The sequence below is a fragment of the Atractosteus spatula genome, chromosome 13 (assembly GCF_055471065.1).
Source record: "Atractosteus spatula isolate fAtrSpa1 chromosome 13, fAtrSpa1.hap1, whole genome shotgun sequence".
In the NCBI taxonomy this organism is placed as follows: Eukaryota; Metazoa; Chordata; class Actinopteri; order Semionotiformes; family Lepisosteidae; genus Atractosteus; species Atractosteus spatula.
The window spans coordinates 39711146-39920369 of NC_142718.1; the positions used below are offsets into that span (position 1 = coordinate 39711146).

Below are 209224 nucleotides of genomic sequence, written 5' to 3' on the forward strand. Positions count from 1 at the left end.
CTAGCTTCCAGACATATAGCTGGCCCACAGGGATCAGTGAGCATTTGAGCCCAGCACTATAGCGCTATACCCTTAGGGCACACAAAGGTAATGGGCACAATGTCTTGTGTATTTTAATATCCAAAAAGAATCATTATTGGATAAGTAATAAGTGTGCCATAAGCACTATTCTCTTAGACTTTATTACTGCAGTATATTAATATGATGAAAAAAAGGTACATGTTTTTTTTCTCCAGAATTCCAGCTTCCTGTCCTATATAAAACTTTGAACGCATTCTCAAACAAAACAAGAAATTGGATCACTTGAAGGCTATAATGTGCTTTGAAAATCTCAACAATTTCTCCCAAAAAGCCATTAAAGCACTGTCATGTGAGTTTTTGTTTTAGTTTTTAAAAGCTGTACACTACATTTTATTAAGGAAAGTGGGACGTTTTTTTTCTGATACTGCAGATGTTGCATAAAACATGACGCAAATGCTTGGGCTGATAGACTGGTAATTGTATTGATCAAACTCTCCAAGTAAACATTGAACCTTGATAAGTGGACATGTGCTCTCTCAGTAAATATACAGTACTTGTGTACCAGATATGACATACACTACGATGTATGTGACACAAGATTTGGTGAAGTCTAAAGAACATTGTCCAAGGATGAAATAAGTGTATAATATTTATTAAATTTAACTGGATCAGAATGACACTTTGTTTAAAAAAGCTCAATGTGACAGAGAAAGTAATCTGGGCAATTTCTTTTTTATTCAAATCTCAGCACGGTGGAATCCATCAGGTTTCAGATGATGTGCATTCAGGCTGGAGATTATTTTTTCACAACCTGCATTCAATAACAACCTTTAAATCCAGATTTGCAATTTCCAGTGAGCACAATGTCAAGTGGAGAATGGTAATGCATATGTAAAATTTTGCGAACGGTATTGTCCTACTTTGGAAATGAGAATGCATGAAGCAGAGACGTGCATGAGAAGACATCCTGCACGGAAGCCAATGAAGGCGTGAATGAGGAGGATTGTGTGTTATTCTAAATTTAGTTTTTTTTTTTCAATGCAGTTAAAATTGATCTGCTTCCATGGGTTAATTAAGCTCTTTCCTTCACCCGCAGCACCTAAGTGCCGATCACCAGATTGATGGGTTTCCCGTCTGCCCCTTAGTAAGAACTTGCATTGTGTTGCACAAAAGCAACATCTTGTGAGCTTCCCGGTATAACACACACCAGTTTCAGACGTCCAGTGATCAGACCCGGTGCGTGTCAAGTGTCAGAGCTGTTCCGCTCTGCTTCGGGTGAATGTCATGGTGTCACAGTCGCCATATGGCACAGTGTGTGCTGGAGGCTGGGAGGGGGGCTGGGATTGCCAGGGTCAGCCTTCACACAGATTCAGTGCACAGTGCAGGAAGAGTTCCATCAGTAGGCTCTCATTGGAAAATTGTGATTTGCGCCCATGAGGGGAACTAGTAAAAACCCAAAAGCAACAACAAGTAGAAAAGAAAAAAAACAACAAAATGCGGTGTTTTAGTATGAGGGAGTGTGTAAACTGCTCAACCCCACTGTGAAATATCGAGCATTAACAGTTCGAGCATGGAGGAGCATCAGCTTGTGGGCTGCTTAGGAACTAGTGAGGTTAATTCCACACCGAGAAGGAGATAAAGAGAAGCAAAACAACATTTCAACAGCAGAGCCTTCTTCGGATGTACATTTCTAAAATGAATGTTGGAGAAAACAAGGAGTTAATGGGGATGGAGATTTTTTGTGGATGCGTGTTTCCAGTGATATAACTCTATTGTTTATTACTTATGTGATAATTATGGAAAATATTGGATGCTAATAAAAAAACAAATACAAAATGGAGAAAACAACTCTGATTCATTTTAAAGAGGGGATTTTTTTCTCTACTTACATTTGGAATTTTAGAAATATTATCAGTTTATGAAATACAGATGACAACATATCCAGTTGGCATGTACACTTACTATTGGAACTACACTGTATGTTACTTGTCACCAGCCAGTCTGCATTATTGCAACTGATTTTTATTCAAGGGACAAAGCTTAATTGTTTCCTAAATGATGCAGTAATTTCTTAAATAAGGAATAGTGTCTCTTAAGAGTTTAATCAAAGGATAAGTACTTTCCAAGCAGACCAGTATGCTTGATATTGGGTAAAAGGGCTACATGTTCTGTTTTTCATAATAAATATGACAGGGGAAATGCTGGTCCTTCAGATTCTAATGAGACATTCCTTTAAATCTTAGAATTGTTCCCACTCCAAGCTAACGTCTTTTGACGAGGTATCATTTCAAATGCCAAATTTAGTCGTCTTTGCAAAATATACACTCGCAGGTTTCTGCTAAGAGAACATTCTGCAGTAACAGGCAGCCAGTGCTTCACTGAGCAGCATGCATGGTGATTAATAATTTAAGACCTGGTAGGATCCTCATAAATGTTAATAGTGGTGTCCTCCAGTATACCAGCACCGCGGTTTGAATGGTCCTGTGTGTCAGACCCACCTGCGTTTCAAGCGTCTATCACACTCTGCCCAAGATGGCTCAGAAGGTCGTAGTCCGTGATATGGCTTTGATAAAATAATCTTGCTCGCTAGATGCAGAAGACTGTATAAATCAAATGGTGTGAAATCCTCCTTAAAACAAATTAAAAGAATTGCTTGTTTCCACTGCTCTTGTCTGGCAAAATCCCAAATTACATGGCTTTTCTGCTGAATTGCTGCAAAGACGGAGACAATAGTGTGAACTGGGGATTGTCACCTGCAATGCTGCTGTCTGCTGAGGTCAGCTAGAAACAGATATCCCCACTGTGGTGGGAGCAGCACTATCCTGGAGGACCGCGGTAGCTGCTGGGATCCAAAATGTGTTGGGCTGTTACAAAAACAGTTTTCTGCACTAAAAATACCTTTGATAATTTGAACATGCCAGGTAAAGTGTACATTAAAACAGTCGTGTTTGAAAAGGCTCAGCTGATCATAAGAGAAAATACTTACCTCATAGTGTCAGATGCATTTTCATAATGTAATCTTTTGTTAGTAGGCCATGTGCCAGTGGGTAAAAAGCAAGAAACATTAACAACTTAAAATCATATAAATTCGTGTTAGTATACTGCAGTGGTTATCTGTAATATTCAGCAGAATACAGAGCAGGTTATTTCTCTAAAGGTCTGGCCCTGCCTCGGACATGACCACACATGGAGAACGTGTTTGGAATGTGGCAGCAATCTGGAGCCCTTGGCACATACCCCAGCAAACACAGGAACAGCGTGCCCGGTCCACACGCAAGGCAGCCCAGGCTGGAATCGGACCCAAGTCTTCGGGGCTTGTGTTAACGAGCTGTCATGGCTCCCTGCCTCTCCCTTTTGATTGTCAGGCTTGTAAAACACGATAAAAACAGATGAGGCCCTGCAGGAGAAACAAAAGGCATTTCTGGCGCCGTAAACCATGGCCCTGCTCAGCTAAGTTTAGCTGTAAAGCCAACAATACTCTGTCATTTTGAATGCCTTCAGGGATGTTTTTATTGAATGCCTCTCGATAGGGGGGGGGGGGGAAACGGGAAGGTTTTTTTTTCTGTTTTATACAGGCTGTAAATAAAAATTACTCAGCTGAAACACAAAGGGGAGGATAATGTGCGTTTATATTTTGTTATTAAAGAGCTTTTAATAAATTCTTTTCCAGTTTGTTTGGCTCCAGATGGAAAGGTGGTGTCCTCCCTCCCACTCTGTGCTTCCATCAGACCTTCAGTCTTCCCAGTGTACATGTGGATATAGAGCCTTTAGAGCCTTTGCTGGGTTGAAGATTAACCCAGTTCTTGTGAATTCCAATCATTTTTTAATGACAGAACAGTGGCTTACAATTGGTTGAAAGAAAAAATGTCTGCACCCTCAATAATGGACCTTGCTCTGTAAGGATGGTGTAATTATTTTTCTGTTTCTACCTGTTAATATGCAGAAAATTGTGGTTTTGACTTATTCTGGAACATTTATGTGTTCCTTTATGTATTGTGAATGATCCACCATCCCAACGACACTAATGTAACAAATTCCAAAATCTATTTAATAGGATAAAGTACTGTTAATAATTAAAACATCTTTAGCTTTCAGTTAAACTACAGAATTGCACATAAGAAACATTTTCTATTCATTTTCTTAATTTAAGGAGAGGCTTTGAGCTTCAGAGAGGAAAACTAGCTCCCAATTATGTCAGATGCTTAATTTGCATTGAATGTGATCTCATTGGGGAAAAAAAAAGTTACAATGGCTGGGTTACTCAGTATGGTAATGGAGAATTAAAAGAAGTGAATTAAGAAACAACTGTCAGTGTGTGAAATGAAGTGGTTTTGCGGGTCTCCTGGCCTGCCGTGACGCGAGAGGTATCTCCCACAGAGGGAGAGGAATAAGGTGTACGCACCTTCCCCTCCACATCGCTACAGTACCGTTTCATCCTGTCTCCATGCCAACCGAGGGGCGTTCTGAAGAGCATGCCCAGTGAGAGCCGCTCTCCTGTAACAATAGCTGAGGAGAGCTCTCCTCCCTCACATGCTAACGGGCTCTAGGCAGCAGACCGAAAAGGATGCCATATCTGCAGAGTTGTTACCTGTAATACCTGAGTAATCATGATAGCCAAGCTCTTCAAGAGGACAGTTTGCCAAGTTTTAAAATAAAGGTGAGAGGGGTATCTTTTTGTGTTTTTATAATTCACTCTTGTAAAACTAGTTAGCATTTAATTTCAGTCCTACCCAACAAAAATGTCACATAAGACAGTAATTGTATATGTACTGTCAAGAGGTTACTGGGTTATGTAGTAGTTGTTGTTGTTTGTAATCATTCTGCTGCCTTTTGTTTAAATACTTCTTTTGATAGATTAAATCATTTTTATGAAAAATGTTAGTACCTAAAAAAAATACTTTTGACTGGAAATATTTGACTGTATAAGGGCTATAATGGTTTCAGAATATCTGTAACCCATGTGATGTTGTAGATAGATACAAGATGCATACTTGATACATATTCAAGACTGATGTGGAACTCCTTAGTAAAAACATCGACAGTATATAGTACAACAATAATGATAAAAGCATAACAGTATATGAAATGGTATAGCTTAATACAGATCTGGGTAACCCTGGATAGCTTAAATTAATTTAATAAAATTGGAAAAACTTCAAAGTTTATAATACAGACTTACTATGTTTTATGTGCGAGGGTTGTACTTCAAAACTGACTGAAAAAAGTGGAAAATTGCCACAGAAGATTAACATGAGTTTCCAGGAACTCTGTCAGACAGGTTAATACATGCAAACATAAGAACATAAGAATGTTTGCAAGTAAGAGGAGGCTATTTGGCCCATCGTGCTCTTTTACTATTAAAGTGAGTAAGGTCTCATCCAGCATTTCCGTGAAAGAAATGATAGTATCAGCTTTGGCAATGTAGCTGTGCAGCTTGTTCCACGACCCTTTGTGTAAAACGTCGCCTTCGGTTTTCCAAAATACAAGTTCGGATTGTGTCACAACCAAAACAAGAAAAGTTTCTCTCAATCCTGTCTTTATCGGAGTTATTAATATGAAAACTTCACTGATCGTACAGTTTCTGACACTCAGGCTTTGTAGTGACAAGCCTAGGGTCATATCACATTAGTGCAAAAATGTGGTTTAACTTTGTCAAAGTTAAAGGCTGCTACTTGCCTTTCTCAAGTTTTTTTTTTTGTCAGCAGTGTGCTACATATTGTTAATTGATTAATTGATTTGTCACGCAATCTCATTGTCTAGCCATTGAGTTGATTGTACCATAAAGAACACAATCATTACGATCCCTGTTGGTTGACCTTGCCTCTGGCTTCTGCCTTCATTGAAAGTAAAGTGATGTTCTTGTCTAATGTAGGTTAGGACTACATACTGTAACAGCCAGTAGCTTTCAATATTTCATTGTGCAAGAGGCCACAGATTTTTGAATAGCTTTATTTTAGCCTGTCTTAAATTGAAAAATAAATTGAGCTGACACATCTAGGTTAGTATTGGTCTGGGTACTGACTGCCTGTTCACCAGAGAACCATGCAAAGAGTAGTTCTTAAAATCTGAAGTTTATACTGCTTACATGGCTTGCTCGGTAATCTGTGTCAGGCAATAAGTGTCCCTTTTACTACATTTATGCTACATTTGCTAAAAAAATAGCTTTTATTTAACTTGAAAGTATACATTTATTTCAATTGTGAGTGTTGCCTGGTCATTGACAGTGCCGCAGTATTTTCTAGCCCTGCGTTCACCAGAATAATCCTAGTGAAAGGATATTATCATGTCATTAAAATCGGAAGCGAGCCTTCCAAGCTTGGTTTGAGCTTTGGATGTGAATTTGTTGTCTCGTTTACTTACAATTGAAACAGTTATGTTTCTTTTTAGTTTGAGATAATCCGGGCATGCTTACTGACACATGTTGACAAGACAAGTCCAGCCAAAACCAAGGGAAAAAATGACCTAATTAGTGCAATTGTAGAAATCTTTTGAACATCTATCTTGCAAAACATAGAACATAGAAATGAGGAGGCCATTCTACTTTAGTGGCTTCCATTCTTGATGGGCACGGCTCTGTAACTCGTTTTCTTGATTTAGCATTCTTGCAATTCATCTCTACTAGTGCATGCTAATTTGGTTGACTCTAGGGTGTGTCCAGAGCACAGGTCTGTCTTGACTTCGTGACTTCACGATATCTCTTAAATCTCCCGGCAATCCGTGTTGTTTCTGTTTGCAAAGATCCAGATCCTTTAGTCCTTTAGTTGTATATTAAATTTTTAAAAATTCATAGCATTTTGGTTGACCTCTATAAGCTCTCCAGTGCTGCAGAATGTGATAGGTCTTCTAGCAATGCTGGTTTAGGGTATTCCTTATTCAGGACATGCTTTATATACAAAAAGATGTTGATGAGAGGGTTGTTTGCTGACGCGCTGTTTTTAACCCCTTTTGTGAGCTCACATGCGTGTGTTTTCGTATGTGTTGTGTTGTCTTCCCATGTTTATTAAAGTGTCCACTCTGAACTGAAATGCAGAGGACAGTCAAAGTGTTGGAACAGGAGCACAACAGTGATTTCTAACTATAGTCAGTTTAGATTTACTAGGTTTTGCCTGTAATACAGCGGTAATTAATTGTACAGTAATCAGGGGTTCAGAACCTTGGACAGCTCTACTAAAAAATGAAGCAATTGTGACGCAGTGCAACCCTCTCTCTCAAAACACATAATGAAATGCTCGATGCTACTGTGCAGTATGGTGGTGTCACACAGTTGAGGTAGGCCGGATCAATAAATAAAATCTCCCTAACAGTCTACGGTACTTAACAGCGCACCACATCTGAATTGGAAGTGTTTCGTTATGCTTTTATGTTTTGATTGTAATTTATAATTCATTTTAAGTACTCAACTTTCGGTGCATTCCAAATGAAGTGAGGTATCTCACTAAAACTACAATACCACTATGCAAACTAGAGTTCAAGACATCATCCACATCAAACACACCTTTACCACACCTTTAATTTAACGTAAAGGCTTAGGGGTTCATCAGTGTCTGAAAGGCACATTTCACACCTCTGAAATAAAATCATAATAACAACACCACCTTACCGCACTCCACAGAGACTGCCCATCACATACCTTCTTGAAGGTCTGGAATGTGCTGTGTTATGTAAACCACATCATTTCTGATAGTAATTTCACTACAGTAAATGTCATTTCAGGCAAATCCCGTATGCATATACTGTCTTTGAGGTATTGACCACAAAGAAGATTGAGGCTTAAATTTTGTTTTACAATTTACAGTCATTAATGGTTTTGTGCTCTCAAGTTTGATTTATCATTCAAGCCCTATCTTTTCTTGCTTTGAAGGATTTTTGTGCTCATGAAATATGCAGTCAAAATATCCTGTCAAAATGTGCTCTAGGTTCTGGAATATAACTGCACTGTTGGCCTGGCACATGATACCGGTTCTGTCCTTGTGTAGGTGCTTTTTGTACCTTGACTCGTTCTAAATTGAGTCTGAATACTCTGATTATTGAGCTTTTATTTTCTTAAAATAGAAAATCGTATTATCTTGGATTATCTCAAAAATTGTGGGATGGAGTTAGTAGCTGTGCATTTTTCTGATATTCAGTGATCTTTTAGTATGTTCTCATTGTGTTCCCATAAAATGAGTGTGAATTTTATCACTGAAACTATTTCTAAGCTTGTTTATTTTTTTAAAGAAGTGTATTTCCGGATTTATAACGCCTCCAAATTTTACAATAGAATTTCGTAGTTCTTCAGTGACTGTTCGTAATTTGTCTGCATGTCTTATTTAAATATGAGACGGATGTGAACTGCTGTTAATGAGGCTCTGATACTCATTACTAGAGCTATTAGAGGAGTGACATGTAGAATAAACAATAGGACTGGTGTGTTCTGATGAATCTGTAGTCAGACAAAAGCCGTTCTGTGTCCTTTGAGACTTCTAGCACATTGGATTTTGCAAGATCAGGTGGTGGGTTGGGATTTAAAGATGATATTCCCAGTTGTGCTAGTGCATTTGCCACTCATTCCTGGTACAGTAACTTCTACAAGCATACCCAGAAAATTAACCACATTCGTTAATGTTACATTTCAGGTTAATTCAGTAACTGAAACAAAATTATTTGACAATACCCGGTGTTAGCCTCTGTGACATGCACTGCATCTAGTGAGTCATTTAAATGCAGTATTTCAGCCTCTACCTTGAAGCCGAGAAACAATAGCCATGCACAGCATACCGCCCAGCCAAGGATAAAAGATGAGGTTTTTTCATTCGAACCCCTTTTTATGAAAATCATTTTTTTTCCCCAGTCTTTCAAATCTGATAAGGTTGTCTTTATTGCTCCCCTCCCCCCTGCAGTCGGTTATACACATGGTCTGTCTTGAAGACCTGACAGGGATACAGCTCTTGTCACTGATTGTCTTCTTAGCGGTTGCTCCATGGTCTGAAGCCGAGGTGACTTCCCTAGAATGAGTGACGGTGCCAGGCTAAAGAATGCCCTTCTGAGGAAGTGACAAACGTGTGGCAGAGGAATGCGCCATGGCTGGTTTGATGCATGATGTGCTTGATTTTAGCATAAATTGTTTTTGTGGTCCTCAGCCTGTTACACAGGGTGGCGTCAGCCCCTAAGAGCCCAGATAGCACTCAGACCTGCCGTGGCGGAAGGCCTAGTCTTTTGCCATCACAGAGTTCCCCGCCGTCTGGGCTGTGGTGCTGAGCGGTTCTGTGTAGAAGCCAGACTTGCCCAGGAGCAGCTGCAGTCGAATCTCATCGTGGGGCATCATGTCGCTCATTGTGGGGAGATCTGCTCCATTCGTGGTATACTAACTGCTTTATCCCTTGTATCGCATTGAGTTTTGTTGTGTGCCTGCTCTGCAGTTTTATTTGATGGACGGATAGAGATAATCTGATGAATAAAAGGTTAAATGTTGTTCATGTTGTAAGTAATTCATAGGCATAGTGCTGCTGGAATTAGACCTGAAAGAATAATTGGAGGCAGGGGATGATACTGGCACAGATATGAAAAAGCGTAGAGTTGAAATGGCCTTGGACACGATACATAACTGCATAGAACTCTGTTATTTTACAATAATTTTGTTTCTTATTATGCTTTTAAACAAAGGTGTGTCTTCTCAAACAAGTAGAAGCAGTCCTGTGTGATTAATGAGTGTACTTCTTCAAGCCAAAGTCTTGCAGTCAGGGCTCTGTCTCCTGAGGCCCTGTATGATTCTGAGGAAAGGCTGCAAGTCGATCTCTCTGCACCAGTCTTACAAATACATGGGCACTATAGGAGCTGAGCTGCCCATTTTAAGAAGCTTCAGAGCACAGGGGCTCCTTTGATGAAAACGTTCTTCAGTGTAGTACACCCCGACACCTTAACATTCTTGATCCTTTTTGCTGATTGATTTTTTTCTGGTTGGCATTGTAGTTTACAAACATACCTGTAGTAGGATTACTGTATTCTGGTATTTCCTAGATTATAATTTATAGAGATAAGAGAGACACCAGCTCAGATTCCAGAACCCAAGTCCTGGATTATGTCTTCTCTTACTGTTTTGTTTGGTGAGAGTGTTGTGGGGCAGTGCTTCAGTTTGTTTCTGTCTCATTATTTTTCTGCTTTTTGCAGTCAAGTCAGGTCTTTCAATAGCCTCCAGCAGTTTTTGTCATATTCAGCACATTGTCACTTAGAGGGGAAAACAATTTCTTCTTTAACTGTAGATGTTATAGCTTTCCATGGGTCAATGACACCATATGTGGTGGATGTTTGCAGTTGTTAATAAAAGGTTGTGAAGGTGGACCAAAGGGTCCGGCGTCTTTTTCTGCAGCACTGCTGAAGCACAGCTAAGGTCAGGTAGACCTGGAGCACTCACAGTGAAAACTGCAAGTGCAAGACAAGGCAACGTAATTCACCGAGTGAGTGTGTCAGCTAGATAAGATAGCATTCGTTTTGCAGTAAAACAGTATTTTCATATACAGCGTAGGCAAAAAACATCCAAATAAACCACTACCACCAGCATGACAATAATACTTACGGTATTCCATACACATATTCAAATATTGAAACATTTTTTTTAATTAAATTTAAAAAATTTAACGTTAAAATGTAATATGATCTTTCCTGGTAAAAAATGTGCTGTTTGCTTGCATTTATTGGTGTAATCAACTGTTAATTATTTCAAACAATTCTGCTGTTAACTGCTGCAGAGTTGAGAGATGCAACAATTCAATTTTTGCTTTTGGGGAATCTTGCGGATTTTGATTTTTTTCATCCTTACCTTTTCAGTGCCTGAAATAACCTGGAGTGTCTGAAGACCCAGATACCAGAGCACAACTTCGGGAAGCCGCAGTGTCCCTGAGCCGGTGAGAAATAAGACAAGGGACCCCAAGGAAAGGCCCAGCGGCTCAGTTAAAATGGGGTAAGTGGAGAGGCGTGTGGTGAGACAGAGCCAACAGAAATAAATGCTAGCAGAGGGATACTGTATATCGGTGCTCTGCTAGGATCACTTATTAGAATCGGTTATTCTGTTGAAGGTTTTGTTTTTTGTTTTTAATGTTGCTTTTTGGTCAGTTTTTTTGCAGCCTCCGTTATTAGCTCTAAATAAGGGAAAAAAAAGGATTTAGAATAATCTGACTAGTTAAACGCAAAAGGAAAACAAAAGCCTCAGGTATTGATTCCCTTACTGAGCAGCTGATTAAGTGATTACACAGTTATTTATTAGTACTTAAAGTATTTATTAGTGTTAGTACCATCATAAATTCCAGGGCATACATCAGTCAGATTTAGATTTAGCTGAATTAAAAGATCCCCTGCCAGTGTTTAAAAGACGTAGGTGTATCGACTCCTAAATGCCTAATGAAAACCATTACAGCACACGAGATCTGCTTTGCTGTGTGTCCCCTGGCTGCTGGTAATTCAATCATAAAAACATTTTCCCATATTTCCACAAACAGAGACTGAAAATCAATATGAATGAAATGTCGTCCCATGGTGAATTTGCTATATGCAAGTAGGTCATGATAATGAAAATATTTCTTTGTATGTCAGCGGTTTTGAAAAGTGTGCAGACAGAAAAGATGACTGTGATATCATGAGGACCAACATGCATTACAGTGTGTGTATCTCAGATACAGGGCAAGGATGTTGCTATCAGTGAATAGTGACAATAAAGGATCTGGAGCCAACATACTGGATTCCTGCATGGGTTTCTACACAAAGTGAAAACATTTCGAAATTGAAAAATTAATAAATATGTTTAAAATGGTTGCACGCCGAGCTGTTTCGAATGCATTTGTCATCCGGGCACCAGTGTGGAGCAGTGATGAGGGTTCTGCATTTGTAACTGGAAGGTACTGGGTTCAAATCCCAGGTGAGACCCTGCTGTTGAACCCTTGAGCAGGATCCTTCACCCGAATTGTTCCACTTAAATACCCAGCTGTATAAATAGGTGCATGTGCAAGTCAGTTTGGATAAAGCCATCAACCCAATAAATTAGTTGTATATGTATATTACATGGATGGCTTAAACTAGAATGACAGCTGACATAAACATGTGTACATGTTTCCAGCAGTTATCTTGAAGTTGAAAGTGCAGAGATTTTATGATTCACGAAATTCAATCATCCATTCTAATGTATGTGGACAGTATACAGTACTCTTATGATTTATATAACTTCATGATTCATACCTTGACTATTTTTCTGTATAAATATATAATCCATTGTGTAAAGATTCTATTCATACCACAGATTTGCATTTGTGTTGCTGCATTGTAACATGTGCCTTTTCACCCCAATATCTTTATGAAGATTAGGTATAATCTTGGATCCAGACATTTTACACTAATTACAATAGGGGAAATCAGTCAGATATACACCTCTTTTCAGACCTAGCCAACTTCCAACCATGTTCAGTAGTCGCACAGTCCAGTGAGGGTTGCAGTGAGCCGGAGACCAACTAGCATAAACCATACTTGCCTTGTTTGTTGTCATGAAGGATTAAAATTCTTTTATGGTATGTGAATTGAAAGAAGATGGGATTTCTTAAAGAGGTGGTAAAATCTAAGCAGAAACAGTAGCCGAAAGGGCAGGGAAATCTTGAAAAGCGATGTGCGGATTACACATTTTGAACCCCAGAAATACAGTACAATGACCTTTTCTGCCTTTAAGCAATGTGTGTAAAGCTTTCTACTGTGCATCGATTCATTAGGATACTCTGTCATTCTTGTTCTTTTTCTGCTTTGTTCCTTTTGTTGTGAAAATGGTTTGGTTTTTGCGCTTGGTTTTAAATAATTGATGTATCTCGAGTGTGAAAACGAGTGGTGACGAAACTCCTGCTGTGCGCCTTAATTTCCACAGGGCATTCCTCCTCTCGCTCCTCTTAGAAGAATGGAGTCCGGGACTTCAGAAGCCTCGATGCCAGATGTGAAAACCACACCATGTGACTACTCAGCAGCAGGGTCTCCTGCTGGCTGCAGTATTGCTTTGGAAAGATGCTTGAGTGACCTGCCAGCATCCCTCTCCTTCCTAGGAAATCCTTTGTCTGACTTTCCACGTCAAAATACCATGACCTATGCTAGCCTCCAGGATGGGCAAGGGCAATGCCAGGTCATGCCTGGGTGCCATAACAATGCTTTTCTGACCAACCTTGGTCTGAGGTATTGCTCCACCAACAGCATGCACCCACTAAAGCACCCAGACTCCCAGCTGGTGCATCAGGACGGATGTGCTATGCAGTCAGAACCATATCCAGATGGCCCTGGTGTTTGTGTCAACAGCACCAGCAGCAGGCTCTACAAGAGCATGGAGAACTTGCATTGGACAGCGGTTTCGGATACCAGCTTGTATTCTTTTAGCCCCCCTTACAAAAGTGTGGACAGTGAGTTCATTTTCCGTTGCACAGCCACCAGTCATTGGTACAACAATGCCGCTGAAGGATCTCCAATGTATGATCTGCTGCCTGCTTCAGAAAACATCCCTTTCCATCCCCGGAGAGTGCCGGTTAGGAAGGACCTTCCCCTTTTCACCAAAGTTCCCCAGTGGCTTTTCCCCGTTATGGACGAAAGGATCATGAATGGAGATGCCAAAAGAGGTTTGAAAGAAAAGCTCCGGCTTCAGAGCGCAAGGGCCGCGGAAGCTAATAAACCAGTGCGTCCCCAAGTTGCTTTGTGTGACATAGTGGCAAAGGACTGTCGAGAAAACGGGTTGACTCCCAGAGACTGTAAGAGTGTTGGTTCTCTAAACTGCTGTGAGGCATTTGGTCAGTGCACTGCTTTAAATCACAATGTCACGCTAAACAGACAGAGATCGTCATTCTCCCATCGAATAACCAGCCCAGAGGAGATCAAGCAGGAAGTCATGAGAAGGCTGCAGCTCAGGAGACAGAACAGCACGCCCAATCTCAATGTTCATCCTCCAGATGATCGCAGTGAGGTGGTGAAATCCCACACTGCAGAATCCATAACACAGAACAGTGGCAGAAGTGAAAATAGTTCCCCATCGGAGTTAGTAGTGGACCGAAAGAGATACCCCAAGGGGAGGCTGCACATCCCTACCTTTGAGGAATTCAAGATGATGAGGAAAAAGGAGAGCAGCGAACTTGCCAACAAGATGGTTCAAAGGCAAGCCGAGTGCTCTTCAGCAGGGGAGTCGGCCGACTACAAACTGAGCAGGGATCACACCACTGAGAAGCACTGTCAGACGCCTCCCCAGACCTCTTCAGAGCAGGGTTGCACCTCAGAAAAGAAAGAATGTCAAAGCACACCATGTGAAATGACTTCCAAACCCAATGACAGGGTCTTAGGCCTTGATGCAAGCTCAGAGGCGAATAGTTGTCAAACCGAAACTGGACATGGCAGGACCGCTCCAATATGCACAAGTCCGATACCTAGGTCACCTCCCCAAGCTCTGCCCGTGTCCCAAGGGGGAGGGGTTAATCACAGTCGAACCCAGACGCAGAATGTCAAGGACGGCACCATTCCAGAGCGCCCGGAGAGCTCCGAGGCCCAGTCCACCTGCTGCACATCGCTGCTGCTCGACGGCACGGATCTCTCCAGCTACGGGGCGAAAATCTCGAAAATGAAAGATGGCTTTATTGGCTCAGCTCTTGACCTGATAAAGAAGAGGTAAGTCAATGAGCAATAGGTTTTGCCTCCTTTGGGCTGACAAGGTGGACAAAGTGGTTATCCCGTTAAATTTATGAAGATCGATAACCTGAAACCAAAAAAGGCCAAGATTTATTTTGATCCTACACCAAAAAATAATGAAGAACACACCAAACACATCAACACTACAGTTAGCTATCCTGTCCTATAATCACACTATAAAGAATAACTAACAGTACAGCACTTACCTAAGTGCCGAAGGCATCCAATTAACAACATGGAAAAGAGTTTCCAAAGTGGCTCTAACGATCAATCTTCCAGAGCAGCTCTCCTGCTCCTCCCAGGCTCTGCCTGCTCCCATGGCTCAGAACAGCAGGGGAGGGCTCTGGCAGCTCAGAGTTTGCTCTGGTTAGACAAGTGAAGCTCTGGCTCATTTTGAACAGTACCTCCGAGGGCAGGGCGAAAGGCCGGCGGTGCACTTGTGATCTGCATGAGTAGCAATGTGGAGACGTGGGCAGGGCTGACGGCTGTGTGTTCAGACCCTAGGTGGGAAGCAGCTGGTGCTGAGCGAGGTGCTGCACCTGGATTGGTCTGGTGGAAGACCCAGCTGTTAAAGTGGGTGCAGATATAAATCATTTTGGATAAAAGGGTCAGTCAAATAATTAAGTAATAATAGTAATAAATAAATCTCCTTAGTATAACAGATGTGTGTTTGCTACATCTCCTGCCTGGAATATTTTCTCCAGCCCTTTATCCTGCAATGATGAAAAATGTGTACTTTGTACTGGCTTTTATGGTATTTTACACAACCTAAGATGATGATTTTAAGTTCTAAAGATATTTTCCACAACATGAAGTCCACTGTCATCCACAGAAATGTGTGTTTGTCATACCACAGTTCTCATTTAACTGATTTCACTGCTACACTGTGAATATACCAACTACTGTACCTCTGTTAGCACTGTATATTGCAAGGAGTGAAATGGCGTAACTATCAAATAATTTTCCAATACAAAATATAACAGTTGTGTATTCCTATAATCTATGTTGTATTAGATGTATACTTGTGCAGAAATCCTTTCCTGCAAAGCCAGGTTTGAAAAGTTCAGAGGTCTCTGAGGGATTTTGTATGTACATCCCTACATTAGAATGTGTTGTTTCCACTCTGGTGTTCTGTGTTGTATAGTCAATTTTTGAGTATTGTTAGCTTGAGGAAAAAGAAAATCAACAGAAATTTAATTTGTTCTACAGGTAAGAATTTTGATCTTATAGATCAGTAGTTTACTTTGACCCCTGACATTACAGTTTCAGCATTTCATAATATATCTTTTTTAAATTAGCCACAAAAACAAAAGGACTGGTGCATGGTTTTGACATTCTGATCTTTCAAAGAAGCTGTGTCCAACATTATCTGGTTGTGAATTCTGTACCTGGTCAGCTTAAAGTAGCTCATTCTCTGTCAGTTCCAGAACTGTTGTTTTGTGCTCTGACAGTGAGGACGACAGTGCAACTGTTACCTTTTATTGTGATTTAATTGCTTTGTAACAACAGTGAAGATTCAGGATAAATCGATAAGTATACCAGACTGAGTCATTGCTAAAGCCAGGTAAAAATTAAAATGCTGTGGAACCTAAGCTTTGTGAAAGCTTATTGATGATTTGACTTTTTGATTTGATTTGTTTTTAATTTTCTGAAATAATAAACATCAGCTAAAATCCCCCATGTATTCCAGTGAGCCTGGAATATCACTAAATTCATACTTTCACACTTTGCTAATCAGAGATTTCTCTCACATCAATGACATCCAATGAATGACTTCATTCCAGTATGAACGTATCTTTTTATAGAAAACCATGTTGGTAATTTTACTGTATGATGTAGAGGCTCTTCATTCATTACACACTAGATGCTGAAGCCAGGAATCTGTTTAAAGAAAGAACTGCTTAATGGGTCTGAAAACTAGAAAGACAAATTGAGTACAGAGGTACACATGTGGTGAAATAAACCACAACAGTCACACCTAACTGGAGCTTCACAAAAAGGACCTGAACTTGCACTTACCTTTCTTCATCTTCAGATGCAAGCTGAATTTAAATGTAGTAGTTTTGCCTTTTTTCCTGAAATGTTTCCTTCCCTTTTTATTGTTGTTTTAGAAGAGAAATTTCATGAACACAAGTTTGCAAATTGTATATTCTGCTTTAAAATACTCTAGAAAATAAGATGCATGATTTGTTACTTATGACGCTGAAGTTTCCTTTATTCTCTCACATAATGGGTTTTAATTGTTAAGAAGGATCTTGTTTTGTAGCTTCAAAGCATTTTAAAATCCTTAGTCAGAAGTAATCCAATTTATAGGGTCAAATTAATATAAAATAGGATGGACTTTATAGTTTGTAAAACACCTGAAGAAGGCTTCACGGCCGAAACGCGTTTTCTTTCTCCCTTTTTTTCAGCATGGAATAAACCTATTCCAAACTCCAATAAAGTTCAGGTGAAGCCTTTCAGGAGCTGCAAGCCTTTCAGAGCACACTTAAATATTCTTCACGCCTGAACAGGTTTATTTCAAAGCGGCACTGAGGCTTATTTTCATGCAAATAGTACTCGCAACCGCTGGAACATTAATGGGTTTCGGCTAAAAGACTGCTAATAATCAGAGTTGCTTTAAACGCGATTAATTGCACTTTTTTGCACGAATTCACCAGGTAATGTCGTTTCTGATACGTAGCAGTACTAATCTAACAGACAGCCAAAAAAAGTCTTGTTGCCTAGTATTTCTTACGTGCATAAATGTTTCTTAAATAAATGCTAAAAATCACCACTTAAATGGAAAAGGGGGTAATGTTTAGCTGGTATTCTAACACCTACTTTATGTGCAAGTAAATAACAATTCATTTATTTGATTTTTCCTGAAATGCTCTTGTGTGCTCACTGTATTTCCAGTAAATCCTTTGCTGCTTTTGTACTGTTTGATGGGGTCATCAAGAGGACATGTTGAGGTTACATATACTGTAGCTGTCTTGTGCTTCAAGACTGCCATACATGCACACAAAGGATGGGGAAAACATTGGTGGATACACTCAGGTATCTTTCCAGAAATCCGAGCCCTCAAGTCATCGAGTTCAAATGTTAATATGAATGGATGAGTCTAATTAGTTCATACAGAGACCCTCTGTCTTGCTTGGAAACAGGTCTTGGGGGGATGTAACAGAATGGTACTGTTAGTCGTGTAAGTGCCAAGAATAATAATTCAAGGCATGCTGCCGTATTTTCCCCAGCTGCAGTGCAGAAATCGCTGCCGAGTCGCCAGTCATGATCTCACGTGACGTTGATAAAGCTGACATCACTGTTCTGGAGGAAGGCAATCAATCCATTGTGGTTTCCATGACGATGCCGGCCTGCAGCACGGAGACTAATAACCAGCCTGCTGGAGCACAACCTGCAGAATGTGTAAGGCTGCTTTATGATTATCAATTTTTACGTCAGGAAGGCATTTGGTTAATATGTATAAAAATGAATGCACAGCAAAATAAACTGTACAACATGAATGACATGTGGGGCCGGGGCAGGATTTATATTATGAAGCATACATTAGTGTGCAGTGCAAGATTTCAGGATGCATTGCAAAGGAGTACAGCCCAGGTTCGTTTTTTGTGCCGTTTGTGATGTTGCCTGCTTGTACGGAATTTATTTTTTAAGTGTTCTTATTTAGAGGCAGATTACCAATGAGAACATTTTAATACTTATGATTAATAATGTAATAATTCTGAATGTAAAATTAAATATCTACTTACTAGTAAGTACTAGTATACTATCAGGATGCTAAGAATTGATACTCTTTAACCTCGTTGACGTGGCGTCACTAAATGCATTGTATTTTGAGGAATGTTGTACCTGCTGCACCTGTATGCATCTGCTAAAAGGTGTAATAAAAACAATGCGAAGACCACATGCGGACCATGCCTCTGGGAGACTGACGTTCTGAGCCTTGGGCAGATGCTGATATGTGTGGTTTTATGTGTGTAGTTGCTCACTGCTCTAACCATTTAAATGGGTTATAAGAGTGGAGTGATGTGAATTGGTGTCCCTTAAACACAGTAGTAATAGTTTCCTGTTTACTTTCATTTACACTGTCCCTCCATTTTGCTTTACTATAAGTTAGAAATTCCATAACTGATTGATACATATTGTGTTTAAAATTAAGCTACAGGATTTTATATTTCCCAACCTGTTCCTTTTGGATGAAGTTTCAGATCATCAGTGATTGGACCGAGGAGTCTTCGTGGCCCTTCCCTGTTTTGCCTATTAAATCATGACATCTCACAGCTCTTGGTTTTTGCTTGTGTAGTGGACAGATTTCTCTCCCTCTCCAGAGGGGGTTCTCCTCTGTTCCAGGTCTCTTAAGCCTTGCCGAGACTCGGAATGGGCTCTGATGGGTCTCGCTCTTATTCCAGCAGTCCAGTCCTGGCTGCCGAAGGTCCAGCTCGGACGCCGCCTACAACACCGCCGAGCCTGTGAGGGCTCAGCGGGAGTGCCGGCTCCGGCCTCACTTCAGCGACCCCATGCCTGCCGACGCCACCAAGAGGAAGCAGCTGGAAATGAAGATTGCAGCCGTGGTGCGACTTCACAGTCAGCGCCGGAGCCAAGACAAGGACCCCAGTGAGTGGTTTGGGTTTTCCCTTCTTCAGTGGCCTTGGTGATCTTATAGATTGGGCAAATTAAATAACCCTGCTGTTACTATTCTGATGTACCTTTACAAAGCATTTATAGAAGTGGCCTGCGCTCATACTTTCACTTCACGTCTCATGACTACAAGCACTAAAGCTCCTGTAGCAGTGGTTCCCAGCCCTGGTCCTGGAGGAACGCAGTGTGGCTGTGTCTGCTGGTTTTCATTCCAGCTGAGCTCTGCCTTACCTGTGCTAACTGATGATGTAATTGATCTGCCTGCTTGTTTAGACTTTTGGTTTACTTGCTCCGGCACTCAGTCCTAAGTTCCAAAAATACCTAACTTTAAGCACAGTGTTTCAGTATACAGACCTTTAATCCTTATATCCACAACTTGCTTCCTCTTATTTGTGATTAAACAGCTATTTATGATGAGCAGACACAAGAGGGAATGACAGTGTATTATACCTTTCTAGATTGACTTCATCTTCTATCTACAGAAGTCCAGTTGGTTACAGTTCAACTAGACATTTAACTGAGGATGGTTCTGAAACTCAGAAGCTGCTACAGCACTGATACTCTGTTGTTACAAATCCCATTTAAAAATTTGCCACCACACATAAAACGGACATCAGTTTGCCTCTGAACTTGGCTGCAGCAAAAAGAAGACAAGGAGGTCTGTCAGAACCAGGACTGGGTGCCACTATTTTATAGTTTAGCACTTATTTAGCTTGTACACCCTTTTTTTGGTGGGTGTTTTCTGTGGTGACGACCTTTACAGCTGTAAGATCACAAAATTATTGTCATTGCAGGTTAAGTGTATTATTTTTTTAATCATATAATTTAGCCATCTGTTCCTTAAAGAGAAGCCAGACTTTACCCTTAAAAATGACTGTCCTTTCACCACTCACACTGGGCCTCTCTTGTTAGCAACACATCCAAAGTTTCGTTTGATACTTCACCCACACATACTAAATGTAATAACACCTAAGCCTGACTGTTTACAAAGTGTAAACAGTAAACAAGGAACATTTATCTAGGTGAAAATGTTAGGCCGTCCTCACAAAAGAATGGTCTATAATTTATAGCTCACATTTTTCTTTTTTTAATTTTCATTGGCACTAGAGATCGAAGGAAATATCCCATATATCACCCTGGTACCTCGGAAAAGCTGATGCATTTGTCTTTTGATATATTGCATCTGGCACAGTAGCACAGTGCATGTCCCCCGAGAAGAGGGAAAGCTTTAAGTGATTGATTGGACCTGCTCACCTTAAGATCCTACTTCCCCTGCAGTCCCAGGAAAGGGCTTCCTGACTTGACTCTGCCTAGTCTTCCGTATGGAAGGCAGCTGCATCACTGTAGCTTTAGTTTAGGATTATTGCTAAAAAGTCCAACATGATTTGTGCCGTAGGTTTTCCATAATTGTGCTCACCAAGATCCCATCTCAGGAGAGTGGAAAGCGAGTTTTCGTGAAATTCGTTTTTAGCAAGCCAGTAATTTTGTTGATTTGGCCCTGGTTCACCAAAGGTAACCGTGTTGCCGAAAGCAGGGCTTCGGCTAACGCAGGACAGCAGGTCCTGTTCTTCGTTCCTAGACGAGCGCTCCAGTTTTAACTAAGCGAAAAGAACGAGTGAAGACGTAAAGATTAAAATGTTTGGGTTTGTCGGTGCCTCAGGCCCCACAGAGTCCGGCGCGGGCGGCGGCTCCGAGTGGCGGGCTGGGGCCGGCCGGGGGGCCCAGCAGCGCTGGAGCGGCACCAGCAACGCCAGCTCTGACAGCGGCGTGGTGGGTCTGAGCGCCGACCGGGACGAGGACGAGGAGGACCCCCGGGGGGGCGCGCGGGTGGAGAGGGCGGACAGCGGCTATGGACCCGCCTTGGCAAAGAGCTGGAAACCTGCCCCGGCCTCCAGCAGGGCCTGGGACTCGCACAGGCCCTGCCCCGACTGCGGACACAGGAGCGCCACCTGGGAGCCCCAGGCAGGCAGGAAGGACAGCCTGTGCGACAGGTGCTTGAAGCTCAGGACAGAACGCAAAGAGGCCATCCTGGAATTCCTCAACACCGAGTGCAGCTACAGGGAGGACCTCCGGATCATCAAGGAGGAATTCTACTGCCCCATGCAGACAGCGGGGCTCCTCACAGCTGAGCAGCTGGCTGTGGTTTTCAGCAACGTCCAGGAGCTGATTGATCTCAATGAGAAGTTCACAGAGCACCTGCAGGACAGCATAGACCAGGCCTTCGATCAGGTAGGCCGGGAGCCAGGGAACATGTGAGAGAGCTGAATTCCACAGGCAAACACATGAGTTTCCCACAAGTGTTTGTTTGTTTTGGGTTATGTTTTTGTTACCTTGTTTTTTTTTTTACAGTGCAGAAGAATTAGGTTTCTATCTTGAAATATTTCAGAACAGAATGGATTTCTTGATCAGTAATTGGAAATCAATATCTCAGTGTTTTGTTCTTCCTAAAAAGAGGATAAAAACTGACTTTCTAGATGAGTTTCTAAGCTTTTGAATGATCGTACTTAATGCAAAAATCCCTGACGGAGTGACAGAATAACAAACTTGTGATAACATCTCGGCATTCAACCCCAGTCATCTGGCAGGGTCTCACCCTTTTAGGTGACAGTAGTTGTGGCTAAATTACATCATGCGAACAAGATAGGTCATATTGGAAAGCTGCTGCTCCATGTTGAAAATCTCTGAACTATGCAGCTGTCTTTAACAGTGCCCGGACAATGAAAAGTTACAATAAGAACATAAAAAGATTACAAACAAGAGGAGGCCAATCGGCTCATTTGCTAGTTAGTAGCTTATTGGTCCAGATATCTCAGCCAGCTGTTTCCTGTAGAAGCTGAAGTATCAGACTCAACCACATGCTTGGTTAGCTTGTTCCATAATCCCCACTCAGTGTGCCAGAACAAAACACTTAGTTGAGTTAAAATAATTAAGTTGTTCTGTGTGGCATATGTCTGTTATGGTAGTCCAAAGGGAAAAAAAAAAGGCAAGGGGCATTTGGTTAAAGTAGGAGTGTGATTATGAATGAGCGTACAGGAGTGTGGTAGGTCCTAGCGGAAGGGTGCAGGAAGGATTGATGTTCATGTTTGCACTGTCTTGATTCTTGGCGTTTGTTTACAGGGTGACGAAGACCTCCTGACTGTGTGCATTGGGGAGATCTTTCTCGACTTTGTCAATATGCTTCCAGCTTTTCAGACTTACTGTCTCCAGCAGTCTACATCTGTTAACATGCTCAATTCCCTGGAGAAGGAAAAAGAGCTACTCAGGTGCTGAAAACCAGACTCCACAGAGTAAAAAGGCAGTAATGACTCTCTGTGGAATAGGATACCCAGGTCCTGTTAGCTTGCACTTGTATCAGCTACATCTTTCTGTGGAGATATCAATGAGTCATTGAAGTTGATGCTCATACATACTGTACTTAAGATATTTCAGGTGTATGCAAAGAATCATTTGAGGGATTTAAGGAAAATGCTATAATACATATTTTGAGACATGTTTGAGTCAGTGGTGACTTCCAGTGCGTTGGATTTCATTGAATTAGGAAGTACTGTACTGTATATTATTAACTAATATTTATTAAAATGAATATTTTGCAGTATGAATTGTTGTCTTTCACGGTTCTGTCTAGGCTGTGAGGTGAGAGGCCGGTTAAAGCAACGCAGTCTGGCTTGTCTTTGGCAGGATCTTTCTCGACGTCTCCCAGAACGACAACACCGCCCTGCGTCGCATGAACCTGCGGTCCTTCCTGATGGCGCCCCTGCAGAGGGTGACAAAGTACCCCCTGCTGCTGAGCCGCATCAGCAAGGCCACGCACGCCCACCACCCTGACCACAGCAGCCTGAGGGAGGCCAAGAGCCGCGTGGAGTCCCACCTGGAGCACATCAACATGAAGACCAAGCAGGAGGGCGCCCCCTGGTCCCTGCGCTCCTTCCGCCGGGACAGCCGCCGGAACCGGGAGCTCATCGACATCGAGATGAGGGAGATCTCCATGAAGACGGTGGGCTGGCCCCGCGAGGACACCCGCTTCGTCATGGAGGGGCAGCTGCAGCTGTCGCAGCCCTCCGACGGCCAGTGGGCGAAGAAAGGGAGCAGGGCGCTCAAGTTCCAGAGCGTGCACGGCCTGCTGATGGTCAGCCTGAAGCGGGCGGCGGAGGGCGGCCCAGACGGGGCGGCGGCGGCGGCGGCGGCGGGCGGCGCGGACGAGGCGCAGGGCCCCGTGCGGGACGGCGTGCTGGTGCTCATCAAGGACCGGAGCAGCGGCAGGCTCTCCGTGCTCCGGGAGCCCATCCGCCTCGGCAACTGCGTGGTGTCCTCTGACCCGGACCGCGGCGACACCTTCGAGCTGCTGGACATCCGCCGGGAGGCCTTCGTGTTCCGCGCGGCCGAGAAATCTCGGACGCACCAGTGGTTCCGCGCGATCAAGAGGTACTCCCGGGAGCTGGGGCTGTGGAGGAAGCGGCGCAATGCGTTGCCAAACATCATGATCAGCACGGTTCAGAACCGCACCTGACGCCGCGCACAGGAGTCGAGCACAAGCCCTGGCTGGGCGATGGCGGAACTAGAATACCTTTATCCTAAGATTAACACACTTACCACTTTGCACCTTTAAGGGAGACCTGCAATCTCAAACTAAACGGACCTGACTGGAAAGATTATTTTTGTTCAGTCCTTTGGAGCAAGCAGATCAGTTGAGCACTTTGAAGAGCGCTGTTTGGTATCGGATACAAACACAAGAAACGATGCAATACAGGTCACAGGATGCGATCGGCAGTCCTTGCTGGCTGGAAACAATGTTTCAGTACCAATGGCAAAAACCTCTCCATAATAATTAAAAGAAACTGACATGACGCGTGTCCGTGTTAATAAAGCAAGCATGATTGAAAACTACTGCAAAAAATAAATTGTGAGAGTTCAAATTGTTTGTTAAAATGCACAAGTGAGTGTAAATACTTTAGTAGAGTACCAGTTGGAACTGTAACACAATATTCTTTATTACTCTTGAGTTTTTTTTCAGGAGCAGTCACTGCAAAGGTTCCCGTCTTGTTACTTGTATGTCTTTACCCAGATGCACTAGGGATCTGGGGAAGATAGGCTGGCTATTCTCTTATCTAGCTAAGCCTGTACTGATGCCCACTTTTTCCTCAGTGAAGGATTCCCCTCCTAAAAGCACCAGCATTCCCTGGTAATGTCTTCTGAAAGTGAAAATCATTCCTGTTACCAAGCTTGACCCTGTAGTGCAAAGAAGGAAAAGACAATGTTTTAAAAGAAATGTTTTTTTTTTAATATTTCAAGCTTTGTAATTAAGAGTCACAAGACAATATTTACGAATTTTGTCAGCAGTTATCTCCATTATATGAAAAGTAGAATTACATTGAAAATTACATCAGTGACCTTACACACTTCATATAATGAGACATGCTCAGAAAGAGACATCTTAAAGTCAACACTGTCTTTTTGGAGTTAGGACTTCTACCTGGGGATTACTAGTGAAGCTGGAGGAGTCCCTTATATTGAGTTACAACTTACAATACAATACATTAAGTTGCAACTTGAACAGCAGAGTGAAATAAAATTGGCGACTATACAGTGCAGAGTATGGTAATGCAGGGCAAAGGGCCGAGGTGATCAAGGACAAGGGCATGGCGCGAGCCACAAGTACTCATGGTGTGTTTGGTGTGTGTTTTTACAGGGACGTCCAAACGAAGCTTGGTTTCTGAATCTTGGAAAACGAGTTTGCTACTTATTGTGACAGTGGCTGGCCGGAGTATTTCCCTTGTCGTCTTTAATTTGGTTTAAATGCGAGCTCTGCATTATCGCCGTCCCATTTCTCCCCAAAACAGCAGTACTGTGGGGAAAGAAAAGACGACATCTAATTATCACTTATCACAAGGCTGTTGACTTACGATTATTTGTAAAGCCAGGCTGGCTAAGTGCATGGGTGTCTCCTCATTGTCCCTCTGCACCTGTGTGCCCAGCAGCTGACTAGCGCCCTCTCCAGGGCACAGCCCAGCCTTCCATCCTCTGCTTCCAGAATAGGCTCCAGTTTACTGCACCTCCCCCAGGAAGAAGTGGCTCTCCAACACTGGGTGGATAACTTCGCTGTAGAGATGCAATAAGCAGTAAAAACTGCACTGTCCTTACCGTTAGAGCTAGCCAGTGAAGTCCTGCTCCCCTCTAACAGCTTCCAGTTGACCAACATCATAATTCTCTTGGCTTCTACTTTTCTGGACTTGTGAGAATGTACTGTACATATTGTAACATTAAAGGAACCTCCATCAGTCTCACACGTCTGAGCTACTGGGGTGGCTTTGAGACTGTATTCAAACGTTTTCTATATTTAAAATAAAGACCTCCATATTTCTTTTCTGAAAAAGACTGAATTGTATAAAAAAAAACATTGACCTCTTTGCAGCTTTGTTTTGTTTTCCTCCTCCTTGTGATTGATATGTACATTTTTTTTTTTAGTAATTCCACTGCAGATTAGGCTGTCTCTGCTTGGTGTCATAGCAGGTTACGGGAATTTTCACTAGAGCAGTTTCTCCAATTACTTCAGCAGAGTAGTGATTATTTCCTGTGTGGTCTCGGAAGTCTATATTCAATGCTGAATACACAATATCAACATCATGAAATATAAACAGGAATTCAAAAGAACACAAATGCTTCCTTTAAAAGTATTGAGATGTAGTAATGGTTTCCAAGACACCATAAGAGATCATCCAAATGCTTAGGGCAATATAAATGCTGATACAATCCCTGCTCATACAATAACTCACGGATTCAGCAAAACAGCTCTTTATTAAATGTTTGTTACACTGTGCAGGTGCTAAAAATCAGTCACAAAAAAGTAAACTTATCTTATTGCTCAGATGAACTGATAAATGCATTCCTAGCAGTTGTGAACATTGTTTATTCGAAAGAAAATTATCTTGAGCAAACCAATCAAAGCAACCATTTATCTGCAATAGTGGACAGAGAAATGGTTGTACTTGTTTGAAAATGCTTTCTTTCCCTTCCAATACTGAAAATCTAAAATGGCACCCTGAGCCAAACCCCCATATGCATGAAAAGATTGATCTTTTCTGAAAAACAAAGATAGTCTAAAGTTTTCTTTAAATGTAGTTCTCGGAAACAAAACGCTTATTTGTTGTACTTAAGCATTTTGATCACAGCCAACATGCATTTAATTAACAAAACTTGAACACAACTTATGATGAAATGCCAAGGTGATTTTCACAAAAATGACTGGACTCAAAAAAATTAACTCACGCCTGGAACACGTTTTTACTTTCTGAACGCCCTTCACAACACTAAGTAAAACCAGCAATGGTCACACATCCAAGATGAATGGTGAAATTTTTCTTTTTTGGTAAAGAAATTTTCACCCTCGATGATTACATCAATGCATCCCTGTAAATCTAAATTTTGAAACAGCAGCAGAATCTAATTACAGTACACTTTTTAATGGACTTTAAACCCTTCTGGTGGGGTGAATGTATTAAGAACATGAAATTTTTTTTTCACTTCAAAAGGGGACAAAACAGCTCAATGGAAAAGATACAGCAAACCCACTGTGACAACCACTACCTTCTCTGCACACTGTTGCTTACAAAAAGGTAAATTCTCTTTCCTGTGAAACACCAAACAATCCTGATAACTATTGGCACATTTTTTTTCTGAGGTAAAGGTATCAGTAACACATGTGAAGCTTCAAACTGGACGTTTTGAAGGATGAGATGCACGAACATTTATGCACAGAGTGGCTTCCCTATTGCGATATCGTACAGACTTCATTCAAGGGGAGATAAGACATGGTTTTAGAAGTGCTTTCATGGCCCTCATTTTCAGCACTGGAATAAACAACCAAAAGCTAAAATTGAACATTTGCTTCACATGATCTCATTTAACATTTATCAGGCACTGGCATATATACAGTATATAATTCCAAATGAACACAAATAAATCCCTTACCTTATAGAGAGCATCTGGGTTACAATATTTTATGGAAATAAAACAGAGGAAACTGGGGATGGAGACTTAATTAAAATTATATTTTAAAATTAAATTAGTGAAAGGAAATTGTATACCTATCTTGCACAGCAGTTTTAAAAACTTTTTACATAAGTGCCAAGGAATATTTGCATATTCATTCACAGGATGTGAAAGGCTGTTTAACAACACTGTTGCAGAGTTTCATGCAAGCTTACTACTTAATTGACACAAACCTTTTCGGTCCTGCTTCAAGAACCTTTTAGGACAATTCCTTTCTGAATAGTTCAGAACCGTTGCTCCTCTGCAGTTAATTCGACAGCAGTTGCATGTGGCTGCACAAGGGGCCTGACAGGGTCAATATAAATCATTCACAAATCCCATTAGAATAAAGAGTTCAGATATCTTGGCTCAAAAGACAATTAAGCCGTGACTTCACCGTAAAGACAAGCAAAGACTGGAGCCACAGAGCAGTAACGAAACTTCATCATACGACATAAAAATAGGCTTACTGGTATGTTAAATGACTACGACCTGTACAAAAATGAATGGAGCAAAACAAAATATATTGAACTTTGAAGCTACAAACAACTTAACAGCTGCACAGTCCTGCCACAGCATCAAAGAAGAGCTCAGGTTCGACCTCCGGCCCCTGCTCTTCTGTTCATCTACAAGCTACAGGAGACACGCTCAGGCTGCTGGCCCCTTCTCTGCCAGCGCCAGTGCCGCCCCTTGCCCGGACCTCACTGGGCGCCGGTGCTCGCGCTCTCCTGCTCCTTGGCGAGACCCCGGATGGAGAGGTCGTACACGACCTCCTCGATCTTCTTCACGTCGTACTTCAGGCCGTCGTAGCGCTTCCTGAGGGGGTCGTTCTTCAGGTTGAGGAGCCGGAAGCCCGAGTCGAGCTCGTTGATGAAGTGGGAGATGCGCAGGGGTCGGCTGTAGTCCCCCGCCGTAACGCTGTTCACCGCCAGCCTAGACTGCAGGACAGGACAGAGCAGCGGGGACAAAAATAAGGGACTTTTGAAAAAGTACCCCAGTCTGAAGGACTTAAGCAGCTAAACGTGTTGATGCTGCAAATAGAAGAAAAGAAACATGAAGGCTGAAGAAGGCAAGAAGGCCCCACAGCTGAAACATTGTGTTTCTTTTCAGCGTGGAATAAATCTTTATCTGTTCCTTTGCAGCCTGCGCATGCTGACGCAGCTCCCTACCTGAACTATTTTTAAACTTGTAGATACCGTAGCAACAACATTTAAACCCTTTAAGAGTAAAATTATTTTTCTGGATATAGAAATATTCAAATCAAAGATGATATAATGAGGTTTCATTTTCAAAGAGAATCGTATTCTTTACAGGCTCATTTTTCAGAATTGCAGTTCAGACTACACTAATAATTATATTTCCTTGTTTTCTTATAGCACCTTTTTATCTCAGAGGATCCCAAACAGCTTTACACTAAGGAGGGAAGCCACTTTGCAGCCCCGATATACAGCAGATCATGTAGAGAAGTGAAAAACTGCAGCACCCATTAAATGAAGGGGAAAATGTAGTCTGGCTAAACTAAAGAGGCCAGGACCTTTTGATTCATGACCAAACAGGCAGCACCTCAGTTTTTAACATCTCATTCAAGGGACAACACTGCCATACAGAGGCACTGGGTGTGAAATTCTGCCTCTGAGGGAGTAGTGCCACCTTCTGGTGCACCAACACAAGGAAAATGATGCATTTAACCCAAGCTAAAGCACCAAAGCTTTAGAACATACAACTTAGATATTAATGACAATTCTCTGTCCTTTCATCAAAACACTTCATTGTCACAGCTAACATTCAGAGGGATTTACAGAGCACAGCTGTGCTCCTGTACGCTCCTGGTGCACACATCATAAACAATCTCCTTTAATTAAACAACAAGCCTTTTCTCACTCTGTTTGCTGTGCATGTCTAAAAGCACTTTGCCAAAAGTAAATGCTTCAGGAAAGATGGAGCTTCACTTCATATTAACCCCTCTCAAACAGTCCATGCATTGAATGTGAAAACATGTGAGAAGAGCAGTATGCAAGAGTTATATATATAGCGAAAGTCAGTGATGATTGTTTTGAAACAGCAGTTTTGAGACTGGCTTGTGTATTACCCTCCCAAACTTCATTCCCATTTGTTATTTAGCTATTGTTTTTATAACCTGCATGCAGAAATCCAAGTTTGTCTACATGAAAGGTAATCTGCCAGGTGTTTTCCCTATCATCAATATGATCTAAACCTTTTTGAAATTCATTTGCTGATCCACCTAACACAGTACCATCTGAAAATGTAAGTATTTTACCAACAGTATTGGAATAGATTTATTGATATAAATTAAGGAGCAGTGCCCCTTGTACAGATCCCTTTAGGATTCCACTTATTATATCACCCCAATTTTCCCCATTTATCTGTACCCTACATTTTCTGTTTGACAATTACTTTTCAAACCAAACACACAAATTACTTTTCAAACCAATCACATTTCCCCAAATGCCTACTGCCTGCGGTTTCAGAATTAAACGTTTATGATTAACATTTATTCAAGCCTTTAGAAAATCTAAACACATCATATCATATGCTCTGCCTGTATCCACTACTGATGTTGCTTGTTCAAAGAACTCTCAAAAACTTAAACTAAAAAACGTTAAGCAATACCTATGTTTTCTAAATCCATGCTGACTATTTTATAGAATGTTATTTTGATATAGATGATCCTCTAGTTCTTATAATCTTGTCCATTACATTACATGTAATAAAGGCCAGACTTATTGGTCTATAATTCTTTGATTGGGTTTTATGTCTTTTTATGGGTATGTACATTTGCAATTCTCCAGTCCCTGGGTACTATCCTGTCCTAAGCGAATGTTAAAAGAAGAATAATTATCTGCACCTTTTTTGTTTGAAATCCTCCACACAAAGCATCCTTAGAACGACAGATTTGACAGAGAAAATGTTAAGTAAACATTTTTGTGTTGTGCTGAAACAGAACAAAGTTCTAACAGTTTCTCACCAGCTCACTGGCCAGGGTTAATATACCTGACAGATAATCTTCAATGTCAAGATGAAAGCCCTTCTCTCTGTCCACTTCAACTGCAGGAAAAAAAAAGAAGAAATTTTACACGAGGCAGAAGGAAATCCGTTTAAGAATATAGACTTCTTGACATTTCTGCTCCTCATTTATTTTAAAACGTTGTGACTAAAATATAATAACATTTTTTAGTGAACATAATAAAAGTTCTATTCAGCTCATCTAGCTTGTTTGTGTTTGAGAAGCTAATTGCAGTATATACCCAGACACAACAGTGATCTCTTTTTACAAACTGTTCTAGCTGTTTGACAACAAGCAAAACCATATGACAAACAATTTCATCAAAGGCAATCGCACAAAACAAATTTCGCACAACAATACCACAGCTGTACTTACTGCCTAATATTCCAGCAACTTCTTCTCTTGTCACTAGAGTTTCACCTTCCAAATACACAACAAAAGCAGCAAGAAAAGTTACACGTTGCAACACAAACCTCCAGTGTTCATGGAACCTGAGAAAAAAGAATGAGCACAAATTATACAAAGGACATGGACGTCACTAAACTGGGCAACATAAAACTACACAAGGTTTAATACCAATAGTCAATGTGCTCTAATGAAATTCTGCACAGTGATGATGAACTGATCCCTCCCTTTCCTAGTTTCCTCATCTTCACACTGTTCATTAACACTGGCTCTATAACATATATCCTCAGCGACAACAAAACAGCAAAGTAAGTGATATTACTCAACCTGCAGAAAAGAGACTTAGAGATGGCCACAGAAACAAAGAGGGTGAGGAAGAATGATCGTATCCATTTATTACAGACATTTATATTTGTTCTTGGTGAAAAAAGACTGTCCATGTTGGACAGTGAGGATGAACAAATGATCAGACTGCCTGCGTGCTGCAAACTGCAAGACGCTCTTGTGCTTTCAGTCACCTGTAATACTGCTCAGCTGGAAACTTGGTCTTCAGATCACCCAGGTGATTTCTTACAGTGCAGAAAAGTTCCCGAGCCTTTAAGCATTTATTTGGAACTAAAAAATATAAATCACATAAAGGCAATTATTCATCTCAGTAAACACACAGAACAACAAATGTATGCATATTTCAAAGTTAAACAGGCCTTCAAAAGATTCCACCATTGGACAGATTCCTGAAACTGCTCCCGTACTTACTGTCCTTGAAGCCTGAGGGTTGATGGACACTTTGAAGTACAGTCAGAATTTCTCTAGCAGTTTGCTCTAGTACCTGCACAACTTTTCTTATGTCCTGAAAAGCAGACAAGCAAGATAGTTTTCACGCCTTTCCGTAAAACACATTAATTTGCGTGAACGCGGCTGAAAGTTCCCCGAGAGTTAAAAGGATTAACATAATTTTTCATTTGATTGAAATGCCACCCAAAAAAACACTGCAAAATTAGTATAGAAACATCTTGTCTGTCATAAAAGATGTTAACACACAGGTATAGTATTTCTATATTTTAGATAAAATATATTAAGGCATTCGTATTGGTCGGCGTGAGAACTGCAAATGAACAAGTAGAAGTTATTTCTACGTTTTTTCACACACCTGAAGATGGCACCACAACCGAAATGTTGTATTTTTTGTTTACTTTTTACTTTCCAGTGCGGAATTAACCTATTTTTGTTCATTAGCATAATCATAAATTATTACACACTTTAGCCAAGAGTATTACACATTGAATAATTTAAGTACCTCTCTCACGTCTTGATCCGCGCTCAGATATTCCTGAATGTTGCTGAACATTTCTGTCACTGACATTTCTCACGACTTATCGTAATACTAGTACAACAAGCGATTAAAAATACTGAGGTAAACTGAAATCTAAACGCACAACCATCAAACAAAAAAGGACTGACAACGTGCTTCCACTGGGTCCTTTCTCGCCGTGTCGCCCTCAAATGATGTCACGGATGCTGTAGGAAAATTACAACGACGGCGTTTATTTGCATTTAAAATATTTTTTTTGCAATAGGAAAACGATGCACTTTATATGTAATTAAATACAAACGTGATAACACTCAGAAGAATCATAACTGATAGGAATTGGAGTCAACGTTTTTTTTATTTCGCACATAAGATCAGGCACAAGAAAGCCCCCCAAGTCTTTGTTTCGGGTTGTTTACAAACATGACGGTGAGAACGGGCTGGCGAGTAATGTTTGTAGTAAAACGAAAAAACAACAACAGTAGTGCCTCAGTAGTGTGTATGAGACAAAATAATGAAATGAAGAGTCGCTTCGGGGTGAGGCCGACAGTGTGAAATACAGACGGGGCCGAGGTTGTAGGGATTATATTGTGCTTTAATTTCCAAGAAAACGAGGGAGCATGTTGAAGGGACCCAGCCTATTGCAGGATATTGTAGCACCTCTTCCAGTGGTTTTATTATACTTTTAGATGCATGTTTGTACATACACCACCAGGCAGGTTTTGCATTTCCACGTTGTGTTACTAGGCAGTACCTTACAAGTTTTGATCAAGACTTCAGTGCACCTCAGTACACTTTTCCCTTGACGAGGTATCTTAAGATTTTTGCTGAAAATTAAGATGACTCGAGGCGTCTCCGACATACAAGTTAGCTGCTGCATTTGATGTAATGCTAATCGTGTTGACATGCTTTGGGTGAGTTTCTCCCCTAGATGAGAACCGATTCCTACTTACTGAAGAATATCTTCCATCTTTCGATTAACTTGCCTCGACTTCGGGGAAACGAAAATTAAGTTATCAAACATCACATAAACAAGGGCTGTAAATGGAGCCCCACATGGAACCCACAGACACACGGTGAATTTGCTATTGTTGTGTGGGTGATAAGAGACTGTAGAAGGGGTTATTGTATTGAATGAAAGTTGAGAAACGTCCAGGGAGGGATAACAACCACAAATCAATCTCGCACATCTGTGCTTAATCGCCATCATTACGAAATTGGCTACATACACAACTCAAACGCCTCCCTTCCTTTTGTTGCTGCACCTTGGTTTACTGAGCCTGGATGGGGATGGGGTCGCCTCGTCCTGTGACCCGGAGGCTCCCAATTATCCAAGGATGTTCCCTTCAGCAAACTATTCTTCCAGTTGAGAAGGAAAAAAACTCTTCGCTCAGTCTGAATGAACAATTTATAAGATTCAACCCTCACATTATTATGATCTGCATTCAAACAATTTTTTTGGTACAATTTGTTATTTGGGTTCTGTCCTTGATGTTCTAACCTTTTTTGTCTTTAAAGGCAGCTGTTTCTTTTTGGTTTCAAATATCAGGAACAGGTATTCCACAAGAGCTTGATGGATAAATTCTTAACCCTGAAAGAAATGACTTGTTTTTAAAATGCCAACAAAAAGTATTTATTTCTTGGAGTACTTAATGTACCCATTTCTGTATGTAAAAGTAAAAAAAAAACATTTACTGTTGTTCTTAAATGTAACATGTAAACGACTACCTTAAAAACAATACAATACACAAAACAAATGGTAAAAAATACATTTACAGAATTTGATGTTTAAAAATCACAAATATATAGAAATTCTTAACATTTTTAGTGTTCATTTAGACATTATTATGCTTTTTTACTGCAGAAACAGGGTGGTTTGGAGTGACACCTGGAGATGAAGAATCTGAAACTGATTTGATTTTAACAGAAGTTAAAATTCAGATAATTAAAATAGTACCTAATTTTCTTATTCTAAACACTGATAACCTCTCTTTAACAGAAAATATTAGATGTACACTTTGTCTGTACCAAGAAGAGATTCATTCTGGTCTTTTCTTGCAAGCTAATGCCATGTTACTGATACCACTTTATTTTTCATTTAAGATTCAGTACCCAGTGGTCTCAGATTTTTTTAGATTATGCATCTAGAAAACATTTCAAACATTTTGCAACCAGGGGGATATTTTCATCATTTTGGCCTGTTGTTTCATCTTACCCTCTAACTGTAGTTAAGCTTTTTATTTACAGTAATAGCAAAGTGTAAAGGAAGGGCAAGAGGATAGTGGAAAGCCTATGAGTGGAACAGAGAAATTCTGCAATTTGAAACACACTGCACAAAATGGAGCCCCCTGGCACTTACATAATGAAATTGCTGTTTCTACACTTTTCAAATCTAGGTAAACTGGTGCATCGGACAGATGTTTAACTGTGCAGTGGGCTGGACAGCCTTCCTGGTACAAATCAATAGCATTGGATTGTAGCGCAGTGGCATGGACACCATTGACAGGATTTGTATTGGCAGGAACCAAGTGAAGTGAAGGCTTTGTTTGGGTGACTTCCCAGGCTCATGACAGCCTGCACTATCCACATACAAGCCACTTGCTGAGAGACCTCACTGAGGGTCTGCCTGGCTTTTACCACTTTTGACCATCATTGTTTACTTCTCACTTTTTTACTACCGAGTCCCCTGTCAGTCAGCTGACACTTCTCATCGCCCTTTATTTCAGTACTGAATGTCCCACCTTAGGGCAGCCAGGTGGTGCAGTGGTTGGCGTTGCTGCCTCACAGGGCTGGGGCCCTGGGCTGAAGTCCTGAGGTGCTCTCTGTGTCGAGTTTGTATGTTCTCATGTTTGCCTGGAGTTTCCTCCAGGTGCTCTGGGTCCCTCCCACAGTCCAAAGACACACTGTAGGTTAGCTGTCTTCTGGGTGAAACTGGCTCCCTGGTGGGAGTGTGTGTGTTGGTGTCTGTGTGTGTCCTGTGATGGACTAGCATCAGTGGTGTTCCCTGCATTGCGCCCATTGCTTGCCGATATAGGCTCTGTCTCCCCCCATGATGCTGTATTGGATAAAAGCGGATAGAAAATGGAGGAATGTCCATATGAGTTCACACACTATGGTTATGGTTCCTGGGATGGTCCTTCACTTCTTGACGTAGGGAACCATGGAGGCTGTGGGTTTCAGAGGGCCTGCAGGCCTGGAGAGGTTTCCATTGGCTGGAGTTTTTGGGTCAGATGGGGCAGCTGGCTCCCTGAGTCTGTCTGTGTTCGCTGCCTGGACCTTTGCAGGCTGGTCGCCCTGGGCTCGGTTCTGCTTCTCCTTCTCCAGCGCCTTCTCCATCTCGGTGTAGTAATCCAGCGCCTTCCGCACAGGGTCAATGATGTGTTGCTAAGGACAAGGGGCAAGGAAGCAGCAGTGGAACAGAGAGTAGAACCGATTACTGAGGAGGGCAGTTTATTTTGAGTGCCACAGTAAGACACTGTCACAACGATTAAGTTAAAAAACGCTCCATCAAAACATCTGCACACATTGTAATATTCTGATTTGCTATTTGCATTTGCAGGCAAAATGTTTATCAGAGAGCATCATTAGGAAGCTCTTGTATTTTTTTTTTGCCTTTAAGTTTTTAATTCATTTTAAAGCTACATCATTTCAATGTGTCATATAGCATGATTGTATATACTTTTCTTAATGCTTTGATCCAGGTGGGCTACAGAAAATGTTACCATTGTGTGCAATCATTTCAGCATTTGCACAGGGGTAGTAGATGTTTGGTGTTACTCTTGTCTTGCAGCATCCACAGGAAAGGTAACAAACAAGAGGCTGTCAGTCACAGTATTTGGCAATGTGTAACACTAAACATAGGGCCTTGTGCTGGAGAAGTAAATGCAAGAGATGGTTCTCCTTACCTCCAGGCTGGGAAAGAGGTTTGCAAGCTCTATAAATAGAGGTAGCAAGACAAAGCGGATGAAGCCGGTCTGCGAGGAAGGCTTGGTCACCTTGTCTCTATCCATGAATGGGGTTACAGGGAGACCTTCCAGCTTTTCCATGTCACTCTGAAACAGTAATACTGTATGTCTGGAGTCACGTTTTGTTGTGCAACATGTTCTGTAAGCCAGAAAGTGCTTACCAGCCTTGTTTTGAGAAAATATTGCATGAAAAAGGTTAGCTAACCATCTAATGTGTTGTCTGTTTCAGACACAGTCAGATCATTAAAAAATTCTTTGATCTTAGGAGTTTTTCCTGTTCTTAGTAGTAGTGATCTTGATCTCATTATAGTAGTCAAAATGAAACCACAAAGCAACCTTTTTTCTAACCAAAATACAAATGTATGTTGTTCTTTTGCTGAAACATGCACCACAGACAGAAGTTATACTGTTAGAAAGAGAACTCTTCAATGCTATATCAAGCACAGTGAAGCAAGGGTGATTGTCCTGTTTTCCTGCCAGACGTGTGTCTACTGCATGAGCATTTATGTTAAACTGTGCGATTAAGCACAAGACCAAGCTATTAAACACTATTATTTGTCTCTTTTCCATTTTCTGGTGGGTGTTGTGAAAATCTCTTTTGTTGAAATCACACACTTTCATTATCCAAGTGATGGACTGGACACTGGACACTGAACAAAGAAACAGCTGACACTCCGAAGCATGTTTGCTTGACAGGGGGGCACTGTACTGAATGTGACAGTAAAAACAATCTGTCCTTTTATTTGGTATTGCGCAGCACTTTGCCACTGAGTGCTTTACAGATCTAGCAGAAAACAGAACTGCCAGAAAAAAATAAGTGGTTATAGGATTTCAATAGGTGCAAAAATATAGTCTAAATAATGCTATTTTGGACCATTAGTACTCGCAGAAAAAGTAGTACATTTTCTGTAAACTGTGGCAAGTAAAGAAAGATGTCTGTTTCACTCTTTAATTATGGTGCTGTGTTCCTACCAATTCCACTGTAACTTCTAACAACAGGTTCCTCTATTGAGAATATGGCTGAACATACAGTAGTTTGCAGGGTTCCAGCAGGAACATATCACTTGATTCTCACGCAACAGGGCTCTGACCAGTGCAGGTCACTTATTCGGGCTTACCTGGTTAAAGAACTCCTGCAGTAGGCAGTCCAGCCACGGTTCTGCGACGTCCATGGGCCGGGCTTCGTTTGAGATATCGCTGACTTTGATCATGATCATCATCAGCTGCAAGTCAACACTTAATACTTGAGCAGGGCTAACCCAATAATGCACATACTGCATCACTGTGCCTGTGATTTCAACAAGGTCTGAGCTCTTGGCTCAGATTACATCAGACTTGTACAAACCTTTGATTGTGCTTGACTGTAGACCTTTGTCCCATCAACTAGTGCTAGATCTGACATTGACAATTGCTGATGGGTTAAAGTTTTCATTTAATCTAGGCTATAGTTAGACCAATGACACATTTGTATTAAATATCTGCAGGCACACCACATATTTCACTTTAATTTCTGCATTCTTTCAGGCTAGGACATTTCTCACCAAAGCCTTACCTGGTCAAAGTTGTGGATTTCTGTCTCCATGTGTCCTCTTAAAACTAATTTTGTCTGTTTTGTCCTACACCACAGCAAAAATAAATAAGATGAAATCTGCATTTGCAGGAAACTCGGTCACATTACTCACAACGTCTTTGTGGTCCTTGTTAGTGAAGTCAAATGCTGGCAGGATGGACTTGAACTTGTTCAGGATCTCGTTGTGTCTTGCCATGTCTGTAGCAAGTATGCACCTGGAATGGAAATCAGGAACTCCTGGAGCACTCTCTCATAATAACGCATGGGTCTTACAATGAAACACACCCCCTAGCTGTTTCGGCACTGATATTGCATGGATGCATACTAAGATCCATGATAAATACAGTCGAAAAGTGTTTTTTAACAAGGAGTTTACAACCAAAGTTCAGGAGAGATGACAGCAGCCAAATTCAACCTCATCTTGGCTGCCATAACTTGTAATCATTCCTGATATCATTTCATATTAAAAAATATTAATAGGTAAGCCCCCATCTCTCCTGCACATTTGTCTTCTGTCTCTCCTCCACCCCTGCTCCTCCTGTGCAGCTGCCCCTTGGTCACTCCTCTCTCTGCAGGGGGTCCAAGCCTCTTTGTCCTACAGCCAGTGTCCGGCCCTGAGCCAAGCTGGTCAAGCCAAGTCTCAATGTGACTAGGCTCTCAATACACTAAGTACTTGGGTGCTATTATCCCTCATGCATTAGAGGGGCTGCTGTGATCTCAACACCTGTCATTCTCTGTGCCCATCCCAGTACAGCACTGGGTCCAATGCTGTGAGTGGAATGGCTGAAACACAGGCTGGGGTGGCACGAACACGTCGAAGAAGCTTGAACCAGAGAGAATTAAGCAGTTAGCAAGAGGTCATTCATTAGGAAGCCTTACTTGATCATTCCTTCTCTTATCCTTTTGTATTGTTCTGTAGAAAGATTTCTAAAAATATTGTTTTCCGTCTGTGAAGACAAAAATTAAATATACAAGGACAAAAAAAGTAAATGCAGTTATTTTACATTTCTTAAGTCTTCATATGAACATTTATTCTATGGTTTTCCTCTGTCAGACAAGGATCGTACTGCTTCTAATATTAAGCTTTCATTATATGTCATACAGTATATGGAAATGACAATTTCCATCCATTACAAACCTTTTCAAGGATTTCAAAAGCCACTGCACAATGATGATTCTCTAATGGTGAAATGTCATTATACCTCAGTGCCAGTTCTGTACGTGCATTGATCTAAAAGAAAGAAAGGCACAAGTTTATGTCAGCACTGTAAGATTAATAAGAAAGAGTGGCGCTTTAAAACTGGAGATACAGTACTGTTTGATCAGGCTCCTCAAATATAATCCTGCAGGAGGGAATGGTATATTTTTCATATGTAATTCCTACATCAGTGATTTATAAAAAGGTGCAACATACTGTATGTATTTACTCTGAAAAAAGAATTAACTTGGTTTTCCGTAGCAGTGAAAATGAAGACATTTGATGTGTGAGGTACAGTACTATAGAAGGCAAAAGCTTTGAAAGTAGCATCATGCCCTTCACTAAACAAATGTTCTCAGATATACATGCCAGTGATTTTTTTTAACTTTATCTGAAAGTCTGTGCATGGTAGACTGAGAATGAGAAGTTAAGGTATGTGCTCTTTAGCATTGCTCAGTCTTGCAGAGAAGTGAGAATTGTCTCCTGTGTGTTTTTGTTCTTCAAAAACCTGCCTGATAAGCATTGTTGTAGCCAGTATGGTCTAAATCATGACAGACAGCAGATGTCATCATAGTTAAGAGGTCGATGTCATCAAATTTGCTTCTAAGATCAGTCAGCCATATTAAACCATACATCTGAAAGTGAGCAGAGAGAACAACGTCAGATTTGTATTCCAAAGGACTGTTCAACGGGACACTGTGTTTGATTAGTTCCCTACAGTTCTTCAGGTCTTAGTGCAAAGACAGATTTGTATCTAAGTGTGCATGCTTTGTTGAAGGTAAGAGGGATTCAACCTGAATTTCAATTATAAATCAGGTACTACCTTAACATGGCTCAGACACATACAGTACAACTGTCATTAACAGGTAGAAGACCACTTAAAACTGCTATCTTGTTCTTGACACCTCAACATGTATACATGGGTCTGTGACAATGTAAGAGCATGAGAAAAGGTATAAACAAGAGGAGACCATTCAGCCCATAGAGCTCATTTGGTTTCTCAGTAGCTAATTGATCCAAGGATCTCATCCGGCTGCTCCTGACAGAAACCAACTGACAATCATGGCAGGGCAGCTCGTCCCAGCCTGCCACAACCCACGTACTGTCTGGATGGAACATCCATTTTAACAAGTGCCAAGGCTTTCAGACTAGGAAAAAAAAGATTTTAGAATGGCTTAGTCTTAGTTAGAGTTAGACCTAACAAACCGAACATTTATTATAATACAATAATATCTCTGTAGGTTTTTCAATTTCCCATTTCGGCCTGCTGATAAGAACTTTAAAATGTCGAAACGCCTTACCATCTGAGTTACACAAAAGCAGTGCTTGAAGTTGTGGAAGGGGATATTGTTGTAGTGCCGGTAGACCTCGTACAGAAACTCTTGCAGCACTTCCAGTTCAATATTGAACTTGGTAATAAAGTCCAGGTCGGTGTACATCACTCGCAGCAGCACCATGATTTCTGCATCTTCCCATTGCCTGTAACCACATTAACCACAGACACAGTGTGAGAGAGGGCAGCCTTGTCTGGACCACATTCCCCAGAAACCTCCGGGGGAATGAGCTGCTGCTCACAGTCAGCTGAGCAGACGCTGGAAGACAATTGGTTGGGTGAAATTTCCAAAACCAGGAAGCAGAGGTTCTCTGTGCTAGTCAATCTGCTGTATGGAAGCACAGGGTGGGACTGGAACTGAGTTTTGTGAGAGGCTAAATGTTTTGAAGCAGGTGAGCAGTTTAGCTGCTCAGTATGACAGTTACAGACTTTGTGAAGACATTTAGTCAGTAGTTCAAATGGAGCCTAGGTTTTATTTTGGTGTTTGTTGGTGGTGGCTGTTGATAATTCCCTCACTGTAAAATAAAGAGCCCTGGCTTTTTTTAACCTTGATTGATTGATGATTGATTGATGATTGATGATTGTGCTTGGCGTGTCTGTTGTCCTGGACGCACCCGTGTTAAAAGATCTCATTGCTACAGTATGTGCTTTCACAATGGCAGGTGTCTGGCCATGTGCATCGTAGGCAAAATGCTATCTTATTGGATTAAATTAAGATGAGCTGCTCAAACCAAAAAAAAACAGTTGTTTTTTGTCCCATGTGGGATTTTTGGAAGACAGAATACTTAGGTTCAGTACATTTTCTTGCTTTGATCTGACTTGCTTAAAATTGAAACTCAACTCAAGCTCTTATGGCACCGTGGAGAAACAGCAGCTCTTCCTGAGAGTGCTCTTATTGAGCCAGCACCTTTCAGACCTATACTGTCAGAAAATAATAAGAGCAAAAGAAAGATCACAGACAAAAGAAGGCCATTTGGCCCAAAAGCCCCAAAACCAGGCAAGAGTCCGATTGGCAGAGGCCTTGTGCAAGGAGCTTTCATAAAATGGCAAACAGGAGAAGGGAGGGAGGGAAACTGTGATGAGCGCCTGTTGCCTGAGAGCACTAACTCTGTGGAGATTGCTCATTAATTTATCACTTCGATCAGGCCCTAAACTCACATGTCGTAACACTCACCAGAAAAAGGTCCCATTCCACGCAACTGAAGGATGTTTCAGCATCTCACAAAAGGATTATGCAACAAGTCTGATATAAAAGATATAAAGGGACCCTCGTTGTGTGTCACCAGCTGCAAGCTCTTTTAAAATGTTAATATACTCTAGGTTTTCTTGAGCCCTGCTCACTTTACTTGCTCAGTAGATATTAATTCTTTGAAGTATACACAAAGATGGAAAAAGAATAACCAATCACAAAACCACTATCTTGTTCTAAAATAGTAATTTAGCCCGTCACTTTAAACCTATTTATTTTCGGTGATATTTAACTGTTGAGCTTGGAAACAGTTGCGATGAATCAACATCAATCCTTCCATTTACACAACAGCAGAAATCAGATCAAAAGCATAAATTAGCCCTGGACTTGTAATGTATTTCTGAGGCCAGGCGTTTGGAGTTAACAAGCTCTGCCTGAGTTTCACATGAATGCAACAGGTGCAGCCTCCAGCTCCACTCCATACAGCCATCCTGGAAACCCACAGCACCTTCTAACAATGGCTCAAGAGCTCCATCTGCTCTCTCACCGCAGTGCTTTTAACTTCTCATCTCTGGGAGCCGCGCTTTCAAGAAAAATGGAGAAGCAGCAATTAATTAGACTGCTTTATGTGTCGGAGCTGTATTACACCTGAAAGCAACTGTTTAACTGAAGTATTTTCCCCAGCAGAGTATACAGGGATATCAATCAGCGTATACTCAGTGATCCTCAGGCTTAATAATATCATAAGAAGGTTCAATAACACACATTTCAGAGCCAGCCCAGCAGCGGTGTGAAAGAAAACATGACTGAACACGTGATGTGCAGGCAGGCGTGACACTCAGCAGACACCTGCTTTTTCTAACTCAGCTTAATGAGGTCCCTGCAGATGATGCCAATTTCTTTTTTTTAAAGAAATTGTATTGTAAGAAGTTCTGAAAAGTATAACAAGACTGTGATGCCCTGATGAGCTCCAGTGCACCTGCACCACATTCCATACGTGTAAGGAGCTCGTCAGGGCCATCTGAAATGAGGTATTTCCTCTATTAATCCATTTATTGCTCAATAAACTTATTCAAACTTTGCCTCTGAACCGACTCTGGTAATTACCAACTTGCCGCACCCTATTTTTCATCTGCAGGCATGGCATAACAAAAAACTAAATACTAAAAACTGAGGAACATAAAAAAACAACACAGAATACAAAGAAACATCTAATAAAATGAACACAAAGAAAAACCAACAGATAAGTCCAACCAAAAACAGTTCAAACTTGCTTATACCTTTCTGCAGTTTTTTTTTGTAGAAACAAGAAACGAGCTCAAATCCATGGTAAAATCAATCACAGGCACTTTGGGTGTGTAGAACAATCAGGGATGTGTACAAAACTCAGTCTTTTTCAAAATATTCAAGGAAGGGACGCCAGTTCCTAAGGAATCCTTCCACAGCAACTGTCCTGTAGAAAGGAATCCTCTCGATTGTAATGGAGGAGATCATCCCACTGAGTCAGCTCTTGAAAAAGGGCACAGTGACTGATTTCAAATTTTTTTTATTATTTTTTGGCCACCTCCATTCTGTGCTGGTTCTTTCCTTGTTAGTCTGAGAGATTCCTCTGAAGAACCAGAGTGCTAGCTCAGGATCTGGGGCTATATTCTTCAGAAAACCATTGAGTACCGCAAAAATATTCCTACCCCAAAACTTCCTCTCATAGTGTCCCGTAACTTGGGACAGAGCCAGAGGAGGTGTGTAGGAGTGCCTTCAGAAGACCAGCTGTCGATGATGCTGATTTCTAACTGGAAGTATGAAAAGAAATTAACATGCCCACTACAAGATGGGCTTATCCATGTCTCTTGTCAGATTTTCTGGGACATCAGAGCACACGTGAAGGGTCTGCATATGCACTGTCTCCAGTTTCTTATGTTGTTTTGCTCATCAAGTTCCCAGAAAGATTTGTAAAAGAAACAAAGTCCTCTTGACAATGCATTGATTGGTGCAAACAGGAAGTACCATCGTCCGAGAGGAAACAACAATGTCAACACTGGCAAAGCTCCTTCTGCCACAGACTGAGCACCTGGAGCAAGCAGTAGCTCAACTCAGAGCCCAGCTTATCTTTTAAAACGTCAGAAAGCAGGATCACTGACACTGGCCTGAAACACAACAAGTGACTCTGGTGGAAGAGCAGACAATAGATAAAGCAAGTTAAGGACAAGGAGACTCAGTAAGCCTTCTAATTGTACAAAGCAGACAGTATAAAAGATGTAAAAGGGCTTACCAGTTATCAAAGGTAGGAGTCTTGAGGTATTGTTTTACCTCCTCTGTGACCTCCAGAGAGCTGTAGAAAAACTCCAGTTACAATTCTGTCTATACAGGATAAAGTACAAACTGAACTCCGTAACTGAAAACAGCACCCAAAGAATAATTCAGATAAGGAACAAAATACATCCACTCCCGCAGTACCTATTCGATATGTCCGATTAGGATGTTTTTATAATTGATTGCACTGTCGTCTTATTCCAGATTATACGAGTGTGGTTTTTATAGGATGCGATCTGCTTATTTCTGACTGCCGGAGGTGCGGCTCCACAGATACAGTAGTGGTGCACTTGCCTCATCTGCAGGAACGTTTCTCTGACGCGCTCACACTCCTCTCTGGTCTTGCGCAGCGCTCTCTTGTGGTAAAACGGCGAGGGCTTGTGCGTGCCCTCCGACAGCTCCTTGAAAAGCCCCAGCCAGCTCAGGTGCTCCACACTCTGGGGGGAGATTCGCAGCTTTGTTACTGGGCTGACAGGGACAGACCGTGCAGGACAGACACGCCGCCTCGCTTCCCCTCCGTCTCCCCACCTCAAGCTTCTCCCGGAAAGATTCTACTTGGCTCTTCATTTCATGCACAATGGAGGGAGTCTCGCCAGCCTCCACCAGGATCTTCTTTTCCAGGCTCTGTAACCTGGGATCAGTAATTAAATAATTAATTTGTGTGGTCTTATATTTTACAGCTGAAGACGCAGCGATTCTCTTTGTCTAGTTGAAATTACTTTGACACAACGGGCAGAATGCAAGGCTTTGTGAGGGGAGGGGGAAGGTCTCAGAAAACATCATCTTACTCACTTTTATGAGGTGCTGTTTAGGCCATTATTCAAACTTCAGCTCTCATACACACATAAAATGCTCTCACATTCATTAGTTTTACCTCTCACATTCACATTGTGAAGGAGTGTGTTATGTATATGTGCGAGGTAAAACTAGTGAATGTAAGAGCATTTTGTGTGTATGCGAGAGGTAAAATGGAGAGTGTAAGAGCATTTTGTGTGTGAGAGCGACTTGTGTGTGTATAAGAGGTAGAGTTTGAATAATGGCCTAAATGGCACCTCATTAGCTTTTCTAATGTTGAATGTAAATGTGAATGAAAAATATTTTTCAGAATGAAGACTGAGCATGAACATTCACATAGAAGGGATGACATTGAAAGAGAAATAAAACATTGTAAAAGACGGTGAATTTATCTTCTGTTACATGACCACACTGCACTGGGATGTGTTCGTGTCTTGCTCAGCCTCTGATAAAAGGTTAGGTAATTCTGCTATACATCTGCAGTCTACCTGACATCAATGAGAAACACAGGCCATTAAGGGTCCAAAGGCACAAACAAGTTTCTAAAGGGATATTTCTCAATAATTAGCCACTGAAGGATAATGATGCCTTTATTGCCTTGGTTCAAGTGCCTCGCTCTTCAGAGTAGCAGTCATTAGGAGCTTGTGACAAAAGCTCTGCTGTCGTCATCTGGAACAGACTGTAAAACCCGTGGCATACAGCTTCCTCAGAGGCTCCACTCACAGCTGCTGGTTACCTGATGAAAAGGCTTCCTGCATGAAAATCAGGCTTGTTTTCAATTTCACTTTGATTGTGCTTCCTTTCCTAGAGCATTTCAGCTTCCACTACACCTTCAGGAAGCGATAAAGTGGCTGATTCGATAAAGGATCGCCCCAGGCACTGCTCGTACCTTGAGTGAGATACGTTTTCACTGAAACGGTGAACGTACCTTTTTTCCATAGAAGAAAGATCAAATCCCAAAACCGTAGCAAGGTCTGCACCTGTAACATTAACACCTGTGAATTTTATAGAAGGCAAAGGCTGTAGAACTTGATTGTTGTAAGAGCATTTAAGCTCTTTATTGGTGTTAAAGCACAGAGATATGTAGGACTGCTTAAATTAAGAAATCATCGAACAATCAACATCATGTGCCAAATAATCACAGCCTTTATTGTTGCACACAATCAGATAGTATAAGGTATAATCTGCATTAAACATAACTGACATTACATGAAATACTTCCATAACCTCCTGATTATATATACTACATACTATGACACTGACATGATTTCTTTACATAATGTGTGCCACAAGTCTTGTGATAATTTCCTGATGTTAACATTTCATGACAGCTGCCCAGGCTTCATTGTGCTCTGTTTTTCAGTCTACACAATTTCCTCTTGTTTCTGCCATGGAAGAAATCACAGGCTCACTGTTACAATCGGCGGCCACTACTTCCAGCTTGTAGCAGCTCTGGGGGGTGTTGGGCTCCAGGCCGGGGGAGATGTTGATGATGTTCCCTTTAGTGTTGTACAGCTTCAGGATGTCATAAGGTCCTGCTTCAGCTGCTGCTCGGAATAAGTCTGGAAGCGAATAAGAAATGAAAAGCAGGAAGATCACACATTGGGAACCGGTGTCATACATAAAAACCATCAAATAATCAAAAGTAATAATCATAATGTGAATAAAGATACCATGTGGGTTGCATGTGTTAGGCACTGCTGCCTCAGCTCTTGAGACCTACTGTAGGTTTGAGTGATTGAGCCGGGGGCACCTTCTGTGTGGAGTTCTGTATCCATGGATATTTTCTCTGGGTATTCTGGTCTGCGCTGACCTCCCACAGACATGGTGACAAGATTAACTGTCTCAAAACTGGCCAGGGTGTAGTCCAACCAACAGCTCTGTGCAGAAGAGATAGCACCCATGTTGCCATCTTTCCATTTTATGCTACATCTGAGACATTCCTGTTCATTCTGCCCCTACAGAGAGGCATAGTCCACATCGTCTGCTCTCTATAAAACCTGCACTGTGCACTGTTAATTTACCAGTTTCTTCAATTCTCACTCACATAATGCTCTGAAAAGATAATGATATTAGACCACAAGCAGCGCTGCACACAAGAGGATGTCATTTGGCCCATCAGGCCTGTTTGGTAGTTAGTTGTTATTTGATTCCAGGCTCTCACCCAGTTGTTTCTTGACAGAAGCCAGAGTATCGACTTCAACATCATGGCTGGGTAGCTTGTCTGATACTCTCACAACCCTTTGGGTATCTGCTTCAACAACACGCTTTTGCTGAAAGCTTTTGGATGATGTCAGCCAAGGGGAGACGGGGCTCTAAGAAAATGCACATCACTACAAGATGGAAAAATACTGCAGCTACTGGGTCACTCTCTTGAAATATCTGCAGATCTGGTCTTAATTAATTAGGAAACGATGGTCCCTTATTCATGTGATTTTATTTATAAAATTCTAATCTGACCTTTCTGGTCTTGGTGCTGTTGAAAGGTTTAAATCTTCTGGCATAGCCATCATAATTCTGCCATCTCTGTCTCAGTGGATTTTGATGCCTTCAGCTCTGCACTCTGAAGGCTGCTGGTGATCTCACTGATAATTGGCTTAGGGTTTTCCTTGACAGCTGCGTTAATCCTTCTGTCATCAGCTGCAGACGTTTTCCTTGACTGACCTAGTCTACAACTGTCTTTTGCTTTATTCTTCAGTATATTTCAGTTTGTTGATTTTGGTGTGCCTAATTTCTGTGCTGTGGTTCTGAACGAGATTTTGGTTAAAAAAACCAAGCATGAAAATTGCCTTCTTTTCATCAACAAAAAGTTCTTTGGTTTTGATTCAACTTCAGACTCCAGTCACTGAAGTCAAAGCCAGGGTGATAGGATGTTCTCAGCTCAAGGACACCTGTCAGCCCTTGGACTCTTTCTCCTTCAAAATAAAGAGAGTCAACACTATCAATTTGTTTGATTGGCTCGAGGGAGTAGAACTGAATTTACTTTATTAAAAACTAAATACTGAGGAATTGCACTTATTAGTCACCTTGTTTTTAGTAAATTTTAGTGAAAATTCCATTTTAGACTGCTATGATTCATTAAGAGGACACTGCATATACTGTATTAGTCCTGGTGTATAAAGTATTACTACATTTGAATGTAGTATTTAACATTTAAAGTGAATTGAGATATATGCTTTTAAAACCTAGTTTTATCTTCATGTCAGAGAATGATTCATGATGAAATATTTGTAAAGGTAAAGTGGTTAATGATATGAACTTATATGAACTCATTAGATTTTTAAAGCAGGAAACTGATAAACAGCCTATTGGCAATAACAGAGGATAAATGCAGTTGGTAGCTACCTTTCCTGATATACAGTCCTGCCCTGACATTTCCTTCTATTCACAACAGAGCCCTCCTGGGGATCGCTCGGTTTCCAGGCTAGCTCATAATGAGCTTAACCACACCGAATAAGTTCATTACAGCCACTAGTATTTCACCTGCCAAATTACTAAGAGCGTCACAAATTAAGAAATATGAGTATGGAGAACAAAAGAAAATGCCTTAAACACTAGAGCTGGCAAAGGCCTCAAGAAGAATATTTTAGGGCAGCATCATGTCCCTAATGGAGTTTGGGGGGTTTCTTCCTACTTAAAGCAGGGTGTCAAATGCTGGAAACAGGCCGAGGACACTGGGGACATTATACTGTTTGTCCCTCCAGGTGAAGATAGAAGAAGGGCTGGGGTATATGAGTCCCATCTTATAATCCTGCATTTCCTGTGTTTCCAGCTTTAATGTCTACATCTAGATATGCTGTATATCTATTTCTACGGTGCTTTGCAAAGAAATTCAGATCCTTTCACAGCTCCACATTGCTTTAAAGAATGCAGTCATGACACTTTGAAATGAGATCTGTTTTGTTCACAACCTGCTCCAAACATTCAAAGCAAAACGAACAGAAAAAAAGTAAATAATGTAGACGAAATAAAAAAAAACTGCCTCTGAATGCTGGAAACTGGCAAAATGAAAGAAAGTAAAAAAATCTGTTGCCAGTTGACTGACCTTCCCACTTCATCTGCATCACTTCTTTGTGAGTATACTAGGACATGAAAAAAATAAGTCTCTTTTATAAAAAAATGTATGACTGATTGTTCAGGAGGACCAAGAAAAAATAATGTGCTTTTATTGAATTTTCCATCAATTAGTGCCATGTAAAAACACAGCAGGGACAATTCGGAAAGATGGAAATAGAATAATGTTCAGAAAGGAAGATAAGAACCTTAGAATAAACACAGTCATTTTTACACTACTCCCTTCCATCCTAACAGCTGTGCTATGGTAAATAAAAGGATTCTTTCTACAACCTGCATTCAAACCTTCTTGAGCAAACTCCAGACAATGCTGTTCACATGCATCACATTGAGAAGCTATACATAGCACGTCCAATAATTGCTATCAAAAGGCAGGTACTGCTGTGTTTGACAGGAACACTCAACAGCAAATAGGTTACATTTATACTTTCATATATGTATGGGTTGAATGTATTCATCCAGACCTGTGTACACAAATATGTTTTTCAGCACAAGCTACATGTCCTAAGAATTTCAGCACGTGATGTGCCATTTTAGCAGAGCTATTCTTAGATTTTACAACAAGAGAGTACCGTCACAAACTAAAGTCTTTTTACAAATTAAATTAAAACTGAGACTAACCACAAAAAAGTGGTTTCTCTAAATTTCAGTGTGGCAACTGAAAGATACAAAAGATATAATGACACAACAAAACACTACAAAATGTGCAGAAAACAAATAAAATGGAGAGGAGATGCTAGGACAGAAGTATTTGGGAAGCTGTGCACACTCTTTGCTTCCTGCACCACTGGTGGTCTTCCTTGTGTTTAATACCAGTTCTTCACATCTTTCTGAGGATGTTTTAGGCATCTTTGTAACAGCAGCCCTGGGGATGTACAGTTAAGTGGCCAATCCATAACTCGAATCTTTTTTCAGAAATGTCTTTGAAGACCTTGCAGAAGACTTGGGTTAATTATCCTGCTGGAGTAGGAACTGCAGCCCAATTATTAAGCTTTTGTGGCTCTAGATAACACACCACAGTGCAAAACACCTCGTTATTTTGTTGCATTAATTGATGTCTCTATTATACAAAGGTCAGCCTTGCCTGTGGAAAAAAAGCAGATGTGTACTCCACTATGTTTTTAACAATAGGCGTGACAACCTTTCTCTTTCTTTCACCTCCCTGAACACAGTTTCTGTCTTAGTCAAAAACAAAATCTGTTCAGACCCTGAAATCGTGCTTCTTCAAAGTCAAATGCTTTGGGGTTTTATTTTGCCTCCTTGCTTTCTCATATGGTCTTTCATCTTGTTAAAGATTTGTCCTCTCACAGGTTTCTCATGGTAAAATGCCGGCCCATCTACCTAGGGAATTCAGCTCTGTTATTCTAACCACTGTTTACATCCAACCACAAGCAGACGCTGAGGCGGCGCTTGGTGAACTGTACAGCGTGATAAACACAAATACAAAAGTTTGAATCCCGATGCCACGTTGATCATTATGGGGGACTGCAATCTCGGGGAAAGTTTTGCCAAAATTTCACCAGCACGTCGCCACGGCGACCAGAGGCTGTAACACCCTTGACCACTGTTACACAACCATTAAAGGGGTATATCACGCCACGCTCTGACCACTTACCGTTACAGTTTAGGATAAATAACCTTGCAGATCAGCTGGTTCACAGTCTTTGTCAAGCAGTCTTAGCTGGGCTCTGGACCACACTGAACCATCCTGACTGCAAGTCCTCCTGTGTTCATCTCCCCCATCTTAACATATTGTTAAGCATAGAAATTCTTTTTAGACTTCTGCGTCTCACTGAATGCTCTTTAGCAGAGCAGGTTTATTTCTATTAATGTAAGGCAGATGTTGCACTTGACTAAACTCTGTGAGAAACCTGAGGGCAGTGGGTCATCATAACTGAATGTTCTTTCTGTGGTTGTTAAAATTAGTAATCTTATCAACAACAGATCACAGAAAGAGAAGTGTTAACTACAGTACTAGTAACACCCGAAGAAGATGAAACATTGTGTCTCTTTACTTTTTAGGATGAAATAGACCTTTACTTGCTCCTTTATAGTATTAACTATGCCCATCACAGAAGATCACATATATCAGACTTTGAAAGGGTACCTGGGGAGGACAAAGAGTGAGTAACAGAGCTTTGACAATATTGGTTTCTGTCATGAGAGTTATTTTTAAATAAGGTGCAAATATTGTCAGCACATTTGAGATCACACTCTCTGTTGCATCTGTCAAACATTTTTCAGTACTGGGTTTGTGCCAGGATATGCCCCAAAATGTTGTTTCTTCCCACCATATTTCTCTTTATGTGGAAGAAAAAAGGTCGAGTCCAAAAGCTCAGGATACCATATGTTGCTTCTCTCCTTATGCTCTTCAATTAAATACCTCTCTGTCAAAAACACCTGTGTCTCTGTTTAAAAGGGAAAAGCAATCTGAGAAGGGATTTCATTTTAAAAATTCAGATATTGATGTTTTTTCTTAGCATCCATATTGACAGAAATATTATTTTTCACAAGTCAATATTTTTACAGTGCTTTTTATTTGATTGAACCTGACAATAGGCAAAATTTACCTAAAGCGTCTTCAAAGGAAAAAAGCAAAAAGGCCTAAAGTAATTTCCATACTTTAAAATCTTTAAAAAAAAACATAAAGGCCATTCTGTTCTGTAGTCCCCCACTGTAAAATCCTGTGCTGCTTCACTGGATATTTTGATCGATACATTGTTTAGTTTGGCTTCAAGTCAGCCCGTACCATGCAGAAAACATCGTTTGATTCAGAATTCAGGTTAATTGCCTGTTGCTGGGTTTTGTTTGTGGGGTTGACACTGTCATTTGGAACAATTTTTATAACCGAGAATTGTTTATTTTTATAAACCAACAGTAACGTTAACTTGTGTTCCAGAGCTCAAGAACATTTCGTAAACTCTGGCTTCCCAATTTTGTGTCCAGGTAAGATATTTAACATACAAATGATACTCAAGCAGGTACCCAGTGTCTGGCCACTGTGCTGTACCCTCCCACTGGTTGAGTAGTCTATATTGTGTAGATTCTACCTCTAAATTCTGCTTCAGGTGTTTCCAATCGCTTCCTTCCAGTTTTCTTCTGACTTATATTTCGCTTTTAGCTACTCTATCAGACTTCCACCCTCTGTAATGGATGATCGCAAAAAATGAATAATGCGTACTGCTGTAGCAGAGAATGATAAATTTGCAAAACTATTCGCAATTCGCACCACTGGTGAAATTGTGTTTATATCCGGTAATACTCAATTAAACGGGAAAAATCCGAGAAGACAGAACTGTTTTAGAGAATATGTCAGTACATCCACGTATTAGCCCCATTTTCTCAACTTTTTAAGATCTATATTTTCATTAAATATTACTTTTATTAAATATCTTTAAAATACCTAAACCCATTACAATTAAAAGCTCGTGATTACGTTAACGTGATGAAAGTTAAGAAATCAGGAGAGAGCCAAAATATTTATTAAAAGTTAACACTTTTTAAAAAAAAATATCGTGTTAAAATAAACAAGCAAAGAATTAGGCAACGCATTTTTCAGTTGCTGTACCCGTTGGCTTGTCAAGTAAATAAAACATATTTTTAACAAATCGCTTTAAAATGCTGTGTGGGAACAGTTCATTTCGCCTTAGACGAGTCTCACGCACTTACTGTACCTTTCACATCTTGTGCAGGACAGTCTTCTCGGAACTCAGCCTGCTCTGCTCTCCCGTTCACCGTGAAATAAATGATTTTTGCTGCCATTTTAAGAAAACAGCTTTGCGGGTGGAAAGCATTCGCTCTCCGGTTCCACTGCGAACTGCTGTTGAAGACTTCGAGCATCACGTTTAAACGAGGGACACCCCTGTCCTCTCTCTCTGTTTCCAAAACCCAGTCTGCATCTTCTGCAGTTTTCTTTTCAATGAAAAGATTTCTCCTCCCACCAGAAGCTGCTGCTGGACCTGAGCAGCATCTGCAAACGTATTATTATAGTATTCCTTAAACACAACACAGTGAGCAAGCACAGTGCCATGCACGGCTGCTGCAATGTAGGTGACGATGTTAGGTGATACCCCTAACCCCTAATCTCTACCACTTAACTCCTAACCCCTAACCCTAAACCCGAGAAAATTAAATTCTACATTCTTAGCGATAAAAGAGTTCAGCACTGGAACTCAAAATCCCAAGTAAAAGCAATTAAACTTAACACCAACCCTCCAAAGTAACCTTAACATCCCCTCCAAACCTCATCCCTTTTCCCAGGTCAGTGGATACTGGAATGAGAGGGCAGGGGACTCAGAGCTTGGGGGGATACAATTGCTGTGCGGTGCAGTGCGACATCCAGGCCCCTGGGAGTTTCTGAAAAAAAAAATTTCAGATAGGAGGGTAAAACCACTTGTTCTAAACCTGACTTGGGACCCAAAACCCAGCCCTGAGCTTAAAAAATGTCTAAGTAGTGTGTGAATGCTATCCCTAACCCTACCTGGGGTGTCAACTGAGCATTTCCGCTGTATATATCTGAACTTCTCTCAGCATAGGATTTTGACATGTTCCCTGGACCAAAAAGAATGAATGGGAAACAAAGACCACTGACAGAAGCACTTGCATTTGAATGACATTCAGTCATGCTTGCTAACAACTTTTGATCCAGCCGACTCAGTTTTGGGATACAATTACCGAGCGTGCACCTTGTGATCCAGGCACAGAAAAGTTTCCAACAAAAAAATGTTCAGACAGGACTAAAAAAATCACTCATCCTAAATTTGTCTTGGCCCACAAAATCTGGCAGTGAGCGTTTAAAACTTCTAAGTCCCGTGGGAATGCTAACCCTAACCCTAGCTTGGGTTTCAGCTGAATAGTTCTGCATCCTGTCTCTAAAGAGTTCAACATGTTCCTCAAGGCACAAAATATCAGTCTAAAACAATCAAAACCATTGATAATAACTGGGAAATAAATATTTTTCAATAATCTATCATCTTTAGGAAAATTTACAGCTAGGTAAAAAACCATGTTAAAATGGTATTTGAATGAGTATACATTTTAGGCCACAGGAGGGTTAGGGTTACAAGAACCATAAATTGTTTACTGCAGTTATACTTCTCATTGCTTGTTAATGACAAAATTTAAAAAGCCTACCTAGCAGAACATTTTTTTCCACGTTTTGTTCTGATGCACCTCTGGTATACAGTTACTGGTCAGTTAAATATACAACACAGGCCTCCAAAAGTCTCCGACAAAAAAATGAAGATAGGATAAAAATATGCCATGTCCTAAACTTCTCTTGGGACACAAAATCCAGCACTGAGGATTAAAACTTTTAAGTCGTGTGGGAATGCTAACCCTAACCCTAGCTGGGGTTTCAACGAAGCAGTTCTGCAACCTGTCTCTAAAGTCCTACAGTCCTCAGAGATGAAAATTTTTGTGGAATAAAAAAGGTCAAGTCCAAAAGCTCAGGATACCATATGTTGCTTCTCTCCTTATGCTCTTCAATTAAATACCCCTCTGTCAAAAACACCTGTGTCTCTGTTTAAAAAGGAAAAGCAATCTGAGAAGGGATTTAATTTTAAAACGTCAGATGCTAATGTTTTTCTTTGCATCCACATTGACCAAAATATATGGTTTTTCACAATTCAATATTGTTTGTAGTGCTTTTATTTGATTGAACCTGACAATAGGCAACATTTACCTTAGTATTATAGAGGTAAAGCATCTTAAAAGGACAAAATTCCCATACTTTAAAATCTTTAAAAAAAACATAAAGGGAAGAGTATCCATTCTGTTCTGCTAAGAGTAAAATCCTGTGCTGCTTCACTGGGAGTTTGTGCTCACCAGGACAAGGAGAGGACAGGGGCACTCAGTGAAGGAGATGCAGGACATACAGTATCCTGGATATTTTAATAATTACATTGTTTAGTTTGACTTGAGGTAAGCCCGGTACATGCAGAAAACAAACATCGTTTGATTTAGAATTCGGGTTCATTGCCTATTACTGGGTTTTGTTTGTGGGGTTGACACGGTCATTTGGAACAATTTTTATAACCGAGAATAGTTTATTTTTGTGAACCAACAGTAACAATAACTTGTGTTCCAGAGCTCAAGAACATTTCGTAAACTCTGGCTTCCCAATTTTGTGTCCAGGTAAGATATTGTAACGCATACAGCCACCATCGCAGGTTGTTCGAGCCACACTTCCCTGCGAATAGCTTTAACTCTAGAGGCTGGGTCCCCGTTGAGTGACGCCGGAGGCCCGGGTTCGAGTCCCCGACGGGGGGGCCGACCTGAGGCGGCAGCGGCGAGGGCGCATACCCACGTGAACCCCGGAGCGCTACAGTATTTAACATACAAATGATACTCAAGCAGGTACCCAGTGTCTGGCCACTGTGCTGTACCCTCCCACTGGTTGAGTAGTCTATATTGTGTAGATTCAGGGGCTTCTAAATTCTGCTTCAAGTGTTTCCAATCGCTTCCTTCCAGTTTTCTTCTGACTTATATTTCGCTTTTAGCTACTCTATTAGACTTCCACCATCTATGATGGTTAATCACAAAAAACAATATGTACCGTTGCAGTCAAGAATAATAAAAGCAAACATACCTCGCAACACTGGTGAAATTGTGTTTCCATCCGACAATAATCAATTAAACGGGAAAAACCCGAGAAGACAGAAATGCTTTACCAAACATTTAAGTGCATCCGAATGTTAGCCGCATTTTCTCCTATTTTAAGATCCACGTTTTCATTAAATATTGCTTTTATTAAATAGCTTTAAAATACTTAAACTCAATTGCAATTATAAGCGTGTGGTCACGCTAATGCGCTGACGGTGAACAAATCAGGGGACAGCCAAAATGTTTATTAAAAGTGAACAAACTTTCTTTAAACATTTGTTCAAATAAACGAGCAAAAAAACTATGCAACACATTTTTCAGTTGCTGTACCCGCTGGTTTGTCAAGTAAATAAAATATTTATTTAAAAAAAAATCGGTTTAAAATGCTGTGTGAGAACAGTTCATTTCGCCGCAGACGAGTCTCATGCACTTACAGTACCTTGCACATCTCCCCGCTGAAGACCTTAATCCTCCCTGAAGACAGGTGGCGCTAAAGAAGACGAAACTGACATTTCCACCTCCCCCCCCCCAGGTCGCTCTATTCAGTTCTTGCTTTCTCCGGTACGAAGTGCAAAGAAACAACGTGGTTGGGGTTCTGCACTGAGCGGAAGAAAAGGAGGAAAATAGTCCGTTTTAAAGAAAAGGTTGATCATTTTCGTCGACAATGACAGAAGGCAGCTCGGCTCCTGCTCCAGTCGCCCGGAACCTGCTCGCTCTGAACCCGAGCGAAGAGGCTGAATTTAAGAAGAAAGTGCGAGATGTGAAAAAGCGGTCCAAGAAAGTAAGCGAACTTCCACATCAAAGAAACAGAGCGTGTACATTAGAAGGCAGAGATCAGATAAGTCTGTATGTAATCGAGCGTCTTAAACTTTACGGTGTAGCCACGGCAGTCATCGAGGTCGAAATGCGCTTTAATATTTCGAAATAAAATTGTGCGAGTGCTGTTCGGGGAGTCCTGTTCGCGGCATGTGTGTCTTGAAGGCGAGGAGGAACACAGTAGCAGCCTACGTGTAGTGTTATGTTACAGAAGCGAGAGCACTCCCTCTAAAATATAAAGTTATCCGCCTCTAATGTGGACTTTTTTGTTAAGAGTTATGTTTGTCGTTTCCTTCACTTTCTTCCTGATTAATTTCGGCAGAATGAGAAGCTGACTCCAGGTGTGATTTACCTTGGCCACATCCCCAATGGGTTCTTCGAGCCTCAGATTCGACAGTACTTCTCCCAGTTTGGCAAAGTTCAAAGGTTACGACTGTCCAGGAGTAAAAAGGTGGGACGTTTTAGCTGGCAGATGTGGGTTCCTTTATGTAGGCATTTCCAGAGTTCTTGCATTGCAGTGCTGTTATTAAGTATACTTAACAGATGCCCATATACAGGAGAACTTACAAAATATACGCTAATACGTAAAATAAATACGAAAAAATCTTAAACTGTAGCAAAGTAAAACCGTTTCATAGTTCCATAACGAATTGTCATCTGTAATCTCTAATAATAGTAATAATAATTGCTTACACTTATATAGTGCTTTTCTGGACACTCCACTCAAAGCGCTTTACAGGTAATGGGGATCCCCTCCACCACCACCAGTGTGCAGCTGCACCTGGATGTAATATATTATTTGTTAAGGTTTTCTTTTGTTTTATGCAGTTACTGCATCAGTAAATGTCCCTGTATGTTTGTGGTCTTGCTTGAGAATATCTACGCATTTACTTTTACAATTTGGTAATGAACAAAATTAAATTTATGTAAATATTTAGTGTCATTGGAGCCATGGTATGCGCGTGTGATTGAAAGATGTCCTTTAATTGGGCCAAAGAGCGCAACAAGGTTCTGATGTCGGAAAACAAACGTGTGCTTTCTGACTTCATGTCCCTCCCTTGGTTCAGAATACCTTTCTGCAAAGCACATGGACAAAAGCTAAGCTGATTTTAAAATCCTTGCGTCTGCTTGCTTTTTTCATTCACCTTGTTCTTGGTTTTCAGACAGGTGGCAGCAAGGGCTACGCGTTTGTGGAATTTGAGTGCGACGAAGTGGCTAAGATAGTGGCAGATACGATGAACAATTATCTCCTGCGTGAAAGGCTCATCAAATGTAAGTAAGGGAGGGATCAGATGTGTTTCTGGAACACTTGCGGTGATTGTGTGATGAGTATGTCCGAATGTCTCTCTTTTAAAAACAGAATTTTCTGAAAAGTCTTGACTTCTGTCCTTTTAGCCTGGGAAGTGCTAGATTATAGAAGGGAAACGAGGCCAATTTCCCTAGTAAAGGGGATGGTGTCCTTTTGGTACCAGTTCCATTTTTCTAACATCAGTTCGGTCTCACCAGTGTGACTGGTTATTGTGGGAACTGTGGTTGAGTTTGGGGGGGGGGGGGGGTCACAAAGAGATGTTTTTTTTATCCACATAGAAATCACTCAGGACCGTTCCACACACGGAGTCGGGGTGAACTTCTCTGTGCCTTGCTCCGCAGGTCACGTTATCCCACCCGAAAAGGTAAATCCGGAGCTTTTCAAAGGAAGTCAGACTCCGTTTAAGAAGCCCTCGCGCCCGGCCGTCGGACGCTACAACAGGAAGCGCACACCTCAGCAGAAGGCGCAGATGACCAGCAGACTTTTGCGAAAAGAAGCAGGTTTAAGGAAGAGGCTGGCAGAGAAAGGAATAGATTATGATTTTCCGGGATTTGTAAGTCCGCTTAAAACTGCCTGAATAGCTCTATAATAAGGGTACTATTTGTCTGTTTGTTTCTGTGCAGTAGTATAGTCCTAAAAACGTTCCTTGCAAAGTCTTCTCAACGGATTATTTTCCTTTTTTCTTGCTGTCTGTCTGTAGAATAAAAACGCCATTTCTGAATATAATGATCTACGCTACTCGTGCAACTTTTTGGGGCCCTTTAGCATAACTCATCTGTTAAACAGTGATATTTAATTGCTGCTTTTCTAGTTTTTTTTTCTCATAGTACATCTAACTGAACAGGGCCTTCGTCACTGAGCTAATGCGGGGGTGTGTGGCTATCGCTTAACTCGGCTTCATCATAAAAGGGTTCTAAGAAGTTGAAATAACGGTACTGTGATCTTAATATTTCTGAATGGTATTTTGTAAATGCCTTCCTAATGTATGTTTTTTTTCTTTTTTTAGTCTGCCCAAGTACCCAAAAAGAAGAAGACCTCTGCAGAGAATTCAGCCTCCACAACTGACAGTCCAGTATGTTGTATTAATGTGACTTTTAAAACGTGTAAGAAACATGCAAAGCTGCACGATTTAACTCTGAGACTTGCATGTATGATTCAGTCAACCAACTCAAGGCACCATAATATGAGGCCTTAGGACAGCAAAAAGTTTCTTCTCCCCACATAGTGACAGGGAAAATTATAAGATCTAACCTGTTATCAATTTTGGTATATTCTCTGTGACTTTTCCCCGCAACAAACTATTAATGTTCAAATGGCATCCTGTTAGGAAGTTTTGTACTCAGTGTGTGTCTTTTTCTTTGTGTCTGTAGGATGTCACGCCAGTCTGCACACCAACCGTGTTGGAGAAAAGAAAGTCAATGAAAGTGGAGGACAGCGATGGTGATGATGAAATTATAATCAAGGCCACACCTGCACCAAAGAAGTCAAAAGGCAAAAAGAAGACGCGCTAATGAGGAACTAAAAATGGACTAATTTGGGCAATATTCCATCTTTAACCTGCTGTGGAAGTAAAAGATCTGCCCTTAAACTCTGTTTTTTAAATTGTTCCTGCAGGAGTGACTGATATTCCGCAAACAGGAAAGGAAGAAACGTTTAGAATTCATTAACTTCTCGTGCTGTATTATAATAGAACAGTACAAATCACTTCGCCTTCATATTGTACAATTTGTATTCTTGTGAATGCTAGCCGTTTTATTATAAATATATGAGTTGTAATCAGGAGTGTACCAGTTACCCTTTTCTTATCCCTTCCCCTTTAAGAATAATTTAAATGATGGTTTGAGCTTCGAGCATTCCAGCATAGTGGAAGTAACTACAGGTAATGGTTAAAAGATGGAAACACAAATGTGGAGTAAGTTGACAGGGGGTTTGGTCACCACGTGAGGCCAGTATAACCTGTCTGGGTTGTGGCATTAGAGTCTTCCAGCACCTTGAGTTCTGCACCGTTCTGCTACAAGAAAGTCAGTCAGCTCATACGTGCTTGATGCAGGAGGAAGGCTCTGTTTCAGGTGTTGTTTGAGAATATCTAATAAATGCTTGAGGAGGTCCAGATCTGGTAAATGCGAATTCCATGACTTACGGATTATCTTGATCTCCTGTCCACTGGGAGACAACGCATGCTCCGACGCCCCTTCCAGCAGGCAAGACGTGCTGCAACATGGGATGAAGATCACCCGGTACCATTAAGTAGAAACTAGCATCGACCTTGCCTTCTAAGGGAATGAGTGTACCTAGGAATTATGCTAGGAAAAACAAACCCACCAGGATCCTTTAGGTTGGCACCACACGTGCACTTGTCTGTCAGGAATACAGTGAAGGGTGTTTCATCTGACCAAATCACATTTTTTTTACTATCGAATATATCCAGTCATCCAATATCTGCGCTCTCTGCACCACTGGACACGCAGACATGCATTTTCAGCTGTGATGTGAAGTTGGTACACTGCAAGCCGTCTACGGTATCTCACTTTGTGGGGATTTAATGTATTTAATGTTGTCGAGTATGTGGTAAGTAGACTTTCAGAATCTGTGCACAGAACCAGCACGTTCAAATACGTTGTGTTTCCTGCGGAAGTTGAGACCTGTATTAATGTGGTAGAAAAATTCTGTTATGTTTGCTAAGTCCACAAGAGGGCGATACATTCATACGTTAGGAAACGAGACGGTAGCAACGACGAGCAACAGCGTGAGAAATTTAAATGATGTAGTTTGCTCGCCAGTTGAGATGTTGCGACTTGCAATTTAAGTTGCGGCTCCTTTGGAAACCGATTAAATAAAAAAAAGAATGAAATCCTAAGAGGATCAGCTTTCATATGACCCGAGGAAAACGTACCTCATCACGTTCAAATGTAAAACTTTCAACCCTTTAATTTACAATTCAAATGACAAATCGGTGAAGGTGCTCTGAAAGGTTTTGTTTGTGCAATAAAACTGCCCTTCTTTTGTCTTGCTGACGTGCTGAGAGTGAAGTTAGCAGGTAACCCCTCTAGCCGCGCCGGGTTCAAGGGGCAATCGGACTATACTGTACCTCTCGCTTTCCCACTCGAGTTTTACCCTGTTAGCCTATGAAACACTACACTACTGTAGCCGAGTACTTCCTCTCGTGTTATTTTGACGTACAGGCTACCTGTGTGGCCGCTTCAGTCTGCGGTCGCCAGGTCAGTCACATCAATCACCATTGAGATGGTGCGTTTAAATGTTCATTTTTGAGATCGGATCGCTGCTGCGTTTATTAACCTACAGTTCAGCAGTAAAACATATAGGCGCATTTTACTAAAAGCACACTACATTCATGCAGCAGGTGTTTCCAGGTGGGAATGCGCATAATAAGCAATTTAATCTTTTAAAACCCCTTTAACAGATTTCTAGGTTTTGTTATAATAAAATTGAGAAAGTACTACGGTTTCTGGTTCTAGTTCAGCTGATAGGTGTTTTTTTCTTCTTGGTAAAGGGTAAACCCCGGTGTTTATAGTATATCTGAAAGGCAGAGTGCGAATAATGACAGGCTTTCCTCACACACGTCAATAAAGTACTCGGAAACATCCTGTGGGGTCATAATTAGTGCTGGATTCGTTTCGGAATAACCGCGTCTGTGCGGGAACAAGTGATCAACTCGTTTGTCCTATGAATATATGAATATGCAAGTAAAGAAAAACGAAACACAATGTAAAATATTTCTGATAGGGCTCTAGCACGAGAATGACCAGCCCTGGTCCCGGAGAACCACAATCTTGCATTTTAAGCTTCTCTATAAACCCACTAATTTCTAAAACCTGCAACCAATTTCGTTTTAACTGACGTGTCAGACATCTTTGAACAAATCAACAACTTTAACGGACAAACAGAACGTATGATATGATTTATTAAGAGTTTAAGAAGGCTTTTGATAAAGGTCTTCATCAAAGATTGTTTCCAAATGCAGGCAGTGAATAGGCTTTCTAGGATAGAGTTAAAGAATAGAAAACAGCACAGATAAGGAGTGAATGCTCAAGTTTACGTGAGCAATGTATTGCTAGAGTACCACAAGAACTTGTAATGGAACATCTACACTTTCCAATATCAATGATCTTAGAATCTGGCATAGTAAGTAACCTAGCGAAGTTAAATTAGAAATAAAAGATACAGAACTCAAGACCAGGCAAACTGGCAGATGACATTTCATGCAGACGAGTACAGAGTATTACACAAAAGTACCAAAAATATACGTGAAGGATGAAACCTGTGCTTGAAGATTCTTGCGTATGAAAAAGAATTTGTTGATATCATTCCATCTTTGAGACAATGTGGGAAGCAATAAAAAAAAGTTGGAATTGGTATTATGACAAAAGAAAATGTACAATGTAGTAATAAGACTTAGTTTAGAATGTTGTGGAAAATTATGTTACAAAAAAAGGGCCCAAATACAACAGCCAGGGCTTAAAATAATAGCCTGCACTGACAGACTACAATAACCCAATTACCAAAGTTTTTTATTCTTGGACAGAAACCCTCAACAGCATTGATAACTCAACCCAACGCATGTCCTCAGAACCAGAGGCCCGCAGGCCAGGGGCCACAGGTCACATCTACATGGGCATGCCTGTAACAGGAGGTACAGAAGGAACTCCTTTACGCAAAGGGTGGTGGGAGTGTGTAAAACGCTACGCGGCCACATTGTTGAAGCTGGAACACTGGCTCCTTTCAAGGAAAGCCGGGATGAAATGGATAAACTAAGAGCATTGTGGCCCTCCTAGACTTCCTGATTTGTAGTCTCTCTTATGATCCGGCCTCAGAGCAGGTGTCGGGTACAATGAAGTAGTTTAGAGATCTGAAATTGAAAATACCAACAGCCTGCGATCCTTGACTTAATCAAACCAGTTCAGGTACTAAATTGATCAAATCTCACATCGCCCTTGAATTTAGATATTGATGGGGTACGTAAAAGACGGAGAGTATTTTAGCTCTCCAAACCCCAGGCTGGCCACCCCACCCCTCGCATAAAGCCATTTTGCCATTATCAGAAATGTTACCTTTTTCCTCCACAGATGTTAAGAAACAAAACCCAATACATGAATATTAGTTCTCTTCCTAGTGCAATTGAGTGGGTGGTAACTTCAGTTCCAGTCTGTGGTTGTAGAGAACCCTGTTACAGTCACATCTAGGTCTGGACTAATGTTGCATGTTGCATTTTATTAGATCAGCAATAGGTTGTAGAGCAGAGGAGGATGTTTCAGAAGAGTTTATATACAGTAGGTCTGGACCTGTGCTGGGTATTCATGGCAGAAAAGTCACTGACTGCACACTCACGAACAACAGTGGTGATGTTTCGTGTCCTAAGAAGAAATGAGACTGCAGCTAAATTGACACTACATATTAAAAAGATTTATCTGTTATTTCCGCATTGCAAATGTTTCAGCTAAAACAATGATCCTCCTCATGCAGTACCACTTATCTAACTTGTGCTTCAGTGTGATATACCCAAAGGAACTGGTTACTAGCCAGCCTGTCTCAAAGCATCAAATGTTTGTGATCCCTCTGGCTGGACAAGGGATGAAAAAATATATTACAGAGTATTGTTTCAAAACAAAGGTTTTCTTTTAAATGACTCTTGGTCACGGGTAATTAAACCTGCATGCTTATCAAGGATGCTTAGCGTGGTAGTTTTGGCTGGTATCGCTCAAGATTTAAATAGTTGGAACATTGCGTATCCTCTCCCAAGCTTATAAAAGCATGCTGGTACAAGAAGTGATGTTATCTGGTGCTTTATTTAATTAAAACAGCTCTCTTTAGTCCCCCGGGCTTAACAGTAGAACAACTTGCCCGTCTGTAACATTACATTATGGAAGAAATAAAAAAACCGTAGGCAGTTAGCCGAATGAGCCTCTTCCCGTTACCTGACCCTTCACGTTTACGCTTAAAGAAAGAGATATCAACTCATTATTAAACACCTCCCCATGTACAACCCCCGCAAACAAGGTGTCAGACGCGGAGTGGGCAATTAGCGTTTCAATGCGCTATTCCTTTAATTGTTCCGCGGCCGGCAGGAAGCGTGCGTCAATTTCCAGGGGCCAGGCCTGTCGCGCAGGCGCACAGCCGACTCCATTCTTGTCCAGCAACAGCAGTTGGGGTGGAGAGGAGCCTGAACCGCCGAGCACGGCTGGGGGCAAATGCCGAAATTACCTGGGTGTTAACCGGCCCGTCTGCGATCAGCTGCAAGGAGGTGAGCACGGTAAATGCGTCTGAAAAACAGCCCGCGGCTCTCGGTCCGGGGGAGCGGGGCAGGATCGTGGGAATCGTTTTTTTTTTTTGGGGGGGGGGGGGGGGGGTATTGTTTGGTGAAGTGCTGGCTAATCAATGAAGCACGGTAGCTTGGCTGGATGATCGCCATTTATTAAAAAAATAAAAAAAGAGAGAGAGAGATATCAGGGAGGTGCGCGGCGCTCAAGTCCGTTGCCGTCCTCCGAGGAGGCAGCCTCCTTGCCCGTCGGTTGCCCCGCCGAGGCTCGGCTCGGCTCGGCTCGGCTCACTCGGACCGGCGGCTCGGCGTGTCGGTATCGCAGCCGGGCCGGGCCGGGCCGAGCCGAGCCGGGCCGAGCGCCCGACCTCGGCGCCCCGGAAAGCGCTGCGGGACCCGAGTGGCGTCAGTGAGAAACCGACCGGTCGGTCTGAACGGTGTGGGGCGAAGGGAGGAGGGGGGAGGTGGCTGTTCCTGCAGAGCTACCCTTCAGCAGAAGCTACTGTAGCAAGGTAGTGGTGGAGACGGGGGGACGGGGGGGTGAAATCTTTATTTGTAAATAGCGGGGGCCCTGCAGGAGCAGGTCGGACGGGTGCGAGTGCGGTTACCTTAAACGACACTGCGCGACGGCTCCTGCACCCGGACCTTTTACCGTCACCGTCGCCCTGTTACTTCTCGCCTTTGGCTAGTTCCTTCGGCTCAGGGGGAACAAGCGGTTAAAAGACGGCGATCAAAGTAATTAACGTGGCAGGCGAATAGAAACATCTATAAAATAGCATGCATGACTTTTTGCACCCCTCCGCATTCGTACATTTTGTATATCTCGTTTTTCTTAGTTTATTTTTTAGGCTTAAAATATTTTTTTATAGCACTGCATTATTCGTTTTAATGAAACCGCTACGTAAATGCAGATTTTTGTTTCGACAATGGGGAGCAAGCATTCAACATACCAGCAGAGCACGTAAGGACACGAATAAAATAACTCTGTTACCTTTGTTAGAGGTTTAAGAACTCGTTCGTGTAACTCGGAGGTCCTTCTGCAAGTCAATCTGCCATTTAATCCCCTAAATACCAGGTGCTGGTCTAGTACTGAGTAAGGCTGCGCTAATCCGTTACAAGATGAAGACCATGCCAAGTCCACAGATGATTCTCCTGCGCATACAGCACTGAGGGCTTTCCCTTCTAAATTCAGGCAACTGGAAACCCCACAAAAACCCCTGCATTTATTTTTTTTAATCAGGGGCTCAGCTCTTAAGGACCCAGTGCTGGAATGGCCAACCTTAACTCTTTTATTCCCTTCCATTATATAACTTTGAACTTTCCAATAAATCAATTACCGAATTCGCCCTTTACTCCCTGATTAACCCAGGTGTGGAGCCCCTGATGTTCAAGGGCGGCTGGAACAGAGACTTGCAGTGCTGATGAATGAAAGTGCTAAGATGGGACTTCCCCTGACCCAGTGCCTTCTGGGTTTTTCCACCCAATCCCCACCACTTAATTGTCTAATTATCTAATGAACCTCATGACTGTAATGCTTCTAATAAAGCTCAGGTGTGTTTTATAGGGACCTTTAGTGAAGTGAATGAGTAATCAACTGTAAAAAAACAACAACTGGTGTTTGCTTAAGTATACTTACTGCTCAGGCTAAAACAAATCAGAACGATCTGAATTTGTGTTCGCGTGTCTGTTTTAAGGAGTGATTAAAAGCCCTTTTGTTTCCTTTTGAAGATCAAGACTACACTGTAAAGTAGGCCACTGTTTGAATGTACAGGTCTTGAGTCAACGTGTTGATCATGGTCAATAGCTGACTCAGTCTCTACTGTGACTTCATCCGAAAATTAACATGACAGACAGGTATCATTTATACTTTGCCGTTTAATAAAGTATGCAATAGACTACACCAGGTCTGTTTCATGAATAACTGGCTGAATGATTACATGTATAATGATGACATACTGCATCTAAAACTAAAGATGCAAATTCATGACTGTATTTGGATTTTAGTCATCTTGTTTGAAACTATGGCGTAGGTTTAGCCTTTTTAATTTCATTTCTAGAATTTGAGTTTGTCTGCACTATGGGGGGCAGATGGGAGTATTTTTATTTTCAGTAAGAATTCCAGCATCAGACCATTATTTTACAGACCAATATTGAGTTGCGAATTGAACTGTAAGATTCAGAACAGAATAAAATAAGGGGGATGGAAGGTCTTGCTTCATTGTATCCTGTGACACCTTCCTTTCGTGATGCTGAGTGAAGAGAGACTGGCGGCTTTAAGATCATGTCAGATGCATGAAAACAGAGTAGTGGGTCCCAGGGTGGATAGTATACGGTAGCCAAGCCAGTACTAGTTAGAACTTCGGAAACAACAATATTGCTGGAGATGAAGATGGCCAGTGTGTTTCCAGATGACCTGGACACCTCAGTTTGCCATCTACTTCAAAGAAAAGAGGGACCTCTTTGTGTCAGAGCTGAGAGGGGAGTGGTCTACAGAGTTAGAACATGTTCAGATCTCTCCAATGAATGATATCATTGGCCTTTCACTCACTGCTTTTCCATCATTGGATAGGAAGGTCCTCTGTTCTCACACCAATGTTTTTTTTTTTTTATTTTGACGACTGAAGCAGTATGTTTTTGCTCATCATTCATGAGTAGGTTTGTCTTGTGCCGAAAGTCATTTGATACAGGCAGTTTAGTTCCTAAGCATTCCGTTTTAAATTACGCCTCTCGAATCCCTCGCTTGTGTTAACATTCAAGTGGGAAAGCTCTTAGGTTAGCTAGCCTTCAGGTGTAGCCTAGCGAAAGTCAAAAGCTGACCCAGGTCGCTATTAATACCCTCTCCTCGTTCTCCTCGCAGGGCTGCCCAGGAGCTGCGGAGTGGTGAATTATGAAGCACAGTCGTTCCAGCCTCTCCCTCTTCTCTCACTGCTGCTGCCATTCCCAGTATTGCTGCTGCTAGCCGCTTGGTTTGGACTCTTCAGAAAAAAAACCCCCGCCAGCTGCTGCCTGCACACACATGGTGCATTGCTTTCATTCCCAAGCTTGCATCTCCGTACTGCAGCCCCTCAGTAACCTTCAGCACATATAGGGTCAACCTTCCGGGATAAAAATAAGTCCGTCTGTATCTTTTCCAAAGCGGCCACCCTCGGGTCTTTTTACTGTTGCCGCCTCGGGTGATCCTCTGGTCTGCGGAGAGACATGGAGCCCAACATGGAGTATTGCATGGCCCAGGTGATGCAGAAGGATGTGGGAAGGAGGCTGCAGGTCGGCCAGGAGCTAATAGACTACATCTCGGACCGACAGAAATCGTCGGACCTGGAGCACGATCAGACCATGCTGGACAGAATGGTGGATGGAATTGCTACCTCTTGGGTCAACTCTAGCAATTTTAAGGTGAGGTCTTGGGGAGAGCGGCGCGACTTTTGACTGCACTGCCTGAACCTGTGGCTGAGTTTTTTGTGGTCCGTTCCTTGTTAATGGCTAGTTGCGCACCTAATATTAGCAGCTGGGGGAAAAAAGCAACAGCTGTTAGAATTCAATGGGACATTAGACATATCCCAACATCTTAAACTAAAAATTTGATCAAATTTGAACCTGACTGTGCAGGTTCTGTGGAGCGTCCTGAAACATGGTCAGTTTTAGAATTCCTTTCTTCCATTTATATGAGAAATTTGTGTAATAATCTTGGCTATTGTTGGGTTTTTCTCAAAAATCACGTCTGTTTTGGCTAAAATTTAGTAAAAAAGTTTAAAGTTGAATTTCGCTTAAAGTGTAAAGCACTCTATTTTATGACTTGGAATGCACATCCTGTATCAAAACATAAATATTTACTACCATGCTAGGCTGTACAAAAATGGGTAAGGTAACGATTTCTTGTCAGGCTTTGCTAATCTAAGAAATGAGGCTTTACATACACAGGTTTATTGGTGGTGAAAACCGGAAACAGTTTTTGACAGAACAGAAGCAGAGATGTATGAGGTACATCTTGTGTAGTGAATGATGCAGAAACAGTTTTGCATTTTGTACTTTAGACCGGAAAGCGTGGCGAGAGATGGCCTATAGAATCGCCGAGAGTCGGATCCGACTGACCGGATAACATCATCATCACTTTAGAATACCGGTTAAAAGCCTCTGTTGTGTATTTTACTTTCGAAAACGTTGTACTCAAAAGGTAAACCGTTACAGTCGCAGGTTACTTGTGTAATAACTTTTCAAAACTCGTTTCTTGAAGAAGTTTTAGGGAAACGGCTTTTTAAAAACTCATAAATGTCAGTGATCTGTGGTGTGTGGCGTAGCTGCAACGTGATGTAATCCATTACATTCCTAGATTTCTAAGTTAGTGGAAACTGCAATTCACCCTTGGTCCCCTCATGAGAAGAAGGTTCAGTTAGTGGATAGTAGTTCAGGTGGGGAGCTGCGTCAGCATGCGCAGGCTGCAAAGGAACAAGTAATAGGTTTATTCCTGCTGAAAAGAGAAGAAAGAAAACACGTTTCAGCCGTGGAGCCTGCTCATTCTGGATGTATCATCTCTAAAAGGCATTTCACTTGGTATTCCTTCAAAAACTGCCACCAAACATACAGCCTCTAATCATCTCAAAAACAGCGTTTGAAGTTTTGTCTTCATACAGCGGGTTCACACATCTTTGCTTGGGAGGAGAGGAAAGGATAGGTGGTTTTGAATTGCTTCTTGGGTTGTAGCCTAGTTCTTCGAAGTGCAGATAACCAGGATTATTCCATGATATTATGTCTGTTGAACACAACCTTTATGCTTGGCATGGTATACTGGTTTTTAAATGTAAACATGTATTTACTTGCTGCTTTATTTACAGTGTCTGAGAGTTTGAGTAATTGAGGTTGTGTAAGTATCCATCCCAAACTTGTCTGTAAAGTAATATACAGTAGGGTCTGCGTAGCATTTCAGCATGGTCAAAGATAGCCAGGTTTTTTTTTTTAAATAAGCTTGAAGCTGCTGCAGGAATTTGCACTCAATGAAGCATTTTAGTTCATCACAGGCCACAAAAGTGAGCAGTGTTGTTGTGTGGTATCTGGCTGGAACAGAGCTCATGGTGGAGAAGATAAGTAATTAACAATGTTGTCCTTATTGCTGCAAGATGAACAGGAAGCAGGTCTGATGCCATGCAGAAAGACATGCTCTAATTAAGAATAGTTGCCTTTGCTTGTTTTCCTGTTTGTGAAGAGAGGAACTGTTCCCTGTTATATTCAGTGATCTATACACAACTTGGATCTAGTCAAAGAACTTTTACAGGAAAAGGAATTCCATGTTTTGATATAGGAAAAAAAACTGCTACATCATTAATGAAGACATTGGCATCTAAACCATTAGTATGCCCATAGTTTTCCTAGCTCATGTTAGGCAATTAGACCGGAAAAACAGTCTTTCATTGTAACTGTTTTCAGGCATAATGACTTTTGTTTGCACTTATCGGAGGTAATCTTATAATGAGTCTAAGACTTTACCGTTCTAGTTAAACCCTTCAGATGTGGGCAAATGTGGACATTGGCATGGAAGCTGAATTGAAGTGGTGCAGTGTCTGCCTGGTTTTGATTGGTGTTTGGCATCTCAACCTTGTAGCCAAATGAGTCAACAATTTTGCCATTCTAGCTGCTCAGTTCTTACAGGAAACATCTTCCATCACAGTGTGATGTACAATAATCAGTGTCGATAGTGTCACACTTTTCCAAAACAAGAGCGAATGTTCTGGTTGAAAGCTATAGATCTAGGATGATTTAAAAGCTGGCTTTAAAAAGTTTTTTTGATTGAGTTTTGATAGCTATTCTAAGAATGAGAGCTATCATTCTTAAGAGCGATTTAAGAGTTCGTTTATTCTAAGGCTGCATCTTTAAAGTCCAGTGGGATGCTGTGCTAAAGGCAGGCCTTAGATCACGGATATTTTTTCTTTGTTATTGTTATTCCTGTTTACCTCATTGTCAGACGTTGCCTTAGCTCATCATTGTTGCTTAAGAGGAAAACGGTGGTTTCACGACAGTTCAAAGGGTTGAAGGAGTCTGGAGCAAACTACCAGTCATGTTGTTAAAGCCAATACCTTGGCTTCTTTCAAGATGCTTTCTGGATTAAGTCCTCGGATGTATTAGCTACTCTCTGCCAAACAGGTTATGTGGGCTGAACTGCCTCCTCTTGTTTTTAGTGTTTGTTTCTTATGTTCATATCCTCAAAGGTGGTTTAATTGTTCATTCCCAGACACATCTTCGTTAAAAAGATCACAGCACTTTCATTAAAATATTCAGAAGCATTTTTAAATGGTTTCAAATTAGGGGTAAACTTGCAAGAAACCCAGTACAATGAAAAAATACATATAACAACATGGGAGGCCTTCTGCTGACTTAGAATCTGAGTAGTATGTAGCTCACAATCTTCACAGAAGTTTTTGCTTGCATCCAAGGTTTTACAGGCTCCTCCTCATTAAAATCATGACCTGAATCTGACTGCAGTAGTACAGGATCAAACCCTGTAACTGTCTGTTACAGTACTGAGTTTTAACACTGTAGTATTGAAGATGGGCTAATGCCCAGGCTGCTGTATTTATGACACGTCCAGTATGGTAGAGCTTTCCTGTAGTCTCATTTCGGCATGACAACATTCAAGCTGGACAGCGTCCTCACATTCATAAACTAGGTATTATATAGAACCATTTTTCGGGGAAAAAAAAGTATTTCACAGCAGAAAAATAACAAGGTGGTTTTTATACACGTATACGGTGGAACATTGATGCTGTAAAAAAAAAAGTATTTCAGTTTTGTCCGAGTTTGTCATGACTTTATTAAAAAGTAGGTGGGAAAACAAGATTCAGTCCGATGAAACTTAAAATACTGCTGCATCTCATAGCTTGTCATTGCTTTAATTTGGTTTTGCTTGTAAACCCTAAAGGTGGTATTCATAAGCCATAATGTCACAGTAATTTTAAATCCTGCATTAAAACTTTTTTTATGATTTTAGATTTGAAGTGCTGTCCCTACACCTCGTCAGTATTTAAGAAACAAGTGTATTAATTACTGCTGGAGTGCTCACGGCCTTGTGCGCTGCAGCCTTCCTGCTAATGCCCTGGTAAATATTTAGAGAACAGTCCCAGCCAGGGAAGGAGCTTGGCCCGTTATTTCTCTCCAGCCTTCAGGCAGAAGGGCAGTCCTCCCTGATCGGCTGCAGCTGGTTTAGGTGATGGCCTGGTGCTGCAGGAGGTGAGGAGTGGTCATGTGCTGCTTCTGCCTGCTGTGTCCACTGTGAACACTTGCCCGCTGCGGGGCAGTCGCCTGCCTGGCATTGTGCTGTGCTGCTGCTCCGTGTCCAGTGTGGGTGTCCCGTTGCCTTGCCCTGTCTCCAGGGATTTCAGGGGTTGAAGAATCTGGCGAAACCTAGTTTTATTGGAGACTGTACTGTAAAGTTTACATAGACCAAAAGGAAGTGCATAGCATTCCAAACGGAACTTAAGTTCAACATTTTAGAACTGTCTGTCCATGGACAAGGCTCTTGGTGTGTCATATCGAATCGACATTAGCAGTGAGTGTAGGGCAGAAAGACATTGGAGCCAGTCCTGACCGGTCAGAGCGAATGAGGTTTCTTTTCCGGTGGGATGAACAGTTCACAGTGGCTGATTGGCAGCAGTAGCACACCTTTTGTAGGTGTACAAAGCAACAGCTGCTGGCGACAGCCCCACTCAAACCTGGGGGGAGCTTTCAGACTCTGTCCATCGGAAATCGAACCCGGGACCCGAGGCTGTGAAGCCATGAGGCAGCCGAGCGGATCAAGGCACCACCGTGCCGCTCCACTCCTGGTGTCCAGCAGTGAAAACGGGGAAGCTTGGTCTGCAGTTACCCACAGGGCTTGCACAACAACGCCTCTTGTGTTTTCTAACAGAAGTGTGTTCAGGTGTTGTATAGGACCTGGTCCCGTGGGGTGGCGGTTTCTAAGGAAATTGACTGTTTTGTGCAGAAGACACTTTTCATTCCCTTCAGTAACCATAATCAACCTCTATAGATCCATCATTCTCAATTGACAGGATTAGAACAAAAATTAGAAAACTGAAACCGAGCAGTTTGTGGTGAACTTTTGCTAATGTTCTTTTCCATTTACAAGGGCCTACTGCACTGTATTGTGCCTTGCTGATAACATCATCACAAAGCAGGTGTATGAAATACCGAAGGTATGACTGAATCCGGAATGTAGTCATCCTTCTAGTGTAACTGGTGTGTTTGCAAATGCACATGAGTTAGGACATTTTTATTTGCTATTGAGAATGCATGCAGTCTGTTGTACATTTTATTGTATCAGCCTGGTTTTGAATTCCAGAAGCCGTTTTGGTGGAAAGGTCTTTTGAAAAGTCATCTGAACTTCACCACAATAACCGATGAAAATTAAATCTTGTTTTGAATTAAAATATAAATACATACTGGGTAACAAGTATCTCCATGCATGTGTGTCCTATGTATTTGTCCTTGACAGGTGACTTTTGTGATTATGAGGAATGTGGAAACATCGTAGTTTATCCCTCCTCCAGACATATTAAACAAATATGCTCAGTGAAGCCTTTCCATCTGTGAAATTCTTTTGGTAAGAAATTCTTTCCCAGCTCACTGCAATATGATCTTTCTTGAGTGAAGGGCATTTTATACTGTGTGAGGTTCTTCTGTTTGCCTCTGTACAGTATTATGTGTCATCTAAAAACAAGTTGCTGGGTCTTTGGAATTTTGTTGGGTTTTCTGTACTGATTCAGAGAAAAACTAGAACATGTTTTATATCCGTAACCTCTGGGATGCGTGCATACTGTTATGTAGCCTGCAGTTTAAATAGTGAGTGGATGTGCTTGTTGGTTAAATAGTTATGTTGCTTGGGATAGGTATTTTTTGAGGTCTGTTAATAATAGTTTGATTGAGAATCAGAATAAATGGCTGTTCAGAAATGTTTGGAGCCAACATAAGAAAAGTATAAAATGATAAAAAATTGCTGGGTTGTTGTCGTAATTAGTGGTGATATGTAATCATTTGTCTCCATGTCGTTGCCTGGAGAATGAGATATTCTGCATCAGCATTCAGCAGACTCGTCCAGAGAAACCAGCTCTTTTGGGGGGTGGGGGGAAAGCTCATGGTGGAAGATGGAAAGTTACCACGTCAGTCCAGAACCGCGACCTCCACCTGATCCATCTGTGGCGACTGGTCAGGCGGTTCGCTGTGCATCATTGAAAACGGACTGCTTGCTGGGAGATCATTCAGTGTTAATGATGTCGACTGATGAAAGGGAACATGGCCCTCTTTTGTGGTCCAGGAAACTTCTGAGGTGGGGGCAGAGAGAGTAGTGGAGTTTGTTGTTCATCGAATGTCGTTTTACCAGTGCTGGTCTGGATGAAAGACCGTGTCTGGAGAGATCATGTTGAGCATTACACTGACCGGTGCGTAGTATAAGCCAACTAATGGGGTAGAGGGGTGGAATCGTCTTTTGTCGCAGATTTCCAGTGAAGACACGGGTTCCACCTTTCTGCCAGCCGAACAGGAAGTGTCGGTTTTCCAGCGGGACAGTGCGAGACCAGTCAATGCAGGATTACAGTGGCACGACTTCAAAATAATCTGTGTTCTAGCCAGCAGCCATATCACCCTGCAGCTCACAATTGACAGCCCACTGAGGCTCAGCAGCTGTGAGCCTGGTCAGTGTCTGGAGGGGAGACCTCCTGGGAGAGCTAAGGCTGCTGCTGGAAGAGGTGTTAGTGGGGCCAATAGGGGGTGCTCATGCTGTAGTTTGTGTGGGTCCTAATGCCCCAGTATAGTGACAGGGACACTATATTGTAAAAGGTGCTGTCCTTTGGTACAGTAAAACCGAGGTTCTGACTCTGTGGTCATTAAAAATCCCAGGGCGTTTTATGAAAAGAGTAGGGTGTAACCCCGGTGTCCTGGTGAAATTTCCATTGGCCTTTACCAATCATGGCCTCCTAGTAATCCCCATCTCTGAACTGGCTTCATCACCCTGTTCTCCTCCCCACTGAGAGCTGGTGTGTGTTCAGCGTACTAGTACACTATAGTTGCTGTTGCATCATCCAGGTGGGGCTGCACATTGGTGGTGGTGGAGGGGATTCCCATTACCTGTAAAGCTCCTTAAGTAGAGTGTCCAGAAAAGTGCTATATAAATGTAAGCCATTAGTATTATGTTCATGTCTCCCTTTGGCCGGCTGTTCTCGTGACCTGAGTCCAGTAGAGTGTAAATGGAACTCACTGTGGGTAGCTTTTTATCCCGAGTCCAATAGAACCAGCTCATCATTGTCATTAGCACTAGGAGTGGTGCAAAATCCTACAGTAGTCCTTTTAGAGTTGTGGCTGAATTGGTCTATATGTCTGCACTGCAAGGATTATATTAATGCCTAGGGAAATCATACACAATAATAACTCTGCAATGTTATGTTTCATACTGGATACTGGATTGTATGTACCATACTGGAATGATCATTCTTCAATCTGTAGGTTTGCTTACATTTGTATGATTTTGTTTGATATCTGCGCTTAATATATGTGATCCTTTAAATCCCTGTGACATCACTGTCTATATTCAGATGAGCTTCTCTCTGTTTTTGAGCTTTGCTCCACAAATAGTGGTCCTTGTGTTTTTGTTTTTGTGCAAATATTTTTTTTTTCTGTTTGAAAGCAAGCTAACAGTATTTGAAAAGGTAGGCCTTTATAAAAAGCACTTCTACTTTTCCAGTCTGGGTTATATCAGGGCCTGTCTTGCCAAATAGGATTATTACAAAGACGAGGGCTGAGGTCCAGACTGCAGAGTTTTCCCTGGTGTCGTTCAGCGTGCAGCAGTGCCCCCAGCCTCATTCCCATGCATTTAATATTTGATTAAAATGACCCCGAGAGAAGCTTGGTGTTATGGAGAATGAGAAAGACTTGAATTGATTAGTATCAGCCAAGGACCAAGTTTAAAAGGTGGGGGGGGGACTCCTGGTTTAACTTCTTGAGGGGCTGATCTTTTCAAGCACTGTGAGCTGTTATCTAAGAGGGAGAAACATGAATCCAGCAGTTGAGCTCCAATGCAGCATCCATCATGACTCAATATTTTATTTTTTATTGAATTGTCTCTTGGCTAATTTAAATTAAGCATGCAGAGGACAACTGATCAGAAGTCCCCACAGCCAGTGGCTAATCTGAACCTTTAGAAGAACAGATCCCATTATAAGACAAAATAGATATGGAAGACGATTGGTCAGCGAGTTTGTTTTCATTAACAGCAGTCCCTTTTGTATTTCAAGTGTTAATAATATTTCTGTCTGGAGACAAATTCAGCTATGGACTAATGAATGTTGTGTGTTCTTGCTTTATGGTGGAAGGATTTTAAAGAAGCAAGTTTTTTTTTAACCTTAATTTGAAGATTTCCAGTGGCGTGGATATCACCGAAGTGGCTGTATGTCCAGTGTACCACAGTACCAATGAGAAGAGACCGTTCAGCCCACGAAGGTTGTACATTCACTGGCAGCTAGGAGGTGCAAGGCTTCCCATTCAGCTGGATCCTGAGAGAATCTATTGAGTCAAGTTTGACAATATGGCTGGTTCCAGTCTCCCTTCGTGTAATGAAATGCCTCCTGTTCCAAGCTTGTTTAAAACTTCCCTTTAGTTTCCACTTGCGCCATTAAGGCATAAGAATGGTTACAAATGAGAGGAGGCCATTAAGAGGAGTTCATCTTATTGGCACGCATTCGTGGCACGTTTCCTGTGCAGATGATGTAATCCCTCTCAGTGCGGCGTACCTGCATTAAGAAGCGACTGTCTGGGAATGGAGCTGTGGTTGAGTGACATCTCGGAGCTACTGCAGGCTGTGCCTGTCCAGATTAATGAAACTGCAGGTGTCTGCGTAGTGCTTCTTTGCTTCTGTGAGCAGGGACACCCCTTTCGGAACACTGATTCTCGGATTCTGAAAGCATACGTAAAAATAAAAACTGGCATCTTTTGTAAATAGACCTACTCGTAAGGTGACCTTTTCATTTCTGCTTTTATTCATGGTTTTATGCCGTTCTGTCTTCAAGTTTACATGAGAAAAGATCTGTAGTTAATGTTTTGCTTGTTAAACATACTGTTGCCCTGCAATCCTTCCATTTTTGGTTAGTCATGGTGCCAATTTAGGTGGCAGATTGCCATGATGGTTAGTGCTGCAGCCTTGCAGCTCTTTGGTCCCGGGTTCGACTAAGGACATGGGCACCTTCTGTATGATGTTTGTTTTTTCCAGAGGTCTAGTTGTCACCTGCCTTCCAGAAACGTGCTGGCTAGGTTAACTAGGATCTCCAAATTGTCCCCATGTACTTGTACGGTATGTGTTTGTGTGCCCTGCAGTGGATTGGCATCATATCCAGGGTGTGTCCCAGCTTGGACCCTATACTTCTGGGATCATCTACGAATGGCTGTGATGCAGCCCAGGAACAAGTGACTTTTTGATAATGGGTGGATTTGATTCTATTAGTCTTTTCAAATAAGTAATCAGGTAATTCCCACAATTGCAATTGCAATGTGCCCCTACATATCTAAAATAGCTCTTCACTACTGGTCGTGAAGCTGGTTGCTGTGAATAATTCTGTGATGTTATAGTGTAGCATTTCTCCACTCTGCAGTTTTGAGGCACTTTATTTGGTTTCCCGAATCGCCTTGTGTCTTGTTTTCTTGAGGTACTATCAGAAATGCGGTTTGTGTTGAAATGTGATCAAGTTCCAAAACCACGTTGTAAGTATATAAGAAAAGCAACAATGACAGGGGTCCATTTGATCTAATTTGAGCCTGTTTGGTTGATAACCTAAGTTTTTTTTGTAAGTGGGTTATTCAAGTTCATTGTTTCTTATTTTGTTTATAAATCTCTCTTTGTCTATTTCTGCTGTAGCTTGTTTAAAGAGCACTGTAACAGTTCAGTTAAGCAAAGCCCACTTTTTCTAAATCAGTGTTGACTTTCACTCGTGTTTTCGAACGTCTTGTTGGTATATTAGAAACTACGGTTTCATATATCCTGGCAGTGTAGAGCTGTGTCCATAGCAAATGAATCAGCCTCTGTTCTCCACGCAAAGTACCCTGTGAACTTGTTATATGTTGTCATAGGTGTTCATTGGCTTGTAATAAGAAATGTTACAAATGAGAGAAGGCCATTTGGCCAGTCTAGCCTGTTTGGTTACTAGTACTGTATCTAATTAGTCTGGCGATCACATCGTCGTTGAATGCTATCCTGAATGGAAAAGTGACTATGTGTGCTGGCTTGTGACTTATTTCTTTTCTGGGTTTTGGTTTATATTAGTAATTTATTGGAATATTGTCTTCCTCTTCAGAAAAGCAGTATCAGTCCATTTCTAAGTTACACTGCTTATCTGTAGCGTGATCCGGTTTATTTCCAGTCAGATTCAGGGCTCTGCGCTTGCATGCTGCCTGACCAGAAGACCACCTGTTATGACCACAGTATGGTGAGGTAGTTTCTCTGGCTGCTTCAGGGGAGTTGAGGAGCATTTTGTCAATGGCCAGAGGCGGTGAACAGCTTCCATCAGAGGCAAACACGGTGAAGGAGAGAAACAGTAAGCTGTCAGGTCACGTTTGCCCTTTTGTATGGGTTCAGTGACAGTCATGTGGACTGCATGACCTCGCCTTCAAAAGTGCACCAACAGTATGTAGATTCTGACTTATCAATATTATATAGTCTGTAAGTCAAGACATTTGTTATTTGGTTTCATTGTGTACTTCCGATGGCCGTGTTTCAGGCCTTTGTGTTTGTGTAATTCACTAATGTTATGTTTTTGCAATGCTCTGATGATACTTTCTGAGTTAGTGAAGTAAAACGTGATGCTATATTTTGTATTTAACTAGCTTTCTCCACAAGTGAATACGTAGGATTCTATTATGGTACATCATGTTTACCAACATTATATTACTTTTGAGTGTGAATTCATTTTTTTTTATTGAGACATGCAATGAGAATACTGAATAAATTGTTTGGAAAGTAGTCTTGCCATTTCTTTTTTCCAAGAATTTGTAAGAGTTAAGTAGATCATGAATGGTTAAGCTTAGAATACACCGAGAATATATTTTAGTAGCTGTAGCTGGCACTTGAATAAAGCATATCAACTGTTTTGGAATCAAAACTTTTATATCACATGTCGGTGAACGAACACAGTACCTGTTTATTTTTCATAAGGGTTAGGCGTTTCTGAGTTTATTCATTGGCAGCTTGTCTAATTCAAGACCTGTTTCCAAACAGGTTCAAATATCGCTTGGAAAAATGTATCCTAGAATTAAAATCAAGTTTTGAATGGTCTTTTTCAAACTGTATAGTGTACAATGCTGTTGATTTTTTAGCTGTGGTGTTTTGTTAAAAAGAGATCAAGCTGAGAACGTGAATTCCTGTTGGTTAGTAGGTAGAAGCATTTCAGAGTAATAAAAATGCTGGTTTGGAATACTGTAATAAAATCACAAGCATTAGTTTTTAGGCCAGACAGATTACTGACCTTGAACAGGATATTGATTGACGGTACCAGTTTTTTGTTCAGTCATTGACAAATTGACAGTTCACTTCCCAGCAGACTGTTGGTCGAGAAGGTTCCAGAGAAATCGGTGCCTGTTTGAGCACAAAAAACATGTAGAGGAAGGTACTCGAGGAAGATGTGGATCTCCCCCAAGCACAGAAAGCTGCCACAGCCTGCCGTGTTCCTGTACTTCTTGTTCTTTCTCAAATATTGCTTTTCTTTGTACCTGGAATGTGTCTTGGCCTTTAGTTAGTGACCCCTGAATCGGGCTGTACGAGTGCTTTAATTGCTGGAAGTTCCATCTCGGCAGAAGTTAAAAGCCACTCTTTAGTCAAACACGACAGATCAACATTTTTATCCATTTAGATCACAATTGTAACCTATGAATGAGCCAATTGTACATAGCAGCATAATGAAGTCCTTGGTTTAAAATAGTCCTACAAACCAGCCTGTGTTTGACAGTGTTCCAGAACCCGGGCTTTACAACAGCTGTGCATGTAAAGCCGTTCAGACAGAACTGATGATATATGTATACAGGTTTGACAGGACACAGTCCTAGAGGTTTTATACAGCATTAAGCCATTTTAAAAAATCATTTTCTACTTTACAGATTTCAGCGTGGTTTCTAATAGGTCACTGACAAAGAATGACGTGTAGCTTTGCTTGGAGAGTAATGAGGTCGCTTTGGGCAAAAAAAAAAGCATGCAACTGCGGTTTTGTTGAGATAGCACGCAGGCCATTCCTGTTGGCCTGGGCCCACTCCCGTCGAGTGCTCTCCAGAACACCAGGCTCACGGCTGCAGAGGGCAGAGCTTTCATTCACTCACGCTGCCATCTGCACTGGCTAGGGTGAACCATAGTCCTGCGCGAGCTTATTTGGGAGTTCAGTTTCAAATGTGCAGTGAAATTTTCACTCGGTGTTTAAATAAGAGAGAAAGAAAGGCTGCATTTAATTTACCTTATTTTCTCAAGTTCGTCAGAAAAACAATCCCCAGCGCTCTGCCCGTACTGTTTGCAAGATGCTGCGGCTTCCATGAAGATTTTCTGCCAGCTCAGTGCTGTGGAGGCTGTTCCTTGGTAAAAACAGGAAGTGTTTTTAGAAGGCGCTAATGGTCCAGGAATACACTTATCTCCAGCTCAAGCTTTTGGCAGGGTGACTTCTCAGTGTTTCAGATTTTTTTTTTATAACTGCTGACTAGAAGTGTAAAAAATTGAAGTCATGTTTATACTAATGATTCAGCAAAAATAAAAAGGCGAGAGGAAAGAAAACATTTGTTAATCTCTGCTGGTCTTTCAGATTTAACTACAGCAATCTATAATTTTGGATTAGCAGCTAATCTGCAGTGTGTATCTAATTATATGTCAAGTGAATGGATTGTAAACGTCTGTGTGGGTGTCTGAATCCAGCGAACCAGCCATGCTGCTGAGCCAATACTTCTTTCTTCTTTCGAGAAATGGCTTGAAAGACTAAATCCTCAGATAAATTAGCTGCTTGCACCCAAATCGGATCAGCGGGCACGTTTGTAACTGGTCTTATATGGCATATTGGTTAGTGGGATTTGACCAGGTTAAGTACAGGCTGGTTCTTTAGTGTCCTGTTCAGTAGATATGTAGATATTTGACAATTGCTGGTTCATTTAGGATAGTTTTTTTTTCTTGAAGTAAATTACAGGATCCTTTGTATTGATATCCCTAAAGTTATGGAATAAGTACCACAAATTTAGAAATGAATGAAGGTCTTGCCTAACCAACTTGTCAATCTTTTAACCAAGCAACAACGTACTTTGCAATCAGATGTGCACCACAAACCAGAGGACACGAGTGGAAACCATATGCAAAGACATTTCAACTTGAGAACAGGAAGCACTTCTTAACCTAAAGGGTTGTGGGAGTGTGGAACCAGCTCTCCGGCCGTATTGCTGAAGCCAACACCCTGGTTTATTTCTGCTTTGGGGGTACATTTCCCAGGTTCTGCTAACCCCAAGCAAGTGTTTAAATGTAAAAAAAAAAACATTTCAAAAGAACTGTCAGCTGCCATCATAGGATTGTTTGAAATTTCGGTAGGAACTTCAGAATACTGAGATGTTTACTGTGTGAATTTTAGATCCTATTAAGTAGTGAATGTTCCCTTGCTGAAAGAGATCTGATTTTCCCACTGGCTCTGTCGCACCTGCACTGGAGCTCCTCGCGGTATTGGACTGGGAAAGAGACTCCGTCACTCGTGGGGGGTTTACCTGTCGCGCTGTGGTTCACAGCGCAGCTCCTGTCTTCTCCTCACGGCTCAGGCCCATCTGCCGAGTGGCTGAATGGTCATAAAAGGGGAGGTATGTACTGTACAGAGCAAGAGCTCTGGCCTGATTATAGTAACACAGACAGGTGCAACAGACAGCCTCTCAACGAAGCCTGAGCCCTTCTGCCCCTGATGGGACCTTGAAAGGCAGCGTACCCGGGGCCAGGACCCTCTAGTCTTTCAGACATAGTGAAAGAAAGCTCATCGCTCGTTAAGTTAACCCCTTAACTAATGACAAATACCATCAAACAGCCTTAGTAGTTAACACCACTACAGTGGTAACATTCTTGTAGAAACAAATCTCCAAGGGTTGCCAAGAATATGTGCGTTTGGATGTTTTTAATCTGGCCATTTCTTATGGCATTCCATTGTAGTAGTAGTAATAATAATAATAATAATAATAATAATAATAATATTTTATTCCATTTTATTATAGAAATTACAATCTTTTTTTTCTCATGGACTTTTTTTAAAATAAAATTCTCCAGCACATTTCTTGTATCGTACCAAACTGTTACCAGAGCCAGTTTAAGTAATCAAGGGCTAAGATTCTGGTTGTATCCTGTGGCTGTTCTTGTAGCGGATGGTGCACTCCTGTATTTAAGGTGGGAAGAGTTTTCAGAACTCACTGTCCCGCAGAAAGCTGGGTGTCTCTTTCTCAGCTCGGGGAAATGTGGTCACCCCAACAATGGCCATTTCCTTTCTGTTTGTTTAGTGGCAGTAACATATCCTCCTGCTATCCTGTTAGCAAGACAGTATTGGTTGTAAAATGCCAACTGTCGAACCAGTTATCATCACATCATTTCTTCGGTGCTTGGATGGGACACCAGTCCAATGCAGGGCACGCAAAGACACTCGCACTCACACCTGGGCCAGTTTTCCCAGAAGACAGTTAATCTACCAGTGTGTTTTTGGACTGTGAGAGGAAACCGGAGCACCAGGAGGAAATACATGCAAACACGAGGAGAACATACTCACTCCAGGCAGAAAGCACGCCAGGGACTGAACCCAGGGCCCCAGTGCTGCAAGGTAACAATGCTAACCTCTGTACCACTATGCCACCCAGCAACCAATTGTACATTTTAAAATTGATCATGAAAGTCTGGAAAGGGAAGTTGCAGTTGGCATAATCGTCTGTGGTTTTGGAGGCGCTTTTGATGTTGGAACTCTTATTTTTATTAGTGTATTATACCAAGTCTCAGGAGCTGGAGTGTGCACTATTTTTTGGATTAAATATATGCTTGTCTCAACGATGGTAAACAAGTTTAGACAGATTTAGCAGAAATAGACTGGATTGACTGCTATCTCTATTTTTATAGACAGACGACCGCCTTAATTCCTGTGAGCTTTTTGCATCTTTTGCAACACTTTGCATAATGATTATCTGAGTATAAGGAACATGATCAGATTCTGTGGTTTTCTTGCAGTCGGCCATCTAAAAGAGAATGAAGCATTGTTTCTGTTTCTTCATTTTTTCCAGTATTGTACATATTTGTAGGCTGATGTGGGGTTGATGTTATACTTGCACAGTGGGAGTAAACCACATGTAGTGCTTTGGACTGAGTCATGGTATAAATCTTTTTGAGTGGAAAGATTTGGATCCTTACCGTGCAGCTCTCTGAAACACTCCACGTTTGCTCTGCTTTGCTTTTTTTTATTAAAAAAAACCTCTGCATGTTGGTGCAGAATCCATTATAAACTGGCCTGACATTTTTGAGAAGCCTAAGGGAATCCCACTGTACTTTGCAGCGGGAGGAAAGATTGTGCTTAGCGACGTGCTCCATGTTTGGGTTTTATGTAGTGCAGGGAAATGTGGATGGTCAGCAGTGCGATTAAATCGTGCCCTTGCTTCTAGCAATCTTTGTGTGTCGTATTCATAGGGGAGCAGTTTGAGGAGATCATGTCTGAGGCTCATGTCAAGCAGGTATATCCTGCTGCCTGCTGAATCTGTTTGAAAACATACACTTAAATAATCTATCCGTTTGCCTTTAGTATTTAATTTTGTGTTTGTTTTAATAGCCACAAAAAAGAGTTGCTGTGATGTCCTGAACAGGGACAGATGATTTGGTCTCAGGCTTGGCCAGACTCCTGCTTTGTCTGCTTGGCAATGAGAGACTCCTGCTGAAAGTGCGGAGGCTGGAGCCACAGTGCTAAGCAGAGTGAAGAGAGCACACACCCGTCGGCAGAGCAGACAAGGGCATCCAGCTTGGGGCAGCCCAGCAGATCATGAAACGAGGAAAGCAGTTCACCGAGGGTGAACCTGTCAAAGTAGAAATGTCTTTCTCAAAACATTTACGCACCCTTTCAGAGAGTTTAAAAACAGAATGTTTCAAGAAGTTAGATGCCATGTGAGGGGGCTGTAGGAGGCCACAGATGTAACCAGCTGTCAGATGGATAATTAATTCAGCACCCAGGTGTTTAGCTTGTGATGAATCAAGAAAAATGGACAACATCACTATCGGGGAGACCTGTCTGCATAGACGCGTTATCTCATAAGATTAGAGTTGTATCAAATGAATGTCTCTCGAAGGACTGCTTCTGTGTGTGTGTGTATGGGGGGGGATAATTTTGCCTGCTGTCACTCAGTGCTTAAAACATGAAGGAACTCCACTAATCCAATTTTTGTCATTATGAAGGGGGCACATAGGGGTTATATTTTGAAGTACTAAGATTGCATCATTGACCATGTAGGTTTCTGTGCACTTTTGTTTCACTTTTGAAAACATTAGTAATAGATTTCCTGATTGTCAATAAATAAGTGGCAAGAGTTCTTAATCTTAATAAAGGTCATCTTAATCTTAATAACGTTTTTTCTTTAATTGGAAATGACTGTATTTTAAAGTGCTCCGAGATTGCTTTTGCAGCTGGCCTATAAAATGAAACTATAAATGTATCATTACAACAACGGTTTTGTGAGCATCTTCAGGATCACTTCCCTGAGTGATCCTGTGCTTTTTATGTCACCTCTGCTGAGAAAGCAGTGTGGACAGCTTCTGGCATCAGCAGTTTATAAAAAAAAAAACAGAATCAAATGCCCTGATTTTCTCCAGTGATGCATGGCCAGTATTTCCAGGGCTGCTGGTGAAAAGGGAGTATGTGTGTGTAGTCTCACAGGCAGTGTGATAATGCCAGTGGTTCAGAGGGGGCACATCATTTGGCATTGAGCTCTGCAGTCCTCACACATCTGTGGCCTGTTAAAATGCCCTTGTACTGTACATCTGACATTTTCCATGGTCTGTGTCTTTGTTGAGCTGTTTATAAACCTGAGAGTGGGTGTCTTTTTCAGGTTAAATTCTATAGAGTTTAACAGGATTTCCAGATCAGATTGCAGGTTTTTGGATGGAGTTTTTTTTCCAGTTTAAGTACTAATGCTCTATTAAATTGTAAGAGTCTGCTGGTTTTCATTCCAGCTGAGCTCTCCAGAACATCTCCAGTACTAATTGATGATTTATTAATCTGCCTGCTTGTTTAGATTTTTAACTTGCTTCAGTCAGTTCTAAGTGTCAGAAATTCCCTATTATAGTGGTTTCCACCAACTTTAGCACACAAAAATCTTCTGCGGCCTCTTCTCAGCCGAAAAGGCACGTGTAAACATGCAGTAGTTGTACTGAAGCAGACAAACACTGCAAAAATCAATAAAGCTGTGAGGCAGGCTGGGCCTAACATGTGACTGCTGCAGCAGATGGTGCTACAAGGCTGAGAGAGATGCCTTGGTCGCAGATATTAGTGAAGTTCTCAGCAGTGGGTATGATGAGACACTGCTGAGAGAATGCATATCTTCTGTGCATGTTAAGGGATTGCAGAGTGTGGAACTCAGTTTACTCAGTTCACTATGGCTTTAGATGAAGCATGGAAGTTCAGGAGGTGTCCGTTTGTGCAAGAGATGCATATTGTCTGTTTGCACTTTTGCTGTTTCAGTAACTGGGTGTGTGACTTTCTAAATGAAACCGGAAAGATGTGTTAAGAAGTAATTAAAAGGCTCAATAATGAGATGCAGAAATTGTATCGTCTGCTTTTTTTAGGGTGCTGTCAGGTGGGTGTCTCATGGAAGTTCAAGATCTGTTGGTGTGATTTCCAGAAGACTATAATTGTTTGAACCAAAACAAACCTACCCCCTTTTTTGGAGTCCTGCTTATACTTTAGGTTGTTTTTTCCTTTCTGCTATAGGGCTATATCTGTTCCTCTAAAACTCACATAACGCAGAGGTTCACTGTGTGTTGTCTACCTTTTTTTAAAATCAAAACCCCTCTGTCTTTGCATTTCTTTCCTCAAAAGACAGCCCTGCTCTGATTTTACTAGATTTCTCAGCCGGGCTCTCGAGTATCTTTGCCAACTGCAGTGTTCAATTATAGAGCTATCAGCATCCATTTTGGCTCAGCGACAACTCTTGCTGAGCAGAGCCAAAATGGCTGCGTCCTGTAGAAGCTTCCTGGTGACACTCGGCTGCATTGTCCACTTAGATGTAGACTCCTTCATAGATGCAGTATTTTCCCAGGCTTGTGAAGTACTGAAAACACCGGTCTTAGCAGCTGGAGAGAAATAGAGTGAGAGTTAAATCCTCTAGTGTCTGATCCTCTAGAGATAGTCAGTTTGTAGCCTCACACTTAGCCGAATGACCCTTAAGTCCCTGATTGTAAAGCAAGGTCTGCATTGTAAAGTTACTGAGAGATCCAAGGCTTGTACACCCATTCTTGAAATATGGAACTTCTACTGTTATCACTTATTGAACACTACGTTAAGAACATGTTATTAATTAAAGACTGCTTTATAAGATTTGGTTCCTGTTTTACTGAAGCATTCCGATTCTTCTTTTTCCGAATGTTTTGAAAGTTGGAAAAGCCAGCATGCGTTTTGCTTGCTGTCCTGTTGGTGTCCTTCTGAGAGTCGTGCATTACTGAGACAGGGCACCTGAACTGAGGGTCCTGGATGTGAGACTTCTGTATGTATACCAATGGAATCCCCTTACAGGGACTGGCAGGCAGGTGAAATATTGACAGAAGGAGTGTTTTTTTTTTAATTAAGGTTAAGTTTGCGAAAGCTTTTTTGTCATTAAACCTGGGTGGCTAAAGTGACTTAAGTGTCCATGGCTTATAATTATGTAAAGTGATTTGCAAGAATTAAAGGGCCCTGCTGAGAAAGGGTTTAAATGCTTTGAAAGGTTTAAAAGGACTTTCCAAATCTTTGACATTTCACTAATGTTGCAAAACGGAGTTCTGCAGCTTCAAGAACAAAATCATATTTCCAGTATAACAGTGCTGTCTTATACTTGCATTTGTTCAATACAATTAAGGGGCACTTGCTTTCTCTTCCCAGTTATACTACAAGATGGAAACCCTCAATTACTAAATAGCTTCAAGATATCTGGAGATGTAGCAAATCATGAAAATGTTTTAGTATCTACAGTACTGAAGTGTAGTAGAAAAACTCTTCTTTATTGGTGAACTGCTTCCATTCAGAATGACAAATGACAAATTCCTTGAGGGAAAATTCAGACAGCTGCTTGTGGGTGTTTTTATTCACTAAAGTGAGGGGATAAGTTTCCGTGCTTTTACATGAGTGAAATAGAGTTTCTGTACACAGCAAATAAAAAGTATAGCGTGATCCCTCCGAATCGGATGGAACTGAACAGCACGACTATCGAGTCCTATGCATCTCTGAGCACTTATTTCGGCAAGACTGTTGACCCTGGAACTGTGGGAAATCACTTTTTAAATATTAATATAATAGCTAGTGTAATATCAGAAGTTGTTGTTCTTTTTCAGATTTTTTTTCTTCGACTTTAGGTACAAGGGTAGCAAGGCAATGTTTATATTTAATATTCAGTGAGAAATATAATATACTACTACATACAGCAATGTTAAGATTAAGAGCTTTTTTATATTAGGAGAAGCCCACATTTTCTCTGCATTCAGAGTAGAATGAAGTATTGATTCATTTTACTTGTACCAGAGATGCATCAGTGGTTTAAAAAATGTCCATTGCCCCTGCTCTAGTGGTCATGAAGAGTTCTGGCCTGTAGTGAGCACCCTGCTCTGCGTGTTTCTTTTCCATTGTTAAAAGGCCAATGTGTGGCTCTTCGAGCTTTATCAAAATCATTTCACCTGTCACATCGGCTGGAATTCATCAGGCCCGTTATTACTGGACTTAGAAGTGTTTTTCAAGTAAGGGTGGAGCTTTGTGGCGATATTGGCTCAACTATTTATCACCTTAGTGTTCCAGATATAGTTTCAAATCCTGACCTACACTTTGGGATCCAGCTGCTTGGTATTACCCTGATATTACCCTGGTTCCCAGTCTGTCCCTACATGGCAGATGAGTTGCGACCAGCCTTTGGAATTGAGTCAGAATTGATTTGCAGTGTCCCGATGCAGAATGAGGTAATTGCTGATAGCAGATTTCCCCAGCTCCATTTAGAAATAGCGCACAAGATGAAGGTGAAAAAGAAGCTTAGATTCAAGAAGAAGACCAAATTAAACCGGAAGAGGAATGACGAGTGCATCGCCACCACCGGTCCTGACGGATTCGCTGCTGGGGTAGAATCCTGCAGTGAAACTCTAGGTAAAGCACGTAAAGTAAGAGTTATAACAGCTATAACACTGGAAAGACATCAGCTGGGTGGGCAGGGCAGGGCAGCACAGTGCTGGCTTCCTGGGGGAGGGAGTGTGGCGCAGGCTGAAGGAAGCATGGCAGAGAGGCAGGCAGAGGGGGGGGGGGTGGCACAGAAGCGAACAGGGAGCCCTGGAGTGCTCCTGGCCCACAACCAGCTCTGGGAGAGGAGGGTGTCTCGGTAATGCTGTCACAGGGATGTGCCAAAAGGCCAGCTGTGGAGGGAGGTGAGGAGGAGCTGCAGAGTCCGACTCCTTAAGGGGTTTCAGACGCACAGCCGTGTTGGTAAAAGAGCACGGGCCTCTTTAAAAAGGAGAGAAGAGAGCAATTATTGGAACCCCTTAATTACAGTAGGAATTAGTGGAGTGTGATGTGAAAATTCAGATCTGTTCTTTGTTTCTGGATCGTCAGGCCTGTAATTACTAGATTTTCCCGTGCTTGGAGCTCCGGCGAATCAGACTTGTAGATTGGTGTAGGTTTTAAATAGCTGTGAGTAATGCAAATTCCTTTGAAATTAATCAACAGCGAGAGTACAGACACCCTTATTTTTTTTGCCAGTTTTTTGACACGGCTTGTCATTCCCAATTAATAGTTTTAAATAGACAAATCACTTTAAAGACTCCATGAACTGGTATTTCTTATTTCTAAGTTTGTATATAGGTGTAATGTTTACAGTGACTTCTGTTAGAATGAAGATCGGAGGATGTATATTGGGATTAGCCTGTTTTATATAAAATGGGAGTATCTGTTACCATATTACTATCATGGTATAACTATTACTATAGTAGTATGTTAACATGGCATGAGTTGGTCAAATAAAGTCAGTGTGAGAGTGGAGAGCCTATATCCAATAGCTATTAAACCCTTTTCTGTATAACAACATATCTTTGCACCTATCATCTCCTCCGTAATGTTAAACGTTTAAAAAGCAGCTCGTTAGATAATAAGGCTCAGAATCGTTGTTTTGAAGACCGTTGATGGTCACGTCCGCTTCATCCTGACTTGAAAATGAAAAAGATGTTAAGAGATCATGAAGTACCGATTTAAGCCATTAGAGGGCGGTGCTATGTAACTTATTTTCTGCCTTTTTTTCCACTGATTAGTAAAAGGTTCCAAAAATTGCACCATTGCCTGGGCAAGATTGTCCAGGTGATGCGAATGTGTTGGTATGGTGTTAGCAGGGCTACTCTCGCTAGACGCTCATTGAGTAGCCACGCCACCCCAAGACAAGGATAGTTACCGATTATTAACCAGTAGCAGCAGAGTACAGGTCAGCCCATGTCTACCGGTCTATGGTTTGAAATGTAATATCTAGTTATACCTCGTAGCTGTAGCTCTTTCTGACCTTAAACGTGTTTAAAGTGTTTCCGTGTTGCTTTCGGTGGCAGCTGTTTATTACGTGCCGATGTTCTGGCCCTTTTTGTACCAAAAAACACCACTACCCATAATCCTTTGCGACAGTATTTTGCATATTAAACGGGAACGATTGACGAGGTTCTGATAGAGGTGTAAATCTAATAAATATATTTGTTAATGAATAATAATATGATTTTTTAATAAAGTTTTTTTTATTTTGTGTCGGCTTTTTGTTGAATAGTAATTCACTGTTACCTGAATACAGTGTATAGCTCTAAAATATTGTATCCTTTCGTTTTGCCACAGTCATGTAATAGTCATGCTTTAAGTAAGTCATGCATCCTTTGTAGGCAGAAAACATTTTATTGTGTTTTATATTTTATTGTAGCTTAAAAAAAAGCGTGTCATTCATCTCCCGTCATTAACGACCTTGAAAGCGGCAATCCTTTTTTATCCTGAATATGCCGTCATCACTCAGTTCTGCTGACGCCTGCCCCTTTCCTGCCCTCAGGTGGCTTTGCTGGGAATGGACATTCTGTCTGCCTTGGTGACGAGGCTGCAGGAGCGCTTCAGGACACAGATCGGCACAGGTACGACCGCCCCTCCCCCAGGGGGAGCCGGGATGTCTCTTCTACAGTATTTCATTTCCGGCCATCTCGGATCTCGGCTGTTTAGAGGCGCAGAGAGAACGAGGGCCCAGCTGGTCGCCCTGGCGCGGTCCCCCCGACCTTTCTAGGAGCTGACGTCTGTGTCGTGTGCTCCTTCCCCGCAGTCCTGCCCAGTCTGATAGACCGGTTAGGGGACGCGAAGGACCAGGTGCGAGAGCAAGACCAGGCCCTGCTGTTGAAGATCATGGAACAAGCTGCTAACCCACAGGCGAGTGGCGTCCCCTTCTGAGGGCCTTTTACTCGCAGCGCGGCCCCTGGCCTGTTCACTCTCGAAGCTGCTGGGCGAGAGCGACGCGAGCCAGCGAGCCCAGAGTTTCTTTTATCGTGAGGGGCTTTTGGGGGGGATAATCAACAGTAGTCGCAGTAGTGGATCATAATTCACAATATTCATGAAAGTGTAGAATAATCAGATTTTTTTCAGACATAAAAAGGCAAGAAACATCTAGATCTGTGGTCCCTTATTAAAAAAAAAAACGTCCGGCACAGGGATCTTGTGTAGGAACGTCCTGGGTTGGTTTGAAACTTTAGTCAGCCTGTGTGTGGAGAGGGACAGCAGTGAGAATTTCTCAAGGGGCTGCTGTGTTTCTCTCCTGATGCCTCTCGATGAACGTGCCCTGGGTCTTTCTGCAGTATGTGTGGGATCGGATGCTGGGAGGCTTCAAACACAAGAACAATCGAACCCGAGAAGGAGTCTGCCTTTGCCTTATTGCAACACTAAACATGTGAGTTATTGGCAAGCGATGAACATGAAATAAAATGGGAAATGGAATAGGGCTCAATTGTAAACCTGTTTCTTCCAAATGTCTTTTTTTAAACTCTTTCATTTAGATGTTATTTTTTGCCATTTTTATTTCGTGCTGTTGGCATTCTGAGTGCTGAACAGTTTCTTCCTCCTGTCGTATGTTGTGTTTACAATACAAACACTGCCACCCGCCCTCGAGTTCGAAATGTCATCTGGGGGCCAGTTGTACATCATACAGAAGAGTCATAGAAATGCTGTCTTTTCATCACTTGATTTGAGTTGATTTTTGGAATATACTTTCCTAAATCTAACAACAGTGAGGAAGACCACATACAGAGAATGGGAGTTCACACACACAGGAACAAGGTCTGACAGTGGGGTTGCTGATGAGTAAAACACCTGCTGTACTGGTATTTAATCAAACCTTTCCATTTTTCTTTATAGGTATGGAGCTCAAGGTTTGACACTAAGTAAAATTGTGCCCCATATATGTAACCTCTTAGGAGATCCAACGTCTCAGGTAAAGTATGCTTCTGGTTTTTAATACGCATTTGAATGCGATTAATTTAGTTTTAAGCATGTGCTACAGTTTTTTAACGCTTGACAGGCTAACAATTTTAAGGTATGCGGCAAACACTACTTTGGCGGTGTCCTAAAAAGGCGTATAGAGCCCTCTGTTGGTGACCAAGAGAGTTGCACTCTTGCTGGAGTGCCATCTGCTGGTTGAAAAAGCACTAAAAATGAAGGGAATGAAGGGATTAAAATCTGGCAACACAACAGTGGTGGAAATGAGTCACGTTTAGACCAAGAAATGGTCATGTTGTTTTATAACCATACTGTGCTTTGAAAACTAGCAAGTCTATAAAATGTATTGTGTGCTTTACTACTTAAAATGATTGATGCCTTCTTTATTTTCATTTACATCTTAACATCCTGCCTTCTACTACAGTGTCTTGCAAAAGTATTCCTAGTGTATTCCAGTACATGAAATTACCTATTACATATTTGCACAGTTTTATATATCTAATATTTGCCTCCAAACCTGAATGCTCGAATCAAAGATTTCTAAGGGTGAGATGTAAGATGTAAGTCACAGTAAAATGTTGGCAAGAACTGAAAAGAAAACACTGAAATATGTTGATTGTGTAAGTTTTCAGACCCCTGAGCTCTGTATTTGGTGGAAGCACAATTGCAGCTGGAAGTCTTTCTTACAGGCTAGCTTTGTGAAGAGTGCTTGGTATTGCTGACTGATGCACATTTTCTACCATCTCAGCCATTGAACTCTGTAACTCTTTCAAATTTGTCACCGGTCTCACAGTGGCCTCCCTCTCTGGTTTCCCAAGTTTGCAGTTTTCCCCAAAGTCCACCATTTTGTGCTTTAATTCGGATTTTGTCGAATCTCTGCGATACCATCAATCAATTTATTGTGTTACTGAGATTTAATTTCAATTAATTTCAATTCAATTGAGATTTAATTGATCGGAGAATTTGTTTGCCACAGCAAAGGGTTAGAAAACTTTTTAAATCATACCATTTTTCTTTCATATTAAACGGCTGTTTACTTCTTCTTGTTTTTTGCTTTGAGTGTGTGGAGTAAGCTTTGTGTATAACGAGTTCAAAGTGTCATGTCAGCAAAGTTGAAAGCAGCAAAATGTGAAACTGTGCAAGGGTCTGAATAGTTTCTCAAGGCACTGGATGTTTCGATTATGAAATGTATGTTCTTCAAGTAGAAACGCAGCTTCACTAGTCTAAGAAACGTCCACTTGGGGGAGGATGTGATGCTTGTAGCAGGCCAGATTTAATTGAGAAGTGTTAATTTGGAGAATGAAAAATAATTTGTGGTTTTTCAAACCCTTTTGAGTTTGTTTTGTAAAAGAAAGAAACTACATTTTCAATGAGTTCTGTATGAAGCCTTAAACTTATTACACTAAAGTGGCCTGGGTTGGGGCAGCGTTTGCTGAATATCTGACATTTTCTGAGCCTTTTTTCCCCCAGGATGTATTATCCGCTGAGAGGGGTGTTTGTGTGTTTGTCCGCAGGTGCGGGATGGAGCGATGACCAGCCTTGTGGAGATCTACAGACATGTAGGGGAGAGAGTGCGGGTGGATCTCAGTAAGAAGGGATTGCCACAGTCACGGTACGTCCTCACTGCATTGCACGCCGCAGGGGCTGCAGTGGGCACCTCCTCTCTGCACGCGCCTTGGGGACGTGCTGCCGGCGCGTTCACAGAATACGAGATTCCCTCGGGACTGTGCTTCTAGGTCCTAGCTCTTGTGTGGCTGTCCTGCACTTTTGAAGCAGCTTTTAATCATTTAATAGTCACCATTACTCATAAAAACCCGAGGACATATTTGCGCTCATCAGACTTGAAACTGGATTTCCTTAAAAATAGATTAACTTTGGTGTTTAGAGCAAATCAGGCAGTGCATGTTAAGTTTGCTGCAGTCTGTGCGACATTTACCTTTCATTTACTTTCTAGAGCTGTGGGTTCATGCAGGCTTTGGGAGTGTCGTTCTTGTTCCATGAGCCGTCTGTTGTTTAGGTCACCATTTAATTTAGAAAGAATTTAGTCCCTCATTTTAAGCAAGCATGACTCAGCTGTTATGTTACCATCCTGGACTTTCTTGTCAGTCAAAGACCAGTTTTCTACCAGCTGACAGAAACTGAATAATTATTGAACTTTGGTGTTATAAAAGAAAGAATTAAATGCAGTGTTGTCTGGTCAACATGTATGCAATTATTTTACTACAGGTTACACTCCTGCCAGTGCAGTAAATAATTATTTTTATCACGTTTAAGCATGACATATTTCATTTAATATTGGCATATGTTTATCTAAATAAGTTTTATTTAATTAACTAGAGCCTTTACTATATAGAGAATGACAATTATCCTAAAATTATGGGATAAAATCAAATCATAAACCAGGTTTTTGGTCGCTTTAATCCTGGTTTTCACTGAAAAAAGCCTTTTGGTAGAGAATTTTGAACATACTGTATATGAAAAGCCATTCTTGGCTTACCTGTAATAAAGTTAGTTTTTCTTCATTGCTGGTTTCAGCCAAGAACATGGGGCCATTTGGATCTCTGGAGTGTCCTTTTAGTTCCTTTTATCTTGTTGGGCTGTGTGGGAATGGAGTCTTCTGACAGTCTGGCACAACAGCGTTTCAGATGGACTGAGCCCTGTACAGTGTTGAGAGAACAGATCTGTAATCTGACCCTTTGAGACTAAGAGCTGCGATGGATAAATTATGACGCTGGGTAGGAAGTTAGAAGATGCATCGACAGCGTGGAGAGTAACGGCAGGAAAGGCTTGTGCTATATAGTGTTGGTACAGAATCCATGCTCTAACAGCTCCTTGTTAGCTTGTTGAATGACTGGCTTGCTCCGACAGCGGTGTAGAAATAGCTGGGTGAGTGTTGGCAAGGAAGTGGTTGGCATGGATTATTAGTGCAGTGCTGTGAGGCGAATTTGGGGATCCATGGACTGGCAGGATAATAGTGGGTGACAGTGTGTCTAATTTAATCAAATTTCCACAACATAAGACCCTGCGATGTGACATAGAAAGTGGGGGAACTGCGACCCTGGTCCATCCTGGTGTATCAGTGGGTCGTCTCCTGACTGCATCTGGGAACGGTTAACCCTCTAGATGCCCACAAGTCATTTGTGCTTTTCAGACTCTGGATTTTTTCACTCACTAAAACCAGGGAACAGGTTGCGAATGCTGGGAGACTGTGCTGTCTGTCCTGCAACCTCAAGGCTGCAGAATGATCTCCCAGTCCACATTGCGTCTTGCAAGTCCTGCCTGAACACTCACTTGCATACTATGTCTTTCATTCCCCTTGAACTTCCTGTATCTGTTACTGCTCGTTTTGTTGGAAAGCACCTCGAGATGATGTTGTGAAAGGTTCCATATAAAATAAAAATGTGTATTTCACCCTTCCCTTTTCTGTTCTCTTCTGACCTTCGAGGGTCACACTGAGCCAGAGCCTAACCCAGCAGGCACAGGGCATAGGGCATGAGGCAAGACCGTGGCCACATGGGACACCAGCCCGTAGCAGAAGAAGCTGCTTTTGTCATCTTCATCATCTTGCATAAGAAGCTGGAACAGGGTGTCGAGCTCCCTGGGCAAAGTGTGCAATCTTATCTGCAGTGGTTGCTGTGGATCCATTTTGTGCTTTGAACCCTGAGTGAATTAATCCGTAGTTGATAAAGTTTTTGATTGAATTAGCTGTTGTGCCAAAGTCTCACATTCCTACAGACCAGCCTGGTGTTTTTCAGCTATGATTAGTTTGCTATGTTACACATGGTTGCTGCCAGCCTTTCATCAGCACTTAAATTGGGAACATGAGTTATCTCTTTGAATTTTCTTGTTGCTGTTTTTTTTCCTCTATTGCATTTAGTCTCTTGTAAACCTGGAAGTACTGCTTGTAATCTGCATAAAGTGCGTTGTCACCTGGATGTTTCATGCCCAGCTCGTGTCTAGTTTGGCCTACTTGGGACATGGTAGCTTCGTTCTCGTTGCAGGACCTGAAACACAACTTTCAGATTCATAAACAAAAAGCCAGAGGCTTTCCAAATGTGGTCTTTTCGACTTCCCTCGAACTTGATCGCTAACTAAACGTACAGCCCCCAAAGCTAGGATACAATCACTGAGCACAGCGAAGAGGGAGGTTTAGGAACTGTACTAATTTGAAACAAATGTTTTGTAATTTGGGGGGGAATGATTAAACAGAAACTTTTATTAATCACACACAAAGTAACTTCATGTGGGTATTTTTTACTTTATTTTTTTAATTGCTTTGAACCCACTGTGAACTTTTGTTATTGAAGATTCCTTCGTTTTTATTGTGCTTTTTTATTTTTGTGTTTTGTTTTATTCATTTAGTGTTGGAAAACAACCATGTATTTAAAATATGAAATTGAATCCGGTCACTTATGTTTAAAATAATCTCCTACACTTTTGACTTCAGGAGGTCTTGAGGAAAGCCACAATCTTAGTTTATTCTTCAACTCACAAGGAATGGATATTCAGTAACTGATATTTTTTGTTCATTTCTACTGATCTGTGCTTTTTAATGACTTTATCTTTCAGGTACTTAGAACTGCTACAGTTGACACTTTGCTTTGCTGATTCTTTGCTTGAATTTCACTACCTGACCAGGAATCCTCACAGAGATGGGTGATTTCATTCTGAAATCGTGAGAAGCCCTCTCATTGAACCCAGACAGTGCCCACTCCACTTGTGTGGGTCAGTAAGGTGATTTTGTGCACCTAATATCATTTTAGTTTTCCACTGCAAAGGGATTTGGAGATACTGTATATGGAGTCATGACTTTTTTCATTTTTTTCCACATTTTCTACTTCTTTTTTATTTTTGCTTTTTATGAGAGAGTAGATTGTGTATACGTCAAAAATTGCTACTTATAGATGTCATGACTGCAAACTTTCAAGCAACAATATAATGGAAACTGAATGTGACCATGTTAAAAGATGATAGATTTTATTTTAAATAGCGCCTGTACAGACCACAGTCTACACTTTTGACAAGGGTGTGCAAGTGTCTGAATATTTTTGTAAGACGCACAGTGTGTGTTGCTCACTTTGGTAGGTTTATCTGTTGTTTTTTATCTTATCTTTGCATTATCTCTTTAATGCAAAGAATTTGTATGCAATTAAGAAAATGGTAATGGAATCGTAAATTGTGAGCCCTTTCACTTTTACATGAAACGCTCTGTGTTCCACATGGTAAAAATGAAGTAGACATTCTTGCTTTTGCAGTACTTTGAATCAACTGTGCTGAAGAAAGGTCCGTGTCTTCATAAAGCTTTAAGTATTCAGTATGTACAGCTATGCAATATGAAAGCATGTCATTCACTATCTCTTTAGATCTTCATATTCAGAAAATATTCATATAGTTTTGTTTTTTTGTTTTTGTAAATGTTACAAAATTAAATTAAATTTGAAGTCCTATGTCTATTGAAAAGCCTAAGTATATAGCAATATGTTAAGTATATGTAAGGATTTGGAATCTAGAGTAGCATTCAGTGACTTTATGTACATAATATATGTAGATCTTTTCTCATTTACAATGATAATTTTATAGTTTAATATTCTGGGATGACATAGTAGTGGATTAAGCAGAGAACGCTGTCATTTTGGATTCAGGCACTGTAGTTTCCTAAGCTCCCTTCCAGATTGTCTCCCAAATTTTGTTGTCTCTATCTCTGGCTCTTGAAGACGAGCAACAAAGACTCAAAATCATTTCCTCTGCCATTTCCCTGTCAGTGCAAACCCATACTGTCAGCTTAAGGACATTTTTATCTAGGTCTTTGGTGATAAAAATACTCTTGCATTGGGGTATTGACTGATTAAAATGCAAAGCATTGCTTCTATGTTTCCTTGAGATCTGGAAAACCTATTTTAGCAGTAAGCATGGGGGGAATGCTTTATTTTTAATGTAGTGGTAAAGTTTAGCAAGAACTTTTGAAAACAAATGACACATTTTGCAAAGTTTTAAAAGCTGACTGTGGGTTGCCAAGTCAGAATGGCTTATGAAAATAGTTTTTCTTTTATTCAGCCACTGTAAAGGAAAGTGTTTTTTCAAATCCCCATGAGTATTTGCAGCTATTACCTTCAGGATTCCTAAATATTTTGAAGATACTATGGCGGTTTACACATACCTCATTTTGGGCTGCCATTTTGCATGTTATGGCTGTACTTTAAAATGCCTACGCTTTCCAAATGCTGGACAAGTGTAGTTGAAAATTGAGTTATGGTACTCATTGTACTTTCCATTTCAGTAATTTTGTTTTCCTCGTCCATGATCGCTCCTGGGCACCAATCAAACTCCAACATCAATCATTACTTTGGATTTCATTTAACTTCACACATTGGGAAGGCCCTATGCAGATCTGTCCCTCAGCAAAAATGGTATTATTGGGTCACATGGTTATGTCTACCATATTGGATTTTGCAGGACTTTTGTAAAATGTTCCAAACTGGTAAAAGCATGAATGATAGTACAGCTGTGAAACACTGTGTAAGTCTTCTTATGTCTACGTTTGATTGTATGAAAGCAAAGCTGGTGAGTTCACATGACATGGTGACCATGCTGGGGTTTTCTTGATGCACTGAAATGATGGCTCCTCAGCTTGGTCAGTTGAGGTAAATCATGGTCTGCTGTCCTCTGTCAGTATTACTCAGGAAGAGTTACTGTTTAGAAAAAAACAATGCTAGATTTAAACTTTTCTATATACTGTACATGCAGTTGCTTTTCTGTTTTTTTGGCAGTGTGTTATATTACATTTCAGGGATGTTAGAGGTTTTTGGAATGTGAAAGGGCCTATCAAGGGATGTTGTTACATTATTCTGCGGTCATAGAGGGTTGTGCAAAATGTGCCAGTGTCTCATTTTATATATGAATTGGTCACCCCTTGTGTCCCGGTTATCACGACTAATTTTAAGTCATCATTTATAAAATAGTGAACATCCATCTGTACATCTTCTGTCACCTCCTTAGAGGGTCACAATGAAGGAGGAAGCAGGAGTATCTGAAGTCTGAAACCTTACCTTATTGTGTTATTGTCAAGCTGCCGGCTGCTCCTAGTTTTCCGTTTGCAACGGCTTTTAAAGTTTAAGGTCATCTCTGAAAAAGGGAAAGTGAAAACAGAGGAAGCACACATGAGAAATAGGTGCGTTCGTTTAATTTTTTTATACCAAGTGAAGATGAATTCAATGAATGTATTTCTTTACCAAGTGCTGCAACAAAGAAGGTATGAGTGACTCGATCCTTATCTGCTCCTGTAGTAAAGCCCAGTGCAGGGTCTGTGCCAGAGTTTCTGAGAATCTGATACAACTCGTCCCCAATAGCTTCTAAAGTGGGTCGTCGGAGGTTTCTGCAGCATGTCAGCTGTGGTCCCGAAGTAGTGGGATTGTGTGTTACTACAAATCCTTCATTCCCTCTGTGTGAAGAAGGTTTGTCGACCTGAGTTGTTAGCTCCCTCTGGTATATTTTTACGATTTACTCTGTGATCCGTGGAGACGCAATGCAGATATTTTCATTTTTCTTTCTGAGAATGAAATACTTTTTAATAGGTTGACGGGGAATTTGGGTTTAATTCCTTCAGACCTTGTACCCTGTTGAAGCCGATACCCTGGCTTCTTTCAAGAAATGGCTGGATGAGGTTCTGGAGCAGTTAGCTTCTAATTACCCCCCTTGCTTGTGGCATTTCTTATGTTTTTAGTGTCTTTTAATCAAGTGATCAAGAAGATCAGTTGGTATTCAGTTTATTTCCGTGCACATCAGCTAGTTTCATAGCAGCATAAAGTAATAGATGTTTTTTTTCAAAGTAACAGCTGACAATATCTGTTCTTGTCAGATGTAAGTCTAAACCTATTAGACTAATATTAGTCATAAACCTGTTATACAGCATTTGTAGCATATTTTCATTTGACTTTTCATAAATTAAATAGGTTATGTGCATTTTAAAGAGGTTTGTGACAACAATCTATAGAAATAAGAAGGGAAAAAATAAATTATTAGCACCTAAGGTTCTTGCAGTAATTCTTTCTCATCCTTTTCAGGATTCCTTTTTTCATTCCAGTAAGATTCAAGATGGCGCCGTGTTAGTGGCAGCCTGCTACAGCAGCTCTGTGTCTATTTGTTGTCTTTTTGTTTCTTTCAGTTAGTTAATGCTAGTGTGTTAGTGTTTTTTCCTCATACCTTTGCCGGCAACTAGATTTGCGATTTTTTCTCTGCAATTTCCCTCACGGGATCAATAAAGTATCTATCTAAGAATGCTATAAATGAGAGGAGAGGCCATAAGGCCGATCTAGCCTGTTTTATATGATCCTAGGATCTCATCTAGTTGTTTTTCAGAAGAAGCTAAGGTTGGATTCAACCAAATGTCTGGCAGCTTGTGCCACACTTCCACAACCCCTTGTGCAAAGTGGGTCAACCAACCCCTCTTGTTCATCTACTTGTAATTGTACTTTATTGTTTTTAGTCCAAAGTATGGAAGTCTAAAAGTAAACAACCTGTCACAAAAGTCTCTAACAGTTTGAACTTTATCTTAAAATGTGTTTTAATATTAATTAGCCCCTTGTCCAGTCACAGCACGTAAGCAGTGTACAATATTTTTTGCACATATTTGCCTATTATCTAATTATAATTAGTCTATGATCTATAGTGTATATGTACTATAGGCAAAGGGACTATTTGCTTGTCTTACCTTGTCAGGTGTCTTGTCCTGCTGTGCAAATGTTTGCTGAGCTCAATCAAACTCCCTGTTTGACAGATTCTAGGACACTTAAGCCTTGGGAGAAATGTAGATGTTTAAAATAAACATTTCCGTCTGTGTAATCTTCCTTTTAAATGTTTGTATTTCTTTTTTTTTTCCAGATTGAATGTAATTTTTTCCAAATTTGATGAAGTCCAAAAATCGGGCAACATGATACTGTCCACAGCCTCGGGTGAGTAAACTCCTGCACTCACACAGGAGTCTGTCTCTTCCACCGTCTCGCTGGAGTGATCTGGAGGTTTCCTTGGGGATGAAACAGCTTTAAAATAGTGTTACAAACCGTTTCTTTGTTTAGGCAATTTTTGTGCTTTTATTAATGCTGCTGTCCTTAAATTATTTATTTCAACATGTATTACTGTAAACCACTTACACTGAGACAGGGTTTCACCAACAGCTTTTCAGCCCTGTGCTGTGATTGTCAGAGTGGTTTAAACATGGGGGCTGGCTCGTTACATCTGCTGAGGTGGGGGAATGTTGGCAGAATGGGGGTAATTAAATACCTCATGATGGCAGACTACCCTGGTGTGATCTGATAAGAACAGGCACTTCTGTGCAAGACTGCCACAGTGTCCAGTGATTAAATTCAGTTTTCCTGTTCAACAAGGTCGAGGGTTTCCTCCAGAATGCGCCATTGCCTCTCTTTCCAGTCATCTCCGCGGCACGGGAATGGTTTTCTGCCAGCACAACGCATTCAGTCCTTTAGCATATGGTGAAAATATAGGAACAACCTACGAACAGGAGAAACACCACAACAAGATAGTTTTGTGATTTTGCCAAAAAAAAAAGATTCTCCTTTGTCTTTTTATTTTCCTCCTCCACATTCAGAGTGCTGCTAAATTTAACGGGGCTGTCGGACGTGCAGTGGTGTGACAAGATGGGGAATTTAGTCGGTTTCCAGTGAATTCAGAAATCCTGAAAAGTTTTTTTGTCTTTGGGGGGGAAGTGCTGTGTGGAAACGTGGCTTCTCTCCAGTGTGTGCTCTTTAAAGGCCAGCTTCAGCAGGGGAAAGGAAAGGAAAGGCCCTGAATTCTTTGCTTGTCGTCTGAACGGTGCACAATGCCACAGAGACATGGTGCCTGTCCAGCAGGCGGACAGGAGACTGGCAGTTCTCGTGTTGGGAAGGTGCACTACAGGAAGCCTGTGTGCCCTCCTCTAAGGGTATCGCCGTGTCAGCAGTGGCACGGGGGCAGAGAAGAATCGGCTGAAGTGCTTGCTGGAAGTTCATTGTGGCGGTGGAACGATTTTGGATTTTTACACGTGTTTTGTAGTACCTGGTGTCTGTGTACCCGGCGATAGGGGAGCAAATATGTAGTGGAACGTGGAGCTCTGCTGGTTGTTTCTTGTTCTTAAAATCTGCAAAAAGTTGAAAAATGGGGGGGCTTTATGAAAACCATTATTACTCAACTTTTAAGAGGTCAAAAATGTTTGAACTGACTCTTGAATCTGTATTGAGTAAAAAGTCATTCACTTCTAAAGTAGTCATAATATGTTGTCATAAGATGGTTCGATTTTATTCTTTAGTTTGAAATGTTTTCTTTTTGCAATTGTATTAACCTCAACTTAATTGCATCATTTCCAGTACAATTCTTATCTGAATTTTTTTTGTAACCATTTACAATAATTAATCCCCTCCCCCCCCATTAGAGATACTGTACATAATCTTGGTGTTACTGATTAATTGTATTGTTCTTACGATCAGTGATCTTATAATATACTTGTATTGGACTTACATGTGATTTTTGCTTCCAATTGAAAATATTTATAAAGTTGCTTTGTACTGTGTATTTTTTATAAACACTTATTCACTTTTATTACTAAGGAGATGGTGAGTTGCCGTTTGGTATATGAAGTTAATACTTAGATCGCAAAACATGGTGTAACTTGCAATCAAGAAGTAAAGACAATTAAAATAATTATTAATTGCTGCTGTTTTTACTGCATGTGCTGCCTTTTCTATTACAGATAACCTATTACTAATACCCAATAATAGCTAATAGCAGCGTTATGAGCCTGACCCCGTCAGATCTGAGAAGCTAAGCTAGGCTGTGTCTGGTCAATACTGGGATACATCTAAATAAAATAAGACTGTTGGTGTTGAAGTTGTAGGTGGCACTATTTCCTGGACCAAAATTTGGAATAGTGCCCTAGTGTGTTGATAGTCTTATATGAGCTATAGGAGCTCCCCTCCTTTGGGTGAGATGTTAAACTGAGGTCCTGAGTATGTGGTGCTTTTTGAGAACCCTGGGCTAATATCCCCACTTTGATTCAGGTGTGCACCCCACATGGTCTGCTGTTTAGTGGGGTTGCTGGCACAGAAAAGCTGAATATCTGTCACCCTGCGTGGACGTTGTAGTGTTTCAGTGGTGGATGAAATGGGTCCCCAGCAATCAAGCACTTTATCCTTAGGTATGGGACATGTAATAGAAATGCAATTATTTCTAAAAAAGTAAGTGCAATTAATGAAACGGTTCCATAGAAACCATAAATTGAGACGCAGCTTATTCCATCATAAAGGAATGGGCGTTAAACAAGACTCTCTGCACATTCGGAGTGAAACTTGGAAAAACTCAAAATCAGATTCTTATGTTTTCCAGGTCACCGGTTTTGATGTCCTGCTAAATTTCAAAATGAGGAAAAAGATCATTTTATCCTGAGTTTGTGCTTGTCTTGCTTTCCTTTCCTTCTGTTAATAAATGGAGCCTCAGGCCTGACGTGTGGATCTGCACTTTGGTTGTTGCGGAGGAAGTTATTTAATTAGTAATTATTACTTGATGTTTGTTTTTCACATTGCGCTCACTCATCCGAGAGGAGAGGCCTCCGATATAAAAGTACCATAGCAAGGGGGCATTATTTCATAACAGGCATCTTGTTAAAGATGGGGAATGAGATCTGATTTTAATTAAGAAAGCAAATCGCAGTCATTCAAGGGTGAAAATCATCTACTGTCAGACTGAAAAGTGTAAATCCTGTCATTTCATGTTTCGGATGAAAAGGATGAAGAATCAGTCATCCCCATTCTTCTTTTTACAGCATCAGCATTGTAGCCAAATCAATAGTTTTATTATAATAATTGACAAATACAGGGAAGCCTTGGAAAAAAAACAATTGAACTATTTCTCTCTTCACATGCTGCAGATTTCCGTAGGCAATCTCTCCAGTAAAAATGGTTGGGGCTTCAGTTTGATTTGTTTTTTGTTATTTGGATGTAGCTGTCTGCTTCTGTGCCAGCGCCCCTGCCCCCAGTGTTTGTCAGAGGAAGGTGTGTGTTAGCTGCACGCTAGATTGAGGCAAGGAATGACATGGCTCTGGAAGAGAAAAAGACGCAGTAATTGCTAACTGGGGCAGCTGTGATTTTGCCTCGGGGTAGTATAAGTATTAAACTGACTGCACATTAACTGGCGTCATAAACAGAGAATGACTGTATATATATATATGTCCGGATATGTTTTTTTTTTTTTGTTCAGTTTCAGCCCATATTTTTTAAATGCATGTATGTCCCAGAAAATGTATTGCATGCTTCATTGTCTGTTGGTCCTTCTGTTATAGGGGTATATGGCATGTAAATGTCTCCGTTTTTCGAGTGGAGTATTGTATCTGTACATTAAAGCTATAGTGTGCCTCTTTATTAAGAAAACCTTGCTGGTACAAACATTCTCACAGCTTATGTCCCTATGTGTGTGAGAAATCGGAAAGCAGCTGCGGGTTCTCCGGTGTTCAGACTGGATATTATGGATGAAATATATTGGATGAAATGTTTGAAAGTGAGATATGCTGCCCAGTTTTTCCAGATGTGTTCTACAGTGGCTGCTATGTCAAAACAAATCATAATCCTGCTCTATATGTTTTCCTGTGTTTATGGAAAACAAGATTTAAGCGTTCAGTTTGTGAATGTTGTTTGCTGAAATGTTTCATTCAGATGAGCATACAAATACAGGAACAAGAAAAGGTACAAAATATAGTAAATTATATTGGTACCAATTATTAGCGGTTATGTTTTTAATGTCTCTCTGTATATATGATGCTTTCAGTGTATACGTGTGTGTGTGTATAGATATATTCAAGCCTGTAGTTTCCACAGCACTGAGGGAGAAGCTTTTTGTGTGTTTATATGTTCCAGCGGCTGGGCGAGATGTAGAGAAAATATTCCAGTGTCAGCTGAGGTCTTCCTTCCTGTGCAGCTCGCAGGTTAACACTTCACTAACGCACCGCCAGCACGGGCTCGGGAGCTGGGGCCAGACGCGGCTCTGCCCACCTGGTTCCGGAGGAAGGAACAGCCGCTGTCGCACGGGGCTCTGACACGGGGGCTTTTATTCTGGAGAAGGGTGGCAGTTGTCGTGCGCGAGGTCACAAGACTAGTTTGGGGAGGGGGGGGGGCGGTGTTGGCTGGGAGATACTGAGGGAGCAGGATCTGCGTCTCGGCACACTCGCAGCTCTGTGCAGAAGGAATACTCTCACCATGACGGCTGGGGAAGGTAGGATTCTGCACAGGAGGCCGTTTTCTTGTCAGATTCAGGGCAGATTTGCGAGGGTGCGCCTGGCAAGGGTAATATTAGATTTCCTTATCTTGCGGCGCACTGCAAGGATTTTAGCAGGGAACAAAACTACGTCAGTCCTTTTATTTCTACTGCCTTTTATTCTCCGCTCATTGCTCACAATTCTTATTTCACACAGCTGGACAGCGCCGGAGAATGCGTTTTGGGATGTTCGGATATGAGTTTATGAAGGGTTGGTCAAAGGTTCTTCTGCAGATTAGAATATTGTAATCCTGATAGCATGTCTTAAAATTATTTCAGTGCAGATCTTCATAAAAAAATGCGTATTTTTACTTAATGTATTTCGAGGCTGTGCTGTCTAATTGATTTCTTTGTGTGTTATTTATTTTTGAAGGGAGTCTGACTGATGTCAGTTTCTATCGATACCTTGTGTGACTGAATAGCCTGTCACCCGGGGGCTCTGTCCTGTTGTTGAAAAGTCGGTGGTCTCGTTGACAGATGACGTTTGTGATGTCTTTCAAGGTCCTGCTGTACCGGAGGGGGGCTCGTATCCACTTGCTGGACACAATATTTGACATGCTTTCGTGTCCAAGACAAACGTTTGGAGGAGCAAAGGCATGAATGGCGAATGAGAGGCTGTTGTCGTCAGGCTGCTTTGTTCACATTTGCTGAAGAGAGAAGCAAGTGACAGCTGTGTAGGGGCTTTATTGGCGCTTTTTAAACCACAATGCATTTTTATTCCTTTGCAAAAATTTTAATCACGCGCTTAAACTGACTTGCACCTTCCAGGCTGAAGAGCTCCAGTCTTGTATATCTGAATAGCGGAGCCCCGGCGACACTCGCTCTGTTCTGTGCGGGCGTGTGGGGCGCGCGTGCGGGGAGGGATCGGACGGGGCCGCTCTCGGCCTGCAGCCTGTGCAGGGAGGGCGCTTGGTGCTGCGGGCCGCCCCTCTCGAGGTGCAGCTGTCGGAGCGAGTTTCGCTCTCCACGCTGTCCTCCGGCAGGAGAGCGCAGCGTGGCGTTTCCCTTTGAGAAAACCCTTCAGGAAAACGCCTGGGTGCCGAGGTGTTGGAATCTTAATTCGACAGTGAAAAGGCTGGCAAAACATTTCAATGTCCACATCTGGCTTTCTTACCACAGAGAAGAGAATGATATGACTCTTCTAACACACATTTGCCTGTGTGTTTGTACCTGATTTTGGCTACACTTAAACGAATGTTTTACAGTGTCACAGGTTTCCCTTGTTCCAGCGGTGTAGCTCTGCTAGAAAGTGTAAAGCTCTTATGGCTGATTTCTTTATAGATCAACAGGACTGACTTCCCAGTACTCGCCCCAGAGCTGGGTCAGGGATGGTAGGCTTTTTCCACCACAAGTGACAGTTCAGTTATCTCTTAATTTACATTACCATGCCTAAGAGTGCAATTGGCATTGAAAGCATTAATATCTCAAATTAATATTAATGTTACCACAAGACATTGCATCTAGCTAGAAATGACTGGATATGGGGAAACATACAGCAGTTAAACAAATAGCTAGGAGCACAGTGTTGGCGAGCCCCTGCAATCTACAATAGCAAAGTGAAGCATGGATTTGGTTTGATATTAACAGATGAGGCCTGCTGGTCAGGAGGGGCACGTTTAAAATGAAAACAAAGCCATTGTCTCCTGTGCACTGTGAAGTATCCTAACTTACAGAGGTTTGTGCTTGTCTTGATGATAGCTGTGCCTTAAGATGAATACATTCATTAACATAAATTAAAACCGGACACCACCATTTTATAAGGCACTGAAGAAGACCACACAAAATTAAATAAAGATGTATTGCTTCCAAAGAAGCTGAAAGAGTTCAGTTCAGGATATTGCTGTCAGTCTGGAAACTTTTGAGGTGTTGGTGTTTGTTTTAGCTGCAGCCTTGAAAACGGGTCAGGTAGGTTTCAGATTATTTATACATATATGAATCATGGATCAGCTTCTATCACAGCACATGAGTACTAATGTCCTTATACGAATGGAGTGTTTAACAACTGACTTTACAGTGAAATAGCTGGCACACGCTGACTGGGGGATTGGTGTAGGCTATGTGGACACTGTGGAGGCTGCCTGTTGTTGTAGTTCAAAACTGGCGGGCAGTACATTAATAAGCTTTATCTAGATTCTGCATTGTCCAGGGGCGGCTATAGAGGAGTAATCGTAACTGAGGCTTGCCAGCAGCACCCTTCAGATCTGGCACAGGCTGAGCAAGCCCAGACTGCAGTGGGATATGCGTCTTGGAATCAATACGGCAGCAAATGTAAATCCGAAAGTACAAGTTGAGTTTGATGATAGCTCTGTGACAGGAAAAACAAATCCAAATAGCAGGTCTGCTTTTTATAATGGTAGGCTTCAGCAGACACTCTAGCCTGGGGTTCCCTTGTTTGAGAGTAAGTAAGTGAAAGGCCGCTGCAGCTTCGTCCTTGGCGTGTGTGCACTACAGCCTGCACTGGAGCTGTTTGACAGAGTAATGTGTAACGACTAAAATGTCTTCTCACTGCTTTGCATGAGCATAGTTGTAAATTCCTCAAAGCTCGTGAAGTGGATTTGATTGAAATTGAGTGTGCCACAGGCAGGGCTGACATATATTTGACTGGGCATGTTTTTCTGAGTCATTGTGAGGTGAAACATACTTTGCCTTCGTCGCAGGGGTGTGAAAACACAGTTGTACTAGAGCTGCATGAAATGTTACCTTGGATCATTTCGGTTGCATTTCTGGAGAGGTCACTGGTTTCTAGGGACATGCACGGTCTTTCAGGATTTCAGGTGTGTCGTGTTGCACGAGATGCAGGCCAATGTTTCCGATGGAGAACTAGAAGACATTGACCCAGACATGTCTTTGATCTGAACAGACATAAAGGCTGAGCTCTGTAGACTATGGATTGCTCCTTGCATGTGACCTGTCTGTGGGGATGCGCTCTGCTGAAGTTCATTTCAAGGCTTCCTTTTTACTGAGACGCTTGTTCTTCTGCTAATTATTTTAATTTTATGTTAATTGTAAAACTAAGGTACTGTATAAGCATATAACCAGGTGGGGTAATTTCCATTTTTCTAGATTGGTTTAATTGTTTCTTGTCAAATGCAATATGCCATTTAATTTAATTCATAATGTTCCCACAATGACTTACTTGGAAGAAACTGACAGCTGATTCCCTGAGAGAGGGAAAGCCATAGAACAAGAAACACCTATTTTGCAAGGGAAATGACAAATATTCCCAGTCACTGGCCATGTGTGGTTACTTTTATGTGAAGAACAAGAGTGTTATAAAAGTGAATGATTGTACATATACAAGTGCATCATGGTACTGTGAGGAACAGAGATCAGTTTCCCATGAAACGGTTCAACTTATCTGATGTGCCTGGAACTCCAGTATTCCCACCTTTCAGTCTGTACAGAGAAAATTGATGTTCAAAGTTTGTTTTCCTTTCAGATGAAAGTTTTTATAAGTATTCTGGTGGAAGCGCAAGAAAAAGAACCTAAATCTGAATGGAGCTTTTGTGTGCTTCCCAACAACTCAGTTTAGGTATACTGTGTGTGCCCTGAATAGCAGCCATGTGACCTCAAAATTATGAATAGATCCCTTTTAGGGGGCTCTGAATAGTTGGGCAGAGTGCCCTCAGCTGGGGCACAGCCTAGTTTCATTCCCTGGTGTCAGTGTTTCTCTCGTTTCTGGGCTGTTTGGAATCGCATGAATGGCCCTCAGCAAGCAGAAAATACAGGCAGAGGCTCAGTTGTTTCCTTTGCTCTGCGAAGCCCGCTGTAGAAACCTCACGAACCCCTTGGCCTTGCGATTTGGGGGGGAAAAAATGTGTGCCGGATTTAAAATCAAACGAGACAAAAGGAGGCCCAAACGCAGAATAAAACGTTACATTCATTTACTGTTCAGCTCCCGGCTTCTGCAGGGTCTGTTAAGGCTGGGGCGCTCTGCTCGCGTCTGTCTGCTTCATCGCCGGTGCAGCGGCTCCCAGTGTGCAGGCAGAGCTGTGCTTTTCCGCTGCGCACCGAGTCGAACCCTCATCAGGTTTAGTGGGCTTGAGGGAGAGAGCGGTCAGGTGTTGGTCTCTTTCTGACTGAAGGTGCTTCCGGACGCGCTGTTTTTCCCTGTGAAGAGTTACTGGTACTGCACTCCGTTACATTTCTGTGTTGGGTGGCCTTTTTGTTTCCGGTGGTGTTCTGCTATCTTAATAGAGGAGCACTTCCTGTTTTTGAGTGAAAAGGGCCTGCTGGAGGGGTGGAAACCTTGGAGTGATTTCCCGTTCCGGGAGCCGCCAATGACATTGTTTTTCCTCCGGCTGCGTTCCTGATTGAACCCAGTCACCACCGAGATCTGTCTCCCACCTTTGTGCGTGGCACTGAGTAATATAAAATAAGCCGCCATTAATTACATTTGAAAAGTAGTACAGTACAGATGACATTTTGTCAGTGCCTTTGAGTTTTATTTGCTCTGTGATTTTCCTTGTGGTATTTACCATAGACCTCCCCTTTTCTCTTTCTGTTCGCTGTAGTGTTGTTCTAATTAATGGTGTATTGGTGAGCTCCTGGAGAAGGGAACCTAGTGTGGTTCAGTCATTCTGATTAAAACTGGAAAGAAATGAAGCAGTAAATGGAATAATAGGAAATCATTATGCATTTCAAGTTCAAAGCATTTCAAGCTCCCATTTTTTTTTTAAGAGACGGCCATGCAGATTGCCGTATCTGCTTTCCTCTCTTTAATTTTTCTGCTTTGTTGGGAAGAAATCCGAGTGGGCCTGTCCGTGCATACACCTGTCCATCGCTCAGTTTCACTTCCCAAGCCCCGATCGGGGGGACAGCTGAGGAACCAGACCTGGGCGATTGAATTCCGCCTGTCAGCCTGTGCCGGCCTGTTGCTGGCCTGACATTCATCCAGCTGTTGGTGGTGTCTTATTATCGGGTGCATTTATGTGGCTGCAACTTTCTCTAGACGCCTCATGTGCACATCAGTGTTTATTTATACTGGGGAGAGAGCTGGCTCCTGTGTTAGGGTGATGGAATCACTGGCTTCATAAGAGCGTTTAAGCTGAAAGTCAGTGAGTGGGGAGATATTTTTGAGGCTTAAAATACCATAAAAAGGAGTATTATTTAATTTGTAGAGTACTTACTAATTGCTTAATACAGACATAGACATCCCAAGTCTCCAGGAAGTTCTGGGTGAAAGTAAGATTATTCAGCTGGACTGGTGAGTTATAGTATTCAAAGTGTATTGCAAATATATTATAGTATCTATCAGCAAATTATTTAATTATATAGCTGTGACCCCCCCCCAATCAATTTTCAAAGTTGGGGTGTCTGTTAATCTGTGTATATTTAACACACTAGTCCAGATGGGGGCGTTGTAGGTTGTTTTATATTAAAACATACAGAGTACTGATTAAGGAAGTCTGCTGCTGCGATTTCTCAAGACTGCTGCTCTTTATTATCCAGGCTCCAGCCAGCTCCCCTGGGTATGCAGCCTCGGTTTAAATAGATCCCTCAGTTCTTTCAGGAGTTACCCTGTGAGGAAGAGGGCTGGTCTCCCCGCCTCGTGGCCCTTTGATGCCTCTCTCCCCTACGTGGGTTTAGACCGGAGTCAGATTTTTAGAAACAAACGTCCTGCTTATTCAGCAAGCTTTATGATGAATCTTTTCTCCTGTTCTAGTCCTTGATGATGTGTGATATTATCTAATGCTTCATCATTTCTGGCTCATCAATACAGTATATGTGATGTAAGCCTCCCAGTAGCTGCCCAGAGAGCTGTGAAATTGCGTTTATGACATCCCACAGGTAGATGCTGAGAGGCAGAGACGTGCAGCTTTTCACAACTTGCAGTGTTATTAAATGTAAGTCAGGAAACGGAGCCCCGTTACATGTTGTGAGGAGACGGTACAGCCAAGCAGTCCCCTTAACGTTTGGAGCAGTCCGAGCTGTGGAATTTTAATGGGCGAGATGAAAAGGCTAGCATTGCGTAACATGTATGTCTTCCGACAAGGTCATGCTCAGTACTCACTGTGTCACTTTGCAGGCTTTTGTGTTTCTTTGTTCTTTGTAATAAATGGTTCGGAAGTGCTACATGCAGTGATAATAGCAGTGCAGTTTGTCTTCGTGAGGAGAAATGGGAGCAGCACAGGAATTCCTCTGGGTGGAGATATTCTGATATTAGTTTTTTATCATTTCTAGCTATAGGAAGGTTGAAAAAGAGCCGCTAATTTGTTCATCAGAATATTCATTTGGGCACACATGGGAGAAGACATTCATTATTCATTATGTCTTCAGCCCAGAGAAACATGTATGTCTCTATATTTGCTTGCTGCTGTGTTAACAGTTCATTAAGGAAGTTTTAATGGGTCTATCTACTGTATTTTATGGATTTCTGATGAGATATACATCTGTTTTAATTTTGTTCCTGAAATGAGTCCTACAGTATTTAAAACAACTATTAAAGTGGTATTTCTATCAACACTGAATTATATATTTGAGGTGATATGTAGATTCAGATCATTTTTACAGTTCATGGATCTAAGCATTCTAATCGGAAGCATCAGATAAGATAAGATCACTTTATTGGCCATATAGAATTTCTTGCACTAAGAATTTATTTTCGCATACCCCAGCTTGCTCTCCATGAGGCACACAGACAGGGAGAGAAGCTTGGGGTCAGAGCGCAGGGTCAGCCATTTTTACAGTGCCCCTGGAGCAGCTGGGGTTAAGGGCCTTGCTCAGGGGCCCAACGGAGTAGGATTCCTTTGCTGGATTTGAACCGGCAACCTTCCAGCCACAGGTGCAGATCCTTAGCCACAGAGCCACCGCCCCGCCATCAATGCGGGTGATGAGAGTTATATTGGAATTCTCTTCTTGTGTTGTAGTGTGTGTGTTAATGGTAGATCAATCATAGTAATACTGTGAATCATAACGGAGGGATTACTGACTGAATGTCACTACTTTGGTGTACCCAGCTCCAACTCACACATGCACATGCAAGAAAAGGATGTTTTTTGTTATTCTTTTACAAATTTCTTCTAATGAACAGTTAACATATTTTCCGCCACTTTCAAATGCAAATGCATTAGGCTAATAGCACAGGGAGGTCCTTCGTGGTTTAAAAGCCCAGATGTGGTTTTGTTAATCAAACGATGCCCCATCATAGACAGGAGATAAATGCTCTTGTTGTAAGTGAACTGCAGGCAGGCTTTTACTAATTTTCTTAGCAGTGCTATACAAACGTTTAGCCTGCTGTTCAGTGTGTGTTTTGCTGTATCTTGAGTGTCCTTGCCTCACAATATTTACAGGATACATGGGTTTATAATAACTTCTGCTTCCCATAGCAACCTTAGCTGTGCTTCAGTACTGATTGAGTAATCTGGTTAAACCTAAAGCTTTTACAAAACAACCCACAGTTCCTTGTGGTTTTGTATTTAATATTTACTTATCTGTGCTTTGTTAACTATACTGTAGCTTTAAGTATGTGGTCAAGTTTGTACAGTATGTATAATTAACAGGGTCATAAGCTTTGAGAGTGTGGACACCATTGTTTTTGTGAACCTCATTATGTATTAACAATGTGTAACTTAAACGGGAACGTCAACGCTATTTTTATATCTCGGGATTAGAAAGAATTGGCATTGACGAACGAATGCATTTCAAACCCCAAAAAAATAAAATGTATACAGCAACTTGTAAAACCTCCAATTCACTTTACAAACATGACAAAATTTCCAGGTATGCGCAGCGCCGTATTCATTTCTGAATGAGGCAGCAAAACTTCTGGAGACGTGTTGCGGCTTTATTACATTGTAAACATGCAGGCCGAATACATCTCTTTTAATCCAATAGAGACGATTTTGCCAACAAATACTCCTTGTTAACTGTGCATGCAGATCACATTGGAACATTTCTGAAGTGAGCTGTCTGCTGCACACCCTGTACTTATTCGCTCGAATGCGAGTTTGGCGCAACATGGCGATTTACACAGTACTTTCACAAAGCTCACGATTTTGTGCTTGATTTAAAATCGGTCATTTTTTTTCTATAATGTCAATGAATTAATCTTGTTACCAAGATTTAATAACTGGTCTGAGAAATTGGGACTGCAGTTCCCCTTTTAAGAACAGTGTGCTGTGTGTGAGTTGCACGAGTATGTGTGCTGGGGACATGTTATTTAGGTCACTTTCGGTGATCGAACAGGCACATTTTCTGAGCCCCATATAGCGAGATGACAAACATTTCACAAGTATTTTCCAGTTCTGTCATTGCCAGTAATCTACTCTGGAAACAAAGGCATCACCAAGGTTATCCAGTCGAATTAGAGCAAACTGGTTCATACCCATGACCCATTTTTTTGCCGTCACTTGACATCAGTGAGGAACTCGGCATCCTATCAGCATGTGGAAATGTGTTTTGGGACCGTGGGGCAGGGTGTGACATCATCTTCCCCGCAGACGGCACGGTGCAAGAGTGGTCAAGCCCAGAGGACAAGTTCTGCACAAGGGCACAGATGACCGATTCAGAACTAGGTTGCATTGTGAAACAAAAATTATTTTGTTGCTGAAGGGATACTTTTGTCAATTTTCCATTTCACTTGGAAGAGAAGCCCCTTCTTTACCTTTGTGTGCGTTCCTTTATACAGAAGGACGTGGCTTCCTTCATAGTCTGCCACGCTTCAAGCAGTCTTGTCTTAAAGGAACACACCAACAAAGATTGTCATCCTTTTCAGAAACTAAGGAAATAAGACTAACTGGGTGGGGATATTTACTCAGTGGTCTATGAGCCAGCACTATGTTTCTGATTAAAATGATGTTGCCTACAACAGTGATGTGCATTATTGAAAATTACCAGAGAAGTGAGATACAGAGAGCACAAAAACAAGACGGCAATTGAAATGTTTTTAAATCCATCACACTCTGAGAACAATTTTTTTAGATTTAGCTAAATCTTTTAGATTTAGAGAATACAACAGGCTGTTAAATTGGAGAGACATTTGAACTGAATCATTTAATGACCAGTGAAAGATCAGCGTCTTGGCATTTTTTAAGAACGTCAAAGTAGCAGAGGATCTGGTTAATATGATGCAAAAATATCAGCTGTGTTTCTGAAAGCAGGGTTTCGTCAGACACTTTCTTCTGCTGAGACTCCCCTGTGTGCAAAGTTTAACTAGAATATTTGATAATGTTATGTGAAACAATTAAGCAACCCCAGAAAAGAGCAAGTGTCCTATGCACTGAAAAACGAATAAAAAAACTATCAGTAGGAGAGGCCAGCACTGTTATTTTTTTCATTGCAACTTATTAATGTTAAATATTTATCTTTCCAATTTTAATGTTTTGCACTGCTTGTTTTATTTCCGAATGAGCAGTCTGCAACAAGCACGATGGAGTGCCCTCTAGTGCCTAGTGGTGTTACTGCATTCAAATACTACGGTTGCATTTGCAGTCTATTCTTATTGAGAACGGTTTTCTCATTGAGTGGTCCAGAAGTAATGAGTTCAAAGTCAGAGAAATACAGATACATCATTTGAGAGCAGTTAGCAGTAGCAGGCTGTGATATTTCAATACTTCTTCTGTTTGCTTCTTCTGGTTTTATACAAAGTAGAGGACACCTTTGAATTGAACTAAAAATAGACTGTTTCCTTAGGGTGGCATGCAAAGACAACCTCCTGCGTCACACATTTTGAAGAGGAGAAAAGTGTTTTTGGTGTCACGTAATCAGATAGGGTACACATTTAGGAGGCATATTTGAAACTGTGTCAAAGTTACTGGGGGAAAAAAACATCTACAGCTCCACCCTCAACAGTCTTCTTGTGCAGGTGATGAAACGGGGCTCTTTGGTTTTGTATCAGTGACACATGAAATAAACCACAATCTGAACACATTCTCAGTCCAGGACTTCAGATGACCAGGAGCATATTTCAGCATGCATGAGCATTCCCCTGCTCATCTGACTGAGCACATGTGCTGGTAAACATAATGGAGCGTCACCGTCTTCTATATCTTACATTCAGTTTTAATTAGCAGTGGTTGAGCAGATGGTTACCATGGCATGTTACTTCTGTGATCTTTAAGCTTTATCTTGAAGTTGTAAAATCAGATCCTCATTGAAGAGCAATTCTAACTATTTGGTGAGATTAACCAATGAAGGGGCTTGGGATTTTCACCTTTGCTCCTGAATGCAATTACTAGTGACTTTTAGTATTATTAAAAGCGATGTGCATGTTGTACCTTTTACCACAAGAGGGTGCAAGAGTGGTGGTTGTGAAGTAGTTCAGAAAACTGAGAAGAATGTAAATAAACCTGTACTGAATATTTCAAGCTAGTTTCTTGTACTGGTTTCCACAGGTGGGGCAACATAAGGCTTTTGTACCATGCTGTTCTCTTTTATTGGTAAAACAATGAACGACATTAAAAGAATGATGGGGGGGGGAGAAACGATGGCACTAGACCGTAAACTCCAAAGTAATATCTTATCAAGCTAAACGCAACAGCAACAGTTTCCAAGAATTGCATTTGTTAAGCACATTTTATCCCAGAAGAGCGCATGGCTCTTTACAGGAATCTCTTTGTGTACAGCTCTGCCCGGGTGACACACAGCAGATCAGGGGGGTGTGAACCTGCTGTACTGATTTAATCAAAGGATGACGGCGTGGGAGTATAACCACAGTATATGCGGAATTCTTTTCTGCTCTCACTCCTTATTGGGTGCTGTGTTTGTAGATGCAAGGGTAATGAGCTGGGCTGTAGAGGCACCCAGATATCCGGCTAGGATCAAACCCCTGGATAAGCAGTTTGATTTCCACTTCTGTGAAACAAATCCCCAGATTTGATTTATGCTCTCTCCGTGCGCAGCATCCGAATCGGGCTTGCAGCTGCATCACTGAGCGGGTAACAACTGCATTGCAGCTGTTTCTCTCCACCAGCTCGGCCCTTGCTCTGGTGCTGTTGATGTGTTTACGATGTTTATTTTCAAATTAAACACAGCCCCCCTGAACATCCGGGGTTCAGACAGGTGTTAATTATACTTTTACTCGCGACTGTTGGGTTGTGCGTCCGCGTTTTAAAAGAAAGGTGGCATGCGATGACAAATCCTAACAATCTTCTGTGCCAAGAGATCTGTCACTTATTGTTCTGTATCTCTTCGTAAGAAGTTCTCCCAGTCCTCCCAGCTCTTTGAGTGGGGATCAGTCTTGCTGGGGGGGTCATGCCTATGATGGCCCAGTGTCCCCTGCAGAGGGGGATTCACAAGCTCTCTCTTGCGCTTAACACTACAGTGACCAGGCTGGGCTCTGTCCTGATGAGCTGCTGTTCGGGGATTGAAATATTCCCACATCGTAGGTCATCCTTTTTTGTCGCTCATCTTTCTCTCTGGGACAAAGTTTAGCGTCCCATTCTCCTCCGATTCTGGTTGGAATGATATTTGTTCTCATTTTGTAATGCTTTTGCCTTTTGTGTTGTTTAAATGAGGGTGATGGCAGCCGCTATGACCCGGCCGAAGTTGCCATTCAGGCTCTGTTCAGACCACGTATACAGTACGTCACGCTGTCCTGTTTTTCTCTTCAGCTGTGGGAAGTGGAACGGTTAGGGATTCTGTTACAGCAGCTGATTGTAAGGGAACACCGGGGTCACGGCTCAGTGTGCTCGACAGGTCAGTGCTGTGCAGTAAGAACTCCACAGTTCAGCTCTAACTTGACTTTCTCCCTTTGGTCGGGGTCTGGGTGAAGCTACAGTAGAACCCGTCATCGTCGTAGCCTTCATATCGTGTCCCTTGTCACACAGATGGCCAGCCCCGCACGGACCTGTACATTTTGAAAGGCACGCCCCCCGTTTTCTTTCCATTTTTTTTAATGAAAGGGAGCGATTTTTAAAGGACTGGTCATCCTAAACCTTCGCTGTAGTCGGGTCTGGTCTGGTGTGCCTCATGTGCATTGACGTCAGGTTAGCAGGTAGTGTGGATTAGCTCCGAAACATGATCCAGCGCCTGGAGATGGTCACCCAGAGGAATAAAGAACAAGGCCATCATTGAGGTGTATCCCCCTTTACTGTTCATGTAAACCTTTCAGCCCGGAGATTACACGTGGCTTTGGCTCAATACTAATTATAAAATGTACCCTTATTAATTACCTTAACATTTAGAGGCATGTCCTAATTGTTAATTTCACAATGCTTGGCTAATTGCAATTAATCAGCTAAATGCTTGTGCATCATTTAACTCTTTCAGAATCTTGTACTATGTCTCAGTGAGCATTTGGTCAATCAGAACCTGCCTTCCTTTTGTTTTTTGTGGTTTCAATGTTTGCATTCTCAGAGACCAGCGTATGAGCCATCCCAATCATTTTAAAATGCATACAGTTGTTCGGAGATTTAGCACTTTGTCCAGCAGGAAAGAATTCAGAAACAGCCTCTGATGTAATGGAGTTGAATGTTAATGTTGCCTGAACACAATAACTGTTTCCATTGCACTCTGACAGTCCCTTTGGCTATTCAGCGCATCATAAATTAAAGATGCTCTATTAATCAGTGATCGCTCCAGCCTTATGTGCTAGTGATGACTTAATAAGGGTTTCTTAGTACACAAGTAATAGTCATGAATATGAAATATGTAAGCAAGTCAGCACTTTGCCAGTGTGTGCTGTAAATTCTCTATTCATTTAAGTCTCCTGGTAGAATTCTCCTAATTGGCATTACATTCACGAAAACCTTCACCCTAGAAGCTCTGCGAGTGAGTCCAGATGTAATTGTAGTTCCTCCTTTTGCTTTTATTGTGGTCACCCAAGAAGCTCAGTAGAAGCAGATCTCTCCAGCATAACCCTGCCCTGTCTCATGTTACCTTTCTTGTAGTGGCTGTCGCTGCAGAGAACTGGAACATAAACATTCTGAGGCCCATACTGTGAACTTCAGTGTAATTGCAGAAAAGAAATTTAAGAATACATGGATTTGTCTCATCCTGTGTGCTCTGAGAAAATGGTTGTTGCTTAATGTGGATTCAGATCTTCAGCTTTGCTGCATGCTGACATTATTTTTTTTTAAACTGAAAGATGTTAGAAGCAAAGGCAGGCCACGTCATCTTTTTATTTTCTGTTTGTGTGTGCTCTGAGGGACTGGTGCCGTTAAAAGTCTTTACCTGAACCGCAAGGCCACGGGGATTCTGCAGGGTTAGTCATGCTGACTGGAAGGGTGAGGCCTCGTCAGTGGTTGGAGTGGCTCCATGTGCTCGTCGCGGATCGTGACAGCTGTTCCGTCCTTTCTGTGCCAGAGTCCCGCGGGACAGGTGCTCACAGCGGTGACGACTTCCCCGGCCCCGGTGCCCTGTGCACTCGGCAAAGGGAAAGGCAGAAGCAGCGGAGGTGCCCCCTCTGGAATTGGACGACTGTGTGTTTAAGCCCAGAGTGGGCAGGGAGCATGCCCAGACCTCGCTGCTCGCGAGCGAGAGAGCATGATTGATCGCAGCCTGGATTGATTGCAAATACGACCCCTCTCAAACCGTGTCAGATATGAGGGTGATGCTGAGAGCATGAAGGAATGTTGAGAAAGCTGGTCTGCAAGAGGATCTGTACTTGTAAGCATCCCTTACCTTATCTTATCTTATTGGCATGGTGAAGTTAATGAACGCATAGCCACATATTTGCTTAATATTGAATAGATGGCGTGGAGGGCAGGAGGGTTGCCTCTGTTCTGGCAGGCGTGAGAGACAGCATGTGGGAATGAGTGATGGAGGTTCAGGCCCTCATGGTGAGAATAATCTTGAGCTCTGTAGGATACAGAGCCGGCTGGTGTATCTGGTGAGGCGATAGGAAGACTAAAATCAATTGTCTCTGTTGATGCCCTGTACAAATATCTTGCAGAAGAATAAATGTTTAATTTCATGTTTATTGTTCTGTGTGTAGAAGAACCTATCCTGGGAGGCAAACAGCATGTACAGCTTTAGTCTTATTTTGACGTGTACGCATTGAATACATTTGAGAACTCAAAATGTGTTTTTGTAAGCTCAGGCCTGTGTGTTTAAAAGCCGGGGTGTACAGTAATGTGTGTACGATAGCTCTGAGCTGTACTGGGCTGTAGTTACAGTTTGGAAGCGGATCTGTTCATTAGTGTGCACGTTCTGTGGCAAACCTTGAGCTGCTTGTGAATTCGGTGTGCATCGTCAGTCTCATCGGGCAGTGTGGACTCACTGAATTATTCAAGACAATTGATTATTTGTCTGGCTGATTTCTGCTTCCCCCAGTCCATGTGCTCTGTAGAATAAAACATGTTTTCAAATTATTGTGGTTTTGGAAAGGAACTGAAACTCTTTGCTGTCAGTAAATACATCTATGAAGCACCTTGACTGTTGAAACCTTACAGTCCCCAGCAGTAATGCATAACAGAAACAGTGTTCTTCAGCTGTGGCTCCTGGGAGCTACAGGGTGTTGGTGTTGTCATTTCAGCTGTAACATAAAGGGTAAAAAAGATCGTTCAAAGCATTTTGAAATTGTTGAGTATAATAAGATCTGGTGGACTGTGGGTGGCTCTCCAGGACCTGCTGTGGCCTCTCCTGTACTATTATCTGTTCTGCATGGCTTCTGTTATTCTGTTTCCTTTCTTTAGTATATTTCTCACCTTTTCCAGCAAAAGAGCTTTTCTGCTACCCTAGGGAATTACTTTAATATCATACCAGGCCCCTCAGTCCTTCAGGAAAAGTATTATGGAAAATATCCTCATATCCTTTCCTCTAAGTCATTTAAAAGAAATCAGCATGTGCCAGGACTGACTGTTTTCGTGGTAAACGCCATGTGTGTCATCATCATCTTAGAGTGTCTGTGAACCCCGGTACGAGAAGATGCCAAGGAACAACCAGAAGTACTGCTCATGTTTTCATCCATTTCCTAAACTTGTGTCTTTACTTGGAATATAGATGTTTATTTCTTAGTACTTTAAACACAGATGTATGAGCAGAAAATCTGTTTTCTTTTACAGACAAGAATTTTGACGATGAAGACTCTGTGGATGGGAACAGACCCTCCTCCTCCAGTTCCTCCTCTTCTAAAGCTGCCTCCAGTGGCCGAAAGGGGATCAGCATGGGCTCAGGGCGAAGGCCAGGCCCCCCCACCGGCGTAAAGGCAGCAGGTGAGCAGCTGCCTGCTTGTCAGGGGCCTTGATGTTACCATGTTTTGGGGCTTTATCTCTTGTCATGTCCTGTAGTTTAAAAAAAAATCTACACCCTGGGGGGGAAAATACTTTGTAATATTTGCAATGTTTGGTGGTTTGAAAAATGTGTGCAACAGAATTTGCAAACCAGCCTTGCAGCCTTTCAAGAGCAAAGTGGTCCCCGTCTGCCTTCTGACGAAGTGCGGGTGAGGCTGATGGAGAGCCTGTTGGTGCTGGTGTGTAGATGTTTGATGAAAGGGGCTTTCAGCAAGCAGTGTGAGCTGATGGTGTGTTACATGTGGAAGAGAAACCCCTGGAGGACCAGCTTTATTTATTTATACAGAGGAGTGTACTGGTGGAATTTCATACTGGTAGAGCATAGTCAACCAGTGCTCTTGTTGGAATGGACTGGATGTGAATGAGGACAGTGGAACAAGTGAAACAAGAGCTGTGAGCAGGAGAGAGTGTAAATGCCCTGCCAGGTTTTGTGTTGGTAGTGTGCAGGCTGTTAGCGTTGCGTCTCCACACTCTCGTTCCAGGAAAAGAAGGTGCCAGCGCAGGGGCCGTGGACGAGGAGGACTTCATCCGCGCCTTCGATGATGTTCCGACCGTACAGGTAAGCCACTGGCTGGCGCTGTCGTGAAAGCCTGACGTTGACAGTTATGCAAAAACTGTGATCTTAGCGTTGTCGCTTCAGTGGGGGGGACAGAAAAGACGGTTATACCTGAAAACTGTAGGTTTAACCTACATCTGTAAAATGCACTTCTTAAGAAGTAGTTCTGAGTCCTCAGTCTGCACGGTTTTCAAATGGATTGTAATCTAAACCAAATCAGTGGGTTTTTAATCTCTTTCTCTGATCTCATCTGTGAAACACCTGCACCTCCCTGCTTTCCTGTGTCTCTTTGCAGATCTATTCCAACAGAGAACTTGAAGAGTCAATGAACAAAATCAGAGAGGTTTTATCGGATGACAAGCACGACTGGGAGCAGAGAGTTGTTGCCGTAAGCTTCACTGTTGCCCCGTAATCGTGAGCATTGTCCACACTGTGTTGTGAAGGATCTCAGTAGAGCAGATTTCTGCGCTGCACTGCATTTTAATAGACACCTGAAAAGGAGCACATCAGTCTTTCACTCCTTCTTTCGCTCCAGTTTGCCTTACGTTGCAGACAGCCTTTTTAACATTTCCAAAGTAACCTGAATAAATATTCTAACATTGCAGTTTTTCTTCTTACACTAGTTTCTCTCTATGCACAGTGTTTTACTGCCTTCTTTGTTGGACAGAAATTTTCATTAAAGCTGTGAGTAGAAGAGTTAGAATATGCCTACCCTTATGAACCAATTGCTTCAACAGCCTCTTAACCTTTCCCTTTAAAGAACCCTTTTTTTAGATCCTTATATATTTCAGACATGAGGATCAAGCCTTTGGGTTAAGCCCAAATGAGGGATGATGAATCATTTAAGGGCCACTTGTGACCCTAGCATGACGAGGCCTCTATACAGAGCATGGGCTGTGATTGCATGTAGGGCCATGTGAGAACAAGCGATTGCTGGAGCTCTCTGACAGAAGGTTTTTCCTAGATCTGTCTTTCGGGTTGAGTTGATGTCTTATAACTCTCCCATGGAAGATGCACCCATTCTCATGGTGCAGGACATTGAGTTATTCCCACATGAATCAGGGAGACGGATCAATTGATTAGACTTTGTCTCCCACAGCTGAAGAAGGTGAGGTCTCTCCTACTGGCAGGGGCAGCGGACTACGATGGCTACCATCAGCACCTGCGTCTCCTGGATAACGCGTTCAAGCTGTCAGTGAAAGACCTCCGCTCGCAAGTCGTGAGGGAGGCGTGCATTACACTAGGGTGAGCGGACGTTTTGCAAGCTTTTATTTCTTTGAGGTGGGATGAATTTAAAGGTTTGCCTGTGGATTTAATGGCGTTTGAATCAAAAGCAGATCAGAGACCTGAAAATTGTTGTTTCACTCCTGGCTGGGGGCCCTTTTCTCCTGTGCCACACTCAAGGGCTAGTGTCTGATAAAAAAAAAAAGCCATCACAATTATTCATGGGGGAAAAAGCGTTAAATCTGTATTTGGAAACTTCTTGATTTCCTTGCAAATATTAATCAAAACGTCAATTTTGCCCCCGCCACGATTAACGATTAAAGGCAGTCTTGAAGAACTCCCAGATTAATTTGTTTTAGCTCGTTTAACACTGGTGTCATCCTAATGAAGTGTAACTTGCTGAGCACTGGGGAAAAAATGCCATCATAAATAACGCCTTTGCTTGTGGACATGTAATCACTCAATTGTAAATGTTCCCAATTACAAACAGCATAACTGTGTGTGAAACTCAACAGACAGACCTTATTGTTGGCATGGAGCTATGAGCCAGGGAGCGTTAATATGAGTTATCCAATAACAGAGTATTTCTCTGTCCAGGCATCTGTCTTCGGTTTTGGGAAACAGATTTGACCATGGTGCAGAGACAATCATGCCAACTCTTCTTAATCTAGTTCCAAATAGTGCCAAAATCATGGCCACATCTGGAGTTGCTGCGATCCGACTTATCATGCGTGTGAGTATCCCAGTGTGCGAAAGGTTTTTCGATCATGTCTATGTCTGTGGTTATGAGAGAGCTTTGTTTGACATTGGCTCTTCCCCAGCAGAAAAGAATCCATATATTCCTCCCTCTGTAACATGTTCTCTTTTGGATGTACTGTCAGTGACTACTGCCTATCTCGGAGTGCAATGGAGGTATAAGAAATTGAATCCAATGCCTTTTTTAATAGCACAAAGAGGATAATTTTCCTTATCTCCACTGGGGGCGGAGCAGTGGCTCTGTGGCTCAGGATCTGTGCCTGTGACTGGAAGGTTGCCGGTTCAAATCCCGCAGCCGGCAGAGGAATCCTAAGAGCCAAGGCCCTTAACTCCAACTGCTCCAGGGGTGCCGTACAATGGCTGACCCTGCGCTCCGACCCCCAGCTTCTCTCCCTGTCTGTGTGTCTGTGTCTCCATGGAGAAAAGCTGGGGTCTGTGAAAAGACGAATTCCTAATGCAAGAAATTGTATAGGGCTGATAAAGCAACATTATAACATTTATTATTATTATTGAAAAAAGCAGTGTGATGTTTAGAGTTTACACGCATCGGCACAGTTTAAAAAAAGATTGGGATTTTATTTGTGACCTGTGGTTTCTCTTATTTTCTGAATTGTCCCTTGTTGTTTTTTTAGCACACACACTATCCCCGACTGATTCCCATAATGACCAGCAACTGTACCTCCAAATCGGTGGCTGTCAGAAGGTAAGGGGATTTGAAAACAAATCGGAGATGACAGCAATGAGGAAATGCGACTTTCTGCTAGGAACTTACACCTCCTTTTCTTTTGTCCTCAGGCGCTGCTACGAGTTTCTAGATTTGCTATTACAGGAGTGGCACACGCATTCACTAGAGAGGTAAGACTGCAGTAACACAGCCCCTTCAGGCAAACATTCTTCTGCAGTTTTTTAAAAGCTTTTAAAATTCCCTCTATATGGTTCTCAATTTTATAGTAAAAAAAAGTGATAAAAACAAGGAATTGCATGCAGGCCGCTGTGCTCTCAGGGGTAGTGGAAGACTGTAGCCTGTCTCTGCTGGTCTGTTGTGTAGCATTTAGCTTGTCAAGGCATGCTAGTAGCTGAACAGCACTGAATGAGGGGATTGATGAGCCTTCATGGGTTAAATTAATGAGAGCAGAAAATGTAGAAGCAGCGCATCTCAGCAGTTTCTATAGCAACCAAGGGAGGACCTTTAAAAGTGCCTCCCGTGCCCACTTTCCCCTTCAATATCCCAAACGGCTTTGTGATGTACAGCTAACTTGCAAAATGCCGGGCGGTGAAGCTTCAGTGCCAGAGGAGATGTCCTCTTATTGATTTCTTTTCACTTGACCTGCCTCCCCCGTACGCAAGCCTTTGGTTAGTGGGGAGGTGTGACGGGCTCTGCTCTCTCCGGCGGTAACGATGCCTCGTTCTCGCAGGCACATGGCAGTCCTGACGGAGACGATCAAGAAGGGGATCCACGATGCCGACTCGGAAGCCAGATCGGTCGCCAGGAAGTAAGTCTCGAGCCCGTGGCCGAAGGGATCATGGAACCCCGTCTGGGTTACTCGTATCGGACCGTAGGATAGAACGGTCATTCGGAGAAGCGAGGTGTGGTGGGATGTACGATGGGATGGGATGTACGATGTGGACAATGCACATCTGCAAAAGAAGTGCTAAATTTCCAAAGTATTATTTTTAAATGTTGGATTTTTCTTGGCCATGTAAGCTGCTTTGATTTGTTTCCTCACCGCAAATAAGTTGTACAGTAAATGTGCTTTTATTTTTTGTTGTTGTCGCACTACAGCTGTATTTGTTCTTTATTACTGAGTGGCTGTACTTGACCTTTCCCTAGGTGTTACTGGGGATTCCACAGTCACTTCAGTCGGGAAGCAGAACAGCTTTTCCAGTCGCTGGAGTCCTCTTACCAGAAGGCCCTGCAGTCCCACCTGAAGAACTCGGACAGCATTGTGTCTCTGCCTCAGTCGGACCGCTCCTCCTCCAGCTCCCAGGAGAGCCTCAAGTGAGCCTCACTTGACTCTGTGCTTGTATTTCTCAGAGTGACAGCCTGCCAGACCCGCACTCCAGCAGTTCCCTTTAACTCCCCAGTTCCTAACAGTCTTGGGAAGAAATAAAGCCAGTTGACCAAATTAAATGTGAGGACCTGGCTGATCAACATGAATAGAGGTGTAAGTGATTCCTGGTCAGCTGTTCCCAGGACCTGCAGGGGCTTTTCCTCTGAAGCACACCCAGATTCTGAATGGAGCTAATGACTTGATCGGTTGCCTGTTTTTGCTGCGTCTTCAATGTTTAAAAAAATAAACCTAAGCTTTAAGCGTATATATCTACACTTGGGTCTGACATTTCAGTCCATGCAGTGTGAAATCTTGAGTTTGTAGTTTTTTACTGAAGTGTTGTCTACTGGGATCTTCTCAGCACTGGTCACAGGTAGTGATAAGCCACAATCGGGTAATATGGTCAATATTAACACTTCTGGCTTCAGCACACGGTGCACTGTGACTATGTGTTGTTTCTGTAAGTCAGCTGTACATGTTACATAAATGCTCAATTTTCAATAAGCTCTTCCTAAGGTATGACTTCTATCAAACCTCTTTGCAGATTCTAATATTGTAGTGGTGTTCTCGTGAGGGCACCGGCTGCAACTGTTTATCATATATGGACATGAAGTCACTTTTGATCCATTGCAGAGAGTCCTGGGATAGTCATGGGTCTTTAATTGTGTGTTATGTAAGCATGCCCCTCTGTTTCCTCAGCCGTCCGCTGTCCGCCAAGAGAAGCCCAACAGGAAGCAGTGTGTCCAGAAGTAAGGAGACTATTATTTGTTTCTGTATCACAGGTCCTTTCTCTGTCTTGACTAGATATAACCCTTTTAAACCTTCCTATTATTTGACTGTTTCCCGAGTCTGATAGGCTAAGTGAGGTTATCAGAAGAGTTGACGTAAACTGTGTTTGAAATGTCTTTATAACAAAGAAAAAGGTGGTGCTCTGCACTTGAACACCAGAATGAGCAAAAGAGAATCAGGAAAGCTACAAAGCGGAGGCGGCCATTTGGAAGTAGTTAATTGATTCAGGCACCTCATCCAGATGTTTCCTGAAGGAAGCCAGGGTTCTCAACAACATAAAAGGGTAGCTTGTTCCACTCTCCCACAACCTTTGGGTAATGTGTTCTAATAAAGCATAGCTTGGATTTCCTGAGCTTCAGATTTCCTGGGGGCAGTGGACACAACAGCAAATCTGGACCGCATTTAAATAAGGTTACCCTGGTATTCCACAGCACTGCGGTGCCATTCTTTATCGCAGCGCGTACGTTCATTCTAGTTCTCCCTCCCCTGGGTCGCTGCCACCCGCCTGAGCCTCTCCCCCTTCTCCCCGACAGCCTCCTCGGTGAGCTCCAAGCCGGCCGCCACGCCGGGCGCCCTGCAGCGCTCCCGCAGCGACATCGACGTCAACGCCGCCGCCAGCTCCAAGTCCAGGATGGCCACGGTGCCCTCCGCCGCGCCCTTCAGCTCCGCCGCGGCCCTGCCTCCTGGCTCCTACGCCTCCTTAGGTAACCTCTCCGTTCCTCGGCCGTCCCGGCCCCTGGTGCGCCGCAGGCTGCGCGGCCGAGCCCTTTCGTCTGTGCTCATCTCACTCTGCCCGACTGCCGACAGACTCATGACTGACTTTCATGGCTCAACTAGACAATGAATAACCTTGCCGGCCACCAGAAAGCAGACAGATAGTGCTGTTGGGAATAAAGACCTTTAAAGCCTTGGTCTACAGGCTTCCCTTTCTACAGTTTCTTTTTTGAAGACTTCAGTACATGGTTATGCTGCTGATCACAGGGTGCTTTGGAGAGTGGCGTGTTGAGGGACTGACTGGTGACTTTTAAACAAGCTGCAGTTACCGTAAGATCTGTGGAATACTGTTCCCTAATAAAAAAAAAAACTGTTCTGTTTCTCAGACCTGGAGCTGTCAGTATAGCACTTTGACATGTCCAGTATAAAGATGCTTCTTCCAGCTGTAACACTGGGTTCCTGTTCAAGTTTAATAATTCACCTTGTTTGTTCCCATCACAGCCTTCTGACTTCCAAATGCACTCCCTCCCCAACGTTAACTGCGTGTTAAAAAATAAATGCTAACAGGAAGTCGTTTTACAGCATGGGAAATCTGAATTTGTCAACTTGCAAGTTTCTTGGGAAAATGGGTAAACCTCCTTGGTTGTGAATGGTCACTTTGATTTAGATACTGTTTTAATTCCCTGTCATTTGGTGCATTAGAACATTTGTAGCCCAAACTAGCCCCCCCCCCTGCTTGCTGCTAATCCATACTAATTTTTCCCTGTTAACCCTCTTCCCACTTTTCTTGTTTTTGCTTGAAGATGGTACACCCACTAAATCAGAGGGTAAGATGTTTGTTTTTGTACCAAGTCTGTCAACTAATCTGTATTCTTCTTGGTTTATTCCCTCAGTAAATGCATACTACATACCTGGTACTCATCTGTGGAGAGCGTCACTCTGCATGGTCTGTCTGCATGGTTGTGCCCCCTCTGTGATTTAGAAAGCGCACGACCCCTCTTCAGATAGTTTCTCCACTTCTGTCCAGTCTAAACTTTAGACAGGCCTTAGGTTTTTTTTTTTGTTCCAAAATTCACATTTTTTGTGATGCACTTTCTTAGAACTTCTTAAATCTTCACTTTGCCGTGTGGGCTAAACCAGTGTTGAGTAATGTAAAGGTGCTGAGGTCTCTCCATTAAAAAATCTCCAGAACGTGTTAAGTCCTTTACAGTTCCCTCAGTGTTGTGTATTTGTCTGTGTTCTGTGTCAGTACATGTGACAAAACAGCACCTCTGTGGCGTGTATGATATCTTTATGTGCGCTACAGTGAATCCTAGAGCTAAGGCTTGGAAATGATTCTCGGAGCAGAATTGATTTGTGATTTGGCCACTTGTTATTCTGAAGTGAGAACAGCAGTGGTGTACTAATGATTCGCTCTTTACATACAAGCGTATACGCCTCTGGGCCCCTGTGACACTCCTCCAGCTTCACTGACAGAGTGTGGAAATGATCAGGGCACGGTCTTGGGATCTGTAGAGATCTCCTTGGGACTGATTCAAGAGAGGCAGACCCTGCGATTGCAACACTGCGCTTGATTTCAGTTAATAACAACATGCGCATATACAGTAACAGTAGTTTTGTTTTGTTTTCTGGTGTGAAGTTGGATATTTAACTCTTGCCTTTTTGAGGCACTGAGCATTCACAGCGACTGAAGGGTATTAAACAACACCATAAATCTGAAGGTTGTTCCTGATCACATGCATGCTGTATACAGTTGCAGCTGTACGTACCAGTGAAAATAGACAAATTATGCGTCTGTATTTTAAGATAGATTCTTGAATCTGAGAATGTAACTAGTGTGAGTATGATTTTGTGCCGATTCACAGTGAGTGTGTTCTGAACAGTTTGTGTCTGGTTTGCTGACCTTGAGCGTGTGTTGGCTCATTTGCTCCGAGAGTAAGGCCTAAAAAAACCCATACAGATCACATTACAGGCAGTAATGAGTGGATTTTCACCCGACCTACTTCCTTCTTTTTGCGAAATGGTGAGGCGCAGTAAAAATTGTGTGCATTTTGGTTTATTAGCGTTACCTTCAAATGAATAGCTATGGTGTTCATGTTATTTCAGATCTCTTCATCGTGATTTTATGGTTACAATTCATATTTTCGTGCAGGAAAGTCTTGTGCTTCCTGCTTTTCCCACAGGTCTAAATGAAAAGTTGTGGAAATGCTCATGCTGTACGTATTTTGATCCTCTTTGTCATTACAATTTAAAACCTGTACCTAATGGAAATCTTTCAAATTAATTAGTGGTGTCCATGCACATTTAAGGTATATTAAGGTATATTTTCCATTGACATTTCAGTATTATTGGCCAATCTGTGGTCATTATTTTCCGCCTTCCCTCCTGTAATCCAAGAGGATGAGGCACCTTTCCTTCCTGGTCTACAAGAACCCATGTAGGTCTCTCTGTTCTCACGACTGTCAGCAGACATTTCTCTATCAGCCTGTTATCATAGGAATCTCTCTTCCCTGTCACATCTTGCACAGCGACACCAAAATGACATGGTAGAAAACTGGAAAACAGGAGGATATTGCTTATTGGACTCCATCTGACCTAAGAGTAGTGGATAGAAGGATTACGTTCCTGCTCTGGAGCCAAGAAATTATCGCAGTGAATTTCTTTTGCTCCAGTGAAATGTTTTTCTTTTCCTTTGCATTTAAATTGTGTGCATTTCACATTGTGAAACATGCAAATAAAAAGCCTGTATACAAGGTTGGCACCGAAAAACACTACGCTGAGCACAAAGGCAGAAAATGGACGTTCTCGTAAATTGTAGCTACTTCCTTCTTCCCTCCTGCTGACTGTGATCAGTGAGTAATGCTTATTGTAATACTGATCCCTGATCACATAAAAAAATAAATTAATCTGTACCTTGGATTTTGGTAGATCATTCATTTCATGTTTGTGGCAGAGAAGGTATGAATAGGCTTCTGAATTCCTCCTTGATTATGAAAGCTGAGTCACTAATGACTTACTGTATGTTCCTCTGCCTGACCTAAAGTGTAAACCATCTTCTTGTCCAGGGACAAGATAGTTGTTTGTTTTCCTCAGAGGCGGGTTCACTGATGTATTAATATTATTTTTCACATACAGTAGTTCAGCACTGCAGACAGAGTACACAGCTTAGATGTTTTTTCTTAGTTAACACTTAAGGGTATGTGTGAAGTTACATTTAACCTAAATAATGAACCTGTGGTTTTTATTTTTCACTAAGTTAGAGAGTGGCGAGTCAGTTGAAAACACATGAACTATTTACCGATGGCACTACTACTGATGCAACTGCATTTCATTTTGATTGACCTCCCCTGGGTTGTCTATATTTTAGTATTATTAGTGCTGTTTAATCTTGTAGCTCAAGGTGATTTCAATTTCAGCACAGGATTGCATTCATCTACTAAGATCTGCTATGGAACCATGATCTGGAGCACTATTTCAAGTTTAAGGATTAGTAGTATCAATGTGTAATGAATCTGTGATATTTTGTTCCTGTTTTTGGTAGGCCTCTCTTTGATGGCATTGGTGTTAATCAACAGCTTTTCAGTTTCATCTGTGCCACAGGACCTGTGTGAAATACTGTGTGATCAAACACTGTATGCAATGTGTATTTGTATTTTTTGTCGTGCCTGTTGGTAAAAGTCCTATATGTGTGTTCCCTCAAACCAAATCTATCTGAAGCTGGTAATGGTAATTCTCATGTGTGTCTTTCAAAGCACAGGAGGATGAATTTTGTGATTGACCTCTCCGGTTGTCGCCCCCTTCAGGCCGAGTGCGCACCAGACGCCAGAGCTCGGGCAGCGCCGTGGGGGTGAGCACTACACCCACAGACAGCAGGGGGCGCAGCAGAGCCAAGGTGGCGTCACAGTCTCAGCGTGAGTACGCAGCCCGTCTCTTGAGCAGCACAGCCAGCACCTGCTCGTGTTACAAACATCTGGAGCTGCCTTAACCTAGAGGCTTTACAGCTGTCAGAAGAACTGTTTGGTTTTTTCTGTCAGTGGATTTGTTTTAACATGGGAACAAGTAAAGGTTTATTCCATGCTGAAAAGAGAAGGACACGCAACATTTTGGCTGTGGAGCCTTCTTTGGGTGTGAGAAGAAGGCTCCACAGCCGAAACATTGTTTCCTTTCTTCTCTTTTCAGTATGGAATAAACCTTTACTTGTTCCTTTACAGCCTACGCATGCTGACGCAGCTCCCTACTTGAACTTGTTTTAAAATAAGTACAATCTAAATTTCAGATCCCGTATTTAATCAGGGCTATTTCCCACTTAAAAAGCTAATTTGTCCAAACTAAAAAAAAAAAACATTGCATCCCCTTAGCAGACCCAGTTATATTCAGCATTCCAGCATGTACTGTAGAAGACTCCAGGACACATGAGCTGCAGTATCTCTGTTGACCAGTGTATAACCAGCATACCTTTTAAAATAGAAATGCACTGCTAACAGAGTCTCCTGCACTCACGTGCTGAGATCAAAGCATCCAAGCAAATGTGGCGTGCTCAGTCACATCTGAATGCAGTGCTGGGTTTTTCTTCTTTCGCTGACTGAGTTGTGTGTAACAAGCTGATTCTTGCTGTCCTCCGACTTGCTTTGCTTAAAAAGGATCCAGATCAGCTAACCCGGCTGGTGGTAAGCCTCTCTTGCTGTCCTAGGAAGTTCCCGCTGTAGTTTTTCTGCATGGCCACACGCAGCTTTCTCTTCCTACCTGCCCTTCTCCTTGGTAACAGAGATCGCATGGGGCTGCATGATGCATTACATTTCAGCTGCATGGTTTTGCAATCGTCAAAAGTCATTTCTAGTAAAAGCCATGGGTTCCTGCATGCTTCATCTTTTTTGTGTAGTTGGTAAGTTCCCCTGCAACACAGTTAGGTCCAGGTTTCCAGCCCCTGCATGATTGTCTTGAACCTTTAATTTTCCTGCTTTTAACGAGTTAAATTTCTGTAAATTTGGATGTTATTATGATGTTATTGTAGGAGGTAACACTACTGTTGCAAATTGAATGTCTGTTGTTCTTTTTCATTGAATTCATCACGTACTGTACTGATAGTGTCCAATGGCATAGTTAGAGTGAGACTGCGATTTCGGCAGATTGTTGGTTTTGGTTGTTTACCATGGAAATCAGTTGTGTCTGGGACAGGCCAGTCCCAAATGTAATTGACACTTCTGACTAAGCAACGAAGCTGCAAGTCAGTGACGCAATAAAAAAAATGTTGTAATAGCTGGGTCACTTCACTAGCCGAATGTGTCCGGGGCTGCCCAAGCAGGACACGGAGTTGACCGAGTTGGGATCAGGCAGCCAGGGCTTTCCCGGATCTGCTGGCCGAGCTCGCAGCTCTGCAGGCACGCTCTGCAGGATCCCGAACAGTCTGTCTCATTCTCTCCTGAGAGGGTGTGAGACTGGCTGTCCAGCGAGCCCGAGCCTTAAACAGTTCTGACAGTTGTCCAATACCGATTCCAAATTGTTTGGAAAATTTTGCCCTACTTTTAAGAAGGACTTTAAGAAGTAAGAAATGACCTTGTAGGTGAATGAACACGCATTAAAACCCTGCCGCGGTAAGGCTCTGCGCCATCGCGTCCCGTGTGAGCATGACTGCGAGGGCCACTCCCAGCAGCCCCCCCTGCAGCCGGCCGTGACCTGGAAGTGTTCCTGGGAGCTGGTGCAGGGGAGGGAAGTCTCCGCACCGCGGCCCTGTAGCTGTCCTCTCGCGCTGACCTCCGCCTCGGCTCTCCCTGTTTCCAGCCGGCAGCCGCTCCAGCTCCCCCGGGAAGCTCCTGGGCCACGCTTACGGACGGACGACACGGGCCGCGGCATCCGCCACCCCCTCGGACAAGCGGAGCAAGATCCCCCGCAGCCAGGGCTGCAGTCGGGAGACCAGCCCCAGCAGACTGGGAATAGGTAAGGACACGGGGCCGAGACCTGGAGCATCGCAGCGCAGGTGTAAGAGCCCCTCACGTCTCTCTCTGCTCAGGCTTCCTCCTGCACAGACCTGCACCTGCACTGGGCACAGGGAGGACCGCTGGTGTGACTGTTGCTAAATACAGCCTGCCTCTCCAGGGCACTAGCTTTACCTCAAGGAGTATTCTCATCATAATTCCTTACACTTACAGACAGTAGCACTTTTCTGGATACTCCCCTCAAAGCGCTTTCCAGGTAAAAGGGGACTCCCCTCCGCCACCACCGATGTGTAAGGGCCTGAATAAGAAGGAAGTGGCCGGTGTTTTGACAGTAAGGCTTCTTCCCGAGAGCAAAGCAGTGCTCTCTATTGTTGTGGCAATCTGACACTCTGACGGCATCATTTGTAAAGGGCTTTGACCATCCCAGTGCAAACAACAAATCAAGTTTTATCTTACAGGAGAGATCTCAATTAGAGCTCCGTTAGAAGCATCATTTTTTCCTAAATTAATCATACCGGCACACCGGCAGGGCTATGAAAGAGGGGAAGAGGCAGGGCTCGTTGTCCTGCAATACACTGGAGATGTGCAATGTAGCTGATGTGCTGTTTGCTTTTCTGAATTAATGTGTGCGCATATTTCAGTGATCAATGTAATTGATCACCTGTGGGACTATTAAACTGCCACCTTCCATCTCAGCTTCTCATCAGTGTGGAACCAAGTGCTGTTATCCATATCGCTGAGATCACCGTATCTGTCAGCTCATTACAAGAAATACTGTCATCACAGCATCCGGAGGACTGTGAAACACTTGCTGCGTTTTTTAATTGGGCTGCTGAGAAACCGTTATAAAAGTGACTCTCTTTGCTAGATGCAGAGCTGCGTAATTATAATGAGTTCATTGCCTTATTTATTGAAAAGCAGTTTTTGCACAAAATGAGGTCTGTAAGAGCTCCAGAGTGTGTTCAGGTGTTCTGTTGTTATTTTGACATATGGCTCAGCTATAGCACCTGTCTTGCCACCAGCCTATGCCTTATTGCAAAAGTATATTTTCAGTTGACTCATTTTTGCACATTTGTTTAAGAATAGAGATCTGGCTTTTCTTAAGTTAATAGTTCATGATTACAAATTATTGGTGCAATATTTTTAATAGTGATATTAATATAGTAATATTACTGCTTTGTTTTCCTTTCACAAGAAACTGTGTGGTAAAATGACACCATCAAGTGAAGTTCTGCAATTCATTGGCTAATAGCTTTTTTGTTACTGTGGTTTGTGCAGTACTTTCTTTTCATAGTGAAACACTGACTAGGCAGCTGTGTCTGTCGTATCTCCACGAGTGAAAGAGCACTCTTAAACCTTGTTCTCAAGGTTAGAAAATGGACTTTGTATTTTTTCTGAAATCCGGTGCTTTGAGGAAAGCATTATATCCATTTCTGTTAAAAGGAAACAAAAAAATCAGTTTTGGTTGTAATTACAATTACAATTAATTACGCTTCACAAAATCTCAGGTCTGGCCTTCTTGCGCTGTCCAGTGGGTTTGCTCGGTTACTAACGTCTCAGAAACGCCCCCCTCTGTCCACTCAGCCCTGTGTGCGATGCTGGCTTCTCTAACCCCCCTAACCTGTGTTTCTAAAGCCTGGGTGTGTGAGGAAACCTGTTCACCTTGTCTGCTGCTCTTCCCCACTGCACGCTAGCACGGAGCAGCCGCATCCCTCGACCCAGCTTGAGTCAGGGGTGCAGCCGCGACACCAGTCGTGAGAGCAGTCGAGATACGAGCCCCGCTCGGGGCTTCGCTCCGCTGGGTGAGTACATGACGGCGCTGGAGCTCCACCCCCCACCTCAACCCCACCCCCTCTGCGCAGCCAATCCCAGTGGCCCTGGCTCTCGTTGCCAGGGAGACTGGTGCCGCCTTCTTTTCTGAGCTCTCCTTTCCCTTCCTCTCCCACCCCGTCTCTGCATGCACTACTTTCTTTGGCCCCTGCTCTAAAGACCGTGCTGAGGAGCATCTCAGAAGAGGACGCAGCCCCCCTGTATCCAATCACAGGGCACGGACCTCCGTAAATAGCAGACAGAGTGCAACGAAAGCAAACTTCTTAAACCAGAAAAACTTGCTTGCATTATAAACAGTACATCTTTTAGTAATACTTGAATCGTAATGTGCTTCTTAAGTTTTCTTTTTTTTTAATGAGGTGTGGTGTGAGTTTTTCCTAATTATTAAAACCACTGAGTTTTTCTAAATTTTAGAGGACAGCCCTTGAATCTTTCTGTGGTACAGTAGTTCTGGGGTGGTGGAAAGTGTCTTGAGTGATAGAGAGAAGGGACCTCAGGGCATTTTAAGTCAAGAACTCATCACTTTGTCTTTCACACAGCTCACAGGCACTGCAGCTTTTGTTTAAGGACAGAATGATCTTTGCTTCTGCTTCGTTGACCTTTACTGACTGCGTGAGCTTGCTAGTACTGAACATTTGATAAGTGTAAACTTTAAATTGTGCACACAGGATGCCTTGTGTACTTCTGTCTTTAGGACAGTAAAATCAACAACAACAGCTTCAAAGTGCAAATATGTTCCCCGAGATGTTGGGAGATTTAATTTTTTTCTTTGTTTACCTAACAGTCATTGAGAACACAGGGATTTTTTGATGATGAAGTTTGTCTTGCGTGTGCAACGCTTTAAAAAAGTTTTGTACAAATGTTTTCTGTAAGCCTGCATTTTAATGTTTCTCATTATTAGTCAAAAGATACACATTTCTTTACTGTCTTGTTGTTAGACACCTACACTTAAGTTTTAAGGCTTTTTGCTTGAGTTTGTTCAACTCAGATTGCACAGTTTGTTCCACTCATCACACGAATTCAGGCTGAAATGAGTGAAAACTAGTTTCCACACCTCGTCTGTTCTGTACCTTTAAATTCGTTTTGACGCCCCTCGTGAGCACACAATGCAATAAATCCAGCTCTGGAGTCCGAATAACCTTGGAGTTTTCTCGATCTCGGTTATAGAAAGCAATTGAATACCCACGCGTCTTTGAGACGTGCTGGGTGTCTTCCGAGCAGTCACCTGGGAACTGCAGAGGCCTCTGGTGCTTGTGAGCGCAGCCTTTCTTACCTGGGCAACAGGTGTGACGTTAACCAGGAAGCATGGTTGCATCATTGTGATGTTGTAGATGTAGGTGTCTCATGGCGTTTCTGCATGTTGCTGCATCTCGTTCCCGGTGGGCCGTCAGCCCTGCAGGGGCAGAGCGTGTGACACTAACCCCCGCGGTATTGCCCTCCGTTTCCTTGCAGCCTCCCGACGTCACTCCCGGTCCACCAGCGCCCTCTCCACGGCCGACTCTGTGGGCCCGTCAGGTGATCCGCGGCTAGCCACTTGCATGCCCGTCCATGTCCACCCCTTCACCTCACTAGTGGCTGCAGAGGCCAGGGCTGCAGCTGGCATGTGCTCCTGGTGTCTGGAGCCCCCCCCCCAGCGAGAGCTTGCCCCTCACACTGCGGAGGACGGAGGCAGCAGGGAACGCGCCTCGAAAGTCCTCTTCAGCGTGTGAAGGGTTAAGTTCCAGCTGGAGTCATTTTGTTTTGCCGTTTTGCATTTCTTTTTTTTTTTCCAAGCTCTTGCGTTCTGATTTAAAAGAATTTTGTGCTTCTAAATGGGGTTTTGTTTTGCCCCTCGTCCCCTAGTCTTGTTGGTCACCAGCCTGCTGTGACTGTGACCCTCCTAGAGGTGAAGCACAGTTGGCTCTATGCTGAATAGGGAGTAGTTGGTTGGGGGTCATCTCTGGGGTTCAGACAGTGCAGCGCCCCCCTGTGGCCTCGCAGGAGGTGCTGTCAGTGAAGGACACGCCTCTTCTCCTGTACAGTACTGCGCCCCGGTGGGCTCAAAGTGGGCAGGTCAGAGGAGTGTGCCTGCACTTCCTCATTTCCAAAGTCCAGAGGGTCTATAACAGTGAAAAATTCTAATTTGAAGAGCAAAAAAACGACAAAAGGGATTTCGTTTGGACAAAAACCTAGTAAAAGCATTTCAATTTGTAGGATTTCTCTAGAAGCACTTAAGTACTCCGTTTCACTTTTGTAAAGAGCAAAAGTAATTTAATTTGGTGCCACTACTTTATATAATTTATCATGTTGTCCTCATAGTTTATAAGTAGCAAATCGTCTTATTTTTGTTGTTTAGGCAATGTATTGCAATATCAACTAAGATAAAGTGCCAAATGAATTAAGCAATGTAAGTTACAAACAGTGTAGCATAGCTGTTGAGGTGGATTTGTTCTGTTTCTTTTCGATGTAAAGTGGACTAATGATTCAGTAAAACATATATAAAATGATCTTGTATCTTGTTGTCTGTGAAGAACAAATCGGTGCCAGTTGTTTTAAGTCCCACTGTCCCTTTTTGTCTGAGCTACTGTTTTGTATTGTATTTTATGCTGTTTTACAGTTGAGAGAGCTTTCAATAATAGTACATCAATCACATTACCTAAAAAGACTTAGTTTCTCTCCAGTCTGTTGAAGAAAAGGTTGTTTCATGTTTTCATTTTGTTTGTGAGACCGGATTCTGGCTTTCCCTATAAATGCCGATACATTTGTACATCGGCTACATGCATAGACACCATTGCTTTTCAGTTCCTTTACTTTGAACATTTGCTTTCAGCTTTGAGCATTGTTTCATCTTTCAGTGTACAGTGCTTTGGTTTGTGTCACAATATACTGCAATATACTTCCTTACAACGGCATCCATATTTTGTTCTGCCACATTCTTAGTACTTAAAGCAATGGATGATTTAACGTTTCATGAACCTGGAATTGTCAGAGAAGGAATTTATTTCCTTGCTTTGCGTGTAGGCTTCTGACCGTCTGGGTTAAACTGTAAGTAACTTACTAGTATTGCTATTAAAAGGACTCTGACATGAAGCTCTAAATGTTGGTTTACTCAAGCTAATGTTCTCAGAATTTTCTGTGAGCAGTGGAGACAGTCTGTACATACTGTACCCGTATGTGTGGTTCATAGATTTTTCAAAGCTTGTATAAGTCACATTGGGAAAGGTAATGCAATTCCCAGCTTTTACCAGCCCAAAAATTTGAAAACCGTTTTGAGAATTTGTTTTTTCTAAAATGTAGTTCTTGAACTTTGATTGTGGCAAAAAATTCTCAGTGCGTTTAAGTTTGTGATTTAGCTGTGCTCATCTTCATTTTATTTTTAAGCTCATTCGCTTCTTTTCTAGTTTGGCAAGGACAACGTGACATTTTGTATTTGTTTTTATTTGCAAGACAGAGACGGATTGCCCCCTCTCTTTCTCGGTTTGAGTTTCACTGGGTGTTTTTGCTTCCCGCCTGCTAGATCGGTTCGGACTGGCCCACCAAGCTCGTATCTCGGCTTCAGTGAATGCCATGAGGGTCCTCAACACCAGCACGGAGGTCGAGGCTGCTGTCGCGGACGCCTTGGTGAGATTCTCTGCTGGATATCGAGCTGGCTTTCTGCATTTTAGTCATGTCTGTTATTTTGTAATTGTTCATCAGTGGCCCATCAAGTCGGGAGTTTTTGTCCTAAGCTTTCTTCTTTTATGTTGGAATTCAGTTAGTCAGCATTTTATCATCTTAGTACTTCTGGTCGAAAGAAACTGTAGATTCTAAGGGGCGATGAACGATAGACAAATTTAGGTTGTGTAATCTGTCATCATTTTCCAAGATTGATTTCCGAGATAGAAGAAATTTTGATCTGTCCGAGTTTCAGTCCAGCACGTAACAAGAATGCTGGTGGAGGTCTCGTATGTCTGTGGAAACATGGAGGTGCTATCTTAAAATCTGAAAATATTTGGTAACGCTTTATTTGAATGTTGCAGCACAAGAGCTTAATAATCCCTTCATAGCTGCTCCCCAAGACGTTGTAATCACATGCATAATGCTTTACAGGGACATGAGCGACTGATACATCCTGGGCATAAGACGCCCTGACATTTGTTTTAGCATTGCATCGTACCAAGCGCAGTTATGAAGCACCAACGTGCAGCAACGTTTCAATAAAGCATTACCAAATATTTTATTAGGGTAGTGTCCATGAAACAGTGACGTGTAAAGGCTCTTATACATACTGTAGGTCATTTAAAGTGGGTGATTCAGGACAAATATTTATTCATTTATTTTCAAGTATAATTTGAAAATGACAAAATACCCAGTGAGTCAGTCTTGAAGAGTAATTTAACTGCACCTAGAAAGAGGGGGTGATGGATGCTCTTTTTGAAAAATTGGACAATGATAAGGTACAGTAGTTATAATTCCAATTCAGTAGCTCATTTTATTAGCCTCTGATGGGACAGAACACTCCTGGTTTTCATTGGAGTCTTTGAAATCTTCATTTTTAAGTGTAAAATACCCTGTTTCTGGAGTGGGGGTGGAGGTTTTTGTTATTTTCCATACCTTTTACCAATATGTTCTCCCTTTTCTGCTACAGAGTGTCAATGTTTTATGCACTTTTAACAAAATTCTCTTCACTCTTCCTTCCTTAATTGTTTTAACATCCTCAGCTATTAGGAGACTCCCGGAATAAGGTAGTTGTTTATTTATATATTGTTCTATTTGTGTTTCCATTTCACCCACTAACCACCAAAGGTCTTTCATGCATAAGAGGGTCAGACATTATGGCTAGACAGATTTCTGCAGTCAAGCACAAAAGTAATGTGGTGCTCCTCTTCCCAACACATCTTATCACAAATGACCATATTACTGTAGATCTTTCCTAGGGTGTTCACTTAATAATCAAAGACAATAATTGAGACTTTTCTCTTGAGTTTTCATGTCCCCTGTCCTTTGTGTTTTTGTGTTCTGCAGCTTGGTTTGGAATAATTTACATCTGACACTGATACCACACCCTCTTTATGCCCAGCTGTAGTCTATCACTTGAACTTAAAAATCTTAGTTTTGGATATCGAGAAAAGTGTACAAGTTACATACTGTAACATACAAAAGGAAGCAAAGAAAATGAACCACACTGTAGATCATACTGTACCTTTGTTCATGATTGACTTAATCATTTTATTTCATTATTTTAAGTGGGCATAAGATCTTGGTATCCAGTGAAAGAGCATGTTAATGTAGTCTCTATTTTTTAATGTTTAATTTTGTGCGATAGAAGTATTTTCTTTGATCTCTCGCCAACATTTGTGTTGCATTAGTACTTGTTTCCAAAAGTTTGTTCTTCTTCTTAGACTGTAAAATAGCTGCAAGTGTATCGCTAAGGCTAAATTTTCAATCCAGGTTGTTTCTCAGTGGCTTTTTGTGCAACATAAATGTTTTACTTTTTATCATAACGCCATTTGTTTGTTATTGTTCATTTACACAATTCCATTTAATTTTGTCTACGTCTTCTTTGAACCCGTAATTGAAATTTACAATCTCTATGCAGCTGACAGTGAGGTCAGATTTACCCAATGAAGAACCAGTTATGTTCCCATGATGTTTTGTCCCTATTCCTCCATTTCACTGTGCTTCAAATGTTAACTTTTTCTACATGTTAATTGATCAATAATTCAGGTTTGCCAAGTGCTAGCTCTTTTAAATGAAAGTGACTGCGTTGGATTAGAAGCCTAACTTTCACCATTGTCTTATGGTCTATTTATGAGAAAGGCATTTAAATATTCAGAAAAATGTGTATGCTCCTAATTATATGTTTTAATACAAAACTATTTTGGAGGATCTGTCTGTTCTTCCACCTGCATTTAAACCTGCTTTAATGCATACCTAGATTTAATCATTTAAACACAGTGAAGACATTTAGCCCTGCGGGGTGAGTCTTGCATTAGTAAAGCATTAATAACACATTGCATTTTTAATTAATTTCATTGCTGCTAATTTGCAGCATAGTTTGAATTTCAGTTTCACACAAGATTTCCTGTCCGATGTAACAGGAATAATCTGGTGTTGGTATAAATCTGCATGTTCAGTGTTTGATTTTAGCTTGAAGTGACAGTTGAGCAAGGTAGCGCTCTCAGACCCATCCAGTTGGCTTGCTTCTGGCTGGAATATTACAGGGACAGCCAGTGTGTCTTCAGGTAAGACAGACTGGGCATCAGCTGGGTGGAGATGCTGGGCACTGAGGAAGCCCACGCTGGCTGACACATAGCTTTTGTTCAGAAAAAAAGGAGCAGCCAGTGAACCAAGCTGCATCCAGAGTTACTCTTGCATGGCGGGTCGCCGAGTGAGAGGCTGTGCGTTCTCGTTGTGTGCTGCCGTCGACGCCTTACCCGCCCGCTCCCATCTCAGCAGAGGAAGCCAGTCCGCCGGCGGTACGAGTCTCCCGGGATCTACTCGGACGACGACGCCAACAGCGACGCCTCCAGCGCCTGCTCGGAGCGCTCCTACGGCTCCCGGAACGGGGGCATCCCCCACTACCTGCGGCAGACGGAGGACGTGGCCGAGGTGCTGAACCACTGCGCCAGCTCCAACTGGTCCGAGCGGAAGGAGGGCCTCGTGGGCCTGCAGAACCTGCTCAAGAGCCAGAGGACGCTGAGGTGGGCGCCCCGGGCCGGACAAACGTTTCATCTCGGGTCTTGAGTGGGGGGGAATGTGAGCGCTTTGTGGCGTTCGTGTTCCGTTTTGTCACGTTTTTTTTAAGCGAGAGTCTCTGGAATAGTAGATTACTGTCGAACTGCGGTCCTGGGCTTCTTTAACAGACACAACACTTATCCTTATTCCTTATTTCTTATGCCCTGCAATGTAAGAGTGCTTGGGGGACTCTCCCCTTACTAACTTCATTATCCCTTTCTGAAAGCAAGAAAACACATTTGCCATCCCAGTACAGAGATCATCACAGCTAACAAGCTTTATATCTGGAAATGGCAAGTGATAATGGGCACTGATTTCAAGGCTGCGTAGTGACCCTTGATTTCTGACGCATACGCAGATACCTGTAGGAACAAGTGTGTGTGACACAGGTGTATGATGCAGTACTGCAGGATCCTTCCTGAACATGATTGCCTCACCACACAGACGCAGAGGAGCTTTGTCATTTGCTGGAAACAAAACAACAATTGAAACATTTGTGGTCTATATATATGAATATGTCAAAAATATTCACTATATCAAATAGAACCGAATTGTTTCAAGTTAACATCTGAAGCAGCGTTGTCTCTTATCTCTCGCTCACTCCCTCAGTTATACGTTGTTTATGCAGTATTGTTCTTTCTTTCAGCCGGGTGGAACTGAAAAGACTCTGCGAGATATTCACCCGGATGTTTGCAGATCCTCACAGCAAGGTACTTTCAGCGTTTCCTGTCTCTGAAGTGCGAATGTGCTGGTTTCCTTCTGGGAAGTGTTTAAAAACCAAAATACAAAGCCTTAAAGTTCTAACCCCATGGAGAGAACGATGGTGCACGAGTAGTTTTGATTAATAGCTTGTTGTTTTTTATTGGAAGTTTAATATTGTGAATGTGTTTGTTAGTCTTGGACATTAACAGCAATTGATTCTTATGTTGCATATACACAGGGGTAAATACAGCACTGTGCTAAGAAATAGCTTTTTCTGTACTCACAATGGCCATGAGGGGGCACTGTCTCTCTGTTGGTTTTTCTTATTGCTAGATTTAGATTTCCAGTGCTGATGATGTTGCTGGGAAAGGTACATTCACTATTACTAATGAAGTATTTATCTTGTTGCATGTTCTGCCTTGGTGTGGATTTTAACTTCAGAGAGTAAGTGTGTCTTTTTAATTTATTTCATATAACCCAAAAAAACCCAACCCAACTTTTTTTTTAAACACGTACAATAAGTAATTATATTGCTATTGTCTGCATAACCTAATTCTGATTATGATTATTTTCATACCTGGTGCAATTCAAGAGATTGTGCTCAAGAATCATTCTTCTACAATTGCCTTATTCTTGTTAGGATCCGCTGTATTTTAAAATTTGAAATAAGAAAATAGTTTGTATTTTAATCAAGATTGCATATTTTCCTGTGTCTATCACATTAACTGAAAGATATTTTGCCTCTATTATCAAGTTATTATTAACTGCCCCTGTCACCACTAGCAACTGCTTAATTATATGTATGTGTTTCATTTGTATCTGCCAGGTATTTAGCATGTTTTTAGAGACTCTAGTGGATTTCATCACAATACACAAGGATGATCTCCAGGACTGGCTCTTTGTGCTGCTCACTCAGCTCTTGAAGAAGATGGGTGCAGACTTGCTGGGGTCGGTGCAGGCGAAAGTTCAGAAAGCCCTGGATGTCACTAGGTCAGTGTGATTGGGGGTGTACCTCAACAGACATGTCGGCTGTTGGTTTCCATTTCCTGTCCACTACTGTTTATTGCCCAAACACACTTAGTAATAAAAAAGGTTACAAGCAAGCAGAGGCCATTTGGCTGATCTAACTCATTTGGTTTCTAGTAGCCAAAAAAGTCAGTGGATCTTATCCAGGCATTTCTCGAAAGAAGCCAGATGATTGGTTTTGTCAGCTGGGGCGGATAGTTTGTTAGAGATTCCCACAATCCTTTGTGTAAAGAGGAGACTCCTGTTCTCGGTTCTGAATACACTTCCACCAAGTTTCCTCTTGTCTCCTGGTTTGTGTTTCCGCGCTGATTCTGAACAAGACTAGTGGTTTGAATTTATCAGAGTTCTTGAGGATCCTCAATCCATATGTTTTCTTTTGCAGGGACTCGTTTCCTTTTGATCAGCAGTTTAACATTCTGATGAGGTTTATAGTTGATCAAACACAAACCCCAAACCTCAAAGTAAGTACGCTGACATTTTTGATGATTACAAAAAGACGTTGCACTTAACGCCTAATAACGTTTTATTAAAAAAAGTAAATTATATGTCAGAATATTTAGATTTTTCAAATGCAACTCAGCTGAAATTTTCCGGACGAACATGCACTAGCTGGGTTGTGTGAGAAATAATGATATTCCCAGGGTTTTTCTTAAGATGCTTCTCAGACGACTGCAATTGCTGAAAATGCTGAAGGCTCTAATGAAATCATTTAAACTCCTGATGTGTGAAATTTTAGAATGACTAACTGGATATTGGGGTAAAAATAAGGATGAAAAACAAGGGAAAAGAATCTGCTGTTGGCAGTCTTTGTGCAACCTTATTTCAACAAAACACGAAAGTGAAAAGAGTCCTGTGGATTTTCTGATAACCTGAATACCTGACACAGGGGTTTCAGTTTCAGTGGTAATGGTCTGCTCTGTACTAGCCATCGCTCATGATGGGCATCACATGTTTTCAATCCCGTTTTAAAGGTAAAGGTAGCAATCCTGAAGTATATTGAGTCCCTGGCCAGGCAGATGGACCCCACTGACTTTGTCAACTCCAGCGAGACGCGGCTTGCCGTCTCCCGTATTATAACTTGGACAACAGAACCAAAGAGCTCGGACGTGAGAAAGGTGGGTGCCTCTCTTGAGCTTCCTGATGTGCCGTGGGGCTGGGCCTGTCGTTCTCTCGGTTCCCTTCGAGTTCGCTCTGGTGAGCCTGTCTGTACGGGACTCGGCACCATTGCGGTTTTTGACACAGCTTGCGAAACCAAGGGAAGAAGGCCATAGCTTGGGGCCTAAACGTACTTTTTTTGCCTTTGTTTGCAACTGCATTTAATCAACCTCTTAAATCTGTGGTACTGTACGGAGGTCGTGTAGTTCCTGCAGATTTAGCCATGGATTTTGTGCTGCAGTACTACAGTATATAAAAGGATGGGACCCTTCATGACGCAGAGCAACACATGGCTGTGAATCTGAACGGTTATTCTCGTAGAAGAATAAATGGAAGACAAGTGGTTTAGGAGGGACTGAAGAATTAATAGGGAAGGTGGTGGCTCTGGATTAAAAACACACTTGACTTTTTATTCGTTGAGAAAGCGGCTTGTTATTTTTGAACACTACTAGGCTACTTTGTATTTAACGTACTTTAATAAGTGGTGCTGTTGAATTTCGATTAAGTGTAAACCTTTCTAGAATTAATCATCCATTCAGTGAATGAAGACGGATCCGGATCAGGCCCCAGCCAGTGCACTGTTTTGATGAGTGCTGCAGCAAAAATACTTATAGGAATTATATGCAATACACTGACAAAACAATTTAGGAGCTTGCTGGTCTTGTAATGCCCATAGAAGCATTTTCTTCCACAGTCTTTTGTCTTTTTGTTATACCTTGTGTGTCGTGTCAGTCAGCATCACTTCATTTTTGTTAGTTGACAAAACAGAAAAGGGTGAGCTCAGTGTTTGTTTTTTAAATTATTTTTGCACTACAAAAAGTACTTTGAAATGTAAATAAATATGAAGTTCTGAGAAGATCGGATATTGTAACAAAATCTAATTTCCAAGTAGAACAAGCTGTTCCCTAAATGCAAGTCGTGTGCAGGGTTCAGCTGGGCAGGGCGCCTGCAGCTCCACGCACCAGGCGTGTGTGCGTGCGGATCCACACACATCACCGAGAGCTGCAGTCTGACTCCATGGCACTGCAGGGAGGCCTTCCTGGAGCAGAACACGAGCGTTTCTGCTCTCCGAAGAAAGCGAGCACAGGATTCACTTTACTCTGACTTTTCCTAGTTATCCTCAGATTCAGAGACGAATTAACAACAGTCGTGATTTCCATTATTGTTCTGGGCCAGTAAGTAGCTCAGCTAGCTGGGTTAATAATCCCTTGCCCTCTGTTCTCTTGTGGAGGTCACAGACCTGGTGGTGAAGCAGGCCAGCAATGTCAGACTGTGAGGGTTCTGCTAGTTGTTTTACTGCAGGCTCTTTAATGATCTGCTCTCAGATAAGGTAGAAATGAGTAACGGCTGCTTTTTAGGCATTCGGCTTCAGGCTTTCACAGGCACCGACCTAGTAAATGAAACCGAGCCAGAAGGTGTAATCGAATGCCCTCTCCATGCATCGCCCCTTCCCCACCTCTGCCGAGACGGTGTCGAACGTGCAGCGGGGTTCAGGCACTGCGGCAAGAGGTGGATAAAGAGGGGCGACGGGGAAGAGGAAGGTGGATCTCCATTTCTCGTTCCCTTAACCCTCCTGTTCTGCCTGTCAAACCCAGACGCTTCACAACTGGGCGACTGAGGAGTTGCCAGCCAGGCCCAGTACCACACCTTCATTACCTGGTGAGGGGAACCTGGAGGAGAGGTGCAAGCAGGTAGAGCCCACCAAAGACTGTGGGGTTCCCTATAACCTCTGGATGAGCGCCCCTCCTGGAGCGTGGCCTTTCTCCATAACCCAGCTTTGCCTGGCAGCTTGGAATTGATCACGTGTGAATGCATTAATATCCTCGCTTCTTGTTTCCTAAGAGTTGTAACATGGGGGTGGGGGGCGGGGGACTCTCCATACCGAATTTGATGTTCCCAAAACGGCGAGGAGACAGGCTTGCTCATTTCTCAGACTGGGATACGTCGGCAGGTAATTTTGACCCTGTTGTGTCCATGCAGTGACTTTTTGGAGGGCTTGGCCTCTAAACTAAAAAAGGGAATGAAAAAGTGAAGACTAAAAAAAAGTTTTTCCTCTGCCACTGTTGTGTTAACGCACTTCACTCTTTTCTTCATTAAAGCTTGTGACAGTAACCTGCATGCGTGTTTACCATTGGTCCATTTGATAGACAAAGCGTGTTTTGTTGTCTTAACTCTCAACCAGGCAAAGCTGAGTCTGTTGAACTCGCTCTAGAAGAAGCTTGGCAGTGACTTGAGGAAGCAGTAGCAGCTGTATCTAATTACAATATCACTGTGCATCTCACCTTAAACGAGGAAAGGCAAATCGGTTGGTCCACACGTAAACAATAGGGTCAAGTTCTGACGCACAAAGATTGTAAATTTTAGCATAATTATTGGGTAATTTATCTGTTGTGTGTATTCTTGCATGAACTTTGATTATTTCAGCTTTGGTGTAGTGAAAGGCAAACCAGATAACACTTTTTTTAAAATACTTCTAGTACACCTGAAAACTCTGCAACTTTAATGTTGGGCATGCTGCAACACAGAGAAATATGTTCTTTTCTTAGTTTAGATAATTACGTTTTAATGTTCTTCCTGCTATTGGCACCGAATGGAATATTCTAGAAATGTATTGTACAGTATATGTATGAATCAGGTCGATCTGAGCCGTTGAAAACATTGTTTTTTCCAGGAGCTGAGCACAGCAGACTCTCTTTGCTTGTGTTTGTTACTAAAAGCCTTTGCCCAGTTAACGTGATTTACTGTGATTATTTTGTGTCAACTACTAGCTACTATGGTTTTGTAGCTAGTACAACATTCCATAAGGTTTACTTCCAGGACTGGGATTCTTTTAGGAAGGTCCCTTAACCTACAGGTGGATTTCTGTAGCCAGAAGAGCCTTGATGAGTGACTAGAATATTTCATGTAACGTCATTTTGTTCCTGGTGCTAAGCCATACAGGTTAGTGCAGATAAATGTCCCTCTGGTCCTGTTTTGGTGGTGTTTCTCTGCACTGCTGTGTCTGAGCCCTGATCTCTGCATGTGTTCTGTGTTCCCCAGGCTGCCCAAGTGGTCCTGATTTCTCTGTTTGAGTTGAACACCCCGGAGTTCACCATGCTGCTGGGTGCCTTGCCGAAAACATTCCAGGACGGGGCAACCAAGCTTCTACACAGCCACCTGAAGAACTCCAGTAACACCAGTGTAGTAAGTGTACGCAAGACTCCTTTGAAAGAGCCATTCATGCAGTTGCACTGCTTTGCTCTTCAGTGTACTATCGGGTCATGCAGTCATTTGCAACTTCTTAGAAAAAGAAACAGAACCACACAACAGTTCTGTGGTCATGTTAAATCTTCTCCACAGCAATATCTTGTCAATAGTACCGCTATAATGTCCTCACTGTGTGGTAGTGCCCTGTTAATCCTGTATTTAGAGACATGGTACAGAAATATGCAAAACAATGGTTTAGTGGTATTTGCTTTGCAAATGCGTGATTGTTTTGTAAGTGAACCCTGATATACCGGAAGACTTTTTGCTCAGATTTCTATCTGCTGTGCAGGGAAGTCTTGCCGTCGTGCTGTCGATGATCATTAATAATTAACGAGGTGGACGTTTTCCCTTCTGCTGTGTACAGGGCTCTCCCAGCAACACCATCGGGCGCACCCCGCCTCGGCACTCCAGCAGTCGCACCAGCCCCCTCACGTCGCCCACCAACTGCTCTCACGGGGGCCTGTCGCCGAGGTACTGTGCCCCTTCGCCGCGGCCTGGCCGCGCAGCCGCATGTCAGACGAATGTCGAGTCGCCGTTGAAGGGGAATGGAAGTTAAAACTCTTCAGCGAGATTGCATTGACACAGCGCGTGTTCTCGCAATCCACAGATCATGTTAAGATTATAGATTGTACAATTCTAAAAGCTTTGCAAAAACCTTATCATGAACTGTGGACACAGCAATCGCTGTTCGACTCGTGCCTTCGACTTATTTCCCTTTTTTAGCATGTTTTATGGGGTCTTGTCCTGTTCTGTGTAATGCAACTGGCCTTTGTAGGGAATTTAAGTACTTTGGAAAGACTGCTTGCTTGTGATAGAAACTGGTAAACAAAATGGAATACTCCACTAGGACACTGGCTCACCATTCAGTGTTTTGGGTACTGTAAGTGTTGCCTTTTAAGATTTGACCTGGAGCAGTTTCCTACCTTGCTGGTGATGAGTTGAAATAATGATAAACAGCGTCATTGGCATTCTTTTAAAAATAAAAAAACACAGAAAATAATGCCAATTATTAATCAGTCTATAAGGCAGAATGTATTCTTTTAGTTCTTGCTTGAAATCTCTCCAAATTGCTGTAAAGCACCTGTGTAGAAAACAGTGCTTCATGTAATCTGCATACTGATGCTTTTATACCTCAAGCCGGGCTCCATGACCTGAAATACAGACGGTAACCTCTAGATTAATATCGAAAGGGCTGGCTGCTTGTTAGATACAGAACAAAAATAGAAGGTGGGATATTTAGCAATAAACAGAACATTCCGTATTTGTTTATCTGTTTCTGTTAACTCCTCCTAGTGTTCTCTAATAGATGCATGCCCCTAACAAGCCACTCAGACTATAGTTTCTTTTTCTCTTTTTCTCCTCTCTCTGTTTCTCTTCTTCCTCTGCTCTCTTCTCCGTTCCGTCCTACCCCCCCCCCCCCCGTCCCCTTTCTCCCCTTCTCTTGTCCCCTCTCTTCCCGGCCGCTCTGTGGCTACAGTCGGCTTTGGGGTTGGAGTGCCGATGGGCTGTCAAAGCACCCCCCTCCCCCTGCTCAGCCTCACTCCATCCCCACCGCTCCCTCCCACAAGGCCTTCAGGCGCTCTTACTCTCCCAGGTAACACGCTGCTGCTAGCCGCCAGCTGGGGCGTCACAGTAGGGCAAGAGAGGGGGGCGACAGCGAGCAGAGGCAAGGGCCCTCCTCCCGGGGAATACCCCTGGAGACGGAGGTTTCTCCCTGACCGGCTTGTGTGCTTGCTTCGTGGTAGCGTTCTTCAGAATGAACCTTCCAAACAGTGCAGCAGCTGGCGTTCGCACCTCTGGCTTCACAGAGAGACTAAAGATCTTCTCTTAAAACAAAACCCGGCGCTTTCTGGAAGGGAAAGCCCTGCCACTTTCAGGGCTTCTGTCTGTCGGCGGCTGTGAAGCCGTCTCTGAAGCCTGTCTTGGGCAGATACAGCAACGGGACCCCTCCGGCACCGATCAGGAGCTGATTTGTCGTCTTTTTCCCTCTAGCGTCTGATGTTCAGTCTGTTTCCAGTTAATGGAAAAATCAAACGTGTACTGTGACGCCCCTTCTGGAGTATGCTTCTCCCGTGCATCATCTTTTCTTTGTGGAGATTTTTAAATACAGCTTATTTCCTCTTGCATGCATTATGAGTGGCTTAACTTGGCATATATTTCATCTTTTTTGTCTGTACGTTTTTTCCACAACTATGTTGTTGCATTTCAGGACGAGCTTTGCCTTCTGATCTTGTTTCAGTAAAGACCTTTTAGCTCCATAGGTCTATTTAGGACACGTAGGCTTCCTGTTTGTGTCATACCTGTGCCGGTTGGTTTATTGGAGATTTAGTTACAGGGAAATAAAGCGGTGTTAAAGGAAAATATCAAAGAGCTATATGGACTTGGTAAGAAAAATTCTTCTCCAGTCTTCTGTGAAAACCTGAATATCCAGTTCAGCAGAGATAGTGCAGATAAGTGTTTGTTTCACCTACAAGCCACAGACAGCCTGGACATGTTTTCAGTTAAAGATTTCCAGCTTTGCTCCTCTACTTACCTCGTAACCTGCCATGCACAGTGAAGGGCTTCAGTTCAATGTTGCACTCCGTAGAATTAATCCATTGCATTTCGATTTTCCCAACATGCTCACAGACACAGAAAACCAAACATTTAAGATTGCACCAGTGCACATTTCTTAAGGCAAAATAGATCATTTATTCAATTTGCTCATCTGTCTTTGCAAAAAAAAAAAAAAGATTTTTCATGCTAACATAGACCCCATATTATTTGCAATGAGATACCTGTTCTTTTACAAGATCTGAGAAAGAAACCGCCTGTTGCATTCCAGTCTGTTTGTACTGGAAGGGAACAGTTTGTAGGACTAGGGCAGACTCATGCAATGGGGCAAAGACTCCTTTGTGTCAGAGAAAAGTATGCATGCAATTTCTTGTTGAAGAGCAGATCTGACAGGTTGTAAAGTGCTTCTCATGGGTTTTTTTTTTAAGCATGCTGGACTATGACACAGAGAACATGAACTCCGATGAAATCTACAGCTCCCTGCGTGGGGTCACAGAGGCCATCCAGAGTTTCAGCTACCGCAGCCAGGAGGACCTGAACGAGCCCATCAAGCGTGAGGGCAAGAGGGACGATGGGGTGAGTACTCCGAGCTGTTCTGTGATAGGGATAAGGGTATTGTGTTACCAGCTGGTAGCCTCTCAGAAGCTGATGAAGGCCGGGCCTAATCAGTACTGGGACAGGACATCTTCCGTGGAAAACTCGGATGCTGCTGTAAGTGATGTTGGTAGACCAGTAGGTGACGTTTTTCCCCATTGACCCAGAATGTCCAAGCCGGTGCCCCAGTACGGTGAGCAGGGGCAAGGAGCTGAAAAGAGTGTTGTCCTTCGGTTGAATTGTTAAACCAAATACTTGCTCTGGTACGGTTACAGTTACAGTTTACTCTGGTAAACTTAGTACTTAAACTTTAAAGATCCAGGGCACTGCTCTAAAGGGTAGGGTTGTTCACCCTAATCTCTTAGCTACATTCCACACTAGATTCGTACAGTTTGACCTCACTAATGTTCCTCTTTAATCCAAATGGCAAAGGAATTTCCTATTCTTCTGCCCAATCCCCAGTGCAGTGGGGCTTCTATGTTTCACACAGGTGGGGGAGGGTGCAGGTAATATTTATATTTAAACCACTTTGGAGATCCTTTGAGATGGAAAAGGCTGTATGACCACAAGGAATTATTATTAAATGTGTATGTACCCAAGGAATTTGATAAGAGTTTAGTAAGAGAAATATACTGCAGCACTCCTCTGCACAGAGGCTTAACTACGCATGTAGTTTTCCAGAGCTGGACGGGAAAGCAGACTCCATTTTGTAAGAAGAATCTTCATGTCGGACTTGGTCATTCATTTATGTGTAATCCAAAGATTAATACATGACTAAAGCCGGTTTCTTATGTTGACTTCCACCTGTCCTGACAGCTAAACAGGGGACGTCACCGGTTTGCCCCGTCAGCCTGTAACAGGTTGCTTCTGTCCCGTCCAGGTGTGCAGGGAAGGTGGGATGGCGTCCCCGGGTTCGGACCTCCGTGTGGGTTTGGACGTGGTGGAAGGGGGGCGGACAGCTTTGGACAACAAGACCTCTCTGCTCAACACGCCTTCGCCGCGCTCCTTCTCTGGCCCGCGGCCTCGGGAGTACAATCCCTACAGCTATGCCGACACGATCAGCGCCTATGACAAGAGCGCCCTGAAGGAGGCGGTGTTCGATGACGACGTGGAGCAGTTCCGCGATGGTAAGGATCTGTATAGCGCCGCCAGCCCTCGCACCCGAGTCCTGTGTGCACCCTTTTCTTATCCGTCTTCCACCTCTTCCTCATATCGTTACCTCATCTCTGTTTTGTGTGTGACAAAGAGGACAAGTGTGTGCGGGTAATCACAGAAAAGGGGATTTACGGTTTACAGCGCGAGGAGTGGATAATTAAGGATAAATAAATACAAAGCCCACATTAAATAGGAAGCAGGGTGATAAAACTGTTTCGAACACAAACATTGCTTAGGTTTGAAAAGAAATACTCAGAAAAAATACTTGAGCCTTTAGGCAACACTCGCATTTTGGGTTAAGAGTTTATCTTGGCAGCCCCTCAGGACCTTATCTGCAAAGAAGAGACGAAAGCTCTGTTTACTCTTTATACAACTTTCCCAAAGCGCAAAATACAAGCATGCTGTTTGCAAAACACACAGGACTAGGTCTGCTAGAGTTAGTAGTGCAAATCTCGCCCCTGTGCCACTGGGCAAACCTGTTCTGCACTGCTGTGATGATGACAGTCTCTCGCAGGCAGCTGCTCTTTGTCGCTGCATGCCTTGGTCTCCGGCTGTAAATAACCCAGATGTGGCGGCTCTCGGTTTGCACAGGGTGTTCACAATCCGTTTTTTTTACCGTTATGTTTTCTCATTCAGTATTGCCCTCAGCAACGTCTGGGAAAAAAAAAACCACAACTTGCCTAGTGAGAAGGTAGCTAAATATTTAAGCTTTGATCTTAACAACATGATACTTAATGGCTAATGTATGATTTCCCAGTAACATGAGGCCGGAATTTGCATTAAGAAAGTAAGTCTGTGCAACATTGATTAAAGGTGATTTAGAATGATATAAAAACTCCATGAAGCTGCCTGTTTATAACAAGGGAACAAGTAATAGGTTTATTCCATGCTGAAAAAAGAAGAAAGAGAACACAACGTTTCGGCTGTGGAGCCTTCTTCAGGTGTGACACCTGAAGAAGGCTCCACGGCTGAAACGTTGTGTTCTCTTTCTTCTTTTTTTCAGCATGGACTAAACCTATTACTTGTTCCTTTGCAGCCTACGCATGCTGACGCAGCTACCCACCTGTTTATAACAAGGTCATACTCCTGTTTTCTATGTTTTTATACTCAATGTGGATATCCAGAAACACTCACTTTGTGAGAATTATATGTGAATTGCAATCAATATTCAGGCATATTTAAAGAAATACATTGAGGAGAGTTAATTGCAAACTTTAAGTTTGAAATAAAAAAATCAAGGCTTGTCAGGAGCTGAAACAGTTTCACAGGAAGGGGATGAAGAATTGTGGATTGGATTATTCATTTATTAAGCACTTTGTTGAAAGATGATTGTAAAATTTTACGAAACATTTTCGAACTTGTTCCACTTGCACAGGGTTTCACTGTGAGGGGAAGAGCAGGGTGTTGTAAAACACGTTCATGATTGTCAAATGCTCCTTACTGTCCTCTCCAGGCCGTCGACAGGACTGCGTTGAAAACAAGATGTTGCATCCCAAGGGTTTTACTCCTGGTAAAATCATTTTCAATGCAAAATATGTAGAATAAGATAGTCCAGAATGATTTTATGTGGTTAAAGTGGGTGCAGTTTAACTCCATCTGTAAAATGTGGTGTCATCCATCTAACTTCACCTAAAGCTTTTGCAGTACTACCAAACATAAATGGAACAAGCCTGTCTTCATTACATGCCTTTAACACTGACTCATACATGCATTATCAGGAGACAAAAACAGGAGAAGTGAGATTGAGAATTAAGATGTTCTACTAATAACTACTAATCATGTAGAAAAATAAACACTTTGGCAGCATCTTGATGTTAAGGAGTTTATTTTAAATTAACAAATGCATACAGCAGACACATGCATGTGTATGCAGCATACAGTTAATATACTGATGCACAAGTTAAGATTGCTAGAGTGGGACATATAGATTCCTGGTGCTGTTGGCACGATTGAAGGCATCGTCTTTGCCCAGAGGAGGTGATGTTCAGCTTCAACGATCAGCAGACCAGTCTAGAGAAATCAGGAACGTCTATCTTTAAGAACTGGCCATATACTGGAAGACACAGGATCACACTATCTGAGGACTGTCACATTCATCTTGCCCATCTGTGCAGTCATTCACAGACCGCAGTGGCTGCAGCAAAAGTAATTCCAGGTAGAAGTAGCCCGTGCAGCAGTAGAGTGATCTGGATGCTCAGGGGTAACGCTAACAGCCAAGCGACACAATTGCTGTCTTTTGTGGGCCAGAGTGCCCCTGAGGTGGGGGCAGAAGCACGCAGAGTCATGCGTCTGTTGCGTTCTTCAAGCAAGTCGGTGGTGTGGAGGAAGTGTGGTGGTGCAAGGTGGAATCAGCTTTAACTCAAGAGCACCCCTGTCATGAACTGAGGACAGCGTTACTGCTCAGCAATACATTCATGAAGTCCTTAGGCCGAGATAGTTGTTCTAATCTTTTAAAATCAGTGCAGAAGTGTCAGTTTTCCTGCAGGACAATGTGAGATCACCCAGTGCAGGATTACAATGGCACAATCTTCAGAAAACAATGTCCAGCACTTGCTTTGGTCACGTTTTTCCCCTGCTGAGCCCAGCAGAACATCCTTGGCACCCAACTCGCCAACAATAGCCATCTGTCATCAGCAGAAGATGCTGTCGTACCCTTCCGCATGCGGCAGCAGCCGCAGAGGAGTGATAGAACATCCCAAAGCGTTCGTTTATCCCAAACCCCTCTAAGTTTATTAAGTGGTACGATGTCTGGAAATCATCATTTTCACAGTTCATCATCTGTCTTGAAATTCGATCATGAAAACTGATTTACTGATCTTGTGATCCGATCCTTTGATCATATTACTTGTGCGAACCAGTAAAAACGCTGTGGTAAACCGAGCCTTTGAATATATAAATGGAATTGACTAGGAAGTGCATTTAAAACACAGGTCAGGTGGCACTTCGTTACTCGAAGTGTGGAGCAAGCTAATTAGTCATGTTGTTGAAGCTGATATCCTGGCCTTTTTAAATGAGCTGAAATGGATAAAATCCTTGATCAGTAAGCTACTAACTACCAAATGGGTTAGATAGACCAAACAACCTTGTTGGTAACCATCGTCTGTTCTTATCAGCTCTAATTTTCATCACATTTTCCATGATATATTTGTGTTTGTTTTAAAATATTTAATTAAATCCTTTGGGCCTTAGTGTTGCATTTCATTTGTGCACCAGTATATAATATAGTGTATGTGTGTGTTGTATACATGTACTGTATATGTATGCTGAAGTTCAATTAATACGATTCTGTATGTGAACTAAAAACCCCAATAATGGTACAGCTGTGGCACAATATTACATAAGAGAAAAATAAAACCCATCTAATCGATTCCATTATATCATTCCATAGAAATATGTTCACGTTGTGATTTCAGTTATTTACAAAACTGGGGCAAGGGAGATTGAACAACATTTCTGATCCCTTTGGACCAAAGCACATGAGGCAAGAGCCATTTCATTCATTCAGACATGAAGCACAGCAGATCCGGGGCTTTTCGGAGCCACCAGACCGGGATCAGTTGCTGAAATGTCTTGTTCCAGTAACAGTAACATGCTCTAAAAATGTATTGGATTCACAGGTGCAGACATGACACTCTGCTCATTAGCTTTCTGTCTCTTTAATGTCCTCATTATTGTAAATTATATATATATATGTGTGTGTGTGTTTATACACATATATATATCTTGTGTTTGTCTATACCCTGTTTGTGTAAAATATTTGCCCAAAATATATCGATATTGAACATGTATCACAAATGATTTGACTGTAAAGCAAAAATAGTGCTTGTGGCGTCGCAGTCCCAGTACCTGCGCGCCCTGCAGGCGAGGAGTTTCGCTCCGACCCTGAAGATCGTGTGCTCAGGCGCAGCCGCACAGGCAGCGGACAGCCCCCGGGGGAGAGGGGACCCCCACCGTGCCCACAAAACCAGAACGAGGGGGGGGGCGCTGGCCTGCGCGCGCACGCGTTTCGTGTTGGGTTTCCGTCCCGTGGTGGTGATGGGGTTCTCGCCTCGTCCCAGAAGTCCCTGTCGACCACTCCGACCTGGTGGCGGACCTCCTGAAGGAGCTGTCCAACCACAACGAGCGCGCGGAGGAGCGCAAGGGCGCACTGCTGGAGCTGCTGAAGATCGCGCGGGAGGACAGCCCGGCCGTGTGGGACGAGCACTTCAAGACCATCCTGCTGCTGCTGCTGGAGACACTGGGCGACAAGGACGTAGGTCTCGGGGGGCTCCCGGCCGGGGGCGCCCTACAGTCAGGGCGCCCCGGTGACGGCGGCGATGCCTGTTCCCAGCACAGAGGACTCTTCGGCAGAGTCTGCGTGCTGAAAAACCTGGTTTAAAAAATTCAGACAGAATAGCTCAGGAAAGTCATTAGGTTTAATCACCCCCCAAATCTCTTTAATTTAGGGTATACACTACACGTATGTGAACATGTAGAGGTTAATTCTGTGCTGAAAGCTGGAAAGGAGAAACAATGATTCAACTGTTTAGCCCCCTTCAGGTGTAAAGAAGGGTGAAGATTGGACACACCTGTAGGATGTTCAACAGCTTCATCATCGTTTCTTCTTTCCACTTTTCAGCAGGGAATTAACCTTGTCTAAATGTTCTTTTGCAGCCAACGCACAGTGACACAACTCTCTACTCAAACACCCATATCTCTGTGTTTTCTTTATAATTTCCTTATGTTTGGTGTGGCTTACTGAGTTGTTGAGAGTCCTCTTTAACAAAGGCTGAGGAAAAAAAACATTTGCATCTCCTTGGTTGTTTGGGAGTTCTGTTGACTGTTATTAATAAACAATAAAAGAAAACATTCTCATAGCTAATTCTTGTTCTCCTTTGGCGTAATATTGACAGTGTAAATAATATTTGCAGAAAGAAAAAAGAAGGGTTTCTGCTCTGATTAGCAAGCTATGCTGTTTTGTTTGTAAAAGCTCTGACTGTTTTTTTTCTGTTCACTCAGCACTCCATCCGAGCCCTGGCGCTACGGGTCTTGAAGGAAATCCTACGGAACCAGCCAGCCAGATTCAAAAACTATGCAGAGCTCACAATCATGAAAACGCTGGAGGCACACAAAGATTCCCACAAGGAGGTGAGTAGCAGGTGGCATCGAGAAGCAGCTCGGCCCTGTCACCAGGCTGGGACTTGGGCTCTTTCGGTTGTTAGACGCTGATTGACCCAGTTGTTCCATTTACCTGCCTCTTGAAAGAAATTGGGGGAAAAAACACTACGAGAAATACAAAAAAAAATCTAATCTCCCCTTTTTTTACGCCTACAGAGCAGATATAAGGACATAAAAAAGGGTTTAAAGTTAAAGAGAACCTTTCAACCCATCTGGCCTCTACAGTACGGTAGTAGTAATTTGATCATTGTGGATGTCATCCAGCTGTTCCTTGAAAGAAACCAGGGTATCGGATTAAACATCTTAGCTTGGTAGCTCGTTCCATAATTTACCCTTTGAATAAAGAAGTGCCTCCTCTTCTCAGCTGTAAATGCACTTCCACGCAGTTTCAGCTTGCCGTTTAAATGTATTGACTTTCTCAGTTTGAAAAGTCAAATTAATTGACATACTGTTCCCAAAGTCTGGCCGCAATAAAGAATGTTTAGATTTTTTTTGAGTGTGTGCCAGTTGAACCAGTTTTCAATACGTACATCTTACTTAATGCAGGCAGAAGACAGGGCCCACCAGTTTGTTTTACAGGCAGGTGATGGAATTCCCTCTAAGGATTAGTAAGTGGAAATGGTGACTGGGCAGTCCTACATAAAATAACACAAAGTCATTATATTCAATGTATCATAGAGAGCCACAGTTTGGAGTCTGATCAGTTTAGTATATAGACTCCACCTACCGCTGAGCCTGGTGAAACAGTGAAGGCCTGTTACCTTTCTGGTGAATGACCTTCACTCAAGCATGACTGGTTGGGTGTCACCCCTGTGGCTCTTGTACCCCCTCGTCATGGCAATGGACAGCTGGCCACTACTGAGCAACAGCAGGCTGAAACCCTGAAATTGGATCAAGCTGTTTTTAAACCACTAGTTTTAATTGATTTCTGATGTAATGATCAACTGTAAGGCATACAGTCACATAAAAGTATTCCGTTCCACTTCACTTCATGGACAATATGGTAGCGCAGGAGTTAAAGTGGAAGCTAAATGTCAAATCAAGAACAAATTTAGCTCATAACTTCCATATTACGTATTTAAATGACATGCATAAAGATTGAGGAGGTTAGTGTTTCTTAAACAGGATGAAATGTAGGTAATATAAATGGTTGTTTGTGAACTTTTTTATTATAAGTGATTTAATTTTTTCAGTAAAGCCCCTTATTTAATTCTCTTATACCTTTACTTGTATAATACAGTATTTTATATTAGTGTCTGTAAGATACTTATCAGTCTTTCACATTTGACAAATTGGAAAACAAATAGCATTTTCTTAGAAATGCATCCTCCTAAAAATAGTTACATCCAGCATAAATGCCTAAGTTGTCTTATGCTTTTCAAGAGAATGGACTGAATAATTTGTATTCAAAGTGACAAAAACTTTGCTTTCAGCAACTCTGTTTCCAGGAATTTGAAGCTTCAGTTAGCAGAATGATGACCTGCTGTATATGCTGGTCTTCTTACTGTATAAACACTAGAGCGTGCTGTAGCATTCTTAGCAGTTTCTAAAACATTACATGCTAATGTTTTGCTCTTCGTGTTTGGTGAGAAGTATTCTGATTCAGCTGACATCGTTTTGAGTAATTGTTCTTGATTTTTGGCAGCAGTTATTAGTTCGATATTACCCCTAAGGGGGCACGAGGGGTTGAGGGAGGAGGGGGCCGCAGTATTGTTTGCCCGTTGCCAGTGAGCAGTGAGAGGTGTGACTCCACTGTCCTTCTCTCCCTGCTCAGGTGGTGAGAGCAGCAGAGGAGGCAGCCTCCACGCTGGCCAGCTCCATTCACCCGGAGCAGTGCATCAAAGTGCTGTGCCCCATCATCCAGACGGCCGACTACCCCATCAACCTGGCAGCCATTAAGATGCAGACTAAGGTCATCGAGCGAATTTCGAAGGACTCCCTTCACCAGCTCCTCCCAGACATCATCCCAGGACTGCTGCAGGTAACGGCTTCGTCCCAGGTGTCAGCTGTTTGTTTTGGCGAGGGGGGTATTGCAAGGACCGAGGAGAACTTACACAATAAACATGTTTTGACAACTCCCGAGGAGGCCTTTTTTTAGAACCAAACCAGAAATATCCGGCAAATCATTTCCTTTCATGTTCTTCTTTTGATACTATTTATCTTTCGCCAGTCTTTATCACTGGAATAACGTTGAAAGATACAGGCATGATTAACTATTGCATCTGATTTTGGCCTCATTTTTTTATTTAGTTTGTCTCTTTTTACAGTTTTACAATGTATGAATTCATACATCTGCCCGTTCCCCTGGCAGAGCCAGCCGTGTCAGGCAGATGATCCTTGACAAGAGCGAAACAGCTGGGCACTGCTGCCCACTGATCTCTAATATTGTGGAACAGTCATAAGCCAGTTATCATTCATATTCTCGTGATTTGTTCTTAATAATGTTTTTCCTTATCCACTTATTTTATTGATTATGTACAAGTGCAAGTCACCCTAGAAAAAGAGCTTCTGTTAAGCAAATAAATCACTTTATTGGCCCTGTACAATTTCTTTTATTAGGAATTTGTCTTTTTGCATACCCCAGCTTGCTCTCCATGAGACACACAGGCAGGGAGAGAAGCTGGGGGTCAGAGTGCAGGGTCAGCCATTTATGCAGCGCCCCTGGATCAGCTGGGGTTAAGGGCCTCGCTCAGGGGCCCAACGGTGTAGGATTCCTCTGCCAGCCTTCCAGCCACAGGCGCAGTGCTTTAGCCACAGAGCCACCGCACCGCCCCAAAATATGGAACACTTCACGAATTTGTGCGTCAAATAATTAATTCTCTGAAGAGATCTTACAGGTGGCCTGTTGTCCTGTTGTCCTGTTGCAGGGCTATGACAACACTGAGAGCAGTGTTCGCAAGGCCAGTGTGTTCTGTCTCGTTGCCATCTATTCTGTCATTGGCGAGGATTTGAAACCACACCTCGCACAACTTACAGGAAGCAAGGTATGTGCAGTATTTTGAGTTTTACACTAATGTACCCTTTGACTTACATAAGCCATGGGGGGGGGGAAGGTGTCATTTAGAGACCTAGCAATGGCTTTTTGCACGACATGGAGGGAAAGCTGCGTAGCTCTTGTCTGCACACCTAAAATGTGCTTATTTTCTGCCAGTCTCGCAGAACAATGCTTATCTTAAACTGGAAGAACAACCAAACTTATTTAGGCGTAACTACATTCACTGAGGTATAAAGTCGCCAGAGAAGGCAAAGGAAGTTCGGCTTCTGTGCTTTCTGCTGCGCATTGAAGAACGTTTTAAAAAAGCCTGCACCTGTACCACAATCTCATAGCAATAACATCCCTGTAGTGGAGCCTTAAGCGTGACTCACTAAAAACTCTCATCTTCAGCCTGGCTCTTGGTTCCAAAACTACAGAAATGCCTGTTGCCATCAGTCTTGTCAGCTCTTCGACTGAATTAAGCCTGTTTTAGACCCATGTGCAAGCATTGAGCAATAAACTATAATTCCTTAAATAAGTGATGTACCAGTAGCGTGGCATTGCCTGAACATTTTACCCTGATAAACCTTCATACCTCAAAAAAGAAACTGATTTTGTAATTAATTAGGGGCTTCTCCCCCTGTAAGACACTTCTGACATTTTTGAGCGGTAAAATATCCAAATCCAGACGTGTGTCCAGTAAATATAGCTGATCCTTCCTCTCAATGGCACTGTTCCTGGTCCAGCTGTCCCTTTGCCTGTTCTGAGGCCCTGCTCCCTGCACCCTGTGACCTGGTTCATTTGATTGGCGTGTATCGGCTTGCAGGGCGTAGTCACAGGGTAGGGCATAGTGTTGTAAGGGCTCCTCGCCAGGAGAGGCGAGAAATATGACACCAGCACGTGCACTCTTCAGCTTTCTAAGAATTTAAATTAGTGGTATAGCTCATTACTCATTTCACCGGGCGTTATCCTTGGAACTGATCTTTAGATTCCATGCTTTTTTTTTCTGCCCAACGGTGTGTTTTGCAGTGTGCATGCACATACCTTTGTGTGTATCCACCTGTGTCGCAGGTTGTGTGTGTGTATGTGTATAAGATAAGAGAGATCACTTTATTGGCCACATACAATTTCTTGCATTAGGAATTTGTCTTTTCGCAGACACCATGTTGCTCTCCATGAGTGTATGTGTACAGTATGTGTGTGTGTGTGTCTGGATACTGAACATGACCTGGCCAGCCACTTTACTGGGTCCTCCTGTCTGGCCTGGGAGTCGAACTGCCCTGTACCAATAAATCAGTTTGACCGGGTGATGTGAACTATGTACTTTTATAATATATTAGATGGGTGTAACTCAGCTGTATTTCAAACTAGGTGCAGATCTGCAGTTACCGTTTGACATTGAAACATCCTGAATCTTCTGTTCCTGGAATATGGTCTTTTTCAAGTTTGGAGAACTTTTAAAGCCTGTTTTCTATTATTTGTCAGTGATTTTGGGTGTGTTCACAAGCTATAGAATAGTAAGGCTCTTCTCTCACCTGATGGATTATATGTCTATGATTGATAATTAAGGCCTGCCTGCTTCTGAGCAATTTCTACGAAGGTCTTTCCTTTTGCTGGCCATTTTCACTCTCGTTCCCGTGCATGTAACAACACAACAGTGCTTCTGCAGCAGCCTGGAACGCATGAAGGTACTGGTGATCAAGAGTAAGGTTATTCTAAAACCAACAGCCTTGCCACACCTCTAACATTTTGATTGGCCTTTGAATTACAGGTGCATAAGACATTTTTCCTCCTGACAAATTCCCTTCCTTTACTTATCGTGAACCTTAATATTTTCTCTTTCAGATGAAGCTGTTGAATTTGTACATCAAAAGAGCCCAAACAACTAACAGTAACAGCAGCTCATCTTCAGATGTCTCCACTCACAGTTAGCAGGCGAAAACTGGAGGGAATCGTGCATCCGGATTGGGAAATAGCTGTGCCTCTTTCAAAATCCTTCTGTCTGTGTTTTCGTCAGCACACCCCTTTCTACATCATTAGATGGAAGTGCTTGTTGCAAGCAGTGTTTTCTTCTTTATCTGTCAACTTCTTTTATTTTGCGCAATGACCTCAAGCTATGTTTTTTTGTTTCACGTTTTCTCCCTTTTTTAAGGAATGAAGAATGTAAAGAGGTGTGAATTAGTGGTGAATAGTTTAAACATTCATTTTTAGACATTTTGAAAAACGCAAGTGTCACACTGTATGTTGAAGCCTGTCGGCTTCTGATACATTTTTTTACCGCTGTCAGTCATTGAGCTGGCAGCTAATGTTACTTTGCTGAAATTGAAGAAAGCATGCAAAAAGGTGTTCCGCAACGCCTTGGAAATATTGTGAGCTGAAAGACTCCAAGTTACCTTTTCAGCATTCCAGTCACTCATCAAATTTACAGCAGTTCTTGGATAAACAGTTTAGTCTAAGAAATACAACATATCTGAGAACTTATGTGAAAGAATTAAACAGTTTTAATCTTACTCTTGAATCCCATTGAGTAATATAAAATCATTTGGCTGGCCCAGTGATAAAGCAGCAGGACCCAAGCAAACAAAATCAACAGTGTGAGATGGTTGGATACAATAACACTACCAAAAATTAGCATTGTAATAAGTGTTAGAATATTATTTTATATTTTTTGTAACATGATGGTTTTAAGTAAACTTACATCTAAGGACCACAGTTTCACTGCTCTCATTCTAGTTTGTTACAAATGGGAAAAGATTCGTTTATGTTGTACAGAGCCAAAGCTTGATCAACTGTTTTAATTTTTTTTATCGATCGCTATAAAGACCAGAAAAGGCATTTACATTTTCTTTACAATCTAGCCTAGATCAACATGTCAGAATGTTTTGTAGAATCTTTGTTGGTAAAAGTATTAGGAATTGGACTGCTGATTACTCAGCCTTAAAAAATGATAAAACTACTGGATGTAGCAAAATCCTTATCAGTGTTTTTACTTTTCTCATGTAATTTGTTGAACTTAGTTTTTAAACTTTTTCACTTTCAATTTTTCACTTGGAGCGAATTCTGCAGTGTACTGAATTCAAATGAATAAGAAAAAGAGTTCTGGAACAAAAATAATAAACGCAGGTAGTTTCCTGCTTTACTGGAAAGTCTGCAGTGTTTGGCACTGTGGTTGGGTTTGACATAAAAGCAGAACTAAAACTATGCTGCACCACCATCAAAAAAGAAAACAATTACTTCAGCAACCTTTCATATAGCGTGGACGTTTTCTGATCAGTGTTAATGGGGACATTATCTGGCAGGACACTAATCCCAAAATGGCCCAATTTTAGTTTCTAGCTATCTAGATGTGTTGAAAGTCAAAGCACTGTTCAGCTCTCAGACATCTCATGTACGTGTCTTACAGACTTCATGACAGACAGTGTCAGTTTTAGACCGTTTCAAATGTCCCTTTATGATTCTGTAACTGCTTTTAGAATAGAACACATACTGCTAAATACAAAGTACTCCTCTGAATGTTCATGTGCGTTTAGGGAAGAAAACTAAACCCCATCTGGCCTTACATTACTTTCCAAGTACTGTTTCACTACACAGACTGTTAAAGGAATAGGTGTACAGCCTTAGTTCAAGAAGATGCGAAGTCTTACTGTTGCATCTCTGTTGTTTCTCCTCCCTAGATAGTACTGAAGACTGTATGTTGCTGTTTGCAATAAAACAGATGTCAAATGATCAACTAAAGATTTTGTGCTTTAATTTTTCAATCAAGTAGCTTGGCGATCTGATTACACAGCCCTTCAGTTTCTTGCACGTTACCAATATACCTGCATGTTTCCGTGACGCCCCCAGCGACTGGCACTGCGTTTAGCGACGACGCACTGCTAACATTCCAGTCGCACTGTGCATAGTGTTAATTTCATTTAAGCACATTCAATTTTTTCGGCTGACAAAATTACCATCTGAAAAACATTTGACTTGAAAGACATCAGCGTTGTGACCACAATTTGGATATCCAAGGCTAATGGTGGTTCCACAGACTGCAGCAGTGGACTGTGGAGAGAGTGTAATGAGTAGACACACCCCATGATTCTAGTTTTCATGTAGTGCAACATACTGAGGCATGTGGCTTTTTAAAGGTACACTATGTGTGCTTGCCTTGACTATAACCGACAATACTTTCTTATTGCATACCAACAGCTTAAGGCCATGTATAAGTAATTTGCCATTTTGTCATATAAAACCCCTCTGCCCTTTGCAGATAATTATTCATTGAATTACTGTATAAGGGTAAGTAGCCAGCCTTTTGTAGAATACAGCGTTTTACTGTCAGTATAATCTGCTGATGCATCAGACATTAGAGATGGTATTCCTAGCAACCTGTTCACAGTGCATGGACTTTTTTTTGGCTTTTGTCATGTAATATCCATATCTGTATTTATATATTTGTTTTATTTTGTGTGTATTATGACAACTGTACATATTACATGGTTTTTTTGTTAACATCCACGTGATAGAATTTGCTAAAATATAAACTTGAGTTTGCTCTAGAAATAAACCAACTTCAAAATGTTTTGTTGTTGATCTTTTATACGAGTGTTGGTCTTCTTTTTTTTTCCCCCCCTAAACGTCTGCATGCCTTTCGAGATGTAATCTCAGAATATGTTGTGCACCTCTTATTAAATAACTTTCTGTACCCAGACGTGATTACACTGAATACACTCGGAATCGGTCCGAGGATCCAGCCCTTTCTGAAAGGAAGCCACGGACTCAGGCTTGAACAAAATCGACAAACGACCGTTCTTGTATCGATTAGGTGTGTGAAAGGATATTGTGAATTTTGGACTCGGTGGCTTGTTCTCGGACATCATGAAAAGCGTGAGGTCCTGAGAGAGTTTGCAGGACCGCAGTACCTTAACTAGTCTTTTAAAAGGGTCGGGGCGAACAATCAGATTTTCTGTTTATTTGCACCGTATAGTCTGTTGAATGTGGGGCTGCAGCACAACACCTGCACAGCTTAAGATTTCTGGGTGCCCTGTATTGTATGTGCTTTCTCTCTCTTTAGACTGCAGCCCCCACACTATCCCCGGCTAGATTTCGTGTTTGACTGGGAACACAAGCCAATGTCCCTCTTGGAGCGGAGTCCGGGACACGAAAGCACATCAGGTTATTAAAGTTTCAGGATGGCTAAAATCTGATTTCCTAAAGGAATGTCCAATGTCCGTTTTTTTTTTGACAGAGAGGTCTGTTCAGGGTCAGACTAGAAAAATGTTACAATTAACTGTAAGAACGCCGGGCACAGTACACAAACTTTTTTTGGAAGGTAAAAACGCTTCACATAAGCCGTCAGACTGTGCAAAAAATGAATTCCGAATAAAACACTGTATATAAACTAAACCCAATCAACTCTGACTTTGCCGCTTTCCACCTTTGCTTTGTTGTGGAAAACCTGTGGTGAAAGGTGACGGTATAGCGCCCACTGCTATGATCTACTTTAGTACAATTCTCAATTGTATTGTGCGCCTTATTAACCTTTAATTCTATGATAACGGTTTTTTTTCCAAGTGTATTAATACGCTCGCTAGTATTTATTTTGTACGTTACCCAAAAATTGTTCTAAAAGGCTGTCCGCAACCTTGTGGTTTCGTCCTAAAAGAAGAAGAGATGTACAGTAAATCTGAGGTCCTGTTGCAACACTCCGCCACTTACTCTCTAACAGATCGCCTTGCTGATGAACTTCTGCTGTTACCAGTTATTGTGATCAAGTGTTTACTTTCCATACTGTGTTTTGTACATTTTAAATATGTACAATTTTATTGGGAATAGCAACATTGCGTACTGGTTGGCCAATGAGGACATATATCTGTATTTTATTTTTGTTTATTAGATGTTATTTTGTAAACGTTTATATTTATTGTTTTGAATGTATTAAATACTTATGAAAATGAAGACAAGGAGCGCAGCTGAATGTATTTTAATTCTTCAACACCCCCATGCATATATTGCAGTCTGAAGTTCTAGTTTTTTTTTATTAAAAAAAGGCAGCAGTAGTCATTTTTGGAGAGGGTTTCAGGGTGAAGGCGAAGCAACGTTTTGCCACAGTTGGCGCCCATCTGCATTTCACTACAAGAAAAGCTGACTTGGAGGAGGAAAAAAAAAGTTTGTGAGCACACCTGTAGCGCCAGCGCTGTCACGCTTGCCAGGGGGTGTGTCAGTATCCTGACTGAGGTAGGCTGAGGTATGCTAATAACCTCAGACGTCAACAACAGAATAAAAGAGCCACGAGTACTCTGCTGGCAAGACTCGCGGTACAGGTACCTGTGGTTTCCGAAGACCTGTTGATCCTCTGTATCTGTTTTCGGATACTGTTGTTAGCACTGGAGAAAATGCTGTTCTGGCACAACCAACCCGAGCCCTATCACCAGCACTCGACATCCAGCTATCTCCGGTAGGATTACATTTCTCGTTTTAGCTCTGAGCGCTGGTCGTTCATGTGCACTAAAAGCGCGTTGATAATAAAATAAATTGGGATAAAGTTACTGAATTATTTAAGATTTCATAGCCAGGATAAATTATATTTATTACTCTAATAATGGTACAGAAATTATTATATTTGTTGTTGTTCACAAATGTGCCATTTTTTTTTGCGAAAGATAGCTTCTGAGACTATAGATTAATGTCCGTAAAACGGTTGAATTATATCTCAGTTGTACTGTAGTACAGTGTACACACGGGTAGTTCGTTTGAGGTCGTTAGTAATTATCAGAAATGGACGAACGCTTGTCCCAACCTGTTTATCTCTCGCTTTATGAGAGTTACAGTATGTTGAACTGTGTTTTTAAAACGCAGTTCGGTAGCCGATTGAATTCAAAAGGGTCTTCTGCTATTTTAAGACTGCCACCCAAGTTTTCATTTGTTTTATCGGTGTTTTACGTTCATCTAGTACACAGAAAACACCTAACATGAGTTAACTGTTTTCGCAATTGTGAATTGAATCGTATGTCAGCTTCGAAAATTGTGTTACATTTTCCTTCTCGTAATTAATGTGTACTTATTATGATCGAGCGCACAAGGTATTTACGCTCCCCTGGATTAATTAATTAATCTTTATTAATGAATGCTGACCTCTCCCTAGTGAATCAGACTTGCACATCTTCTCGCACATTTCCATTTCTATCGTAAATTAACTGCTGACGATACATTAATAACCCACTTGAGCGTTTAAGTGGGTTTAAGTATGGAATATATCATAAGAACTAATTTATTTTAGTGAAAAATAACTTGCTATTACCAGGTCTAACAAGATCATCTAACGTATCCCAGTTCCAAAACTGCCGTTTAATTTACTTTTGTCGGTTCATAACAAATACACTTCTTTGGTATTTGGGCTTTTCCAAAAAATAAGGAAAATAAAATGACCCAGTTGATGAGACTCGGAAAGATCCGAACAAAACGAAAAACAAGATTGCTTCCACGACATCTCCTCCAAATTCCAGTGCATTTCATTACAGATGTATAGATTTTTGCTTGCGGGCTTTTGTTTTTTGTAAGGTAGTGCGGATTTCTAAAAAATGGAGTCAGCCTAACTGACCATCCTAGAGGGCAAGGTCAGGGGACAACCTAAGCACATAATGACCGGCTTGAAGACGTGGTGCCTGGGATCTTGAGCAACATTTCATCCGAATAATAGACAACATGAAAGATGCTGTAAAACGATTTGATTTCAATATGTCCCGTGCATTTCAATAGTGTTATTCCAACATAAAAAGTTCTATTTTCTCTGGGCCGCCAGTGGTGGGGTGTACCTACCTTACATTCGTGGGCTTTTTTTTCATTCTTTTGATTAGAGTTCATGGGTGATATTTTCTCTTTCCCCATTTTCATTCCGTATTCGCCTCAGGATTTTCCGACACCACGGACAGATAAGAAACTAAATTAAGGAATAACTTTTGGAAATTGAAACCTCTTTCTCTGTTTTGGAGAAAGCAGCTTAAACAATTAGTAGTGAATAAGACTGTTCTGTGCCTTCTTTCTCCCCACGATCATAAAATGTGTATTCTGGTTTCATTGTTTATTTCACTTCCAGCTCCGAATATTTATTTTTCAGTGATGTCCTGTCGTTACCGATCTTTAAACACGAGGACCATCAGCACGCCAGTGAAAACACCTCCAAAATGACACCTTTCCAATACATCCTTTCTGCGGCCACGTCCCCGGCTGTAAAGTTACAGGATGAGACGCTCACTTATCTCAACCAAGGTAATGATGACCTTTTCCAGCCAGAGAGAAAACAGAGCCCCGGAGGCAGTAGGTGTTTTCAGGATTGTACAGTATGGTTTTTCCAAGCCCTAGTTTTATGAATTTGCTGTTGAGACACATCAAGTGTGCTACAGTAAGATCATAGCTCTCTTCACTATCTCTGTGGAAGCTGTGTCTCTCCCAAAATGCATTTGTAGCCAACACCAGCTGAGAACTCTGGGTATGTTTAAGAAATTGCTACAAGTACAGAGTTTTACGTTTATTGAGTAGGTCTGTACGCAGAGGACAGGAGTCTTTGACCACCTCACTTGTGTACACAGCGTCTGTTTTCCACAGGGGTGACACTGCTGACCACATATCACTCTGCAGTGAGCAGTGAGGGCCAGGCCAGGAGGGGTTCAGATCACTGTCTCTTGTACTTGGCAAGCCAGAATAACCTGAATAGATTGTCCTTTCTGACCTTTCTGCACCAATACTTTCATGTGCTGAAACTGGAAGAGCTCCTCCTATCCCACTCTCACTGTTTTACTAGGTAAACAGTGAAAAAATAGAAACCTTTTTTCCCCCCCACAGAGTTGACCTATTATGTTTTTGCTCAGACATAGTAATTGTTAACCTCTAAGGCAGGGTTCAGAAAATATTCAGTAAACAGGAGAATGTATGTCAATATTTCAAGCCTGTTGTTCTCTGGTTGTGCTGTCTCGCCTCTGTGGTTTAATCTAGATTAAGAGCACTACACCAGGAATACAAATAATATCACAAATATCGTTACATTTTAAGACACAATTAAACATTTAAAAATGTCAAACACAATTCTGTTATGTGATTTAAACAGGTAAATCTTAAAACATGTTTAGATTTAACATCTTGTATGATAAAAGCAATGATTATTCCCGAACTTTACTGATTAAGGATTAACAAACTCTCGTCCTGGACAGAGCCACAACTTTCCACATAAACTCTTAGTTCCTGGTATTCTGTGACATCTGCTATTGTACTGTATATTTAACAAAACATTAAAATCCACGGGACTACGGCTCTCTAGAGTCAGAATTGGCATCAATTGTCTGAAGTGTGAACTCTGCTCTTGTTTCTGTTTAGTTTTTCACTTTTAAAGAAAGTCTGCGGCATCATTTGCCTCGGACAGTATTCATTAAAGCTGTGTGCAAGAAAATTAATCACCATTTCACAAGTACTCCAGCAGGCGTGAAAGCATACTAATAATAATTAATATGAATTGTTATTATAGTAATTATTATAATTATGAAGGCGTATACTTAGAATTTGCTTCCCTGCCTAATGCATTTGAAAGTTCACTGCAATATCTAAACAAAGAAGCAAACATAATTATTGACGTATGCACCGCATAAGAAGTGAAATTAAGAAGAAAATCTGTTCAGGTTCACTACTTCTTTAATCAAGGTCCTTGAAAATGAAAGAGGCTGAAGTGCTGGTGCAGGACGAGCTCCTCATCCAGGCGAGATGCACCTGTGCGTTCTTGCCTGCTCGAGAGCAAAGAGAGCTGTGTCTTCAGCACAGGGTGATTTGCTTCAATGAAATTTGATCTCACCAATGATTTCAAATGTCCATTTCTCAAATTTAATCAGGTCTGTTTTAATTTCTTAAAATGTAGGTCAATCCTATGAAATCCGTATGCTAAACAGAAAACTAGTGGAGTATACAGATATAAGCAGCAAATTTGTAAAGGTAGGTTAAAGGTTTTGTGTGTGTCTGTTTTGTTTAACTCTGTGTGATTTGGATTCAGTTCTTTTTTATCACTTCTATTGAGTTGTGTCTTGTTAACACTCAACAATAGCAGACAGCTACCACTCCCTCAGCTGATAAAATGCTAACACACCTTTTATACTGTATATTTGACATACCATAGGAATACACAAATGTTGTCCAATAACAATTGCACCATTTTTTCCCTATTTATTTAAAAGTAAGGATGATTTATTGTATTTTATTATTATAGTGATTTATTATTTTCATCACTTATTTTACCTAAGATTTATTTCTTAAGTGTTTTAAGTACCCATTGTGTTTTTTCTGTGTATTGCTTCCGTACAGAATACAGGAGACTGGGTTATTGTCTTTTGGGGGAGAAAAAAAAAAGACAAGATATCTCTGATGCTCACGGCTAATGTCTGAAGCAGAAGTAGCACCCAGTAGAGCTTCTCTATGTAGCCCACTTAAAATTCGCTCTAGTAAAACTTGGTTCCTAAGAAAGAATAAGAGAATAGAATAATATTATGTAATTTTGCTGCGTGTGCTTATATATATACAGTATATAATATGCATCTTCCAAGAAGCATACTGTATGCAAACAGTGACATCCTAGTGCAGAAGCAAGGCAAAATGTTTTTTTTTCCTTTTGTGACTGAGGGTCTTAGATTTGCACATCATTTGAATTATAGTCTCCACCCTTTTTCATCCCTGTAGGGCTGTAACATTCTTTTCTCTACTCTGTCTCAACCTTCACAGCTGCTGGGGAATTCTCTGTTGCTAGGCTATGAAGATATTGCTTGTCCCCGTGATGTTTAGACAGTCAGACTCTCAGGTCACCATGAACAGGTGGCACCTAGGCAAATAGATGACTAAATTAAGTGTTGAAAGCCAAAGAGGTTTAGAACAGCTATGAATGAATGTAAATGCTGGAAAATTAACAGGAAACATCGTTGTTAGTACTGTATACATATTCACATGCTCTTTATTTCTAGTGCATTTATTAAAAAAATCAATTAGTTGAATTGAGTTTGGTTTAGGTTTGTTTTTTTACTATACCCTTTACCCTCATAATTATTTTCCATTTCTGTATGTTTGATCTGTACCATTAAACAGGTTATTAGAATCCAGTTTCTTTTCCTTTATAATCAGTTAAAATGTTTAAAGATGGCTCAGCTCATATTTTCCGCTTCTAAGGTGACATTTTAAACAAAGCACAAAGGTGAGATCGTCTCTCACAGGACATTGTTTCAAGACATGTCCGTACTGTGTGTTATCAAACTGGTGGACTGCAATGTGTGGGCAATGAACTGAGCATGTTCCTAGAGAGTGCCTATCGGTATAAAGATACAGTAGTATTTTACTGGTCATTGTCTAAACGCACACATTTCAGTCTATTCACAGGTATCTGTAGTATTCTGTACTACAGCAAACACATATTTTATGCTACAGATAGAGATATTTTGAATGTCTGTCGGAATATTTTTTTCCTTGAAATATTCCGTGCCGGCAGACTCGGCTGCGGCAGCAGTCACAGCTCTTTGTGGGTTAAGTGGGAGCAGCAGTCTCAGGAAGGGAAGGTTCTGAGTGGTCTTTCTGAATGCCAGTGAGCGGCAGCCGAGGTCCCCCTGCCCGTGCCTGGGGCTCACGGCTCTGCCCTTGTTTTCAGAGCATCGTGCGGGTGGTGTTTCACGACCGGCGCCTGCAGTACACTGAGCACCAGCAGCTGGAGGGCTGGAGGTGGAACAGGCCGGGCGACAGGATCCTGGACATCGGTGAGCCCGCGTGCCGAACACACTCGCTCCCCTGCCGTCCACTGCCTGAGCGGGCCATCAGTCTTGATCGAAAGTCTGTCATGTACTTTCCGTTGCTGTGACAGGATGGCTGGAAAAGAAATCGAGTTCAAACGGAGTACGCATCTGGTTGTGGCAATAGTGGTAATAATAATGAAAACTGTCTCCAAATCCGGAGCATTTTGAAACGTAACCAAGTTTACTAGGGTTTTTTTACTTCAAAAGTAAGGTTTTATTAAATGGTGAGATGTAACATAAACTGATTGCCATTGTCATCTTCTAGATATCCCACTGTCTGTTGGGATTATGGAACCCAGAGCCAATCCACTTCAGCTGAACACCATTGAATTCATATGGGATCCTGCTAAGAGTGCCTCTGTATATATCCAGGTACAGCAGCACACGTGCTAGAAACACATTTCATAAAATGAACAATTTAAGAAAAATAACACAGGCTATTTAATTACCCAGTGATCACATATCTGCAAACTGTTTTCTAATGAAGGGAATAGGCCACCAATTACTGTATGTTCTTATATGCTCTAAACTGTCAATAAACAGTTTTCACTAAGACAATTATTCATACCTTATATCAAAAGGGCTCCTTTTGTCTTTGTGAATGTCTGCATTATGTAGGAGTAGGAGTATTTAATTGACCCTTTTAATAAAGTGAATCAATTTCTGTGAATGGAAGGATGTTTCTAACTTCATCTGAGCTGTAGCTGATTTTTAACACACAGTAATTATCCATGCTCGTTCTCTGGAAACAGAAAATTTGTTAGTTTAATGTACTCCAGCCTTTGAAGACGCAGATAATTTACCTCCATTTAAAAAACAAGATATCTTCTGTTGGGTTGTCTCAATGCTTCGAATCGGATATCCCACTGCCATGAAAATCCGACAGTGTCTTGTGGGACTGTTGTATTGCAGGTGCACTGCATCAGCACAGAGTTCACTCCGCGGAAACACGGGGGAGAGAAAGGGGTGCCTTTCCGTATCCAGATTGATACTTTCAAACAGAACGAGAACGGAGAATACACTGAGCACGTCCACTCTGCCAGCTGTCAGGTCAAAGTCTTCAAGGTGAGCAAAGACTTCAGCATCCATTCAGAACTGCTGAGGGGTATGCTAATTGATTTTACTGCGCGCTTTAGATGCTATACTGAGGATGATACCTGTGGGAATGTTGAAAACCTGTCCATGAAAAGTGAGGAGAAACTCTCCAGCTCAGGGAATGTTTATGCGATCTCTTACCGACGACTAGTGGATTAACATTAACTGATGCAACTTTGTTTGCTCAGTGTCTGTACTGACAGAAAGGAAATGTGGTTCCATTTTTCTCCCTTACACATAGCCCAAAGGAGCTGACCGCAAGCAGAAGACAGATAGAGAAAAAATTGAAAAAAGGACTCCTCAGGACAGAGAAAAATATCAGCCTTCTTACGAAACAACTGTTCTTACAGAGGTGAGAGAATTCCGCAAATCCCTGTTTTGATGCCTGGAACCTTCATTACATATGAAGTAAAATAAGTAAAGATTTCATTCATTGATCTGAACCAAATGAGATTATAATGTTGACTAGTAAGGCACAAATTAACCTGCCTTCCTTTGGCATCATAGTTACAAACACTCATTTAGATTACACAGTGAAATGAAGAGGCCTCTGGCTGTTAATTGTTGTGGACAGTGCCCTGTGTAGCTGATGAGCCGATGAAGTGACAGAGAGAATGTGTTTTGGGGGAGTCGTGTGATTGACAGTTCAAAGTGAAGTTACTTTTCCTTCTGAAGCTAGTTACCAGTCCCAGGTCTTCCCATCAGCCCTGCTGAAACAGTAACCTAAAACAACCGTCTGTAAGAAGGCCCAATGTCAGCGAGCACTCCTGAAAGCAAGACAACTCGTCTTCATGGGGCCTATTTAACTGGTCGCGTAATCAGGTGTTTCCAGTTTAGCGAAACGAACGTGAGAAGTGTTCGATGTTTGAGAAATCATACTGCAACAGAGGAATGTGTCCGTCTTGTTATTGTTGTGCTTTAGATGTGTGCACACCACTGGTCTCCCCTCTGAAAAATCCACACAGTGCAAGAAACTGTTTTTTTTATTTTTTCTTTAGTGCTCACCATGGCCTGACATGCCTTGTGTCAACAGCACTAACAGCACCCCCTCCCCGGTCTTCAGTAGCTCTCCAACCACCTTTGGTCTCGGAGATGGGTATGTTCCACAGCTTTAATCACCACGTTCAGCGTTAGGAATACTGCCATTCTATCACGTGTCATCTTCTGTGTTGTTGCCACATTCGACAGCTGAGACGTGACAGTTTGAACAGTCTCTTCTTCATGGGACTTTTCAGTGTGCGAAAACAATAAAGCATGCAGCGTTTTTCCAGAGTCTGGTGAACACTGAAAAAGTTAGAGGTTCAGTGTTAGCCCTGGAGAAGCCAAGCCTAAAGCAGAATTCTATGTGTCTGCAGGGTTTTAAGCATTTTTTAAAAAGCTCCTGGTGACTGACAAGAAGTTGAAAAAACAAAGACCACCGTTACCATTTTCTCTTTTTAATAGAATTTTTCCTTGTTGAAAGCTCTGAAACAAAAATGCATTTTGCTCCTTTTCAAAGATCGGCTTTTGAAAAAATCCTCAGATGCAAAGGAGGGAATATATTCTTTTGACTCTGATGTGAGCTATGCAATTGTGCTCATGTGCCTCTGGCAATACTGGATAAAATAAAACCATCAGAACTATTTGGTTACCTGTCTCAATAGTAATTCTGTCTCAAGACGCAGCTCCAAGCAGTGGGTGTCTAGTTTGCACAGCCCTGTGCTTGACAGTGCTCAGAATCGGTAGGTACAGAGCTACTTTCTCATTGACCTGTTCTTCTCTTTCCCATTCTGTGTAATTTTAGAAACTGCTCTCCAAACCAACAGGGGGACCCGCTTCTTCCCAGCTGCTCTGATGTAAGTACTGTGAAAGATGTGTTAATTTCGTGCTCTTTATTTTTTAGGAAAGTGTTTGAAGACACTGGTGCTCTGTTCATTTCAAGGCCTCTTATTTTTTTGCAATGTAGCACCTTCTCCAATCTTCCTCCATCCAAGACACACAGCAATGGCTGCATCGGCAAAGGTTCTCCCCTTTCTGCAGGCTCTTCTCTAACTTCTCAGGTAGGCCGAGGGTCCATATTACCTGCTTATTACACCGGCATGTATTTGCACAAAAATGCTGGTTGCATTGACCAATGTAGCACAAGCTGAATAACATACTAAATAGGAACAAGTAGTAGGCTTTTTCCATGCTGAAAAGAGAAGAAAGTGACTCACACCCGAAGAAGGCTCTACGGCCGAAACGTTGTGTTTTCTCTCTTCTCTTTTCAGCATGGAATAAACCTATTACTTGTTCCTTTGCAGCCTACGCATGCTGATGCAGCTACCCACCTGAACTACTTTAACATACTAAATATCAAGCAAAGAGATACACATTCAGTGTGCTGTAATTATTACCGTGAACCATAGGCTCAAGTCCTAGATTGTATTTTTTTTAAAATTTAAATTGTCCTTTTTTCATGGCTAAATTCAGATTTCATGATCACACATTTGGGAATTTCTAGTACAAAGGGTTATCAGATGCTGTAAATATCTCAGGTGCCGACTTACTAAAGATGTCAAAAGAAGACTTTGTCCAGATCTGTGGGCCGGCTGATGGAATTCGCCTCTTCAATGCAATCAAAGGAAGGTAGGTCCCACCTGGATCTGTGCTGAAAAAGTGTAGATAAGAAGGGACAGTGATTTTGTGAAGCATGTGTGTTCTAAAATGTTCACATACAAGAAGTGAATGAGAAAAAATAGCTGTTCACAACTATGTGTATAGAGGACACAGGTGGAAACTACACCAATTTGAAACCATGAACAGGAAGCACTTCTTTACTCAAGCGTTTGTGGAGGTGTAGAACAAGTTTCCCAGCCCTGTGGTAGAACTGAATACCCTTCTTCAAGGAACAGCAGGATGAGATTCTTTAGGATCAATAAACTACTAACTACCATATAGGCCAGATTGGCTGAATGTAACCTTTCTAATCTTCTATCTGCTCTGCAGGCACAAAATATATGGGATCTTTAACATCTTTATTATCTTTTTTTCAATTCCAATTTCTTTTATCGTTTCAATGTCATTTTCCCATCTAGGTGTATTCAGCCTCGCCTCACTGTGTATGTGTGCCAGGAACAGACCAGGAATCACCAGCAGTCCAAACCTGAGAGCAGTGATGGTAGGTATTGGTGATATTCCTGCGTCCTCCTCATCCACCTGTACTGCACTGGGAAACTGGAAACATCAGACTGACATTCTGGTGATGGATAGAGGTGCACCTTCATATTCATACTTCATAATTAATTACAAAGCAGCTCACGTTTACTGGAGTGATTTGTGTTTCCTTAGTGATGTACCATGCGCTCAACAGTACAACACTAGTGTCTCAACTGGAATTCAGACCCACATCCTTCCAGTTATGAGTCCAGAACCCTGACCACTGCTCCACACTGCAGCCCTTTTTGGAGTCTTAACAATTATTATGGATCCCTCTCTTAATCTGAGGGACCTGTTTGTTACAAAGACAGTATTTTCTGTGTTCCTAGCACTGCTTACAGTAAGTTACTGTAATGTTTTGCTCCCCAGGAGCATCCAATAGGTTTGTCTTAAATATATTCTAAAATATATTCAGATTTCTGCTGCAAGTATCCTAAAAAGAAACAAACCTAGTGAATATGTTTCACCTATTTTAGTCCGGTTCCTCTAGTTTCCAAAGGGTTTCATGCTGTGGTTCCCCTCGCATATATCTTAGGACTCCTTAAACTGCAAATCCCATCACAGAGGCCTGAGTTACCTTGAAGTCCTTTTGCTAGCCATCCTTGTCTCCAGATGGCAAACTTGTGGAGCATTTTACACATTCAGACTCTGACATTCACTCTTTAAGCGCATTAGAGACTTAGAACGTATAGAGACGCAAGCAGTCAGTTCAGGGTAGTTTTGAAATGTTTATTTACAGAAGGATCTCCAGACACCTGAGTACAAAAACACCATCTCTCTGGGAACCATCTCTCTAACTCTAAAAGCATACTGCAGGTCATTGTGCTGTGTAAAGGTACATCCAAGCTTTTATACCTTTGGACAGAGCACAAACACACTCTTGCTGTTACCATTGACAGTATGCCAGGTTAGGATAAATGACATATTCATAACGGATATTTTTGGAGACATCTCTGAAGTTCAGCTGTTAAATTTTCTTCAGCAGAAATAATGACCGGCCACTGTCAGAGATACAGGTGTCCTGTCTGCTTTCCTTATATAAAAAGACTATGTCCTACCAAGTTCTACACGACTGTACTGGAAATTTGTCATTTTATTAAAACATTTTACCATGGTCTAGCTTTTTTCTTTTATTTCATTTTTTTAAATATGTTCTGACTTATTGATGCTATCTTTGTTGAGGGCTTGAAGTGCTTTTAGAAATTTGGCTATGGAATGCATTACTTAAGGTTACATAGTTGCTGTCAAGTGTCATTGATAGGATTTTTCATCTTTATTATAGTATACCATGCAATCTACCTGGAAGAGTTAACAGCAGGAGAACTGGCTGAAAAGATTGCCAGCTTGTACAATATTTTAACACACCAAATTGGACGGGTTTACAGGCAAGGACCCGCAGGTATTCATGTCCTGGTGTCTGATGAGGTAAGGGATACAAGCTCCTAATAAATGACAAATAAAGTTAGGATACCTGTCATCACTAAACCCAGTGGTTTACACCTTAGTCAGGGGGATTTCTTTAATTAAGTCAATATGCAGGTGTTAAATAAGGTGTACCTGAAAGGCTTTTTCAAGCTCTAAAAAGTCTACTTTTGAGGCTCAGTTTAAGAGTTTAACTATTTCCAAGTTTTAGAGTTTCACTTGCTGTCATTCGTTGATTTATAAGATTTCTTTTTATACTTTATGACTGTTAACATTATTTAAAACTAGTGACAATCAATGATGCCCTCAAGACTAGCTTAAAGTTATGGATAGAAATAAATGAGGTCTGTTAACACTATTAGCATGTATTGTGAAGGAAGCACGTTTTACTAGAGATGTAATAGATCTTTTAGTCTTTGTGAACCAACAATGGATAGATATTCCTTTTTCAGAAGATGTTTTGTTTGCATGAATGGGAATAATATAAAAGTCGTGCACATTCCTTTGTTAATTTACAGAATAGCCCAATAATCTGACCCTGATGGCCAGTTCCTAGATTATCCTGTTACAGTCTTTGCTGGTGATAAAAAGCTATTAACAATAATCTACCTGAAACCTGAGGCCAGTCACCACAGCAATGACAGCCCATCAGCTTGACCAGAAAGCCAAACTTGTGCCAACGCACTGAAGTCCAAATGTAAAGATTAATGGCTTGGAAAATGGTGCATTAATTGTTCTTTAGCTAAACTCTGGAATGCTAAACCTATTTCCAATTCAGGGCAGTTTTTTTGAGATACAGCACGTGGCCCTGTTTGAAAAAACTAATAATGACCTGGGTCAGTAGCTTTAATGAAGTGCTTAGGTTACTGATTGACAGGATATGGTTTTATTTGAGTTTATTTGTTTTCAGGAATTTGTATTTTACTTTAAGTCATGGGCCGTGCAAATAAGACTGCAGAAGAAAAGTGAACTTCACGCATCAACTGTTGCACCACAAGAAAAAACAGCCCCATAAACTGCACTGTCCAGGGTGTGCTTTGTTGTGGGAGGATTGAAACACTGACCTGACGTGTCGGTTGTTTTTTTTTCCTTTTCTTTCCATAGATGGTGCAGAACTTAACTGAAGAATCCTGCTTCACAATCAGCACAATAAAAGGTAGTGTCTCTTCCCCTCATTTTTTAAATTTAAAAAAAACGTGTTTGGAAGGACAATCTTTACACTGAAGGAGTGACAACAACCAACAATCATCTCTGCTGCTCTACCTTGTATTTCTTTTCACTTCCTGAAAAACGATAAATCTCTCAGGAAGGCCGTCACTCTTCCTTGTATTGGTCTTCTGCATCTCTCTTCCACCTCTTCTCCTCCTGTGCAGCTACCCCTAGATCACTCCTGTCTCTGCAGGGGGCCCCAGGTCCGGCCCTGCTGGCTGTAGGAGAGGCTGAGCCAAAACTTGTATGTCTTGCTTCACCCAGCTAGTCTATAGGGCCACCTGCTTAATGCTTCACTGGGTAAGGCCTCAGTGGATTTGTGAATTGACAGGATTTCATTTAGTCATGAGGAACATTTAGAGATGGCTTTTTTAAGCCCTACTATTCTGATTCATGTGTCATTAAAATTAGATTAGGATGACATATGGAAACATTGTATTTATTAATAAACATTCTGCACATCTTTTTGTATCCCATTTCAGATGAAAACAATGATGGGTACCATATTATCCTGAAGTGAATACGAACACATCTCTTTGGAACTTCAAGCTTCCTTCAGTCCAGCATACAGTATCTTAACAGAGACCAATGAAAACGTAGCACCTGTGTGCTGAAGAACAGTGAAAGGAATAAACCGCAGATGGTTAATTTATAATATTTCTTTTGTTCTGTCTGCAGTATATGCTATTACCTTTTTATCCTGCCACCTTCCACTAAAAAACAAAACATGCTAATATCAGTTTGAAGTCCTCAGCCATTTTAGTTTACAAATTGTTGGGAGTTACAGTTTTAAATGGTCGTTTTGTATTTTTGTATTGTTATTAGTAATACCAGTAGCGAGCCATGCTGGCTTATTAAACAGCAAATGAGATGATGTGGTGATCATGCTGAAAGGACAAGCAACGAATGAAACCGTTGATGGTTTTTATTAACCTAGGAGATGTGGAACACAGCTTGTCAGTGAGCAGGAGATTGAGATAGAGATAGTGCATTACTCATTCCCCTCATTAAAAAAATAAACTTGATTTGTAGCAATGCCATTGGCCCAGGTTTGAGGAATTTCTCTGCATGCCAGTTGGTTTTGGCGGTGTATTGCTTCATTAACCCAAACTATAAAACATCCGGCATGTACTGTTTTGCTAAAGAGAGATCTTGGAACCCTGTACATCATGTGGCAGTTCGCAGAATCTTTTAAGGAAGTTATAAGAAAAAATGAACCTGTGTTTAGACGAGCTGTTTGCCCTGGGGCAGGTAGTGTACACCCCTTTTTTCTTTTCTTAGAACTCAACAAACCAATAGCATGAGCTGCCCCACATCCAAAAGAACCCTTTAGGAAAGAGAGTGATAAAAGATATTCTTTATCTAAATTAAATCTAATTTTAGTTGAATGAATACGTTAAGAAACCTGGTGGTGCTGAAGTGAAGGTGTTTTTACACTGGATCTTCAAGGTGCAGGGTTATGTCAAGTTCTTTTTTGTATTGACAAACTTTAAAGGTTATGAAACATTAAAAAAAAGAAGTAACCTAAATATCTTTTTTTTATTATTTATTTGACTCGAGTATGTGTACTTGGGAATGTTGTAATGGACAATTTTCTTTTCATATCACAGTTACACCATGATGGTATGAGAAAGTGTTGATGCCAAATACTAACTTTATACAGCAGATGAACAAAGCAGAAAGAGTGAGCTGTGGGCAAGGGACTGTGTCAATGAAGCTAGTGCTCGGGAAGTCGTATGCTATTTTCTGAGTTTGACAATCACCATATAATGTTTGAGGAATGTTTGTGTTTTTCATTTTCTCTCTGCCACTGATGCATCGGCATTTCTCTTCTGTCCCCTTGTGTGTTTCACAAGTGCCACAATACTACGACATTACCCTTCTAACACCCTGATGCATTTTCTTTTTCTCTGAAACCAATGAATCAGTTACGGTTACAGTAGGTGTGTCGAAGTCTCTTGAAGAAACGTCATAGTGCTCTGAAAACATTAGGGGTATTCTTAAGCTTTTCATTCTGTATAAACCAAAAAGCAAATGTTTTGTATGTTTTTATATGAAAAAATATTTTATGGATTACCGTTTTGATAGTTTTGTGTCATGATTTTTTATATGCTGAATTTCAAATCAGTTTGGTGCTACTCATGTTGTTTTCAATTCCCAAGGGAAAGGCCTTGACTTCTCACATGCAGCTTTGTATAGTTCTTAGTTTACTGTTACCTCTGTTAACCGTTTGACTTTTTGTAGTAAAAAACATTCTTTGTGTGTATGGGGAGACAGTGTGTATGAAGTAGCTGAAAAGCAGTTTCAAGGTAGTTTTTTTGTCTTTGAAATGTCCAAAAAAGAATTTTTGCACTGCATTGTAATCATCTAAGATATAGTGTCTACTAGTCTGTGTGATGGGCAACTCAATAAGTCAATAAAATGTACTTTTTTGTAACAAAGAAAACAAACCTTTTTATGAATCCTAATAAAAACAGAGCACAGCTTTGAGGACCGCCACATTGTGGGAGAGCGCATTAGCATTGGTTATTCAACTTCTGCAGCTCAAATATGAGCCAATGACAAGAAAATGCCAAAGGGGCTAAAAACCAAAGCTGTGTTTGTATATACAGTATAATAGACGGTGACAACAGCAGGGGTGGAGATGCCTTGAGGACAAGCAGAGACTGCAGTTCCCGTCTGACGTTACTGTATTTACACATGTGTATATACTGTACAGAGGTCAGGAGAAATCTCTGCTACAAATTGTTTCAGTCATTTTAGTCATTTTAAATGAGGCTAACTCAACTTTCACCAGAAGAGTGCAGATATGGCTTAATTAGGTTGTCTTCATAAATGGCTTTGACAACAATTCATAATGTTCACAGATGGCACAAAAGAGCAAACACAGCCCTGTGGCTCCAGAGAACACTCACAAATTAGTGCCAGGCAAAATCAGATCAGGCGTGACCAACACAAAGGCAGCATATGTGTTTTCATGCTTTACTTTTAAAACTTGATAACAGGGAGGAGTTATAGTTAACTACTGGTGTCTCCTTATAAATTCAAAACAAACAATTTCCGCCTAGCAGTTACATCTGCCTAATGACATGACACTTGCTGTCCAGGTTTATTTCTCACCTATTGATTTCAGGATATTTAATGATCTCAAAGAATCGGCACCAGCAATATTGCTTGTAATACTAGTTAAAAGCCCTTACTTTGCACCCTTTCACAAAGTAGTTTTTGATTTTATAATGCATTTAGCAACCTGTGCCACCCCTCTGCTGGGTTTAGACAATTCTAACCTTTCAGAGATTCTGAGTATTAGACTTCGAATCTCCCCTGTGACCCTCTATTGGATGAAGCAGGTAGAAAATTAATGGGTTGATGGACTTCCATTTGAAACTCTGGGGTCTGTGTCTTCTATGCGCAAACGAGCCCCTTTTTGTTTCAATTTACTTAATCGAAAGCCTTTATGTTGTGGGAAACTGCATTTTCTTTTCAACAAAAGCTACATGTTGCAAAGAGCAAGCATATCCCGTTGGGTGGGTCCCTTCATACAGAAGGATTAGTAAGTGCTTCCATGAGAACATAAAGACAGGAAATACTGTGGTTGGATTCACCCACAGCAGCCATCTTCATTGTCTCATCACGAAAAGCACCATGAAACTCGCTGTTTGCGATAAGAAACAGATTGGAGAACAAGATTGCTTGTAAATTGTTTAAGTCTATACAAAATTACATATATATGCGTGCTTCCACCAGGTGCTCCCAGTGAATATCCATGACAACTTCACCTTTTGAGGAACAGCTATAGCAAATGGCTCAATGAATATATAACGAGTGTTTCTGGCTCCAAGCAGCATGGGACAATAGTGAGATACAGAATTAAGATACAAAGGCACAAAATTTAGGAAAGCACCTGACAAAACACAGAAAATGAGGTCAGCTGTAAGTGATGTTCACTACATTGTTGACGAAACTTGTATACGGTATGCTGCAGAACTACTCTCAAAACAGTGGAGTCATACCACGTGTGAAATTGTTTGGCAATACTGTGACTGCACTTCTTCCACCATGTTTATTACAAACATCATGCTGCTTTTAATCTTTCCCTGGATTTTGACCTTGTCTCCTCTGAGCCTCTGCGCTACCACAATCCATCTGAATAAAATGATCAGAGAAAGCACAGCCTCAAAAGGTGACGTAAGGGGTGTTGTCCACGGGAGAAAAGCATCAATTTAGCCGAGACTGGAGTCAGCTTGTTCAGATTGAACCAGTTTCACCCGGATAAATGCCCAAGAAGAGGAGACAGTGACCCTCTGATAATCAGAAAACCCTTTTTACTGCACTTGTGACAAGACACTTTCAGCTTCACCTTACTGTTACTAAGCAACACTCAAATTACCTTCTCTTTATTACAGTGCTGATGATTTAAAATGTTTGTCTTTTCAATTTGGAGCTCAATAATTAAGCTGGATAAGCATGAGGTCAGCTTCCCCTGCTCTTTGTTACCTACAGGCCCTGGGCTCAGGGCTCCAGGCAGATCTAAATGCCCGGGTCTTGTCTTTCGTATGTTTTCATTCCATACTTGTGGAAGACTGGTGGAAACCGATGCCACTACAGTCACCACTGGTGCTGAATACCACACTCCATGCAACTGTTTTTTTTTTATGGTAATAAAGTATTTACTTGGAAAATTTATTCGTAAAACAGAACTGTCCACCACAACTATCGCTACCTGTACTCTAACGTTTCACTCGGTGCTCTCGGTCCATTTGGCAGTGCTATTATTGTGCAATTACCTGACACTGTTTATACCTCTCAGCACTGTGGGCAGAAAGAATTTACATGTGAATAAAAAAGACATGTTGAGAACCTTCCACGTAATCCACCTCTAGCCCCGATCGTTTATTATATCTTTAAACTCTTAGTGAAGAATGATCTCCTGGCATTTTCCTAGAGACTGGAATCCATTCAGCTGCTGCCTACACACCTTTCTAAGAAACGCCCTTTGAACGGTTTGACCTTCCTTAGAAGACAAAAACACACCGAAGACACATGCTAACAGGTAACAGTGGGGCGGCTCCTGTCCTGGGCGGTACAGCCACAGCTGCTCGGATGGAGAAGCGCAGGTCAGCACGCAAATAGTTAACGCGCTCGGAACAGAGAAGGGGAAAGCACAGCGACAGAGAGTCGAAAACACAGCGGTGCATTCAGTTTAAATTAAAAAATATAAATACAGTGCATATTTAAGATGAAACAATAAAAATCACACGTCCCTGTTACTCGATCACTCATTCGGACTAGTAATTCCACACTGAGCAGACCCGTCCTCCGCGCCAACATCTCGCAGGCTGCCGGACGTCTCCGAGCAGCTCAGCCCTGTGGCCGAGTCATGGCTGACCATTTTCCCCGGCGTTGCGGATGCAATATCTCGGAGTAGCCCACGGCTCAACACCTACTGCTAAATGCCCGGGTACCAGCCGGCGGGCCTCACGCTTGTGGCGGTGCCTGTGTCCCATCAGGAGTAAGAATGTAGCAAAGTGATTAAGGCACTGTGGAGTCGTTAATTGGAAGATTGTGGAGTCGAATCAGGGTGGGGTCACTGCTGTGGGGCCGTTGACGAAGGGATTTCGCTCAGGTTGCTGCGGTTCAATGCCCAGCTGTATAAAGATGTATGGATTCATAGCGCTTTGGATAAAAGCGTCAGCCAAACAGGATTACATTTATCTGTCAAAAGACAGCTTTCCGTAGGAAACAGCATCAGAAATCCGTTCTAGGGCAACGCAATTTTTACATCAAGATTAATTCTCAATCAAGCAGAATCATAGCAAAGGGTTCATTTGTTGTTGTTTTTCTCTTTGTGCCCGCTGGGACGCACAGGCAGATACTGTGCAGCACTGTATATCGAGGTGTGAAAGGATGAGCCCTGCACTTCTTTTATGATATGGCAAGGAATGCAACATCACAGACGGCGAACACATGCTCGGCTGTGAAGCCTTTCTCGGGTGTGTGGGCAAGAGAGACGAAATCTGAAGCAAAATGCTATCGCAGCCTAAACCTAATATTTCTGCAGGCTGCCTCTCTCGGACGCACACCCAACAACAACCAAAATGTTTTTTTCCACTTTAGACTTTGCAGCGTGGAATTACCCCCTACTTCTGTTGATTCATCTATCCATCACTACGAGCTCACGAAATAAACACTTCACTGCTGCCTAAACTTTCTTTGTCATGAATCATTTCTCGGTCTAGTTTGTCAAACAAATCTGAAGTACAAGTTCATACCAGACTGGACCAGTTATTTGCCGTGTCTTGTATAATGCCTGTAATTAAAAGATGACGCCCGCAAATTACATTTAACTATTCGTGCTGCTGAATGTTATCTTTTACAGTTACTCTGACATCTAAAATATCAAATCGTATAGTTCGTCGGTACTTTGTTTCACGTAAACATTTATATTCTGGTCTTTAAAGGGGGGGGGGGGAGTCATTTTCAGCAAGTTTTTTCTTTATTTTAGCCATTCTCCCGCGTTCCACAGTGGTAGTTTTATACAGTAAAACTGTATAACATTATACAGTTAATGTTCGTGTCTTGGCGCAACCGTGTTGTGAAAGGCGCTGTATAAAAATAAATTGAATTGAATATATAAAGTAATGGATACTGTAGTTGTTCTATAGTTAAGTGAAACTCCACTTTTAAGATTTATAAATAGCCACTCCTTTTCTCACGTTTACAGTCGTATTGTAATTGTACATCAACCACAAGACTATTTACCCTTTCTCATCACAGAGCCCACGCACAGCCCATTTGCAATTAAATACGATCATTGCAAAATCCAGTTTTTCACAAACCCAATGACCTCTTAACGACGTCACATGACTTTCCTTTCAGCGAGGTCGGGTTACAAACACTGTCGGTTTTTCTTAGCATGACAACAAGTCTTCCGTGGCGGAGTGTCAAATTCCTCTACGCATGTGATTAAATGACGTTTCGCATTTATAAAGGGCTAAGGTTGAATTACGCATTAGTTCAGTTTTGCTCTGCACCGGGTCTGGTTAGCAAAGTGCTTTGAAGTAATATATTTTCTACCTATATTGTCGGAAATGTTAACAGTCGTAAATACATTATATTTTAAAAACAACTACTTAAATCTTTGTTCTGCGATGAATATCTTTTTGTCAATTATTTTATGATAACAGTTACTACTTTAATCATAGCACATACTTCTATCATCTCGATTTCAACCATTGTCTTATTTATGAATGTGCAATTTACATTGTTTTATTCAGAAAAGCTACTATGCAGCCCAACGCATTTTTGTCCTGGTAAGTAGTGTAACGCAACGGGGGCTCAGGCGGGCGCCCTTGCCGCATCAGGTCGGCCGCCTGAGCCCCCGTTGCGTTACATTGGTGTCAGAAGCGGGGTGGGATAGCCCTTCGCCGGGGACGGCGATTTAAGCGGGGGAGAGTGTAACGCTTACGGCCGTCAGGTACTGTGTAAGAGCCGGCGTACCAGAGCAGGTGACGTCACCGCCCTTCCCTGTGATAGCAGGACTACAGCTACTGGGCTGAGGAGAGATCTCTCTTTAGCTCACGGGGCTGGGTCGCTGCAGAGAGACGCGGAAGTCCCGGGTTCGAGCCCCGGACGCTGTGGGGCCGACCTGATGCGGCAAGGGCGCCCGCCTGAGCCCCCGTTGCGTTACAGTAGAAACTCAGAGCGACAGTTTTCAAAACGTGTTCACTGCAACTACAGGTAGGTGTCCTGTGATCTGTTTTTTTTAGAGGTTTTTAGCTCCCCCTTCTGTTCTTATTGTAATACACATCCAGTGCATTTCTGTAGTAGGGGCACACAATTTCAAAAGAAGACAGGATATTCAGCTCATCTAGCCCGTTTAGATTTTGGTAGCTGGCATGTGGGATTCAAGTACATGGCTCGGTAGCTCAGTCCAGCCTCCCTTAACCTTTAGGAAGAAGCAGTGTCTCCTGTTTCATGTTTTAAAGGCAGTTCTGTGTATGTTCTGCCCTCTGCTTCCTTCATGAAGCAGTGTGTTCATGAAACGTACGGAAATAAGAAATGGGATAGTAGTGGAGGTCTGTGGGCTCTTAGTGACTCTTTTAGTGATTGCTTTCGAATAATGTGGATGATAGGTTTGTTCACCGTATAACGTGTTCACTGTAATGCACAGTATTATCACATCATTTATGTTTATTAGCAAATTACAGTGAGGTAGATTTTTTTTTGACGGGCAGAAATGAAGTAGCACACAAGAAATGTGAGCTAGTTTTTCACCTGGTCCAAGGATCTATTCTTGAAATATTGCAGGGTTTTTGATTCAGTGGCTATGCTGTACTTTTGTTTTGTTATTTAATAATCTTTGGATTGTCTTTTTTATAAGACAGTTTATAAGCCCCTTTCATTACTTAATTGATAAAATTATTTATTTATGTGGTTGACACTTTTATCAAAATACAACTTGAAGTACAAATGCATCTACAACTGTTTAAACACCTGGGTATTTTACTGGTGCAATGCAGGTGAAGTACTGTATCTTGCTCAAGGGTTCGACAGCGTCTTTCCTGGAATTTGAACTCGCAACCTTTCAGGTACACGTCCATTTCCTGTTCCAAAGCACATTCAGGATCTCCTGAATCCAGTCGAGAATGTATTTCAAGAAGAGTCTGTGGTCCAGTATAATAGGTTTTGATTTTTTCACTCTACAATTACTAATATAAGAAGCCAGACGGCACCTTGTGAACCCGCTTCTGAGAGCAGTTTCCGTACTTTCAGTGTTGGAGTGTCTCACTTTGCCGAGATCCAGAGATCCAGTCTTTCCTCAGTAGTTCTCTGACATCAACAAAAATTAAACCCACCACGTGTTCCAAGGATACTAATCTAAATACAGACTTGCCCCTTTTAAATTAAAAAAAATGTATTGTCGCACATTTCATCATCACAAATTTAAGATCTGGAACTGTTTCTTTGGCCTTGAAGTTGTAGTTACAATTCATCTGTTAGAACATGTACTGTACTGTAACTTTAGACTCCATCATTCCTGGTTATTCTACCCCTTTGTCTAACTTTCTTGACAAAGCACCTAGAATGCGGTTACTTATCTGTAAGTACGGTGTGAAGACCAGTCCAGTATGAGATCAGTGTATAGGATTGTAACTCCTGTTGTTAAGCTTACTAATGATCAAGTGCTTACTGCTGATATTCAGCCATTGTTCTCCTGCTGGACTGTAGTGCAGCCCTTGATACGGCTGATCCTAACATTTTGATTAGTAGATTACAGAAGGTTGTTGACATACTTATGGGTATTATAATAATAACAATAATAATAATAGTTGTTGTTGTTGTTCTTATTAGTGACTGATCATCAAGCCCCTGGACAAATAAAATGAGTTTTCTTCTTGGGGAGAGAGATATGTTCTGGAGCTGGTATGCAGCTTAGTTGTACTATTGTATTTCTAGAGAGAGGGATTTAAGAAGTCTCGTTGGAACTGGGATAAGAGCTATATTTTGTTTTGCTTTTCTTTGTTGTCAGCTGATGTCTTATGGAATAAACATCTTTCACATATTAATGCATGTATGAAATCCATAACGTGTCTTCTCCTAATTCTGTTTATTCCAACATGGAGCTATCTGGGATTTGTTAAGCCTGCTGGACCTTTATTTTGTATCCCCTTTTGAATGTGTTTTGGTATTTGGCCCACACGCAGGAAGTGAAGCTGTTATTTTGTATTGAGGATTTGTGTTGGCAGTCGCTATTGTTTTTCCTGTGTTTGAGAGACTGTGTACAGTAGAGCACCGGCTGTAATGTTTTCCATTGCATGCATTCAGTGTTGGTGAGAGTGATGCCTGCTGGTAAAGACAAGGGATTTCGGGTCGTGATTTGATTAATGAGTCTGAACTGTATTGGGTCCAGAAGACGGCAGCTTTTCTATCCCATTCTCTCCCAGCAGAATCCTAGAGGGCTGGAAAAAAGGTTTGTACGTTTAGCTTGAATGGAGCATATGTTGAAGCATCTGTAGAACAACAACAACAAAAAAAAATCTTCTTCTCAAAATGAATTCATACTATGGGGGTGAGGGAAAACAGTGTGGCAAATACTTGTATGTTTACCACACTACAAAAATACATTGTGGGACTCTTTACTTTCCGAGTAAAGACAATTGATCCTTTGGTCATGGGGATTCATTTATTGTGCACATTTACAGGTAAAGACGATGTGACCATTACCATATCACTTGGGGTAGAAGAAGTTTATAGTACAGTGACCAGAGAGAGTACTGATGTTTGCTGCATGAAACAATGACTAGAATCTAAGATTCTTTACTCTGAAGTAACTGGAAGAGCATAAGAGACCATATTTTCTGACCATGTTTATAGTTTATTTTTGTGCATGAAGCATTTTAATTTGTGCTCTTGGCAATACAGTAGCATTGTTTGTTGCATTTATGTCAGACTTTTCATTCCATCGTACCACAAAGAAAACTGCATAGAGGAGGGGACCCACTTCACCCCCCACTGGAGTGCAGCCCCATCTGTGAGACACCAGCAGCTCCCCTGCGCGGCCCACAGCGGGGAGGAGAGAGGAACTGCTGCACCAATCAGTTGAGCTAAGGAGAAAGTTTAGGGATGCCAAGTTGTACAAACCCAGAGTGGAAATTAGTTAGAACTGTTAGGTTAATCTCCTACTCTTAGAAATGACACTGTAGTCAAGCATTCTCCGTTTGCCAGAAAGACAGCATCTCCTACAACACGGTTTCTCCAGCACCCATACTAGTTTTCTAACCCTGGCTGGCTGTGGTAATGGGGCAGTGGGTTCGAAATTACAGTCCAGTGGTTTTGAGCTACAAGTGAGTCCTTACAGATCATTTACACAAGAGGGTGCTATAAGCACACTTTAAAATAAAACTAAGTACTGTACAGTACTGTTTGCAGTCTGAAGAGCAGTTCAAGAACTGCTGTGTTATGAGCAGTAAGATATTTTCTTTTTGTAGCAGCCTGATAAAGCACTCTGTTGTGACCAAAAACCCCCTGCCTTATCCCTGACCAGATGAGCTCTTTGGAGCCTTTGTAATGTCCTTGGGATCAGTCGCTTCACATACTGTATTAACTTCATTATTATTTAGAAAACATTTAGTTGCAATACTGGAAAGCTAAGAAATACTGATGCTGAACAATCAGCTTTATTGTGCAGGAGCTCTCAGGTGCTCTGCCCTTGTTAAGCAGAATCAAGCAGGATTAAGAAGCACTGCAGGATGAACTAACGCAACATGTGTGGCCCTACCCTACTGTGACATCAGTCAGGGCAACTGGGGCTTGATCGTAAGGAAGGGATTTGCGATTAAAGAGGGAATTGAATCTGCCCTTTTTTCTCAAAACCTTGGCCTCTTGATAAGGTTGATAAGTTGCACTGTTGATCAGCAGATATAACTTGTCAAAACTTCATTTTACTGTAGAATTAAATACTTAAAATATTAAAGGCCATTTTTTTCACTTGTGTCCGGATGCTCAGTGTGAACCCCTGGTGCTTCCATCTCAGAGGATATGTGCAAAGCCTTTGCTTTTACTAAGCTAGTGGAAAACATCATAAAAGTCTCCTTTGCCTTAAAATAACCTTCAGCAAGGAGAGTTTAATCACCCCCATTTTTTTACAGTACTTCAAGGAATGTTCTTCAACGGAAGCAGAGGCTATATGGATTTATGAGGGAACATTTTCACCTGAATGCTACATGTCAAGCCTGTAACTTTAATTTAATTGGAGATGATCCATTGAAACATTTCCTGCTGTCTGGTCTGATAATTGTAATTATGGTTATAATACATTTATGCAACACCTTTGATGCCAAGTGCTACAAAAAAGAATTTAAAGGTTGACTGTTACTTTTGCAGCTCTTTTGAACTAAGTAAATGGGAGCTTTGTGACTCAAGAGTTGCCTTTGCAAAATTATTTGATCATCATGGCACATTTATGTCATGTGGGTTTAGAGTAGAAAATATTAAAGCATGAAAGCGAGCTACAGTGAGGGCTACAGGTAATGTAACATGAAAAAATGAAGTCTTGCATTTGTATGCACACTATACTATATCTCTGGTTGATGGATATAGAGAAAATCTGGAATACTGTACCATCCAGAGTGATTTGAAGACTGCAAATAAATACCAGGGCCAAAGCAATGCCCTAGCTAACTGTTGAATACCAATGTCACCTTAATGTCACCAGTGGTAGTATTTGTAGCATATGGATGTGATCCCAAATTTAATAGATATTATTATTACCATTGCAGTCATGGAAATAGATGCTATTATGGTGATTTCTATCCAGTTTTGAAAAGATCAGGACTTTATTTTGAAATCAGGCTTTATATTCAAACTCTGAATACTGTAGCTTTATATTAACGTACTGTTGCAGAATTCCGAGGGATTTTCCAATAGCTTCTGGCACAGCACATTAAAAGAAAAGAACAGTTACAAACGCAAAGAGGTCATTCAGTCCATCTGTAGCTTGCTAACCACAGTGTAATGGGAATATTACACTGTGCTAATTCCAGAGGTGTCTTCCTTCATTCCAGTCTGAATCTACCCAGGAGAGACCAGGTGATGTACACTGTCACTGTAGCTGTATCAGCACCCTCCTGTGGTTCAGCTCTCTGCTTGGTGGCCAGTGAAATGTTTGGCAGAGCTCCCTGACCTGGGCCCCCAGCTGAGTTTAATCAGGATCAGTAAATGTTGTGTATGCAGGCTGCCACTGCAGGGACAGCGGGCTCCTGACTTTCACAGCGAGGAACGGGACAGTGCCTAGAGCACTCTAGCCTTCACTGCAACATCTGGGCTGCTTTGTATGCATCATCACATCACCCGTCAAAACACTGAAAGGATATGTGACAACTTGTAATAGCCCTGGGCTTATGGAAATATAGACACAATGAGATATTAATCAGAGGGAGTCTCATCTCCATTGCTTCTGTAGGGTGGAGAGTGACATAGTAGGATCGTTGGAGCTGAAAATACAGGTTCTTTAAAACCATGATTGCAAAACTCAGTGATGTGTACCATGCACAAGCATTGTTCTTTCTGCAGTTTTCACTGACTATTATAAAACAGTCTAATAGCTTGATATTTATGTCACTGGCAACCCATATTATCATGATGGAATTAATTATTTTTTCAACCTTACTTCTTATTCTTCGTGCTCTGCACTGTCTGTCTGTAGAATCCCCCTTTTGTGGAATGCATTCCTCACAGAAGTCATTGTCGGTTTCCTGGAATGGGATGGCTCATAGCTCTCTCTCCTGTCTGGTATAAATTCTGCATTCCGTGGTTACAGGAACCTTTTTTGTCCAAAGGAAGTGGGCTATGAAAGAAAAAACGCTTCTGCTTTTGTTGTCAGAAAATACTGTAACTTACAGCTTGTTAGAGGAGATGGCAGAGGTGTAATGCTTCCTGGATGGGATAAGAGTATTTGGATTTTTCAGGCTAGAATATACTGTATAATGGATGTTCAGGAGGAAGAATATAATGTACCATAATTCTTAAGATCTACAGTGTGTGTTTCTGGTATAAAGTGGTTATTCACGTCACTTTCCTTTACCTAACTATTATAGACCTGCCCTGATATTCATGTTCTTCCTGGAGCAAATATCTCTAGCCCTTATCCCTCGAAATCAAGCTACCTAAGCTGGCCGTTTGATCTTGTATATGCATTTCCCTTCCTGCAGTCTGTGTTATCAAACGTGAAATCTCTCTGGTGGCCAGATCCTGTCTCAGAATCACCAGCAAGCTCCGTCTCATGATTAGCATTCACCCTCTGTTGAAAATTAATTTTATTAAAGGCCTCAATTCCCAGCCAGTCCCCCTGTTTAAATATAATTTTAGTGTATGATTAGTGCATATTTCCCCAACCTGGCTAGGAGTGCTGGGAAAGTCAGAGGCCAAGCAAATGAAAGAAAATGGCTTCATTGTGGGATGACTGGGCCATAAATCATTGCCCATTTTCTATAAATCATGGCAGATGGCAGGAGCGAGCGGGGACTCATGGGAACGGGCATGTTCCGTGCATGATGGGAATGGTGTAGAGCAGCAGACGTTGGCAGACTAAGGGGTCACCACACAGAAGACGGGAGTCAGCTCAGAGTGGAAACCTTACCCCTACCTGTGGTCCACCTTTCAGTGCCACTTCTTGGAAAGACACAATAGGGACCCTTGGGTCTCCGAACCATGAGCCCTCCAGCCTTCCCGTTATTTATTTTTTTAAAAATCCATCTGGTTATTATGCATAAATTTTAGTATTCTAATCTTCCCGCAGTGATGAATGCAGTCAGACCAGCTTTACATGTTCCTGGTAAATATTGATTTCCGTTCCCGTTCTGCTGTGTCGTACCATCATCTCTGCTTTTTTTTATTTATTTTTGACACTGATCTGATAATTCTGCTTAAAGAGTTATCAACCTGAAACTGAAAGGTTGTAGCGTGGTGCCAAATGCTGTGAAGTTAGAAACTAAATGGGCTGAACTACTGTTTGTGAGCTGTAATGGCTGTACTAGTTACCAGAAGGACAAGTGTGCATTTTTTAAGGATGTTTTTTTCCTCGGATGAGATAAGCAAAGCCAGAAATTTGAAAAATTATGTATATACTTATACTGAAATAAAGTTTTGTGGAATGCGTTAAAAAGATCACACTATGTAGACAAAAAATGAGGAGAGTACTGTAATGAATTATTATGAATGCTAGCTCAGTTTTTCACTTGAGATAAGAGAGAATTAAACATACGCATAGTCGCATAGAGTAGAAATCTGCAGGAGCAGCAAAATACTCTGCATAATCAAAGAAGTCTGTTCAGTTAAGTTTTATTTTCCCAAAAATATAACAGTGCACAAAAATAATACTGGAACCATGGGGAATTTGCTAACTTTAAAGAAATACGGAAGGGTGTGCTTCCAGTTCTCTAGCTTAAACATGTACAGGGAGACTGTTTTCAGTGTTAGAAATGCATGTGAGTGAAGAAATTTGAAAGTGTGGTCTCTGATGAACTGGGAACATAGCGCCAGAAAGCAAGCCAGAAGGAATCTTCTCTGCGTTCCTGTTGGGGTCAAAGGCTAAAGGTCAAGGGTGAGAATTCAGAGTCGGTAAATCCGACTTAGCAAAAAGTCAGCATGGGAGACTGGAGCATGCTGGCTCATTGTAAAGCTGTTGGTTAAGCGGAAGACTGGCCACAGCAATAGCTTAAACCCACAGGGGCTTGGAGTGAAACCACACTGATGAGGCACCGCTCTGCGGACTGATTCAAAAATAGAAACAAGGTGCAGCACTGTGCCCTCTCCTCACTTATTTAATTATCGTTTCAGGAACCTGTTATAATTACAGGCTTGTCATACACATCGGAAATATCTGATATTTTTGTGTGTTTAATGTAATGCTTCAATTTCAGGAGACATCAAGGATGGGTGATGTTTGTCCTGCTTGATCGCGTTTGTATGTCTACAGAGGTACAGTAGATGTGCTTAGAAGAATTCTTATGACTAACGAAGAGATGCAGAATTGATCCAGTGCAGGACTGGCGTCCTGTCCAGGGCGTACCTTGCCTTGTGCCTGTTGCTTGCTGGGATAGGCTCAGGCTGCCCTGTGACCCTGAATTGGATGAGGCGGTTAGAAGATGGATAAAAGGATGTTCTTGCTGGCTTCTTTGCAATGAAATAGCTCAGTACTGCCTCACTCTTGTAGTGCGATATCTTTGAGTCATAATCCACAATTGTGAAACATTACTTCAGGGTCTTGGAAAGGTAAAACATTCTTATGCTCCATCAGTATCTTCTACATTCATCAAGCGCCTGTGGCCATGATTCGTTTTACTGAGTTATTTAGTGATTTTGGTTGTGTCACCTTAAAAAACGGCAAACTACAAACGGAACGTTGTTTGGCAGAAGAATTAGACCGGACAAAGTCTTTCTCACAGTTACTTAAGTTGTCCTCTCACCCTGTTAAAAAAACTGGATTGTGTTTTCTAAATCAGTCATTCCTGTTTTTTAAAAACCATTTAAGTGCATTTACTGTATATGTTTCTGCGTAGATCACTCTGTCACATGGGCTTGGAATTTCCATACAAACTAAATTCTCTCCTTAGGGGGTCATTTGAGCACTTTGATTCCCAGCAGTTTTCAACTCTTTTTCAACTGCGAGATTAGAGAATGCACTGCAGGAAGAGCCTTTATTCCCCTTGATTTAAAATCTAATAATTTTTCCAAAATGTCTTTGACATTGATTCATTTAGGTGCAAAACATGCTTCTTTTCTGTAACTGATGGTAAACAAGCAGTATTAGTTTCAACCACCGTTAAGGCCTAAAAGAAAATGACCTTACATTTTTCCTAAATACTATAACTTCAGTATAGTATTTAGACAGGGTAAGTGCAAGTGACATTTTTTGTCCAAACTTTAGAATTGTAAATCTCATCTAGACAGATAATAAGTGTGCAGTCTTGTTCTTGATATTGGATGTCTCAGTTAACTTTCCAGATTCTTGAAAACATTTTGGTCTGCAAGGATATTTAAACAGTTTGTCACTGCTTTTCCTTTCAAATGTTTGGATCAATGTAATCAATGTAATTGATCCAAATTACATGGAAAATTAGGCTTTGATCACAAGCAATGTCCGTGTTTGCACTATTGCCTGTATAAAAATAGTATTGATTAAGAAAAGCTAGCATCAAGGGTTGACTTATTGCTCAACAATTCCAAAACTATATTTCTCTTAAAATTGTTTCCAATCCAGAGTCTGAGTTTTTTAATTCCATATTTTACTTTGGTCTGATTAGTGACCTTTCTTTCACAACAGCAGACAGAAACAAATGCCAGGCATTGAATTTCTTTCAGTTTTCTTTTCAGAAACAAAGCCGACTTGCCCATCTGTTATTTGCTGGTGTGGGTACTTTTATGAGTTTCTTTTAGATGTAAAGTTTCACGCAAAGCTACTTCACAGCCTAAAGCTACTGTGGGTTTATGCAACACCTGCTTTCAGGTGCTCTGCTATTTCGTGTTTTCTAAAGTTGTACTTATGACTAATAATGTTTTTGTTCCGAGAAATGTTGCATACAGTAAATCTTTTTAAAAGAGATTTAAGATAAAAATTGGCATTTTTTTTCACTTAGATTTATTTCCTGCTGTGTTCTGGGAGTTTTGAGAGGATTAGTACGATAGCAAGCACGAGCAGTACCTGGTCATATAAAATGTACAAAAGGGCTAGTTTTAGATCCTGTGTTTTTCATTTATTTTCTGTGTAGATATGCTTCTACAGTTCACCTTCTACAGTCTTATTCGCTGTGCTCAATCTAATTGCGAATTTCTGGAATATCCGTGAACTACTCAAATGTTGTTGTTTTTTAACGATCCACGTACTGTACTGAATGGGTTGGCACTAGAAGGTATTTGACAATGACACAAGTGTCCACCAGGGGGAGCTTTAAGGCTGTTAAGTGGCATGAAAGCGGGCGTCACAGTGAAGGCACTGAATTCCTTCCTCAGACCTGTTGCGTGTGCTCTAGACAGCAACTGGGGTATAATAGGTTTATTTAGATAACTAATATATATATACATAATTGTGTTTACATATCATAGATTCAATTGAATGGGCTCATTCTCGATCATTGAATTCAGACTTTTCAACATCTTTGTCTTCGCTAGCAAGAGTGTAGCTGGACTACGATGGGTTACGTACTGCAGATTGCGGCGAACTCACAATTTTGCAGATGGCCTCAGCTGTGCATAGAGCAAAAGAATATTTTGCTTGTGCAGTGGTGATGATAAAGAATTCATAGTCAAGGTTTTGTTCAGCTGTAAGCATTTCTGCACAATGTGCTAAAGAAAAAAAAATTGAAATCAAACGGTCAGCTTCATAATAGTGTAACGCTTACGGCCGACAGGTACTGTGTAAGAGCCGGCGTACCAGAGCAGGTGACGTCACCGCCCTTCCCTGTGATAGCAGGACTACAGCTACTGGGCTGTAGAGAGATCTCTCTTTAGCTCACGGGGCTGGGTCGCTGCAGAGAGACGCGGAAGTCCCGGGTTCGAGCCACCTATACTTTGGGCCGACCTGATGCGGCAAGGGCGCCCGCCTGAGCCCCCGTTGCGTTACAATAGAATGAAACTGCGCAGAAAATTCTGTGATTAGGAAATAATTTTGTTAGGCAGTCCTCTGCGTCTGTGCGGTATTATTTCTGGACGGCTGCAGAGAGTTTATGGATATCTTGGTTTTAAAATGTAGTTAAGAGAATAGTTTGTGCTCATTTTGATGCAGACCTTGAAACAGTAGGCTTTTACTTTTAAACAAATATTATTCCAAAGTCCTGTCACTTGTAAAATAAAGGAGAAATATATATATATAGTGTATACTGTATATTTTGCGGGTTTTTTCCCTTGTTTTAACTTCGCCCCATCTTCTGTCGGTCATACGTACAACACGGGAGAGAAACCAAGGGCCAGAACAGTTAAAGTGTGTCTTACGGATGTTTCCAAATATAGTATTATACTTTTAAAAAGGTATATGTACAGTGTAATTGGACTGAATCGCTCGGCTCCAACACCCCGCTGACCAGCTGTGGGCCAGAATGATCAGCCGTGTCGAACCCAGGCAACCGCTGCTCCTGGTCTAATTTAAAGCATGACCTAATCGATTTCCCCTGACATCACACATCTCTCTCTGGATAGGCGAACAATGAAGGAATTGTAATTGTGTTTAAATCTGAAGATGGGAGGGGGAAAACAGACGACTTCCTCAGAAGAGGGATTTCTGGAGGCTTTCTCCGGCAGAAAGTCGCGCCGTCTCCTCACACCCGTGACGCCGCTGACCTCTGGCTGCTCAGACCGAAGAAATACGCTCGACACAGTATCTTGATCGCAGATCTCGCCATCGCTTGCTTATATCTATCTCTATGAAGGACTTTAACAAGAACGGGTGTCGTTTCCAGTTCTGTATCTGCTAGAAATATGTACCCCCCACCCCCGCCGAAATGTGTAAGCGCTCCGCAAAACTTGCCGGGTTAACTAATGATATCGGCGGGACAGGGATGCTTGCGGTTTGTGATCTCGCTTATCACGATATACATAAAGAAGAGCCTGTTGTTTGTGCGGGTCTATAGCGGTTTCTGGTTGTAATTAATACGTTTGCTAGAAATTAGAGTCATGTATTGTTTCACCCAGTGAATAAAAATTTAAATGATCTTTACACAGGACGGGGGAGCCCCAGAAAAAGCCCATGTCTATCTCCTGTCCTTATGTGTTACATCTAAATCGTTTAATAGAGGACGATGAAAAAAAATCATGCGTCCCAGAAAGCGCCAATGTTTTGTGCATTTTGGTGAGAAATGCATATTTCCAGAGGATACTGAATTGGATAGGACACAGGCAGCTGGCCAGCTCCTCCTGACATCTTTTGGAAGTTGCAATTTAAAATAATTGCATATTGAATTTTGTTTTATTTGCTGTTCTTGAAGTCCCTGAGCGAGTCGGACGCAGCGGAAATTGAATACTGAATCAGCCTTGTGCATCACAATCGAGAGGAAAACGTGCGGAGATGCTTTTACAGGAATGTACTGTATCTTATTACGAGACGGTACAATGAAAATACAGTACAAGCGACCTGTAGTATGTCTATACCCCACATTGTAAATACTTCTAGAATATGTCTCTGTAGAGCTTAGTGCTCTTCTGAGAATGAAGAATGGTACTTTGTCAGGACATTCTACTGTAAATCCGTGAAAATAAGGAGGAGTTAGTATTCTTTCACAGCATACGGTTGTAGTGGTCACAAATCATAACCACTCTAGTCATGCGGTCATGTCAGGCTGATGTAAAGGTAACGGTTCCATCATTTCTGTCGTGCTTGTTTCTGAGATCCTGTAAACTCTTTGCAAAAAAAGATACTGTACTTACAGAAGGATGAAAATATGCACATTTGTGTTCCTGTGGCAGATCACACTTGAAAGAAGCAGAACCCCATTAGACCTAACCCTTTTTCAGTGAGTCTTTTCTGTCCAGCTGGCTGTGTACCAGAAGCTAGATTCCCCCGAGACACCCGTTCAAACACTTCTTTAGAAAAGGACAACTGAGTCAAATGGTTCCAAGTCTCCGGCTGCCTAATGAACATTATTCTCCTCGTGGGTTCAAGGACTTTGTGGAGTGCAAACAAGACGAGTTCAGGGGTATGTGGCTCACAGATGTGAAATATCAGACACACTGTGCTGTCAGACACGTAAGATTTGAGTAACAGTAGAAAAAATGATTTGCCTGTTAGAGCAATATAGTTTACTTTGATGTGAAAAGTGTTGTACAGACCATTTTTTAATTGTATCCTCATCACAGAAGCCTGTTGGAGGGTAACCCTCTGGAAAACACATCTGGGGGACTAAATTCAGTTATGCGGTGTGAATAATTAAAAAAAAAACATCTTCAAGTACAAATGCTACTGTTTTGAATACAAAACAAAATGACAACAAAGCCTGTTCCCTGAAAAGATGAGTTTCATTTTTACGAGAGGCGATACAGTGGTGAGTTTGACTTATCAATGATTATGCAAAAGATTTCTGCAAAGCTGAGATGTATTCGGAGCACCTGAGTGCACCATGTACACTGTCTTCTGTTGGCTTAAGTTCGGGATTTAGGGTGACCTCTTAGGTAACGGGAAAGGCGAGCTGGAATGCCTGGGGAAGAGGACGGAGCCCAGGAGGCATGGTTCTGCAGGGTGAAGGACAGGCAGTGTGCTTGAAGGTGGACACATTCTAACAAGCTGACACCAAGCTCCTGAGCAAGACTCCCATCAGGGCCCAACATGAGACATTAATGCAAATTATGGTCTGATAATTTAATAACTATACTGGCTTGATCTGTCCTTTTTATTACAATTATCATCAGCCAGGGGGTTTCGCTCCATCATCTCAAAATAAACATCATTTATCATCCTTGTAATGATTAACCACTGACAGCTTGGGCCCTGCTTTGCATAAATGGGTACTAATGCAGACTGTATCTGGAAAGGGAGAGGGAGCAGCCTATTTTTCATAGCGAAGATTAGATGTTGTCTTCAGAGCTTTATGTGAGGTTGTTACCAGGATGATAATCAACTGGGAAATGCGTTTCTCCAGAGAAGCAAGATAGCTTTCATCGGATAGAGCTGCAGTAAAGCATTCCTTTGGATCACACGCCACTGCACTATATACAGTATGTATATGTATGTAGTTCCAGCGAAATCTTGCATTGCACCAGGAATGCCTGATAAAGTCCTTCAAGGCAGGTTATAAAATGCACAGCACAGGCCTTAGAACTGTAAGCGGCCTCCTGATTTTGTCTAATAGCTTCTGATGACACAGAACTTGGAAAGCTTGTTAAAAGCTATAAAATGTTGCAACTTGAAACAGCTGCAAGGTTGTAAATATTAAAATAGACCCATAAGACTTAGACAGCTTATACAGGTGTGCGATCTGTACTTTCCGTTCTTTGAAGAACATTTACGTGGTCACATGACCCCTCCCAGTGCTTGGAGGTTGCTATAAAGCGACCGACTGCTGGGTCCAGGGCAGCAACACAGTGCACAGAGACAGTGGTAGTCTATAGTCTCATCTGCTACATCTGAGACGTCTTTCCAGAGTTCAGGATAGGATTTTCTTACGCGTTAAAACGATTGTTTTAAAGCATTTAAAGTAATTCTGAATGAGAAGAAGTAAAATAATTATTCTACAGTGTGCAAGCCCTGAATTTAGTATAAGATCCAAAAAAAAAATTATTGTGTATCTGATCAAAGATAAAACAAGTCATTTAATTATTGAATTGTCTTCTAATTTAAATTCTATAATACTATTTTCTGTCTTCTTACATTTTTGAAGTAGTATAGTGTGTTTGAAATGTTGAAGTCCTGGGCCACTTTATTTAAATATCTTGATTATTGCATCCCTTTAGGGTCAGCAAAAGAGAGTCTGCAGAGTGGTTTTGAATACAGTTGTTGTGCCTGTAGTCCTTGTATTGCTTTAAAGGTGTTTCAAGCAGCAGATAAATGAAAATAGTCAAATGAATTTAAACTGAGTGGAACAGCTCCCAAGTTTTAAATCAATCTAGCTATTTTTTAAATGACTTTAGAATTAAATTATATACTGTACAGAGAGACATTAAGATCCAATAGTCTCATGGTGTATATATAGTTTAATGCCTTTCAGTGTGTACATATAAACATACACATGCAAGCAGTGAAGCAGCATCTGAAATCCTTTGTTCTGTGCGCCTGAGCGTTTTTATTTTGAAATGCTGTGTGGAGCTGAACTTCCCTCCAGGAGTGCATGTCTGAACTCTGACCACAACGGAGAACACTCTAAAAACCAGCATTCCTTCTGAAGATGTAAAAATATATTATTTATGCTCAAACCACCATTTCATTGTTCTTCCGAGGAGATCAAAGACTCATTCTCTTATGATTCGGTGCTTGTTCTCATTGAGAGAGCTCCACTTCTCCTGTGTGGAAGCGCCTGTCGTGTAGGAAGAGGGCGTCTCGCAGCTTTTCTCCAGATGACACAGCTAAATTAGCAGCAGAATGACCCACAGTTCCACAACACAACCCACAGAGCCCCTGGAATGGGCTTTTAGAAAACTGTTCCCCTTTTCTTTAAAGGTTGAATCGCACCAGAAATTCTTTTTGCTTAATGTAGGTCTTTTGTTCCCATTGTCTAAGTGAGGCTCACCTACATTCTAAACAAGGTATCAGTCCCAATTGATATATGTAATTATTGTACATTATATAATATATATCTTAATATTTTATTTACATATACTTTGGGTTTTGACCAGAGTAAAACTAAGAGTGTGGCATTTAAAATGGACGCCATCCTCTTTTCTTACCTTTATCACACTCATGATTCTGCTCTGTCTGACTCTGAATTTCCCAGCTGGCTGGTTTCGGTGGAGTGCCGTAAGGTTTTGGGTTTGTAGACTGTAGGCTGCCTGTAGCTGTCCTGTAAAACAGGTTCTCCTCAGAGTGCACGTGACAATGACAGTGGACTAAAGGACCAAAGCAGTAGAAGGGCATCTACTGTATGTAGACGAAGAGACTTTTCTGGGGGACAAAGTAGAAAATGCAGGTCTCCTCAGAATATGTTAAAATGGCTCAGATGCTAATAAAGACGAGGAAATGGATTTTAATGAGTGGAGTTGAAGACTGGAGACGGATGTCCTCCGGCCCCTCAGTACAGCGAGCTGGTATTTGTGGCCTTCTTGAGCTGCACTGTAATCTTGGCTTCCTGACTTTGATAGACCTATTGCTTCAAAGATTTAACATGTCCTCTCGGTTTAAAGAATCCAGAAGTTTCACAAGCTGGGCATTTTTAGTCTCTGCATACAAAAACCCCAGAATTCAGAAAACTGATGCATTAGCCTGTGCTGAGAGCTCTTTTGAGGAGGGAAATATTTTCCTACCACAAAGCACTGCATGTTTGGGGATACTGGGAGTCTTTTACCACCTAAAATGTGGTGGTTTAACACATTTGAAGTGCTAAAAGCCGAGAAACTGCTGTGAGGATTAACAGTGCCCCAGATTAAACTAAAAGGGTGTTCAATATTTTTTCTTTCCCCTGTGGGAAGCAGTTGTATTGAAATGTTTGTATACTTCAGTATTACAAGTCGGTGAGGAACGAATGTAGTGTTGGATTACTTGGATGTGGTTTGGGCTCAGCGTGAGCATCTTCCTGGTGATGAAACCAGTTTCTCTCTTCATACGGTGGTGTTCTAGGACTGACCGGTCCTTAAAAGGCTCGGACTCCATGACAGATCTGAGTTGCCAAAGAGTGAGCAGGAGACAGGAGAGTGATCAGTAGAAAGGCTAGCACACACTGTGCCCCTAACTTTGGCAAGTACTTGTGACGGAAATTCACCAGAATCATAGATACCTTTAAGGAGTCTTAGAAATGCCTGAATTACCTCTTTATGTCATTTATTTTAGTTTCACAACCAGATGCGAGTGTGGTCCCATAGTGCCGTTCTCAGCAGCTTTTTTCTCCTGTATTTCTAGCTTGGATAATATTGAACATTACTTTGGCCTTGTCTGTCTAACAAGCGAAGCATCAGCTCTTACGTCCGTTTTTTAACCACAGATGAATTTCCACTCAGACAAACAATGTTTAGCTTTCCTCTTGGCTATCTGTAGACTAAATAAGAAGATATATCTATCATCTATATATATTTTGTAAATATGACCAAATAAAATATGACTTACAATAAATATATCCAGTTTTATTGCTTTATTGACATTCTGTTACCAAACCTATAGGCACTTGTTTTGAGAAATATAAACTCATAATTGGTGTTTCAATTATACTTAATATAAGCTTACTGTATCTGTTATTGGCTAATTAACCAAAAAATTGTAGTGAAATCCTAAAAACAGATGGCAAGTTATTTAAAAACAGATGCCATTTTGCACAGTAACGCATCATGAATATTCATAGGTGATTATTTCATTAGACTGATAATATTATTAGCTTTTAGGTAACGCTCTTTAGCCATGATCAAATGTTGAGGGAAAAGGCTCAAATGGTGTACACAGTCTGCATGGAGTGTAAGACTGATTTAGTGCAGCAGTACCTATTGAATTGTTTTATATTTTCCTTGGTGGGTATTCAGGAATATGCTTGATCCTACATTCCTGTTTTGTGGAGCATAACTGTATAACTGTGATCCACATTTGTCCCAGAATGCTGCCCTGATGATTGCTGGAGATTATGCCTTTAGGCATTGGTGTATCTCAGAGTTTCTCCAAGGTTTTCTTAGCACTGTAACCCAGGTAATGCCAAAAAATGTTAATGTACTGTATTTGAAAAAAGAACTTTTTCGAGTATTCATTTGTGTTTTTTCATTTAAGTATACAAGACCGCCAAAGACAGCAGCAAAACGGTAAAACTTAAATTCATAAGAAGTAGAACCATTTGACATTTAGAAGGTCCATAGCTGACAAATGATCAGAGTTTAAAGATGATCTTTTTTAGGAAATGTATGTTGATTTATATTTACGAAAACCATCCATTCCTAAAAGTGTCTTTAGTCATGGCAACAACACTCTAGCTGTTTTTTCAATGGCCTTAAATCAGTTTGAACAGGTAGTGTGTTATAAGAATTTCTGCAGATTTATGAGCCGGGTTATGAAGGCACAAGTGGTCTTTGTATTGCTGAAAGCTGTATATGAGGAGGGAATCCATGAATTCTGCGGTCACTGCAGGCTGTTTTTGGCCTAATATCAACTACTGCAAAGGAATCTGTGGAAGGAGGGATGGAGTATCACAAAAACATTTTTCCTTGATCATAAAGAGTGATACTTTAGTTTCATCGTTATCTTTTTGACTATTTTTTTAATGATCTTAACAAGGCTATCGCAGACATTGCTATGAGGTATTTGTAGAAAATAGCTCATTCATTTACTAATCCCAAAGGACACATTCATAGCCAAATGCATTCGTATATAAATATCTAGTTTTAGATTTTAACCCTCATAAAACATGAAATTTTAATTGTAGTAAGGAAGGAAGCTTTCAAGCTAGTGTTGAAAGTCCAGATTGAATCTACAGTTAAGAAAGACAGAACTCATTTGCTGTTTCTGGGGTTTTCTCTGTTGAGCAAAACCTGGAACTTGGGTAAATTGACAGTACTGATATTTAGCTGTAAAATCTTCAAAAATCTAAGTGTGATTTCCTTTTTTATTCATTGTTCAGGAAGAAACCCCCCACCATTTTCCTTTACACATCACAACACATTTCAATCTCTACCGGAAATTGTGGTAATTGTGGTAAAATACTATCCTCTGAGACATAAACATCTATGGAGTAAGAAGAAATCAGAATTTACCCAGACAGAGACAAGAGGAGTTCACAAACTAGCTTGGAGAACTGCAAGAGCTCCACATTTACATACAGTGAGAGACGAACGATCCCACTACACTGTATGAGGTAGTGTACTTCATGACAGATTAGTTGGGAAACCAGCCCTGTACATTTAGCAGTAAGGAAACAACCACCATCCCTGATGTGTTTTGACAGACTCCTGTACAAACAGCAGCTCTGTTCTCCTGGGTCCCGGTAGCGGCGTGTTGATAAAATAAAAGATGATGGGGGACTGGCAGGAGTGGCGATCGGATGCCGACGGCTGATCTGGCTGTTTGTTCAATGGAACGCGGCCTTCCTGTATGAGGGCGCACGGCCGCTCTGAATGGATAGAGGCTGTCATCACCGCCAGGGTGCTGGGGGGCAGATGGGAATTGTTTGTCTGCAGCTGGAGTGCATTTCTGGTAAAGCGGGGCCTTGCCGCAACGTTTCACTTCGCATTCCTTCTCAAGCCGTAACCGTACGGGAGCACATGCAGACAACGGAGAAGCTCACGTTAACTCCTGAACGCTCGGGCCGACTGTAATGGCCGGTCGGCTTTAACGCGTGCTGGATGCGCTGTGTCCATTAGAAGTCTGGAGAAGTGTGTGTGTGTGTTTCTGCATCCACACCGTATACCTTCTGGAGATCCTACCATCATAGCAGGGACACTCACATTTAAGTAGGTAACTTGTATTTGGTTCACACAATCTAGCAAAACATGGAAGAATTAATTTCAGCTTTGATCTAGGCCATGGCAGTTCATCACTAACTAAGCCAGAGGATTTCTTTACATACTGTAACCTTTGGGGTATAGGACTCTGCAGGATGGAATATTAATATTCACAAGGTAAAGACATATAGCCTCTTGCTTCCCCTGTGTTAATAATCCTGGCTGCTGATTTGCTGTGGCGTTTGTATTATGTTGGGATCATAAGTCAGTAGGACATTCCCATTAGTTATTAATACACCTTACATCCCACCTCCAGTGGTTAACTTATTGGACCTCAGTGCTGGATTTTAAAAATTGAGAGGCTCTCCTTGCATTAACATTCTTGTGGCGCATCACTATCATTAAATTCTGTCTTTTTTTTCCCAGGAAGAAATTTCCTTTGTTACTTATTCATTTAGTTCACGTGACCACATGAATGCATCAGACTTTTCGTCAGTTAAATTCTAATACGACAAAGGTTAATACACTAAGGTCCTTAGTGTCAGATTTCTCATTTAAAAGTCAGAGGATGTCAACTGAATTACTCCAAATGCCCTGGTTTTACATGTTATTAGTTGGTAATACCAGGGCTATCAGACTATTGTGTACTACTGTGCTGCTACTGCATACTGTTCCTGGAGGATTTAAAGAAATATATTCCACTTGAGCTCTGAGTTACACAGTTGGTTTAATTATTTTTATGAGCTTCATAATTAAATTTTATATAATAGTAATATGTATAACCTTCTGAGGTGTTTCACTGGTAACTGTTACCATTAATGAAGTGAAATTTTCAAGTGATAAACCCCCAAGCCTTGAATAGCATCCTATAAATATCTGGGAAAATAATTAGACTAATTGCTTAATTGGCTACGCAGGTTGGAATAAAAAAAACACCAGGCCCTGCAGGAACTGAGCCGGACGCCCCTGCGTTTAACTCAATGCTGCACAATAAATGTCTCTACATCTCTGCCAAGTGAGCTGCGTCCCTCTGGCACAGCAGTAGCATTTGAGCGCTGGAGTCCAGTCGATCTGTTTCGCATCCTGCCTGGATGGTTTCATTGCAGCGCATGTTCTGTGGTGAAGAAATATTGCTGAAATGAGAGTTTGTCTGGAAAAGAATCTCAGCTCCTCCCAAGAACAATTCAGCACCAGGGTGGAATGGTTTATAAAAATAAGCATCTTTATTGAATTTGTAACTTAAAAAAGGACCACACAACCAGTGGCTGAACATACTGTAGGGCCATGGGCAAAGAGAAATGTAAAATTGCTGGGCTGCTTGTAAGACATAATCATGAAAGGAATATTTTTTCAGTCTTGCATGCAGAATGCATTCTGACTGAGCAGTGAAATGAAACGCAGACACAATTAAAATGAAGGCAAAAGGAAGGATTTTTCCTGTGCATCCACAGAATCTGCAATTGTAATAACTAAACATTTTATCGGGGGTGTTTTGGTAACGTTTATATCATATTATTGTTAGTTTCGCTGATAACACTGAAAAAGGACAACGAATACAAAATAAAGAATGAAGTTGTGCTGGAACACAATTCACATTTGTGCAGCAGTGCTGTTTTTGTTTTTTGAAAGGACAATTTTTTTATGTTTGCAAAATATTTTGTAGTGGTGCTTAATTAATGTTGTAAGATCCTGGTATTAAAATTGTGTTAGAAGCCTAAAACCATTGACTCCTTTTACAAACCGTCAAAGGAATTTCAAAATGAAATCTTACCCCTGTTTTGGCTGAGTGCTTCAAACGTGCATGACTGTCTTCAGCCAGTCCTCTGGCTGCTGAAATGCTTCAGTTAACCTGTTAGGAGTCAGATGTCACTTTTCAAGCTGAAACTGTCTGGCTCTGACTAACATGAGCAGCAGGGTTTTCCTGTGATAAAAGTGTAATCTTGCTTATTTTACCATGAAGGTAAAAGATGGTGAAGTGTAATTTCAGAGTTCATTAAAGTAATTCCTGAATTATCAAGCAATTCCAGGTTTTTCCTGAAACAGTTCACTTATAATCAATTATGTATTTGTCCTTGTATACGGTTAGGTTAATTTCCAGGGTTTAGTAAGTATTCCTTTTAAATTTCCTCTCCAGATACTGATCTTAATTTTGAGACTAAGTTTGTATTTGGGTTTTGCCATAACATACTCCTTTTCCACCTGCCAGAAAAAGAAAAGTCTTGGGTTTCGTGTTAATTCTTCCTCTCTCAGTAAGAATTTAATGTTTTCTTGCACTTGCTGCAGAATCCTGTCTTTGTATGCTGTGGAGAAACAGAGATTTATATGGGTTTCGATAACACCGTGCACACCTGCTTTAAAAGGAGAGTTTTATATCCAATTGCTTTGTATCACACCAGTCCTTCAGAAAATCTTTCATCATTCGTCTTCAGATAAGAAGATCGCTGCTAAAGCATTAGCCATCTCGCCTCAACTTATCTGCATATTTAGATTTATTCCCCTATCGATGGACTTACAGATGTCTTTTTGTAATCAGGCAGAGATCTAAGAGTCTCTTGACTCTCACTGGGCTTCATGCCTGAGAGGGATGAGGGCAGTAACTGCTCTTATTCATTTAAGTAGCAGCCTGAAGCACATTTACATAAAGCTGCATGAGTCCAAATGTACTTGAAGTACTTCAGTTTTCCTAACCCTATTAATTAAATATAGTACAATACCAGGGCACTCATCTCAAACACATTGTTAGAAGCTGCTGTCTGAGCTATTTTAAAGTGGTGTGTAAAAGTGTATAATAAAAAAATGAACCTGCAAATGCAGTGTATGTAAAAGCTTCTCCCTCTGGCTAGCTTGCATTGCATCAGTGTAAAATACTGGCTTTACACAAAAAAATGCAGCTTTTTTTCCCTCAAATGAATCGGCTATAAATGGGATTTTCTAATGTTGTTCAATTGGAACAGCAAATATTACTAATCTCCACACATTATGTATCAGCAGGCTTATGACAGGAAAGCTCAGTTTTGACTGGGGATTCAAATTGATTCATAAATTAATTTTGTCTTTCACTGTACAGAGGCGGCTGAAATTCTATAGAATTTGCTTCATATTATTATAATAAAAATGAATGACCTATCAAGAATTTTAAAGCATGATCCATCAAGACTGGCTCCGCTTGTAAATTCTATTCATAACAAATAAGGCAGCCTCACTTTACCAAGCAGAATACAATTTTCTGTGAAGATTCAGTCTTGTTAGCATGTGACATATGTAATAATGCAAAGTCAAAGTGTTAATGCCTTAATGTTTTATTTTATAAGCAATTAACTTGAGCAGGCCATCGAACTGCTGAAAAGACCAGGGCACGTTTTTAAAGTCTCCTTGGCGCACTACTGCAATTCATCTCCTTGTTGAAACTGACAGGATCTCCAGTATCAGGCCCTGGAGATCCCTCCTTGGCCAACCAGACTGTCACCCCCCTCTGCTTCACATCACCCTCAAATGAGGATTTTAATAGATGGGGATGTTGGTGAGGAGCTGCATCTGCACTGAGGTTGCATTCGAAACCCAGTGACGTCTCCTCAGCCTGACTATAAAGCAAACTGACTAACACTGCAGATGATTCTCAAAGTGGATCAGCCACGAACCCAAATGCTAAATGATGCGCTTTTCAACAATAATAAGAGCGAAAAAAAGGCAAACCTTCTGGTAAGACATCTTCAGAGATGTCAAGCCAGTAAACTGCAAAGCTGCTGCTTCCAAATCAGGCTGCAGCATCTTTCCTTTTTCAGAAAAACAAAGATGACATTTGTTACTGTACACGCGTGTCATATCACACACTGTGACCTACAATTATACAGTACTTTGTTGTAATGGCCAAAAGGCTATGGGAATGGTATGATTCAGGAGATTTTACAGGACTTAGTCATAGAATTTGGATTTAGGGGACCAATATAATTGCAGGGGTTGTTCAAATCATTTAAACCATTCAAAGAAGTGTACAACTCACATCTTTGTTGTGTGTTAACATAAAGAACCCAGTACAAGGTATGTGATAGCTCCCATTTAATCCGTTGACGTCAGCACAACATTAGCAAGACTCCTTTTCCAGTGTTAGGTTTTTGGGCAGTAGTGTTTAATAGGGTTTTCAAGCTTTCCGTTATTTTCCTGATGAACAGCATTAACAGGGATGCAGCCAGATGCATCATTCAGGAAAAATGAACATTAAACCATTGCTTGCTAACCCGTCAAACAGGACCGGACGAGGGAAAAAAAAAAGGCAGATGCGTGTCAGTATTGCACAGCAGTTCAATCCCAACACCAGAAGAAACCATGACATTTCTTAAGAGCTTGTGCAGGGGGACCAACTGACTGTGACCTTTCTATGTTCTGGTTATAGATTCTTGGGTCAAAGGTCAGAGAGCAAATGTGGCAAATCTCAATCTGCCCCTTTACAGAAGATTGCGAACCAATAAAAGGGGCAGTTATAGAGCTGTGGGCACAACGGGGATCTCGTATCAAAAGAGCAAGTTTCCCTTTCTGCAGCCCAGGTCATAATACAGCTCTGTCAATGGTCTTCTCTCTTCTCTGGTCCTTTGATGCTGATCACTGTTTAGCCTGTGATAAAGGCCAGCTATGTGACCTTGTGGGTTATGATGACCTGCCTGCACAGGTCAAAGAGCAAAGAATGGCATGAGTTTGTTCCTTAAAATAGCAGTCTCAATAAAAAGGTCTATTTTAAAAGCCCGTAAAAGAAACATCATGGAGAATCTGTACAGGAACTCAAAAGCATCCCGTTGCATTTTGTTGACTTGAGCCTGATATCTTTTTTTTTTCAGATTAACTTACATTTCTAAGGAATGCATGTATTAGTACCAATTTTATGTTCTATGTTAGCTGTGCCTGACTTCAGATCTCATTGTCTATATTTTTTTCTCCTGATCGGTAACTGATCAGTGCAGAACTGTTACCACCAGCAAAGGTCTTTAGTTTGTCTCAAACTAGATGGAGTTGGTTAGGGCACTACAAATTACACAGCTTTCTAGCACCAAATGAAAACTAAACTAAATGAAAGATGACATTTCACTGCATTACGTATTAAAAACCAATCCTCTGTAGATCAATTCGATGTATTTTTCCTAGCTAAATATTTTATACCACGAGTTAAATACAGACTTGAGCAGTGAGAGCAGTTTAGTTATTTGTCCCCCCTGACATGTTTACTCTGCAAGAGCGATCACCGCCCTCTACAAAGTCGGTTGCGGTTGATCAAATGAGCATCCCGCAGTATCGCAGCCGGGCTGCGCTTTCCCCTTGTGAACACGGCTGTTGAAATCTGCCGAAGCCACTGACACCTGAAGCACCGAGTCGTCGTGCTTCGACCTCCGACGTGTTGAGCTGATGTGCGGTGTCAAATGGTGTCGGACACTGTACCCGCCTCGCACTGCTTGAGGTTACTGTGTGTCTTGTTTGTGGGGTTGAAATAATCGTGATATTGTTTTAAATAACCGTGTGCCGGGGAAGTGAAATCCCGTTTTTTTTTTAAAAAAAAAAGCTTTTTCTTCCACTTTGTCTAGCACCAGAAAACAGTCCGTCAGCTGCGGTTGTGGCCCAGCTGTCCGGTGGCGATTATTAGCGACAGCTGCCGAGGGGCCGTCGGAAGCGAGCTACAGTAGCGGCGCTAACAAAGCGACCTTTAGACTTCACAGCTTCAGGGAGACGGGGACACGTTGCAAAAAAAAAAAACCTTTAAAAAAAATGAAACCGGCTCCCTGAAGTCCGATACTTTCAACAACTTTTATTTGTTACCGGGCTAAAATGGGACAATAAATACTATGATGTGATATGGAGTTTCTCTCCCAGTCAGAGACCTACTGTACAGTATTTGATGGACAAAATACAATGTTTGCAGCGGGAGCTGCGCTACTTTATGTCCTTTATATCCTTTACACTTTACAAAGCTGGTTTATTTCCTTGAGAAGCCTGTTACACAGCTCACCTGTGGTCGGATATCAGGTGATGTTTCTAAGGTGGAATATGAAGGGTCTCCAGAAGGATATGGTAGATTTTCCTGCAGAGGGTGTTGCAGCACTTTTAGGGACAGTACTGTTTTAAAAACAAAAAGTGAAAAAAGCTGATGTTTGTAAATTGGGAACCAGATGAACATAACCAGAGGCTGAATTGCTTAGCAATATTTTATATTCACTTAAATAAATA

At 41.7% G+C, this 209224-nt stretch overlaps 6 protein-coding genes and 1 non-coding gene across 28 annotated transcripts; 4 read left to right on the forward strand and 3 right to left on the reverse strand.

Moving 5' to 3' along the window:
• Positions 1-12925: 12925 nt before the first annotated feature.
• Positions 12926-23996, forward strand: arhgef49 (Rho guanine nucleotide exchange factor 49). Its single transcript, XM_088930551.1, has 6 exons — positions 12926-14661; positions 17916-18087; positions 19092-19296; positions 20981-21549; positions 22438-22583; positions 22999-23996. Exons 1-6 carry the CDS (start codon positions 12926-12928, stop codon positions 23825-23827), a joined length of 3657 nt encoding a protein of 1218 aa, XP_088786677.1. The 3' UTR covers positions 23828-23996.
• Positions 23997-26096: 2100 nt separating this feature from the next.
• tsn (translin) lies at positions 26097-32275 on the reverse strand. The gene is made up of 6 exons (XM_088930552.1): positions 32073-32275; positions 31532-31625; positions 31294-31390; positions 30746-30861; positions 30332-30411; positions 26097-28283 (listed from the first exon to the last, which is right to left on the reverse strand). Exons 1-6 carry the CDS (start codon positions 32136-32138, stop codon positions 28047-28049), a joined length of 690 nt encoding a protein of 229 aa, XP_088786678.1. The 5' UTR covers positions 32139-32275; the 3' UTR covers positions 26097-28046.
• Positions 32276-33692: 1417 nt separating this feature from the next.
• On the reverse strand, positions 33693-52358 carry LOC148822415 (high affinity cGMP-specific 3',5'-cyclic phosphodiesterase 9A). The gene is made up of 14 exons (XM_088930689.1): positions 52193-52358; positions 45857-46006; positions 45373-45424; positions 44178-44280; positions 43944-44086; positions 43609-43668; positions 40119-40296; positions 39330-39452; positions 38758-38850; positions 38499-38566; positions 37732-37834; positions 37168-37272; positions 35990-36136; positions 33693-35468 (listed from the first exon to the last, which is right to left on the reverse strand). Exons 1-14 carry the CDS (start codon positions 52356-52358, stop codon positions 35223-35225), a joined length of 1737 nt encoding a protein of 578 aa, XP_088786815.1. The 3' UTR covers positions 33693-35222.
• A 3327-nt stretch (positions 52359-55685) lies between these two features.
• On the forward strand, positions 55686-58892 carry nifk (nucleolar protein interacting with the FHA domain of MKI67). The gene is made up of 6 exons (XM_088930407.1): positions 55686-55902; positions 56260-56388; positions 57101-57209; positions 57588-57799; positions 58253-58318; positions 58617-58892. The coding sequence occupies exons 1-6, from the start codon at positions 55786-55788 to the stop codon at positions 58755-58757; spliced, it is 774 nt and encodes a 257-aa protein (XP_088786533.1). The 5' UTR covers positions 55686-55785; the 3' UTR covers positions 58758-58892.
• Positions 58893-63372: 4480 nt separating this feature from the next.
• Positions 63373-162342, forward strand: clasp1a (cytoplasmic linker associated protein 1a). Of its 21 annotated transcripts, XM_088930404.1 has the most exons (42): positions 63373-63505; positions 66378-66913; positions 88784-88862; positions 89045-89148; positions 89571-89662; positions 90127-90202; positions 91722-91819; positions 99085-99155; positions 118443-118592; positions 119153-119229; positions 119522-119614; positions 120326-120471; positions 121048-121183; positions 121839-121909; positions 122002-122061; positions 122622-122699; positions 123038-123205; positions 123957-124006; positions 124580-124750; positions 128564-128671; positions 130539-130694; positions 132388-132495; positions 133976-134038; positions 136020-136123; positions 137203-137226; positions 138938-139185; positions 139866-139929; positions 140748-140911; positions 141330-141408; positions 141919-142062; positions 143698-143793; positions 145142-145285; positions 145713-145819; positions 146826-146942; positions 148330-148477; positions 149376-149622; positions 151104-151160; positions 153709-153902; positions 154649-154777; positions 156582-156788; positions 157675-157791; positions 159627-162342. In XM_088930404.1, the coding sequence occupies exons 2-42, from the start codon at positions 66719-66721 to the stop codon at positions 159711-159713; spliced, it is 4827 nt and encodes a 1608-aa protein (XP_088786530.1). In that variant the 5' UTR covers positions 63373-63505; positions 66378-66718; the 3' UTR covers positions 159714-162342. The 21 variants fall into 21 exon arrangements, with proteins under 21 accessions (XP_088786530.1, XP_088786510.1, XP_088786511.1 ...); XM_088930384.1 differs by lacking the exons at positions 132388-132495; positions 133976-134038; XM_088930385.1 differs by lacking the exons at positions 132388-132495; positions 133976-134038 and having other exon boundaries at positions 153712-153902.
• Positions 88025-88153, reverse strand: LOC148822418 (U4atac minor spliceosomal RNA). Its single transcript, XR_016094091.1, has one exon. It is a non-coding gene; the product is annotated as a U4atac minor spliceosomal RNA (small nuclear RNA).
• Positions 162343-164050: 1708 nt separating the features above from the next.
• tfcp2l1 (transcription factor CP2-like 1) lies at positions 164051-178923 on the forward strand. 2 transcript variants are annotated; one of them, XM_088930408.1, is made up of 15 exons: positions 164057-164220; positions 165880-166031; positions 167665-167738; positions 169429-169534; positions 169836-169942; positions 170483-170635; positions 170907-171017; positions 171664-171761; positions 172449-172500; positions 172611-172704; positions 173182-173272; positions 173722-173804; positions 175125-175267; positions 176369-176420; positions 176956-178923. In XM_088930408.1, exons 1-15 carry the CDS (start codon positions 164159-164161, stop codon positions 176991-176993), a joined length of 1416 nt encoding a protein of 471 aa, XP_088786534.1. In that variant the 5' UTR covers positions 164057-164158; the 3' UTR covers positions 176994-178923. The 2 variants fall into 2 exon arrangements, with proteins under 2 accessions (XP_088786535.1, XP_088786534.1); XM_088930409.1 differs by lacking the exon at positions 167665-167738 and having other exon boundaries at positions 164051-164220.
• Positions 178924-209224: the final 30301 nt, after the last annotated feature.

Coding starts and splice junctions, on each gene's coding strand:
- clasp1a (XM_088930404.1), top strand. CDS start 66,719: ATGGAGCCCAACATGGAGTATTGCATGGCCCAGGTGATGCAGAAGGAT. Junction 124,007..124,579: donor AGGAAGCAGTGTGTCCAGAA/GTAAGGAGACTA, acceptor TCTCCCCGACAG/CCTCCTCGGTGAGCTCCAAG. Junction 124,751..128,563: donor TGGCTCCTACGCCTCCTTAG/GTAACCTCTCCG, acceptor CGCCCCCTTCAG/GCCGAGTGCGCACCAGACGC.
- LOC148822415 (XM_088930689.1), bottom strand. CDS start 52,358: ATGCTCGAAGTCTTCAACAGCAGTTCGCAGTGGAACCGGAGAGCGAAT. Junction 46,007..52,192: donor TCCTGCACAAGATGTGAAAG/GTACAGTAAGTG, acceptor ATTCGCTTCCAG/ACTTATTCCGAGCAGCAGCT. Junction 40,297..43,608: donor ACTCCTACCTTTGATAACTG/GTAAGCCCTTTT, acceptor ATGTGGTTACAG/GCAATGGGAAGATGCAGAAA.
- arhgef49 (XM_088930551.1), top strand. CDS start 12,926: ATGGAGTCCGGGACTTCAGAAGCCTCGATGCCAGATGTGAAAACCACA. Junction 18,088..19,091: donor GAGCACAACCTGCAGAATGT/GTAAGGCTGCTT, acceptor CTCTTATTCCAG/CAGTCCAGTCCTGGCTGCCG. Junction 21,550..22,437: donor TAGACCAGGCCTTCGATCAG/GTAGGCCGGGAG, acceptor GTTTGTTTACAG/GGTGACGAAGACCTCCTGAC.
- tsn (XM_088930552.1), bottom strand. CDS start 32,138: ATGTCAGTGACAGAAATGTTCAGCAACATTCAGGAATATCTGAGCGCG. Junction 31,391..31,531: donor ACCCTCAGGCTTCAAGGACA/GTAAGTACGGGA, acceptor TATATTTTTTAG/TTCCAAATAAATGCTTAAAG. Junction 30,412..30,745: donor AGTTGCTGGAATATTAGGCA/GTAAGTACAGCT, acceptor TTTTTCCTGCAG/TTGAAGTGGACAGAGAGAAG.
- nifk (XM_088930407.1), top strand. CDS start 55,786: ATGACAGAAGGCAGCTCGGCTCCTGCTCCAGTCGCCCGGAACCTGCTC. Junction 55,903..56,259: donor TGAAAAAGCGGTCCAAGAAA/GTAAGCGAACTT, acceptor TAATTTCGGCAG/AATGAGAAGCTGACTCCAGG. Junction 56,389..57,100: donor GACTGTCCAGGAGTAAAAAG/GTGGGACGTTTT, acceptor CTTGGTTTTCAG/ACAGGTGGCAGCAAGGGCTA.
- tfcp2l1 (XM_088930408.1), top strand. CDS start 164,159: ATGCTGTTCTGGCACAACCAACCCGAGCCCTATCACCAGCACTCGACA. Junction 171,018..171,663: donor AAACAACTGTTCTTACAGAG/GTGAGAGAATTC, acceptor TTTTTTCTTTAG/TGCTCACCATGGCCTGACAT. Junction 176,421..176,955: donor CACAATCAGCACAATAAAAG/GTAGTGTCTCTT, acceptor ATCCCATTTCAG/ATGAAAACAATGATGGGTAC.